We start from the raw sequence: 288358 nt of genomic DNA on the forward strand, positions 1-288358 counted from the left end.
CCTCTAGTTGATCAATATGTCATGGCTTTATCTTGATCTTTCTTTCCCTTTAGAACTCTTTTTTCCTCAACTGGCAATTTCAAGAACATGCCATGAGCTGAAGAATTCATTATCAGTCTTCAAAACAATTTAGCATGAAGTTTAAAGTAGCAAATTAGTACTTAAGGAATTAACTTTGAGAATGTCAAATATAAAACTTAATTCAGTGAAATACAGAGTAGACAATACTATGCTTTGCAGGTATATTCAAAGCAGATGTGCATATCACAATGACTAGTTGTATGATTAAGTCTTCTACTGATCACCACAGTAATCTGCCTCACAATCAAGAAAGTAACACACATACCCCAGCTGCAGTCAAAAAGAAAGAAATCCTGTATGTGAAGGTTTCCAATGTATTTTTTAAGAAGTCTTCCCTTGAAGACCCTTGCAGAATACACTACATCAATGCAAAAAATCTGCCCATAAAATTATGGTTTAATCCACTCGGCAAGGGTCAAGTGGCATGAAAAAAAATCAAGCCAGCAAATTACTTATTGACACTAATAGGTTACTCGGATAATTTTCACCACAGATTTGTCTGTAGGCTGCAAGTGTTTTTCTAATGCAAATGTAATTTATGTAAAAGAAAAAAAAGGTAGGCCACCAACTGAAAGAAAACATTTATTGAACCAAAGTCAATACTCTCCTTTAATATCTACAAGCCAACACTGAACTGACTTTGAGAATGAACACAATGTACAAAAGAATTATGTCTGTTATAAAAATATGTCAATTCTTTATTTCCTGGATATTGAGCTGAAAACATTTTGACAAGTGCAAGATAGGTTTGGCAAGTAAATTTAGGCTGCTATTACCAATGACAAAGTTCAAATAATTTTGTAATCATAGTATACCTAAGACTCATTGATAAAGTGGTATTGGAAATGCTGACCTCTAAAAAGAAAAGTATCACTGCACTGCCATGTGTTTATGCACCCAGACAATTGAACATCTTGATCTTCTGTTGTCATGAATGAATACTTTCATCAGTGAAGGCTTTCCAACCTAATCTGAGCTATTCAACCAGATAACTGACACCTACACCACTGGAATACAATTTAGGGAAGGCAAACTACCTCCATGGCCCTGCATTTTGTGTGGTGTTTGCAAACTGAGAGCACAGGTAGGTTCATACATGTTTAAATCAACCTGACAGCTGTTGCAATTTGAAATCAGGGAAAGGATGGAAAAATAATAAAGAATCATTTGACAGCAATCTATATTTATGAACACATGTGTATAAAAATGGATCCGACTAGGCTCAGTTATGCCTTATTTATTTGGGTGGGGTTTTTTTCCACGTAAAAATTTAACTCAACCAGGACTCAAATCATTGACTTCTCTCAAACCACTAACAAGAAGGAAAAAAGGGACCATTTACAGAGATAATCTGAAAACAGCAATATTAAAATACAATTTCACAATGTGTGAAAGAAACATGCTTTGGAACCTGAGCAAAAGGCATTTTACTGACTTAGTAAAAAGTCACCCTGTATGTTGTTTTCATTGGCATCTGTTCTGCCAGATTAGTATGTTGCTCTTAGCAACTTCCATGGCCCCTAAATATTTAGTACACAGAAACTGCAAACTACTTGGAGAGGTCTACTAAACTTTTCAGCTAATATTGCAGGCAGTCTGACATGCTGCTACTGGAAATGACCATACAGCCTAAAATTAAGAAAAACTGTAGAAAGAAAAAGAAGCAGCGAAACATGATATTTTCTTTTTTAAATAGACTAAAGCGCTTCCACAACACTTAGATACGGTCTACATTGGTTTACAGTCTCAAGATCAGCTCTTCCAAAATAAATATACTGAACATTTACAACAAATGCCTCATGAATGCAAGCTTTCTCTTTATTATTTCAAGACCAGTTGGATAAAAACTAAAATAAAGACATAACTCTGAAGCAGCTAAGTTACAAGTCCTTCAGAAACAGGCATGACTTGGTGCTACAGCAAAATATTTCAGCAGTCTTGCAGTAAGCTATTTTTTATTTTTTTTCTAGCACCAAGTGGGCCACCATACAAAGCAACCTCACAAAGCATGCGGTCATCTACTCTGCTGATTTTGTATGAAATAATCATTTGTGCTTGCAGGTCCCAGACCTTTCAAAAACGCATATAAACAAAAGACGATTGAAAACACTAATGGAATGGAAACTCACTCATTTCTAAATCAACTTGAGTGGAGAAAAGATTTAAAGACTAAGAAGCAACAGAATGCTGTGCATTAGTATTTGTGAGGGATGAGGGATGCTAAGGTTGGTGCTTTAATTTGCGTTAAAACAAAAAAAAAAGCTAAACCCAATCCTAAACAGCTCTATGTCCATGATACTGATAGAGGCCAATGTGTGCATGCCACTGAAAGGCACGGTTGGACCAATCTGATAAATGGCATCATCAGAGCAGAACAGCAACTTTGCACTGGAGTAATCACAAAGGGTGAACAATAAGCCATCACTTCTCTTGTCATGAGCACAGAAAGCAGTCACCAAGGCAAAAGAGGGGACACAGGAAAGAAGACAAAGGAACTCACATAAACCTGGAAGACAGAAAACACACATTAAACTGAGTTTTGAACATTTTGAGTGATCATTTTCCTACTGTAACATTGCTAGTCATTGTTTTAACACCATATATATTATGCCTAAATGGACAGAACTGTTGAAAAAATGGTACCCTAACCATATCATAAAATTCTTCTGAAGTTTGTTATACAACTGATTTTACTTGCAAACATTTATATTTAAGATGATATTGTCGGCAAAACAGGCTTATGGACAGACTGATGCAGTCAGGACAATCTCTTGTTTGTTGTGTAAAAAACACCAATATGCTTAGACGATACTGAATTTTTTACTCAGAAATACCTTTTAAAATTTGGCATCATAAAGATATGGCTATTTATAGGGAGCTAATCATGAAGTAGTATGACTGTTCTTCCTCCTACTCTCACAGCGCGTAAAAAGCAGAGCACAATACTTACGGGAAAGTTTTCCCCAAGGTTATCCCGCCTTTGTATCTACAAGCTGCATCTGAACATTTGCAGACATGCCACCTCCATAGCCTCCCTTGGACTGCATTTGGTTCTGAATTGAGCTGACCTGGAGACAGAAGGGAAAGAGGAGCAGAGTAAACAAGAAAGGCAGTTAGTGAGCTATGGTGTCTTCTTGCTTCCAGTTTTATTTCTTGTTTAGGTTTGGTTTGTAAGTGCTCCTTTACCACTCCTTTACTTTTGCATGAGGATGTGTAGTGCAGGCTGGCTGCAATTTTCACTCCTCCAGGCAGCTTAGCAGGAGAGCTGGAAGAACTGGTGTTGAGGCAGAAGTTTTTCCCCTCTCGCAAAGAAAACTGGCTGATTCAGGCTTTCACTGACCTGTCTGATTACTCAAAAAATTAATTTTCATCGAACCTCTTACTGGTATCCAACTCCACTGCATCTGGCAGGCCACAGTTTATCCTGTTATATGGAAAATATTTTTTGCCAACTACGATAAGGGAGAGAAGTTGACACTATTATGTTAAAATATAATCGATAACTTAAAAAATATCTGCATAGTATCTGCACTGTACGGCCAGCTTCAGATAACTAAAAAAGGGCTTTTACAACCAACAAGGAGGTTTTGGTTTGTGGAAGGTTTCTGTTTATCTATTCACTTAACAGCATATGCTGCTTTCCTTAATTGCTACTATTCCTTTAAACACCGGGCACTTATTGTTTAAATCATACTCAATCTATCAACTTCCCTGGAAATGGCTTATTTGAAGGTATTTTTAGCCTGATGCAAACAAATACATAAACCACCACCCCGCAAGACATATGCATTCCTCTATGCATTTCACTGCCTTTATGAACAAAAAGGAAGGGAATCCACAGTCAGTTCTTTCTTGCTTGTGTTGCCCAAGTGAAAATAATCATCTCCATGGGCCTGTGGGAAGAAAGCTCCAACTTTAAAGGTATATAGTGACCACAATAGAACGTATTCAAGGCTGCAGCTTCTGAAATTGAACTTGCAGCAAAGCTTATGCCTGCAGGGCACCACTTGCAATTATTAAATGTATGCTCCTTCAGAGAGACCTCAAAACATCACTAGAAAGCTGTATTAAAACAGCACTGAAGAAATATTTCCAAGGAGCTTGCATGATTATTTCCCTGTCTACAAAGACAAAAGAAGTATATTCTTCTCCACAGCAAAGCAAAACACATGCACACACATAAAATGAATGAGCACAAGTAATTCTTACACAGTTTCTCAAACCAATGTGAAAAAAGAAAGCCTGTTTTAGGATTTTTGCCTTCAACAGTATGGCATATTGCAGCACTGTGCAAAAGATCTGATTTTTATGTATTTAAGCATTTTCTGTCTTGGTGTTTTGCTCAAATAAGTCATACAGTTGCAGCAAAACAACGTTATATGCACATTTTTCTTCAGGAAAAAGTGTTCAGAGCCCACACTCTAGTGGGTCTGACATCAGAAACTACAAACTCTGTAAGAAAGTGTGGATAAGTGCAACCACATTCACAGGGTGGTGTTTAAGATTCTTTACATGTCACCAATCTGGTTGTCACCTTCACCAAGCATCCTCTGTTGCTCATTTGAACAAAAGGAGTTTGAACTTAATCTTTTTTTTTTCCCTCAGAAAATAATTAATCTACATGTAAATGTATTCACAAGAACTACTTGAGGATAGTATTAATTCCAGCTGAATGAACCCTACCTTTAGCAAAAAAGAGCTAGAAAAAGATCTCCAGGCCATGTCATTTTCAGCCTGGCAACTTGCCTACATGACTTCAGAATTTTGGAGAACAGCAAATCAATGCAAACTGCAAAGCTAAAGTGTAAATGTTTTATGTGTACTTCCTCTAAAGGTTAGAACAATTTCTCTGGTACTTGAGTCACATGCGATGTTTGTGTTAGTTGGTAAGGAACTATCAGCCTAAAATGCAGAGGCTGTTAAACCTAAAGCAAAGAGAATGCAGCAAATTAAACTTGACTGCATTAACAGTTCAGTGGCTGTTTTGTATACGAAAACATATAGGAAACATATAAAGTTAAAAACACAGCAAAAAGGAGGTCTAAGAATTGTATGCTTATCAGGTGGTATTCTTTCTGAAGCATCCTCCTTTTGAGGCAGTCTGAGCTACAAGAACAAGCACCATGAAATGCAATTATTTTTTTTTTCTTTCCCCAAAGATGCCATTACCTTCCTTTGATAATACATAACAGTAAGGTTCTCTCATGTCTAATTTAGATAGGATAAGGATGTAAAGACTTTGGAAGGGGAAGAGGATTACACCAATTAAAGATCATACAATCTGCTGTGCTGTTTATCTTTCTCATTAATTTCCTTCCTCCCTTTTCTTTCCCTCCCTTTTAGAATTAGGAAATAGCACCAATGGTCCTTGAGAAAGAAAACAAGGGAAAACTAAAAAAAGGACAGAATACATGAAATCAAAGACTGAACTGAGTAATATGAAGCAGCAGAAGAAAGTGAGAGATTTCACCATAGAATCTCAATGTAAAATAAGAAAGTGACAGGAATGAGAAAGAAGCAGTGCATAGAGGGCTCCTATTGTTTAAATGTACCTGTAACAAAGAAGCAAGGTGCTCTACAGAGAAGGCAACCAAAAAAGCAAAATATTTCAGTAGTCGGAAAACTACTGTACTTGGAATCATAATGAAGAACAATGCTAATGAAAAAAGCACAGGGCAGATAGTGGACAAAGAACCAAATTTATATGGGAAAAGATAATGAAATTGTAGGAAGCCCTCCTAAGGTATTTAGAAGAGAGATGGCACAAGGAGGTTCACGAAGGAGTGTAATGCCCATACTGTAAAGGAAACTAAGCAGCAGAAAAACATGCGGAGGTTAACAACATAATCTTGAAATTTACACCGAGAAGAATGAACAAGGAGACTGGACGTAATATTACCACAGTAAAACCACAGAAGAAGCAGGAAACTAAGCAGTGTGAAAATGTAGAGATTTGTGCTTCTGAAGAGAGAGCGGGGAAAAAAGCATTATTTTTTGCATACAGATCTTTTCTATCTGGGGTCAGAAAAATCACTGACCACTGACAGAGCACACGATCCAAATGAAAACATGTGTGTGTAAGACAGAGAGAGCACCAGTTATGAGCATTCAAAATGAAAAAGTCTATGTACAAAGACAATAATAATTACCTACTATCTGAAGATGAACAGGATATTATGCAAGGGAAAGATGAGGGCAAGCAGGGGGAAGGTTTCAGGTTAAAGAACAAAGCTTCAGGCAATCACCACAAACCTCATATGAGGCAGCTCAGCTGTGAGAATGAGAAAGATTCTCACAGGAGGGACAACAAATATTTAATTTAAAGCAAAAAGTCATTTATTATTTCAATATATAATGGCTTTAAATTTTAATGAATATATTGCATTAAATAAGTAATTAGCTTTAACTGCATTTTGTGAAGCTGAAGCTGTGTTTGTCAATTTAACTTGCTTACAGATGTTTTAGTACAAATCACTTCCAATCCATTGCACTGTTTCTGGGAAAATGTAGTAGATTGTCATGTCATTTTTCTAGCTTTGCCCTTCCCCAATATGTACTGAATTACAAAAGTTTTTGTACGATCTCAATAAACTATAAAGTAGTTGAAACTACAAATGACCTCATTAAAACTGTCTCTTTCCTTTACAGCTCTGCTCTCTATTCTGATACCTCTGACAGAAACAGTTCTTCTCCTGTGTCAAGAATTATTTTTCATCGTTTTAATCTCAAAACATTTTTTTCCTCTTAAAAGGCTTATTAAAGGTCAAGAAGTATTTTTCATCATTATCTACATACAACCCTTTTCTAGATTGCATATTACTGACCTTAAACACAGACTGACATTTCACATAAATATGAAGCTGTACAAAAGAAATCTATTCTCATAAGCTGATTTTCAGTATCCATCTTAGCCTGTTTTTCACTTTGAGAGAGACAAAAATATTTATTGCTCCTATCAGCTACAGGAAGCCACAAAACCTTGCCTCACTGTTGCTTGCTGTAGAAATAATTCATACTGCAAATAGGACTACACTGTGTAGAAAGGCCTCAATAAGAATACCCAAGAATATTTGTGTGCACATAAAAACAAAGTAAATTAAAGTTTTACATGAACTATACCTAAAATAGTTTAAAGCATTTAAGGTTAGAAATCTAGTCAGTTACAAGACACTTTTAAAAGTTTTCTCTAAAATACTCCAGTATATTTTCAAATACACCTCTGCTTTTGTTCATACGTGCCATTAGAATGATTTTTTTTGAAAAGTATTCTACACGTAGCCTGTACAATTTATACAGAATCTACTATGTATTGTCAATAAATATAGGAATTTAAAAAATTATATTCCATAATTTGCATGTAAGTGTTTAGGATTTAGAATTAAGACGCTAACAGGTTGTTCTTCAGTTTTAAGGAGATTCATTCTTCCAGTTGAAAGACTCATTGCTTCAGCCCCAATATATATGTACAGTGTTCCTGTAGTCTTTCTAAGACAAAATATTCTTCATCCACTCATGCTTACCGAATTCATTCCACTGAATAGGTCTCCTGATCCTACATGAGCTGTGTGAACAAAGTTTGTTGGCTCCCCAATCATGCTTCGGTCAATTCGCCGTCGTCTTTTCTGAAAGGAAGGTAAAGAAATCATCTAACAGAGTTATTGAAAAGATAAAAACTTATGTGTCATAAATGTAAAAGTTAACTGTCCATAGAATATTTCATACACTGTAAGATATTTTTATAGAGTCAAAAAGCAGAGTCCAAATTCCCAGGTTAACTAAGATATTGGTAATACTGTCCTTTGGTTTTACTTGCAGGATCTATAGCAGATCGCTAGACCAGCACTGACACTAATCCTAACATTTAGGCCAACAAAACATTTCTAAATAACCTTACTACATTCTAAATAACCTTACTACAGTCCATGGTTTATTAAGCAGTATTTGCAATGTTTCATACAGTAGCTTCTGCCTATATTTGTATCTAAATCATGAGTGACAGATCACGTTTGCGGTTTAGTCCTTCAAGAACTAAGGATTGAAGAGCTTTAGTATAGTCTATGAAACCACTAACTTACAGAATTTCTGATTTGCATGCATGGGAACTTATGTCATGGCAATACACTTCACGGTGATGTTCAGAACAGTGCCTTGAGTTTTGATTGGGGTTAGTCACAGACATATCTTTACTGAACCCCGTATACTCAGATAAATTCCAGCCTGCATAGCTGCAGAGTGTGAGCTGAAGGGGTGCAGTGTGATAGTAAGGCAGGATGCCAGATTAGGGACTCTTGGTTCCTGTGCCATGAGACAGAAGGGAAGAATTCCTTAACCTCTGCCTCCCTTTCTTCACTCACAGCTTCATTTTTTATTAATGTAAGAACATGCAAACGAAAAATTGGAGGCAGCAAGGACTTCTTCTAATTGAAGCTGCTTTGACTGCCTGCCTCCAGCTAAGCATTGCATCTAAAGGAATAAAACAAGAAAACCCATCGTCATTTCTTAGGCCAGAACCTGGGAGCTTACACAGAGCAAACAATGCAGTGTTCAGTCACTGTATGCCTGTATCCTGTATTACACCAACCCCCCCAAAACCCCCCAACAAACCCAGAAATAGCCATTAAGCACAGTGTGAATATCTCAATCTAAGTTTCATCGTACAAAATACAGTGTAGTACCTAAGAAACTACTTGAGCTCAATTAAAACCTTCCCATCATCTTAAAGTCCACTCGGTCTCATTTTTAAAGGGACCTCCATTCCTAATCTGTAATGAGATCGTAAAACCACCCAGACTCAAGACATGAAGGTACGTGCCTCACAAGTGGGCTAGCTGCTACTGAAACACAGCTACAGATTAAATCTTTTATGAATCAGAGCACACGACTGTAAGAATACAACATGGGGTTTAGCCAGCAAGTACAAAATACATGTAATCCTTTCCTGTACCTTTTCCCTATTACTAAAACCAGATTTTAGTAGATTTCAGTACCTTACTGCACATAAGTAGCTGGGGTGAGAGGAAATACATAAAACACTCCCAGAGAAACAGCAAAACAAAATGACCCAATTTATGCCAAAACTATTAGTGAATTCTCTACTCCCAACAAATTTGACAAGATCAACCACATAAAATCATCATAGCTACAAACACATCTTAATGTAGTTTGAGAGCTTTCAGATAAAATATTTATGGAAATTAACAGAGATGTCTCAATTACAGAAAACATTACTAGAGTTCACAGAGCCATAAAGAGCCACAACAGAATCTATTACCATGTCCCACCAATGCATTAATATTTCGATATGGAAGTCAAGCTTATACATACAGCTTACGATTTCTTAAGACTTGCATTAAATCAGCTAGTAAAGCATATGTGACTAACTTCTGGGGAGAGACCCCAGACCAGGTTTATGTTTCCATTGTAATAACTACTCATCTGACATATTCAGGACAAGGAGTATCCCCACTAGCTGTGAAGAGTATTTTACATGCATGTTGTTGTGTTTATGCTATATAGCATTGTGATATGCTGTGACTGACACAGAAAGAAGCAGTGGAGAGCTGTATGAAACACACTGCTCCAATTAGAACATTTTAAATTGTTCCAGGTCTGGAGAGTGGAAACTGCCACTCTCCCCCATTTAAAAAAATAAAAACCAGAGTCAGATTAATTTGTATGTCTAAACAAGACATCTGTGATTTCTTGGGTTTAGTAGAGTTTGGAAATGCAGGGTTTTGATGCAGAGAAAATGGAGACAATTTCAAAGCTTTTGAAATTTTTTGTTTATTTGTTTTGCAAACAACCAAACTCTTTCTTTGGCCAACTCAACTTACTTTCCTCCTTTACTTGTTGCTAAGATCGCTGGCATGCCAGTAACAGAATTACCATGCTGGCTCTTGTGAACAACTGAAAATGGTTTTCTGCTAATTACTAGTCACTCAGTAACCACTAGTTGAAGTGAAACACCATCAAACCCTGTTTCTTATCTTAAGCAAGTTTCTAATCAGAAGCCCTGGCATGAGCCCACTAATGTGATCTCCCTGAAGCAATGGAACAGCATTTAAATGCTCTCCTGTATTAAGACCACAAAGCAGTTCACTCTAAAAGCACATAAAACATATTTTGCTGCAAAAGCACTCAGCTTGCATCGTGAGTATGCTTTTGAAGCAACTTTGCCAGTCCTCCTTTACCATGCTTCAATTTTAATTTCAGGGTAATCTTGGAGTGTACAAATTAGACTTCTTTTGGATGAATTGGGTAGACTAGCTGGTGCACTCCCACTGCTAATGGACATGGAGGCCAACAGACCAGGTAAGCCAGTCTAAAGCAGACCATGAAAGACATCTAATGCACATTATGCTTCCCCAATATCAACTGTTTTGCTTTACTACACAGCTGCTCTTACTAGGATGTGCCATTTCCATAGACGTAGCCTCAGCCAGAACAAAAATTACTAGTCAATTTGGGTGAAGGGAGCACTGTAGAAAGTGACCTCTTTTCAGGGAATGTAATACAAGAGACAGGAGTAGGGGAGCATGCCTGGAAAGGTTACAAAGCTTTTACAGATGACGCCATAAACATTAGCTTTGCCAGGAATTTATTGTGAGGTTGTATTTTCTGAGGTCTGGTACCTGTAGCAAGACATACAATACCATTGTTCTGTAAACAATAAGAATTAACACAGATCGATTCTTCAGTAAATTTAGTATATTTGATTTGAAAGAAGCTGAGAAGCAGCAAATTCATCTCTTCCATAGGAAGAAATGAATTGTACAATTATGCCCATTTCCCTCTGGGCATCACGTGTACCTTTCCATGCCCGTTTGTAGTGCAAGTCATGTGCCTGACCCGACAGTGCCCATTGAAAATGAATTCCCGCTAGTTTTCACCCATGCCCCAAACTCCACTTGATAACATACCTTAAAGAATTAGCCTTAGAACATATATACAGCACTAACCATTGTAGTAATGAGATCTGACTATAAAGGTGGTCATCTATGAAACAACTGCATGTCTATGATGCTAGTGCAAAGGACTTCAACGTACACACACCTGAATATTTATACCATCTAAAAGTTTGTTTTAAAGATGTTTCTGATGGACACGTACATGTCCCAACTCTGGCAGCCTAACTGCAATGAGACCCTATGTCCTGTATCTGTGTTTCTTGTGGGTGTTTTCTTAGCAGAGGGGAAGCAGAAGAAAGCTCATGTTATAATTAAGCTAACTTGTCTGCTATCTTTCCTGTTAGTTTGGGTCAAGTAACTGAAACATTTGATATCAATGGGCAAAAAAAGTTTTAAATCTGAATTGTAGTATTCAACTTTTGCCACCCCAACCCCCTTCCTTGTACCGTGCCACTTCCCCCTTTACTCAGGGAGCAAGAGGTGGCACAAAGTACAACAAAGGTGAGATGAGAAGAAAAGACCTGTAAAGGGATCCTGGAAGTAGAACATGAAATGTCATCATTTAATAGCTTTACTCAGTTTGTCCCCTTGACAAAAATCTGCAGAATTTGGACTGCAATGTACATACCAGGTAATCTTTATGCCACAAAAAGAATAAATAATTTTTAAATGGAAGTTGAAAAGATACAGCTTGGTGTGTTAAATGTTTGACAGGAATGGAAGCAGCCTGAGGACCCATCTCAGCAGCTTTGCTTTGAACATACACAATGAAACTGGATCACATTTCAGTTACCATAGTAATGAATTAAAGATCTGATGTCTCTTTTATTCTTAATCTGCAAGTGATGCTTTGCACCCACACAGAGTAGCATCTCTTTTGAAGTACAAGATCAGAATTCAGAACGCCACCAAGAGCTGCATCACACAGAAATTATTTTAAACCTTCAAGTTTCTTGAATCTTTTGATAAACATTCTAAAACTTGTTTAAAACTATTAAACTAATTATACCATGTATTCAACCTGCCCTTCAGCAAAGCCACAAGCATTTTACTGAAACACTGTTTTCACAGTTCAAACTACTACTTACTGCAAGAAATTCAAAACTGTAACTTGTTTCTTTAAACAAACAATTACTTAAGATGGGTCCAGAGGCACGTAGAATTTCCTCTTTATTCTCCTCTATTTTTGGCTTGCAGGGAAGAAGTGATCTTCTTTGACTCTCCAAATTTTGTGCAGAGGCTGGGCTGCGCTTCTCTAGCTCAAGCCACTTCAGAGTGATGGCAACAGTTCTGAATTAGACAATTTCTCTGCCTACATATCTGTCCACATATATAAAAAAAATAAAAGTTGTGGAAATTTTTCTCCTTTGCACAGTTATGCATCCCTCTCTGTCCTTTGTGACAGGCCCTTTCAAAAAAAAAAACCAAAACCAAAACAACAAAAAACCACACAAACAAAAACCAAAAAAAACCCTACCAAAAACAAAAAGGCAGAGTAACATCAAGGTCTCAAATATATTTGGGTGATGTTACTTAGATCCTAGCAAGCTGGTAATTGCTTTTCTGGAAGCTGCTAAAAGCAGAAGTCACAAGTGAAGCCAGAGAACCATACAAAGGTATCCCAAAGTCAAGTACCAACCTACGTATGCTGTAGATCAAAAGCAAAGAAAACTGCTGTTTACCCAGCAGAAAACCACATTCTGCTAAATCTAAACCATATTTTTTTCAGATATTTGCTGAACACATTATCCTAAAACCAAGCCTGAGTGAAATATAAGTGACACACAGCAATTCAAAGGGCCCTACAACACAAAAGCCTGCATGGATTTAACCTGCAGAAGGCTCCACCTCAGCCCTGGTCAGCCCTCAAATGGAAGTAGCACTGTGGGTGCAGATGAGGAACGTGCTTTCAAAGCATAAAGCAATACATGGTGGAAACTGAAGAAATTCAGAGGGCACAGTAAGTTACTGCCATATTGTGAACATGTAGATTTTCTGAAAACAATGCTTCTTTATTAAAATTCCCACATATGGCACTTTTCTCCTACCACCTACCATTTAATTTATCTCCACTCTACACACAAAAAAACCTGCCAACTCTTTTCCCCACACGACAATGCTCTTTACTCAGCTATACGTGTCCTGTTGTCCTGGCTTTTTATATCTTAGGATCTCAGTCACGTGAACTGTAAGAAACCAGGCAACAGAACACCTGCAGCCCTCAGTGTGAGCCTCCTACAGGGAACAGAGCTCATCTACACTGGAAACAAACTGGTGGCACGGGCAGACTGGAACTTCGCACCTCACGTTGAGAATAACATTCTGGTATTCAAGTCAACAGGTGGCTAATCTCTGTTTTGATCATTGTTCTCTAAATCTAACACAGATACAGTTCCTTTTCTATTGAGAAGAACATGTGATTATTATTTATTAATATTACCACAAGGCAAGGATAACACTTTCCTACTGCTGACTTTGTAACATTTACCAAGTTACAAGTGGCACTTTTCATGACCGTGTTCCATATACATTTTGTCTTATTTTATATGCAGTAATAATAATTTGTGTGTTACATAACAATATATATGAATCTATTGTATATTGCATTTCAAGGCATTTTCCCATCACTTCATATTTATCTGTGTTCAAAAAAAATGTAGGGCACAGCAAACTAAATTAGAAAGGAAATAGCATGCTGGTCTGATCTATTTAGCCTAATCTTGTGCAACATATTTCCAACCAGATACAAATCAATATTAAGTGATCCATATATAAAATGGCATGTGATACACCTTCCTTTTTTTGACACGATTCTTTTTGTCTTTCATTTTAACTGTCTGTATAAGAGGAACTTTGATTCAAATTTTTCCTTATTCCCCAAGACACTCTCTGGTTTTTTTTGTGACATATTATTTTGGCTTCTCCGTTGTTTCAATACAAAATTTATAAGCTTGACACAAAGACTCAAATGCAGAAAATCTAGGAAGTGACATTTATTGAGACATAATCTCCACGCTTTATAGTTTCCCTTCCTGAATAAAATGATGAGAAACATCTTTTGCATTTTAACTTCAAAACTGCCTTGATATATAATCAGGGAAAACTAAAACACCATGCTTTGGCACCTCATCTGATGCAGAGTGAATGCATCAACTTCCTAGGGTTCATTTTCCAGTCTTGTATCAGTCTCTTCTCTAATTTTTCCTCTTTTTTTTTTTTTTTTTTTTTTTTAAAAAAAGGATTCTTTAAAAGGATTACAGATTGTGGAAATCAAGGTATTAATAATATTCCACATTTAAGTGGGTTATTGCACCAGCATTTCAGGCTCCAGTGGGCCCCATTCACCTGCCAGCCTTGCCTTCATCAAGTCCACAACACTTACTGCTGGCTTGCGGGCTCAGTAATCTAGCTAATCTTAAATGATTACTGTCATAAAACAGGCTTATCTCTCTTGGCAAGAAGATAACTAAAGAACATTTAATTCTCCTCTGAAGCCCAGTTCAAGACTTAACAAATCTGCTAACCCTACTGGGAAGCTCTCCCTGTTGAACAGAAAAGTGAATTATCCATCTGGATGCTATAGAATTGCTTTGCAGAATGAGTTCTTGTAGTCAGAGAATGACCACTTACATTTATTACCTCCAAAAATTTTGCTCTTTTCAAAGCAGAAAGATGACAGTGTTCATAAAGATTAGAAAGTTACACAGCTTTTAAACCTGTCTCTACAACATGAGGGTCAGTTTTTCAGACTGCACAGTCACTGCTATGTCAGTCATTAAAATGCCATCAATAAGTAAGAAGCACTTCACTCTCTTTTGCAAGCTTAACTTTTAAATAACAGGAAGAAAACCTGAACATAATGAAGTATATAACTTTTAGCCACATCATCTACTCCTTGCCACACTAAAAAATGCAGAGTTAACACCTCTTTCCATACTAAAACAACAAATCCCAAACTCTCCCTAGTGGAGCCACTGAGACTGCTCTTATGATAAGGGAATATGGTCTTGGTTCTCTCCTGGACCTGCCTGGCGCATGTATTTTTTATGATTAGGAGCTAGTCTGCTCATACATCCTGTATGTATGCACTGTCATACACGCTGTATGCATGCACTACCAAGACAGTGATAGGTATGTGATTTGCTAACTTTTTTTTTGTAATAGGAACTATCATATCTATATGGAGGCTCACAGCTATTTTATCTGATCTTATTTCACAAATAACCCTCAAACAGCAACCCTTTTTTGGAGAACTTCTGTTACCATTCATTCTAGCATCAATTTCAAGCTAACCCAATGCAAAAAGCAAGCTCTTTTAATCTGCTAATTTTTCTCTCCAGGATCTTCGCCACCAATCAAGACAGAGGTTTCATAAATTTTCCCTGAGGACACAGTGACCTATTAAACTTCTCAGTGATAGAAGTCTCTGTTGAAATCAAGCTGTTTGCTAGCTTTGTATTCAAGAAGTCAGCTGAAACTTCAAAAGCAGTGCCAGCGAAAAATTAAACCAAGATAGAAATCTACAGAAAGGATTTAATCAAAGACGAGATAGCCACCACAAGACTGGGGATTTTGATGGTTACAGGAGAAAATGGAAGAGGGAAAACACCCTTCATTTTATTTTCCCTCTTCATTCCTTCCTACTTTTTATATCTGCTCTGAAAAGAGCACCAGCAGCAAATGAGTCCCTGTGCAGTGCTGCACACAGCTGATCCTGCACACAACACACAGGAAGAATGTGTTCCTCAGAACTGGAAGTATCAGATCACCCTGTAGAGGTGGCTCTCTGCCCTCCCACGTACATGCTGTTCCGCTCCCAAAATAGTCTGATGTGCACAGAATGGCCGTCTGTCTCTCAAGACAAGTCGTGGTCTGAGTGACGTGTCTTGGTTACCAGCATTGGCCCATCAAAATTACCAAAAAAGGTCTTAAAGAGCATCTTTCAGCAAACCCTACATAAAGGGGCTGCAGGGGCAAGGGTGCCCCTGGCATTTGGTTTTGTGCATTTTGTGCTTGTGATGCATTTCTCCATGCTTTCCTCCCTAATTAGGAACCTAGGGATTCATGTAAAAAACAACAAGAAGCATGTACATGTATAAAGCTGAAATGCTAATTCACTCCCATCTCTAGCAACTGGATCGTTATGTAGCAACTTAGTACTGTGAAACCAATGGCTGGATGTGTAGGATCATCCTATAGCCAATGCGATATTTTTCAAGAAGAAAAGACTGCACTCTTCCTAAACGTGTCCTTGAATATTGCAGTACTCCCAAGTTTTTTTTCAGCTTTAAAGCTATAAACTTACACACTGCCAGTTTGAACATTTATACAATCTGCAAGTACTATACAAGAGTTTATGAAATTAAACAGACATCATTCACAGTAATGTTAAAATTCCAATCAGGCAGGTGCACATGTTTAAAGTTTTAACACTTAATTTAATTTCTGAACCATAAAGTGACACTGACTATGGTGAAGTGCAGGAGACCACATACTCTCTGAAGAAGCAAGGATGAAGAACTAGACCAGGGGTCCTCAAACTTTTTAACCAGGGGGCCGGCGCGGATGCAGTGGCAGGCAGCCATCTGTGGCTGCTTGGTTTCCCCCCCCAACCCCCAGCTGGGGGGTCTGTAAATACCGGGGGCCGGACTGAGGACCGTGGGGGGCCGTATGTGGCCTGCCAGCCGTAGTTTGAGGACCCCTGAACTACACCTTCACATTTCAAATGCCTGATGTCAAAAGGTCTGCCATACAGAAGAAATGCACAGAAGCACAACTACGACAATATGCAAGATGAATTAAAACGCTACCCAACCCCTCCAAACCACCACATTTCAGTGACAGGTTTATTTTAAACCAGCAACACGTGGTATCTAAGCCCACATGATGTTCTGACCAGCACTATGACCTTCATCTACTGCGAACCACCAAAGCTGCTACCATTACCAACACATATTTCTCAGTCCCTCCTTTACATGGGCAGTTTCTAGCAGATTGGTTGAAGAGTCTTGATTAGGGATCTTACAAACTATCACTTCATCAGAACAGAAGCAGGAGTTTCACACCAGCTCTTCAACAACAGAAGTAGCACACTTCAGCACACTCAGCTTTCATCAAGTTTTTAAAAAATCCAGAATGCTACCTGAATTCTCTAGCGAAAGGAGAGTTAGGAAATTAAGGCAAAGAATTGAAAAGAGGTAAGTTTTAAAATTACATAAGCTGCTGTAATTAGCATCTAATAAGTTGATTAGCAAGTGTACACTGATTGAGCCCTTGGGCAAAAAATCACATGGTGCTTGCTGACTGACTCAAGTGGCAAAAAAAGAATGAGAAAATCTAATTGCTTTCTGGACTCCTGAGCAAAGGAACTAGCAGTTCCATTTATATTTAGAAAGAGACAAAAGTAAAGTGAAAATAAAAGAATCTGAAATGGCAGAAAAACTGACCTCTTCAAATCTTACAGCCTGATCTTAAGTTCAAATTCACCTATTTTGTAAATGAATACCTCAAACTGCATTGCATACTGTTATTTCAAACAGTTCCTTTGGTTTTAGCAAATTCAGCACCTTCTTGAATTTTTTGAAGTGTATGCTTTTTGATGTGTTTTACACAATATTCCATTATATTATGATGATAACAGTCATCACATGACAAAACCTTGGCCTATGTTTTCTAAATAAACAGGAAAATTTGCCAGATGAGGTCAAAGGATTCTGAAAGACAATAGGTCTTTCAAGAAATGGGTTTAGCTCAGACATTAAAGGGATTTCTTTTTTTTTCATTCCAGATGCTTAAATCAACTTTAAGTCACACAGTAAATCAGAATCCATTCCTTGGTATAGCTAGTAAGTACTGTCCTTTTCAAAATGCACATTAGCACAATTTTAAGACTTTTACAACTTGTAACTTGGCTGTCACATTATACTGTGACCTAACTTCTCTTTCTTGTAAGTTTATTTTCATTACTTTTGGTGTGTAATGCCTCATTAACATAACTTAAAAAACAAAACAGTCACCTAAGATTGCAACACTGGTTTATCTACTATAGTAACCATACTTCTTTAATGTCTAGAGAGATCATGCAGTCTGATTGTAGAGTAGGCAATTCATCAATGATAAGGACAGCACAGCTGATGAACAAGTCTGTGATACTTGTTTATGGTATCGCAGCAAACATCAGAACTTAGCACTTACCATACACTCTTTTTCTTATAGTTGCCAAGCTAGGTAACTTCCAAGATGTTAGCTGTTGCTTGGATCAAGTGCTTATTGCCAGCCCACACAGCTGGAAACACAGTTTATCGCTGCACCTTTTAGAGTGAATCCAGAGCTGTGACACAGGTAAGGGACAAAAACTCTGCCACACATGTTATAGAAGAAAAGACTGAAAGACTCTGTTCACCCTTATGAAGGGTCATCTGCCTCTGATCTTAACTGTCTTCTACTGCCTAACAGAAGGGTATAGAAGACAGACAGACTTGGAGGTGCACAGTGATAGTATGAGAAGCTACAACCTGAAGGGGCAACATAGAAAATCCTCATTAAATTAAAAAAAAAAAATGTTACGTAGAGGTGGACAAACATAAGGCTAAGAACCCAATGAACCTGAATGTCCATCCCGGGATATCCCCAGAACACAACTGACATGGCCCTGCAAAACCCAGTCTAGTTGGTTGTGTTTTGAGTTGGTATGTGGCTCTAGATGGCATCCAGAGGTCTCGTCACCTAGATTATGTTCCAAGTCTCTAACTTCAGCTGGTGGTGATAAGGAATTGGCTGGATGTTTGCACTCAAAGAGTTGTGCTCAATGGCTCAATGTCCAAGTGAAGACTGGCCATGAGTGGTGTTCCTCAGGGGTCTGTACTGAGTCCGATGCTGTTCAACATATTTGTCAATGACATGGACAGTGGGATCAAGTGCACCCTCAGCAGGTTTGCTGACAATACCAAGCTGTGTGGTGCGGTCAGCATGCTGGAGGGAAGGGATGCCATCCAGAGGCACCTTGACAGGCTTGAGAGGCGGGCCCAAGTGAACCTCATGAAGTTCAATGATGCCAAGTGTAAGGTTCTGCACCTGGGTCAGGGCAACCACCAGTATCAATACAAGCTGGCCAGAGAATGGCTTGTGAGCAGCCCTGAGGAGAAGGACTTGGCGGTGCTGGTGGATGAAAAGCCCAACATGACCTGGCAATGTGTGCTTGCAGTCCAGAAAGCCAACCAAATCCCAGGCTGCACCAAAAGCAATGTGACCAGGAGGTCAGGGGAGGTGATTCTCCCCCTCTGTTCTGCTCTCATGAGGTCCCAACTGGAGTACTGTGTTCAGGTCTGGAGCCCCCAGCATAAAAAGGACATGGACTTGTTGGAGCGAGGCCAGAGCAGGGCCACAGAGACAATCAGAGGGATGAAGCACCCCTCCTATGAGGACAGGCTGAGGGAGTTGGGGTTGTTTGGCCTGGAGAAGAGAAAGCTCTGGGGAGACCTTCTAGCAGCCTCCCAGTACCTAAAGAGGGCCTACAAGAAAGCTGGAGAGGTACTTTTACAAGGGCCTGTAACGATAGGACAAGGGGTAATGGTTTTAAATTGAAAGAGGGTAGATTTAGATTATATATTAGGAAGAAGTTCTTTACTGTGAGGGTGGTGAGACACTGGAACAGGTTGCCCAGAGAAGCTGTGGATGCCCCACCCCTGGAAGTGTTCAAGGGCAGGCTGGATGGGGCTTTGAGCAACCTGGTCCAGTGGAAGGTGTCCCTGCCCATGGCAGCCGGGGTGGATCTAGATGATCTTTAAGGTCCCTTCCAACCCGAACTATTCTAGGATTCTCTGATGAAGAACACCACAGAGCAGGCTGGAATTGACTTTGCTGTAACACAGATGCGGTATACTCTCCCCAGTGATCAAATGTATAATTTTAGAAGATACAGATTAAAAAAATGATATACAGATACCTCACAATACAAACTTTCTGGAAATTTCTAGTAACTTCTTAAAAACCAGCAAATCCCAAAGTCCTGATAAAAGCTCAACATGATGTAGTTTGCAGTGTGTTGTTGTTCCTTTTGCTTACTGACCTTTTCCAACAAGAACACAGGAAATACTTGAAAGGTCATCTGGCATGATGAGACCTGTATTACTCTAGAGGACGTGTGTCAGGATTACAACATGTAGCCCCTCCTGCTCAGCCAAATGAATGTGACACCACCACCCCCCCTCCCAGCTACAACACAAACAAAAGCTTTGGACGTTCTTAAATACACTGTGTATTGAAATTCTTTTGCTAAGAAATTATAATTTCATGCTCACAAATCTTGTAGTAAGACTTCCTAGAGCTAGCTGGCTAACAGCTGGTTTTTTGTGTCCTTCATATGAAGGTGTCTGCTCACATTTGCCTTTCTATGGAAGCATAAATGTTGTGTAAGATATGTTACATACAAGCTTTCTGTACTCCTATGTACACTCTATAATCTTCTAAATGAGAATGATATGCACATACCAAATTCCATGACAGAAAATTAGAAGAAAAAAACCCAAACTCAAATATTACCTCTGAACAGGTAACAGCCACTGTCAAATACAGGATCCTCACTCAAGACTCACCATACAAAGCCAATCACTGAATAAGTCTAACATTTTCTCCGGCCCAGCTAGTTAAAACATCTACTACTCTGAAGGTAATAGCTCTAAACACATTGCCATGTGTGCTTGCAAACAGCAATTTGGTACTGCACATTGCAATTCACCTTCAACTATGACAAATCAGGGCATGTGGTATTTTCAGAAAAACCTCTGCACACAACTCTCAGTAATTTCCTTACTGGAAGAAGACGGATATTCAGGACTTACAGCACTGACATTTTTATCAGCAGGATTAATGGGTGGAACCTCTAGTACTTGTGCCACAGACAAAACCTAGTATCCTCAAGAGTTAAAAAACACAAGACAATGAATTCATCAGCTTTTAATTAACTCTGTAGATGTCATCTTAGAAGCAACAGCTTATGTACATATGCAATGAAATACCTAAATATTCAGCTGGTTTTCTAGTGGTGTACTGTACTACTTTTTTATCAAAAGTTTTATCAAAATGAGCTTGCTCTGAATGAAGATCCTTTTTTTTTTTTTGGTACAAAACTTTTTTTAAGGGAAGTAAACCCATTACAGTTTTGTGTGTGTCAGGTCCATGAGACTCAGTCTTGACTGCTGACCTTTCTGGCAATCTTCCCATTGGCATTTCCTTGCGAAGTTATTTGTTACCTGTGTGAACTCATCATAATCTCTGTGATCTCCTTGATACTCCAAAGGCATCCTGACCTCATCAACATGTAAGCGCTGTCACACAGCCTCAGGTACCCTGCTCTCCAGTGGGGAAAAGTATTCATAAACATAGAATCACGGATCTCCTTCAGTGTTCATCCCACTTCTTGCTCCTGTGCGGACTTCTGCAAAGCTCCCAGATTTGACTTTCAGTGTTGGAAATCTGTTCATCCAGTTCATTTTAGGTAAATCACTGTAACAAGTGCATCCCAAAATACATGATGTAGCCTGTCTTTACTTGCTCTTAAAGCAAAAAGGTATTACAACCTAACATAAAGAAAGTAGGAACAGCCTCGCATATTCTTCCTGTACTATGAAAAACAGTCATGCATTTGAAAGGTGATCCCACTAGCGGATGAGGAAACGGTAGCATTATACACAAGATTAAAAAAAAAAACAAAACAATACAACAAGTATCCAAGACAATTTAGCAACGGATGGCCCAACAGATATTTTAGGGATGCTTAGATATTGAGCCCACACATAGCATGGCTAGAAGCATTTCTGGAAGAGTACTCTACCAGCAACACTTAAGAAATGTTCAAAAAAATAGCTGTGCTTAGATTTACCAGTTCCAAGCATGCACAGGCACTTTTGCACAGTCTAGCTGAGGCATGCCACAATGCCACGGGTCTTGAGTGTAAACCATCATTAACTATTTAAATTTAATCAAGTCAGAAAGTGCACCACATTCCTAATTTATTTGTCAAATTTTACTGTTCTAAATACAGCCTCATTGAAAAGAAGATTCAGGAGCAGTAGCAATAGCTCCTTACTCTTCTACTAGCTGCACTAAGACACACAAATTTTGCTGAGGACAAAGTCTCAGGTACATTCATTATTCAGAATATACTGCCAGACTCACAAGCAGGATTAACAACACACCAGAATAATTTTTAGAGGCAGTGTGGCTGCTCATAATGTTTGGAAAGATCCTTCTATTACTAAACCATTTCTGTGGGAAGCCTGTCCCTCCTTGTCTTGCAGATCTTCCACAGTATGTTATCGATGATAAATTTATTACTGCGAGAGCAGAATTTCTATCATTGTATTATTGTGTGTCCTACTTGCATACTTTTTGACACCATTCTTTCAGCCTAGTACTGGCTGAAATCCAGGAAATATAGTGGCTTTCTTACTGTGTCAGATCAACTGGTATTGCCAGTATTTAAGAGCTTCTTAAGACAGGGAAAATAGGAAAGCATGGCTCTAACAGTCAGCAAAACGGGAAGCTTTGGCATTACAACACTGAGCACCATGGAGATCTCTCAGACTCCTCCAGGTTCTTGCATTATTGGCAACTTTAGGGCAACTGCTTCCCAGCTCCATGAGTGTAGTCAGCTTCTATCGAAGACAAGATACAGCCAACAGCAGCTGTTGGCTACAGATTTCCAGTCACTGGCGGTTAAAAAAAAAAACAGTCAGAATAAAGAGGAGAAAAAGCAATAAACATACAGAACAAAACCAGGTTTTCTAAAGGGCTACAGGCTGGGAATTTTTAAACTTGGTGCATAACAGTAAGTGAAGACTCTTTATAGCAAATACTTTTCCTTTTACTCTTCAGTAAATGGAACCATATGATACCTAAAAAGACAGGTGCACAACTCCATCTTCCCAACAAATACAGCTATGAAAACATAATTGAATAGTAATTGTCGGTAGGAAAAAATGTTCCTAAATTAAAGGAAAAAAACAGCTAAGCTAAACCACTACCATCACTACCACCAACTCTGTTTCATAGCTTGAGTGTCAGGTAGCCTTTAGCGAAGACACAGGTCTCCAGTGGACTCTGGAAGCTATGCAAAAACCCCAAGGTTTCTGAACAGCTGGCTCACCAGCGTGACAACTGCCAAATATCAATTGTACCAAATTATTTTAAGTACTCCCTATGCCACAGTATCATCAAGCTATACCACCCAGAAACATGCTTCTATGATCAAGGCACAGAATTTGCAAGGATTCCATTTTCTTCCCAGATTTCCTGCGTGGTTTCTATGCCTCAACCTTGCTTTGTCATTTCACCAACTGTCCTTGAAGTTCTGTAAGATCCATGGACACAGGCATTAAAGTAGCCACCCTCAGACTGCTGTCCTGAACAGAGACATTGCCACTTATGTGCTTTCTCAAGAGCTTCAAACTTTTACACTAAGAAGGTATACATACCACATCAAAATAATTTAGGACAAGAAGAGATCCACCAGCATGAAAGCCCTCATTTTTAATAGACAGAATCCAATTTGTCTACCATTGGCAGAATTGGTAAAACACCAGTTGCCACTTTACAGTTACCCTATAGAGAGCCCCTTTAACCTTTCACTTCAGATGCCTGGAAATAACGCATTAAGAATACTTTGGAAAAATCAGAAAGCTGCCACTCTGGTGTTTGCTCCACATCCCTTTCTTCATTGCCTGCTGGAATGAACACATGCACCGGCAAGGACACCCAGAGAAATTTCATCCTCTGAGGTGACGGGCACTTGCAGCCTGCTGCATCCTCGCTTCTCAAGAGCCCTCCATGCCTCTGTTCCTTGCTTTTCTCTGTTACAGTAACCTTCACCTCTGTCCTGTTCCCCTAAAACTGTCAGTCAGCTTTGTCATTTGACAGTCATCCAGGCAGAAATTTTATCCAAACGCTGCTGTTTTTTCATAGTGGAAAGAACAACTGATTTACCAGTTACCTTCATAAAGGACCCCAAAAACTGTAGAGAGAGAAGACAATGGAACAGTATCAAGAAATCCTGCTGCTTTAAGCTTCTAGCTATTTCTTTGTCCTAAATCATCTGTAGCATCTATGTTAAAATCCCTCCTGAAAAAAGGGCACTGCTAAAGCTCTTCAGAAGCTTAAAAGCTTGTCTCCATAAAAAAATGTATACCTGAGTTATACTCCAGCTGCTTTTATGCAAAGCCAAACATTACAGCTTCAGAAGTGACACTAGTTCTAGACAATGTTACACAATTTTTTAAGCTTTAGTGTCAATTTTAACATATTATACTGAAAATGCAAATACATTTTAAGTACATTTAATGAATCTAATACACTTTAAAACTCAAGAGCAAACAAATTTCTCCACTAACACCACCACAAAAGGGGTTCGTTTTCCAGCTGCAAAGCCCAAAAAGTCATAAAGCAGAAAGATCTATGCATTATCAAGACACTCAATGTTCCCTCTTTGGGATCACCAAGGAAAAAATTGAGAAATCCAAGCCTGTCTGCCCTTCCCAGTTGTTTCCCTGCTGGCTTCATTTTCAGACCACCCTTCTGTGTTCTGAGAATTGTATAGTTACAGTTAATTTTAGTTTAAGAAACTAAAACAAGTAAACTTGCACAAAACACAATCTAAACTTCCCTGTGACTCTTTATCTGGGGAAGTATCCGCATGAATCATACCACAGTGCATCCTGCAGCATTTCTGGTCTTGTGCATTGCAAACATAAGTGTCTACTATGTTTGGTCATAAAAAATAGTGATACTCACCCCTGCAATGCCTGCAGAGCCAACACTACTAAGAGCCCAAGCTGAATTCTAATCCTTCTTGGGCATGACCAAATTATTTACTAAATTCCAGCGAGCTGAAGCAAAGGGATTACTTGCAGAAAACTTACTGTACCAGTGTGGGAAAAAGATTCAGCTTGACTGTCTGAACCCAGAGTGAGTTTGTAGACCTTGCAACTGGACGTTTTACTGGTTTTCAAAAGTGGTTTCTTGAAAAAGTCAATCACTTGGTGTATATTTTCTTGACCAAAAAACAACTGTATGGTAGAACAGGTTTTCAAGTTGAATTTTGGAGCATGCTTCAAAGGGAAAGTTTTGTCTGTCTTTTTAAACAAAAAAATACAAGACCATCAAAACCAAATAAAATCCTTTTACTGACTTTTATCACTTTTATTTCCTTTTCACTGGGTAATAACGTTAGCTAATACTGGAACTCTAAATTACATGAGTTATGTAATATAAGGTAGAGTACCTGATCACTTTTCCTATTATGTACAGACAGATCAGTGATGTAAGCTCCTCTGTTCACTCTGACTAAACAGAAATTAGTATTTACAGTAGTGTCAAGTTCAGAAAGAGTAAACAAGAGACAAAGATACTGCAGAATGTCATTTTGGTGACATGAAGCATGCTACCAGCAGCATACAAGGAGACTAATTTTACCACCTTCAAAGGATGATGAAGATGGCTTCACATTTGTAAAATGCTATGGCAGATGTTACAAAGCATTTACTTCACATGAGTATTGTGCACTTCAGAAAATTCTCTTGCATTATAGTCTCTAGATATGGAAAAGCTGTTTACAATGAACATCAAATAGTTAAATTTTTAAAAGGAATATATAAGTATATTATATATAATTAGCTATAATTAACATAGTTGGTTTTAAAATCTAGATAAAGTGTTGCCTTAACATTTAAGCTGTGTTGCCTTCAAAAAAGATCATGTTTATACACATGCCCGACAAAAACCTACTAAACACCCAAGAGTTTTGTATTTTTCATTATTTGGTAGTGCCTCTCCTCAAAGGATCTCAGCACAGTTAGCAGTGTCCCAGGCAAGCACTGAGAAAAATACTCTGGCAGTTGTTTTGTTTGCTGTAATTCAACAGACTACTCCCTATACACACAGGGAAAAAAAACCCTGAAAATCAAACCACCAAAATCCAGCCCACCATTCAAAACATACATCACCAATCACAGAAACTAGTTTGCATGCCTCTGCTATGCAGAAAAACACTGAGATGCAGCCTGCAGAAAACCCCATAACCTTTAGTTCTTTAACAACTAAATCAACTAATACACATCTGTCTTCACACATCAGTCAATTTCTTGCCAGATTTTTAATCTAGGTGCATATGTGTTCAAATGTGTAGACTTCCTTTTGATTATATTCTCTGTGTAGGAACGTTACTCTCCTTTTATAATGGAAATGTTGGTGTTTTATTGCTGAATTAAGGAGAGCAGCTGAATCTCACTGACATGAGCCATGTATGTACGTTTTATTTCTTTAGGGGCTGGGCCATACAAAGAGTCCTTGATTACATCCTGTCTAGCCTTCCAGCAGCCAGTTTAATCCACACTGCTTTCACCATGGCCACTTTAATCACATCTTCTCCACATACTCACTGCTGGCAGCAGCCTATCATAGTGGTTTATACATTTGCACTGTCTTCGTCGTTAGCTTACAGAAAAGATAATAACCATAAAGCATAATGGGATTATAAATCTTTGACAGATTTTATAATATTTTTAAACGCAATAATTAAGTAGCCCCAGTTCTTTTATCTCACATATAAGTCCTGTTTCTTTATTCTCTGAAGTACATACATTGCAGTTATTTTCCTTCCTCCTCCAAATCTTCCTTTCTTTGAATTACAAATTGAAGAGGCGTTTCATTTTCAAAGCTTAATTCTGATGTTAAAAGAAGGAAATATGTATTTGATATTTTTCCATGGAGAATAAAAGGCCCTGTAGGTGCTTTTGCCTGCTATTTTGTAGATCTGCATGCCTATTCTTGTATTGGCATTTCTTCTTCCCTTTAGAAGTGCAGCAATGCCAAGCTGCAATGGCAAACACAAGCAATACAGTACGTAATACACATGCACACACACATATACGTGTGTGCACGCTTGCATATCTAGCAGATTTTTTTGGAATACGTGCCTAGCAGGATGTATTGTCCCACTTCAACAATAATCTGCTATTTAACCATCATCCAAGAGCCTAGGAATTATTTTTTTTTTTTTAAGTAAATGGAGTACGGCAAGCTTATTAAAAGCAATATTTGTTCCAAACAGAGTTAAATAACATGTTGTCCTATATTAATTTTACTCAAGTCTTTCAAGAAATCTACTTGAAGTGGATTTGGCCTGGAAACCCCCTACGTTTAGAGGAACTTTATGAGTTGTAACAGTAATCTCCTGTTATAAATAAGATAATCCCTTAACTCACAATTTTAGTTCCCTGTTGAACATAGCCAAGTGTCCTTTCTTTGGATGATTTAATTCCCGATAGCATCAGTTTTTCACTTCATGAAACTGATAAGCACCCCAAAAGGCAAATTTTATGCAAATATGCATAATGAGGTAGAGATTATTAACTACAATTTATGTCTTTTTGAAAACCATGATGTGCCATCACCTCTAAAATTCCATCATTCTGGCGTAATCCCCAATTAACATCTATTAATCAACCCTGTTGAAGTCTTTTCCTCCATTTTACTCGAATCCGATTCATTTTTCTCTACCTACCACATCATCCTACCTGCCCCAAACAATGCTTCTGTTCTTTCCACATTTAAGGTCAGAGGCTCTGAAGCCACTGATGGACACCATACAGCTCGCAAAGTAACCTACCTGACATCTTCCAGCTGTAAAACAACAAGTACAGCAATGCTGACTTCTCAGATGAGTCAGGCCTGAGCTGCTGAACTCAAAATCAGTGGCATAACTTGCCGTTTCAGAGGAGGCAAGACTTTAACCTGTACTTAAAGCAGTCTGAGGCCAGAGTAAAAGACTGCCATAAATTTCCAGAGTGTTCTCTGTGGTGACTCAGCTGTCACCACAGTCACTGCCCATCAAAAATGTATTTGGTTTTTAAGTACAAGAACTTCTTTTTACAAAGTGCAACTAAACAGTTATGTGCTGCACCACATTCCCCCAGAGAGATGGACATAAAACAGAGGGAAAGGAAGCCTCCAATGGCCAACAGTGTTTCCCGCTGTGCACCGTGCTGAGATCAGCTCTGCACCTTTGCTCCAGACCTGGAGAGCTCCAGCTAGCCAACACCACCATGTTAGAGCAGCAGAGCATGAAGCACTATGCTACGCCAACAAAGAAGTGTTGGTCTGGGCAAACTTGGAAAACAAATCACAATTTGGTCCCAATTTATCTCTTAATCTCCAAAGATAAGGCACTCACATAGCAATTTGAAACCATCATGTGTAGGTTAGAAACACCTACACCATAACCCAGGCCTGCCAAAAATAAGGGGAAATTAAAATATTCTGGTTTGAGAACATCCCAGTACCAAAACATGTAAACTATGAACTAGGTAGTCCTTTATGATAGACCATCAAGCAGAACATAAAGGGTAGTTACAGTCACATTGAAAAAGTCATACCACAAGCAAGAGAAACAAATAATTATGAAGACTCTGTGTCTGCTACAGACAGCATATTATAAACCCACACTATTTTCTGACACTGAATGAGCTAAATTTACAATTGCAAGAAGAGAGACAGGTAGCTTAAAATTATTTTAAAGAAATCCACGCAAGCCTCTCCCTTTTGATGTCAGGTCACTCTCAGAGCCCAACATGTCAACAAATCACTGTGTCACACATTTATTTGAGGGAGAAAACACAAAGAGATAGTATCTTTCCTCAGCTACAGTAAACTACAGCTCTCTTGAGGGTACACCCACGTACCTAAAAACCCCTCTAAAATTATTTGAAAAACAAAAATAAAACTGTTGGGTTCTAAGAGGCATTGCTTCCCCCGAATCTGCATCAGAATGTGGTTCACAGCCTCGATTTTTCTGCCCAACCTCCACTCCTCTATTCTCCTCATTCCGTGGCAGCATACTAACCCAGAACTACAAAGCACTTCAGAGCCATCAGCTAAGCCACTCGGAAGATGAAAGTGAGAAAATCATTGCAAGTGATTAAATATTAAAGTCGATGGCTTAATGGATACCTTAAAATTTCAGAATATCTGTAAACACATGAAAAACATTTATAATGTAATTCAACAGGAACTTTGATATCATGCATGTCTCACCCATACATAAGAGTCATAAGAAGTGCAGAACCCAAAGGTTTGAGGAACAGTCTGAAAAAGGAAAACTTTCATCATCGTGAAATGTTAATGTTGGGAAGTAAAAACGTAAGTGCAGGCAGAGACCTTTAAAACAGCCATTTAAAATGCTTATTTTGTGAGTTGCACATTGGTCTTACGAATTATCTCCAGCAGAATATCACAGATCCATTACAGAAAAGTTACAATAAAAATACAGTAAGATAGTGGCAGAGGAAGCTTCTACTCTCAATACTGTCTTTCATATCAAAGGCAGTTAAAGGTAAAAGGATGAACGCTTAGCTTCAGGGCAATGACTGACTTTATTCATTAACACAAAACATACTTCCATATGGAGTCAGTGCAAGTGCACCTCAGACTATGTCCAAGTTACCTCTGCCTCTGCCTGCTGACAAGCAGAAATGCCCCTAAACCAACATGCTTCCCCATCTCCCCTGCTCTGACACAAAAAGCATATCAGGCGAAAAAACAGCTAAACTGTCAAACATTAAAATTAAGACAAACCAAAACCATTAAACTATTACGGCTTTGCAGCTTCAACTTGCATTTAGAAAAAAATAAATTATAAAAATTGCATTGGATTTGTTAATTTCAGAAATGCTTTACCACAGTCTCTAAGAGCGGCTGCAAAACTATCAACTTTTGCTAGGTAGCATAAATTATTTCTTGTAGTAGCTCCTTTTGTCAGTGAATCGTATTGAGTTTTGGTCTTGAAAATGTACTCCCACTGAAAAATCTGGAGATTTAAAAGAAACAAGCAATTCAAGGGCCCCAACACTAATGTCCAGACAATCTACTTCCCACAATTAAGCAGAAAGCCTGAGCTCTGTAGAACCTGTAGATATTAAAAGAATATTACATCCTTCTTCAAATATATTCATAATGGCAAGACAGATTCTCATCAACAGAAAAGTGGCATAATCGTTTCCACCCCCTCAGAGAGCTATATTCCATCCTATCAACTAGTATTATATTAAATAAATGGTGTCAATGCAGCTAAAAGCTCCTAAAAATTTCACAGCCATAATAAATACAAAATATTCAGTTAATTTTCATTCAGATATTTGTACATAAACCCAAAATAGTGCCTTTTTTATTTTCTTTGTAAACTTTTTGATACTCGAACACTACAACAGATATTTTAAGACTTATGGGAGCTAATTTAAAGGTAAAAGAAAAATCTAAAGCAGCTCTGATCAGACCGAAAGCAACAAAACCAGATCAGGTTTGATAAATAAAAGCCAAGCATTTTGCTGCTTATTTAACTCTACCCCCTTTGATAAGGTGTTCCCTCAGGCTACCTTCTGCAACAGCACTGAACAGGAAAAAAAAGGAATTTGAAACATCTGAACTGGCAGCTCAACATGTAAATCATTATGACAACTCTGAAATCTGAGGGCTGTCTAGAGTTGTCACCTTTTACATTTGAGTCTTTCATATGCTTACTGAATGTGGTAGGCTCATTAAAATTAATGATTAAGAGAGCCTGAGTTTTAGTTATTTCAAGCCAGAAGCTGTGTTGGCACAGCACTGCCATACTGAAGGGGCAGCCTGGCCCAGTACTTCAGCAGCAAACACCTGATTTACTGTTACCGAGCGTGATTCATGCTGCATTGCCTATGCATACTGAATGCTTCATTATCTTCATTGTGTTCATGTTTCTAAGACTTGCACTGGTAGATGTACCCTTAGCTCTATCTACGAATCCTTCTCTAGAAAAAAAGCTAGAGTTGACAATATCCATGAGTGGTTAATTTCCTTAAGTAACCCAACACGATCACTTACGTCTTCTGTGGCATTCAGCATTCAGTTCAGTTGATGAATACAGCAGTACATGCAAGGTTCTTTCTGCCTGTATTTTAAGATGGGCCTCCCCACTCTAAATACAGATCTGTCAATCCTCTTTCATACATCAAAAAAGACATGAAGGAAACTTCACTTGCTAAACCACTTTAAACCTTTATAGAACAGCATGCAGCAAAACTGTAATAGCCCTTTGACAAAATACAAAAGGGAGGTCATCTAAACAAGAGACAAGCAACAAAATAGAAACTAATTAACTAGAGAAGGAAGCTTGGAGCAGGAATGAGAGGACAAGTTTATTCTTTTATAGCAGAGCAGTAATTTTACTGCAAAGACATGGGAAACTGAGGAGCTCAGCTGCACTGGGCAGAGGTACAAACCAGGTGGGAGTGCACCAGGCTATGACCAAAGGCTTCTCAGCCTTCTCCCAAAAATTAACTCTGCAAGTTATAAATGGACAGAACATGAAGAAAAAAACCAAACAAAAACCCCCAAACAAACCAGAAAAAAAAGTGGAGGAAAATAACAAATTCCTGGTGTAGGCGACAAGCTCAGCCTAAGAAAGAAACCACAGACATGTCCTCTGAAAATCTGCAAGATTAAAGGCTCTCTCAGCTTCTGTTACCAAGCAATGCATCTGGTAGTATGGATTTGGCAGAGTTTCCTGAAATGTAGCAGTGGGCAGGATGATAGCACATAGGAAGCACTGGAACAAAGACTCATCTTGTCACTGGGAAGTGCAAGATGAGCTTAGAGAATGTATAAAGGGTATCAGTGGGAGGTGTAAGAAACCTGGTGCAATCGCAGAAAGTGCTACTCTTCGCAACATAAAAAAAAAAAGGTTTGGGTAAGATCATAAAAAGGATTGAATTCAGGCTACTTACACCACCAAAAAAACCCTGAGCATAATTGAGAGATTAATACCACCTTCTTGGTATCATGAAAACAGTTATGAAAGCAACTAGTTGTTTGAAGTTGTCTTTAACACTTTACTATGGTAAAATACATTATCAATCTAAATCTGACATTAGAAAACTAGAAGCTAATGAAAACACCTTCCCCTTGATTTTTGTTTGCATTCTACTGTGGTAAAGACCTCAGGCTATTAAGAAGCAAGACCTAAGTCACCATCAGGAGCACGCTTCCTTCAACTGTATCACTATTTAATATTGTTCCTTTGCATACTCTATTTCATTTATCACCCTATTTCAGAGAAGCACAGAGACCCATATTCAAACATGCCTCTTCCATAATCTTGTTACAAGTACTGCAGTCTTGGAAACACCAAGTGAAATATTTAGCAACCAAAGTACTATAAGGAAACAGTAGAACACTACTTTCCAAGATGCCTGCGTTGTATTTCACAGCAACATGGTGCATCCATTTGGCACTGACAAAAGACAAAAAGCTGCGCCATGATAAATTTCAATAAAAGATGACGGTAATCCTTGAATAGTGGCTTTTAATTGAGGAACCTCTTTAAGCGTACTAATATATAACTGCAACTTTGTTACTGCTCTGCTCCGCTCCAGGGTATGCTGTTAGGGATGTGTTCTTATTGCCATAAAGGATGCAAATCTTATCTTAAAAGACCTGTTTCAAAACCATGAAAATGCATTGGAAAGCATTTTGCACTGGAAAGTGTATGCAAGTCTCAAAGGCATACACAGTATTGGCAATAACCTAGAAAATGCTTTTGTGTATGATCTAAATAATAGTCTTCTATAAACTTGACTGAAAGGACTCAGTGCATATACACATTTCTTATTTTAAATGCATTACAGCTGCAAAGAATAGAGGTGCTGTACTGAAGATTCTAATATAATATGCTAGAATTTTGCCACAAGAAAGCAGACATTCCTGCATCCTGGATTTCAAGAGAGGAGGAAAACTCCTTAGCACAATGGAAGCTATAAATATCACAGAAACATGCAACTACTAAAAGTTCCAGGGGGGTTTTCCTCCAGTGAAGAGGCTTAAAATTTATGTCACTATCCACGACATTAAAGGTGTCCCAGACATCAGCACTGGATAAAGAAAATGAGAAAAAAAAAAATCATGTTTCAGAGAATGTAGGTTTAAAAACAAAAAGAACATTGTAAGCATTGATTAGACAAGTAGCAAACTAGGTAACTTCCAGCTTTCAAGGTCTATTCTGAGAGGCTGTTAGTGTTGCTACAAGACCACATTAGTCCTTTCACAGAAGGACCATGCTGCACACGTAATGGCCAAACATAAAAGTGAGGGCTGGGGTGCTATTAGTCAGACCATGAAGAAGGTGAGATGCAGGAGGTAAAACGAAAGAAGGCACATGAAAGAGATGAAACCAGGCAGATGAGGCACGTCTCCTGAGAAACTGGACTAAACTGACAGATTGAATGCACAGCAGGGGTCAGACAAGTAGCTTTTACACAAGTTTGCATGTTTGACCTATCTTTTGATACAATAGGGCAATAAGTACCAGTATTTTGTGGCTAAACACTACCACATTTTTCAGAACGTATGTCTCCCAAACACAACACCTGCAGAGACAGGGAAAAACTGCTTCCTTATCACTTGTCTGATTTATCAGTTTGCTCGCACCAACAGTACATGCTTTGCTACAGGTCAGAGAAAAAAAAAACATTCCTGTACTTATTCAGATATATATGTATCTGATTAAATACTCCGCTTACTGCAACAGCGCTTGACAGAGCAACGGCTGAACACAACACAGCAAAATGAGCTGAGCAACTGCAGGGGAAGGCCAGCTAAGCACCTATTGTCAAGTACACCTAGGAGGGCCCACAACTCCTTTTTCTGAGATGCATCCTGAAGAATTTTGGCCCTTCCTAACAAGCAAGGCTCCTACAACATTTGAAAGGCAGATTTCAGGAACTAAGACAATGCTCAGCAATGTGTTATTTGTATCTTAAACACAAGGATGGTTTTAATTTTCTAAGCAAATGCATACTACTAAATCGCAGACCCATACGAAAATTACTTGTTTCCCTTTTCTCCCCTTTTGAAGTATGTTCTCCACCCTTTCTTTCCATGAATTGTGACCCACTGTATTAACATATCATGTATTCCTTAAGCAGTAACTGAAATGTATTACAAAGCTTGATTCAAGACTTCATTGAGCCTCAGGATTCTTGTAAATAAACAGAATAAGCCATTTTCTACCTCAAAAGATTTTTAACACAGTCTTATCTCATTTTTAATTTAAATATATGTTCTGAAATCTAGGCAAGTAACTTTGGCTACTATCTAGCATTTTAAAGGACTACATGGTATTCAAGCAACAGGAGAGGACCACAGCTTCCCATGTTGGTTATCTGAGTTCATCCCCAACAACACGGCTTGACTAAGAGTGAGATAAAGTTGCATTCATTTCTTAGAAATGTTAATGGTCACATTTTAATATTTGCATTGCCACCCAAGGATCAGTCTGGCATTCAGGCTTTGTGCAATGACAATACTTAACATGAAGTTATTTTTTTAGTCCTTTGGCTTCCCTAAAGCCAAATACTATCATCTGAGCATTTCAGTGAGCTTGCTTTACTCACTCTGGGATTCTCTTGGTCACTGTAATTCCAGCATATCCTTTAGTAGTAACTGGGCTCTTCTCCACACATCTGCAAGATGACTGTCCCTTCTATACATTCATTTAGCTTGATCTGGATGCCATACCGTACAATGCTTCTTCTCAGAGTGCTAACCGTATTCCTGTTAACTCCACCTTCACATAGGCAGACTTTCTCCCAGCAGCACTGAACCGAGGAACATACTCTAACGGTGCTTAAGAGTATACGAAACCCAAGAATATTCCTGTATATTTTTTCTTTCTTACGTATGTTTGAAATGGTTCTTTTATCAAACTGCTATATACTTTTTCACACAATAGCCATTCTATTAAAAAAAAAAAAAAAAAAGGATTTACGGTATGAGTACCTCCTTGCCCTTCCCTTCCTTTAACCTCCTCTTTAATTCAAAGAAAGACCCTCTCCAAAGGCTTTGGATAGATTTGATCTTAAGGACAAGAAAATATCTGTGTGACAACACTCTAGAACAGTCATTTTTTGTCCCCACTAAGCCATGATGTTAGTTAATTCCTTAATTCTCACTGAGCTTGGCCAAACAGCACTAATTTAAAAGCCATTAAAAAAACCAGAAAATGTGAACAGTGTAGTTAATTATACAGAAACAAAGCAGTGCCAATATTCATACTTACAGGCTGAGGCTGTTCTGCAATGCAGCAGTTGAAACACAACCAAAACTCACTCATTGTTTACAGTCTGAAGTAGGGACACAGATGAAAAGCAGGACTCTGCCTCTGTAAATCTGTCTCCACGTAGCAAGTTCTTTAAATAGGTTTATTTATAATGGTTCCAATGCAAGTATCTTTTCTGTGTTGAGCTCTTCTCCAAAGACAAGTCAGTCCCTGGACAAACAACTTGAAGGCAAAAAGTTACTTTAGAGTCTTCTTTCAGAAGGTTGGATCCAGCACCACAGAAATGTTATGTATGCGTCTTTGGTCCCTAGCGTTAGGTGAACCTGAAAACAGAAGTACATTACATCAAAAAGAAAGAATATACAGAATCTCATGCTCCCAGACAGCCACCCTCATCAGTGATTTCTTGGTAACATCTTAAACAGACTGAAAAGACACTTGCAAACAAGTCACATGCTTATTCCTTCAGTGACTAGCAAAAATGGCATATACCAGAAACCTATATGAGGCTTATGTTCCAGCTTTGGTTAGATGAAGATGTCAGGAACTGGTGTCTAACTTTCAGCAGTCACCTCTGCTTGATCTAATTGTCAAATGTCATTTTAGAATGTAACAATTGCCCATACACCCCTTTAAACTTCTTAGAGAATTGTGCCTGTAGACAGACACTCTGTATTTCTCTATGGAAAAGTTACCCAGTTTATTCACAGCATAAGGTGTAGATAGCATTTAACCCCAACCCTGTTGCACAGCTGTCAAGTAAAAGTGTGTTTTTCTAAATTTTGAGGCAAAAAATAAATAGATTTCTGTATATGGAAAATTTGCAAAATGGCTGGACTTGGTCAACTCAAAGTTATTTTCCTTCTACGCTCTCTACGCTCCTGCTTCACATACAGTTGGCTTCAAAAGAGGAGATTACTTGTAGAGTACAAAACTGTTTCCTTAAACCTCTAAAATTCCTCATGTGGAACAACTGAGGCTCCAGATTCCAATCATTCGTTTGCTAAAATAATGTTTATTGGTTAATCTCCAACCCAGTTTCTTTCAGTAAAAGTGCAGTAAAAATTCCCGTGAGATTTCACCCTGGTTGTTTATCTTGCCATCGATCATAAACTTCACTAGCAGAGAAAGTGAGATAATGACTATTCAGAAGTTTTCACACGCATACCCCTTAATAATTCTATATATGACTGCATCTTCATTCATAGAAGTGTGTGAATAACGACGCATCATTATTTGTATGCAATTCCTCACAATATGAAGTGGTTGGGAGACTCCATTGGATACAACAACTACACACACACACATATATATATGTGTACATACACACACATTCTGTGGCAGAGCAGTCCTCACATAGCTACTGTCTTCTTCAGTTCTCTACATGCCAAGCACGTAAGCAATGAGGTTCATCATTTACTATATACATGCCAAGTTACTGTACTGTGCAGCCATTACCAGGCAGCTACTTTCCAGGACTGTTGGTTAGAACACCCACGTACAGAAATACAGTTACACGTCTCCCATACTAAATCCAAAGGCTCTGGGAAGCTTTCCCACTTCTTACCTTTTAACAGAGGCTCTTCAAGAAATAAACAGTGCAGTAACACCATCTAAATAGCAATACCCCAGCAAAAGTCTCTCTCAGCTCTGAAAAAGCTACTCGTAGTATTTAAATTACGTTTCTATGCCTGTTTGTGGCATTTCTTGCCTAAAGATGAGACCAGGGCTGGCGGGGGTGTGGGCGGGGGATGGAAAGCTCTGCTAGCTTTTCCTATCACTAACACCATACAGAGCAAAGCATTTTATTAAACAGAACACCTGGGGTAACAAAAAAGCATAAATAAAAAAACTCTTTCACACAAACTTCCTTTTGTCAGACACTTCAAAAAATGGTCTTAGGACAGTGCTAATAAGACATGTTTTCATCCTTAAAAGGTTTTTTTTCTACCTCAAAGATGATGACCCAAATCCCATGTATGTGTCAAGAAGTTGCAATAAAACATGGGAATTATCAACCAATGGTATGAAATCCAAGAATGACAATAACTTTAAAAGTCTAAAGAAGTTCTCACTTCATAATTAGGTAGCTTCACATAATTTTCTCAATTCTTCTGTTACTGAAAGTTTAATAAACTTTAAATAGCAAGAGCTGGTGTAACATAGAAAAGCTTGGTAAGAAAATGCTCTGTTGTTCTCTGCAGTCTCGAAATTTGCATGATACACAATTCTTTTTTAAATTTGATTCAGTATGTAATAAAATCTGAATTGAAACATGGTTAACTCCTGTTAAGCATGTAACAATTGACAATTTCAACCCAAAACCTGCACAGCTTCTGTCTCTAACTTGGCGGCTTTACTTCTGAGAAGATAGACTCCTAGATTTTCTGAAACACAGAAATGCTTCCCCATTAGATTATGCTGCTTAGATTATGACAAATTGATAAAGCAAGTACTCAAAGTCAGCACGTTTTGAAGTCTAAGATACTGTAACCTGCCAAAGCTATACATGAATACATTGCACTGAGCTTCTCTTGCTACACAAGTGACCCAGTATTCTGATTTGCAGCTCCTGAAATTGGAACACTCACATTACTGCTTCCTCATGGAATCTTTTTGACAAAGTCCAGATGTAACATACCAAATTCTTGCTCTCACAGAGAGTTAACTTCCATCCTGCTGTTAACACCGTGTACAGAAGACGTACATGGAAAGGGCAGGGAAATTCCGCTGTCTCCTAGTCTGCTCATTGATAGCTGGCACACTCCTCCAGCTCACCGCAGTGCTGAGCTGAGCCCTGGGAACAAACCTGAAGGGCTTGTGCATGCTCCTGTGAGCCTGGAAGGCTCCTCCTGGTGACAAAATACTCAAGGGTACAGAATACTTTCTCCACCCAGCCACTCTCAGCATGCAGGACTTGTGCCCTCTAGGACAGAGTTCTCTTTCAAACCGATTGCCCCCAATTAAATAAAAAACTGCTGAATGACCAAGCCAAGCTAGAGACTGTGAGTAACAGTCTCTGATAACATATTAATTTTTAAAAATGCATTTTATCTTCTATAGCCTGTATAGTGTCATATTTGCCCTTAATATCATGGTTCTGTAATCAGTACCAAACAGATTTTCAATCTGTTGCCTTTTAATTAAAAAAAAATGGTGGTGGAAGGACATACGTATGTATCTGGAAAAATCTGCAAGTAACTGAACCTCTTAAAATGCAAACAAAAGTTTAGCCATATTTATGTTAGAGCACTGGAAAGTTATACACCCCTACTCAGCTAAACAAATTATTTTTACAGTGGCCAAGCTAATGTAAAAGAATAAGTATAAATCTGCTGCACCAAAATGGAACGAAAAAGCAATTTAACTGAAGACAAAAAGGCATATCAGCACTTCAATGTCAACAGCAACACACTAGGACTTACTACTAGTTGCCTGCTTAAAGAACAAGTTGAAACAGGAAAATTCTGCTGCTCTTTTCCAAATTATTGAAAGAAAGGGAGGGAGAGGGGGATGGGAGGGGATGAGCCGGGGAGGCGGGGGAGAGAGAGAAGCACCACACTGACATACAGCTACCTGTCAAGTATTATGTATTATCAGTCCACTAGCAATATCATGAGAAAATGTTCCTGCAAAGCTTGGCCTGCACCCCAAACCTAGCTGCAATTACCCAAAACACGTGCAATACTTCACAGCTAGTTCTCTGCTCTGTCACAGGATCAAGCTTTTAGCATGGCACTGTTCGCCAGTGCTGCTGCACTTGTTTGTGCAGACTTGCCAAATGAAGAGAACAACAGAGGCTGAAGAGCACAGTTCAAGACAACAGCTCCATCATTCTTTGTTTTCACTCTTTACAGTTTATGATGCTCAGAGGGGCAGAACACCATACAGCTTACGTTGAAAAAACGTGGTGCTGATTCTGCCTGAGCAGGAAGGCTAATCACAGTGATGAATGGTGAAACACCAACTTATTTTTTCTCATTTAAACCTTATGAACTCCGAATGCAACTTATTTTAGAGTGTATGATTTACACTGCAAGAACACACAGGACTATCATGCTGAACAATTTTGTCACATTTTAAGCCTTTTATACCTCGTGTACAACTTCAATTCCATCCCATTTATAGAAATTTTAAGTAGTATGAAGAAATGAAGATATTAAAAGGGACACATTGTTTAAAGTGAAAACCATTAAGGTAATTTTCATTACTCTGAAGTTTATTCCACAGTACCTGATCTAATACAAAGACAAAACTGCCATTTATTGTTCAATACCAGTCATAAAGGCAGCAAATGCAAACACTGCATTAATAGGTAAGTGGGGGTGGAACACGTTCTGTTACAGTATCAACAGTTTTTCTTACTATAGCAGTATTAACTTTTCTGTAAGAAATAAAACAGAGCGGGAAAGGAGGAATGGTAAAAACAAACAAAACAAACAAACAAACAACAACAAAAAAATCAATCTCCCCTCCAAGGTCTTCATGTTTCCTGGCAAAAAACAGGCTAGTGAACATTTACTTTAGCTGATCCAAACAGGGATATACTGCATACTGTGGAGAGTCAGTTAGAAGAAAGCTACTTATTAATTATATAGCTTAAGAACAGTGGGCTTTTCTTAAAAAAACATCTATAAAGCTCCTTTTAAGGGTTAACACACTATATCCTTTGACTGCATACCGTTCAGGATAGCTTCGAACAGGAAGTGTGGTAACAATGCTTTGACAATTACTTGAAGCAAATAAAACCACAGGAAGAGAAAGAAAATGACTGCAGATGTTAAATTTGAATTTAACTAGATTTGCACCAAAACTCAGACTACTATTTAAGGCACGGGGTGCTGGTGGTGGGGTGTGAAGAAAAAAGGAAAAAAAAAAAGTGAAATATGCAAAAAGTCATGACTAAGTACGCATGTCACAATATGATCATGGTATGCAAATGTAAGCAGAGGCACAACTATGATTACTATTAGGTTTTTAGTCTCAAGTACTTTATAAGAAAGAAATACACAATTATTTTTGATATGGGAGTATCATTCCATAAAAGACACCTTTTTTTCTTTGCCTTAAAGGCTCAGAACAGCTATCACTTGTTTCAATCCTGCAAGCTTGTAAGCAGAAATTATCACTTCAGAGGGTATTTTTAAGACTGATTTCATATTTTTCACTTTAAATTTCTACTGTTGCCATACTGTTTCCTCTTGCTGCTTAGCAGATACAGTCAAGTGGCAGCAAGAAATGACGGGGGAGGGATTAAGGTGTGTCCATACCAACAGAGAAGTTGTGCTGGTGCACATTTCCACACACTTAACAGCTGTAGCAACTGAAGGATGCTCTCCAGCTCCCAAAGGAATTGAGAAATGTTTACTCCGAGCTTTGTTTTTTGAAAGAAACTGATCTGTAGAACAAGCAATAGAGGTTTTAAACAAACACAACCTATAGTTGCCTTCATGCATGATTTTTTTATCAGATACTTTATCTCACCAGGGCAGTGCACTTGCAGAAGCTCTCTTCCTCCCTTCCCCCCTAGCAGAGCAGGCACTTCTGGGGACTTTGGCACCGCTTTTAATGCACCAATTACCTTTGGCACTTTCAAGCCCTGAGAAACCTGAGCTGCAAGTAACTCTTGCCAGACAAAGGACAACATCCACCCTCGACATAGGCCGAATAAGGCTGAAATCCCTTTTTCACTTCCTCATAACTTTCCCACACCTATTCTGTGCCACCCCCACCTGCCCCCCACCACCACAAGTGCTTTAGGGTTTAGTTTCAAGACATTGAAGAAGATGCTTCAAAGTTTTGAGCTAGACTTTCCTGTGCATTGTCAAACTGTGAAGGCATAGGTCCTGACTCTGTAAAAAGCTATTTCATTCTTGTATTTCTCAGCATTATGACTAAAGCTATTTATAGGATTTTATTATAGGGTTTTATTTTGGGATTATTGGTCATTTGGAGTCAGTTCCTTTTTTTGCATCTATTTATACTGAAATGGTTTTCATTAGCATATTTCCTTAAGCAACTTAGGAACAGATTGTACTTCAAATGAAGCTCAACATAAATTAATAGGCATGAACGACTACATATTATGAGAATGCTTTGCTTCTGAATTAAAAGTTTCAAAGCATTTGAAAATTGTGGAATAGGATGAAGGTACTCTTATGGCTTACTTGAGGGAAAAAGATGGGTTGTTCTTTTAATTCTTGTTAATAGAATGGAGTCTAGTCTTAAGAAAGATACCATATTTCGATGGAACCAAAACACCTCCAGTTTTAGTTTGTGTTTTCACTTTGTAGGAAGCCACAGCAAGTCTCCCCACAACAAATACAGCCATCAGAAATAATACATGGGAAGGCAGCAGAAGATACAGGAAGGGAGCCACAGCAGCCACAGCCTTACAGCAAGTCTGTAAAGTGAAGTACTAGGCTTTTCTTACCAGATCACCAACAGCACGAGAGGGAGCTGCAAAGCAGATGAAGGCAGGAAAACACGCCCTTCGGTCAAGGACAGAACAGCTCACGCAATGTGACAGTAAACATGATGTTTTCAAGTGCCAGCTGGGAGGTTAAGGCAACGAGCCTTTAAATGTCTTTGAAGCATGTTGATAGTGTGTTTTATCATTGACAAATATCCTGCCCAACACCCCTCCATCCCACCCCCCATTTTTTTGTGTTTGGTTTAGTGTTTGGTTTGGTGGGTTTTTTACACACACCCATCCCTGCAATTGCCTGGATTTTACTCTCTATCCATTTTGTTAAATTTAATTATTTCAGCGAAGTAGGCCACCCCTCAAAAGGTCCTTATTTGTGCACAAAACAAACAAATGAGACAGAAAATATTACACCGGTCCCATTAAAATTCCCAGTTTGAAACATAAAAGCATAGTTTTTTGGGACCAAACCAAGTTTAACAGGCAATACTGTGTCAGTGACTGAGCAGTGCACATAGCCTTTTCCCCAGCACTGACATTTCAAAACTTCTGGTGTCTTCAGTTGATAATTGCTTTCAATACACATGCATTCAATGCAGCTTTCTGAAACAGCTGATAGCTCATACTATTTCCCACACATACATGCAGACAGGAGCTCACTTCTCAGAAAACCACAGCACAGAACAACTAATAGTTCTGCATGTGAACATATAGAGAGGCTAACAGAAAACTAATGGCCCAAATGTATTTATTAATTAACAGGAAGGCAAACTAAAGACAAAATAAATATGTTTTGTCCTACCTAGGACATAGTCTAGGCATAATATATTTTGCTCTACCTACAAAAAGTCAGTTAAGAACAAGTGAGAAGCCTTTGAGAATCCACTCCTATGGTTTAGGGAGTGTGATTTCATTTTGACTGCCCATTCACATAAAAAAAAAAAATAACCTGTTAGCCAAAGTTTTAATTGGTCAATAACGTTATCTTTTCAAGTGGCAAACCCTATTGAAGGTAACACAGAAGAACACTTTTCTCAGCTGACCTCCTTGTTGATTCTAACAGGTAATACCAGTCAGAGAGAAAAAATAAACATGGCAAACTACTGGTCTAAGACAGGCTTTGAATAGGGTACTTTTCCCATAAAGAATGGAAAGAACTAAAACCTCCCTGAAGAGTCCCCTATTATTACTTCTAAAGTAATGATAGGAAATACTCAACATCAGCATCCAGAGAGTCCCTCATTTTAACAACAGCGTAGCATTAAAAGGAATGGAATAGTCCATGGGGGAAAAAAATACCCATGACAAACTACGTGACAGACCATACAAGATATTCAAGGGACTCCACCTGCTTTTTAGTATGACAATAGGTGAAAAGCATTATTCACAGCATTTATAATATTCCTTTTTCCACACAAAACTAATATACTGAAGCAATTTCCAAGGAAGGTTTATGATAGAGGAAAACAGTAAGTGGGAACAAGCAGAGAAAAGGCCATTAAAACCATCAGTTCACACAGGCAAACCCTTACCAGTACAGTAAGTGTTTCACAGCACACTGCTATGGTACATTTTACCTTACTATCGTAAGATAGCCTTGCAAAAGAAGTCTGCCCTTGTATCTAAACATTTTAATGCACTTCAGCAGATGATTGCTGTCACTTCCTCAGCTCATTCAAGTACAAAACAATTATGAGAACAACTACAGCAAGCAAAGCACCATCGTGTTTTGTGGGGCTGGATAAGCTGAAGTTTGCTCAGTCATCCAGTAACACTAGCTAGGATGCACATTGGCCTGTTCAAAAAGCCAGATGAATCACCTCTGTTCAAGCCTCCCTTGGTCTGCAGTGATCAGATATTTCAAACAGGAAGAGTGCATCAGCTCAAGCACTGTGCTTCTGCTTTAGCTTTCAGTTCTGTAGCTTGCAAGCAATGGTTTTCTGTTCAAAGTGCAACAGAACAGCATATTTTTCACCTGCTAGCATTTAAAGCCCTACAATTTCTTTATTACCTAGCCCTTATCATTTCTCTGTTATTAGCTGCTTTAGATGACCTGAACTCTGTGCGCATCTGCACGTATGCACATGGGAGACTTGATAGACACCTAAAAATTAACACATACCACATTTTCAAATTTCAATTCTATCACTCTAGAATAGAAATGGAATTTATGACATTTGGAGTATGTACTTACAGAAGTTACAGGCAGAGACCTATTAGTTCATGCAGCCCATCTCAGGTGTACCAGTTCCCAGGTAGCAGTACAGTCTATTGCACTGTGCAGTCTATCTTACTGTGCAGTCTATCGTACTTCCAGTGCTCCCATTAATTCTCCTGAACGACCACTCTGCAGCTTAACACAGATCACATCTGCCATCTTCAACTCCTGCTGTCTTCAGTGGTTGCTCATTTAAACAGCACTCACACAGCAACCACATGTAAGCAAGTCTAAATTAGGCTATGATTGGTCTGGAGCGGTGTCTTTTTCCTGACTAGACACTTATAGCAGTATATTAAAATATTTGGTTTATTTCATAGGAGGTCCACATTCAGACAGAACATGGTATAGAAATACAAGTGATACCACCCAACTTAGGCAGGAAAGCAGGATGTTACTGGGGTGTGTGGCAGAGCCAGGAAGCACAGAAGTTTTAGAGCCAGTGAGAGGTGGCAAGTGTTAATTGGACCTGTTAGGGTCTCACTCTAAAAATAAGCATGGGGAACTGCAACACTAGGCTGACAAAGCAAGTCTCAAAAAGAATGCTCTAGTCAGAAACATGTATAATGTAAAAATGCTTACCACAACTACATGTGCTTTCGGACCAGAGCAGAGCGAGGGGGCAAGATCTGAAAAATTGCCCAGCTTTTCCTCTTCTCATATCAATAACCAGAGATGTGCTAGCACAGTGCTGTGTAACAGGCAGCAGAAAGTGACACCCGGACAGGAGGGTCAAGTTTCATTATATCTAGCAGTATACAGCAAAAGATGGTTTTCTTCCTCTGCCTCTAGACATTTCTGAAGTCACTTAAGGGGAAGGAAAATTTAAACATAACTGTGGCAATCAAGAATTTGGGTTCACGTACCATAACTTTAATACACCATAATGTAGAAGAGTGTCCTAATTCTATAATCCTTAAACAATTGCACGGAAAAGAATTAATTGAAATACAACTACTAAGTAAGAAATATGCACAGAGAGACTCTAGACTTCCACAACACAGATAACCCCTCTTCTATCCACTTCCACACACAAGAAGCCTACCAAACATCATGGCGGCATGTGCATGTACATGTCCGTATGAAGCCACACACACAACCTATAATCCAGTAACTGCAGCAGTCACAAAGTATTTCATTCCTATGACTAAATCTATCATGCTATATATACAGCAAATATGAAAATTACTTGCTTTTACCTCAACGAACCTCAGACAGCTAGTCTGTATTAAGAACGACCACAAACTGAAAAAAGTTTCTGGGGCCAGCTAGTAAAGAAACATTTCATGTATTAGAGTTGCAGTAACTATGAAATAACAATGTGCAGGTCAACAGCACCTTTTTTTTTTTTTTTTTTCCCTGAAAGGAACAGTCATATTGCAAAACAGAGTGAGATTTAGGGCGCAGAGAAAAATAGAGGAAAAACTCTTCAGGAGATTTTTTTATCTCTACAATTGTTCGCAGTAAGCCACTGCACATGCACACATAAGACACAGCTTATAAGTAGCAACACCACCAGGACCTACACAGGGTTGTTTCATAGAGGAAATCCTATAATTCAGTATAATATTTTGGGACCACTTTCAGACTGCAGGTTGATTCAGATATCGCACACTAATTAAAAGGAATTATTGCTCTTTTCCTTCCCCCAAGTTAAGAGTCACTGCCAATGTTCCTTAATATTCAGTTGAATTTGAGTACTTACCCCTTGGAAGAAATACTTACTACAGACAACTCTCTTATGTCTTTTGCAAAACACTGATATAATGTTTATCTTCACATACAAAGGCAAAAGTATGAAAAGATGTAACTGCAAACAAAATCTTGAACATCCTCACTGATTTTCATTTTGTAAATAGTATCTACTTACTAATTTTTTGGTTGGAAGTGCAGGTCAAGTTTGTTGTTTGGCAAGTCTGTGACAGATGCACCCAGAGCGAACAGTGCTTCGGTTCAGGCATCCCCACAAAGAGGTCTGACTGAAGTCAGCCCAGCTGTGCAACTGCGAGAACTATGCTAGGCTGTGCCTTCACAAGGACTAAGGAATCTAGGCCATGTTTTATCAGAAGCCAACGGTAATAGCCTGAGCTGGGACTACACAAAACTAAAACTGCTACTGCTGCACACCTGCACATACACACCAAAGCAGGGTTTGACTACGAGTCAATCACTTTCAGCTATAAATATGTGTAGCCCCCTAGCCCATTGAACTCTCCTGTATAGCAGCAGGCTGCAAAACAGTGACCTCCCCCTTAACCAGGGACACCTCTCAAGATTACTTCTCAAGGCTGAGAGAACCCTTACCCATCATCTGTTATCTATGAGGTAAAAGATATTTTGCATTAGTCCTAAAATTATCATAGAATCATAGGATATCTTAAATTGGAAGGGATCTGTGAGGATCATAGAGTTCAGCTCCCTGCTCCTTGCAGGACTACCTGAAACTAAACCACAAGACTAAGACCATCATTGAGACACTCCTTGAACCTTGACAGACTTGGTGCCATAACCCTGCTCCAGTGACTGACCACCCTCACAGTGAAGATCCTTTTCCTAAGGTCCAAACTGAACTTCCCCTGATGCAGCTTCATTCCCTTTCCTTGTGTCCTATTGCTGGTCCCAGAGAGAGGAGATCAGCACCTCCCCTTCCGTTGCCCCCCTTGAGGAAGCTGTAAACCACCATGAGGTGACCCCTCAGCCTTCTCTTCTCCAAGCTGAACAAACCAAATGACCTCAGACACTCCTTCTCAGTCTTGCCCTCAAGACGTTTCACCATCTTGGTCACCCCCTTCTGGTCACACTCTAATAGTTCGATGACCTTATATTGAGGCGCCCACCACTGCACACAGTACTTGAGGTGGAAATGCATCACTGCCGTGTAGCCTGGGACAATCACCTCCCTTGACTGACTAGCCATGCAGTGCTTGATGCATGCCAGGACATGGGTTGGCCTCTTTGGCTGCCACAGCATGCTGCTGACTCATATCCAACCCGCCACCAACACAAATGCTTGGATCTCTTTCCATAGGGCTGGCTGCTCTCCTCCAATTTGCATACATTACCAGGATTACCCTGTTCCAGCTGCAGAATCTGGCACTTGCTCATGTTAAATCTTACACAGTTGGTGATTGCCCAGCTCTCTAGTCTATCCAGATCTCTCTGTAAGGCATCTCTACACTCAAGGGGGTCCACAGCTCCTCCTAAGTTAGTATCACTGGCAATATTACTTAAGGTACATTTCACTTCTGCATCCAGATCATTTACAAAAAAAAAAAACCCAAAACACGTGAAGGGCCCTAAAATTGAGCCCTGGGGAACCCCACGGTGACTAATCACCAGCCTCATGCAACCTCACTTACTATAATCCTTTGAACCTGACCCATCAGCCAATTGTTCACCCAACACATTATGAATTTATCTATGCGTGTGCTGGACATTCTATCCAGAAGAATACTGTGAGGCAATATCAAAAGCTTGCTGAAATCCAAAACCCCACACTTGCTGGCTTCCTTTGGTCAACTAGATGGGTGACCTTGTCAAAAGAGAAAATTAAGTTCGTTAATCAGGACTTCCCCTTTGTGAACCTGTGCTGGCTATGACAAATGCCTGCATTGTTGCTCAAGTAGTTTTTGATAACTCCCAGAATAACCATCTCCATAATTTTACCAAGCACTGAAATGAGACTGACAGGATTGTAATTACCAGGGTGTTCCTTCTTACTCTTCTTGAAAATTGGGTTAAATGACTGCTTAAATACCATTAAATTATTCCTTAATTGATCACCATTTCATTTTCATTCGATCATTAATTATCATTTGATCATCATTTAATCATTAGTAAACCCCTTTTAGTTAACCCCATAACAATGGCAAAAGCTGGAGAGGGACTTTTTACAAAAGATTGGAACTAGCTGATCTTTAAGGTCCCTTCCAACCCAAACCATTCTATGATTCTATGACTTCTCTTAAACATTCATCTGCAGCGCATGTCTTTCGATACACTAGACACCATGAACAACTTTAGCAAATTAACTTTAATTATAAGTTAATAAAGTTTAAGAAATCAGGTAGAGAGAGGTGCAATTTTAAACCTAAAAGACACTATGCCATAACATATGCAGAAAAATAGCCAAGCATAACATATATCAGCTTAAAATAAAAATGCATGGTGTACAAGACAAACCTCCAACACTGAAATGTAGTATCAATGGAGATACCATAATTATTGACCTAGTTAAGAAACAATGTGGTGTACAACAAGGAGTTTCAATGTGTTCCAGAAACTTAACAAAGTACATATTCTCAGCAGAACAGTTACTGTTGTTCTGAAATCTGAATGCACAGGAAGCTAAATTGTCCCCTCAGAAATGATCCGCCTATTTTGCCACAAAACACTGAACTATCTTCCCTGTTTACCCACAAAAAAGTCAAGGCCATTACTGCTGAAAATGCCCATTTGGAAAATGCCCTGCAGGTTCTCAGTGGGGGTTAAGCCACCTGGAGTTTTACTGCCAATGTAAAACCACTGTAAATTTCAAATCATTTGGCTCTCCTATGAAAAACCCAGGTATACAGTGGCATAAGGCTTACTTACATTGATAGGTATCCAGCGATCAAAAAAACCTAGGCTGAAGGTGCGTCAAGGCTAAGAGTTATTTTTCCAGTGAGCTTTAAAATAAGTTGTTCATATCTCTAAATGCTAAACAAGTTCATTTCAGCTCCCTGAACTGAAAGCTGCTGACCATAAGCAACTTAAAATGCTTGTCTACTAAATATGAAAGAAACTGTATGCATCTCAGTTCTTAGTCTGTGGCTCACTGTAAGGAAACAAACAGGCCGTGTGAAAAGTGTACTCTGACATCATATAACCACAGGATGACACTATTTGAGCCCTATACAATGAACTTCTAGTTATATTAAATACAGCTATTCAAAATTGTATTCTCATACAACTGACCAAAAATACTCATACAGCAACTCATATAGCATGTAGTTAGAAAATTTAGAAAGTTGTGGATCTGCTCTGTGTTTCTATTCAGGGCAATAAAAATGACTTAAAGAGCACGACATTTTTTGCTCGATTTACCTTCACAGTCACTGGTTTAATTGTTAACCTTCTTGTTGGTAGAAAATGTTTTTAGTACACTAAAACTAAACTTGCAGCAAAGTTACTTGCTTCTCAATTTAACGCAGTTTGAAAAATAGTACTTTCTATCACGCTACCAGGTGTTGAGAAACAGATGTTGCGAACACAAATCACAGTGCTTCTGCTGTCTGAAGTCTTAACTAGGCTCTGATTTCATTAAGCAAAAATTAACAAGCTGTCCAGCTCTCCTTATCAGGCTTGGTTCCCACAACTGACCAGAGTGCTCTATTCTGCATTAGCAAGACTCTACCATAACAGCACAAGACCTTCCCAAAAAATCCTAACACGCCACAAATCCAAACCACTACACCACAATCCTTCCCACCCCGAAGTGAGGGTATTTCATTCTTTAGCTCAAAGCCAGACAGCATTTGCTGCTTACTTCCTATTAGCTTTCAGTTACAGTTATGTTCCTACACTGTGACTTCTGCCTTTGAAAGTCTCCTATCTGTGATTTATATTAAGAACAAACTACCTTATTAACAAGTAAATCAGAAAATCTGTTCTGGAAAGAAAAAAAAAAGCAATGAAGATGCTGGATATGAAACTAGATTAGCCATTTGCCACATGCACTACCTGTCTACGTGCACTACATGTCTACAGAAGAGGTCAGTGCTCAGTTGTCCAAGATATGATCTCATGTGTAATCATCGCACTGCACTTCATCCAGCTGCCATGTGGTGGGCACCCAGGAGGTGCTGAGTGTGGCTGTGTAAGGGAGCTGACTTTCACAAGCAGAGCAGTGGTACCCACACCAGAAAGGATTCTTGAGCAGACTACAGAAAGTAAGTCTGGACTAGCTACCGCAACTTCTGTGTGTAGCCATGACCCAGACTATTAACATAACCTATTATTAATATGGCTGTATCAATATATATTAATCTCTATAATGTTTACATAACATGTATATATTAAAATACTTCAGACAGAGTGAACTAGGAGGATGCTTATAAAGGACTTAGGATTCTGAGCTTTGTGGCCCTAACAAAGACAAGATGCAATTTTGTTGAGGCCTAACCTCAGAGCAAGGCCTCCCCCCCAGCTTCTCACGTGCTCGGTACCTCACCTCCTACATGGGCATCTGTGCGGAAAAGGGGGATTGATCTATGCACAGGTGATAGCTGGGCATCAAGAGCTAGCTCAAATTTTAAGATACTACCTACAGTGCAGTGTATTGTTACCTTGCATGAAGGAATCAAAGCTGTATCATATCAGAACTAAAATAACTTTCCAGATTATTATAACAACAAAAAGTATCTGGACTTAAAAGATCTGTTTTTTCCATCTTCTTTTTCTTGGAACCTTATGCATGAAATGTATTTATGGGTACAGTGCTATTATTAAACATTTACTTACTTGTCAATAACTAGTACATATTACCCCAAGAGAAACTCTGAGCACATGGCCAACTCGGACACTTCTGTGTAACACTTGCTTCAGTTTCACAGGCTCTGTTCCCCTGTGAGGAAAGAGAGGTGCCTTTGCTGAACATAGACACTAATTTCTCATTTAGTTGATGCCAGCTAGAAAGACCCCTGCCTATTAAGTCAATATTTTTAATCACCAAGAGCAATTAAGGCACCAGTGCAGTGTTTTCACCAATGAATGAAAAAATCAAAGTTAAGTTACAAACAATAAACATGAGATCAATTAATCTAGCTTATCAAACACGGCTGGTTTTTATTTGCTTGGTCACACTTTCAGATGATACATGAAAGCATCTTTACAACAACTTTAATTAGAAAAAAAAATTATACCCAAAAGCATAAACTACATCGTTGATTCAACTGGGTAGTTACACTTTCAAAGACAGGTTTGCAAATCAGCAGTTCTGTACTCTGACACCCAGCCTGCAGATCACCTTCCTATTTTAACGCAGATTTAATCAATTTAACCCAAGTTAAATGAGTACATAGCTTAATGTAAAAGTCAGGGAGGGGGAGAGGAAGGCAATTACTAAAAAAAGAGCTAGTGTTTTTTTCTAAATTGTAGAACAGTCTCAGTAGCCAAGTGGTGGCAGTTCCAGCACAAGTCATTCCGTACCAAACTGTACAGAGCATTTGTTAAAAAATATAAAAAGAAAACTCCACACACAAGAAGTCATATCTTGGCAAAGAAATTAACTAATGAATGAGCATATATTTTCCATTCCATTTTTCTTAATGATTCTGTGGGAAAGAAATCAAAAGGCCTTTAATGCATGTAAAAAAACCTGCATTACCAAAAAAAAATAATATTGATTCATTAACCATTTAAAGACCGGGCAAAACCTTTGAGAACTAGTATCAATCAGGTAAAAGAACTGTAACTTTTTTTCCTGAACTTAATATACTGTCAGTATTCTAACACAGGCAATAATTCTTAACCTTGGGCCACAGTGACTTAATTGACATAATTTGTGAGTCAACTTTGTGACAGGATTGTCATAGCAAAAGCTGGTAATATTGCACCATACGGTAATTATACATATGCATCATGCATATACATAAAGATGTTTAAGTATAATCCATTATCATGAATCATATTGCTATTTACCAGGAATTAGTTTTATTTGTTTTTTTTTTTTTTTTTAAAAGACACAATTAGGGAGGCTCATGGCAGGCATAGGCTCTGTCATGAGCACTCTGACTTTGAGGAAGTCTCCTGACCTCTTCCACTTTACGTGTGTGGGAAACTGAGGTATAATGCCAATGCTATTTTATAACTCAAGATAACCAACTTCTTACTCAACCTAGTTCTAAGCACATGCATTTCCACCAATTCATGGATTTCAATATCTGTCTTCTCACAAAGCTAAGACATTGAAACTGCTCTGCAACACTGAAGACAGAAAGCAACACTTAGCCCTGCAAAACTGGCCAACACGTGTTTATTAGGTTTTAGAATTCTGTACGTTCAATCTTTTACTAGGAGCAGGCATTGGAAAGAACAAGATAAAAATATGGCATCCTTTCATATAAAGAAACATACATGCCTCTCACCCAAACTTTTTCTGAACTCTGCTCACAGAACTCTGAAGTCACCATGGTCTGCCTTGAAAAAAACCACTGAATATACACAGCCGACAACATCAATCTCTGACAAATTTTAAAAAACCTTGACACATCCGTCTTGGTATCTGTTTTCACTGCATTCTAGCAATGTAACTATAGTATTCAGACTGTTTCATGATGAAATCACAACATTCTTTTTAAAGGGAATCTTTTCAGTTTTTCAGCTCTGCAGCTCAGAACAAACGTAAGTGGTGTTTTCAGATCTCACAGTAATACAAACAAAATATTGGCTCTCAATTAACCTTATCACTTCAAGAAAAGATTTGTTTTGATCCTTCTTCAAGTGGGAAAGACTGATAGAAAGCTATATTGCAGTGGCTGTATCCACAGGTACTACTGATCTACCAGACATGTGGAATTATGGTATCCATATGGGGAAGAGAATGATACCTATCAGGTTTTATGTACTTTTAGTTGTCTCATTTTCCCTATGTCAACCTTGTCCACTGTATTTATAAAAGCTCTACAGTATACTCAGCAGTATTTTTTTTTATTCCTTTTTTTTGGACAAAACAACACTGTAAAGACTTCTCCAAAATCCTGAATGGGTACAGCAAGTCTGTTCTTTAGGTAAGGTATTAATATATCACATATGAAGTTGTAACACTTACCAGTGATTACTTGCCAGGTACATGCAAAGCACAGATAATCCCAAAAACATGAAAAAAAAAGATTTGCCTTCTTTGCTACAATTAGGCAACAAGACAGGACTCTTAACTGTGCCGAATAGCACCGTGCTTCTTAATGTTTATTAATACATAGGTTTGCATAATTTACTAGAAATTTATATTTTGTTTTGTGATTTTTGTATGACCGAACAGGATTTTAAAATGCCTAATCTTTTTCCAAGATACAGGCTTTATACTTGAGACCACAAATAAAGAGGCAGAAGCCTTGCAGATGAGGCAAGACATACAATAAGCTAAAGAAACTAGAAGCTAAAAAGATAGATTGGAAAGAAAACTGACTTTCTAATGTTGGCCTACAGAAGTTACCTGGAGAAACAATAACATTCTACTTACAGAGGTATTTATTTTCTAGTGCATCACCGTACCAAAAAGCCGCATTTCTCCTCATGATTGTTCTTTGTTTGACTATTCTTTGCCAAGTACTATTAAGTTGGAAGCAGATTCTTATTTTTAATCAGTCAAAACAACAAATATATATAGTTTTGGTTGGTTTGTGGCCATTAATATGCTTCTACAGCTTTGTATTAAGCCCAATTTTCATCATCTTTCGGGGTTTTTTTGTAAACTAAGAGGGAAAAAAACCCTGAAGTTTGAAAATTTGTTGTGTTGACAGCCAAACTGCAGATGGTCTGCTTTAGAACTTCTAGATACCAACAGAAATGATGATAAATGGACTGGTGGTTCTTCCAGTCTGAAGAGGCCTCTACAAAGTTTTTATCTAATATTCTACACAAACAGACATTAAAGTCATAACTGAATGACAACTAAGATCTTTAAACTCTAGTTCTTTTTGTGATCTTTATTTTAAAATAGGCGTTCAAACATCACTTGAAAACAAATTATGGGGAATCCATTAGTACCTTTAGAAAGTTATTCTGCTTACAGCAAGCCAAGTCTTAAAAGTATGCCCCTTCATTTTCATATAATTCAGAGTTATAAAAACACTACCATCCCTCATCCCTCCCCCTTAACTTTTTTCCATCCTTTCTCAAAGAACATTTTCTCCACCTCCTCACTTTTCAAAAGGAAAGGTACAAGTAGCAGTACAAGTAAGCATCTGGATGCTGTGCATGTGGGGGAGATACACATCACTTGCCTTTTACTATTATTTTCATTACATATGATATTCCAAGTAAAGGCATACACTATATTGCTTTCTTTTTCAATATATTAATGAAGCGTTTCTAGAATTTTTCTGTACTTCACAATCTACCTTGACATTTTTGCCATACATATATTCTATTTGGGGTTAGTTGTTTGGTTTTGGTTTGGTTTTTTTTTTTTTTAAATTAAAAAAAAAAATATTCTGTGGTCTTGTCAATATCTAGCTTTTGTAGGATGATCTACCTGGTACAGCTGAAATCTTAAAGGAATACATCTAAGTGACAGAGGAATTGGGAATTTAACAAAAGTGAACCCCAAACCAGTAAACATGTTCCTCCTTAAGCATCCCCTCAAGATACTTGCACTATTATGCTGCTATTAAGGCTGAAACTGATATTAGCTGTAGTTCTGTGCACCTTTCATCTTCCTACCAGTGTTTCAAACAAAGGATGCAATCACCCTCAAGATGCGCCAAGCTGCCAGATACTCAGCCTCTACTGTTTTTGGTATTTGTGCTCCCTCTGTGCTCCCTCCAGTACTGCACTGTGAAGTAAGCATGTTGAATCCTGGGGGCAGTGAGAATAGAAGCCAGAAGTTAGAAAACAAAATAAAGAGAACAAACGAAGTATCCCTTTTGTGCCGAGTCCACCTCTTCCATACAGTGAAGATGAAAAACAGCCCTTCAAAGAGATTTGAACTAGGTGCTTCTTCGTATGGAATCTTTTTACACTTAGGTTCCCAGAAGTTTTGTTGAAAGAGAAGGCCACACTTCATGCTCCTTGTCCTGTATTACCCTCTCCACACTAGCGCAACAAGGTCTTCTGACACTGCCCCTACCTACTTCTTGCCTTCTGCTCCCTCCCTTAAGAAAATCTATACTTCTCTCCTCCATGCACACATACAGCAAGGAAAAAAAAAGATGCACTAAATCTTGCATTTTGTAATGGGCAAAACAGTATCTACTTACAGCAGATGTTAGCAGGGTGAAATAAAATCTTATCACTGCAAGACAGCACAGCTATGAATTTACATTCTTTTTCCCCACAGTGGGCACTTCAGTTCCACTGTCATGTTACCTAACAGCATTTGCTTACCTGCACTGAATGAAAACTTCCAAGTACAAAGACCTAGCTCTAGAAAATGTTTGGGAGGGGTGTAAGGGAAGAAATGAGGTGATTTACAAGAAAACACATTTTAAAACAGTATCAGCAATTGTGGTATGAATCAGAGGCACACCTCCAAGCAATCTCTCTTACATTATTTTAGTTAGTTACCTGCTTGCAAACATGTAAGAAAGGGAAACACAAAACCACACAAAATACTGCCCTCTTTCCAACCTTCTGACCTAAACAAAACCCCTAATGGAAACCTGAAAGATAAACAAGTGTTTTGACCATGGTATTTCTCATGCCAAAAGAATCACTAGACATCTAGTACTTCTGCTGATAAACTTGAAACGTCCTGAATAACAAATATTAAGTACGATACTTGTGCTTTCTCACTATGAAAAGAATGCTGCTGCCACACAGCCTAAGAATCTCTATTAACATAAGCATGAAGACTCAAGTGTTTCTCACATCAATCAAAACAACTTGGCCATTTGAGACAGGGAAATACAGTTCCTTTACTCAAGATCCACCATGGAAGTTTTCCAGACAGCCAACGCAGTCTTTTTGTAACGCACAGGACAAAGCTGTAAGGAAAATGGCAGCAGTAATCATTGTAGGTATTAGTATCCAGGAAGGGCTGCCAGGTTCCTCCAAGACCTCTTTTGTAAACTATGCTGATGAAGACTGCAGAATAAGACACAGACAGTGAAGTGAATTATAAGGCTTAGCTCATGATGGATTTCACATCAGATACTTCCAAGTTTAAGCTTGGGGGGAAAAAAAAAAATACATTTTGCCAGCACCACCTACTCTGTTCTCCACCATCTGTTGTCCTATTCTATTCTCTTGACAGGTAAACTTAGTTAATCAGTTGTTTCTCTTGGCAAATACTTAGTTCCCCAGACCACAAGGTAAAGATATATTCAGAAGGACCATCCTGGTTCCAAGTGTTGTTAGGGAGAAACACAACTAACTGTTAAAATTTCCTAACATACAAATCCACTACCTCTTCTGCTACTGCAATGGTAAGAAAAACCTATGGATACTGGTACATGCTTCCCTTTCAATTAGCCTATGCTCATGTTTTAAACACAGTGGAACTTTGTCCTATGCTGGGATCACAGCAATTTAGACATACAAAGCAGTAAGTAGCACAGCTGCTTCAGTTTCTCTCAAGAACTGCTGTGGCAACTGACCAAGAAACAAATTAAACAGATAAGTTTAGGGAAGACAAAAATAGCCCACATTAGCACAGTGCCTTTTACAAAAGACATAAAATGGCAGAATTCTTCATTTAGAGAGAAGACACGCTTTTTTCTTTGGTCCTATGAAGATTTTTGCCCCTTTTCCCCAGTTACTTTGAACACCTAAGGAGTTTCACAGCCACTGTTGAAAAAGAGACTGCAATAGCTTCTAAGTGTGTATAATTGGTAATATCTTCATGCTGATCTTTACAAACTTTGCGGTGAGCATTCTGTCTGCACACTACGGAACTGCTGGCAAACTCCATTATTGCTGAAAATATAAAGATGTAAAATTCAGTAGAATCCTCTCTGTTCAAGGGGATTAGGGGGAGCGGGGGGAAGGTCTTTTCTGCTTTTCACATTTTGCTTAGTTCTGTTTGGGTTTGATGCCTTTTTTTGGTGGGGTTTTTTTTTTTGGTAAATGATGTAATAACTTTATAGTATTTACTTTGTATAACCCTTTCTAGTGAAAGGGCTGAAGATGAGTCACTACAGTTTTGCTAGAGGGTACAATCAAGTCTGCATGTAGAACTGACTTAAGTAAATCAACTCAAATGAGAAGCAAGCAGCAGCTACTTTGACTACATTGAGAAACATTTGTGACAATTCAGTTTATCACACAAAGCTTCCCTATTTTGAATAAGATCCTATCTTCTCCAATGCCACACAACCATCAGTTTTCTTTTCTGCGAGTGGGGTGGGGGACATTTTCCTTGAATCTGCTGACAAATATATCCTGTATATTTGGAAACAAAAAACCAAAACCACACACCAATTCCTTTGCCTAGGATAACAATTTTTATCTACAAGTTAAGATTAAGGTGTAAGAAGTATGCATTTAGATAAAAGTTACAGTTGCTCTTTAACAAGTTTTTCCATTATGGTTGCTTTTTTGCAAATAAAGGAAAGGCTGTTAAAGGGAATGTCAAGCTTTTTAAACGTGTAACGTTGCTTTCACTAGCAACTTTGGCAAAGAGCACAAGATACAGTTGTTAAATTTAGCATTTAACTACAGCCTCAAATTGTATCCTACCCCAAAACATTTCCCTCATTCTCCCTACCTCTCATAAAAATAGTGTTCTACAAGTGAAGACTCAAGGTGTCTCCAAATATTTAACAGATGCCAGACCTTTCCCTTTGCACTTTAGAGCAAGTCAACAAATACACCTAATGAAGAAACATGTAATTTCTACCTTTCACCTTTATTCCTCTTTTACTGCTCAGGCTTAACACAGAACAAGTGAAGGAAGACACAAAATTAAAAAAAGAAAGCCAAGAAATGAGTGACTCATCCCATCTACAATCAACCTCCAGTAAATCTTGCTTGAACAGTTTAAGTCGATATTGTTCTAGCTTTCCACACAGCTGCTGTACAGGACATTACTGGCTGTATAGCAGTCACAGGAAGGGAATGGGCTCCTGACTTGTGGTTGCCCCAGGTCAGCACATCCTGATCACAGAACATCCAGGAACCATCACATCTGCTTCTCTCTTTGCTCTGGGATCTGACTTACAATCAACTTGTAGCACAGACATTAGAGACTGTGTATAGGAGATATGAAAGTGGAAGAGAAAAACAAAAAAAACCATTTGTACCTGTACTGCAAAAAAAAAAAAAAAGGCTGCTGCATTTGTCAAAATACTGAAAAACAGAACTAAAATAACCAAACTTTCCACATCACCGTTCTTCATGATGGTAACTAGATGATCATGATACAGAACAGCATCTCCACTGGCAAGGTGTACTCGCTTCATAAGTGGATTTGATTTCCCCTTTTCCTCCCCAAAGAGAAGGGGCAATGGCTCTCATGCAACGTTCAGCATAAAGGCTAGATATAGCTGCAATCCTTTCAGTCGCTTCCCCAAAGCCCTCTTTGTCTGCCACTCAGCCACAGATCATTTGGTTTAAGGTATTCATTATTCAGTCTCTTCCTCAAACAAACGCCCCCTCTCTCCCAGACGTGCAGCCAGAACTGTGGCTCATGAATCACCATCCACAGCTAGGTAATTAATGAAGCCTATTGTATTCACATCAGTACCGTTATCCCAATTCATTCACAGGACTTCCCATGCAAATAGACTGGATTGCCTTATCTTACAAATGAAACATTTAACATTAATTTCTCTAGAAAACATGTAGCACAATAAGCACAACTTAGAAGCACCAATGAAAATCTTGCAAACAGTCCTGTGATATATATAAATTTCTTACAATAAATTAATTTCTCAAATCACTGCTTCTTTAAGGATTTTTTGCATCTATACTAAAAAAATCAGCTTGAACTGAATTCCTTCATGCTCTTTATATCAAACAGCACTGTGAATGCTCCAGGAAATACACTATGGAGTTAAGACTCTAAAAATCACATCCACCCAAAAAAAAAAAAAAATCAGATTTTTTTACTACTTGTTATGAGAACAGACTTACAGCGTTATGTTCAACGACACAGGCAGAGTTAAAAGTAACAAAGACACAGGCAAGTCTTAAGTCATTGATTTACCTATGTATTAAAAAACACATAGACAGATCTCAGTCTAAGAGTTAAAATTAAAAAACAGGAAGAAAAAAATCCCTAGCAAGAACAACAGGCACACACAGGTTCTTCTAAATACTGTGCTACTGGTTTCATTTGCTCATCTTCAAAAGTGGCCACCCTCCATTGGGAAGCTGCCCTCATTCTTTTCTCCAGGCCCTTGTTGCTAGGGGTGCAGCTGCACTGCCGGTTCCTCTTGAAGCACATGTCTTTGGATGGGGGCACAAAGGGTTTCATTATCTGCTCCTCTGAGCAGGCGCAGCACCAGCAGAATAGAGCATTCCCCCCTTTTCCCCCACCAGAAAGCAGGCAGGCAACCTGCCCCTGACCCATTGTGACCATTTACACATGAAGAGCTGCAGAAGGCACCGGGTGGCCCTTGCTAAGCTGCAAAGCCACCACCACAGGTTGCTCCCCCCCAGGGAAGGGTCTTTATTTACACCATTTAAAAGATTTAGTCATCTTTACTCACAACTTGATGGGAAGGTCATGCTGCAGTTTGACTTAAGAACTAGTGAGATGAGATTTGTGGGTTGGTTTGTTTTGTTGTTCTTTTTTTAAAACCAGTAAGAACAGTCTCCGAGTATTTCTAATCTTCTAGAAAGAGTTATGTTTTGAAGTCCTGGCCTTCTCCGTAATGGATCCATATCCAGAGGGATATGGGCAGTGTTTCCATTCAGAAAATTTAGCAAAATACATTTTTTAAAAATTCATAATAACTTTTGTTTCTTGAACTGGTTTTGGTACCATCTTGCTTGTAAATGCCACCATATGGGCAGCAATTTCCTATAAAGAAGTAGTTTAGCATTCCTAGTGTCAGAGGAAAGAAAACAGGCAAAACCAATTGGTTTTCACTTTGAACTTTCTTCCTCAGGGCAAAAAAAATCATTGTTGAACAGCAGAAAATGAATAGAGGAAGAAATTAACTTTCCATGAGAACCTTAAGCATCACTGCATAACAACTCCTAAAACATGGGGTTTGAGGCTATGTGCAAATAAGCAGTTTACAACAGAAACTGAGAAAACATATTTCATAGAAAGCAACGTGAAGTGATCATTAGTTTTATACTAGTAAGCATATGCAGAGAGTACATGGGTGCAAAAGCATTCTGACATGGGGAGTCAGACTATTACACAACAAGAGGTGGAGAGGAAATCAGTTTTTCTAGGCCTTAACTAAAGGTCAGACTAGTTTTTCACTTAATGTTACCAGATCAGCAGTCCTATACCTGAAGGTCTGCCTCCTAGCAACAGTGGAAGTGACATGCGGGATTTGTGCCAGCTCTGAGGAACCCAAGCCTCCACAGAAGGTAATAGGAATCGCAGCATTTGCTGTCCGTAAGATTACCAGAGCATAGTGGCAAGGTTATCTAACACTAGACAGAAATATGATATTTTACCCCTGTGTTGATACAGGACACATGCAGATGGTCTAGTCTATTTCATGGTAACCTTTTGAGAAACAGCTTAGGGCCACCAACGATGATGATGACGGGACACAGGACATAGACACTCAGAAGTTTAAACAATGATCCTGAAGAATACAGTTGGTATTATTCAAGGACCATGACTCAAATACTTCTAGTGCAACAGAAAGGTAATTGTTCTTCTAATCCAGATACCTACAGTTGTGGGCTTTCTTCCACATGAATATCTCATAAATGTTTAAAGTAGGAATACAAGAAGTAAATGTGCCATGCTAATTTGTAATTTGTATTTCAATACTTGATTTGACCTGGTCTTTTACCTAGCCTGATCTCATACCTCTCTCCATTTCCTGTTGTATAGCTCTGTAATTGGGATGGTAGAACAACTGGTAGGAAGAACCTCAATTTCTGTGTTAAAGATACACATTCGCTAGAGCCCAAGAAAAAAAAAAAGCAACAAATGAAAACCACAAACCAACACATGTGTTTCACATTAGGGTGCACTCAAGCCAGCAGTACAAGAATAAAGAGGGATAAGAGTCAGAGTGATAGGGTAACACATAGTGGTGCTGAAAAAGCCATAATTCTTGAACATGCAATGTAAAGAATAACAGTGAAACTTGTCAAAAGAGCAACTCTGCTTTTTATGTCACCAGTACATTCATTTTTGAACACTTGAATTTAACTAGTATGTGTGTACATTTTTATATATGCATCTCTCATGCATTCCAATTGCTTTAGTGAGATGTGCACAAAGCTATCACTCTTGAGACTAAGATCTCAAAACACATGCTGATTTAACTTGCTTTGTAACACACTGATACACTACACAGTTGCAAAATTTAGACAGTGCTGGTAACACCAGTAACAATAGTCAGTGCGTACTGGTCATCAGCCTTCACTCATTAATTCCATATTGATACTTTGATGGAGAAAGAGAAAGTGTTTGGGATTTTTGCAGAAGTTCTGAAAACAATAGTCTAAAATACTTTATTCCACTTCTTAATGGATACCGTACTTTACTGCAATATCTCAAAACTGAAGTACTTTCTAAAATGCACAAATACTAATAGCAGAACAACAAAATAGTGAAAAGCCTTTCAGAAGGTCTTCTGAGAAGTTACTGCTCTTAATTAGAGAAGAAATGCATTTCTTCTTTTTGTAACTGATTGCTACTAAAACTTACTTAACATGTCCTCAGAATATAACCAGTTTCTGCAAAACAAGCTGTTATTTCTGGGTGTATGTGAATGTATCTTCCTTCTAGAGGATTCTCAGCTATCTGAAAAAAGGCAGTGAAACAAACAAAAAACCACTTCCACACTCGAGTTCAAGTTGAACGACCAAATTCATAATAGCTGCAGTGCTTCTCTACTGTAGAAGCTTCCGGTAAGTAAATGCTATGTGACTTTCTTAAATCTATATGGAAACGAAAGTACATCAGTCTCTAGAGGCTGGAATGAGCACATGCTTTTTTCACAGTTTGTTTTGGGACATATAACAAAGTCAGAGTTTTCTGCCAAAAAGCTTTACATCTGTGAATTTGATGCCTATTTACAAGGGGTTACTAGCCATAGCAATGCAATACATTAAAGTTAACCAAGAACATCCAAAAACCTCCACTACTACATTAGTAACATACACCAAATGTCCTTAAATGGCACTAGAGTCAGTTTTTGCAGAGCTAGCAACTTTTTCCAAGTGTTTTAAACAGAAGTAGTTACAGTTTTCTCCCGTGACACCCCATGAAGGATTTAATAATGTAACATTATCCAGCAGCCTTCAGATTCTGGGTTCAGCTAACAGTATCACCACAGCAGTTCAGTTATGACCAAGCAGTTACTTTGAGATGCAGGCAGCTGAAAGGAACAGGAAGACACCGAAAGGTAACAGGGAAAGTTAGTGTTATATTGGGGGAAGGAGAAAGACAGAGAGAAAGCAAGGCAGAGCAGAGGAAAAGAAACTATACTCATGAAACAGGCCTGAAGTTTATAAACTATATAAAAAAACTGGGAGGGAGATTTGTTTGTTTTTAACAAACAAAAAGTTGATGGGGGGGTGGGGGGGAAAGGCCAGCAGTAAAAATACTTGCTATTACATCACAACAGATAACCCACTTGCACAAAGAAGCTTTGCTAAAATACACGTAAATACCCAGAGGCAAAGATAGTGCAGAAGATAATGGAAGAGGTAGATGGGAGTAGAAGAAAGAGGGTACAGAAACAAAGGAAACATTGTATTTATGAGACAGCACTTGTTGACAATAATTTTCTAGGCTGTCTTATCTAAGGGTAAATAATGAAATTTTGACACAGTGTATCATGTCTTTCTTCCACAGCAACTCTTGTTAACAATGAGAAGTGTCAGCAATCTTCCACGAGTTTGTTTTTCCTACAATAGACAAATCAAGTAATGATAATATCTGTGTACAAACTAGTCTGGGGATCTGCACTTTAAAGTAAGCTGGGACTACAGAGATACATGTTGCAGTACAGCTTTTCATTTACTTGTTTAAGTCACAGTCCATTGAAAGGCAGAAAACATTTAATACAGCAGCACCCCAGTCTCTTGTGACATCTCAGGTTAGGATCCTTATGTTAAAAGCATCCCAAAACACAGCTGGAAAGTTAGGTAGCTTGATTTTGAGAAATGGCAAGTACCCAACAGTTTCCATTCAAAGTCTGACAGTTTTTTTGAGAAACAGGTGCTACTCAACTACAGATTTGGCTCTCCGTTTTATGAATCGAACAATTCGTCTGGCATCCCAGCCCTCCCTAATTAATTACAATGCTTCTCCATGCCTCCACTCCTTCTTCTGCATAAGGAAATTAACATATTTTCATAGACACATATATCAAATACCTTCTCTTAAAGAAGAATGCATGGGTCATAGTTATTTCACATTTCCACCTCCCCACAACAGCATTTTCCACAACAACACTGGCATTAAATTGAAAAGACTACTCTTAAAAGGGGGGCAAGACTGGCATTACCATCCTCATTTTTAATTCACTCATATTAACTAAAAAGCAAACAAAAACCCCAGTGAAGCCACTGCAACTCCCCCACCGCTACTTTCCTGCCTAAGTCAATTCAAAGGCAGCACTCCTCTTCTGCCAGTCAATGGGATTTAAGGGAGCTTGAGGCCACTCTTCCAGTTCTTCAGAATCCTGCACCAAGGAGTCAACATGCTCACGATGTGCAAATGCCGTTCAGCCTCCAAACACGATTCATACTTAAGGCTGGTTGACCCAACTTGAGTGGCAGAATAACTGCTGAAAAATACTTGAAGTCTAACAAACCAGCCTCAAAAGAACGGTTGGCCAGGCACAGGGCAGCCAGCCAGGAACAGATCTACCATGTAACAGCAATAATGGAAATACTGGTCTGCTTATCCTTCCCCTCAGTCTACTCAGCAACAGGTAACATTCCTGGTAGGAAAAATAACTGGGAATCAATAAAGGCTAGAAGGATTAAAGATTGATATACATTCCAACACAGAGAAAGACTGAAAGACAAGATGTGTTCTGAATTTCCTCATTCAAAAGAGGAAAACTGATTCTTAGAAAAATGCTGCAGTTACTACCTGATGCTTAAGGAGGCTGGAGCAGCAAGAAGTTACTTTGTCCATTATATTTTAAAAAGTAAATGGCATCACAGAATGGCGTCTGCTGAGAAGCCTACTACGATTTGAATGAAGCATACCCAAGGAACTATAACAGTCTCTCTTTGACACAGGGCAGTATCCCTAATGGCTCAACCAAACTGCAGCAATATTGGACACGAGTAAACAAAGCAAACTATGTGTCTGTGAAACTACAGAATGGAGGCAAGGCATCTGTGAAACCTACATGTCCAAACCTGTATTGTTAGTTAGAATGTTAGTAAGATTTTCAGGATAGTACGTTGAAACTATGTGCCAAAGTCCTGAATAAATGCTTACTGGAACACATCCCTCCTTCAAGGGACATATAGCTTGAAGTGCTTTTCCTATTAAGGGAATACCCAGTAAGCTGTATGTAATGTTAAAAAACAAAGTTAGAAAATGATCTATTCTGTGTCCTTCAGCATGTTGTAGCAACCGTTGGTCCAAAAGAAGACACCTGAGTGGAAAAGTATTTTCTGTGGCAAAGACAAATCTGAAAGTTAAACTCGGCCATTAGCAAAAGTCTGTTACTTAGTCTTTCCTTCTCGATACTAGATTATTAATATAGGAGAGGATATTATCCTTTTCCTTCTTTTGAAGAAAATGGGACAGTTGCTGTGGTTAGAAGTTTCACCTGGAATTCAAGAACAAGATGTAGATATGGTAAGGGAAACAGATCTGCTCCACTTGTGTTCACTTTTGCACCCAGCCTGCTGTACAGATCAAATTATTATAGACTTCATATGAGCTCTTCTCTGCCTCTGAGCTACATAACTTACTGGACTTCCAGTACCTGAAGTCACTTTGTGCTGTAGAATAGGGTTCCTTAATTATTTGGTACCTATAGCAACCAAATTTGACTGTGTAACACATGCACATTGGTCTGGTAGCTTTTCTGAATGGATAGGTATTGCACATTGAAGGGTAAATACGAATCTGATGTACAGAAGTCAGACAGTAAGCACTAAATTTGTGACAAGGACTACCAACACTCAGCTGGCGCTCTCCCAGAAAACAGGATCCCAACATTTAAGTAGTCCCTGGTCATTTGTCCTTGGCATCCTCACTGCAAGACAGCACTTAGGACGCAAGTGTTAGGTATAACATGGGGTTTGGGCATTTTCTGGGGAGACATGATTATTCATGTTGGTAGGAGCCAGAATTAGGCTCTTAGGCTTTGTGCCTTAATTACAAAATGGCAGGGGTTTTTTTCCTGCATAAAATCACATACAAAACCAAAAAATATGATTGCAAAATACAGTGCATGTAAGAGGACAGGAAGCATGTACAGGTTTTTCAGGATGCCATATTTCACTGTACATAAGATTAGCCAATTTAAGGAAAAGATTAAAGCATGTAACTACTTCCAGAAAGAAAAAAAAATATCTTACAGAACAGAACTACCCAATCTGTTAGAGATACTTTAAATATCATTATAAAGAACATTCTGTAGCTAGTTAGAAGCCTAAATATAAAACCTTAAAAACTGAAAAATCTCTTAGGGTATATATTGAATATTTCAAACTACAGTAACTGAACATCATGAAGGTGTACCTTCTAGCATCAACTCTTTGCGGGCCTTGTGCCTTCCTTCCCTTCCCCATTACACTGCAGGACAGCTTACTCAAAGGAGGACAAACGAGTTTAAGTGTCTAATTTAGACATCAACCAATATTCCTAACATTCTCTTAGCCCACTTTTTGTTTACTGTTCTCTTCACATAGACAGGTGTAATGAAAGTTAGCTTCCATGACAGCAATTCTCTTATTGACGGTCTTCAATTCCTACCTTCCCTCTGGTTTATAGTTTCCATTGGCACAAAGCTTCAGTGACTTTGTTCCTCATCTTCCACCTTACTGTGAAAAGTGACAGCAAAAGTTGTGCTGTGGACTTCTGCATTAATTGTTCAATTGCAACAGCTGTGTTCTACTTCAAAATGCAAACAAAATGCATCATGGAAAAAAAGCAAAACTGTTTCTGAAGACAGACCTATGTAAGAAGCTGAACCAGTCACACAATCTAGCTGCACACCAGTGATTTGACCCAATTTTAACAATGAAAGAAGTGGAGGACAGTCAGAAACACAGCTGGTGCAAGAGACAACAGTAACGAAGTGTGACTATTTGTACAACTGGCCATCTCAAATGCAGTAACAGAAGAGCACACTTTTGCACCTGTGTTACTTCAGAGTTATTCTACAGGATTAATGCAGTGATCAGAACTCAGGAGCTGCGGGTAGAATTTAAAGCTAAACTGACCAACAAAAGTCCTTCATTAAACAAAATGTTGAAATCCAACATCTTACGTGATTTTTTGTCCTTTGCCCTTGAAATGAACAGCACATCAAATTCCAACTAAATAAGTGAACTAAAACTTCCCTTTTTGCCATTGTTCCAACTTCACAAATCGATTATTAAATTGACACCTATAGTCATACAGATTTGATGAAAGTATGTAGGGAAGTGTTTTGACTTCACCCACCACATAAAACTAAAATCAATTAAAATCTTACTTAGAAAAGATGGTCCATAAACCAAATCTGAAAATCACTTACTACAAAAGCAAGGTAATAGAAAAGACGTATTTCAGATTTTGAAGATAGGCAGGCTTTTCTGTGGTGGTGTCCGAACATGACCACAACACATTCTGCTAACGTTTTAGGCTGGGACTTCTGGCTGTAAGAGTGTAGTACAAAAGTGTTGCAGAAGTTTTTAGTGCTAGACAGGAAAGGAGTAAGAACTTTCTTGACAAACTGAAGTTATTTACTGGTGTAAAAGCATTTATAAAACATTCACTACCATTTTGAAACCACCTCCATAAGGGAGAAAAGGAAATTTTTCCACCTTTCCCCCTGTCCCCAGCCAAGTATTCTAGAACTTTAGTGAATTAAGTGACAAGTAGCAATACTAGAATAGAAGAGTTAAGGAAAACACACTTTTATCTTTTCTTTCAGATTATCCTGGATTTGCATAAGCAGTTGGAAAGTATAAGTATCAGAGTATCACGAGATCAGATGAGGAATATACTATGATGAAGAGCCACAAGCCTTAATGCCTTCTCCTTCACATGACTGAAAGTATATCCATCCACCATGTAGTCAAAGTCATGCAACAAGGAACATGAAGGAAGATGCAAATCCAGCCACACAACTGCAGAGGGAAAAGAGAGGAAAAAGTTGCAGGGTTCTAACTAAAGAGGCAGCAGGGCATGGCCCCGGTGCACTGCCCTGCATCACTGTCTTACAAACTGTCAGTTTGAACCTCAAAACGCTTAAGATAAATGAAGAAAAATATCAGGACATTAAGAAGGGTTGGTTTTGGCTGGAATAGGACATACTGAAAGATGTCATGGAGATTTTACACTCACCAGTTTCATAGCTGCCAGTGAGGCAAGTCAGGAAGGCTGTACTTCCTGACCTGTGACTGAAGCTTCCTGCAGACACTCCTGGAGCAAGAACTGAAAGGGCAGCCAACAGGCTGGGAACACCCATCACACTTCACTTGTTTCTGGCACAAGAATGAAATACACACATTTTTGCACTGTGGAGTTCTCTGTGCTCCCTGCCTCCCCCTGCTCCAGGGGGGATCCCCACTGACTGACATCAGTGCTCCAGGAGAAGTCCTGAACCTCATCCATTCAGTCTTCCTGCATCAGATCTCATCCATGCCCATGCCCTCCTCCTGCTGCTTGCAGTACAGTCCTTATTCTCCACTGGTAGTATATATTCCTCCTCTTTTCCTATCAGTCTTCTTCAGTCATCACCATCTTTGTACTGCCCTTATCACCCCTACATCTGCTACCCAACTGCCTGCCTTCTCTTCACCCCCTCCCATCCACCTCCACATAGTGGGTTTTTTGGTTGTCAGGCTATATGGGGTTGGCAGGTTTTTTTTTTATTATTTTAAAATTACCTGATTGAGTTAGCATTTCCTCGTCTCTCCCTGCTCCTGAGAGTTTGAAGGGCAGAGATTCCCCATCCCCGCCCCTCATTCTCATTCTGCAATGAAATGCTTTTCCACAGGGTGGGTATATGAAAGTCTGGGGATGCTCCTGAGGCATAGCAGCAAGAAGCAGGCCAGAGGGGGAACCGCAGGGCTTGCAGGGGAGGCTGCAGCTCCTGCTCCCACTTTGGGATGCCACTGACTTCCAGTTTCACATGCTAATAACAAAACCATCTCTTTGTCACATACTTCTCCAGGGTAAATTCCTGTGCAAACTCTTCCTTCCCCAGGCTCTCTGGCAGAAAGATTTTACAAGTAATAGTGAAATTAGAGCTGGGAAAAAAAAGCAGGTGCATTCTTAGAAAGGAAGTCCGCAACATGAAAGGTAAGCCCAAACATGTCTGGTATTGTCAGGCAGTCGTATTGAGAACACTTTGGAGTTGTCAAAGGAACATGGGGGAAGGGAGAGAGAAAGGAGGAAACAGAAAACGTAGTTTTAGCTATTTACCAGTATTTAAATGATATTCAGCATACTTTGAGTGTTTTTAGAATAAAGCATCAAGTCTGACTGCTACTTGAATTACATATTTCATGAATGGTGCTCAGAAGGTAAAATAGAAAGATATTTATTAGGTAGTACCCGAGACATTAAACAGTGTTTTGCAGGCTTTGCTCTCAATGCAGAGAATTGCACAATGTGTTCCACAAGCCACACCTCTTTCCGAGGGAGCAGAATGTGTAAGAGACTTTTATGCACATTTCCTAAAGTACTGTTACCTAACAGAATCCTTCTCCACAGTTCATTTGGATTTTTAGACAGTAAAACAGGGAACAGTAAAAGAACACACTGAAGTAGAATTTACAAGCTTCTAAATTTAAAGCTGCTGTACAGAACTGAGCTCATAAGAAACCAGCAATAATTTCAGTGTTTAGTTGTTCCCTCATTACTCATGTAATCCACAGAAATTAAACCTACATAAACGCGCTGCAATCATATTACTTACTGAAGCTGAATAGGAATAAATCTATCCCAGAATTTTGCTGGAGGCAAATTCAGCTGACTAAAGCCACTGGTCATTCATTTACATTATTTAACACCACACCAAAGCACATAAACTTGATGGGACATAGAAAGTAATAAAGACAAGTTGGATAGGTCCTTCAAAACTCAGCAAACCACAATAAACAATAGCATATGATACTAAATTACAATTGTTTATTTGTTAAAGTCATGAAAGGTATCACACAAAGAACACCAAAGGAGTTTTGACATCTTACTGAAGAACTAGGTATTGGAGATCGATTTAGAAGCCTTACTTTGCATAAAGGAATAGGAATGCGAAACTGACAAAGTAATTAGCAAATCTACTGAGAATATACTTTGGTAAGAAAATTAGGGAAGGACCTCTAGATAAAAGTATATGTGACCGAACATACCACAAATACCAGAGTCTGTTGGGGCAACAAGACAATTTAATGGTGTCAAAAATAATTTGTTAAATTAATTGAGGGTCACAAAGTACTTGGACCTCCTGTCAAAGTCAGTCTGAATTAGATATGAATATTAATCAATCTGTTTTTATTAGGAGCACAAAAGACATTTGCATAGCATAGTTCTTCTGGACTTCTCACCAGGGGCTCACTTGAAACGCTTCTTAGAATTCATGAGAAAAGCCATGAAACCAGACCCAATCTACTTAAGGTTAAAATCCCTATTGTGCTTTGACGATTTTGGTACCACAATGAATATCCACAGGTCTGTCACCTATGTTTCCCTCAACATTTAAAGTTAAAAGTAAACTTAGAGTATTGCCTACCTGAATTTCAGAACTTCCGTTACTCTGGTCCTTTCTTTAAGCAGCAAGTTATTCACTGAAGAGATCCCCAATTCTAGAGATCAAAGAAGGAGGGAAAAAATGGTATAAGTAACTATATATTACAGCTCCTAATGCAAATATAACACAGAACAAAGTAACTTCACGTTAGCATGAAGAAAACAGCTACCAACAACAGTCAGGAGTTTCTCCAACTCTTCTGCCTTGCAGAGCACCACATATGTCAGAACGGCTCAGCTGCTGTCATTTGTGAATGAATTCAAGAATTAGAGGCTACCTTGTTCACTGCAGCGTTCGAAGAAAACTTCACTGACTTTTGCACTCTCAGGTACTCTTTATTCTTATCCTAAGGTTTACACACTGTTTAAAAAATATACATATAATTTGTGTATATATATATATGACATAGTTAAAGGAAATAAAAAAGGAGCATGGATTCAAAAGTATAACTACTCAGTTGGCTGCTCCCTTTGCTGGGGTCAAATGTTACTATTAGGAGGGGGTGGTGGAGAGGCCCTAAACCAGATATATATTCCACCATTTTTGTGTGCAAGATTAGTTAGATAATCCTTTCTACTGATCAGTCTTCAGATCACTAGCAATACTAGGTAGTTCAGGAAATAACTAGTTTGTACTAAGTACCCAATAATAATGTGGAACTTGACAGTTAAGTCTCATGACATGTGTGAGGTTTAGCAAACAAGTTTGTTATTGAATTATTGTCCATGACATCTGCTAGCAGGTTCAGCAGTTCTCAGTAAAAGGAAGGGCAGATTACAAGTACTGCAGGCAATAACAGAAAGGAAACACATTCGTAAGAGCTGGCTCTGAGCAAAGAGAAGAATCACTGCTCTAGAATCTGCTGTTGAAGTAACTGCAGATTATTTACTGGTGCTAAACCTGTATTTGAAAAAAAAAAAAAACCAAACAAAAACACACACAAAAACCACCAGAACACCCCTGTATTGAGAGAGCATCCACTGTAACGACAAACTGCCATGACAGAATTCATGTATCAGAAATTGGCTTCAAAACAGATGAAATCAGTAAGGAAAGCTGAAAACTCCAAACAATCCAGTTCACACTCCAAATGTTCATATAAAATAAGGTAAAAGTAGTAGTAAATTAAGTTTGATGCCTTTCCTATGTTAGGAAAATGTTAGGGTAATGTTTTGCAGATTTTATTTAAAACAAAACCAAACAACAAACCACCATCCCCTCTTCTACACTTGAGCTTCCTGGTATTTTGTCTTTCATGCCACATGGCAAGACATTCGCTTGCCAACTTTCACTGGAGGCTTGTTTGTCATACTTTAGCCCTTCCTTGCTCACAAACTAGGGAACTAAGTCTTCTATTCTTTTACTCAGACTGACATAAGCTAGATTTAAAAAGTGTCATTAAGGAATTTTTATCTTTACCCCTGTAGTTTTCAGAAAAAATGTCACAAAATTTATGGACAAAGAACAGAGGTAGATGACAGCAGGTAAAACAGACAACAAATGAAGAAAAATAGTAAATCAAGAGAAGAATGCTGGGGAGGAAAAGAGGGAAGTGGGGGAAACCTGTCTGGGCAGTGTCACAAGTCAAGAGACAGAAAGCTTTGATCACTGTTTTTGTTAGGCTACAAATCTGGGTGGTCAAAAAAGAAACACTTCACAACAGTGGATTACTAAGAGGAACAGTATTAGGAATTGGCTATAACCGCCTTCGTGAAAGTAATGTTTGATGATTGCATAGCCCTGACAGCGACACAAGAAGAGTCTGTGGGAAGACCGAGACCAGTCTCCTCCCTTTGCCTAAGAAGTCAGACAACAGTTTTTTAGTTTGTTTATCTTTACTTACCTCAGAATAATGAAGGGGAGACAAAAATGAACTTGAATTGACAGAAAAATAAGCTTGACATACTATATAAAAGGTGTAGAGTTACTGGATGAAGGGCTAGCAAGCTACAGCTCCCAAAGATGGGACACCTAGTCAGGGCAAAGCAGGAGGCTATCAACATAGTGGCAGGGGCACACAGGGAAAACACTTCAATATAATGCTTGGGCTCCACATAAACTATATTCAGAATAATATGTAATATTATTATCACAGAATGAGCAGAGTTCTGGTTATCTTTCTTTCACCTGGTGAAATAATCGTAACACAATAAACTGGTCCTCAGGCAAAACAGCTGAGCAAACAGCTGGTAACACACGACACTGCATTAGCTGCCTAAAGTTCAACCAGAAAGCAAGCAAAATCCTTAAAGCCAGCAAGTCGAGCATGCACTTTTAGAGTAGATGTCAACCTTGTAACTGAATTGTCACTGCAACTTGGCTGCCTTCTAGTTAAAGACTCTGTGGACAATATCTGACATATAGATAAGAGAACCAACTAATTTAACTGTAGTTAAACATGGACCTAATCACTTGAATGCAATGCAACTAAAATCAAAGTGGAGAAAGATTCATATTACTAAATTCTACTGAGAGAAAACTGAGACAATTCTACACTATAAGATGTTAGCATAGAGTACACATTAATAGCACACATAACACCCTAGCAGTATGTAGAGACCAATTCTGTATAAGCCATTTCAGTATGTAACAATATTTATACAAATGAGGTAAATATAAGACTATCTATACTTAAAACTTCCAAGCCAAGAGTCTTCTTCCACTACTCTCCTTAAAAAAAAAAAAAAAAGACTAAGAAAAAAAATATTTCTACTTTCTTAAATTGTAGTATTAAAAATCTAGGGCCATACTGTAAGAGAAGCAAGACAGCACAATGAAATCCATCCTTATAAAATAACATTTTTAGAAGTCAGTCACAAATGAGATCTGGAACAGTAGTTTTAAAGTCAGCGTGTCACAGCTAGAGTTCCAGATGAATGAAGCCTATAGACTAAACCCACATCCTAATGGACAATGTAGTTCACAAAACCACTTCTATAAATGGTAGCCTTCTGGCTTGAAAGGCTATTAAATGAACTAGTATAGAGTAAGAGCCAGCAGAGTGGAAAGCACAGTTGTTTGCAGGTACTGCCAAGGCACATTACTAATCAAGCTGTAAACACTTTCTATGAAGTCTGGGCAGCTTATTGCAGACTTGCACTACATCCCTCATTCATTCAGAATGTCAGTTATAAATAGCAAGTGTTAGCATTTGCATGAGAATCTGAAGCTTTATGATTGTCTGAAGCCTTGTTTTCAGAGTGAATAATTCAGTATACCTCCTGTATTTCTACATAATAATCAAATTACTGATTTAACCAGTTACAAGAAATCGCTAATGTTGCAACATTAGTAGGGAATTTCATCATTATCTTGGCATTATCTGCTCAAATTATTTCTTATTTTACTTAGTCCATCACAGCTTAAAAGTCATATTTGCCTTTTTGAGAAGATCAGTATAAAACCTGTGAATGAAAATAAAGATGTCAAAGCATAAATCAATATGGTAAGTGACATACAGATCACCTTAGAAGGCTGAAACATATCTGTTAGTACAATGCTTCCACTGAAGAGCTACACATTCTTTCAAAGAACATAAACGCCAATGAAGTCTATTCTGATAAGGCAGCTACAGAAGTGTCATAAGCATTAACAGATTTAAGAAAATTAATGCTGTTACTAAGTGTATCAAATTCAGAGAAAAAAATCATTAGTGCAGCCTCATAACATTTTCTAAATTTTCTAATTACACGAACAGGTTGAAATTTGATAAAAAACTTTAAAGACACTACGTAAGTGTAAGATTTAAGAATGCATTTGTCTCTTAAGAATAAAGTGTTTTCTAAGATAAAGAGGCCATGAGTTTGCAATAGATGAAGAGTTAAATAGCCTACAAACATTCAGTCCTTTCCATTGAAAACAAAACCACAGACACTGAACTTCAGCAGTTTCACCAGTTTATCCATAAGAAAATGATAATCTAAACTTTATATTGGGTTTCATTATCTTGAACACCCGACTTCTTTATCCTTTTTCAAATTATTAAAAACAGAAATGTAAAACATACCAAGGATACTTTGCCCCTGCTAAACAATTTTCTTATCTGTATAGGCATATATAGTATATACACACAGATTTACCACCATTGTTCCATTCCTGTCAATGGCAAAGTCATATAAATACAGAAAACTAGCCAGCAGAGAATATTTTATAATTTCATTATGAAGCTTATAACTGGTACACTAATTATTTTAATAGAGCCATAATAAATGTAAATAGTTAATAGCTGTCAATGAGTTCAGAGCTGTGCATATCTGGAAACAAAAGAGCTGGAAGGTATATAACATGAAATGTAAATTGAGGCACAAAGAATCATGAAAGCTCATTTTAGTTTCTACCATTCCTATCAGAGGAACGTAAGTCTCAAAATTAGAGTCCTTTAGATGACAACGTGGAGATGGGGTTTACACTTACATCCATCTGAAGCAGGAAGATACCTCAATTAACCAGCTTTGCCTAGAAGAGAACTTGATACAATAGCCTATGTGAATGTCTCCCTGAATACCTTTTCCCCACCTCAAACACCATTTTTGAGAGATACTTAGAAGATAGCAACATTAAGAAATTTAGATATTTTTGAAATGTATAAATGTATAAAATGTTTACATTTTATGTTTACATTTATCTCCAGTGGCCTCCAGAAATCTCTGCATGAAAAAAAGGCAAATAATCCTCTTGGAAGCTACTGAGTCAGACACATAGAAGGCTGACCTCCAGGTCATGTTTATCTGTGCTAGCATCAAGCTTTCTTATTCTTCTCTGTTCTAATGAGATTCTTTGGCTCGTCAGTGACACAGGTGTGTCTATTTGGATGATGGATGGACTACGCTGTATGAACACACTAAGGAGAAGACCGAAAGATACCTGGGTCAGAAGCTGGGAGCACAAAAATTCAGCTATGTAAGATGTGAAATCTTGTATTTCAGCCCAATTAGACACGCTGGATTCGTAGCATGGAGACACTCAATATGTATTACAATGTTTGAGAGGCTAAGCCTTTCATAAAGGGAAAGAAAAAGTATCTGCATTAATACCTCTTTTTCAGATTATTTTACTGCCATATAACCTAAATCTAACAGTGATAACTCTTTCACTGCATGCAAAGGCTTACCTTTTTTCATAAGGACATAGCTGAAAGAGGGCATTGCCATCAGGGGGTTTAGTGGGAGGAAGGTGCAATTAATAGTACATTCTTCAGAAGCAGGTACTGTGTTTTCATACTTGCCAACACAGACTTTGAGAACCTGACATGAATAGCTTACCTGTTTTATCAGCTAAAGGATGTAATTTACTTAAATTTTTGCTTCATGAATAATACTATGAATAATCCCTTGCCTGTCTGCTTTAAATCACACAGGTGACAATCAACCTGTGTGCTACTGCAAATCCTACACCTAACAGGAGTAGACAGATCAAGGTTATCAACAGAACAAAAAAACATTGTTTGAAGTCCTACTGACCCTGAAGTTTTGTCTTTTAAAGAACTAGAAAGAGAGATATCTTGTCAGCAGACACTAAACATCATCAACAAGCAAAGAAAGGACCCAGGAAGTCTCTAGCTATACAAACAGCTCCACAGTCTACACAGCGGAGTTCAGCTTTCACAAAATCAGCCTTGAAATACTGCAACTTGTTTTCCCAAGGCAAAGACTTTCAAAGTCATCACTTCCCACACTCACTCTCTTGAAAGGAGGCCTGGCATTCTGAAGAAAAATACCATAGTAATAAGCATTATTACTATGACAGACTGCACATAACAAGTGAATAGCACTGTAAAAATCAAAACACACTCAGTGATGTAAATGCACACACAGGTAACTCAAACCAACAGCTAAGTTCAGGACAGTCTGACTGAGTATTCATGTCATGCCAGGCTAATTACTCCACTCTGCTGGTGGCACACTCAGCTCTCATGACCCTCCCCTCATGCATTTGACATCTGACACAGAGAGAGCATTTCAGCTCCACATTCCTCTTGGCAGCTTTGCTATAGGATTCACCTATGCAATGAAAGAATGAAGAAACCCATTCTGTCAGGCCATCTAACACTGCAGTCATTATAACCTGGCATTTTGAACCAGTATCAGTTCCTCTGTAATTCTCAGTAGCAGTGGGACAGTATTTCTAAACCAGTAAGTAACTGCAACTCATTAAAATTTGAGACAATCAATACAGTAACAGAGAAAATAAATAATCCTTCATCCAAGTCTCCCATTTTTTTCAGTTTATTTAGACTACAGGAGTAAAGACCCAAGAAATGCCAGATGTAATTCCTCCTGTCCCCCACACAAAGCAATTCATAGGAACTTTAAGGTCTGATGTCAGCACTGACCAAACAAGGGTAAATTACTAAGAAACAGTTTCAGCACCTTAGAAAAGAACACAGCTCCTTTGTTTGTTTGTTTTTTTGTATTATTACTATTTAAACTATCATTGACTACACTTCAGAACTAATTCTGTGTCCAAGGTAACAACTGCATGTGCAAAAGCATCCAGACAGGCTTACTCAAAATCAAGATCCTTAAACATTTACAGTAACTCGGCAGAAATCACCAGGACCTGAGCTACCAGTAGTAAGTGTCCTTGGTATGTTGCTCTAGTTCTAAAACACTGACTTTTAAGCCTATCCATAAGTTGTTAAAGAGGCAACAAAGAAATTTTGAAGTTTTTTTGCTAGATTACAAGATTCTTATATGCCATTTCCTGAACAGAAAGAAGACTCTGTGATTACCCGTGTATCTCATTATTTTAGTGGATTTGTTTCAGAATCACAAAAAAAAAAATCAGACATCAGACTACAAGCAGTATTAGCTGCATTGTATTACTTTGGTTTTAATTAAGTGAAGAAAATATCTACATCAGAGACCAAGCAGTGCTAGTGGCACTCAGCATATGCATTAACAGATTCTGTTAATGCAGATTCTGACTTTAACCTTCTTCCCACACATACACATTACCATGGTGATTTGCAAGATTTGCTGCCTGGGATTTTGGAACAGTACAGTATTTGAAATGCTCTCAGCATCTTTGAATAAACGCTAACACAAATAAAGTTACAGAGACAATAAGCCACAGATAGTCTGGTCAGACTGCCTTTACAGAAGAACACTGACAAAAACATCTTAACATGACCTCAATCAGTACAAACAACGCAACAAAGCTTTCACATTATGCTTTCTGTCCCTGGAAGGAAGGGAGCCGAGTTTAAAGATTCTAGAAAAGAAACAGCATATATTCAGTATAAAAAGCATAACCTAGAATTGCCCATTATCTCTGTCAACATTTGACTAGCTATCTATGGAAGTGTCACTTTCAGACTAACGTGTTTCTTTTAAAGGAATTTTTAATTTATATACTATCTCACTGAAATGCACACTTGTTTGGACTACAACAGGTTCATGCCTGTTGTGAGTTTCCCACAAGTGGAATCACTCTTGATGCATTTTCCTTTTATTTATTATAATTTCCAACAGAAATATAAATAAGAAATATTATTTATTTCTTATTTATATTTCTGTTGAAATGAGGAACTTAATTATATGTCTGAAGAAATGAGGATCATGTTACTGGGAACACGTACATACCCTGACATCATAGGGGGCATAGGACTGGGAGCAAAGGCAACAATTCTTGGTTGTTTGTGCCCCAACCAAACAACAGATTAAACAATTCCACCACAACCTCTGGTATCTGTGTTTTCTTGTATATACAGCAATAATGTTTCATACTTTAGTTTGTAAGCACCTTGGGATACAACTATATTGCAATTCTAATGAAGAAACAGCAGGGACAAGACAAGACCATAACTGCTACCTGCAGGTAATGACTATACCCTTGCAAATGCATTCTTGCAGAGATGCAGTTGACTTTCTTCACCAACACAACTGTAACATATTTAGGATCTCAATGAAAGGTTCACTTAAATTCATCGTAGTCAGGGTTCAACTTGAAACACAACTGAAAGGCATGCCTCACCACTCCCACCGAGTTCCCCACTCCTACTGACTTTGCAGGAAAGGCCGGTGCTAAGTGGAAGCACCACTTGGTGAAGAAGAGATGCTGATGGAAGGATTTACAGACTACTCTTTAGAGCCCTCACAGGAAGCTTGGCAATGGTGGACCCTGGGGGACAGTCCATGGAGGAAAAAGAATGAGTTATAATCAATCACTTTTCATGACAGAGTAGCTGTACTGACACAGTGCCCCTTCAAACTCACCTCAACACAGTCTTAAGTCCAATTAACACTTTTCAAGAGCATCATGACAGCTCAGCAGAAACCAAGTTAAAATTGCATCAAGTAACAGAGCTGGACATACCTAGATTTACCTTTCAGAATAAGTCACTATTTCAACACTGAAATAAAACGGACTTGAAATGCAACAAGCCCTGGCTGTAACAATGATGTGATCAGTGGCAGGCTCCCCGTGTGAGATCTCAGGTAAGATGAATTTTTGATTGGACAACAACAAAAAAAGAAAACAAAGGAATGCCACAGAGCTACTGCCTTAGTCTTCCATTAGCTCCACAAATTATTCCCCCTATATGCTTGAGGACAATAAAAATTCCAAACAAATACACAAAAAAACCCCACTGATGAGCAAGGAGTGCATGAAATACTGAAACTAAAGCAGTTATTTGAAGATCATTCCTGGCTCCCCCCTCCCTCCCCTTAAAAATTAAAGGTTACTTAAAACTGGTATTTCTAAACCTTTACTTCAGTCTACTGTAGATTGACTTCTTGGATATGTCACCACTAAATAAAACAGGTAAACTGTTTCTGAAATACACATACTTTTGGCTACAAAAACACTTCCTATCATATCTCACAATTTCTTTATACAGTTCAGGTGAACAGGACTACTGCTAACTTCAAACTGCTTTCTTACATCAGTTTTAGTTTATTTTTATTATCTTAACGCAGAAAAAACCTTATAAAATTCAGCTTATTAGAAAAGAACTTCAGTATGGAAAATCAAGGCAAAATACCATTCACTTGAAGGGCTAAGAAGAAATAGGTAGCTGAGTTCAGATGAAAAATTGTTCTCAGGAAGCTTTAAAGGAGCAGGTGGAATTCCTTTAGCAAATGGTGTTTGATGACAATAGCTGCATCTTATGGGGCCGACTAAAAGATGTTATCAATCAGCACAAGAGTTATTGAACATGACCCATAAGATAAAAGCAACCAATAGGTGTAACAGTTTTCTCCATGTGATATTTCAGCACTTATTAGTATGACTGTTCTGACAAAGCAGCCAACTGCAATTTATGAAAGTCCTATTTCTGCCCAAGTCTCCACATTCCATGGGTGAGTACAAGATCCTCCTTCCAATACAAAAGATCCTCTTCCAAAAAGGAAGTGAAGGAAAAGTATATGAAGCTCATACAAAGATAAGACTTTACTTTATGACAGAAAAGGCACTAAGTTTAACACAGAAATCACCAACTTCATTCAGAAACCAGACACGCTTATTTTTTCTATGAGAACAATTGGGATTTTGACTGGGAAGGCTTTGGTGACAACACACTTTCTATTCTATGGAAAGAAAGTTTTCCTAAGAATACATTTCTAGACTTTGTGTAATAAGTGATAAAGTTCAAGCCGTGTATAGTTAGAAAAAAAGCATGTTGAGTTATACAGTAAGTTGTAAAGAAGCAAAAGACACCAAAATACCCAGCAAACAATGATGCAGTCTCTAATCAGCTACTTGATTCATGCATCATTTTGCCCTTGTACTGTGTTTTATATACTGATAAAACAAACAGCTATCTGTTTTAGCCTCAACGGTTAAGGATACTTACAACATTTTATCTCTACTTGCCTAAAGTGCAACTGTAAGTACTGTAAGTGTTTTGCTGTGAAAAATTATTGGATCAGAGTGGTCATCACCATGTGTAATCTTCTCACAGCATCAGAGGCCCCTTATTGTTTAGATGGAGGTTTCTCTTTTACTATAAAGATGAACTGCAATTTCTCCTCCAGCACCTCTCCTCCAACATACAGGCGATGGTTTATACAGTGCAAACAAACCTTGTGATGGGTCATGACACTTCTGCTACAATTTACATATTGTGGGGAGAGAATACAAATTCTGTGCAGTGAAGGACTAAGCTGACATTTTTCCAATAACCACAGGATCAGATCAAGTGCCCAGGTAACTGCAACCCAATAGACCTTTGACATTACTAGATATTGGCCTATATCACGATCCATACTTTGTATAACAAGTTATCCTTTGAACACAACCCACAGAGATCATTTCACTTGTATGTTGAATATACTGTAACTTTGAAGCAAGTTGAAAAAAGTTCCTAGCTCTTGAGGCAGTGCAACTGTCCGCAGCTTGCTTTCTCCCCTGGACCACTCTGAAGCACTACTGCACATGCAAAGAGAAGGTACCAGTTCTCCCTGACACCTTACGACAAATATCACCAATCTGATTGGACAGAAACCTAACTAAACTAGAGAAGGAAGTTAATACAGACAGTTATGTTTCTAGGAGGAAGCCTGCAAAACCTGCTGAAGATCGCATTGATACTTTAAATCTTCCTCCCCACACCTCCCTTCTAAACCCTTCTGTTAATGTGAGACTGACAAAGACGGAAGAGCACGCTGAAGTAGTGCACTCCCTTAACTGTGCCTTCATTACAGGCAAAAGAGTTCCTCTTCCTCTTGGAGCTGACGAGAAGCGATCAAGAGAAACCTTGGTTCCCCTTGGGGCAATAATTACCCTTGGACTAGTAATTTCATCTCACATTCACCTCTAACCACACACAAAACACTGAACTGAAGAGACCAAAGCACTTTTCAGGCAGAGTTACCCAGCTATGTAACAGGTACTGGAGAACAGACCCTCTTGGAAGACACTCACCAGCCTAAACTTCCTACATTCTGTTTGTTAATAAAGGCCAGCTTTCTCACTACTAAACTTCCTCTTCAGTCTGCTCTTTATATGAAGCCCCTGCTTCAACATGCTCTCTTACCCACTTTCATTTGTTCAAGGTTGCTTGTTCCTTGGATTTGTCATTATTTCTTGCCATCATCATTAGTCATGCAACAAAACAGGAGACACTAATCATGCAAGACAGACTTGCTTCATCAAAATATCTTGAAACCTTTAAGTGATTGTGAATGCTCAAAAGCCTCTCTTCAGATTTACTGTTTTTTTTTTTTTTTAAAAAAGGAATCTAATCTATCCATCTCAGGGCTAACACCCTTCAGAGATACATTCCTCCTCCCCCTCCCTCCTTCATTTCCCTCCCAGGATCGACTATAGGAAAGAATGCCAGGTCTCTGCATTTCTAATGCATCTCCAACTCTATCTAGTCTACTCAAATGTATTCTTGGGGGGGGGGGGGGGGGTGGGTGGAAAAAAACATTTAGTTTTGCAGTCATCATCATGTAACTAACGCAACAGTAATAAAGTGAGACAGCTATAATATTAACCTCCTTCACATTAACCCTGCTAAGTATACTTTACTGAGAAAATTGCGTTAGAGTACAGGCATACATGTACCAGCTACATTTGTGGAGTAAACAGCAGCCAATTCCCTACAGTCCTTCAGCATATATAAGGAAGCATTTATCTGACAAAAAATATTGTATCAAAATAGCGACTAACACTTTCACAACACCCTCAGTTCTTTTAAAACTCAGTTATTTTGCTTTACAGGCCAATATTACGATTAGGAGATACAAGAAGACTAATATTAAACACATGGTAGTTACTAGCAAACACATTTTAATGAATACAACACAGCAAGGTACAAACCTCTACAAAGGGCCACACTAGTCTTCACCCTTGCTTTCTATCTGAGCACACACAGAGGTGTACAGTGAGACAGACACCCAGAGAAAAGGTGGTAAACAAAGATAACAGGGTCTTTCAGAAGTATGTTTATGTGAAGCAACAGTCTTTAACACTAGCTAGAACCATATCTAGTAAAAACATGTGTTGAGCAATGAATATCATGGGAAATTGCTGCTCAGGTCCTGGAGTCAGGTTGTCAAGTATAATCAAGAGCTGCAACTAAGTTACTGAAAGCTAATTTGAATAGTCAAAGTATCATCAAAAGTGCGTGCAAAGTCAGTGGTATTTTAATTCTACACAAATACTCAGTTAACGCTGACCAGAACACAGTGGGTTTCTGAACATAATGCTAACACACAGCATGAGAGTGTTTGCAAAACAGACTGGCAAGAAATTCACTTTAGCAATACAGCATGCTAAGCTTACATATAATTTGCTACTCCACAATGAGCCAAGTCTACCAAAAAAGAAATAAATAATAAGAAAAACCCAAACCCCAAACTACCTGCAAAAGAAGTATTTTACTGGGATTTTTTTGTTGTTTTTTTTTAAACACTGAGTAATTTAATTCCACATTACGCTTCATGCCTAAAGGTTGGTCTAAAATCACGTTAAGTAAAGCAAATGTCTCAACACTTCAATACTACTCTTAACAGTTTAAAAAAAATTCTTGAACTCCAAGAAACTGTCACCTCAGTCACATACTACAGAACGAAATATGTTTTCCTTGTAATTATGCATCAATAGTGTAAAGAAAATGTATTTTTCTAATTGTGTATTGTAATTCTAGCAATAAATCTTAACTGAAAAGACAAAAAAATAAACCCCTTCGCATCCCACCTATAAGGGTTAAAACGTCTCACAAATATCTAAAGGATTTGTGCAAGTTTGCTCTAAAAAGCTTGCTCAAATTACCTGGGTGTTAAATGAACTCCTCCCAAGTGGACAATAAGTTATAGCAGTATATGCTGATTAACACTATTCTACCACCGCAAACCATTAATCTTAGCAATGTAAAAGGTTGTGATTATGCTTCTTGTTGGGGAAAAAATATGAAATGAGACATTTAACACTCCTTGTTTACTGTAATGCCTCTATAGGATGTGATCTGATTTCTCAACACTACTCCAGGGTTAATGTTTTATCACTGCAATGAAAGCTCTGATATCTAGGTAAAAGTCATCACATACTTCAAAAGCCATTTGGAACACACCCCCCATTTCTCTTCTCCCCTTCCCGTTTCTAAATCAACTCAACTCATTTTTTGGACAACAGAAACTATGATGGGATGTTCAAAACATTTCTGTCTTTTCCCTATCACAACAAGTCACCACGTCCACAAGGCTTCCCACGGACCACCACACTGCAAGCCACCACAGAACTTCTGACATGCTCATAAGGTCAGAACTACTAGCAAGCTTCAAAACGATTTCTTTTTTATGGCACCGTAAGTAAACTGTCAATTTTTGGACAACCTATACCTAACAAATATAGTTCCAGAGTTCATCACTCCGCTGGTGTACAAACGTAATATAATGTCTTATAGACTGTATGTACACTGACATTTCTGATCTACGCAACTTTGGTCTAGATATACAGAAACTTCACCAGGAAGTTTCTTAAACATAGAATAACTGATCTTCTGCTGTGGAAATGATAACAGCCTTTCCTCAAAGCAGAAAGAGCATATAAAGTATTACCCATTAGAAAAACTACTTCAGATTCCAGCTTCTCACCCAAGCTAATGGGAGACATTAAATTTAAAAGACGAGTGATGCAACTATTGACACACAATTAAGTTTAGGTACATAATAAAATTTATACAGTGAATTACCTCATTAGCTTATTTGAGCTGCTACTTAGTTCATTAGTAGGTATAATCATTTGCTTTATCACTTTCTACAATTTAATCTACAACAGTCCCTTTCGCCCTTCAACAAAAGTTACAGTAGAAATCTAGTATTTTATTACATCTTTCAAAACTGCATCTCTATTTCAACAAGGTATAAAAGAACTTTCAGAGGTGCATCTGTACCTTCACTGAGCTATTACTATCAGATTACCTAAGCAAATTAATTGACTAAACATTCCTCATGAGTGAGGAAAAGAGCACCATCTAATCTCAATTACTTCAGTTAAATATAAAGAAACATACTAATATTATACTTACAGGTGTTTCTTATACATTGATTTAAGCTTAAAAAGGTGACTCTCTGCCCTTGAGGATTAAGGCTGATCACCAGAAAAAAATACCTTAAAAAAGAGCTTAAGGCAACCCCTCCCCTCAGGCTCTATGGATTTTCTTTACTTTTCTATTTTTTAACCAGTTATCACAGTCCAGGAGGGCCATATTTGCAATGGGCGAGGGAGAAGTTTGCTTAGTGTTTCATTCAAATTATTCCTGAAGTTTCTGCCTCACAAACATGAATTACTCCATTCATCCATCCAAGATCAAAACCAAAACCACAAGACTTACAGTTTAATGCACATCCAACTTCACAGTTAAAAGTCGCCGGCCTTGATGTTCTCTTGGCCTGTGAAAGCAAGATTTAAGGTTTCGGTAAGCGCACAAGGTTACACACACACTTGAGTAACTGCCTGAAAACCCAACGCTTAACCCACAAGACAAGCGCCATATTCCAAAAAAACGCGTTAAACCCCACACCGCTCTGGCTGCGCCACGAAGCCCGGGCGGCGATGCCCGGCGCCCCCTTCCCCAGCGGGCCGGGGGGCCGCCCTCCCGCCGCTGCAGGGACGCGGGGTGGCGGCGGACGGCGGACGGGGAGGCGCCGCGGCATCCCCGGCACGGGCGGGCCCGGCCCCGCTGCTCCCGCCGCCCGCCCACCTGCTCACGGCAGCACCTGCCCCGCCGCCGCAGGCTTCGCCCGCCAGGGGAAAAAAGCGAGACCCCACCGCCCTCAAACCTGCCCGTCCCACACCCACACCCCCCATCTATTTTTTGCCGCCCACCAGGAAAATGTGTCGCTCGCCCCGTTTTGCCCAGCCCCAGGCGGGATTGCCGCTCAGCATCGCTCGCCGCGCCCGCGGCTGGCCAGCCCCGCTGCCCGCTCCCGCGGCGGCGGCTCCGCGGCCGGAGGCTCCCCCGCCACACCGCCCCGCGGCCCGGCCCGCACCGCCCCCGGGCACCTCGCTCGGGCCTCGCTCGCCGCTGCCCGGCCGCAGGGAGGGCGGTGCGGGGGACACCGGCGCTCTCGGGCGGCGGCGGAGGGGCAGCACCCCCGCCTCCGCCGGGGCAGCCCGAGCGCCGGCGCCCCCCCCGGGGAAGGGAGTGGCCGCGGCGAAGCCCGGCCCGCCGGCAGGTACCTGCTCCGCGGGCGCGCCGGGGGAGAGGGGCGGTGGGAGCCAGGGCCCCCGCGCCCCTGCCCCCGCCACTCACCGCTGCCCACGGCGGCGCCCGCTCCTTTGTCTGCCCGCCGCGCCGCGGCACCTCCGTCCCCCGCCACCGGGCGCCCCGCGCCCCCTCCCCGCCGCGCCGGGGGCGGAGAAGGCAGGCGAGATCCGCGGAGGAGGCCGCTACCGCCCGGCGGTCACATGCGGCGGGCGCGGCGCGGCGCAGGCCCCCTCCCGCGGTCCCGGCCGGCTGGCGGCAGCCCGGCCGGCGGGGTCCGAGGCGAGGTCGGGGGTGAAGATGGCGACCTCGGCGGCGCGGGCTGGGAATCCCCGGGCCGGCCCGCTCGGCTCCGCGCTGCCGGCTGGGCTGGGCGCGCCGGGGAGGGGAGGGGATAAAGGAGGCCGGGCGGTGGCGGGGACGGCTGCCGCTGCCCGTCAGCCCTATCGATGTGCCGCCCGCTCCTCCTCCGCCGCCGCGCTTTGAACCGCCGTCAGGGGCCGGCCCCGCAGCGCCCCCTGCCCGCCGCGCCCCGACCCCCCGGCCCGCACCGCGCCGCGCCCCCCGCGGGGACCGGGCCCCGGGCTGGCAGCGCCCCACGGCGCCGGCGGCGCCTCGCCCCTCCGATGGCTTTGCTGCGGCCGCCGGTGAGGAGCGGGCGCGCTCGGCGGCAGGCAGCACCCGCAGCTCACCGGCTGTCAGCCCGCTGGCCACGGCGTCGCGCCGGCGTTGCAGAGGCCCCGAAGCGGTGCGGAGCGCAGGTCAGGAAAGCCAGGCCTCCAGGAGAAGAGGAGGGGCTCTGGCTCCTGACCCCCATCTGCTGAGAGCAGCAAGCCTCATCCGCGCGTTGGTAACCTTCCCCATCCTACGTCCCCCCCGGCAGTCGCTTCAGTCCGTGACAGCGACGTGAACCTGACCTTGGCGGAGGGGTGATGGCTAATCATGGGCGCCCCACGCCCATAACCCCTTCACTGATTCAGAACAGGCATGGCATCACTGAAGGGAACTCGCCCCACTCTGTTCCACTGGACCATATACTGTCTTTTAAGAAGGAAAAAAAGGGGCGGGGGCGAAGCTAAAGGTGGCAAACAACCCAGATTTCTTATGCGATGAACGCACAAGATCAGGCGTTCCTTGCTGGCAGGGTACGGCTGGCAGCTTTACCCAGGGATGCCTTGGTGCTGTGAGCTGCTGCTCTCCGCATAGAGACAGGCTGCCACCCTCCTCCACCTCGTCCATGCGCTGCTTGCCCTGGTCTTGCGTGTCATCTGTGGGTTCACCAGCACAGGACAGGACGGAAAATGCAGCAGTGCTAACAAGTGGCCAGTAAGCTGTTACTGGACAGTATCACAGGGAAAGATACTGGAAAGACCAGCTGTAGAATGGAACATTACCTGGTCTATACCTGCAAACTGTTATAAAACAGTCTGAAAAGGGTATCAAGCATATAAAAAAATCATCCAAAACCTCTTCATCTCTGTTTTTAGTCTGTATGAATCCCTGACATTTACACTTGCTAACAGCACAGATTTACTGTCATTAATAAGGCCTGCAACAACTGACGGCATGGTTGCTTTTTGTTATTTTTCCTGACTCTCTTTTTTTTTTTTTTTTGTAATGATTTTGAACATTTTTCTAAGAGGTCTTTATCTGTGCCCACTGAGGTACCAGGTGTGGTTACATCTAATTTGCCTTCAGAAGGACACAGTGTGAGCGATGTCTGCATCAGGCTTGCACAGACAGGGGCAGTGAAAACCAGTCCCAGTGCCCCAGCGGTGGTGTTTCAGCTGCAGGTTGTTTAGATGATCAACACCCTTATCTGATGCCTGCAGAAAACAGGTGTGATGGTTGCTTCCATTCTAACTAAGGTTCTCATTACTGTTAATGGACTTTACTTCTCAAGAATCCCATGATGTAGAAAAAGTATTATTATCCCCACTTTCAAGATCACAAATTCCAGCATAAAGAGGCAGTATAGCTTGCCTCAGGTCATATATACTGTATTTGGTAAAACCAGAAACTTGTTCTAGAGTTTTGGTGCAGATCCAGTCAGTCTAACCACAAGTTCGTTTTCTTTCTCAAGCTCTACTTCTCAGGAATTCAATCCTGAAAAATTCTAGGGAGAAGGAGCAAAGCAATATCGAAGAAGACATGTTAACAGAAATTCTGTTGAGCTCGTGCAAAAAAACATGTAGTTCAGTGGAAATGTTGCAAGTAGGCATATTGACACAGACAACTTCTGCAGTATTATTATCCTGGTTTGGTAAGGGTACAAACCAAGGGGAACACCATGTAACATGTTGCTTCAATATTGTGCATTTAGGACATGATATAAGTAAGAACTTTGGGATTTTATTGGCCAAATTTAATGCCAGACCAGGTGAATCACAGGAACATCACAAGAATCTTCAGCCAAAGCTGCAAATACATTAACAACTTCAATGAAGGACTGTCTACATTAGGAGTACCAATGTATTCTAAAGACTTGTGTCATTTTCATCAGACCCTGTGGTTTGAACTGTTCCCTGCAGCAGTTCCTCTCAAAGAAGGGAGAGGTGTCAAGTGTGTGCTTCCACAGTCATCTGTGTTAGATGGTTCTGAATGGTGGTTAGAAACCTTCAGTTTCAGGCATCTCCCCTGACACATGTCTCAACAGACACTAGAGTGCCCAAAGACACACTGTGTAGCCCAGTGGCATAAACCTGTAAGAAGCCAACCTCTCCAGACCAGGTCCAGCAGCAGAGTCAGGAGATCCATCTACATTGTGAAAGCATCTGCCAAATACTTGTCAGAAGACAGTCATGTGCTGGACTGCTTCTGGCAGCAATGGTACCTATTCAGCTTCCATAGTTACTAACAAAGTACTGATCATGTTGTGTGTGAGAAAAAACTGTGTATAGTGCTAGCCATCCTTGTAAACGGACTCAATTATGCCTTCCATACATTGAACTCAGTTGGACAAATGTGCTCTGACCAACAGTACTCTGCTTCATTACAGTTAGTTCCTCAAAAGCGCAATCATGCTGTCTTTACCAGTTTCCAAGTATCTCTCTTGTGTTCTTCTGACTAAATACTGACCATTCTCCTGATTTCTTTCCCCAGTGATGACAGTCTTGCCCATATCACTGACTACTTTTGCTGATTACCTCTTCAATATCCAAAGTTAGGCAGGAACTTTATCTTTCGAAAACTTTTTTCCTCTCCTGCTGTCTCAAGGCCTCATGCCAGAGCATGAAAAAATGGTCAGGCAGAAATAACTCAATATTTATATAAACCTTTGCTGACATTCTTTCCACCCTGTGGGCCTGAGTGCTTGCTACTTGGCATACCAGGCACAACAAATAGAAATCCATCATTGCTGGCTTTGATGGTGCCTGTGAAAAAAAAGATTGCATTTTAAAAGGGAAAATTACTTTATAAATCCAAATTTGACAATGCGTTGTTCCCTTTTTTTAAATGAACAATAAAAAGAACATGTTAGCTGTGACTAAATAGCAGTGTGTGGTTACAACACTCATAAACACCACAGGATTCCTCTGTTTCTTGTGTAGCCATATACAAGTCAGTGAAGGTGTGGACCAGCAATTACAAATGGTTTATCATAGCTATTCACTGAGCTGTGTTAGCTGCAATACCTGTACTCCTTAGCTGTGACATCTTGTCTGTTCCTCACAGCAGCCTAGGCAAGTGTATTTTGTTTTGCAGTTGCCCCAGGCAAAGAACCAGGAGCATGGTCTGTTAATGTGTTTCAGCTAACAAGAGGCAACTTGTTATGGTCTGCTTGTTCAGTTGGTTGCAAGGGTCCGTTCATGACGCGTGCTGAAGGTGAGTCCAGTCATAACCACCAGCTTTAAGAGGAGCTCAGCTCGATTTGTGGGGGTGGTGGGGCTGGAGAAGAAAGGCTACCTTCTTACCTCTCTCCTGCTAAAAGAGAGAGCTACTTCCAGGAGAGAGAAAACTTCCAATGTTTTCTCTAAAGGGTTCTTCCCTGTGAACAAGTGCAGGTAAGGGGAAAAAATGCTTTTTCCAGAAGAGGCAGAAGTTTCACCCGGAAGTCCCAGCAAACTCTCTGAATCTGCATGCATTTTTTATGCAAGCCCCTCTACCTGGCCTGATGGCTGTCCGTGTGGAAGCTGATGCACCACGCCTGCTCTTTTATGGCTTTATAGGTTGCATATGTCCTTTTCCTGAATGAGATCCAGAGACTTGAAGTAGAAGCTGAAGTGCTCTTTCACCAAGAAGCGTGAGGCAGAGTTACCACTCATCATGAAAGTGTCGGGAGAATGTAAAAGAATGTGCGTCCTCCTGACTTAGTCACTTCTCACTCAACATGTAAAGACCTGAACTTGGCAAAGCAGCTCAGAGCTTTTCTGCATAATAAGAAGATCTAAGTGAAATTCCAAAGAAATTGCCTTAGATAACTACTGTTCCTCTAAGAAAGGAACTTTGCTAAATAGCTGCAGTGATGCAGTTGCTTCATCATGAGCCTGCAATGAAATCTCTGGATGATACCTTCATTCATCGTCCTCTTTTCTGACAAAAATGCAACCCCACAAACAACAGCGGTTTTTGCACTTGCAGGGACCAGGCCTGGTGATTAGGTTTCTAATATATTTCCTGTAATTTCCCTTAGTTTTCATTCTATGCAGGTACATGGCTTTGGAAAGTTGTGATTATTTAACATGCATCTCTGTTCTCTCTCTTACCCTCTGGCCATGTAGTCTGTATAGGTTGCATGTTTCTGTTATGTTTATGCTGTTTGCACATTGCCCGGTATTAAGCAGCTCCCAATTTGTTTGGCATCTCTACTAGCTGTTGTGATACAAATAATAAATAATTCTACACTTTTAAAATTCATTATTATTTCAGAAACTCTACGGATTAACTTTGTTTTCCTCTTTATGAAAATACAGTTTTATTGGTTTAACCAGTGATCAGGGGCATTCCATTAGCCACTGTAAAAAGGCAGGCTTTGTGTTTTACAAGCTTTGCAGCATGCTACTATGAAACTGTGTAGAATGGTCTGGGAATGGGACGAAACCCCTTGGAATTCTCTGTGATGTCTAATTTTTCTCACCTTTGCTGTTAGTATTCCTAGGTGCCTTGCTAATGGCATGGAGAGTTTTACAGACTTATCTCATGAGTACTGCTGGCTAGGTTCAAGTATTTTCCAAGGAAGCTTTTATCCATCTGGGAAAAAATCCTCTGAAGTCAACAGGAGTTGTGGGTAAGTGACTTACTAGGTCCCTGAACCATTTGCAATTATCCTTCATAGCACCCAGCCAGCACTCTGAAAGCTGGCATTGCTCCCTTGTTTTTGTTCTTCAAGTCTTTTTTCTTTCTGAATTTCTAATTGCCACTTCTATAAAGTTTTATACTCACCGTTTTTTGAATGTGACTGTACCAGCCCTATGCTGAACTGCAAATCAGGTGGACTTACATTCTCACTGCTATTAACCTGCCTGTTCCTGCAGCAGAACCAGCTCAGTGTAACTGAAAAATGGTGACAGGATGGCAACTCTTCATCTCGTAACAGTATAAATCCTCATTGCTTTTTCCTACTTCAAGCTTTTCCTTACTTCAAGCCATTTTGCCCTGCCCCCGTTCCCCCTCCCTGCCAGAAAAAAAAAAAAAAAAAGAAAAAAAAAGGAATACGAAAAGGAAGCCAGCATTCCTAATACTTTCTGAGTAATTCTCTGTCTGACTTCAGAAAAATACAATAGGATGCTGTATCTTGTATTGGGGGTATTTTGTGCTTCTAAGGTGAATTCTGTCCTCTCCATGAAATATTCTCTGCTTCCTAAATACAGGGAAGTATGCCGATCTGATGCTGGCCTTAGAACTTGAATCACTTAGTGGAAGACATGCTGCTGTCTTCAGTGAGACCAGTTTTTTACATTGTATGCTCAGCTTCCTAATGCAGTGCCTTGTGTGTCTTTTTAATTTGTACCAGTAGCTTTCAAATTAAGTTCCACCTTATAAATTTCAGTGTATCTTTTCCATTGTTTTTATTTTGGGTTTGTTGAGTTTCTTTACCCTACACTGTACAGTCTTTATTGTGGATAGTCTAATTTAGCTCTTTAATTATAAGCAAGTGAACAGAATCTTACCCAGCTGATGGACAGGTAGTACTAAAAGCCTGCTTGCAGCAGTATTTGACTGTGCCATCAGCCACTCCATTACGATGCCTCCCTTGCTTATGTAACTGGCAGTAAGCTGCATCAACTCATATATTGTTGGTATTTTTGATCTCTTGCCAACCTGCTAAATTGATTTGGAATTGTCTTCCTAGGCCACTGAAGACTGATGGCATTTGTTTTGAACAGAACATTCATATTCATGAGAAAAACAACCGCCCTCAGCCTCTCAGCAGTGACTGTATGGCCTGAAGCTTATGTGTGGATAACTGGCTAGCTGAAAAGGGTCACATAGACATAGTCCAGCTGGCTGGACAAAAATGCACATCACTCTCAGCTTATGTGAAGTAAAGCAAAAATACACTGTCCTTGGCTGTCCTTGTTACACAATAACAGGAAGATCGCGGTGGGAAAAGAATGTTACAGGTGGGAACAGACAACTACAGAAGAGAAACAAAGGGCGGGCTTGATATTTAGGCAACTAACCAATAATGAGCTTAACTTTTGTAATATGTATGAGCTAATTATAACAAGGCATAAAAGGTGACTGTAAGAGACAATAAATGAAGTCTGCTGATCACTCATATTGAGTGACTGTGTCTTCCCTCCGTCGTGACACTTATGCTCTTTGAGCTTGCAACTGGGATTTCAGACAGCATTATCATTAAGTACGAGTGTTTGTTTCATGTCCATAGTACTGGTCAAAAGAGGTGGGGCTCACAAAAGAACTAGCTGGTGTGCTAGAAAAAATGTGCCGAGCTTTTCCTAGAACAGGAATCCCACTAACTGCTAGCTGTGTTGGGAGAATTTCAGAAAACTCTCAGGTCAAGCCAGAGGCAGGATATATATGAAGTTGCCTCAAAAATTAAACTCAAATGCTATCCGCGCCACAGAAAACCCATATATGAGTTTACACAGTTGTTTTTTTTATCACCATGCCATCAGCCTCACTGATTCATTCTTGCAGAAGGTGCAGTTTTGCACGTCCAGCTGCACTGCCAGGTAGACTTTGCCACAACAGGGTATGGGTGCCTGCACAGGGCTGGGCACAAACACCTGCCTTCTTTAGTCCTGAATTGAACAAACCCACTGAAGTAGCAAATAGCATTCACAATGCGGTACAAGTCACGTGGATGTTGCCCATAGTATTTGGTAGGAGAATGTTTTTCTGAAGTGTAAATGGATGATAACACCCGTTCTGAATGCTAGTCTCAAATTTGCAAAGGGAAGTGAAACTCTCTGCACCAAAAGTACAAAAGAAAAGAACAGAATTATGCATATAGGTTCAAATACAACTAAGATGCACTAACAATAAGAGAACAGTATGACATTCCATGAGTGCTGGAACCCATAAATTCCAGTTCCTTAGGGTTTCTATCCTATGATTGATTCCCCGGTGTCTTGCAAAAAGTCTAATGACTGAAGCTTTTCTTGCAGTGGAGACATTCACAAAGTTGCTACCATGTGATTTCTCCACAGTCTAATAAGTAACATTCTTAGTTTTCCATCTCCTGGGCAGGGTTTCTCTTATCTCTTGGGCTAACTCTTTTAATGAAACTTGTAGGGACTTACAAAGCTGGGACTTCACCTTTTTCTGACAAACACACAGACATATACAGCATTCTCTTACCTAGCTAAGGTAAGAGAAACCTTACACAGACACAGAAAAAGCCTAGCACAAAACTGAAAAAGAGAGCAAATAGAGTAACAGAAAAATAGCTTTAGAGAAATCTCAGATTTGCACATTTATGTAGAGAATTGGCCTTGAAAATGGGACTATCCAATTACTCAATTGACATGATTAAAATCATAGCTGCCACAAGCAGCCAGGAAATATTTTTTCCAGATTTATGCCTTTAACAATATATGGTGGCAATAAGTTCTGCCAGCTAATCGCACTGTAAATCCAAATATTCTCTGAAACTCTATTTCCTGTCTGTCTTGGGTGACTGCCTTTTCTCCCCTATGGCATGAGATTGAGAAAGCAGCATTTGATCAACCATTTTCTTTCCCTTTTCTGGTCTATATTTAATCTTAATTTATTTTCTTTCCTCATGAAACCGTTTGAAACGTGGGAAACTTCCCTCAGATGTAACTGGCGAACTCTCCCTAGCAACATTGCTGTCTAACATGTCAGAGCATCAGGATATCTAAGCTGAATTAAATACAATTCTGCTATGTCCAAAGACAAAAGTAAATATACATATATCTCTACTGATGCCACTGTATAGATGCCACTGCATATACATTTATGTCAAAGTATTTTGTTAAGGGAAAGCAAAGGGACAAGACCTGAATTACCAAACTCTGATTTGGTATTTAGCTATACGTTAAAGAAATCTGTGCACAAAGTTTAGGCCAAGCAGACTCTAAAGTTGCCAGAAGTGACAAATGGACTTCTAATCAAGGCAGTCAGTCTTGGGAAGGACAGGAAACAAAGAATGATGAAACAAAGATGGTGAAAAGAACACTGTTATCTTAAGTTATGCAGAAAGAAGCTTCCAAGTGAGGAAGTTCTGTCCGCAAGAGGAGACAAGTTGATGAAGTGTTGCAATCCCCAGAAAGTTGGTTGAGAATAGACAAAGGTAATTGTGGCAGTGGGAAATCATGGTCTTTGACTCAAATAGCCCCCCTGAAAGAGGGCAAACCTTCTCTTGGGGAGCATGAGTAGTTAGTAAAAAGCTTCAGCAGTGCTGTTGGAGGATGCATACTAGCCTGCGTTAGAAGCAAGAAACTTGTAACCAGTCCTATACACGAATGAAAATGAATATGTAATACACTATGAATGTACAAGTACTCTGCTGTATATAATGTGTATCCTTGAGTAACTTGGTGAGCACACTTGGAGGAAACATTTCCCCACGCTCTCAGCACTGTAATAACAAATGCCTGCCTTCTCAAACTTCAAAACTAGTCTTGAGAGTCTTCCTCCATGAACGAATTTTACGGCATCACTAAAATAATGCCTTGGAAATCATGCTGGGGTGGTGGGTGTGTGGGTGTGTGTTTGAGTTCGCCTGTATAAATTAATTGGTAAATTGCATTCTAAAAGATTATCAAGTATGACTTTCTGAGAAGTGTCAGAAGAAGTGGTTTTAGAGGTATGAGCCCTCAGTGGAAGTAGCTTGCTGCCACACCTTCAGGGTTTTACCTGGCAGCCAGCATCAGGAGCAGTGTAGTAGGTTGGTACTAGTGTAATGAGGGTGAGATGGACAAAGCTTCGTTTCCACCACAGTAGCATTTGTATCAGGCCTCTATGATAAACAACACTTTGAGTGGCACCGAAAGAATATTTAACTAAGGTTTATCGCTCTGTGTTGTACTTCACATATTCCTAGGACCTCCATTTTTGTGGGACAGCCACAGTAGCACAGCAGGAGGCGACTGCAGTGCAGAGAATCATCTAAACATCTTCCTTTGCAATCATTCAGAGAAATCTTGGGCCATTCAGAATTCACCACTTGTACTCAAGTCTTGCCTCCATCATGTTAGGGAACTGTTTAAGGGAAATATTTGAGGTAAAAGTAATTAAACAACCACACTAGTTCATACAAGTAAGTTCCATGAAAAATTGCAGGAGTATACACCTGATTTTCCTCTGTAAATAGAAGCATACACCGCTGCTAAATGGCATACCCATGTCCTGCAATTTTAGTACAGTTTGATGGATTCTGAGTAAAGGCAAAGGAAAAGCTGGCACTGCATGACAAAACCAAGTGGACAAACTTAAAAACAATCCAGGCTTTAAATGGATACTAAATATAATTCAGGTTCCAGATTAGGAGCCAGGTCTTGGAGGTGCTCCTGATACTGAACTCCCATTGAAATTTACAGCAACTTCAGCAATATCTCCTATTAAAATGCCATAGGACTTTCATTGTACCTGAGTAGATTTCAGCTATTCATTCCAGAACAGTTTATTCTGTAAATACTCTAGTGTAGGTAGTATTAATAAGCAAAGCAAGCATGTTACCAGACCAGGTTCAGGAGTTTGACAGGATAGCCCTTGCTAAATAATATAACTCTTACTTTTCTAACATCCCAAAAGTAGTCCAAGCAAAATGTCAATGAATTGTTTTCCACTTTGAAAATGCCTGACAAAGAGCCTGATTACAGCATGCATAAATTTTTTTTTTAAATAAAATATATAGTGAAAACGTGGAGGATGGCAGCAGGGAACAACTAGATAAAATGTTCTGCCCATTTATACATTTAGGAAAACATTCTAAGGATTTGTATGCTGAATACCTCACTGAAACTCTAAAGGGTCTTTTCCTGAAACAACCCACAGCTGAGCAGTACCTGGCAATGGTATGCCACGTCCTAAATAGGACTGTGCCCTGGAGGGTAAAAGGATGTATAATTTTGAAAAGTCAGTAGGTACTTCAGTGCTTTGTGTCCACCACATGACTGCTTCCCTTTCGGTTTCTCTATTTTTAGCCCTGCTGGTCCAAATACACATTTGGAAGCAGGTCAATCACCACTAGTTTCACTGGGACCATGTGCAGCCTACCTGCGTGACAAAACCAGAACCAGCTGAGACGTCCTGGTTGTCAAAACACTGCATTGCCCTAATCAGGGAGTGAGGAATTCAAAACAGGGAGTAACGTTAAGTGTATCACACAGGCCATTGTTCATTTAATTTCAGTAGCTTTATTGGGTAGAGGAGGGTCTGCAGGACAGCAAAAGCAAGTGACTTGCTTTGGCATGCAGAGGATTGGGAACAACATTCTGCTTCATGATTGCCCCAAATGTTTACAGTTTTGTCATCATCTGGATGTATACAGTAGTTCTATGTTGACACCCTGTCCCTAAGGCACTTCCAGTGCTGATAGCCAGATCTGGGCTTAAACCAAAATCTTGCTGGAAAACAGCTAGCAGAACTTACTCACGCAATGTGGGATCGTGTTTAAAAACATTCAAATCCACACAAGCACTAAGCTTTTGTTTAAAGGTATTTTTTAACCTACACATTTGCCAGTGCTAGGACAACTTCAGTGATGTTAATAACAGAGGGAACAACAGCAAAGACACGCTGCTGGCAACCAATGCTGCTCAAACCTGTTCCACATAGCTGTCAGAGTTTTCCCTGTAATGCTTCACCAGTAGATTCCCAACACTCAGGAACAGTTGGAAATTTTTGACAAAAAACTTTTGGTAGCCTCTAGCAAAAGTTTACAGATTGGTATCATAAGATACTTAATCTACAAGGTATTTGTAATGGCAAACTGGTTTTAATATGTAGGCATATGTCAACAGGGATTTAAATAAAAAAATTTACTAAGTCATTTGGGTCATAGGACAGATCTGGAGTGGTCATCCATGTTCTTTCCCCAATCTATTCTAGATCTGGGAAAAAAAGAGATTTTCTGGGCAGTGAAACTCTATCTATATCCAATGCCACTCCCTTACGCATGCAGAGGTACTTAAGATGACATAATCTGACCAAACACACACACAGAGCCCAACCAACTAAATAATAATGCAAGGATGTATCCTACAGGCCTATTCATGTTTGCAGTGAAATTCATTTAAAAATTCCAACTGACTTGAATGGAAGCTGGATTAAGCTTAGTTAGTTTTAAAGGAACTTTAGTAGGAGAATAGATGCCTGCCTTGGGCAAAAAGAGAATGAGGGACTTTCAAAGTATCAAATTAGAGACATGAGACTCATGTTCCATTTATTATGTCCAGACAATATGGTGTGGGAACAGAACAACTAAATATGCTCTGGTCTTCCTTTACAGATTTCCTACTACTACTTCTCTCAAATGAGACTCGAAAACTACACACACAGACAAAACCCAAACCCTCCTCTTGAAGCTATAAAATTCATCCCTCCCCCCCAAAACTCCCTCTGTATCAAACAGTTCTTCCAAGCATGCAAATTTATAACTCAGGAACAGGCCACATTCTGTCTCAGAACTCAGCTTTGCTGAAAACATCATCTTTACCTGGTACCATCAAATCACATGCATTTCACTATATATTATTAATCGAATCGTGACTGTCTTTACAGCGTCTCAATCTAGGAGTGCACACTTATGCCAGGATAGAGTTGGGATACAGACAGGGATATGGGAACACACCATACTTGCCCCTTGCTCGTGGCTTGCTTGTTACACAGAGCTAACCAGGATTAGCATTCTACTGGGCATTTGCAATGCGCCCCAGCAGGTCCTATGTTCAGTGTGTTGGTGGACCACAACATGGGATGTGCCACAAAGCACACACCCCACAGTAAAGACACAGCCTATTTGTCCCGTACTAATGTTAGAAAATCTCACAACTGTCAAATTTCAGTTCAAAATTTTTAACTACTGATATCAATGTGCCTGAATAAGATACTAGCTTCTCTAGCTTTTCTGTCCATTTGGAGCTCACCCATGTATGACTGCTACAATGTTTACAAGCACAGCAAACCAAATCTACAGAAGCAGGAAACAGGTATGTATTCATGCATTTCCCAAGGTGGACAACTGCTTTGAAAACAGGGAGCAGGAGCAGGCTGAAAATGTAACAGAAGCTCAGGATATTAAATGAGATTACTGTTAGTTTTGGTTTTGTTTACTGTTTGCCTTGGGCCAGCATCCAAAAGCCCCCCTATGTCCTATTTAAAATGAAGACAAGAAAGTTCTCACCTATGTGGAAATAGATTTTACCTTGAGGAGCTCACAGGCAAGATGAAAATCAAGAAAGAACAAATAAGAAACAATCATGAAGGAGAAGATGAGGATGGTTAAATGACCAGTTGGGTGGCTATGGTACCACTCTGACAGTTCCAGGCTATCCACTAAAAGACAAATCTTTCCCCCCGTGTTTTTATCAGAATGGTCTGTTTCAATGCAATTTGACACCGAAATAAAAATGCCTCTGCTGGTGCTCAGTTCATGCAGAACTATAATCCAAAGGAAAAAAAAAAAAATTGGCCACAGGTATATTTTCCAGAAGTTTCTTTTTTCCAACTGTCTCTTTCGTTTATAATTATTTTTCTTTTAAAATACTGAGGATTCAGGAATTTAAAATTACTTCACACCTGTATTTGTCTTCCAAAGCCTCAAAAATGTGTGCAGTGTAGACACTGGGTCCTGTGCACCGAGTGCTTTGGTCTACTGCACCGCTGCTGCTGCACTGTGCTACTTGCTCACACTGAAACTGCCTTTCTGAACTGTTTCAGATTTAGAGTAAGCACATCACGCAGCAGACTGTTGCAACCCATGGACAAAACTTGGCTGGAGCGTGTTAGGCTTTCTGTCTCTTTTAAGCAATGCGGACATAGTGTGTATGCTGTTATAATGCCTCAGTATGGATTTACAGATGTAACTTTGTCATCAGAATTTGAAAGTGACTTCTAATCTGGCTCAAAACTCAGGACCTTTGGCTTCCCAGCCTATACTCAGCACATCTTATGATCCCACCCTGCACGTAGGATATTTATTTATTTTCTATTTTACTCATTTCAGAAAGATAACTGCTGGATCCTCAGTTGGAAATACAGAAAAGAAAACTGCATTTGTATGTACTTGTTTAAGTTTCAGGTAAATCTATAGTGACAGAGACATCAAAATGTAGAAATGCCTTAAAAATAAACTTAGGCCATCTGAATTCGCTGATGTACAACAAAAGATGTAAACTGAACAGCTGGGCATAGAATGTTTCACTCCCATATTGTTCAAAAATTAGACTGTTGGACCCTGGCCACTCAAGGACAGTTTGATTGTTGTGCTTGTATTCTCTACAGGGAATTAATTAATATTTACATAAAATGCACGTGCATGCATGGTTGACAGAGAGAGACAACCAGTTCCATGAGGCTCCAACAACTGTAAACTCCTGTGGGGCTGGAATAAATTGAGAAGTGCCTTACAAACTGAGTCACTGGTGTGTACTAGCAAGGGCAGATTTGCAAATAACAGTGTATAAATATAAACTAATCATAAAAATAACTTTTGAAAACTGCCTATAACAGGGCAAGTGGTTCATTAAAAACATCACCATCATTTTTCCTTATTCCCTTTTGTATCGGTGGTTCTGCTGTAATTTGTTTTGTATTCTTGAGTCATTGCCAATGGTGCTATCTGTCCAGAAACAACTGAAGCAGCTTTAGAGACTGCTGTCTTTATATGGCCACAAGACGCTAATACTGCAAGGCTGCTAATTCTGCAAGCTGAGTGTCTTTTATTTCATGCTTCTGTTATCCCAGATAAATAACTATTGCAGAAAATGTTGTGCATAGGTCTATAATTTCTCCTCAGGCCGCAGAAAACTGTATTCTTAGCTGCTTGCTACTCCTACACAACTTTCTCAGTTGTCTCTTCGCTCCGCTGCCAATGGTGAAGTGGGTTTGCAATCATGAACAGTTACAGACCTCCTGCAGGCATGCAGAACTGAAAGGAAAAGAGCTACTGACAAGGATGAGTGAACGTACCCATAGAAGAAGGGGACCCTTCTTCGGTGTCCTCTTCCAGCAAGGAAGTAATCTCCTTGGCTTGTGCTTTTGGCTGGGCTAGACTGAATGAATACCTGTTCTTTGACAACAGAAAGGGTCCCTGTTAGTCACAAAAAGGGAATAAAGACACATTCCCTAACTCATTTGAAACACACATGGTGGTGGACAAACAAAACGCCCACCAAGCACTCTCCTGTGATTCAGGTCTGCAAGTAACCTCAAGAAGATGGCATAGCACATTGCTTATGTTTGGATCTCAGGAGACTTCCGTGGGATTTAGCTTTCTTTTTAATTTTCCCCTGAAGATACCACTGCAATAACTCTAATACATTATTAAGGCCTTAGCCCTCCACACACCCATGTCAAACTTCACACGGACAAGTTGTGTTATTCCTTTAGCATGTTTGAAACTGCAAAGCTACTGGTATCTGACACTGCCTGTCACAGTGCTCTGCCTTGTGCTGCTTGCTCTGCTGGGTGCCTGTTCTGCCGGGAGTGCAGGTACCCAGCAGTTAAACCCTGTCTACATGACTGGGCAGTCAGCCTCCAGAGATACAATTTCACCAAATATATGACCTGTGGATATCTCCAGAATGGCAATCTGCCACACCAGTAAAAAAGACAGATTCTTCTTCTTTATCCCCTTGTATTGCAACAATCCGATTGCCTTCAGTGAGACTATTCACAAAGTTGCATGTAGACTGAGGTCCTGCTGTGCATGGGGGAGAAAATGTGACATGCTGATACCGCTCTAAGTTGTTTCACTTCCCTGTCTGATAGAAGAATTCAGATGTATGGTTTAGGTTTCTGTTGTTAAAAGCTTCAGTGCAAGAAGAAAGTGTGGAAAGATGGAGCATTCATTCCATTCAGAGTTAAACTAGTGGACAAGACAGGAGGCTCAGGACATTGCATATGTTTTAAGTCTTAAAATGTCTTATTTCTAGCCAGAAACTTTCATTAAGCAAAGAAATACCTTTCCTGCCTCATGTAATCTGATATAGTTTATTGACAGTCTAAGTTTAACAAAGCTATTTTTATTTTCAGGAAGTCATAGTTTATACGGTTTAAAACATGAATGCATGGAAGACAGCCCTGGGGAAGCTACGCCCATATCTGGAAATGCAGCAGAGGATCCCTTGTGCTAATTGCCAATTTAACAATGTCTGTTTGCAAAACTCAGAACTAATAGTATTCATGCTCCCAACTTACTCAACATCATACTCCTCTGGGCAGTAAACATCCTCCTCTTTTATTAGTGATTTTAGCCTTATACTCACAATTGACCATTTCTTTATAGTTCTCCTTTCCTGTAATAGGGATTAAGTATCTCTATTATATAAAAAAAGCAGATGTGAGTAATAGGATGCCTTCCAAAGAAAGTGTCACTCAGGTCAAGGTCATGAGACTTAGTCTTCTTGAACTACACTCTCAGCTCTGCCACCTACTTCCTCTAAGATCTTTGATAAAACGCTTCACCTCTCTGCATCCATTTCTCCACCTCTAAAATGAAAATGGCAGTACTTTCCAAGCTCACTAACATTTTACAAGTACCTTCACAACTTGTGAGGACAGGATATCTTGCAAGAACCTGGTGTTACTCCTCAGGCTGCGACAACCTCGGCACGGTAGAAGGGACGGACACAGCCCTGGGCTGACCTGGGTGATTACATAGCTGGCTGGCCATGACTGCTTTGCGTGTTGGTAATAGTAGAGGCCTATCATCACTTTATTGTAGAGCTTGCTTTGTAGGTTTGTAGACCTGGAGGTTATTTAAAACGTAATTTTGTTAGCAGATGTCATATACTAACCTGGCAGAGAACAGTTCAAAACCCCAAAGTCAAAATATAAGCAATGTCCAACCCCCCACCCCCCACCCCTAGGATTTAATCTGTGAAAATTGTCTTAAACTCATTTTTTGGTGCATCTTGATAATGAACATCATTTTTAGGACATATGCAATTTGACTATCAATTTGAAGATTTTCTGGATTTGAGAAACATATAGAGATTTTGGGGAAAGTTTAGGATTAAAAGTGGATACTGATGCTGAGAAGAAGTACTTGTCACTCTGCCAATCTCCCCTGTCCCCCTGGCTTCCTTGGCTTACTCTTGTCTTTCCTTTCCCTTTCCCTCCCCAACCTCTTTCCCAAGAGCCATCCAATTGATGTCTCTGTTCCCATGCTTCTGCTAAAGCACTGCCAGCCTTCTGGCACTAGCAGAGAATGGGTTTCAGTTGTTCATGTGCTGTATTATACCACTCTGTTGTAACGCTAGGGGTTAAACAGCTCGTTGGACAAAGGATAGTCTTAAATTTCACCAATATTTTAAAACAAAAAACCAATGTTGGTCTATATCAGGGCTGTTTTATTGAAAGGGGTCAGGAAAGGCAGAACTCTCTGGAGTTCTTAGAGATCCAGTGAAAGACAGAAACCCATCTACCTGAGAGAACAGATTAACCTTGGTACTTTTCCCTGCTTCTCACTTATGTAGTCCCGTACTGAGAACTTTCTAATGATGGCCTTTATAAGACCCATTCCTTAGCACACAGCTCATCTCAAGCACTGAAGAAAAAGCCGAGGGTACAAACTCTGTTACACTACTAAATTAGGTATCAGAAATATAGGGGATACAACATTCAGCAGTGTAATGACTTTCTCCTTCTGTGGAGATGCCTTCTAGTCTTTTCTCAAGTGACAACAGCTGGAACATTTCCATCACACAACTTAGGTCTTCTTTAGGTACCTCACGGTAAGGAAGGGAGGCAAGTTAGGAAAAGAAAGAGAATCAGGTATCAGTCACTAGAATAATAGCTTTCATTTTTATAATCTATTTATTTTATTGATATTTATTACCACCAACTTCTATATCTGGAGGCTGCCTCTAGTTCCTTTAATGGGCTTATTTCACTCCTCTGCCCACATACTTCCTTCTCATCAATCAAGTCCTGGCAGTATTGATTATGAATCAGTTTACTTCTGACAACTATTCTGAGTGCAGCTTTTAGAAGGCCATGAAATCCCTTCTTTCCCAAGGTGTTTCAGGCATAAAGAAAAGCTAATAATACAAAACTTAATGTTTTCTACAAGCTCAGCTATAGCGAACAAAGTGAAACTGCTTCATACTGTAGCCAAGGCAGAGTTATTTTTGTCTGATGGCGTTCACTTCACCACAGGATAACTAAAGAAATCTATACATGATAGATGTCCATAATAACTCACTGGGACCAGGGAGGCACAAGTCACAGAGCAAGACACCAGCTTCACAAAAATAGGTGCTAAGACAACTTTAAATGGAGGTGTAGGCTGTGAGGGCTGCTAGGAGGGTTAGATCTAATGTTCATTTGTTTTCCCTTATTCATTTTCCCTCAATAATGAGGATTTAACTCTGTCTGTGGTGGTACCAGTTTAGCCAAATTTTCCATAAAGACTACTAGCACCTTCAGAGGACTTGAAGCCAGCTGGCAAATGTCCTTAGCTGTAGCTGAAAGAAAAATAAGTGAGATTCAATCAAGAAGAGTCACATCCAATTCACTTAGGAAACGCAGAGGCATATTGTTTTACCTGTGGCTTCTTAAGACTTTTGCATCCTAAAAGACAGGTGCCTCCTGAGACAGGTCAGGAGCTGGTTTTGCCAGGAGCTCTGTTATCACCCCAAGAGAGAGCAGCAGCACTGAGCTGAAGCAGGGGGAGATGTATGATGTATGAGGGTATGGTTTCACTGTCACCCTGAGCCAGTGTTAGCCCATGTTGCTGTTAAAGGAGCAGTCCTGCTCCTTCCATGACATCCAGTTGCTCAAGCTTGCTATGTGTTTGCACCAGTTGTAGCGATCCCTCAGCCATGAGATATGTCAGCTCTCTGATCTCATTGAAGGCCAATATTTCTTTCTTGAAGGCACAGTTTTCAACCAGATCAACAAACTGATCTGACTTGCCAAACAATTCCTAGCTTCAGTAGGAAAAATGTAGCAAGAACATGTATCTGGGAGCCAGGTGTAATTACCCTTTACAGTAGCAACTCCATCTCAGACCAGCTTAACCCAACAATTATATTATGCTGAAAAAAAGTCTTGAACACATGCTTTGCTCCACCAGAGCCACCTGGGTTTATGCCTTCAGTGTTCCCTTGTTTAACTTCCATTAGCATTACATTTGTTGAAATACATTTTTTGTCAAACACAGCTTGATAGCATCAGTATGTGGTTAAGCCAGCTTCAAACACCATTACACTGACATGAGAAACTTGCATGTAGCAGCAGGAAGCCTTTGGGTCTGTCCTTATGCCCCAGCAAAAGCACCAGTTAGTTCTACACAGCTGAGGTAGGGGCTAGCTTGTGCTATGGAGAAAGAAGCCCATGGAGACAGAGTTCAGATCCTGACCCGAGATCCACGCTGACAAGTGCAGCTACACAGTGCCAAAGCATCATAAGCTGTTATTTTGTGATCAGCTCCTCTAAGTCTCACCTGATGGCTCAAGTCATTCAAGAATTACCCCTATATGAATACGCAAGCACACACAGAGCATGTACCATAACCTAGGCATTTTATTAACAACAGAACCATAACTTTCAGGGCTGCTTCTTGGAAAAGCCAACAACGAACATGCTGTGTTTCTTCTTTATGTCTATGTTGTAGAAGACGACATTTTCTTCAGACAGTACATGCAAAAGAATCAAACAGCACACCCCAAACCTATTAAAGTAATTTACAAACTTCCAGCATGAAGTTTTTCATATAGTCATTGCTATCCTGTTGTGGGCACCAGCAAATTGTCCCCAGCTTTATTCTGGATAGTGCATGTCTGCCAAATGGTTATTGCTCAGAAAGTAATTTCCATGTGAAATATTTATTTTGTAGCATGGTAAAGATGTGTGTAATTCACCAGAGAATTGTGGTACTGCACCATATCTCACTGAATCAAATTTAACAAGTGATTGCTAACAAAAATTCCTGCTGTGAAAAGCAGAAAAATTAGAACTGTTGGGTCCCTGCAGATGTATTCTTCAGCTCCCAGATTTGCTATTCCAGATACAAAGCCCTAAAAATACTACTGCTTCACTGCTAAAAACCCCTTGAAAATAACCTTGTCAAGCCTAATATATGACAAGATGACAATACTGCTAATATCAAGACTTTTTACGCATATGTTTGTGAGTACATACACACACATGCAAATCACATACATGGTTATCAGACTCCTCACATGAGGAGGGTACTAAAACTGGGGATTACAAGACAAGGTACAGGTTTTGTACAAAACTGGACAAAACCAACAGGGACATGACCTCAAGCACTGAAACCTAATGAGAAGTACGAGTAGGACATTTCTCTCCCAACAATATTGTTACATCCTTCTCATATACACACTGTGAAAAAGGACTTGACCTCTATCCCATTGTCCCGAGTCCCAGACCTGTGCCTTTCCTGCAAGACCTTTCATCCAGGTCTTAGATCTGCTGACATATCAGAGGAATACCAGGTAAAGAGACAAAGGCAGGCATTTTCTTCTCACTGAACCAGTGGGAAAACCCCACATTTCATGCAGCTTTCTCTTTGTGGGCAAAATAATTTAAAGATGAGAAATGAGAACTGCCTCTGTCCCCATCAGCTGTGAGGAGCAGGCCATCCAGATGCATGAGCAACTCCTACAGTGCCTACTGAAAACCAGGGGTTTTAAACAGGTAGCCTTAACCCACTCCACCTGAGGGCCGAGCTCTTGATTACTTTAATGAGGAAGAGATACTCCCTCCTAAGGAAAGTCTGTAATGCCACCATAATCGTTTTCTTTCTCCTGGTCCACTGTCACAGGTCTGCTTGTGGCCAGCTGTGAGCAGGTGCTATCCTGCTTCTTTGGCTACCCATGCTGCATATTCTGTTCCAGTTTAAGTGTCCTCTTGTGTGTTGTGGTTATGTGCACAGCTGCTGATCACTCATATTCACTTCTTCCATGGACCTATTCCCACCTCACCCCTTTGCCCTGACATTGTGCAGGGTACTCTGGCAAATAACAGAGCAATCTCCTCTTACTCTGTGCAGTCACTGTACTAAGTGCACACTCATCATCCTGCTCATGTGCTGTGGATGCAAATGCACTCCCGTCACCGCCAAGTTTTATAGTGGTCCCATTCCTGCAGCTAAACGCAGAAGACAGAAGAGAGAGGTAGTCACTCTAAAATGTATGCAGCTGTGGTATCACCCTGCCAGCACAACCTGACTGCGGTTCTCTGGCTACCAACCCGGCTTCCTCTGCCTTTGGGAACTATAATGTGCCCTAGTCCTTTCTGCTGATAGCATCAATTTTTTACCCTCAGCTGTCATTAATGCATGGGTCATTAACGGGCTGTGGATACATAGCCAACATTCATCCCATCTGGTAGCTCAGCGGCATCTGACCTCTCCTTCGTTCTGGACCAGGCAGCGTGGGCAGAGTTCATTACACTCCCCACACTGCCACACAGATGGACCCTCCAGATCCTGACGTGGATACCTCACTCCCCTCTTGGCTCCAGACATTTTCTTCAGACAGTACATGCAACAGAATCAACAGCTAATTTCAAGAAGGGAGGGAGGGGAGTTACTGCTATGAAAACAGTTTTGTGCTTGCAGGGAAAATACTTTGAATATAAGAACTTCAAAGTAGGATAAGGGTGGTAAGAAAGAGATGTCAATCAAAGATTAATTTCCTGTTTTCTATTCAAAATAGTCCAATGCCACAACCAGTGCAGTATTTCCACCCTAGCATGGCCAGAGAGATTTTGTCCTAAACACTTACCCATTGCTATAAGCAGAATAGGAAGAAATAACAATATACAAAGTATTTTTTCTGTAAAATATTCGACGACCTGCTCTCTTTCTGTTGTTCTGGTATCCAAACTGTAAGTATAAATTCCCACAACCTACTACCATGATTGCTGAAACTTCTTTCCCTTTGGTTTCCCACTGCCATTTAATCTATAATGCAGATCTTAAAACTGTTCTCCTTGGCTATAATCTTGACCTTGTCAACCCTCTTCATTACCTTTAGCTCAAGGCTGGTGTTCTGACCTTCCAGACAAGTGCAAGCCAGCTCCACTCCAGCAATTCAGCCTCTGCTGCATCTCACCCTCCACGACGCTGGGCTGCTGCCCTCATGTCGCAGTTTTCTCTTCCTGCAGCTGCCCTCAGCTGACCTCTTTCTGACTGTCTCTGGGCTTTTACTCCATGAAAATCTCTCCTTAGTTCCTGTTTCTGTCAAACCTCAACCTCAGTTTATGTGTCTCTGTTAACAAAATATACATACATGTCCTGAAATAAAATTTTCTGGTGATAGGCTGAGCAGCTAGGTCAAGTTTTTGTTGTACCCAGCTCGATTTCTCCCTTTGTTGCATCACGTTTTAAAGTAATTTATAATCTCTTATTTGCATTTTAAGGCCTCCTCCCCCTGGCATTTGTTTTTACTACTGTTAAAAATAATAAATAATTGTAATTTTTATTAATTTATATTGCAACTTTTGACTTTGCCAAGTTTGGTCTAAACCGCTAAATTAATCTTTTTGGAGTTTGTGAAGAAGCAGTCAAATCTCACTGAGAAATTAATTTCAGCAGACTACCATTTTGGAGATATTACACAGTTTCTTGTTACTTAATTTGTCCATTTCATAACCATAGCTCTACCCTCAACACCTGGCCTACCAAACTGAGACTAGGATAAAAATCCTTCTTTGAAGTACCCAGTTTAATTAGTTTTGCAACTGTGACATGCATAAGGACTAACAGACCCACACTTGCTTTTCCTTCACTTATTGGTGTTTACATTCAAAGTACAATACAGAGAACTCCTTCAGGAGTTTGCCTCCAGCAAAAAAAAAAATCCTGAAAATGAACCCCCCCCCCACACACACACACCCCAAACCCAAACGCAAACCCAAACCCATGTCCCCTTCCCTAAAATAATTTCTAGCCTGGAGTACTGCTTCTATCAGGAAGGAATAATAAAGAAATCTTCAGGGAAATCTGTACCTCATCCTCAGCCTGTAAACTGGCTTCGAAATGCAAAGATAAATCTGGGCTTCCTGAATTGCATGTGGCTTGCAAACAGTCCAGCTCTGGGCAGTACCTGCTGCTAATAGATAGTGCAATGAGATGGGGCTGCACGGGCCCAGAGGCTGTTGGATCACACCGAGTTCCTTGGCTAAAGGAGAAAAGAAACAAGGAAGAGTTTCTGTGGTCAGTATCATCATGTAATACTCTTTTCCTAACTGATCCTCAGGTTGCTGAACTCACTTGGCTTAACGGACAAAGAAAATCCAAGCAGGAAGCTCTTGCGTGACTGAAGGTAACTACAAATCCACTGTGCATTGTGTATGGAGGGAGCTGTTGAGAAGAATTCTGATCTTTTCAGAAACCCTCTGCAATTTCACCTTACCCAACTCTTCATCTTGGGGTGACGTCTGTCTCCCACAACCCCCCTGTCATCTCCCATGCCTTCCCCAGTACCTCTCTGCCTCTGCTTGTGCTCAGACACTGAGAACAGCCACATCCAGGGCTAGTCATTGCTAACTACCCCTGTTTAACTGGGCTAGGGGCCAGCCTGCAGCCCCCTTACCCCTACAGTGCTCTGATGTCCAAGATGAGGCTGGGAGTCTCCTGTCCCGCCTGTTAGATTATGTGACAGGCTATCGAGGCAGCTGCAATATTCGGGATATTGAACTGTGACTAGTGTGGGGGCTGAGGATGGCTGTGCAAGGAGGTTGGACACTGTGAAAAGCACAGCACTGCCAGTTCCAGCACAGCACACTCCGAAATGCCAGTAATAGCAGCTGTGGGCTGAGCACGGGTACAACTAGCATTCCCCACTCCCATGCCATGTACTCCTCCCAGCAGTGTTCCAGGGACTGTCCCACTTGCAGGACCTATCCTCACCCAGTTTCATCCACCGGACAGGAGACTGGGCTGGAAATTAGCCAGAATACTGTCTGTCATTTGGAGCTCTGAAAAAGCAATTCTAAAATATCAGATCAGGTTTTTAATTAGAATGCCAAGAATCTATTCTCCATTTGCATCTCTAGTTTTCCAGTCTTTCCTGCAAGGACACACTACTACACACAATAAACGAGCCAGAGCACATAGGAAAGTCATAGAACACCTGCATGTTGGTGTTTGTGTTCACCTAAGGTTATCTGAAGATGTTCAGTTACACAGATGGACAGAAAACTAGAATACTTTATTATGTCAAACGTACTGTTCAAAAAATTAAACACATTGTTCAAATTATTCCCTAAGTCAGGCAGTATCTGTTAAAGCATCAATGTACCATAGGTAAAGGCATAGAGATGAGCATTATAAACCAAGCAAACTAAAATGCTAGATGCAGCATGTAACTTGACTTTTTGAAGTAGCATGTTCACAGCTGCCCAGCTGTGCAGGCATCCAGTAGTGTGAAGCTTTGTTTTCTTTGGCAATTTTGTTGCTCCATACCAAAATGCCATGTGAAAGTGCAGGTTACAAGGCCTGAAGAAGGCTTTGCTGGAGCTCTCTGCAGCTGATTCTTTGACTGTATCTTTTTTGACTATTACCCTCCTATAAATATATATGTATGAAATTAACTGTACTAGATATGCTTCTGAGATAACAGCCACATTGTCAGTGGAGATAGAACATGCAAGGTATGAGCCACAAAGCTACTTTCTTTGAAAAGAAATCCACCACCACGGTGAAGATCTATGCAGATATTCTCCAGAGTTAAAATTTAAAATGGCTCCAGAAATTAAATGAGTGGTTAAACAGTCTTTCTATTGATTTCTGTGTTGCGTTTAGGCTAATACTTACTGAAAGGCACCCAGTGCAAACAAAAGCTTGGCACACTTTGAAGATTATGCCACATCCTGCTTGCTTTACACGTCGAGGTGAATTCAATGAGATTGTTTCTGTGCACAAGGCAGGAAAGATTTACTCCCAAGTTCCTTATTACCTTGGCAAACTGTGGTTATAAAACACGCTGCCAGTTCTGCAAGCATTTAAACACTGCATTTAATTGGGCTGTTTATATAAGCAGGGGCATGTATTTACTCAAACACTGACCAGATCAAATTCTATGCCATAGCTGGAATTTTTATATAAAGTCATGCTTTAAGGAGGTAAGGCACTCCTTATAGAAAGTGCCTTCCCATTGCTGCAGCAGTAATGGTGTGGGTGAGAGCTACACACCCAGGGGCTTTAAACATGTATTTCCATACAGCGCCTTGTTGTGAGACTGATGGTTAAAGATAAGGCAACAAGAAGCGCTGGCCTTTCTGGTTTTAAGGGACTCGGGATATCTACAGTGATTTACATGTTGCATATACAGATATCTGGCACATAACAGGCTGCTGCTGTCAACTCTTCTTGCAGTTCAGCAGGAGCAGAAAAAACCATGAACCTCTCAAAAAGAATCATCTGAGATACCTGGCCTATGGTTGGCATCAGTCCCTGTATATGGGCAAAAAAGGAACATTTTGTTTCTCAGCCAGCAAGATAATGACAAAAGTCTTGAGGGAAGACAATCAAGACAGAGATGGCCAACAGAAAGAAAAGACTGAGAAAAAGACGTTTTCTGCACCTTGGCTGAGACTGCTCTGATTATTGTAGCCAAGTCAGAGTTTGCTTGAGCCAACACTGTGCAGGTAAACAGAACCAGAACTTCACACTTACTAGACACTGCCCACAATCCTGGAATAGCTGTTAAAAGAACCCAAAACATGCGGAGCATTTCCACTGACTCAAGTGGGATTGAGTTTCTGCACATTTAACTTGGTGGAAATGTCAGCAGAGTCCCTTCAAATGATTTATAGATGATTCTTTTCAGGAGTAGAATATTCAGAATCCATCTGCTGGGTAAGCATTAAATAATACCCGTGCTAATACAGTGTTAACAGTTAGTACTTGACAACATCTGTCAAATTGGCTCTGCAGAGACTTCCTGAAGGGCACATCGTATTTGGTTCGTGTGGCACAGTTTTAATAGCAAGGGGCTACAGGGGTGGCTTCTGTGAGGAGATGCCAGAAGCTTCCCCCATGTCTGACAGAGCCAGTGCCAGCTGGCTCCAAGATGGACCCACCGCTGGCCAAGGCCGAGCCCATCAGCGATGGTGGTAGCGCCTCTGGGACAACGTATTGAAGAAGGAGGAAAAACTGCTGCTGCACAACTGCAGCTGGAGGAGAGGAATCAGAATGTGTGAGTAAACTACTCCACACATCCAGGTCAGTGCAGAAGGAGGGGAAGGAGGTGCTCCATGTGCTGGAGCAGAGATTCCCCTGCAGCCTGTGACAAAGACCATGGTGAGGCAGGCTGTCCCCCTGCAGCCCATGGAGGTTAATGGTGGAACAGATACCCCCTGCAGCCCATGCAGGATCCCTGGATGGAGCAGGAATGGAGCAGGTGGATGTGCCTGAAGGAAGCTGTGACCTGGTGGAGATCCCACGCTGGAGCAGGCTCCTGTCAGGACCTGTGGATCCATGGAGAGGGGAGCCCAGGCAGGTGCAGGTTTGCTGGCAGGACGTGTGACCCTGTTGAGAACCCACACTGGAGCACTCTGTTCCTGAAGGGCTGCACCTCGTGGGAGGGACCCATGTGGGAGCAGGGGATGAGTGTGAGGAACCCAGCCTCTGAGGAGAAAGAAGCAGCAGAGACAGTGTGTGATGAACTGACCACAGCCCCCATTCCCTGTTGCTGCTGGAGGGGAGGAGGTAGAGAAATGGGGAGTGAAGTTGAGCCCAGGAAGAGAGAGACAGGGGGAAAGTGTTTTGAGGTTTGGGTTTATTTCTCATTATCTCACTCTGATTTGACCAGTAAAAACACTAATTTCCCCAGGTTGAGTCTGTTTTGCCCATGATGGTAACTGGTGAGTGATCTCCCTGTCCTTATCTTAATCCATAAGCCTTCTGTTATATTTTCTCTTCCCTGTCCAGCTGAAGAGGAGAGACAGAGCAGCTCTTGTGGGCACCCAGCTGTGGCCAGAGTCAATGTACCACACACAGGCAGGAGAAGTCAAATGCACAATGTTCATACATAAACTATTAAGACAAAAAAACCCCAACTAGCTGCTCACACAATTTTCATCTTAAGTCATCTAGCAGGAAGACTTTCTGCTGTACAGACCACCGAACCAAGCACAACACATCTTTTTTTGTACTCTCACCTTGTCTCCTAATTTTCTGTTAAGTGTAAGAATCTCGTTCCCTTTCAGCTTCCGCTGCCTTCGGTGTGGTTGAGCACATTTTTTCTAAATTGCTTTAACATACATATAATACAGCTGGTACAACTCATTGTTTTCCCAGCACCCAGCTGAGTCCTCATTCCTACTCATTCTCATGTGTCTACTGCACATGCTTTAGTATTGTCAGAGGTGAGACTTCAAACATCTAATAAAAAGGGTGTCCTTTTCTGGAGGCAATACTTTGCTAAGAGAGGATACTGAGCAGGCACTAAATGACATCAGTGGAAGTGGCACTTCATGCTCTTCTTGATACTCAGCCTGTATTTTCTCCACTTCCTCTTAGCCCGTTACAGGCTGTCAAACCATCCCAGCCTTACCTTAACTCCTGGGGGCATACATTTGAAAGATAGCCATATTGTTAAAGTACACTATTTTACACCAGCCAGAACTACAGCTCATTCCTCTTAATTTCCTTATGTATATAGGTACTTCCTTGGAGATTACCATTTAGCTAATCTTAGTTTCTCCTAACTTCACACTGGAATGAATACAAAACATTCTTTCTTTATCTGTTTCAATGGATATTACTCTAACTTTTTCCACCTCTTTTTAGTAATGCCTAGTGATTTCCAGATATGAAACTGTCCTCTAAATAATCGATAAAAGAACAGAATTCGTAACACTTCTTTTCCTATTGCTAAAATGTACTGTCTCGTTACTTCCACAGAGTTTGCTCTTCTAGGATTCAACAGGATTTCAGTTTCAAAGCTGTGCCAGATGTTGCAGGCAGTTTAGTTCAGACGCTTTTGTGCTTTTTTTTTTTTTTTACTATTTCAGTTTTCCGTATTTATTTTCTTTCTTTGACATGGAGCAGAGGGAATAGCACTTAGGAGAAGTCCCTGAGAGATCATCTGACAGCTTCTGTGGTTTGAATTACTGTCTATTTGAATACATTATTCTAGGTAACTACCTAATCTGTTAGAAAATTATGTTTTAAATAAATGGAACTGTATAAAAGCAAGGTGATGAAATATGTAGCAAGATTTACTGGATGTCTTGGTCACAGAAATAATGTTGCGTACTTCATTCCCTGATTTGGGGTTGGGGTTTTTTTGCACTCCTTTTCCCTTGCATATTTGGGGTCGTCTGCCCTGAAATGATGACAGAATGTGTGTGCCAGCATTTGCATGGTTTTCCTCCATTTTAAGTGTTTCTAGTTTCAAACATTCATTGATATGTGGTTAAAGGACAGTGAAAAAAATCCCAGCTTGCATCTTAAAGCAGAAATTCAAACTACAAATCTGTTGTAAAGGAAAGTACAGTAAACAGCATGCTGTGAAGTGGGATTCACCATTGGATGTAACTGGTGCCTTGCAACATGTTTCCCATCTGACAAAGGCAGGTAATGCACCCTTTCCAACTCTGTCCCAGGTATTTTGTTTGTGGGAGTCATAAATTCCCAAAATTTTGTCTTTCACATAGTAGCTAAAGCAAATCAGTGCTGAGGAATGTACTTGCCACAGTTCCACCTGCCTGAGGCCTTCCTCCATGGTTTCTTCTCTAAACACACACCAGAGGCATTGCAAAATGAACCTCACTATTTCTAGAGACCTTTTTTCTGTTCTTTTAAAAAGGTATTTGTATTGTTACCTTGAATCGCTATGTTTCATTTTCTCGTACCTAACATGCTTATAATCTGTTTAATTCCGTATTTTGATTAAATTGTGACAAACTGTGAGCTTAACACCTCACGTGGGCATATCTACAACATTATCAGAAAGTAGTATGGGTATATTTGAAGTTCTTATATAATCCTCACTATAACATTTCATAGTTTTACAGTTTCCTTATAGGGGCAATTATCTTCCTTCATTCTCTGTAAGGGATAAAAATACAGACAGAAATCTCTGCAAGTCATTGCAGCTGAGTACTTATTTAAGTCCCACTGAATACACTGAAATAAAGCAAAAACTTAGGCAGAATTATACAGAAAAATGGCTGCAAATCAGATAACTGATAAATCTTCCTGTTCAAAGAAGTTATTTTTGCACATGCTGCAGTCCTAATTATAACTACAATGAAGCATAATCAACTGCAAATTAAAAAAAAATATTTGCCTTTATTATATCTGTATTCAATTTTCTGTTCCTCTTCAGTCCACATATCATCAGTCTTCCTTTCGCCTTCAGTCTGCACTGCAGACTATAAATAATGAAAATCTGACATTTATTTATACTGGGAAAATGTTTCAATAACCATTAAGTACATTGACATTTTTGTTCCACTAGTGCAGAAGTTGTCCTTTATTCGATTCACTCTTCCTTCTATGAATTTAAATGCTTTCCTCCTCATTCATATGCTCATTCATTTAATTTCATTTATCAGTTTGACAGGAGCCAGCCTCACCTCAGCTACTACTGGACAACACTGCAGGGTCCAGTGAGACCACTTGTCTGCTTTTATTTCCACAAAGCATGTTCAGAGGAAATTTATTGAGAAAACCACAGGCACAATTAAATACTAGTGACCAAAAAAATCTGCCATGTTCTTAAAATTAAAGGGAAATTCCTTCAGGGACTATTTCCAGCTAGGTAACGACTCCTTTGCCCTTTCGCAGTGCTATGGTGTTATATAGGAGATTCTTCCCTGATGATCCAGTATAACATGTTGGCCAAACTGCTACGGAAATTTTACTATGTATGTAGCCTTTGAAATCATATCCGAAGGGATCACAGTCTGAAAGCCATATTCTTTGTGTTGTGACATAGCTAGACACAGCTAACTGTGAAAAGTGCAGTTTTGCTCCTTCTCAGTAAAAGCACTTGTGGCTTTTAAAAACATGGGCCAAGTTTGTGCTGAGTGTCCAAAAATCCTCCAAGAAAACTGACTTCAGGCTGTACCTCTGCAAATGTCAGGAGGAAATCTGAAGCAGAGGACAGCAGCCCTTCCAAACAGAAAGTGTGTGAATGGACTGATAAAGATCTACACAGAAACATCAGTGCTGGCTCATCTGCAGGTGGACAGCAATGGACCAAAGATCTTAAATACACACTTGGAAAGGGAAGGAAGCTTTGCAATGACCTTTTAATTTTTTCCTTTACAAACTGACTGGGAAAAGTGCAGAACTGCACTTATGGGTCCCTGCCTGTTTCCACTACTATAGCTGTACCGCACAGAGAACACAGTAACAAAATTCCCATGCTCAGCTACGGAGATGTCTTTCAGCTGTAAAGGGCAGTTCAGGAGTAACTAGATCAACATTTGCACATAGCTTCTGACCTCGGAGAGCAGGGCTGCTGCTACTACAGCAGCAGGTGAAACAGTAGAACAGTAGAACTGTTCCAGATTTTACGGCATGATGCAGAGAATGCCATCCTCCCTCCCAGTTCTACAGACCATTTATTTAATCCTGACTAATTTTGACGTCAAGCCATAGCCTTCTGGGTAGATGAGAAGGAAAGCTGAAGCACATACTGCAAGAAAAAGGAAAACATAATTTGAAAAGTAGATGCTTTTACTTCTGTGTTTGATGGAAACCGGATTAGTGAAGTGATAACTAAATGGAAATACTTACTTATAAAAAAAGGAAATTATTTAAACTTACTGCTATTTATCAAAGTATAAAGATGCATCCTTCCTCTCTTTTCCTCCCCTCTGGTTTATTCCTGCTAGCAGAAATAAAAAGTCACAGGAAAGCTAAATTTTTAAAAAACTGAATAAAGCTATCAGAAAAGCTTCAATAGTGAAGTCTTTCAACAGAATTAGAGAGATCTGTATGTCTACACCACAGATTGACCCCGTACAAACAACATACACTGTACCTGCAAAGATTAACTGGACTTCTAGTAGAGTTCCTTTGTAGCTGTAAAATACCAGCCTTAATACTGAAATCATGTTGCAATTTGTGCTTTGTGTTCAATAATTAATTTCCCATAAAGCTAAAGATCAAAGAATTGACAGCCCACCAAACTCCAGAGTTTAGGATTAAATTGTTGCAAGTTGTTTGGAAAGAGTTATCTAAGGTAAGGAAGTACTAGGATTCAGCTCTTCCTGTAAGCTGGTCAGCCTTTATTTTTAGTTTTCAATTGTCAATATTTTTTTTCCCCTTTTGTAAAGGAAGTGTAAAGAACTGCCAGTACTGGAAGCTCAATTACTTTATGTACAGATCCAGTATCATACAAACAGGCCTGCTGATGCTACGCAGCATTCAGACTAGTTCAGCTCCTTCAGCTGGCATGACCTCTAAGAGAAAGAATAAATGCTAATACTACATTTAGTCACTGAAGTTGCCACAGGTTTGTTGATCTCGTATTACCATAAAACCTGCCCGAGAACTCGGCACCTTGGGGAAGGTACCAACCACTTTTCCAAATTAAACTTTTAATGCCACTTCCAGACCAACTCTTGTGGAGTCACTTTGTGGTGTACAACAGCACTTCCTATAAATATAGCAACTAAATGCTTCCTTTAACAAAGTGCACAGGAACAGCAAAGAGGATTAATTTGGCCCTGCTAAATTAGAAAAGCCACTTTGTTTCACCTGAAGACCAAAGATTTCAACACAAATCCTACCCACGCAAAGAAAATCAACTAATAGATGAAATCTATCACTTCTGGTTTATGTATGCCTATTGCAAAGGTACCATGCTTCAATCTTCTCCTCACCTATTATTTACATAAAAAACCTGAAGAAACCTTGTATTTGAAACCATTAAATCAGGAAGAGGGAAAGGTGTTTAGAACAACCCCCAAACTTAGTATTTAAACAGGAAATATTCCTTGGCTGTATTTAATGCTTTCATTAAAGCCACAGTGTACACAAAGTTAACACTTCATCCCCGGCAGACGCTGTCAAAAGCTGAAGTGTTTAGAGTTTTCTTATGTGTAATCACAGACTTAACATCTGTTCTACCAAGTTCTGTGTAAGCATATAACTACCTCAAGTAGACCTGGAACTTGTCTTTTAAATACCAAACTACTAGCTGTTTCTGTATCTGTACAGATCAAGAAGACACCTCCAGAGAGCAACACTCAGTGGTTACAGCATACTGATCTCAGCTATAGCAGCTGAATTGTAGTACATCTAAGCAATCAGTGAGCCCTTTTCAACAGAATTTCCTGCCTGCCCACAGAAGATTTCAACAGATTTTTTTGATGGAAGACATAGTCAAACTACAGTTCAGAGAACTATTACCTTTAAGGTTTATCTTTTGAGACTGATGATGTGTACTCTGGAAGAAAGGCATACTTGTCTGCTCTAAAATTCTGCAGTTTCAGTAAACCTGAAAAGTTTAAGGTGATTGAATCATGTTACTGTAAGCCTATTAAATTACCCTTTCTGTAATCAACATTTTCACCTCCCAAATAATTTTGTGAAAGCTCCTGTAATGTTTCCAACAGTTTCAGCTAACACTTCAAACTTTGCAGAAGGAATGCAACAACAGTTCCTGTCATTTTAACACTATTTATTATTAATTAATTAAAGATATATATATATAAGCACAAAGCCATCAGTATCCAGAACAGATTCATACTCAGAGTAAAATGGAAATGGAAGCTGAGGAGATGAGTCGGTACTGGAACACAAACCAACAGGTATACATGGAATAGGGGGAAGAAGAACAGCCACTACCATCAACTAGCACAGCGTTCTGAGAAATCTTTAATTACCAGCTGCTCACTAAGCAGTTTTATGAGAGTCTTTCAAGGCTGGCAAATTAAATTTACAGAAAGCAAACACCTGCTGGGCCCAGACAGTACCAACTCTGAGATACTTTTAGGCTCAATTCCCTATTTGGATTCCTGTTTATCCTGGATACCCTCCTGGATTTCTACTGAAGAACACATTGAAACAAGAGCAATGAACATGCCTGTCAGTCTCCTACATTAGTAGTCTTTTGCCTATCAACTTCATTTTCCTCATCTCAGCCCTGCAAAATTCAGTTTGTCTTTGCTGCCCTGGAATGCACACAGCTGGGACATAGAATGTTAGTGCACAGACCACAAACATACTGCACAGGAGTGTAACAGGAATTGTTTGGAAGGCTGTTAAATTCTACCAACATATTTTTATCAGGTCCTTTATTTTCAGCAGTTGTGTATGCTATTCAGGTGACTCATTCTATATTATCTGATTATTCTAAGTTATAGGTAAGATGAAGCTCACAAAATGCCTGACAAATCCCAAGCCTAATCCTGTAAATTGACATTTCCACACTATCTGTCTATTAACATGTTAATCCTTGTTAAAAATAAAAACCTAAAACACATGACAGCAGGATACCAAAGCAATAGTCACATGAAAATATTCCTCCACTTGTGGTTTCCTCAAACATCACACAAAAGACCGCCACCTACTGTTGACATTACTGTACCTTTCAGTATGTATTTTGCACAGTAACAGGCAATACTATTTTACATCACTACCAACAGTGAAGACCCACTCGGCCTCAGTTCTACAAAAAACATCTGAAGGATAACATCACTAATACCCTAATCCCACTGCCTAAGGCAATGGGTCTACGGAGATGCATTGCCCCCAGTTCCAGCGTGCCATGGGAATACCTTAATAGCCGTACAATTTGTCATTGCCAGACCTCTGTTTAAAGCAAAAATAATGAATCATTTTGCTTGAGGTAATGTTTTCTCTTTACAGCTGCAACTACATTCTACTTTCTCGCCCTTGCACACCCCTGTCTTATGCTCCTTATGGGAAAGAAGTCAATGTAGGCAGACTGCAGAGGGATGGGAAACCAGGCACAGAATATGCCTTGTCCTTGGGAAGTAACCAACACAAAAGGCCTAGAACAGCCCAACCCCTACACGTTTGCTCTGTAGTGGAGCTACTAAGAGCGCAACAAATAGCAAGAGCAGTACTTATTTCATTCCGTTTCTCACCACCGGCTGGCTGCCTTCTAGCTACAACACAGAGAATGACTGCGATTGAAAGAGGCTTACCGACCATGGACTTGCTGCTGGCTGCCCTGCCCATGGCGGCCAGGAGCAACAGTTTTAAAGCAGTACTGGCTGCACTGACTTGTTGTGTGAGGAAAACTGGACGCAGGCGCTAGTTTTCCATTTTAATCAGTGACGCCATGTCAAAACCTACACAGATATGCAATATTGGTATCTCGGAGGCTTGTTAAACAGGATCACTGGGACCTCGAGTAGAGCTGAAAGGTACGACTGGGCTACCTCACTCCTGTGTGAGCTATTTAGATCCTTGTATGGTGCCTGTAACTGATCTCACTGAGAAGATTCTATGTTATCACTGTCACTGTATCTGGTTCCCATTAAAATGGAAGTGAACAGATCATTGTGATGAATTCCTCAAGAGACAAGTAAGTGTCCTTTAAAACAACGCAAGTGATAAGGGCTTAGTAACTAAACTTACCACAAATTTACCCCAGGCAAGTCAGATCACTTGTAACTAAGCAACATGCCTCTTTTCTTTGGAGAATGCCTCAGTAAGTCACTCGTATAATCACAAGATAAAACTAAAACCTTAAATTCATAAACCATACGATCTAAACCAGTGTCTTTAGGTTAGGTTATGGCTGGGTTGTCTTATTCTGCTGTCATCTAAGAACTCAAACCCTGCCACTCCTGTTTGTTCAAAGGTGTGGAGAAGAAAAACACTACACTCACTCTACCATCATTAAAACCTGAATAATTTATTCATATAAACCTTAAGAACTCTCTCAATCACAGTATATTAATGTACAATTATGAAAACTTCAGAAATCATGCTTTTGATGCAAAGCTTAAATTTAATGGTAGGTGCCACAAGATGTTTTTTAATTACTTCAAAGCAGCATATGATTGACAACACAAAAAATTATAAATAAATATTAACAGGATTAAGAACTGCATTTTAATTTGCATAGTTCTGAAAAACTCCAGACTGCTAGGTGTCACCGTTTAACCCCAGCTGACGAATAAGCACCACACAGCCGCTCTCTCACTGCCCCCACAGTGGGGTGGAAGAGAGGATCAGAAGAGTAAAAGGAAGAAAATCCTTGGGTTGAGGTAAAGACAGTTTAATAGGTAAAGCAAAAGCCACGCACACAAGCAAAGCAAAACAAGGAATCCATTCACTTCTTTCTATTGGCAGGCAGGTGTTCAGCCATCTCCAGGAAAGCCGGGCTCCATCACATTTAACAGTTATTTGGGAAGACAAACGGCATCACTCTGAACATCCCCCCGTTCCTTCTTTTTCCTCCAGTTTATACACTCAGCATGACATCATATGGTATGGAATATTCCTTTGGCTACTTCAGGTCAGCTGTCCTGGCTGTGTCCCCTCCATATGTCCTGTGCCGCTCCAGCCCTCTGGCTGGCAGGGCCTGAGAAACTGAAAAGTCCTTGACTTGGTATAAACATCACCCAGCAACAACCAAAACTATCCCTGTGCCATCAACATTGTTCTCACATCAGATCCAAAACACCAAACTGCACCAGCTACTAAGAAAATTAACTCTATCCAGGACACTAGGAAACAAGCTCTATCTGATGTCTGCCAAAATTAAAAACATTTCTGGCTGAAGTAACACAATTCAGCAGTGTATTTTTAAAAGAACTTATTTTTAAGACTGTGTGTCTTGAGTTTCCATGGAAGTGTTAGTTTCTTTGACAGAAGTGCACGATGGTATCACAGCATACAGTAAAATAGGTGACTTGGTTTCAGTCTCCGTTTTTCTGGTAACAATATTAAACTGTTCTTAAATTTAGCTTTAAAACAGGTATTCACTATTGGTTTTCAGAGATCTCATTACAGGATATTAACCTTCTGGGGAGAATGGCATATTTTCCTCAGGATTCATGCTTTTTTGTTGGTTTATCAAAATAAGGAGTGTTGTCTTGTAGCAGGTCTTTCCTGGGTACAAGCACTGTAAAAGAAAAAAAAACCTGAAGGAATATAATGTTATGGAAAACAGTATTTAAAATTCTAAAGTTGTTCTTACATCTACAAACAAAAAAGTCAGGTTACTAAAATGAGAATCTGAATTTCTGGTAAGCATACAAGCAGCAGTATGATACCTACCCAAGACAACATTATCTTAAGATTTTAACTTTCTGTTTGTCAGAATATTGCCTTCTACTTTTTCCTTTTAAGAGCACTGAAAATACTTTAATAGCATTAAGAATCCATTAAAAATAGTAAAGTGTTGCAGTAACTTCTAGCAAGGGAGAGAATGCCAATTTTATCATGCCCGAGTCAGATTACGTTTACTTCAACTTACAACAATAAATATTAAATGTGACTTAGTCCTCGCCCCCAGCATCCTGGAATATGATCTGTTAGATTCATCTTGTCAATTCTATTTTAAAGGCCAGCAGGAAAAGAAACTATCGAATGAAATTGGTAGCTGCTATTATCATACAGAAGTGCAATGTGTTGGGGTTTGTCTAATTATACACCATTTTAACCTATTCTTAACTCTTAAGTTCTTGCCATCTAGCTCTTCAGAAATCAGCTTGTCTTTTCTTCATGAAAGGAAGAAGCTGCAATGTGGTGGATTTGCTCCAGCTGCAAAAACTAAAGCACAACACCTGAAATCATAATGCTGCACTCTGACTAGGTCAGATAGCTGCAAAAGTTGAGGTAAACCTGTAAAACTGTGTGTTTGTGTGCATATGTGTGCAATGAGTAACATTCTGTCCAAAGTGCACTGATACCCCATATCTTATAATAAAGAAAATGCATTTCTTTCTAGGTGTGTTCCTTCTGCATCTGGGTACTGATACTGATGAATTTAGTAAATTTCTAAGGGCTTTAAGTGAAATTTCAATTGCATTTCTCTTAGATAAAATACTTGGGAGTAAATTTATGGCAGAACATGTTAATCTACACACCTGTAATAGGTACACGAAATAGAAATACCAAAGAAAAACAAAACTGGATATAAACTATTAAAAATCAGAAGTCCAAACAAAGAAAGATTGAAAGAATTTTTAACCTTCCTTTTCAAAGCTAAGTTTTTAACATACACTGCCAACACACCAAATCAAAATAATCAGAACATAACTGCATGTGTGGTTTATTACTGAAATGTAGGCTCTACTTCTACCAGCTTAATCTGAAATTAAAGTGAAAAGAACCAAGATATTTGTATACTACTGAGTAACGTACCTCAGACTGAAATATTTATGGAAATAAAAAAAATCAGAAAGACTGTCTAATGTGACTAACAAGCTCCTAATTGAAATCTTCTTCTCTTTAGTAAGAAACCCTCTGCCTAATTTCTTTTTTTAAATATTTACCAGTGAATCCCAACATGACTATACACCACTGAATCTCAAATTCCTTTTAGAGAATAACATTGCCCTGTGCAGTGTTTCTATAACAGCACAGAATAATTTCATTTGATTAGGGAAAATGTCCCCCTCACCAATATCTGTTCTCACTAAGACAAGTCTTTGGCTTTTTCTTTTCAGTTACTAAATAGTTATTTTAGAGATTCAGGATTGAGAAAAAAGAAAAACACACCAGGTGTAGCTACATTGTATGGTCAGCTATAATACAAAAACTTAAGAGTCAAAAGATTCTGATACTAACTCACTTAGGAAACTAGCTGCAGCAATATGTTTCTGAAACATTTCACATAGTTTCTCCTCACCCCACCCTTGCTCTTCTTTCATACAACCAAGCAACTCATCACATCAAAATTTTTTTTTTTTTTTTGGGGGGGGGGAAGGGAGGGGCAGAGGAGTGGGGCAATGGCTTGGAATGAAAATTTAAATACAGGCCAATGTAAGTATTTTACAACTGTTTTCAAAATAGGTCAATATACCTTCTATGAAAGCAAAGAAAACCTTTACCTAACAAAGTTTCCAAAACAAACACATAGCACCTAAGATGAAGCACTATGGAAAGTAAACTCTTCAACTTGAGGTGCTTATTTTTTATTTGCCAACAAACAGCAACTCAAGCAGCCACCTTAGGGCTGCACTTCCACTGCCACTTTTTTTTTTTTTTTTAAATAGATCTGTCCTAAGCCTCTCATTTAATGTAAGATGATACCATAAAAGTAACAAGGGAGCTAATGGTAATTCTATTAGCACTGTAAATTACCACAGAGCATAAAAATTAAGGATCAAAAAGGTTGATTTGTTCTGCTAAACTTCCTTAATCAAAGCTGTACTGGAATTGAATACCCATTCAATGTGCTACCTAAGCAGATCATATACCTATACAGGTATTTCCTGCAACACGCTTCCCACCAGAAACTGGCTGCTAGGTGCTAATCATATACATGCACAAGACGTTTGGAGGGGACACAGATGGGACAGCTGACCCCAACTGACCAAAAGGATATTCCATACCATTTGACATGGTGCTCAGCAATAAAAGCTAGGAGAAAGAAGGGGGGACATTTGCAGGGGTGGTATTTATCTTCCCAAGTAACTGTTAGGTGTGATGGAGCCCTGCTTTCCTGAGGATGGCTCTAACACCTGCCTGCCAACAGGGAGTAATGAATGAATTCCTTACTTTGCTTTGCCTGCACACACAGCTTTTGCTTTATTGTTAAACTGGTTTTATCTCAACCCATGAGTTTTCTCTCTTTTACCCTTCCCACTTCCTCCATCTCACTGTGGTGGGAGTGAGCAAGTGGGCTGTGTGAGGCTGTCGCCAGCTAGGGCTAAATCACAACACCACCTAGCCATAGATTCATTCAACTCAAGTTGAAGTCCCACTTCCAACATTTTTCCCCTTTCCAATCTCAGACAACTTTTCTGTACAACAAGGTAAGATGGAAACAGTAGGGCAAGACTCAACAAAATGGAGCAGCAGTGGAAACCACACCCATATATAGGTACAATTTCACACGGTGCACTGACCATGCTATTCAGCACAAGCTACTATCAAAACACGGTGACAATTATTTCAATTCCCTAAAAACTTTATTTCTGGTTTCAGGAATTTTTGAATGGCATACCCTGTGCTACCAGTGACAATAATACAGTAAGAGCTATATCAGATTTGCCTATTCAGAGTGCCATCTGACTAAACAAAGCTGGATTCTCAGGAAGACACACACACTAGAAGCCTGCTCAAACAATAGCACTTAGGAATAATGTTCTGTTACTAATCAATTTACCATGGTATAAAGGTCTGTATATTCCTTCTGTACGGAGATTTGCTTTTACTCTTTCAGGCTAAGCATTAAGTTTGTTCTGCTTTTTTGTATTTTGAGTAAGACCATGCTCCCAGCCACAAAGATTATTCATTGCCATGACCTTTAAGGATTACTTATTGTGTAAAATAAAAGTGCATTTTTTTGGTGCTAGCTTTGAGTAAAAATTCCAACTTCACTAAATGTTCCTTATATTTTCATTATATCAGGACAAGTAAGAATATCTATCCATTCTATATGTTTTTTATACTGCTCTTTCTTATTCTGTGAACTTCTATCATGATGCTCTGGTTTTCTTTTCTAATAATTCCTTATCTTTTAACTGGTGATTCCCTACATTATCAAAACTAAGTGTTTCTCACTTCAATATATATTCCAAATACATACACAAAACAGACAGCTCTTAACTGTCATGGCTGTTTCAAGATTATTGTGTTATTCTTACTGCAGTAAAATCAGAGTGAGAAGCAAGGCTTAGACCTATCCACAACAGATGCAGAAAAAAAAAAGAAAAACAAAGAATGGGCAAAAGACTGTGTAATGACATCCTTTGCATTCAAAAGCATTCAAACGCGCCCTGAATACACTCCAGATTTTTGCTGCAGGACAAAAGTTTTCCTGGCCAATACTAGACTCTAGATACACATACCTCACAGACACCACTTCTCTTAGAAGTCTGTAAAATTAGGTGAGGGCAATTCTATCACTTTTTGTTTATGGATATTTTAAAGCGCTAAAGCTCTGCTACAGTCAAAACAATCACTACTACTCTCCCCTTGTTCGCTGAGTCAAGTCACTTCACTAAGAGTAGCAGATTGGTCAGAGAAGATCTCCCCTTCGCAAATCCTTGCTGACTGTTCTCAGTCCCCATTCTGTTCTTACAACATTTGGAAACAGCTTCCAGCATTGGGTCACCCATCTTCCCATGGATCACAGTGAGGCTCTCTTGCCCTTCTTGAAAAGAGGAGTGACATTTGCTTTCTTCCAGTCCTCACACAACTCCCCTAATCAACATGACATTTCAAAGATAATTGAGAGTGGCCTTGCAATGACATCAGCCAGCTTCCTCACCACCCACAAGTGCATCACATCAGGTCCCAATGATTTGTGTATTCCCCATCATCAAACCCCCATTTGAACATCTGTTCAAATGTTCCCTAGCCTTTTTTTCTCCTCTACCAAGTCTGTCATCCTCGCTCCAGACATTCCCAATGGTGTGAGACCCAGAACTCCTGAAGGCAAACCTTAGCAGTGAAGACTGAGGTACCAAGAAGAAAGTACCAAGTGCCTCAGACTCTTCAGAGTCCTTTGTTACCAGGTCCACTGCCCTACTCAGCTGTGGGCCCACATTTTCCCTCCTCTTCCTTCAGCTGCTGATATGCCTATAGAAATAGTTCTTGCTGTCCTTCACATTCCTTGCCAAGATCAACTCCAGGTGGGCTTTGGCTGTCCTAAACCCATCCCTACACACCCACAGAATAATAGAATACAAATTAGTATTTGAACATGAATTCACATGGCCTTTGCAAGGGACGTTCTGACTCACAGTCCCTGCTGGAGCTCTCTGAATAGCTCCTGGGGGGGCTGCCACAACATGCTTACATTCCCAAAAGCCCCTCAGCAAAAGCTTTTAAGAAAATAACAACCTTATTATGACAGAAGTTCTTGCGTGGGTAAGTCACTGGTTAAAATGAAGGAAGTGAAAAATGAATGAACAGGTCTCCCAACGGAGGGATGTCAAAAGTAGAGCTCTACAGGTATTTTTGTTGGCATCTGTGTTGTTCAACATACTTATAAGTAACCCAGAAAAGAACATTTTTTTAATGATACCATCCTGAACAGGTTCTTTAAGAAAACAGCTTACTATCAAAATTGTAGGACAAGCTTAAGATTTGACTAAGTAACCAGTAAAATTACATGTAGAGATGTGCAATACACATAAGTTAAAAAAAATACTTCACAAGCTTCACAAAGAATGTGACAGGTTCTAAACTGACTAGGACCATTCAGATGAGTTTAATGAATGCAACACAATTTTGTAAAAATAAATGTATGTACACACAGCAGTCAAAAATGAAATTTAGAATGAGGAATGACAAGGAAATCAATGGAGAATGAAAAAGAAAACTGTGGATAACTGGCTAGCTGAAAAGGGTCACATAGACATAGTCCAGCTGGCTGGACAAAAATGCACATCACTCTCAGCTTATATGAAGTAAAGCAAAAATACACTGTCCTTGGCTGTTCTTGTCACACAATAACAGGAAGATCGCGGTGGGAAAAGAATGTTGCAGGTGGGAACAGGTAACTACAGAAGAGAAACTAGGGGCGGGCTTGGTATTTAGGCAACTAACCAATAATGAGCTTAACTTTTGTAATATGTATGAGCTAATTATAACAAGGCATAAAAGGTGACTGTAAGAGACAATAAATGAAGTGTGCTGATCACTCATATTGAGTGACTGTGTCTTCCCTCCGTCGCGACAGAAAACATCGCTGTGCCATTATTTTGCGTATAAATGCCTGGCTGCCCATAGGTTGGTGACTTCTATCAGCTCTGATTGAGCAAGTTCTTAATCATCTTAAAAGAGATAATAGTAGAATTGAAAAAGATGTAAAGAATAGCAACAGAATGATCACAGGCACTCACATGTTGTTTCACAGAAAAGCTGTTCCATAAGTGGGGGGGGGGGGGGGGAAGGGGGGGGATGGTGCAAATAAGGGACTTAAAAGCTCATCAAGAGCTTGGTGAAAATGGATAGTAATTGAAGAGTAGAACTAGATTCAAAACTACGGTATGCGATTCTTCATAAAAAACAGAATAAATTATTTGTCAAAGGTTTTTAGATGCAAGGCATTTGCACTGCTTGACAGAACAATTTCATGAAAGAGAAACACACTGAGGACAACAAAACCAGAAACTTTTCCTAGCACAGGAAGCAGGTGTGAACAGCTGGAAGGTGTGAAAGTTCACTTGTTCTATTCCTACCCTTCTGCTGTCATCTGCCTAGGATCACTGTGGAAGACTTGACACTAGTCTAGACCTATCTTTGGCCTTGATTATAACAGCTGTTCTAAAGTTAAGTGCTTTACCTAATCTAAAACTGAAAACAGCTACAAAACTTTACAGACACCAATAAACAGAAGTGAAAGGAAATAATATACATTGCTGAAGATTTCTCCTATCCTCTACCACACAGTTGTATGCTGAACTTACTATAGCTCTTGTGTTAGACTGTAAGACAAAAACACTTCTAAATCGAGAACCAAAATTCCAGAATTTGATAGGCTTTGCATCAAGGTCGTCATTGTGTCACAAATCTTCCAAGGCATAATCTGAAACTTAAAATTGTCAGAACAAGGTTTTGGAAAAGAACATTCAATTCGCAAAGAAAAAGCTATTCTACGGACAGCACACATACTGCATTTGCTGGTTCTCCTCTACCTATTTGGTAGAGCAAGCATGTACAGATACTGTTGGCTATTACATTTAGACATACACTGACTGACTAGCCAGTAGTGCACGCTGATTTGCTACCAAATTGCTGTTAGTTCTAATAGTTACGGTATCAAATTGTAACTTCTTTCTCTCAACGAGGGCACTAAATGCAGGTGCTGCCTCTTTCCTACCAGCCTCCATATTTCAAAATATTTACACAGAAACTTTGTACCTTTGAAACCTCCACCTCTCCTAGGCAGTGACATTAGTCAACAGGTTTAAATTAAGTGTCTGGGCAGAGAAATGACACATAGACTTTTGGCCTCTCTACTCCTTTACGTAGTTTCAAGTCCTACATTTATTTACTGAACTACAACATTTTTAAACCTCTTTTAGCATGCAGCTTTACTCACCTATTCTGTCAGAATCCGTGTGAACTGCCTGAATAACAGAAGTTCTGAGAATCACTTCAACATCTGAAGCTATTTTCAGAAGCTAGTAAAAGGGGTAAAAAAAAACACCAACAACACAGAGTAATTCAAATTATATGTAATTATTCCTGAAAGTATTCTCCATACTAGACAGGCATTCAAATAACAAGGTCATTCAGTTCTATTATTCAGTTAGTAACGCGCTATCTATACATACCTTTTCTTTGGGGGATCCTGGCGTAAGTTACAGGTTGATATATAAGCTACCTTGACATACAGCATGAGGAAGGAAACTTCTGCTCATAACACACAGCAATGTGAAGTCTATAAACCCAATTATAAACCCAATTAAAACTGTAAACAAATGAGGTAAAATGCAACTAGCAAAACAAGTAACTAGTTCCCAATGATCAGACACTGGTGAATGCATCCGTAACATCTGACAACCCTTAGGAAAAGGGCAATCTGGTTGTTTTCACATTCCTGCTCTTGAAATAAGAAGATAAAAATGAAGGCAAAACATGACAAGAATATAGAATACTGAGGTATTACAGAAAAGCAGTACAGGAAGAAGGCACTACCTGAAGATTAGCAGAGGTATTAATATTTGGAAAAGGCCTAGAATTCCTTCCCTCATTAAGAGGATAAGCAGAAGCACCCATTGCTAGTTTTGCTGAGCAGTTAAGAGAAGCCTAATACTTCTTTGCGTGATACTGATCTAAGAATTAATTACTTTAAAGAAAGAAAAAAATTATGTAAATATCTATAATGAAAAACAAGAAAGAATTTGATAAACAGAGGATGTTAGTTAATCCTTGCAAACAGTTAACAAGACATGGCCTTGGGAAAAATAATCTATGTCAAACTAAGAATTAACAAAGTAAGCTCAAGAAGAACCAAATGGTTAATGAGACCAAACAGAAAATCACAAGAGCTATGTGTGAACTATCCTAATTAGCATACTAAAAGATCCATCCCAGAGCAAAGAAAGCCCCCTACTAACAAAGCCCCCTCCTCACAGCAAATGCCAGTAAAAAAAAAATAAAAATGCTGTACCTTTAAATGGAGAGGAGGCTCATAAGAACCAAAGAATATGAATTTGTGAATAAACCTAATTGTAAAAAATTGTTCAAAGCATATAAAATGTTCAACTATATATAAAGAGGTGTGGTAGCTCTGTGGATTTCCCACCAAGCACCTATTCCGCACAGACATGCCATAAACAAGTATCTCGAGTCTGTGCATCGATTGTCTCTCACATACTGGTGAAGAACCTAGATTAGGGATAACAATACCTGTGTCAGAAATAAATTAAATTGCACAAGTGAGACACTTCAGGAGACAGGCTTACACTAGGAAATAGTGTGTACAAGCAGAAGTGGATCTTTGCAAGAGTTAAAGCTCAAGACTTGACATCTACACTGGATTTCTCCTCCCTTTCCCTTTTAAGAATCTGGACTAGGTATTCTCCAGTTTCCCCTACTGAATTCCCACTAGCATCTAGGCTGCACGCTCCTGAAGCACACGTTCCACTTCATATTCATCTTATAGGAATCCTGCTGTTTGCTCTGAGGTTGCTTCACAAAACAAGCCAGACTACAGAAGTGAAGATAACCAAGGTAACTTCACAAGCGCACTCCTGATCTGAACCAAAATGCCACAGTAGATTTACGTGCCACATCGTGTATTATAATACTGCAGATAGTCACTCCTACCTCCTTAGGTTACTACGTAACTAAGTTACTTGATGTCATATTAGAAGACACTGCAGCTTTCTATTCTGACAAAGTAATGCACATTTGGTTGGTGAATATCCATCTTTTAGCTGCTGTCCAAAGCAGAACACTAACATCCCCACGTTTATGCAAGCAAGTACCTGAATTCTCACAGGTCCTGCATATCACATGATTCAGTTCCCCTGCATACAAGACTTTTCAGTATATGTATATGTGTAATATAATAAATATGACAGCTTCTATGGTGTTCTAGGATTCTGTAGTTGTGATGGAAGTCTAGAATTTCTTCCACTGACACATTTCATCAAGATATCAACTAACCAGGATTAAAAAGCTGTATGTGTATTTTGTAGGTTGCCATTTCCAAACAAGTGTAGATTTAAAAATATATGACAAGTATTCTTCCTGTACATCTCTATAACAAAAAGAACATACAATTTAACAGATCAGACACTGGAAACACAAACACAGAAATATTACTATAGGGGCCTGATAACAAGCAGAAATGCTAGAAAGTCCTAACTAAAGGCTCAGAACTATTTATTTCACTGTCCAGTGAAAGGTATGATGCAAAGGTTTAGATGTATTTCTATAAAGGACAGATGGAGGCACTTTCTTCCAACTAGTGCCCAATGACAACATAAAGACAGTCTGTTAAAAGGCTGAATGACAAGGACTGAATTATTAACTCTGTATGGATGTTAAGAACTAAAACCACCAAAAATACAGAAGTTTCACTTCAGGCCTCAGTAAGTTTTAGAAAAATGTCTCAGTAAAAAGTCTTAAAATGACAACTGAGCAAAGGTAACTTACACAGTGAGTTAACAGAGTGTTTCTACTCCTTTTAATGCAGCACGAGGGAAGAAGCAGCAAAAAAACCCAGTAGTACAATTCATATCTCTATATTCCAATAGTCATGATCATTTGACTGTTTTTTGCCTCCCGCAAAAGATGCTGCTTCATTTGCCATCAGGAATCAAAATAACTTCTCAAGTCTGCGAGTTACTGAGCAGATTGTTTAATTTCTCTGTATCTTTCTGTGCTCGTCTATACAACAAAGACCAGGTAAACTTAACCACAGCTAAGACAGGCATTATGGGCAAAGTACACAAAATATTTACATAAGAATAGCAACATAAAACTTATTTTCCCGTAATTTTGTTATGTTTCAACATAAGCACACTGAACTAACAGAAGACACTCCCTCCCTGTGTATTTTTGTACATGCAAAATTCTATAGCATACTATTAATACCAATGAAAGTATCAATATATTTATAAAGAAAGATCCATTTAAAAGCCTTTTCAAACTCACCTGGCCCTCACAATGTCTCAATAAGTACTTACATTGGTTTACGAATCCTTTAAGTAAAAAAGCTCCTATACAAGTTTTCTTATGCAAAGTGGGAAAAAAACAATGAAAACAAGAAGTACCTCTTTTATCTTCTCTTCAGACGTCTCATCTTGGTTATTTTTGAATTCTTCGTTTATCTTTTGCCTTGCAGCTAAATAAAAAAAAAAAGTGTGGACAAAAAACCTGCATGTCTTTGTCACTGCCTTAAAGCTCAGAATTCTAAGTCCTTTATAGCACCCTCCTAGTTCACGCTGTCTGAAGTATTTTAATATAAGATTTCTATGGAATTCAGGTGATGTCATATTTTAAGTTGACTGATACAGGAATAAAATGTAATTACCTACCTAGCAGTCTGAGCTTTAAAAATAACATACAGAGGCCACTATTAAAAGTTTGTTTACTAAAAAAGCAGTATTTACTCCCTGAGGAGCAGCTGTACATGAAGAGAATCAACTCACGTGCTCAGTACAGTTAAACATGCTTTGGCTGGACTGAAGTTAAAAAAAAAGCAGGAGGCGGGACAAAAAAATTCCCAGAAGAGATGTTTTCTTATGAAATATGTCTTGAATCTCCTTGAGTCCAACAACCATTTTTTTCTTTCAAATTAAAGGATGTCTGTTTATGGACACACAAGTCTTCCCCAATGACTATTTTTAAAATGTGGAAAAGAATAATTTAAAGGAAGATTATGTTAAGAATTCTCCTTCTGTGTATTCAGAGAAGAAAGTCCCACAGAAAGATAGGTAAGCATGCATTACACAGAAAAGTATCTCACCTTCAAGAGCTCTGGTATCATGTTTAAAAACTTCTTGCCGGGTCCTGTGTAGTAATTTAAAAAGCTTCAAAACCTGTCAATACAACATCAATAGAATTACCTTGTTTGCTACCAGGATTCTTAGTTAAAATGAACGTGTTACAATTAAAAATGTTCTGGTTGATCTTTCATGTTCTTTCCATTCAGTACAGAACTTGGTACAGAATCAGTATCTAAGCTACGCTACCTCAATTCCCAGTCAAGTAACATGCAACCAAATCAGGTGTAAGGAAATCAAAATCCTAGACAGTTCTAGATGTTTAAAATTAATCTAAGATGCTAGAAAGTACTAGCACTACACTCCTAAATCATCATTTGGCATGACAGGAATATAATCCTGAAAAACATATTGATGCAAACATACTTATTGTGCCAATACCAAATAAACCCAATAGAACAGGAATCACTCTAAAAGTCAAGCCAACTGAAGGGACTATTCAAGGGTAGATCACTGGATGTTCTCCAATTATGAAAAAAACATGGAAATATAAATGGCTAAAATATTCTTATACTTGTGTAAGAATGTGTGTAAACCAGTGTGAGAAAAGTTAATTTCAGAAGGATCTCAGACTGTGTATTAGCTAATTCAACAATTATTTTTCATGTCTCTGTATAATACCTGGGCATAACCTTCCACAGGCAATGTGGCAAAACCAACACAAAGCAAAGTCCTTCCCTAAATATAACTGCCAGATCAGCAAATAAAAACTTCAGTAAAGCCCAACATTCAAAAAATTAAGATTTACAGTGTAGCGATGACACACCCAAGGATGTACGTGAAGCAAAACTCCTAAGAATCACAACTCACAGTCATATGGTTTTGGCTGTTTATTCATACAGACTATAATGAATTACAAAAATCCTCAAGTCCTTATCACACTTCTTTGGTGTTTGTCAGAAAGCGACAACAATATCTGAGAAGCACCAAAAAAAAATAATCTTGGAAACAAGAGACCTTTTCAAGTTATTTCTAGTACTTTCTAGTTTGTTTTGGCATCTCTGGAAGGCAGAAGTCCAGGTACTCCATGATAACTGTAAATTGTTTTCTCATAGTTAATAATAAAATTCTTGGACACAGAGGAAACAGAAGGCTATACCTGAGGGATAACCACCTTCTTTATCAGCATGCTCTGCATCTGTGAGCTAGAGATATAAACAAGGCTGTCCCCTAGAAGCAAAAGACCATTAAAAATGTCCTGGCAGGGCCCTGAAAAAAATGTTGCCTTTGCTTTAAATCTGACGGTGGTAGAGAGAGACAAACAGCAAGCTTCTCTGAAAGGTATTACTTCCAACAGTTGTCAACACAATTTTAGATTTTCAAGCTGAACTCTCAACCTCCATTCAGCTGGTCATCTGGCCACACCTTGAGATAATTCATCTAGAAGTGCACACACACAAAAAGACAGTTTTTAGGATGAGGAATAAGACATAGAACAGTAGGAACAGGCAACTTTCCAGTTCAGTACTGCTTCTTTAAAGGACAACTTACAAACATAAAAAAATTGAAATCTCACTTCATCACATGGATTAGACCACATCATAATTTCTAATGTAATCTATAATCCAGCATCCTGTTGAGTATATGTTACTGCATTACAGATCTTTCTCAACAGAGGACAAACTAATGCATTCCTGACTGTGTAAGAGGCTCATATTGTTCAACTAAAAAACTTCTGTCACTTTTACAAGAATTCGTATGCAACTTGACAGTTAAATCAATCTAAGCAGAGACATATAAAAGAGAACATGGACTACGGTAACTCCTTTGGAGTGTCTGTGTCCTTAATAATTAGCAACTGAACAGAACCCTGTTGCCTTCAACTGCTGTATTCTCCAGATGGCTGAATCTGTGGGAAGTTAACAGACAGAACTGAAGACTAGCAAAAAAAATGTTTTCTGCAGATGTATTTTAAAGGATTTGACTAAATTATTTGGATGGGGCATCCTGAAATATGTCTATCCTGTAATATTTTTTGCCATCTTGGCAAATAGTAAAGTTAATATTATAAATGGTTTTGAATCAGACATGTATCGTGAAACTTGAAGAAGTGTTTTACAGTTCTTCTGAACTCTTTGATCAACAATTTTCAGGCATCTTCCCCTGCTATTTGCCTACTTCTAAAAGCCCTCCTGGAAAGTGCTTCACTACACTAACCACTGAGTAGCTGTATTAGATGACTTTGAAGCAAGATACATTAATGCACAGATTTCTTTGAGCTCTACAGTCACCTAATAAAACACAGAACTCCCTTAATACCTCAGAGTACTAGTACCCCCAACACCAGGCTTCAGAACACTTCTGAAACAGGGCTGTAATGATGAAAGGTTTAAATAATTCTTTTGTCTTTGCTTGTCTTCATCTTTCCATCACAATTCACCGTCTTGATTTAATCTCTGACTGTCAACTCTCAGTTTCTTTCCTTTTTCCACAACGGCCTTTGCATGCAAACCCCCACTTTCTGTTAGCTAGTTTTGTGTCCTTCCTGCCCTGAAAGCCTCTGCCTGCTGATGCTATACAGGCTACCTAGGAAAAAAGCTCCTACCCTCCAGCGACATATACGGGAAAACTCACTTTTAAGTCTGTAATTTGTGTCTGCCTGCTATTTACAGCCGAAGGCCGCAAACCGATGGGGGCACACGGCACGCTCCCTTGGTGCCACCGATGCTAGCGCGCCGGGCACCGAGCGGCACGAGGGACCGCGAACCCCGCGGCGGCGGGCACGGCGGTAACGGCCCAGAGCCGGCGGCCTTTCCCTCGCCGCCTGCGGGGCTCCAGCAGCGCACCAGCGACTCCCGGCCTTAAGCGGGGCGCAGGCCAACCGGGGGAAGGACAGGGAGGCCTCTCCCTCCGCCGCCGCCGCCTCACACCGGCCCGACCCCACGGGCCCTCCCCGACCCTTCCCACCAGCCCCGGCTCCAGTTCACTCGAGGCTACCCCCGGGTACGGGGGAGACTCCCACCCCGCCGCGCCAGCCTCAGGCCAGGATGGGGCCGCAGCAGCCAAGCGCCCCCTCGGAGGCAGCGGCGGCCGCTGGCGCCCTCTCCCTACCGGCGCTCACCCGCGCGCGGCTCGCCATGGCGACCGCCGTCCTTTTCCGGTCCGGCGGAGGGGGGTAGTGGGGAGGCGGAAGTGACGACGGGAAGCGGTCCGCGCCCTCGCCGCCTGCACGGTGCTGCCGGGTGCGCTCGGCAATGTTGCCCCGCCGAGCGGGACTCGCCGTGGCCGGTTGTTCCGGGCAGCCTTTGCTCCCCCTCCGCCCCTGCCGGCCCGTGAGCGGCGTGCGGCCTCCCGCGGGGTGCCCCCCGGGGCCGCTCCGGGTCGGCCAGCCGAACCGCTGCTGCCTTCACTGGCGTGGCCGAGGCCAGCCGTCCGGACAGCGCCGCCCCTCAGGATGCCGAGACCGAACCGACTCCTGTTAACCTCCGGCGGAGCGGCAGGGGTCCGCAAACAGCGGGGCGGGCGGCCCTGCCGTGCCCTCCGGCGCCGGCCTGGGCTTGCCGAGGGGAGCCGTGATGTGGTGAGGGGCAGCTTCACCCCCAGCACCCTGCCAGGCGGGATCGCCGCGGCGCAGCGCTGCTGGCGAGCTGTGCCGGCGTTTTGCTGACGGACTGGATACCAAGCAAAAATGAATTCCAAATCAAATATAAGAATAAGTGCAGTTTATTATATTACACTATAATAAATGGAAATAGCATGCAATATGATAAAAGGAAACAGTACCAGTTACACACAATAGGGTAAGAGAGCAATAGGAGTGAAGCATCAAATCGTAACGGTAAAGCGTTACAGAGACTAAGAAACATCACCAATTACCACCTTAACATCACCCAGGCCCACACTTTGGCTAGGAACCCCTACTGCAGCCAGTGCCAGGAGTCTCTCAGTAACTGGGAAAATTCCTACATGGTGCATCCACCTAGGTGAGCTGGCCCAGTCCCTGAGTTTGCCTGCCTTTATACTCCATGAAAAACAAAAGTAATCTACATACGTTGGGTATGTAAGTTCACATACATCAGGGACATTGGCCGGACACCCAAGTGTGGTAGTTACTGTCACCACACAGCTGCACGCAGTATTATAGTCTGGAGGTTCCCACTCGTATCTTGCTTGTTCAGGGAGCTCAGGACAAACACTACCTGCTCATTAAAGTTGTCCTCGAGCTCCCTGAGCTCCCTGTCCCAAGTTAAACAATTCCTAATTAAAGACAAAGACTTTTCCATAAGCAGTAATCAATTTAATAAATTGTCACCACAGCATGGCGTAAAAACTAATGCATCTTGCCCATTTTCTTCTGAAGGAAAATCTCACTGTTTCAAACAAGTAATGGGAAAGCCATCCATTTGTGCCCAATGCATTATTTTACACTGCTGCTGGCTGCTTTCCAGGAGTGCTTTATCGCATTTAAGCTCTTAATTCCATATTTTTTTCAAGTGCTGATACTGAGATAATCAAGGATTACTTATCAGAACTGATCTTTCATATTTTGTTTGAACATCTTTTCTGTTACAGAGAATATTTTGATTAGAGCTGAAAAACAACTACAAAATTGAGACAGTCACTCTATTTTTACCCCTACTAAGGCTGGTAGACATGAATCCAGCCTAACTTTGGGAAAAAAAACCAGACATGGTCCTTTAGGTGACCTAGGGAGAAATTACAGGTTTTGACACCAGAATCGCCTTTGATGGCAGATGCCAGGGACCTAAGTGCACTAACATGCCTTAATGGCCTGACCAGCCCGTGGCCCAGGACCCCATGTCAACCCCCCCAACCTGCAATGCTGCACCAGGGCCAGTCTCCAGCCCTGCCATGGCCTGAAGGGAGACCTGGCCTGCAGGTGACGGAGATTGCAACCAAAGGTTCACAGGATTCTGCAATACATAAGGACATGGGAGGCTTCATCCTCTAAATTTCTCTACTCTGTTATGGATTACCACAAAATAATCACCACTAGCAAGTGTACCTATGGTTAATAAAGCAAATATGTATCTATCTCAAGCTATTGCAAATTACTATCAGTGATCAATAATAGCAGCAAACAATTGTACAGCAACAATCAACATTACAGTATCAACCAGTAACAGCAACAATACTATTGCAGGTTACTACAAACTTACCATTAGTGAAGCAACTTATTAACAATACAAGAACAGATAAATTATGATGAACTACTTGTTTGGATATATAATATCAGCATCAAGTGAATCAGATTTCAGAAGGGGCCAAACCATCCCAGAGCAGAGGACACACCAATCCCAGAGGACCATCCAGAGACAGGAGGACAGATTGAGCCAAACCCCACAGTGGTCTCAGCAGGAGAACATGAAATAACAGTCTCACTTCAAAGATGATCCATGGCACGGCATCTGGAGTCAGCCAGACATCCCTTGTGGGAGTCCAAGATCTCACAGAAACTCTGTGCAGGGAATTCAGCCTGTTTAGGAAAGGAGATGGGATGTTGTCAGAGAGACAGGCTCAATTCTGGAAAAAAATTAAGTCACTGAGGCATAAAAGGGCATAGGACACCACCACTGTGAGCAGCCAATGGGTGCTGCTAATTTCTGTTTTCTGCCTAGAACAGCCAAGAAATAACAATGTCTGCTGTTCTTTCAGACCAATTTTTATTTTGCCAGACTGTTTTCCTGCTCTTGCAGTTAGAACAGCCAATGGCAGTCAGGAATTCTTACTTTCTCAGGGTATTTTCCTCTTTTCACCTTTTCAGATGAAAAGTTCTGTTGCAGTTCCTTGTTCCTGCACTTACTGATGGTATCTCAGGTTATCTCCAGTTTGTAGGTACCCAGCTGTACTTAAAAAAGGCCAGCTATACTTTTTCTCAAGGATGCTTCTGGTTCCCAGGCTGGCAGGTATTTTCTCTGCTGGTGTTTTTCAACCGGTATTTTCTTCTATTCAGTCATTTTCCCTTTCTAATCAAGTCACCTTTTTGGCTGCTCTCATCAAGCTCCCCACAGCCCTGCCTTGCCTTGCCCACAGCCTGACTCACCAGCCCAGACTCAGCGTGGCCATCCCACAGCTGTATCTGGTACTTTAAAACTCAATTGCCATTTTCTAGAAAAACCAAACAAACAAGCTTATACTTCAGTAACACACCATCCAGCACTAGCTAAAGGCAGCATAAGGATTTTAAATGTAATCATTTACTGCTTCTGCCTCTAGCTTCAATATATAGCCTATGTCATTGTTTCATTGCAATTACGTGCAAAGCTAACTGAAGTCTGGGAACACTAAACTATTATTAAATATTTTTAATATTTCATGTTTCCTTAATGCACTTATTTTAGGCTATGTACCTCATAAAGAAACTTGATCCTTTGGCAGAGGAAATGATCCTTATTCATAGATCTATTTTATTGTAGCTGTGAATGAATGAATTAAATCGGTTGAAAAGGCCTTGTTATATTCAAAATAATATAATACTTGCCATTTACATGGTGTGACAAAAATACATATTGAAGTCAAATATATGAAAAAAAAAATGCTTTTACCTTTTCAGAGAAACTTCTTAAATTGTCTCTTTATGTTTTCTCTTAACATAGAGATATGTTATCTAGACTGACTCCACAGCAACCCATGGAACAACTTGAAGTACACAAACATGTACGAATGGATCCTGAATATGTACTTTTATGTTAAATTGTTTCTGAGTCTGTCTAGCTAGTAGTATCAACTCTTCAACTCTTTCACAAAATATGTTTAATTCCTGAGAAAACAGGAGAATAAAGTAATCCGTATCTTTGCTTAATAATCACAGTTAGACATAAATTCTTTGCTATATGTTATATATATATATATATACATTATTATTTGAAGCACCGATTCCATCCTTGCTTCAGCCAGATGTAGACATGTAGATGTCAAATACTTGCATACACTCCATCAAGTAAGGAACATGCTTCATCAGAGCTTTGTTTAGGGTCTCTCAAGATACATAATTTCAGAGTTATTACCAGATGTGTACGACAAATTCTGCTCTTCTGTAACAAGTTCAGGTAACCAAATATGGAACCATTTTGGGTTTAAACCACTTAGCAGTATTCCCTGCCTCCCTCCAGAATTATCTTTCCCATGAGGTTTTTGTCATAAGCCAAATATATATAAATGTCTACATTAAAATGTTCCTAGACAAAGCTTGAGGGAAATTGGGGTCAATGTATTTTAACTGTGACATTTAGAAAATGAAGCCTCATTGTTACTTCTTTGGGTTTTGTTTTTGTTTTCTGCTTTTTCATTTATCTTGAATAGTGAATGCTGTACCACTTATCTAAAGGACGACACACCTATGTTTAGTTAAAAGTCAGGAAATGTCCAAGGACCCTTATTGCCACATGACGGATGTACAGGTTGCTAAGTCCTTGGGTTGATAATCTTTAGAAGGGACATTTTGTCTTAGATTCCTGTTGTACATGCAACATGGTGAAGATGGAGGCTTTAAACATGGCCACTAAGGAATAGAGTCTGCGTAGAGACAACTCCTCAAGGACATTGCGCAGGCTCAAGGTATGTAAATGAATTCTCAGAATTGTAATGAATATGTAAACAATTTCTTGGAAAACTAATGAATAGGTATGAGTAGCTTGTATAAAGGGGGGACTGAAAAGTCCCCTTGGTGTGCATGACTTTGGTGGAGCGATCCCCCATGCACCCAGTGCTGCCGAATAAAGATAACCTCTGCTCGCTTGCATATTGCTGACTGATTCTTCAAATCACTCTCATTTCATGACTGGTGTCACACACAGAAAAAACCCCAACACATTTATGACTAGATATGTATATTTGTAATACAGTGTTGCCCTCAGTGAATTATTTCCTGGTCACATTGATTGATCCATTTTATAGTTAGGAAATTATTTATGTGTAGAAGGGCTGATACATTAAACAGCTCATAATTTCCCTCTCTGGAAGAGCCTAACCTTGATCAAGGGGTTGTGTATTTGTGTATTTTATGACTTTACTCCCCCAGGTTTGGGGGCAGTGCTGATGTTTATAAAGACCCCTGCCTGGCGACAGCCCAAGCCCTATCTTGATGGGCCCCTGCGGTTCCAAAAGGCCTTGACACTGGTGCAGTCTGTCCGTCATGTGCTCTGTGCCAGAGGCCAAGTAGCTGCCAACTTGCAGCCCCCAGCCAAGGCAGTAGGGCCGCCAGGGCAGTATTCACAGCAGCTTGTGTTACACGGAACAGCTAAGGCAACCCTGCCAGAAGCAGTCATTTGGCTACCAAGAAGTCACGCTGATATTTGCGTTGGATTTGATGCGGCAATATATAGCATTTCTGGCTGCAACAGTCCCTCCTGAGAACCCGCCATTAGTTACATCAGCACAGCATACCGCAGCGCCCCACCAGCACTGTTAATCCCTGCGGGGATCACGGCACCGCACCGCCCATCGCGGCCCTCCGCGCCGGCCTGAACCACAGCACACCGGGTCAGCGAGGTCGCGACAGCTGAGTGGGCGGGGACAAACGAAAAAGACAGGGAAAAAATACCAATCGCGAGGTGGGCACTGCCGGGCGTGTCCTGTGGACCCAATGAGCGCCGGGGGGGCGTGGCCGCGGGAGGGAGCGCGGGGGGTGACGGGAGGCGAGCGGCGCGCGCGGACGGCCGCCATGGCTGATGAGATCAGCAAGGCGCAGGCTGCCCGCCCCGGAGGCGACACCATCTTCGGGAAGATCATCCGCAAGGAGATCCCCGCCAACATCATCTATGAGGACGAGCAGGTGCGGGCGGCGTGCGGCCGCCCCCTGCCCGCAGCTGTCTCCAGCCCGCAGCTGCCCGGGGCGAGGGTGGTCGGGAGTGGGGCTGGCGGAACGGACGGGGCCTCCCCGCTACCGGCTGCGGCCTCCCTGGCGTCCGTCTCCTCCGGTGCGCGGCGCGGCGGGCGCCGGGGCGGGTACAGGGCGGCGGGTGCTGCCCGGCCGGCCTCGGCCTCAGCGTCGTTGTGTCACCGGCTAGCGGGTGGAGGAGGGCCTCTGGCGTTCGGCGTGTCGCAGTGGTGCGGCATGGTCGCCCGTCCAGACTTCATTGCCGAGGGATGGGGGCTCTCGCGTCTGGTGTGGGAGGGCAGTCGTGAAACATTAGATTAGCCACCCGCAGGGAAGTCTCCGTGTGGATTCCGGGCATGTATGGCTAAACAGTGCACCATAATTATGTGCTTTTGCACGTCAGAAATGCAGGTCTTAAATGTTCCTCTCGAACATTATGGAGGTGATACAGCTGTGCCTGCTAGGCTTTGGTTATGAACCTCTGAGGGGATTTTTAAAGCAAAAAATTAGAGTTCCAGCTTTTTCTGCTCTTCACAAAAGTAATCTTGCAGGCTGCCAAAACTGGTTTCTGTGGTGAGGTGAGACTGGTAGCGTTCAGTGATGTTGGTGCACCACAGCATGCTAGGAGCTAAGTGAAATGGTTTTGCTTATGAAAAAATGCAGCTCCTGTTTCCAAGATGTAAGCTAAAGTAGTATTCAGTATAAGCCGCTTTTTTGGTGTAATTGAAATACTGAACATTAACAGGGGCTTTTGCTTTTGAAATAGGATTATCTGCAGTGTACAATACAGACTAAAGATGGTGTTTGTCTGATTTGTCCGCTTAAAAATTAGGCATAGCTTGGAGCAGTGTTTTTTTAATCAATATAGAAATGTTGCAGCTGCCGTCTGCTTTCAAGAATCTTAGGAATTTTCACCGCTTTCCAAATAATCATACTTACGTTACTGCTCTGTATTTATGTGAGCGTGTGCATCCTTTCTTTACTAGGGTCAAGGCTACAAGAGCTTTTTCCTCAGCTCTAAGGGCTACAGCAATGTAACCGGAGCACTGCACTTGGTTGAGAATCAGACCATTGACTTTGAGTGACTTAAGAACATGCAACCTACTCTGACTGCGTTAGTTCACAGTATTTTCTAGGAGACTAGTTAACTGCAGTATCTCAGTTGATTTTTACCGTAAACTTTGAAGAAATGTAGAACTGCTTTTAGAGTTTAGTTGACTACAGTGGATGATCGTTTAATTAATTTTGTTGACTCTATGAAGGTCTTCTTTGAGGTGACTGGAAATGTTACAAGGAGAAATGTGAGGAGGGCTTTTAATCATTAATGGACTTGCAGAGAAAAGGAGATACTGAAAAGTACAAGGTCTTTGGAATTCAGTCTTATCGACCTTGTTCTAGTTGAATCTAAACTTCCTGAAATGAAGATTGTTTTACTATATAGTCATGGGCTTTCTGTGGCTGTGCTTTTGTTCAATACTACTTCTCCTCTCTGTCCCATAGAAAAATGTTTGCTACCAGTTTCTGCTCCCGTTTGCATTCTGCATTTATTTGGACCACATAGAATAGAGAAACTGTTTACAAAATGATCAACTGAAAGCAAGACTTACTTGACTGCAAATTAGTTTTTATTCATCCATTCTTTGCTTACCGCCCTTATCTGGGAGAAACAAGCAGTTCATCAGAGATTGCAAACTGGACGTTACCTTCTTTGAAATAGGACAGATTGGAGGAGTACAAGATAAGACATTGCTAGTGTGTGTAAAGTTCGGGCTTTTCACTACCTTTACTTTTGACAAAGGCCTCGGTTGTTCTTAGTAGAATTAAAAAGCAGTATATTCGCATAGAAAAATGACTTTATTGACCCACAAGTTACTGAAAGCGTCTAGGAAATACATTCTTCAAAATATGTAAGGTATATGTTTATAAGTACATACTCTTTGTGACATAACTCAGCCAGTAACTACCAGACGTTTTGTTGTTAAATGTGATGGGTAAGTCAGAGATGCCCTTCGGTTAGCAATGGCAGAGTGCATGCTCAGCATGGGCATCTGCAGATTGTGGTGGTTGCAGTAGCAAGTCCTGGTTTGTCGTTGGCCATTTGCAGGAAGAGGCATAGCTTCCTTTTCTCTTCCTTTGCATTGTCATCTATTTCCCTCATTTATTCAAAGTGCCTGATTTGAGATTTATTTAGTGTAGTTAGGTGCTGCATACAGTTTCTCATTGATAATAATTTTGGTACTTGCATAAAATTAGTTGGGAGTCAACTACTTAGTGCAGGTAGGTGTTCATATTTCAGAAGTGATGCTTGTTTGAGAATGTCTGAAGTAGAGCCAGCCGTAATACATTATTTTGAAATAATCTTGTTCTGAAATACTTGGTGCTAATGAGAATGGAAATGTAATTCGGCCTCAATTGCGTAACTTCATGTTCTTTGAAGTTGCCTTGTTATCTTTGACCAAAGCAACTCCCAGACGTAACTGGAAGATGATTAGCAACTGTTTGCTATTTGATTTGTTAAGAAAGTGTTAAGAAAAAAGTGAAATAAGCATAAATGTACATTTTATAGACACGTGTTGCATCAGCTCTCTTAGTTGTTATGCATATGTGGAAAAAGTAATTGTGAACCAAATTGCATATTAACTTGCTGAGAAGGCTGTAGCTTTTAAATAATATGTAACACAGAATATTTTTTTTTTATACCAGCAGGTCTTGGTAAGTAGGTGTTTTCTGTTTAGAAATTAAAGAAATTGGAAAAATATGTCACTCAAGAAAAATAAGCATCTCGGTTTATGTTTGGGGTATCTAATAATCTGCTTAAGTATGTGTTGAGGGGCATATTGATTTGCTTAAACTCTTGCCTTTCTCTGAAGTAAATTATGTTTTAATTGTTTGCTCTTCCTCCAGTGCCTTGCGTTCCATGATATTTCACCCCAAGCTCCAACACATTTCCTAGTGATTCCTAAGAAGCCAATTGTGAGGTTATCTGAAGCAGAAGATTCTGATGAATCTGTAAGTACTCTAAAAGCTTTCTGTACACCAAACTGTACCTCTAATCATAATTTACTAGATTCTCCCCCTCTTCCTCTTGACATTTCAAAGTGGCAAAGTAGTTTTCCGATACTATAATCCTTTTCCTGTAGCTCAGAATGGGAGTGGAGTTAAGGTTTTCCAGCAAAGGTAGTGATATAAAGCAAAATGTAACTGCAGTGCAGAATGCACTGTTACTTTGCAATACAGTCTTCATGCTTGTTTTCATGGTTTACAGCAGTAATACTTATTCTGATCCGGGCTTGGGGGTTTTTGGCGGGTCAGAGATGAAGAAAGTGAAGGTTAGCTGAGAGGTACTAGGTTATTTCATTTGTAACTTTAAGCATCAGGTTCAAAGATACTTTTTCTTAAACCTTTACATGATAAAATAAAGTTTCTTTCCTACCAGAATGATGTCTGAAGAAGTAACAGGGCATTAACAAAGAGAAATTTAGCTTCTCTGACACTTTTGTAGTTTCTTACTGTCTAGCTTGAAAAAAATCTATAGCTTCCCCTCCCGCCCCTCCCCCCCCCCCCCCCCCCAATATTATGTATAGTCAATATAATTTTCTTGGAAAGTGTCAGTTGCAGGCAGACAAAAATTTGAAAGAGCAGTGACTGAATTTCTAAGAATTAGCTTACTGCTGGCTTATCTGAATGGTTTTCTGCTCTCATTCCTTCCCTTCCTGCCCTTTCCCCTTTTTTGTGTTTTCTGTTTTGTTTTTTGTTTTTTTCTTTTCACCTCCAGCTTCTTGGGCATTTAATGATTGTTGGCAAGAAGTGTGCTGCTAACCTGGGCCTGACCAATGGATTCCGGATGGTTGTGAATGAAGGGCCTGAGGGTGGGCAGTCTGTCTATCACGTACATCTCCATGTTCTGGGTGGTCGTCAGTTGGGCTGGCCTCCTGGCTAAGATTTTTACACCACAGGAGTTAACTGCATGCATTCAAATTACCACCAAATAGATGTAAGATGTTGTCCATCAATCTAGCCACTGTTAATGTTGGGTTTTTTTGAATGTGTGTCTATGAAGGGTAATAAACACTCTGAACAACATTTCGCACAATAAAGATTTAGCATGCAGGAATTGTCTCTGTCTGGTGTGCTTTACTAATGAAAACAATTCTGCACATTAAAATGGTGTTCTCCAGAGTTTAAGTATGTAGTGTGTTTCAGTCTGCTGTTAATTATCTTCTGTAGATAGTGATTTGCTGAGGCATTTTAAACCTGAAGAGGCAGCTGCTTAGCAGTCTTTCATGTCTTTTGGGAAGAAAACTTACAAGCTTTTTGAATGTGATATGTAAATATTCATAAAGCCGGTAGGCTGCTGCTAAAACTTTTTCCAGAAGTGTTGTAAGTGAAGTTCTGAATGTGTTATGCAAACGTTGTGTCAATATAGTGTGGTGTGTTGGAAGCATACAGCTCCTGATGGAGTCCTCTGTCAGTGGCTGCATTACAAGGCCCCATCTTTCTGAGAGAAGAGATAGAACAATAGGCTTAATGGCATCTGTGGTAGTTTCATAGAACACTGGTCTATTTACTTCTACATTGCCATTTTGATGGAATTGAAGACTTGAAATTACTGAACTGTGGCTGTAGGGCCTTGTAAGGTGCTCAAGGCATTTCATCTTGGCCTATAAGCAGCATGATGTAATACGTATACATTTTAGATTCCAGATTTTATTGGGCAGACTTCGTCCTTCAGTGACTAGTAGTTTCTTTACGTTGCTGTATACAGTTGTTTATGCAACACTTGTCATCAAATCTCCAAGACAATGAATTTTCCTCAAGTTAGGGTTACAGATGTGTCTGCCAGTGTAAATGTAAAGCAACTGTTTTTTCTCTTAAAATTGAGAAGTCTCAGCTAATCAGTTTTTATGATGGAAGATACTTGGAAGTCTTTAGGCCAATGCCTGAAGAAAAACAGGTTATTTGTGTGCACCAGAGGAGCTTAGAGAAGAAATGTGGGGGTTGCAATTTCTATTCAGATAAAAACTTGGGCATTTGGTGAAGACACTTGAATTCATTTAACTTGAAAGTATTTTATAAGTCTGTCAGAAGGTTCTGAACCTTTTACCCTAAGACATGACTTCAACTGGAAAAGCTAGTGCTTCTGAAGGCGGCTGGTCACTGAGTTTAGAATAAAAAGGTGGCCTTGTAGTGATAACATGACAGCTGTCCCGGGTGGCCTGCACAGAATTGAAGAAGAAAACCACCCAAGCCTCAGAGGTACAGCATCCCTGAGTAGACAGCTGAACGTGTATCACAAGAATGAGGTAGCACTAGCAGGTACAGCGGGGCTACAATAAAGGTTTATGGCTGGGAAATGTGCTATTAGAACAAGTTCATGAAAGGCACTTCAGGATATTGAGATTACCCATTGGCACCCAATGTGGCAGAGGGCATGTGATGTGTGTACTACCACTCTTCTGATTTCTTTTCTCCCTGTGTGTATGTTTTATACCAACACTGCCATTTGTGAATTAAAGCTTGACTGGTGAAGTTAATTGCATCACTGCTGAACCCTGTATGAAAGTAATGTGGTAAAGCTTTTGTTGTTTTACTTGGAATCTGACTTGCAGATGTACATGTTCCAGGAAGGTAAGAAGACTTCCCAGTGAGGGGGGAACTATGGAATTTTTGTAAGGGTATCCACGAGGTGAGCTTGCTAACCAGTTAATTGTGGTTCAGTTTCAGATGACTTCTGCAGTACCTTGAAAACCATGAGAGGAGAAGTAGTACTGAGCTTAAGACACCTGTCAGACAATGGTGAACCCAATGTGGGGAAAAATATAATTGAAGGAAAACTTTTCCCAAATTTGTGGCTCTTGGGAGATCACTGAACCTTCAGGAAATGGGAGAACTGGATATTAGTTGCCCTCTTCTACTCTTCTAGCTCTTAAGAAGAGCACTGTCAGTTGCTAAAAGGTGGACTTCAGGTTCCCTGCCATCAATTTCCTTCTGCTTGAGTTACAGTCCGTTACTGTACAGCTGCTCTGTCCTATAATTTCTAAGACCAGTTACAAAGTGAGGTATGTTAGCTGCATCACGGGGAGATGGCAAACTTCATCTTAGATATAAAAAAACCTCAGGGAGATGGATATGGGAAAGTAGGGCTATCCTATGTAGCCCTTCAACTCTACGTTACTGATAGATCTGAGACACCAACGGGAAGATGTCTTAGTCAATTCTATTTGACCAAGTAATCAAAGGTAGGTAGATGACAAAAGCCTGTAAGCAACCCAAAGACTTCACCTTTATTTAATCTTCATGGGCAGAAGGTGGAAATGATTTGCCTGAAGTAGATACAAACTGGAATGCTCTAGTGTTTGTGTCTGCCTAACTGAATGATTGAGCTAGACAACATCTGTTGTGTCTCTAAACTCCCTGATGTATCTGGAAGATGTTTCTGCTTTGCAGAGGTAGGGATGGTGTGGGAAGTATGTTGGGAAGCAATAAGGGGAATTTTGAAGAAACTAGATAAGGCTTATAAATTCAGGAAGACTGGATTGTTACTCTTAAGTTTTAGTGGCCTCGGGATTATGTCTTGCGAATAATACCACTGATATTCAACTTGGACAACAAATGGGTATTAAACAATAATCCACTGAGAAAGCATGGAAAATTACTGCTAGAGAAATGTTATGGATCCTGTATTTATTTATTTAATTTTTAAGGATTTAAAAAGCAGTAATGAAGAGGTATGTACAATTCAGTATTTTAATTTGGATCAGAACTGTTCTTTCAAAGTGAATTTGGCTGTGTTTTTGATGTTGTCTTGGGCTGTGTGGATTGGATTCTTCTTGAATGAGCTGGAAGATGCATGCCAGGACAGACCAAATTACTCCAGCCACAAATAGGCATTTGGTCTGTGTGTCCAAAGTAGAGCTTGACCAAAATGCTGAAACGTGTGTAGTATGGCTGCATTAGGATTCTCACATTAACTTTACAGATGGACTCCTACTGATCTGTACTGCTTACTAATGTTTTTCTAGTAAAGGTACATCCACAGTGATGGCAATTGAGGGTATGAAAAAAAGGCGAAGCTTACACAGAAGGTACGGTATGAAACTGGGAAGACACTGGACTCAGGTTTTATGAGGGAATTGCACATAGAGGATGAGCTTGGTCTAAGAATACTTCACTGTCCTCAGCACAGTTGAAAAATGCAAAGAGTAAACTGACTACTTAAAAGGATGTCTCCAGCAACATGGAATACTTGAGCATTCAAGACAGTGAAATGTTATGCAATGTTTGTTTTTGTTTGGCTTGAAGTAATGGTTACTCGAACAAGAGCATGGCTGTGTTCAAACCCTCTGTGTATTTAGGTTCTGTTTGTATCTGCTGCATGTTCCTTAAGAATTAAACGAGGTAAAAAGCTTGATATCTTCAGGAATGATTAACAAGGATGTGTTTGAAAGAGACATGGAAGACTTTGAAGGGTCCACTTTTTAAAAAAGTGTATGTGAAATTCTGACCATCCTGTGCAAGGGCTGTGTCAATACAGTGCAAGGTCAAGTGCCAATTAGTCTTCTATAACTGAGATTTCAGTAACAGAGGAGACTCACAGCTGGAGCTGTACTCCAGAACAGTTAGGTATTTTTATTTTGTTGTAATGGTAGTTGTGTGTTGTCATTTAACACCAACAACGAAGTATGATGCGGCTCCTTGTGTGTGTACACACAGATACCACCCACCCTCACCCTCTTGTGGGATGGGGGAGGAGAATCATAAAAAGGTAAAACCCACAGTTTGAGTTAAGAACAGTTTAATAAAGTAAATAATAATAATGATAACAGTAATAATAATTGTAATGAAGAGGGAAGGGAGAGAAATGGATAAAATCCAAGGAGGGCAAAAAAATGTGAAAGACCCAAGTGATACACAATACAATTGCTTGCCAACTGCTGACTGATGCCCAGCCAGTTCCTGAGCAGCACTTGGCAGCTTCTGGCCACCTCCCCCCAGTTTATACACTGAGCATGACATTCTGTGGCATGGAATATCTGCTTGGCTAGTTCAGGTTAGCTGTCCTGGCTGTGCTCCCTCGTGGCTTCTTTGCACCTCCTCAGTGGTAGAGCATGGGAGACTTGAAAAGTCTTTGAGTTTTCAAGTGCTAGGTGCCTATCTCTGTGAAATATCCCAGTGCAAGCCAAGGGAGGCTTAGTGCCTTGATTTGCATCAGAGCTCATCCACCTCTCTGTAGCGTTTCCATAACGCAGGGGTGTGTGTGTGTGTATGTCTGTCCAATAAGCTGTGGTGACAAATAGCATCACAGCACTTGTGTAGGTCTTCCTTTCTGTAGTCTGTTGATTAGAATGCATTCAATGATTAGGTTGAAAATTACACTGCTTTTTATTGATAGTGTGCCTCCTTTTTTCTTTACAATAATTTCTGCAAAAGGATTTAACTTGATTTAATTTTTAGTCCAAAGCCTTTACCCCATAAATTACATATCCCATAAATTGGATCTTAGCTTAGTGAGGACACTTGGTTTTATGCTGGATACAATAAATTGGCTCATTGCTGCCTTTTTTGTAGTTACAAACCCCTCATTTGATTCTTACTGTTGTGGGTTTTTTACTGTTTAACAGCTCAGCAGTATCCACAAAATAGCTTCTGATTTTATTCACAGTAGAGCAGACAACATGCATTTGCTTTTCCAGCTGTCACATAGTTTTGGATCAAAAGATGCGTATTAAGTGGGAGGCATGGTACAATTCTTCACCCTGAGGCACCTCTGTGGATTACATCTCTGCCTCCGTGGAGACTCTGGTTATCATTAAGTCATAGGCTAGCCTAGGGCCTTCCTCTGTTATTTCTGTGCAAACAGAACAATTTCAGCTTTGTGGCCAGACAAGATGTGTCATGACTATAGTCCAGTGATGAGGACACCTGTTTATATCCAGTGAAACTTATCATGGAGAATTGTGGAAAACACTGTCATCCTGGTCCCGGAAGAGATGCTGCACACCAGTGTGAGGGTCAGGCTGATGTGGTGATTTTGCAGAGGAACCTGGGAACAACAAAAGCGTAGAATTATATTTGTGTACACACTTAGCCTCTTTCAAAAATTGTGGATAAAAGCAGAGCTTTCTGGAGATAACCTGGTAAAACAAATGGGTTCCTTGCACGTTTAAGCACTTTCAGTGTAAGGATGGTTTATTTTGGACATTGGTAAGCTATGTATCTGTATCATCTTTAGTGTCGTTATCTTCAGAGTTGAATGAAAGGCCATGTGTGTTACAGAAACCATCTGCAGAATTTGAAGAATGTCATATCTGTTGCAGGGACATTATGTTTATGAAACTAAGACCTTCACATGGGTATGTTTACCTTTGTAAGAGGTTTTGGTTTGGGCTGTATTGATGACTAGTAGTAGCACTTCATCAGTATATTAGGAAAGTGATTTCCTGAGTTCATCCCATGTATTACTGCGGGGAAGGAGAAAGTGTGTAGCAGAGCAATAACCCTCATCTTCGGAAGAATGGACTTCAGCTTCTTGGGTGAGCTTTCAGGTGAGAACCCATGGGAGGCAGCTGTGGGGAGTAAGGAGGCCCTAGACAGCTTTTTGATTGTCAAGAGCAGCCTCCTTTAGGCATAGGGGCTGCACATCCTGAAGTTCACGGAATGTGGGTTGTGGCTGGAAATCCATGTGGCTGGACAGGGAGCTCTGGCTGGACTGAAGTGCAGAAAGCACTTGTGCATAGGTGGAAGTGGGGATGGTTTCATGGAAGAAATAAATGTTGCTCAGGTGGAGTAGAAGAGCCAAGCTTAGCTGGAACAGAAATTTGTGGTGGGTGAGGAGGGAAAAAAGAAGGGCTGTTATAGCTGCCTGAGCAACAAGAGTGGACTAAAATGTGTAGACTTGCTGAAGAACAGGGTGGTAGGCCTAATGACAAAGGAAGTAGAAGAGGCTGAGTTACTCAGCTTTTTTTGCTCTTTACTGGCAAGGTCTGCTGTCAGGTTTAGTTCTGTGTGCCTGGAGGCCAGGGTAAGGGAAGATTGAGTTAGGGACTTCTGAAGCAATCTAGACATACACAGATGTTGATGGGCCTGAGTGGGATGTGCGGCTGAGGGAACTAGTCAGTGTCATTGGGAAGCCTTTCTGTGCTATTTGAAAGGGCATGAGGACTGGGTGATCACAGCTATCCTGAAGGAAGATATGGTGGATTTGAGGAACTTCAAGCCAGGCAGCCTAATCAATGTCTCTGGGAAGATCATGGAGCCAGTTTTCCTGGAAGCCATTCCCAGGTGCCCATCAGGATAAGGTGATGGGTAACAGCAAGCACAGAATTACCTAGGCAAGTCGTGCCTGACCAATCTGATTGCCCTGTATAATGGTGTGATTACAGTGAGGGTGTGGGGCCAGCAAAACTTTTGACATAGCCTCTTTTTATCTGAAATGGAGAAACATGCACGGGATTGGCAGACTACCAGGTAAGTGGAAAACTGGCTGGACTGGTGGGCTCAAAATGTAGGGGTTTAAATAGTGGCATGGCATTCCTCAGGGGTTCATGTTAAGGGTGCTAAACATTTAATGTCTTTATCAGTCACGTAGAAAATGGGATGGAGTATACCCTTGGGAAGTGCACAGGTGACACCATATTGGGGAGGGGAATGACTGATAAACTGGAGGTCGGGGCTGGTATTCAGAGGCACATCAACAGGTTGGAGAAGTGGACTGATGGGGACCTTTTGAAGCTCAGCGGAGTCGGGTGCAGAGTCCTGTGCTTGGAAGAGACCAGCCTCAGGCAACAGGTACACTGGGGACTGACTGGCTAGAAAGCTGCCTTGCGAAGCAGGGTCTGGGAATTTTGGTGGACAAGTTGAACAAAAATCAATGGCATGCCTTTGCAGCAATGAAGGCCAAGCCCACCCTGGGTAGCATTGGCAGCAGCTTAATTGAGGGAATTTATTAATATCATCAATTCAACATCTGTGAGATGGTGTCCAGAGTGTTGTGTGCAGTTTTGGGATCACCAGTACAAGGAAGATGCAGACATGCTACTAGTAGTAGGCCACTGAGAAGGGCTGGAGCCCACAATATACAAAAAGAATCTGAGAACTGGGTTCTGTTTTGAAGAAGGAGTGGCTTGGAGGGGGCTTTCTGTTTTCAGCTATCTAATGGGTGATTGTAGAGAAGACAGACCTCTGGAGGTACAGAAGGAAAAGGTGAGAAGCAATGGGCTGATGTTGCAGCAAGAGAAATTCTGAACAGATATTAGTGAAAAAAATGTCACAGTGAGGAAAAGCAAATGCTGGAGCAGGTTGTTGAGAGGCTGTGGCATCTTCATCCTTGGAGATGCTCAAAGCTTGACTAATCAAGGTCCTGAGCAATGTGGATTTGACTTCAAAGTTGGCTGTCATCTGAGCTGGAAAGTGGACTAGACAGTCTCCAAAGGTCCCTTCCAACATTGCTCTGTGGTTCCATTAACAGCAGCATAAACAACTTCAAAGAAAATGCAAAATGAAGTGATGGAAACAACAAGAAAGTCACAAGGCAAAAAAGCAAAAAGCCCAAATTGCTGAACTCAAAAAACATGTGAGAGAAGAGTTGGGTGCATTTGAAATCCTGTAATACTGAAAGTATGAATTTGCATTTATAAGACTTTGTATATTTGTGTAGAAATTATGACATATCTTACTCTTTGTTTTGAGAGTGGCAGAAAAGCCATATTAAGCTGCTCATTGTTAACCACCATTAATTAGAAATCAGTGGCTGGAAACTGTTAATCAGAATGTGGAACACATTTTCTTTCAAACACCAAAGTAAAAGAAATGGAACAAAAGAGAATCAGAGCTGTTATGAACAGACTGAATTTTCAGCCCTGAAAAATGCATGATTGGTTCTTGCTTTACAGAATATAAATGGTAAGAGAAGTGTGGATGATGTCCTCTGCCCCCTTTTTATCCCCTGATGGACTACAACTGTCTTAGGGTGTTGGTCAGCCACTTTTAATCCTTGCGTAAACTCAAGACAGTTGCACAATTTTCAACCTTGTTACATGGAAGTGAGCTTGCTTCCATTTTCTCAGCTGATAGACCTTGATATGTGAAAATTTTGACACTAATAATGTTCATGGGCTCAGATAAATTAGTGATGGTGACTGAAAAAACAAAACCCAAACCTAAAATGGTGCAACATGTAGTATACCTAATGAAAAAACAAAACCCAAACCTAAAATGGTGCAACATGTAGTATACCTAAAGTTTTAATTTTATAGGAGAGTGTTTATAGAGGAAGTTTAATTCTGAGACTTGTGTGAGCTGGTGCCTGTCTCAGATGGTTGCCTGGTTTAAAATTATGTGTAAAATGTACATGTGTTACTTGACTTAAGAAGTAAAGCAGAATGTAATGTATATGAGTTCTTGTTTGCCTTTATACAGTAGTGTCTGGACTTTCAACTGCTGCACAGCAGTCCCACCTGTTTAGATAGCAAGAGGCCAGTACTGTGCTGCTGCCAGATTGCCTGCATTGAAGAGAACCTAAACGTTCCTGCTGCCAAGTCAGGTCAAATTTTCTGGCTGACATGAGAAGCAGATCTTGAAGGAAAAGCTTTTAGTCAGATTTATGTGTTTGATTTTTGAGATGTTCTACGTGGTGTTCTCATTTGTTGTGTTTTTTTCAGCCTCTCATTTTATATAGCTGCACATATTTCAACATTATGACTTATCAAAATGGTATTTTTTTTTAATTGGAAAAAATGAGCGAATGGTTACATGGAGTTAAGAGGGTAGAGTCTTACATAGTTTTGTTTCTTCTATAATAAACTTCCACAAAATATGCATGATGAGATGTCAGTATGTATACTTAATTTGACTGTTAAAAGATACAAAGCAGATTAATTTGATGTTGTATTAATGATAAGCTGTCTGGGATTGGTTACAGCTGATCAAAAAGCTGTTCTATTGGTATTGGAGTCTGAAACTCCAACCCCCAAACTTCAGGTTGAACCTTAGTCCTCTTGTGTTGTCTTAAATCTAGATTATTTAGAAAAGCTAGCTCCTATTTTACTTATATTTAGGAAAAAGTGGAAACAAAGGTGTACATGTGATGTAAATATACTTGCCAATATTGTAAATCATGCTACAAAGATATACAAAGTTGATTTGATTAGTTGGTATTGTGATGCAATCAAACATTAAAAAGTACTATTTCCTCTGTCACCTGTATTTTTCTGTCTTTTGAAGTTCTGATTCAGGAGACCACATAGTTTACCTGCATTAAGGAGTTAAAAACTGATAATATTTCGTGGGTGCAGGTGTTTAAAACTTTTTTCGCTGCCCTGAAGGAACTGACCTGTGGCAGTTCCTTGGCTACTCCAGACACTTGTGGCCAGCTGTTAAAATTCATCCTCTTTTGTTCCCCCCAAAAAATAAGTTATTGTTGGCTACCACTACATTTTTCTAACTCATTGTGATCAATCTGAACTTTCTTGCAGTTCCCATTTTGAAAAAAAAATTGGGATAGATTAAAAGTAATTTTAAATCAACCTTTCCTGAGGGAATACTTTATTAGTTCATAGAATCACAGAATCATTTAAGTTGGAAAAGACCTTTGAGATCAAGACCAACTGTTAACCCAGGACTGCCAAATCCATCACTAAACCCTGTCCCTTAGCACCGCACCTATGAGCTTGTTAAACACCTCCAGGGATGGTGATTCCTCCGACCTCCCTGGGCAACCTGTTCCAATGCTTGATAACCTTTCAGTGAAGAAATTTTTCCTAATACCTAATCTAAACTTCTGGCATTAATTTGAGGTAATTTTCTTTTGTCCTGTTGCCTGTTATCTGGGAGAAGAGACCGACCCCCACCTGCCCACAGCCTCCTGTCAGGCAGCTGCAGAGAGCAGTAAGGTCCCCCCTGAGCCTCCTCCTCTCCAGACTGAACAACCCCAGCTCCCGCAGTCACTTCTCAGAAGACTTGTTCTCTAGACCCTTCACCAGCTTCTTTGCCCTTGCCTGGACATGCTCCAGCACCTCAGTGTCTTTCTTGCAGTGAGGGGCCCAAACTGAACCCAGGATTTGAGGTGCGGCCTCACCAGTGCCAAGCACAGGGGGACCATCCCTTCATTAATCCTGCTGGCCACACTGTTTTGGATACAAGCCAGGATGCTGTTGGGCTTCTTGGCCACCTGGGCACACTGCTGGCTCATGTTCAGCTGGGTGTTGACCAGCACCCCCAGGTCCTTTTTCCACCAGGCACTTTCCAGCCACTCTCCCCCAAGCCTGTAGCTCTGTGTGGGGTTGCTGTGGCCCAAGGGCAGGACCCAGCACTGACACTGCTCCTCGTTGAACCTCATACTGTTGGCCTTGGCCCACCGGTCCACCCTGTCCAGACCCTTCTGCAGAGCCTTCCTGCTCTCAGGCAGATCAACACTCCCACCCAGCTTGGTGTCATCTGCAAACTTACTGAGGGCACACTCGATCTTCCTGTCCAGATCGTTGATAAAGATATTAAACAGTACAGGCCCTGATACTGAGCCCAGGGAACACCACTTGTAAATGGCTGCCAACTATATGTGACTCCATTCACCACAACTCTTTAGGCCTGGCTGTCCAGCCAGCTTATAACTCCATGAAGAGTACACCTGTCCAAGCCATGGGCAGCCAGTTTCTCCAGGAGGATGCTGTGGGAGATGGTGTCAAAGGCTTTACTAAAGTCTAGATAGACAGAATCCATGGCCTTTCCCTCATCCGCTAGGTGGGTCACCTTGTCACAGAAGGAGATCAGGTTAGTGAAGCAGGACCTGTCTTTTGTGAAACCATGCTGGCTGGGCCTGAGCACATGCTTGTCCTGTATGTGCTGTGTGATGATGTTCAGGATGATCTGCTCCATGACCTTCCCCAGTACCAAGGTCAGGGTGACATGTCTGTAGGTTCCCGGATCCTCCTTGCTGCCCTTCTTGTAGATGGGAGTCACACTGGCTATCTCCAGTCTTCTGGGACCTTCCCAGTTAGCCAGGATTGTTGATAAATGATGGAGAGCAGCTTGTTTATCTTGAGCTGCTAGCACTTCTGACATGAACTGCATCAGATTTTTTCAAAAGTAATGTTATGATAAAATAAGGTAAAAAAAATAAATTAGAAAAAAATAATTCATTGTAAATGGAACAAAGTATAACTGAACAAAACAGAAAAAGACAGACTAGGATAATCACAAGTTAATAATCATGTATGTAACAAAAAGGAAGAAGGTGAATTTCAAGACAGATAATGGGATGGTGGTAATTTGAGACCGAGAGATAGGAGATTAAACAAATATGGCTTACTAAACTTCACTTCCAGTCCAGATGTTAAAGTATTGCATTAAGTACAATTTTTACATATATCTTACCATATATTTTTCAAATGTTTTTCAAATTTTTGCCTTTGAACCTCACACTGGTTTCAGCGGGAACCCCATTCAGCCCTCCCTGAGCACTTCTGGCAATTGCTTATGTCCTGTCTGGCCACACTAGGGCATATTAAAATACAAAATTCTTGTGGCAGTGAAAAACATACTGGTACCCCATGAAGGACATCCCGATTCTAGCATGTGTGCTCTAATTGAAATCACATGTACTTTATAAGTGGGTAAAGTGAAAAATGCCACACCCAGGTATCCACGGTGAGATGTTCTGGTCTCCTTGTTACAAATCAGCATTCTGTCTTTTCAGCTAAAGAATCATTCCTTAGAACGGCAGATAAAATTTCTGAACGAATTTTCCTAAATGTACTTCTGAGGCGCGGCCACGAGAGGGCAGCTGAAGACTGTTGTTAAATCAGCCTCTGGGTTTCAGCCGGAGTGTCTTGGCTTTGCACTTCGTTGTAACAAAATGTGAATGCTAATACCAATAGTTGTAAAGGTAAGTGGTTCAACTTTCAAAATGGCTGCTTCACTGATGCACAGCATTTCATTTTTTTTTCAGGATGGTTAATATGGGTAGATAGGCTTTTTCAGAGTTTCAGCTTTTAATGATATAATCTTAAGAGCTGTTGTATGATTGTTCAGAAGAAAATCTTGCTCGTGTGGTTGTGCATCATGCATTGGTTGTCCTTGAGAACTTATTACATACACTTATGTTTTTATGAACTTGGTCTTCTGGAGGTTGTTTCCAAGAATTATCAGTGCAAGTGGTACCAACATTATATACTTAGGTTCATGTTTTGGAGGTGGAATGTGTAGAACCTTATCTTCACATCTAATAAATTGCCACTGCGGACACATGAAACATAGGTGATTACGTAGCACTTTCCCATAGAAACCCTGCCATTGCTGCCTTACTGTTCAGAGAAGTACTGGATTATTGCAGTCTATCATTATATTCCTAAAACAGTATTCAGAACATTCAGAAGGAAAGGGTCATAAAAAATCTTTGAGTAATAAATAGAAGTAGACTAACAACCACTTAACTGTAGTTTTCTTCTTAACTGTAATGGTGTATCAATGTAATCTTTCTTTCAGAAATGCTTTGGAATTATGCATAATATTGTAAAATGTCCTACTGAATAATGCTGTCGGTTGCTTAACATTGATCAAGTTTATTCAAAGTGCTTTTTAGGTGGAGGGTTGCATTTCAATTAGGAGCAGCATTAAAATATAAGATGAGGGACTGAACGCCACATAATGCCAAGGGAATTCTGAATTTCACTGGCTCTTTTAATTTCCTGCCCCCCCCCCCCCCCCCCCCCCCCGGTAAGTGGGCTTCTTGTATCTGATTCACTAGCTGCTTCCATACGTTTTGATTTAAACTGCTTGTGGTTCCATGCATGCCTCAGTACCTTACTGAAGCAGGAACCAACCCTGTGTATTTCATGGGCAAACCCTGCAATTAACTCAGGAAAGAAATAATTTAATTTACAGTATCTGCTAAGCAGTGATGACTGTATGGAAAGGCCTTGGATTACAAGGTTTGAACATGAAAAAACTTTAGAAAGCTGCTGCTTGAAAGTAGTTTTGATTTTGAGAGAGAATGAGAAAGTGAAAACAAATAAATCTTGTAGTCTAAAGCAGGATTAGGAATATGACTCTAGAACAAGATGAGGGTTGGGTTTGACTGAAATTCCTGTTATTTTGCCATGTTACTAGGGTTTAGTGACTTTCAAATAAGCAGCGACTATTTTATCTCTTAAGAAGTTTGATTGTCTTGGGGTACTATGGCTTAGAGTAAAACAGACCATATTCTGGCTCCTCGCTTCTAAAATTACACTAGAACTAACTAACTTTCTAAGATATAAATGTTAAATAAAATTGTTCCCTGAACTCTGTGGTGCATGGGCTGGGCCTTAACTTCGGTGAATGGGATAAACGTCTGCCTGAATACTGTCAGATCCTATCTGACCCAGCTGGGTAGGAGCTTTATTGTGACTATTGGTGATGATCATTTGCTACCTACCTACCTACCCACCTCTTGCTGGCCAGTGAAGTTTTGGAGCTAACAGTCTGCTCTTCTCAGTAAGTTTCATGTTTGTGTTGAGATCTGCAAGTATGGGGCAGCTCGCAAGATGAGGTCCTCGAGTTGTATATTCTTCTAAGCAGAGAAACCTGCTTGTTTGCCAAAGCATCATGAGTATATGTGGTGCTAAATTATTCCCGATTAAGGGAAAGAAAATAATGCAGGAGTGCTATCTTTAGGTTAGCTGCAGACCTGTGTTCGAGTAGAAAGCATGGTAAATGTGTAATTCTAAAGTTGAAAGCTATAAAAATAAGTAATGGAAACTAGTGAAAGATTGGTATTTCGGCCTACACTGCTTCATCACCTGTAAATGTCCTTCTCAGTCTATAAGAAAAATATATTCTGTTTTCTTTGTGCTTTTTCCTAGTTGCCACATACGTGTGCATGTCTGTACATTGCTGCTGTTAAAACAGCAAAACCAACAACAAAATACTTATTAATGGAATCATAAACTGGATGAGACTTTTAACACAACACGTATCTCACTTCTGGCTTTAGGATGCCAATGATTTGAAAAGGTAAGAATGAAGCAGAGAAGGATATATTTTCTGAATCTTAATATTCAATTCAAAATACCTTAGGAATTCTCCTTTCAACATGTAAATTGGTTTAAGGGTTTTGTTATTAAAAAAAAAAAAAGAAAAAAATGTAGTGAAGCCTGATAGGTACAGTTTGGCTCTATAAAATCAGGACTGACTTCTCCTGTGGCCTCCCCTCCCTCACTGTGGGAATCTGTTGACTCCTTGAGACTCTTTCAGAAACTGAATTGCAGAGGTCTTCAGGGATTTCTGTTTGCTTTATGTATGTGTCCTGCACTTGACAAAACTCCTAACAGTTTGAAAGAAAATATATTGCTTTAAATACCCTAATTCACTCCATTCTCTGTAGTCCAGGTGCTTTCAGAATGTCAGAAAGTGGTAGGTGACAAGCAAGGAAGACTTGGGAAACAGGTGAATTGGAAGACGTTTAATTTTTAGGTGTAACAGCAGCTGAGGAAAAATATTTCCAGTTAGGTTTTATAATTCTTGTAAACCATTACAAGCTGTTGGTGATGAAGCTCACATCTGATTGCAGTTGCATTTCCTACTTGTGCATGACTGGTGCAGTAGGAACTAAAGGTGAAATCTTAATTGTATTTGGGCCTCAAAGATCTTACAATATTAATTTTACCAACTTATTAAAAAATAGCCTGTGCCTCTTTACAAAGTAGTGTAGTTAATAGAATACGAAGAGTTGTATGGAAATTTTAGTATTTATTTAAAGCAGCTGATATGGGGAAGACACAGACCAGCTTTTGTTCCCAGAAGGTCTCTTCATGTTTGGTGTAAAAGCTGTAGAAACGTGCATGTTCTGCTATGTAATTACTTGCATTAATAACCTAATCCAGATGATAGAAAACCCAACCAGAGGAGATGCATTATTGGACCTGTTGCTCACCAATGCAGAGGAACTTGTTGGAGGGGTCTAGACTGGTGGTAGCCTGAGCTGCAGTGATTGTGCCTTGGTGGAATTCATGATCTCAAGGTATATGGGCCAGGTGAAAAGTATAGTCAAGACCCTACACCTTAGGAAAGTGGATTTTAAGTTGTTTAAGGAACTAGTGTCTGGGGGGCCTAAGAAACTGCATATCCTCAGGAATAAAGGAACAGAAGATTGCTGTCACCTATTTAAAGACTTTTGTTCTTAGAGCACAAGAAGTGTCAATTCCTATGTGCAACAAATCAGGCAAGGAAGGCAGGAGACCGTCATGGCTGAACAAGGACCTCCTGGTCAAACTGAAACACAAGAGAAATACATAGGCAGTGGAAGCAGGGATGTACATCCTAGGAAGAATTACAGGGATACTGCTGGGAGTGTAGGGATGGGATCAGGAAACCAAAGGCACAGCTGAAACTAAGTTTGGCAAGGGATGTGAAGAATAATAAGGGCTTATGCAGGTATGTTAGCCAGAAAAAGAAGACAAAGAAATTGTAAACTCCCCCCCCACTTTCCTGCCCTCCCCCTGATAAATGAGACGAGATCTCATGACAACTGACATGTAGAAGGCTGAGGTATTCAGCAACTTCTTTGCCTGAGTTTTTACTGTCAGTTGCTCTTCCTACAGCTCTTGCATCCCTGCATGTCAAGGCATGGAACAGGGGAATGAAGTCCCACCTACTGCGGGAGAAGATCAGCGTCAAGACTGTCTGAGGAAACTGAATGTATACACATGCCCATAGAACCCAGTGAGATGCATCCCAGGGTCCTGAGGGAATTGGCAGATGATGGTAGTTGCTAGTTCGATGGCTCAATGTCCAAATGGAAATGAGTAATGAGTGGTGTTCTTCAGGGGTCCATACTGGGACCAGTACTGTTCATTATCTTTGTTAATAACACAGTAGGAGGGAGCGCAGCCTCAGCAGGTTTGCAGATGACACCAAGCTAAGTGGTGCAGATTATATGCTAGACAGAAGAGATGCCATCCAGAAGGACCTTGACAGGCTGGAGAAGTGGGCCAATGTGAACACTGTGAAGTTCAACAAGGCTAGGTGCAAGGTCCTGCACCTGGGTTGGCACAGTCACCAGTATCAGTACAGGTTAAGTGGTGAATGGATTGAGAGCAGCCCTGTAGAGAGACACTTGGCGATATTAGTTCATTAAAAATTAGATATGAGCTAGCAATTTGTGCTTGCAACCCAGAAAGTTAATCATATCCAGGGCTACCTTAAAAGAAGCATGGCCAGCAGGTCAAGGGAGGTGACTTACCGTCCTCTACTCTGCTCTTGTGTGACCCTACCTGCAGTACTGCATCCAGATCTGGGGTTCCCAGTGCAAGAGAGACATGGACCTGTTGGATTGTGTCCAGAGGAGGGCCAGGACAATGATCAGAGGGATGGAACACCTCTCCTATGGGGAAAAGCTGAGGGTTGGAGCTGATCAGCCTGGAGAAGAGAAGGCTCCAAGGAGACCTTTTTACAGCCTTTTAGTATACAAGGGGAGCAATTTACCAGCAAGATGGAAGGAGACTTTCTGAAACTGAAAGAGGTTAGGTTTAGATTGGCTATAAGGAAGACATTTTTTTATGATGAGGGTAGTGAGACACAGGAACAGGTTGCCCAGAGAAGCTGTGGATGCCCCATCCCTGGAAGTGTTCAAGGGCAGGTTGGATGAGGCTTTGAGCAACCTGGTCTAGTGGAAGGTGTCCCTGCCCATGGCAGGGAGGCTGGACTAGATGATCTTTTCAGATCCCTTCTAATGCAACCCGTTCTATGATTCTGTGTTATTTTCTGGGAGCAACTCCGGTTTCCTACTTGTACTTCGTGACTAGCCAGCTGAAAATGTACAGTATTGTGCTTGCTTTTTCTGGTTGGAATAAGCAAGCTGGTGACTGGGCTTCAGCAGATAAGTGCAGTTTTTTCATGGGTTGCTTGCTAGCATGATTTTATCTCACCCATACACCAAGGATCTGCATTCTATGTACATTTATGGGAGCAGAGTTTAATCCCTGAATTAATATATGTGAAAAGTAAACATGACAGAATAGAACATGAGTCAGAATTAGCAAAAATGTTAACTGAGTCATATTCCCACCATTTTGCTCAGTACATCTGGGCTGTGATTGCCTTAGCTGGAAGAGTGTAGACTCTGAGGTTTTCTCAGCTTTGTAATAGCACTAGCAGGAAGTGAATGTATTTTAAGTACTCTCTGTGGCTGTGACTAAAGAACATATTTTGAAATAAGCTGTTTAATGAACTGCAAATACAAAATGGTTGTATTTTCTTCTCTAGCTTGACTAAATGCAAGCTGCAGAACAAAAAAACTCCCCACTGGTTTAGCTTTGACACTTTTGACCACTACAATAGGGAAAATTAGTGTTCAGCTGCAGCTAAGTTTATTTTTATGTTTTCACAGAGAATAGATATGGATGAGGGATGGAAAGTGGAAAATTAATTTTGGAACAGTCACTTTTCATTTGCCTAGAACTCTAAATGCATTATGAAGGCACTGGACCCCTAGGGTGAATACATCGCAGCCTTGAAATGCCTGGCAATCCAGGAAGGAGGATAGCTGTGAGAAGCTGTGCCTCTGTATGCTGACCTGAAGAAGGATTGCTCAAACTTCTGGCTTCTCTCCCATGAAAAATTTAGTCAGAAAGCCACAGCTCTATTTCACATCTTTCTGGAAGGTGTGAGTTTCCACATTGTTGCTCCTTTCTGCCTCATTTTTGAAAAGCACTGACTTTGTGCTACAGTGGTTCTAAGTGCTCATATCTAAATACTTAAAGATAATGCACTCCCTTTTCTTCCCCCAGTGATGTGGGTCTGAGCCAGACTGCTACCACCACTTGCCGTTCTTTTAGGTATGCTCTGAATCAAACAGGAGCTTGGACTGTACCAAGCATTACTCTCTTATAGGAAATGGGTTTTGGAGTAGCCCAGCTGGCTAAAACTATTTTATAGTGGAGGTACTTTTGGTGGGCTCTTACCACTGACTGAGAAGTTCAGGAATCAATTGTCCACTAGGCAGTCTTTGTATAGTCTTTGCATTCAGTTTATCTTGTGAAATACAAAATACTTTTTCTTATCCTCACTTGAGGTTATTTTGATACTAAGCTATTAGCTGTCTCCTAAGTTTTGTATTTGGATACAGCAGATTGCCTGTGTGGGAAAACAGGATTTATTCTTCTTTGTATCCTGTTGCCAGCTTTCATGGGGCTACATTTTTAGGAGTGTAAAAAAAAATATGCACTTATAGGTAAGAAGCGAGTTGAGCTTACAAGAATTCTTTTTAAGATATTCAGGATGCAGCTCTGCTAATAAATGAAAATAACCAGCATGCTATTAATACCAGATCCTGGCAGGGAAATGAGCAGAGCACTACTTGAGATCAGAAAGGAGACAATTACCTTAATAAGAACTTTGTCTTGCTTCTAAGTGGAAGCTAGAGCACTTGCAATAAAGAGGCTGTAAGCAGGGTTAACAGCATTTCACATCTTACAGCTATTGCTGCTTTTTCCAGAAAACAGCAGGTAGCTATTGTAAACAGGACTTCTACACACACATGAAAGCTACAGGTTATTTTCTGTTTATTTTATGCCACTTTTAATGTGGGCATTGATATATCTGTATCCATGAAAGTATCAGGTGTTACTACGAAAGTGAGGTTACTATGAAAGTGTGTGATTTAGTAGTAGGTGTTTCTCTGCTAATTTCTTTTTATGTAATTGGAATTAGTTTGGAGTATTTCAAAGACGCTGGCCAGAATGCTGAGCCTACTGAAAGATTTTGGTTAGCTATATGTAAAGAAGTATGTTAGTGTAGGCTTCCCTACCCTGCTTCCCAATATACCTGATCATTAAGAGTGAATCGTTAATGAATGCTTCAGTTATTGACCTGTCTGCCACCACTGGCAATGTAGTGTCAATGATAAAGTTTACCAGTCTGTTTGATATAGGTGAATTATTTTTGGCTATCTGTTCAGGGATATGGTCACTAAAAAAGTATGGAAAGAAAGATTCTTCTGGGCTTGAATGTGCTTATCAGAAGGCTCAGGGCAGCATGGAGGAGCCTGTGTCAGACTGTCAGATGTCCTTGAAAGGCAGTTTATGGGGGGACCCCATCCAGCAGTATTTGGGGTGAGCCAGAGGTGGTGTTGGAAGCTGGGAAGGTATGTCAAAAGCAGGCTGTGCTCTGATCTGACAGCCTTCAGTTAGAGCAGCTTGGGGGTGTTGCTGTGATTAGATAAGCAGGACTGCCTAATGTACAACAAGTCATTGTTAGTCCCTGGAGAACAGCAGAGAATCAGAAGGTTGCAAAATTCTCTCAAGTCATTTTAACATCTTTTCCCAGGGTATTTGTTGCTTTTGGGCAGCTCATTCTGCATCATGCCTGATAAAGGAGCTGCGCTGCATCTTTCTCAGTTTCTAAGGCCTGTATCTCTATATCTGCCTGTGTTATCACCACTTGTTTTGACAGTAACTTTCTGACAGCAAGTTTCTGTAAATGAAGACCAGTGGTAGTGAGGAAAGAAACTGTGGCTGAGATTCTCCCAGTAAGACTAATGGGAACTACATTTTCTAATCTGGGGAAGAACTTACCCCCTTGTTATGCTAGCAGAAATGAAGGAATTTCATAATGTAAGGAAATATTCTTTTTTACAGTCTGTATGATAGACTGTGGCCGGTGCTTTTCTACAGACACATTGAAAGCTCTAAGTGAGGATGATAAATAAAACACTAAAGCTAAGATTTATTGTATGGTTGTGATATGAAAATTTGTTCATAGTATTTCCTGAAAATTAATTAACGCACAGGAAGCACAGCTGATTCCTGATCACTCATACATAGTGCAATCGTCAAGGTGGAAATAAACAAAATAATTAAACAAGCTTCAGTGTTACAGGAATGGGACTAACATTTGTTTACTGTATTTCAGCTATACTACTGTGCTGCGACTGAAATCCACTGTTCAACAAGAGCTGATCTCATCCCTCTAACATGGTATTTGACTGGGGTGTGCTGTAAGCCTTGAATAGTTCCTAGCATAAGAGCTGCTTGGACCACAGTGTTTGTTTGTTTGTATTGAACCCACTGTAATGAACTGCCTTGTTTTTGTGATCCAGTGCTGCAAACAATATATATTGGACTTCGCCAAACATTTTTTTGGTATTGTTTCCTTCTGTTGGTTAAGCCACTGAAGCTATCCATCTGGCTTGTGATGTAAGAAAGAATTGTGTTTATTGTGCAAAATATATTTGATGCTCTGACCGTTGTTTTGTTAGCTGGGATCTACTGTTTCTTTGTAAGGCTGAGTATCATTATCTCAGCACCAGAAACAGAGACAGCCTCCACTGACAGAAGGTAATTTCAGCTCCCATCCTAGGTTTCTTCTAAGGAAAATTTTGCATCCTTTCCAGACAAGTGATAACCTTAAGCTGAGTTCTATAGTTTGCATCTTTAAAGTACTTTTAAAATGAAAACAAGTGATTAGGATAGGTAGAATTTAATTGGGTTATGTAAGCATCTTGCCAAGGGGCTAAATGTTACCATAACTCACCTATCCAAACTGTCAGATCTTCCTTTCAGTGGATTATTCTTTTTATAAACACAAGAGTTTAAATTAATTCCATTTTTGGTATCTCTATTTTACTTCTGTGGAGACAGTCTTTCTGCTTTCCATTAGGAGACCAAATCCAAAAGTAATTTTTTTTTTCGGTTACTGTTGGTTTTTTTTGACATCGTCAACAGTGGTCCAACACACAGTGACACATTTTATATTGTTTTAAATCCTCTTAACATGGAACACCCTAAAATGGGCATAAATAATAGAATATCTTACTAAGATTTGAATGTGTCTCCTGTACCTATGTATAAACTGAGTTCTAAATGTGTGTTTAGATTTTTTTTAAAAATTATATTCTTTTTGTTAACTGTTGCACTTTTTTTCCAATTTAGGAAAATTTGGTGTGTCATGAAAAGTTGTATGATTATCCGGTCAACACAAAATGTAAATGAGAGTCTTTTAGGCAATAGAATTATGCAGAAGAAAGCAAGGGGTGCTGGAGAATTGTGTTGAGGAGTGACTCTTTTTACAATTAGTCTGGTTCTACTCAAATTAATGAGATTTTGAGGTGCATCTTTAATATCCAGCAGCTTTTTCACACAAGCAGAAATGAATTCTCACTCAGAACACCATCACTTTAGGAATAAGCTTTTGTGTTACTCTTCCATATCTGTTCAATGAGCATACTTCTGCTCTGTGATCCTCCAGTCAAATGTAGGGGTGTGGCTTATTTTTGAAAAATATCAGTCAGAAATGTGAGGAGTTTGGGCAAGGTAATGTTCATGCTTACTCCAACATAGTGTTGCAACACAGGAAACAACATGGTAAGGCTGGCTTTCTGCAGAAGGAGTGGTAGAATATTAGGACTTTGTTTTTACTACTGGAGGCCAAAAAAGCTTTCAGTCTAGCCTTTTTCAAGATAATATTCATCCCATCAAAGTCAATGAAACTGCAGCTTGTGTTTTAAATGTTCCTGTAGACAAATACGATTTAACAGGGAGCTAAAACTCTGTCCAGTCAAATCTTCTAAGAAAGTTCAAGAAAGGCATCATCTTCATGTGATGAGATTTGGGGAACTCAATGAGACACACTTCAGAATTCAATTTGTAATGTTGCAATTGTTGGAAGCATTCTATTTGTTCCTGATATTCAGTCCTACAGTCATATATGTTTCTTCCAGGTATTTTCCAAGACAGCAGTGTTTGCATTCCATTAACACCCATTTCTTCGTGGGTTTGCCATATCCATAGTCCACTGATCTTTTCAGCGTATAACTTAGTGTCTGGAGTAGCATTGCTGTATTAATCTTTTAAACAAGAGAATCATGCAGAAGAAAGCAAGGGATGTTTGGGTTTGGGACTTTTGTTTGTTGGGTTTTTTTGTTTGTGGTTTGGTTTTTTTTTTTTTGTTTTGTTTTGTTTGCTTGTTTTGTAAAAAAAGGTGTAATGAGCTAGTGTCTATGCACTGTGATGTCCATTCTGACTTTGACTCAGATTTCATGTTACTTTGGAAAAATCACAGGACTTCTAGAGGTGAAGCTATGGGATTTTTTGGCCAAAATCAACAATTCATGTGTCCCATGCCAGTCACCTTCTCAGTTGTGCTGATAAAGCTGAGTACAAGTCCAGAGCAGTTTCAGTCTGTCCACATGTGGGCTGTGACATTTCTCACCGGCTCCTCTTTGTGCTTTCTGGTCCCTCTTCTTTTGTCAGTGCCCACACTGGTGCCATTGCATGATGAACTGGGAGGTGAGTAGGCTAAAAAGTGGTACTACTGTCACCACTAAAATATATATGTTTTTCCCAAGTTTGCTTCCTGCAGTGGCTTACCACACAGAGCCAGTGCAGAAGAGGAGGTCATAAGACAGTCCAGGAGAGGAGTGCAGGACCATCACTTGCAGGATTTAAAATGCCTGAGGCTGCTAAGACACCATACTGCCACCTTTGCCTGAGGCGTAGACTATAAATGACATGTCATGTAAGCCTGTCTAATTTCCTATTTCTGTAAAAACTGGAAATACTGGAGTATGATATGGGCATTAAGACCCACTACAAACCATGTTACTGGTAAAGTGCAGATGACAAATTGTAGCTTCTCATTTTTCTTCTGTTCTCTAGTTGTTCATGAACAGATTTTACGGTTTTGAATCTATTGTGTTTTCACAATGCCAGGTGCACTGTGGATAGCTGGGCTATTCATAAACTGCAGATTCCTCACAGGGTCTTTTTTTCAATTTGTATGCTCATTGTCCCATTGTCATTGAATGAGTTATCTTTTGGGTGATGGCAGAGGGGGAGGGGGAAAAATGACATCAAGTTCCTGCTTCCTTGTTTTTACTCTAATGAAAGTGACAACTTTGATCTGAAAAGAGTCAGAACAGAAGCGCTGCTGTCTGATGGGACAGGGCACGTGGTCTGGTAAACCAGAAATAACCTAATAGTCTCCTTTTGTTTTCAATGTGATTTTGAGTGATTTGCACCATCCTTTATGTAGACCATACTGAGGTTCTTTGCTCTGTGTTAGCCAGGCTGCCTCTCTTCATACATTTGTACAGTGTGAAGCGCAAGAGGGTGATGGTATTTATCTGTGTCTACATGTTGCCATAATTAATACCTGATTGTTTCCTGGAAACTCAGACACTACCTGACTAGATGCTACTGGTAAAGTAGTGCTAGTGTTCAGGTTAGAATGAACCTTTAATCCCTTGCAAACTATTTTGATGCAAGAACAGTCATAGGGAGTACATTTGGGTAGTTCTCTAACATACCTAATTGATTTTTTCAGTTAAATACCTTTGGTTGTCAAACTTCGATATTTTTCTCAAGCTCCATCTGCTCTTACTTCCCTTATTTAAGATGTAAGTTCTTTAATTGATCTTGTCCTTTCTGAGATCTGGAAAAACTGGTCAACTCTGCTTTCTGTTGAGAACAACTGCAGTGAGGTTTCAGCTGGCTGTGCCTTGTGAAATCGGTGTGCTAGTTCTGATCCAATTAAATGTGTTCTTCCTAAATTGAGGGTAACCTTTAGGTGAAATGCACCTAAAGTGATCACATGCCTTACTGTACTGAAGTTTTAAATGTCAGAGTGATTTTACCTCAGAGACCCTTATGCTTCATGTCATGGTTTAACCTGGCCAGCAACCAAGCCCCACACAGCCGCTTGCTCACTCCCTCTCACCCAGAGGGATGGGGAGGAGAATCAAAAAGGAATGTAAAACTTGAGGGTTCAGATAAAAACAATTTAATAGGTAAAGCTAAAGCTGCCCATGGAAGCAAAGCAACACAAGGAATTCATTCACTCTTTCCCATCGGCAGGCAGGTGCTCAGCCATCCCCAGGAAAGCCGGGCTCCATCACACGTAGCGGTTACTCAGGAAGACAAATGCCGTAATGCCAGATGTCCCCACCTTCCTTCTTTTTACCCCAGTTTATACACTTGTGGAATACCCCTTTGGCTAGTTCAGGCCAGCTGTCCTGGCTGTGTCCCCTCCCAATGTCCTGTGCCCCCCCAGCCCTCTCGCTGGCACGGCCTGAGAAACTGAAGAGTCCTTGATTTAGTGTAAACATCACCCAGCAACAACCAAAACCATCAGAATCCTATCAACATTGTTCTCACACCAAACCCAAAACACAGCACAGCACCAGCTACTAAGAAGAAAATGAACTCTGTCCCAGCTGAAACTGGGACAGCTTAAAAAAGAAAAAGGTAATTTTATTTTCCAAGGAAGATCTCTAGGAACTTCTCAGTAGATCTATAGTGCTTAGACTATGCAGATTTCTTTGGTTAACTCAGTCCTTGTGAACATTTTGTGCTAGCATTTTGTCAGTAGGTAAGAACATGTCATTTATCCTTTTTTCCTTCTTTGCCTTGGGGAGCAATAATGTAATATACTGTACATCTTGAGGTTATGTCTTTCCTGTCAGAATTCGTTCTAGATCACTAGTCTGCCTGATTTTGATGGGGTCAAACCACAAATAAGTGAAAAGTGTCTCAGCTGCCAGGTGCAGTAATAAAGTTAAAGTTCAATAGGAAAGAAAGGTGTTAAATCAAGGTTGATTCTTAATATTTTTATAGCTCATCATACATAATCTCTGAATGAAGACAAACCTTTTTTAAAGTACATTACATAAAAGAATAATTCTAGTTTTCATTTGACACATGGAGCAACTTTAGAATTAGCTCTTGTGCCCTCAGCTGTTTGAAATGATCTGGCTGTCTTTCATAGTTGTCCCTATTGGTCAACTACAGAGGGAAACACAGAAACTAAAGTTTTTAGGTGCTGGGAAGGAAGGAAACGAAATTAAAATATTTGTTAAAGAACATAATACTGGAGACATGCTTGCTGTAGTACCTCACTGAAGGTGAGAGCTGCTGGATATGTGTAAGGAAGCCCTAATTCTTCTTTCTGGCTTCTGGGCATCCTTATTTCATGGGACAGAGCACAGAGGTAATCTGACGTGCACTGATGTCTCTACACCTGCAGAAAAATTTGACTTTCAGAGAAGTGTTTTTGCATGGACAAGTTTAACAAAGCAAATACTGAAGGGATTGATTGATTCTCTGATTTCTGTTTGAGAACTAATGTCTGGCCCCTTGAAGTGACATCCACATGTTGTCTTTCAAATATGTTAATAAAGGCACAAAGAGAAAGGTGGGTTTTAGGGTTTTGTTTTCAGGTCTGATAATGGACACATTTTACATGTATTTGTACAGTAAAGGAAATACCATATTTGTGTTACATGTAGGTAGAGCAATACATCTTGCGATGAAGCTAATAGTGTTTCCATGTGCACCATAGCTATATTTATGGACAAATGGTCACCCACAAATTTTAATTATAATTTTTCTATTTCTAGTGATATACTATATTGTTACTATTCCTGACATCAAACTGTAAAAAATAAGGCTGTAAAAGTCACAGTAATTTGGCACAGCTGTGCAAGTTGTTCCTAGTACTGTATAATATCCATTGTAACTTACCTAGGAAGCTATAAATTCAGACTGGTGCTCTGCAGCTTCTTTTGGGACCAGATCAAGAGGAGAAAGGGAATATATTAGAGGTTTGCCTCTCCCACAGAGAGAATTGGGCAGGGACAGAACCGCGGTGGATTTGCCTGCTTACTGTTGAGACAATTCTGTCTCACTAATGAATCATGCAATTACTGAGTCCTGTGTATTGACAGAAATGCAAAATGAGGGAGAATAAGATGCCTGTTAACTCTCCTCTCTGCCCTCATGGAATAGGCAAGACTTTCTGTGGACAGAGACAAAGGGTGTTGATTTTACAGCAGGTAGAAGATCTGGGCTTTGTCTCTCTGAACATGTCTGTATGATGATGCTGGCTTGCAGCTCAGGTCAGTATGCCCTTCCCATCTACGCTGCTGATGTGCTGGCTTACACACTAACTGCTTTGCAGCCAGCAAGTCACATCAGAGTGCACTTCAAGTAAGAAATGAAGTTTCAGTCTTTTGCCCTGGTCTTAGGCTCATTTTCCAGAAATTTTGGGTATTAAAAAAAGAACATGGGATTATTACACCCCTGTCATTACCAGGTTCTGATGTTAATTGGCATGATGGCATTTACAAACCCATTTAAGCTGATGCTTAGTGCTATGACCCTCAATAGTTCAATATTCTTTGCTAGTTTTAATAAGACTTCTGCAGTTGTTGCAGCAAATAAGCGTGAATTCCAAGTGTTCAGAAAAAAAATATTTAATACAGTCTTGCAGAGGACTCAGTCTAGTCCTTTAGGGAGTATAGCAGGCATCAAACAGGAAAGAGAAGTGACATAAAAAACCCTAACTGTTCTATCTCTGTGGTTTTGTGGGTTTTCTGGTCTCTGTGCCTGTTTTTCTGAAAGGATGCTTCACAAGTGCAGATTTGTATAGTTACACAACTTGTTATTATGCAAAGATGTGAATAAAACCAACTTGACCTCAGTGCTCTGAAGCCTCTGACTTAAATGTGAGCCAGGCTGTGTGTGTCTTGCTTTATATCAAATAGATAATTTATGATCTCATTGACAGTTTTCTGCTGCTCACTCCTATAAATATTTTCTTTGAATATTTCAGCAGCTTTTCAGAATATCCTCTCCAATAGTCTTGCCCAACTTTTTTGGAAACTGCATTAACCTTTCCTAAACAATCTGTCTAGGTATCCTGAATGAATCTAAGAACCAAGTGTGTAAGGTCATCTTTCTTCCATGCTCCTTGAGATTTTTCTTTTGTAGTGCCATTTCTTCAGACAGGATGACTTTAAAACTTTTCAATTTATAGTTTCAGGTATTGGAATAGGCTGTTACTCAGCTGCCTGTGTACTCTGTTCCTGAAAGTGGCCAATGCTTATGAAAAAGTTAAGAAAGGCAGGGAGGAGTGTATGATACTTCCTCAATATGCTTTTCCAGCAGTCTGATTGATGCTGAAAGACTTTCTGGCCTAGAAGTATATGGCTTGGGGTTTTATGAGTCTATTTAAACGTTTATTATTTTACCAATGGATTTGTCTCATTTATTTTTGAATTTTAGTATGTCTTTGTTATCCACAGCATTTTGCAGCAGTAAATTCCTCAGAGATTAAAGAGACCATCCAACTTGTCACAGACACGTGGATTTGCAGCCATGAATACCAAACAGAAGACACTACCTCTCTCTAGTCTATGGTTGACCTTTAACATTTCTTTCTGAATGGGATTAGTGTCTCATTCCTTTCCTGACACTTTCTTCCAACAGATTTAAGCAGCAGATTGAATCAATATATTGATTTCCATAAAGCTCATTTTTTAGGCTATGAATTCTCCCTATATATGACATGAAAGGAACGTAAAAGAGACTGGGCAGCAGCCATCTGTGAGCTGGATATTTCAGTGCCTAAATTCCACTTGCATATCTAGGCTATAAATTTGAATTAAGGCGTTTTGTTTAACAGAATTTAATGTCTCTTCAGAGTTATTGTAAATCTTCATAATTACACTTAAATTAACCATGACATTTGTCTTCCCACCCTCTCCTTTCCCCCTATTTTCTGCAATGATTTTTTTTCCTGAACTTATATTTTCTCTCTGTATAGGAGTTGTTAGTTTATTGTTTAGTAGTTTTTAAACAGAAATAATTGTTTCTCTAATTTCTAGTTAAGGACACCACAAAACCCACTATGTCCATGTATACTGTTATCATGATTCCATATCATGAGTACTGTGTTAAGTTCAGACAAAAGGGAACATTTGGACAACAGCTTAAAAAAGTCAATGTTGAACAAAGGCAAGGAGTTGCTTCTGTACAAGAAGAAAGTGAAAAGCTGGTGGGGATAAGAGAGAGGCCAGTAAAATCATGAGTTACCATAGAAAAGGTGAATATTCCCTATTCTGCATAATACAGAACCCTATGGGCATCAAATCAAACAACAATGTCAAGTTTAAAAAGTTTTTTTGAATTGTTTATTAGAGGTATTTTACTACTTACCTAACAGACTTGTATCTTTGTATCTTAACTTTAGGAAAGGTTATATATATATAAAAGGCTATAAATAAGGTGTCACCACTTCTGATCACACAGACTTTTGCATTCAAGATTCGCAAAAGAATGAAGCAATGACTGAGTAAGGCTTTGCAAGCATTCAAGTGCAGTAGTCAAACTATTGAGGCAGCTTTAGGAATGGTCCTGAAGCCTGTTGCATTTGTTTGAGATTAGCTTTTCCTCCCCTAAATGAAAGAGGTTAAATATTCAACTGAATGATTTTGTAAAATTCCCAATCTTCTTGTCCCTGGGGATGCTACCACTAGTATCTAAACTATATCCCAAAGTTCTTTTGAGTTTGGCCTGTATATGCCTTGTCTATTCATTTCACTGCTTGTGATGAGTCACAGTTTTTCTATTGACTCATTTGCTTTTAGACCTTCCAACTGTGAATTTTTAAAGTTGCAACCTGCAGCTGAAAGATAACCATAACCGGTTAGAAAATATAAAACATGCCTTAGAGGCACAAGATCCTGGGGTCACTGCAAAGTATCATCTTTAGGCAGAATCTAGATCACTTTGCATGCATTTACATGAAGCCACTGCAGGTTTTAACATGTTCCAGTGCTGCAAACCACTGCTGCAGAAGCCAAAAATTGCCAGTGGACTAGGACCTTCTTGCTGCAAATCCTTAGTCCTAGAAACTTTTATCTCAGCAAGAAAGGATAGTGTGCATTCAAGCTGCTAAATTGTGCTTCCCTCCTGCAAGCATGATGGTCCAGTTCTGTGTTTGCTACTGAGATTGGCTTTAGGTCAACTCTGTGTGTTGGAGATTTTTTCTATTGTTGTGTGGGTAGTGTGAAAACAGAAGAAGCAGTAGGATATGCTGCTGCTTTTTCTAGTTTTGTTTTTTTTTTAGCGTGTGTGAATGCATGTATTTAGTAGGATCCAACACCTGCAATACAGAAAGTAGATGTTATAATCCTGTGTTCAATTTTGTTTTGCTAAATGTTAGATCTTTGGAGTGAAGCCTGTGTTATCCTACATTTTATAAATCCTCATGTATATTCACACTGATGCAGGAATTCCTATTCTCAATGAAAAAGGAAACTGTAAAAAAGGGCCATGAGAAGTACTGTGCACCTGGAAGCACTAAATCTATGCAGATTCCTGAAATTTCTCAAGTGCATTAACATTTCTAATGTCTAGAGTTAATGTTCTTACCAATATGCAATTCAACTAATATTTTCCAGTGTTCACATTCCAAAAAATTTTTGGATAATATATCCAAATAATCTTTGGGGATTGAAAGACTTTTTTTGTTTGTTTTTTGTTTCAAGCAAGGTTTTAAATATCTCAAAAACAATTTTACAGATATAAATAGATCTATTTATAGGTGTCTATGGATCAGTTTCATTCTCTCTGTTTAACATGTTTCTTTTTACAACTGCAAAGATGACATTGGCCTGCTACGAAGGGACTGGCTTTTTAATGACCTTACAGTATATTCTAATCGTAAACAAGCAGCTGTATACTTTGAAACTCTATAATTAGCTAAAGCTTTACTGTGCTTAACAGGTGCATGCTTCTCCAGTCCAAGGCAGGCTGCTCTTCCCCTCTCTTTGTCTTCCAAGGAAAGGTGCTTCTACTGGAGAAAATACAACATGCTGGAGCTAGATATAAATTATGAGAGGCTCATGAAATGCACAATCTGCTTTACTGTTGGGTTGATTACACCTTCCTGTAGAAGTCCTTTAGAAAGGGCTTTAGGAAATGCTGTGAAATCTGGTCTTCCAAAAATGGGTTTCTCTCTACCAGAAAAATAATTTCTTTTTGTTTGGGCATGTGGAAGAAGTAAGTTGCCAGCATGCTTGTGCCCTAGACATATGTGGTTGTCTTTGGGATTGACTGTAAACATCTGGGGACTAGAGCCATTGCAAAATAGTAAAGAACAATACTCTTTCAAGTATACTGAGAGATCTCTTTATAAAACAGACCAGTTGTCTTTTCCGAGGTATGTAGGTGTGCCACAGAAGTATGTATAGTAGGTTAAAAAATACTCTGTTGGAAGACTCTGCGTTTCAACACAACTCTGTAGACATAATGTCATATGGGGGAAGACATTTATTTAGGCTGTCTTTGACCTCAGTGGTGCTGTTTTTTTGGTAGCCAAAACTGAAATACCTTCTAATATATTTTCCACTTGCATTTAGTCTGTAAACACTGTCTCTCCTCTGTTCCATGTATACTAAATTTTCAGGCTTACAATTTGCAAAGCAGAAAATTCTCCCTACTAAAAGAATCCCTTATGTAACAGTGAACACAGTATTACTAGCATGTAATTATATATGCATCTAGTGGCTTTGGTGGCAAAACTTTCATTGACCTTGATGTTGGTAAGTTAAGTCCCTTTGTGATAACCTCAATAGTGCAGTGTTTTGGGAGAGCCTGGATTTTAGTTATTCAGAAGTGATGGATTATATCAAAACCTAGTTGTTGATGGTGAATACCAACTGACATAATAAAACAAAGTATCTTTAGAAATAACACAAAACAAAACATGAACTTGTTTAGAACTTTTGTATTTGCTTTTCTTGCTTTCAAGTGGCAGTGAGTTAACTACTACTGTCTATGAAGCCCAGGATGAGGCTGCAAGTTGAAAGGTCCCTGTGGATCAGTACGTGAATCTCAGCCATTAAAGTGTAAATTAAGAACTGTTGGTAGTTCTTTTTTTTAGTAACAGACAAAAGTTTGTACGCATCCTGTATTACAGCACCAACTTTCCTACTGATTTCACTTATACTTACAATTCCTCCTGCTTCTGTGGAGCTCAGCAATGTGTTTGATCTGCATCAGAACTTCTGCAGATCCTGTGGGGTGTTCTTACATGGGGTTTTGGTCAAAACCCACCTGTCTTCTCTGGTTATTAATACATTATATAGCTTCTTGGATTCTTGTTTGTTAAGGGATTGCTTTGTTTCCTAGGGATCATCAGATATATGAGACTTGGAAATGGTAAGATGTTGCAGCAGGAAGAGCTCCAAACCAAAAGTGACTTCCTGTGTGGGGATCACAGGCAGCACTTCCCTATGTCAGAAAGAGCACAGCATGTTCTCTGCCTCCTGTTAGTGTGAAAAAAGGATTGTGTCTCTTCTGCTTGTGCATTGTCAGCCTTTTTAGGCATCTCTAGATAGACCCTCTGCAGATTCTGCCTGCCATCAAATAGATCAACACTCTCACCCAACCTGGTGTTGTCTGCCGAAGATATTAAGCACATCATTGGTCCACACTTGGTTCTCAGGTTTACAAGAGACAAATGCTTGTGTCCCCCAGACTCTGCTCTGAGTCCGAGACACTGTTAATAAGCTTTTGAACTGCTGCAGTGTATACAGCATGATGTTTGTTTCAGCATAAACTTCACAGATTTTTGGTTGCCTTTGAACAGTTGGCTACAAACTGTGTTGTTTTAGGGGTTGATTGGTGAACAGTGTGATTGCAACAGAAAGGAAAAGATCCTGATCAACTTTCACAGGCTTAAGCCATCTCTTCTCTTAGTCAGAAATGTTAGCCTATAAATATCAACTGAAATTGCATTTATTGCCTTTGTATGTAATAGTATTCCCATTCCTTCTACTGGATAAGACTATGTGTAGACTCGCAAACCTGTGCTCTCCTGTGGCTTAGGTTTCTTGATGTTTGAATTTACAGAGACTGGTGGTGTGGTTAGGAGAGCCCAGAAAGAAATCATGGGCTGGGTATTGGAAGCAAGGAGTGTGAGGCATGGACATGTTTTTGTGGGGCAAAATGCTGCCCAGAGGAGGCTTTCACCTCCTATCCCCAGGCTCTCTGTCACCACCTCTCATGGGTTGGTAATCTGCACTATGTTTTCACAAGAGCTTTCTGACTGTGGTATTCAGTATTCAGGCTTTAGGAACTGGAAAGACCCCTGACACTGCAGGGGGAGTGAGAGATGAGGGTCTGAGAGAGAGTAAGTGGTAAATCTGTCTTTGTGTAAATAAGCGAAAGATACCATTCCCAGAGCTGGAGGAACACATGAGTGGAAGTGAGTGTACCAGGGAAAAGATGATGACTGGCTTCTTCAGGAAGATGATAAACTATACCAGCATGAGTAGAAAAATCATCCAGGAAAAAAAGATCCTGTCTCAGATGCCTTCTAATTTGGGGTGTCTATTATCACTATGATTACGACATGAAAATTTTTTCCATGCGAATACATGCGTGAAAACTTTTTGTCTCAAATGCATAAAGAACTGCAGCATGCATGTATTGAGACAAAGACAAACAATAAAGAGATGGGGCAACCACCCCAAAACTGAGAAGGAGAAAAAAGGAATTTCCTAGCAGGTTTCTTTAGCTCACTATGTCAGACCAGTTATAGAGAGATTTCTGGCTTGTCCTTAAAAGACTGTAACTCAATGCAGTCTTGAACAGACAAGTCTATGGACTTGGCCTGCTCTATTAGCCTTTAGTATTTAGTATCTCATGTCATAAAAACAGGAGCTGTGAATGAGCTGAACAACAGAGAAAACCTGTGTGAATGGAAGATTACCCACACTCTTAGAATTTTTACCCATGCTTGTGCTTGCAAACATTTTTCAGCTAATTTTGTATTGAAGAGAATAATTGTAATGTTGACTGTAAACTAAGATTTGTCTGCTAACTAGTGGCATACTTTTGCCTTAATGTTAGGGTTTTTTTTTTTTTACTGTTGTGTTATCTTGGCAGATAGGAAACAAATCTTGCTGAAGTTTATTGGAGTTATCTACAGATGTCTGGCAAACTTTGGCTGTCCTTAGGCTAACATTTTAATTCTACCTTCATGCTGAGATCACTGGATCAATGCATGTTGGGCAGTGAAACTACAGACAATACAGATACTTCAAGAGGTATTTGATCTTTGTATATATATAAGTATTAATTTTAGTAATTTCATTAAGGTCTGTCACAAGAGACATGGAGCTGGGGTTTGTCTCTAGGTGCTTGGTTCTAGAAGATTAAAGGTCAGATGAAAGCATGCCAAGAGATACAAAGGGTAATGATGAGTTAAGGCATTTAAAATATATTGTAGAATGAGTACCACATTGTTACTTTGTTATTTGAAACAGCCTAAATTTTCCTTCGCACCAAACAAGTAATATTTCATACATGTAAACTAAATCCATGAAATACAGGTTTCTAACATCATCTTCATTATGAAATATGACTTTTCTCTTGTTACTGATCATGACAGCTTTTCTGTATATGTTTCAAAACCAAGTGCATGCTGGTTTTATTAAGATACCATTTTCTAGAACAAGATTTAGTAGGATAATTGGGTGGACAGTATTGCTTGATCATACTGGAAAATATCAAACCACAGCTATTTTTGATACAGATATGTCATTTTAGGCAAGGTGTCTGTAGGGTGAAATGGCAAGCATTAAACAAATTTGTGAAATTCCCAATATCTTTAAAAGCATATGGGAATGAGGAAGAATACATTTTCTCAATGTTTTATGTCACAGTCTGAGCAGGTATCAAGCCCAAAGTGATATTTCACCTGGAGACAGTTAAATATAATTTATTGTATTTTTCACAAAGTATATAAGACAGAAGAATTCACAGAGTTTTGAGTTAATTTACTATCTAACCTCTTGGTTCATTGGCCTATAATTAAAATTGGACTAACTCCTTTGTAAATTGAGCCTCTTTCCACATTATACTGGAATGTGCTTAAGACAAGGATCACATTCATGTAGTAATTATGAAAAATCCTGGGAAGAAAGAAATGTGGCATTTAGGCTTGGATTTATCCTGTCTAATTTTAATTATCTCTTCATATGAACTGCAAGGTACTTCTAAGCAAATTTTGATAACTCTGTGGATCATATTACTTCATTCATCATCATTTTTTTTGCAAGACAGCCTTGTGCAACTATTCAGTGTGTAACAATTATTCAGAGAGAATGATGTTAGACTACTACTTAATATATTCTTGGCATGCTTAAGTCGTCTATTACTTCAGTCTTTTCTGAAAATTATACATCTTATTGTCTACTTCTTTTCTGTCAAGTGCCTCCACCCATTTGTTTTGGCTTTTACAACTATTGACAGGGAAAAGAGTTAGAACCATGTGATCAGCCAAGTCTTTATAGATTAGTAATAAACATTTGGCCAACACTTAGTGGTCTACAGAGGAGGACTGACTTGCCTCAAAACATTTTTTTTTAAAACAAAACCTCCCTGAATATCCCTGAATTAAAATGTCTCTGATACAGAGAAGAGATTGGAGTTTATGGCAATTACACTTGCTTCTTTTTCTCTAGCCTTGATAATAAAGCCCATTAAAAATGGGCCATTGGCCTTTACTGCTTGTTTAAAAAACCCTTCATTCAGAATCAAAGTTAGAGTTGTATTTGGTGAGGTGTAAGAAGCTTCACAGCTTCTCTTGGCAGAAGACCTATAATATATGAAAACTAAATTATCTAGTGTTTTGTTCATAGGAAAATAGAGGTACAGGTATTTTATTTCTGAACAGAGCTGATTAAACATTTGTTTACAGGAGATTAGTTTTAAAGCCTATTTTAAAATAGATTTTACACTAATGCATGTAAGGATAAATGCATTAAGAAAAGCAAGAGCAGAAGTGTGTGAATGGCTGAAGTTCAAGAATGTGAAAGATGATTTCTGGAAAAAGTATGCAATCCTCAGAGTCTTGGTGTCATTGAGCCTACTTCCCAGGGAATAAAAAACAGAGTAATTGCTGTACTCTGAAAGTCCAAACTCCATTTGATCTTTATTGTGCCCTATAGGAATCAAATTGGAATTTGTTTTTTTCAAATAACAAGACATGCCACATTACATGCTATCAGAACATAGCATGAACAACCGATAGGAGGAGTCTACTCTCTGTGAGGCAGACATCATTCATTGGTAAATTATTATTTGAACTGATTTGGCCATGGAGTTATGAAAAAGCTAATGGTTTTGACATTGAAATTTGTTTCTGTTTTTGTTTTCTTTTAAGGAAAGGCATGGTCCACTGAGGTGAACATGCTGTAAAGGCTGACATTCTTCTCTGTGTATTACCAGTGTTAGGTCAGTAAAATGGCATTTTTTTCTGGTCCATAATGGGGTGTCTAGGGAAAGGTAGTGCAAAATAGAGAGAACTGTGACCTCTACCATGCTGTAGAAGTGCTCATTGCTGCCAAAAGACATGCATTTTAGAAGAAGAATACAAACTAAGAATAATGGAAATTAAATTGCAATGTAAACATTTTGAAAAATGGTGGGAAAGCTCTTATTGAAAAAAAATATAAACAAAAGATAGTAATAGAAAGCAGATAAATGTGGTATCTGTTGTTTTGGTCAATTTTGAGGCTTTTGTTCTGCTGTGGGTCTAATAAGAAACAACCTTGCACAGAGATTTTGTGCTAGATGGAATAAAAACATCAGGTTCAATCCAAAATTAGTGTATATTCAGCTCTCCAGCACAGCCAAAAATTGCTTAGTTGACCTGCCTTTGAATTGAAGTCGAAAAGCTCCATTGCATCATTGACAGTATTGACAAGTCATCTCCCATGCCTGATAGGTTATCTCATTTAGCACTTTATTCCAATGAAACTGTACATGTAATCCCGTCTTTGAACAGCACTAAATATTTTCTTTTTCTAAACCTTTAGCTAGGAACTAAAACTTTTTTTTTTTTTTTAATATGCCTTAGCTTTACTAGAAACATGAAAAAAGCATGGTTCTTTAACACTGTAAAATAATTCAGCACTTTAAGCTGTATGAAAGTATCAGCTGTAAAGCATGATTTTGGCAAGCACAACTGTTCCACAAATCAATAATAAAATTAAAAATTAAAATTAAAATTGTTCAGAAGAATACTCATCTCTGAATAGAATACAAGGAGACAAAGCTCTTCTTTTCCCTCAGAAAGCCTCATATTTATTTGTAGAATATATTTTTATGATTACTCCTTATTTTTAATACAAAGAATTATGAATCACAGTGGTTTCTTTGTCATGCTGTAACAATAGACACAGTATATGGTATGTCTCACTTTCACAGTCGTGTTTGGAATATAGTACTTACTGATGATGACTCAGAAAATATAAGAGCTAAATTTTACCCATCAGATTTTCCACTGCAAACACAAAGATCCATCTATAAATGCAGGAGTAAGCTTTTGCCATTTTACCTTCTTAGAAGGTTAAGTTCATCCTGTTTCTTGATGACCATATTTTGTACATTATGACAAAATTTTGCAAAATAAGATGCCATCTTATTCAGCTCATGCATTCTCAAGGAGAAGAATGTTTTTATTTGTGGCAGTAGTTTCACCTATTGGGTAGAAAAACGGAACTTGTCTTTGTCCTCTTATAAATTTTTTTCCTTTATTTTTGGACAATGTTTTCAAGTGTTTTGACACTTAATTATCAAATAAAGAAGCCCTGTCAACCCATCCTTCAGCTGTATGCCCAAGAATAGACTTGCAGTGAAAGATATTGTGAGAGTCCCCATTTGTATGGAATTCCTGGTCAGAACAATCACATCCCATTTGCAAGTTACTATCGCTCTGATAGTGCCATTTGAAAACCCCACAGGAATACTGTTGTCTCTTCTGTTTTTTCACTTTGCATAGTTTCTTCTTAAAAAAGCTGACTAAAACAACTGGAGAGACTTATTTTTTAAATAACAGTATTTTCAGCAGGGTATGATGAAACAGGAAAGCTTATGTGCCTTATGTATTTATACAGCAATGATGTACCAAACTACTATATTGGGTTTGTTTATCTTTTCACAACAAACTGTAAAAACTGAATGAAATGGCAAATAGAATCATACTTTCATGTAATCTTGAAATTAACAAAATGAGGAAAAAAGTTTACAGCAGTCTGAAATCTCACATTTTCTGTAACTTGACTCTTCAGGCACTCTGTTGACCGGCTCACCAAAGAGATTTTCTTCCATCTATATGTTTCATTTGTAACTACTCATTCACCATAGAATTTTAATGCAATATGCAGCTGAAATTCCATATGTAATCACAGGGAAAACCAAGGCTACATTGATTTTGTATATTACAAAAGCTGAGAGTCTGTGACTTCAAAACATACAACATATTCGTCAGTTGGGCAACAAACTTTACTGTAGCAGTTTTCTTATATCAAAGTCACAACCAATATTTCCAACAGCCTCCCCACCCTCTTATGACACACATTATCTTACCAAACTAAGATAGGATCTATGTTTCCTTCCTCCACTTTTACACCTTATCCTTCATTCCCATGCAAATCTTCCCTGTGCTTACTGACCACATCTGTCCCGGAGCTGGGAAGCAAGTCTGGTATCCATTCCTGTAAGTGTGGCCACATCAGGGAAAGGCTGAATCAGCCTCTGTACTGAACAGGACAAAAGCCCACTCCCAATACCTGCAAGCATGCACTTAACAGGAGCTGGAAGGCATTATGAACATCCCTCCCCCTATCCTTCAGGTGAGTTGTATGGCTTTGACGTGAGGAAGCCTCCAGACCTGGAGACAAACATACTGCATAAGAGCTTCCTCACTGACTCACAACTGGACTACCTACCTCTTCCTTTAAATTTTCTATTAAGAGTGCTTTAATATGTGTTATCTTCACACACTATCAAAGCAAATTTTAAAAGAGCATTAGCAGCATGACCTAGGGAAATGCACAAACATAGGGGTTTGAGCGTCTGAAATAGCATTGGCTGAAGAAAGAGAGGAATTTCTGACTGCAGTTGGTAAGGGTGCATTTTTCAAGGTAGTCATTTTTCCTCTGTGACTGCAAATTCAGTGAACTGGAAATACTGCTCTAGACTTACTTCAAAATTACTGTAAAATGCTGACTTTTTGCAAGATTTATCATGAGAAACATCTCTGAGACTTTCTTGGCCACTTCCACTTGACAGGTGATAGAGCTGCTGCCAGCACTTTTGAACTGATACTTCTTGAACTTAGACTGGTAATGATACAGCAGTGAGATGTGATCATGATGATACGTAAGTGAGAATAAATTGCCTTTATGGTTTTGCAGTGAAGTAGCTAATCAGGCCAGCGTGTGTTGGTCTTGACTGACTTGGAAAACAGACATGTCTCAGAGATTTCTCTTCAATGAAAGGCCCTGAAAGAATAAAAGGAAATATATTTTACTGCTGAAAATAGCTGCAAGTCAGCATCTGCTTCCTGTAAACTCAGCATAACTGTGGGTTTTTTTGTTGTTTTGGGGTTTTTTTGGTGGTTTTTCTTTGGCTAAAAGGGACTTTAGGAAGTCCAGAAAATGTCAGATTTTCAAGTATAAAAAAAGTTTCAGGTGACTAAGGAAGGAAAGGCTGCAAAGGATAGAGGAAGAACCTTGCTTTATGAAAGAGGACTAAGAAAGTCAGAAGCTGATGTATCAGAGGTCCCAAATGGCAGAGGAAGGGTGGATGTGCTCCTTTACTTGGCAGTTGTGAGAGGACTCTTGCAAAAGGGATGCTGGCTTTTTTGGGTGGTGGATCAAGCAACATCAGCCTTCATGAAGATCCTGCAGAGAACGGAACTAAACTTTCAGAAAGATAGCTCTGCCTTTTGAATTGCTACAAAACTGAAATGGGATCATTTATGAAACTAAATTTTCTTCTTCCTACTGCTGTCACTGGAATAAAACTTGAGTGCTGCCCAGAGTTTCCCGTTTTTGATGAATGGGACTCCACTGTTAGCACACCATTAACCAGAAGGGGGATATCAGAATTGCTGAAAAGTGATGTTTTCTGGTGGTCTGTGGAGGACTGATTTGATCACTGCCTTTTTTACTTTCTGGCTGCCAAATGCCTACAGAAGGAGCTAATGGCATTAAATACTTTCCCTAACACCACTTTCTAACATACAAATCCTGCAATTGGTTGGATGGCATTTGTGTGCAGGGGTTCTCCAGCTCTGAAAAGGAAGGGAAGCAGTCACCAGGGAATCTTTCCATTAAGAACTCCTTCTCTTCAATAATGCAAAGAAGCTTAAACAAGTGAACGGATTTCTTTCCCTGATAAGCTGTGAATTGAATTACTTTAGACAAATTTGGCTAGGAAAATAGTTACAGAGAGATTGTGTCTTATTTATTTTTTATTGTCTTTAAAGCATAGCTTTGCTGTTCTTACATAGAGAAAACCAGAATGAAGAATGCTTTCCGGGTGCTATGGTAGATCTTAATTCAGTCCAATACCTGGTGTCAGGGAGGTTTTAAAATCACAGTTACACTTTTTTTCTCTTCCTAGATCTCTAATACTGGAGCTACACAGAGCATCCTGATTTCAGTCCTTCCCTTTCCATGCAACAATCAATATTAGTAAACTGCAGCTGTAATCTGTATGGTCTCTGATGAGAGCTGTAACAAGGTTACAATTACAAAATGGAATTTTACAGAACATCTAAATAAATAATGACTTAAAAACTCAGATACGTAATGGAAAGTGTGCGTGCCTTCCCAGAAAAGCAGAATCTCTGATGCACCTACAAAAAGTTTCATTAATACAGTTAGAAAGACTAATTTCTTAAAATATTCACAGACTATTGTTAGGTAGTTAGACTGCTCTGGTGATATGTATCACAAGACAAATAATATCACAAGTGTTATTTAAACATTTAAGGGACATGCAGCAAAGAGTGAACCTTTGTTCATTCCATGATGCGCTGCCACATGAAAAGGCATGCAGTTTACAAATAACCCTCCAGATGGCTCTTGGACCAGGCTGGAGCAATTTGCCATGGAAAAAACTGTAAAGTACTGCCTGATGATGATGACATCTACTCAAATCGACTAAGTGGTGCTGAGGCATTGAAAAAGTTGCATGGCAGAGCTTGCAAACTTGCATGGCTTAGTGCTGCAAAAGGAGATGAAGACAATGAGTTTGGATCAGTACTTAAGCAGTGCTGTAGGCAGGGTGATGCCATTGGATTCAATGAAGAAAACAGCCAGTTTACCACTGCTAGATAAATTCTTCATCCCAGTGGAGTTCACAGGCTTTTGTGTGGCCAGAACGTCCCCTTATTTTTTGCAAAATGTGTACTATTCTCCATGTAGCTGTAAAAGAGCAAGTCATTTTTTCTTACTTGTTTGGAGAATTTTACTCTTCCTTCTTTATTTTTGCCAGCTTTTGGTGGTATTCATTTCTAGGTTTGTCCCAAAATATTTTGGGCATACATGATTTTTCATTGGGCAGAGTGTGTATTAACATTTTGAAGGGTTTTGGAATTTAAAAACATTACAGGAGCATAAAAGAATAGTGTAATGGTAATAGCAGGTTGGAGAAGAATTTACTAGGATAAGAGCTAGCAGATTTTCCTTTGTTATGCCAGGAGTGTTGCAGTAAGAACTTACTCTGTAGAAAAAATACTCAAGTAGTGAAAGCCCTAACAGAAATGTCTGCCCATGTGCATTCCTGCTGGTGTAATTCCTCTGACAGCTACCTTGTGCAATTTTTGCACAGCCTGTAATTAATTATCTGTACAGCTGGCAGCCTTGTGCTGGTCTGAATCTTGATTTTAGGCAGAATATTCCTTTCAGATTCATGAATAAGGTGATCATGAGTGTATTAGCCTTGACAAGGTATTCTTTCTGTTGTGGGATTACATTACACCAAGAAAACAAACTGCTGTGTTTTGTTTGGTAAAGAGATGTCCTGGTTTCAGCTGGGACAGAGTTAATTTTGTTCTTGGCTGGTGCAGTGCTGTGTTTTGGATTTGGTGGGAGAACAATGTTAATAGCACATGAATGGTTCTGGTTGTAGCTGAGTAGTGTTTATACTGAGACAAGGACTCTTCAGTTTCTCAGGCCGTGCCAGCGAGAGGGCTGGAGGGGCACAGGACATTGGGAGGGGACACAGCCAGGACAGCTGGCCTGAACTAGCCAAAGGGATATTCCATAACATGTGAGATCATGTTGAGTATGTAAACTGGGGTAAAAAGAAGGAAGGTGGGGACATCTGGCATTATGGCATTTGTCTTCCTGAGTAACCGCTACGTGTGATGGAGCCCGGCTTTCCTGGGGATGGCTGAGCACCTGCCTGCCGATGGGAAAGAGTGAATTAATTCCTTGTGTTGCTTTGCTTCCATGGGCAGCTTTAGCTTTACCTATTAAATTGTTTTTATCTGAACCCTCAAGTTTTACATTCTTTTTTGATTCTCCTCCCCATCCCTCCGGGTGAGAGGGAGTGAGTGAGGGGCTGCGTGGGGCTTGGTTGCTGGACAGGGTTAAAGCACAACAAAAGAAAATATTTTTTTAAAGGCTATACAAAGATACTGTAAATCTATATACATTTTAAGCATATGTTTTGTGAGCAAAGAGCTGTTTAAAAGGTATTTATTTGGGAACGTGAAGGTGTTGGCACTTCTTAACTGACTCTTGCTGTTTTTTTCTCTAAATTTTTCTCTAAATGCTGAGGCACTGCTGCATCAAATTTCAAACCAATTTCCATTTAATTTTCATTTGACAAATAGTCACATTAATATCTTAAATGCCTGAATACCTTCATTGAATCTGCTGGGGGTGTAGACATTGCTCATATGAGTAACTTTATACTTACTCAGTTTTCTGTGCTGGATGCTTACTTGCTAAATGCGGATAGTACTAATACCTGCACCAAAGGGCAACTGCTTGGGAAAAATACAAAGGCATTGAATGACAGAGGAAAGATGGAAAGGTCATGGCTGCCTTTTGCCCTTCTGTCCTCTGCAAGCAGCGCTCAGGGCACTCAGTGTGCCCTTGCTCACTTGACGGGCTGCAGCTGTGTGGTTATTCTGTTCTCTGTTCCATCCTGCTTTGACCTTGCTGGTCTGATTACAGGCTTCTCAGCAATATGAAAGTGAACCTGGACAAACCAAGAATGAAGGCCAAACAAACCCCAAAATTATCTCAAAACAAGTATCTGGACAAATGTTCAGCTGAGAACTCAACTGGGCTTCCTGCTTCTGATGCCACTGAAGAGGTTGTGAAAGCCAGCTCCTGGATCTGACAGAGACTGATCTCATCCAGCTTGATCCTCCTCATGAATGTAGAGGTTGAAGCAGCAGCTATAACCAAGCCCTCTGTATTTAGCTGTGCATGTAGGAAGCAGATAATGAGGCTAAGCGCAGCATATGTTGGCTAGTTGTGCTACGTAAGACAAAAATCTAGTTGGCTGAGGTAGGCAAAGGGGTAGTTAGATCTTAAAGAAATGCATTGAAGCAGTCTGTAATAGTTTTATTTGCCGGTGCCTAAGGGTATTTTGCAGCTCTGCTGCAGCTTAGCAAATACAGGAACCAGCTCTTTTAAATTGTTGGCATCCTCTTTCAAAAATTCCTGAAGCGTGTCTGCACTTAGTAATGGCTCAGATGAAAATTGTTTTGTGACACTAGTGTTAAGGAGCCCATTTAGGACATTTGAAAGTTAATAGAGCATTGATGATGTTATGCATAATAAAATAATGGTGCAGCTATGTTAGCTCTATGGTATGTTATGCCAGAAGCTCTAAATACTACAGCTGTGCAGTTGCAGCAGCAGCCTGTATGTAGGCAGAGTTGGCAGAGAACTGCATCAAAGCAGATTTTGGTGTGGGCATGTAAATTCCTTTTTCTGAGCATACATTGAAATACCGTAAATGTTATGTTCATGAAAGACAGTGTTCAGTAATCTAGCTTACAGAAGGTGGATTCAGTTGGTGGATAATGAGCAAGGACTGAGCCTCAAAAACATCCTTCCCTCCAGCCAAAAGTCACAGTCTATGATGTTCTTTGTCATTCACAGACTGGACGTATTAGGGGTTAGGAAAAGATACAATTTCTGTGTTCATATGAGGATGTGAGTATTTCCTCATATCTCTCTGAATCACTTTGAAGAATGAAAGAAACAGTAGCAAACATTGCCAGGGCCATTATTGCAATGAAAAACTGTCAAGGATTTCTAACTCAGACCATTGCCTGCTTCATGTGTGTAGTCAGACTAGAAAATTCAAGCTACCTCAAAAATCACTTTCCTGAGTGGGAAAACTAGTATTCAGCTCTCGAGGGATTAAACAGGATGATGTGTAAGGTTTGAGAATCACCATTGCATTAGGCCACATTATATTACTTCAACCCCAAAGTGAGCATGACTGTAATTGATTTGTTATATTTAAGTGCATAAAGGAGAACAAAAAGCCCATGTCTGCCACTTTAGGTTTAGTCTTTTTTCTGTTTTAGCCTTCTGTATGTATTTCATCCCATCTCAAGTACTACTAATTTTCAGCCTTTTTAGATATAAGCATTTCTATTCTAACTGGAGGGTTTTCTGATCTAACTATCAGTCAGCTGGCTGGCATCTCAGACATTTCCTTAATAATATGCTTGAAATAGCTTTGTGCACATGGAGGGGTTGTTTTTCAGAACTCTTTTAGGATGTTGGTTTGTACATGCTGATGATGCCTTAATGCCTCTATATGTATTTGTGTGTGGCCCTTGACACTATCTGGAATCACAGCAATTTGAACCATTGTTGGAGTTTCAGATAAATTCCATCTCCCTGCTCTCCTCTGACCACCTCCAGAAAAGAGATGGATGAATGACACAAGTAAGCTTTGGAAGTGCTGCACTTATAACACAGCATGTTACAGGATGCTGGCTTTGATCTCAGTTGCTATGAACCCACTGAGCACCGGGCTGCATAGCTCAGAGGCTGAGGTGTGAACTGTTCTGCCACTGCTGCAGTGTGGCAGCAGCCTCAGGAGTGGGGCAATGCTTGCACGTAGGGATGCCAACTGCAGCCACTGACCTGGCTCATCCCCCACACATGCATCCAGCATTCTTTCATCGTGTCCTTCATGTTCAGGTTGTTCACATGAACCTCCATCCTGCACAAATTTCCCAGTTGGATATCCAAAATGGATAAAGAACTCTGCTATCTTGTTTTCCCTTTTTGCTCTTAATAGCATGTACTACCAGCACCCTTGGAAATACAGGGTACAGAAATCAACAATTTCTAGGTGCCTTTGTCATACCATGGCCTTGGCTTCTTCCAGTGGTTCTTACCTACTTTAAGATGCTGAGGCACTGATTGTGCCACAGTTGTAGTGTGATTGCTTTAGGTCCTAATAATCTTTTGAAGTGATTTGAAAGAAATTAGGAGTACCTCACCTGATTACTGAATAGATATTTTACTATAAAAGATGAAACAAAGACTTTCTATCTCAAATTCTGCTGCCCAGTGAAAAGATCAATTCACAGTATTAGCAGCAACATTTTCCAGCTGAGATCTCCCCATGTTGTTACAGGAAGCAGACTAAGCAAATTATGCTGGGTCCAGGACAAGTATTAAGAATACCATTTGGACAGATCACAGAAACTTTAACCAGGATGCTCCAATACTTAATGCTTACTCTTTGTGAAATGTGCGTCATTCAGTGAACAGAATATTATCCCTGTACAAGTACTGAAACAGCAAAATGCATGGACCTGAGTCTCTAATACTTTCAGTCATTATGATTTAAGGGGTTGTGTAGACCCTTGAGACCTCTCAGGCCAGAGGCAATCTCTGTTCCAATTTATATTTCCTTGCATTTGATGGTGATATTGTCTATACTACAGGAAATAGCAACAACGTAATTTGGTGTATAGCATACCCAGTTTGCTTTTACATTTTCTTGCCTCTTAGGGAGGACGTGTCATACCTTAAATGCTTTAATTTTTAGTTAACATATCTTGCAAAGTTACAGTGTTCCTTCCAGATTACAGCTTAGGTAAATGATAGATATGAATGTAAGTGCAACTTACTTTAGAAAAAGAAAAATAATGTTACGATTTAAAAATACAACTATTTTTAATCTGAGTTTTTACGTGACAGAAGATGAAAAAATATTAATGGGAATGTTTTCAGAATTCATAAACAGGGCTAATCTGCCTATATATCCTGGATAACTTTCCAACTTTGGGACCTGTATGGAAATTTCTGTCATGCAAGTCAATTAGCAGCAGCCTCCGAAGGGATAAAAGAGAGCAGAAAAACAACTAATCATACCGTCCTCCAACATTGCTATAGACAGGAGTCATGTGTATGTGTCCATATGATCTGCAAAGTGAATAGCTAAGGTAACAGAGCCCTTCAGGACCACAGATAAAAACTATGATAGCACTTCGTGATCTGCAGTTGTTATCTCTAATCTAGGCAAGCTCCTAGGCACTCATGAAGGGCTAGGTAGGTGTAAGTCTCTGGTATGACTCGGCTATTGCATGAACAGACGTTCTGAATTCTGTTTGTTTGTGTATTATAGATATGGTATAAGAACATTTTGTGTGTGATGTAATAGTGTGAGATAGAAAAGCAATGAATGTGAGAGAAGGTTAAATCATTCCTTGCTTATGTAAAGGCAAGGGAAGTGGGAAGAGGTTTGAGTTTGAACTGTAGCCCCAATGTCAGGTGTGGGAAGTAAGATTTGCAGAACGTTCTCCTGGTGTATTAAATAGAGACTTGCAGTTCATTCCAAAAAGGAATTATGATTTCATGATGGGATACAGAAATATGTTGGAGGTACTGTAGAGGTGGATATTGCTTTTAGTACTTGAGCTGAGTTTGTGTAAAGATCTCTTTTATTGTGAATAGCTGTGCTGTACTGGGATGCTGGTTGTATCTCGAATACCATGTTTTTTCCAGAATATGTTTCTTGTTCTGTCTCAATAAGCTTTCTCTGGTAAATAATTGTGTGTATGTATGTGTTATCAAGTTCATCTTAACAACAGAAAAGTTTCATCCTTCATCCAGCTGATATTTCAGATAATGAGAATGAACTACCAAACCATGCTTCATTTTTGTTGTATAAAATGTAGATTGTTACACAGAAATACTTTATGATTTCTAAATGTAATAGTTTGTTCTGTAACAGAACACATTAGAACTGAAGAGAGATATCAAAGTAATTTTGTTATAAGAAGCCTTCTACCAACTTAGGCACTATCCTGTGAATGTTCACATATTGAGTAATTTTATGCACATGTAAAATGGGTTTGTTTCTGTGTGTGAAGTTAAGCCAGTGAAGAATCCCTTAAACTATGATGACACTTGAGCAAACTGTACCTACAGCATAACTTGAAATGAGTATCACTTAAAATTTATGAAAGGTCACTCAAAAATATGCACTCATTCAGAAACAGAAAAATAGAGTAAAAATGAAGTAGGGTCTGGCTGTTGCCTGATCAAAAAATCTCTTCCTTTGAGGTTTTTTTCGCTTGTCTCATATCTGCGTGAACTGCCTTTTATTTCTGAAGTCTGCATGACATTAGAGACACCTCTGCAACTTATGTAGCATTGACAAGAAATGGTTTTCTGAGCTTTTTAGTATTTTATCTCAGTTAGAAGACCCTGAGCTCTCCTTTCATGCTCAGAACAATTCAGAGATACAGAACTGTATCCCTGCTCTGCTCTGCTGTGCACCAATCCTTACCAAATACTCCTTTCAAAGTAATCCTTCCATATTTTTTAGCCCTGTACAGAATTATGCATAAAACCAATGGGAAAGTCTCAAGTAGTATCATATTATTAATAAGTAAAATCTGACCATAATGTTGGATTTGCAGAAATTCTCAAAAACAATACACCTCAATTCATGTAATTCTTGGGACTAATTTTCATCTTCTGTATCCTTGCATAATTCCTGTAAGGGGCTCTTGCTTTTAAAAGGGAAAGGGCTTAGCTTTTAGAGAAAAGTATGTATAAAATGTACTGCTTAGATCAGGCAGCTTTTTTGATCCACTTTCGTAAGTTTTGTGAATGGTAAAAGTGACTTTGTAATGGTCAAGAAAGCAGAAAATTGTAATGGTCAAGAAAGCAAGAAAAGCAGAAAATTACGCAGTTTAAAAGAACATATTTATTCACATGTGAAAATAACTTTGAACTGTTCAACCGGATAAAAATACTGTATATTTTCATCTTTGTTTACCATGACACTTTAAAGCTGGGCTTAGAGAAAGGTAAAGAAGTTCTGGTCTAGCAGAACCTTTGCTACTCCTGGGCCTCCAGCCTGACACATTTTTTTTTTCATGAGGGATTATCAGACTGGAAATGCAGTGTCTATCCTACCACTTTCTTTCTCCTCAGCTCCAACCCCTTTTCCTGTCACCTGCTTGTGTATTCCTGTGAGTCCCCCCCTGAACAGGTGTAAGAAGCACAGAATAGAAATGCAGAGTCACTGAGATTGAAAGGCACCTCTGAAGATTGTCTGCTACAACCCTCCAGCACAAGGAAAGGGTCAACTGAGGCAGGTTGCTCAGGCCATGTCCAGTTGAGTTTTGAATACCTTCAAGACTTGTGGACACACCCTCTCTGGGCAGCCTATGCCAGTGTTTGACCACCCTTACGATACAAGTTTTTTTCTTACATTTATGTGTAATTTCCTGTATTTCAGGTTGTTCTCATTGCTTCTTTTCCTGTCACTGGGCACTGATAGGAAGAGTTTGGCTTTATCATCGTCACACCCTCCTGTCAAGTATTTTTACAAATTTACAAGATCCTCCTGAGCTTTCTCTTCTCCATGCTAAAAAAGACCCAGATCTCTCAGCCTCACTTTCTACAAAAAATATTCTAGTACCCTCAACACTTTTGTGGCCCTGCACTGGACTTATTCCAGTATTTCTATGTCTCTCTTGTACTGGGGTGCCCAGAACTGGACCCAGCACTACAGATCTCACCAGTTCGGAGAAGAGAGGAGGGATCTCTTGCTTGACCTGGTAGCAAAGCTTCTCTTAGTGCAGCTCAGGAAGCTGCTGCCCTTTGCTATAAGGGTGCCTTGCTGACTTGTGTTCAGCTTGTTCACTAGGACCCCAAGATCCTTCTCTGCAGAGGTGCTTTCCAGCTGGCCAGCCTCCAACCTGTACTGGTTCCTGCAGGTACTCCTGCTGAGGGGCAGGACTTTTGAATTTCCCATTGTTGAACTTCATGAAGTTTCAGTTTGCCCATTCCTCCAGCTTGTGAAGTCCTCTGAATGGTAGCACACATCTAGTATACCAACTATTCCTCCCAGTTTTGTATGACCTGCAAATTTGCTGAGAGTGCACATTCCCATCATTAATGGTAAGTTTAAACAATTTGGCCCCAGTAGCAACACTTGGTGTAGAGTACTGACAGCCCTTGAGCCTGGCAGTTCTGCCAGTTTTCAATCCACCTCACTGTCCACTTGCTTAGGCTGTATTTCTCAGTTTGTCTAGGAGGCTGTGGTGGGAATCAGTTTGGAAAGCCCTGCTGAAGTTAAGATAAAACAACATCTGCTCTCCTGTCATGCACCAGGCCACTGACCTCATCACAGAAGTGTATCAGTTGTTCAGGAATGATTTCCCCTTCATAAATCCATGCTGACTACTCCAGATATGCTTCTTGTCCTTTATATGTCTGGATTGTTTTGTCCATCACCTTCCCAGGAGTAAAGGTGAGGCTGACCAGCATGTAGTTCCCCGGATCCTCTTTCTTCCTCTTCTTGTAGATAGGAACAACATCAGCTTTCTTTCAGTCCTTAAGAATGACCTTTGCCCCCCTAACTGCCATGATCTTTCAAAGATGATTGAGGGAGTCTCACAGTGGTGTTGGCCAGTTCCCTCAGCACCCACTGGTGTATCCTATCAGGTCCCATGGGCTTGTGTATGTCCAGATGGTTGGAATGTTTCCTAGCCTGATCCTCTCTACAAGGGGCAGTTTTTCTTGCTTTGCATTTTCCCACCCACATCTTCACAACCTGCAGCCTGCCAAGTAGCCACGAGGAGGTGCAGGGTATTTGGCTGGCTGTGGGGTGAGGGCTATGTGAGCATCCCACCATGAAACAGGGACACGTGTGTTGCTTCTCCACAGCTAGTGAGAACGTGATTGGCATGGTGGTGTGTGGGTGTGCACCCAGCACATAATCAGGAATGCTAGTATTTTGGTTGGGTCATTGCTTATGCAATTTGGTGGAGAAGTTAGGGAATGTGACTATCCTTCCTGCCATCGTAAAGGGTAATGTCTGCACTGGGAAAAAGGAATCTTCCTCTTGATCGGGCCAATAAGTGAGTCTGGTCAGTACATTGTTTCCAGTGCTAGAGTTTAGTTTGTTTGTTTAGGTTGTTGTTTTTTTTTTTTTTTTTTTTTTTTTTTTTAAGTCCTCCACTATGAGTGAAATGCAACAGTACTGGGTTTGTCTCTGCTGTGGGAAATTTAATTTTTGTGTTGCTGTTGTTTGTAAATGGACAAAACGTACTTAGAAAAACAGCGGGGGAAAATCTTGATGTATGCTTAGGAGATTTATGTATTAGGAAAAAGCATTTTATAGGACCTCAACTTTGAGCAAAATTGTTCCCAGCAGCTTCCTTTCATATGAGTTCTGAGTTATGCATTTCACTGGAGAAAATCAGCATTTTGATCATAGGTGAGAAATCTGGCTCAGAGTTGACCACCCAGGGTTTACAAGGACTCTGTGTTGGCAAAGGGACCGCCCAAATACTGACATTCCACTGTGCTCAAATCAGCAGTGAGAAACTTCAGTGACATGTACTCAGAAATACATGCTAAGGATGTGAATCCTTCAGGAGAAGGGGCAGGGCTCACAGTTGATAGAAGTCTGGTAAAAATACTTGTCCATGGACTAACATATGAACCACAATGCACTTTAATACTGTATGCATGTGAATGAATGAATGAAGTGGAAGCTGAGACATCCACTGATGTTGTACGCCAGAGAGCTGTTGGCTGATGAGCTGCTAAAGGCGCTGTGAGAAGCTGACAAAATAAGTGAGTTCCTTGCAGAATAGTCATGTACTGCAAAGCAGAGTCTGCTGCTATGGTAGCACAGGCACACACCGAGAGGGGCTGCTTCCTGTCTGAAGCGCAGTTTGTTGGTTTAGAGCTCAGTACACTTGATTCATTCAAGAATTCACTGTGTTTTTCTGTTCAGCCCCTGTGCCTCTGTGTTTCAGACATTTCCACCTCTAGTTAGTCTGATGTGGGTTCTCATCCCACAGAGGTTAATGGGGTTGCCTGTGTGTACAGTGGAAGGCTGAGACTTTGAAATAATGAAGCCAGGCACTGTGGATGGATGAGCACAATGAAAGTTTGTCAAAAAAATTTTATCATAGCTGCTAAGGAATAGTAAATGCTATGTCTCTCAAGCTTCTGCAGTAAATTTAGCCATTTAATGTACTCGTAGAAACATGGGGCCACTTAGCAGAGTTCTCCTTCGCTTCCTCTCTGTGAATGCCTCTTTATATTACGTATACAACTTTAAAAGAAGTTTTACTGTATCCCTGCTGCTAAAGATTGTGAAATGCTCAGGTCTGAAGTCTTTTAACTGAAACATGACCTAGCCATTAAAATCTTTGCTGAAAACAAGTGCTACCTGACACTTACTAGGATCAGATATTCTGCAGGATAGGGACAATTATTTCCTGTATCATCATCCTGCTAATTGCAGGCTGTTGGGGTGTAAGTGTTTTTGAAGATTTGGGCTTTAAATATTTCCCAGCTGAAATCCTTTTGGTGTTAAAAGCCTTGTGTCCAAGTGGTACTGAGTTCCTGCAGGGTGTTCATGTGAAAATTGTGTGGCATTTTCTCAGTTTTGGTCATGACTGGTCCATACCTCATGTGCTAAGACAGACAATACAAAGATAAAAAAGTAAATTAATTTTTCGCAGATTTATGAAGTTCACTTTTTTCTTCCCTGCATTAGCGACTTGTCTGCATTAAGAATATTCCTAAGATAGTATTTTTCTATGAAATTTCCTTAATTGTCCTGTCTTGGGGCATCATGGCTACCTTTAGGACTCCTTTTTCCTCTAGGATGTACGCTGATAGCAGTCAACACAGAACATGGAACAGACCTAGACCTGTCTTCACAGTGTAAAACTACTTTAAAAATAGTCCAGTAATACAGTATTGTTTTTGAAATATATGTCACAGAGCCAGTCCTTTTCAGCCCTTAGCAGATACCAGACAGCCTGTAGCACTTGCAGTAGCTGCAGACTGTCTGGACTATGTGGTAATGCACTCCCAGAGCTCTCAGCCTCTGGATTTTACTCTCGTTTACTACCAAATATGGTTACATTTGTTTGTGCCATGTTGGACTTACAGGCATGCACACAAATGCTTGTGGTTTCAATGGGTTTCCTCTTTACTGTAAATCAAGATGAGGACTTCAGTGCCTCTGAAAACAAGCAACACAAGTAGATGTCCTGGTTTTGCTGGGATACACTTAATTTTCCTCTTAGTAGCTTGTACAGTGCTGTGTTTTGGATTTAGTATGAGAATAAAGTTGATAACACACTGATGTTTTAGATGTTGCTAAATCATGCTTACTCTAAATCAGGGGTCCTCAAACTTTTTAACCAGGGAGCCGGCGTGGATGCAGTGGCAGGCAGCCATCTGTGGCTGCTTGGTTTCCCCCCCCAACCCCTGGCCGTGTGTGTGTGTGTGTGTGTCTGTAAATACCGGGGGCCAGATTGAGGACCCTGGAGGGCCGTATCCAGCCTGCGGGCCATAGTTTGAGGACCCCTGCTCTAAATCAAGGGCTGTATTGTTTCCTGTGCTTTGCCAGTGAGCAGGTGCACCAGCAGCCGGGAGGGAGCAGAGCCAGGACAGCTGACCTGAACTAGCCAGAGGGATGTTCCATACCATAGAATGTCATGCTCAGTATATAAACCGGGGGCAGCTGGCTGGGAGGGGCTGATTGCTGCTCAGGAACTGGCTGGGCATCAGTCAGTGGGTGGTGAGCAAATGTATTGGGCATCACTTGGTGTTTTGGGCATTCTTGGGTTTCATTCTTTTTCTTTCTCCCCCCTTTTCATTAGAATTGTTGTTGTTGTTATTATTTTTTACTTTATTTCAATTATTAAATTTTTCTTATCTCACCCATTACTTTTACCGTTTTCTAATTCTCCTCCCCATCACACTGCAGGGGGCAGAGGCGGGTACTGAGTGAGCAGCTGTGTGGTACTTAGCTGGTGGCTGGGGTTAAACCATGACTGTAAAAAGTAGGCATAGCTTTATATTTGACTGCTTTATGCCAGGATCTATCCTTAGTTGTCACGGTGTCAGCCAGTGAACTGATCTGGCTCCAGCACTGACCTGAACAGAAGAACCAGACCCTTTGTTTACATTGGTGGGAGGCACTTCATTGCTTTGTTTGTTAATACTGAACAGATGCCGTGCACTGTGTGAGAGCAACTTTGAAAGTCAGGTAGAATACCTTTTGGTATTTGATGCGAATTAAGATTATGGGCTGCTGTCCTGCATCTACTCTATCAAGAGTGAGTACAGAATGCAGGAGAACTAGTTGAAGTGTTTGGTTTGCAGAGCCTGTTTTTCTTTCCAGTATCAGCCCTCCTTTCAGGAATAAAAATAGGCATTAGATAATGCACAGTGAGAGTGTCCTAATTTTGTGTTTCCTTAGCAATGGGAGGCCATTACTTTATAAATAACTTTTCTTTTTTTTCAATTTACTTGAGTTTTATTTCCACATTTTCTTTTTCCCCTTTTCATACATAATCTTTACAGCTTCCTGATTTTCTTTCACAGATTCTTACTGGTGGTGCTATAATCTAGGCATCTTGTAGTATTCCAGCAGATGCTATTTTGGAGATATCCAGACTTATCTAGCCAGAGCTGGAATTCAGCCTCTTGCGATCAGAATTTTACTTGTATTTTTATTACAGAAAATGTTTGAAGACTCCAATTGAATTATGACCCTATTGTCCAAAGCAGCCTGTGTTCTTATCCTAAGGGACAGATTAAAAAGGCAGAGGTTGATTTTGTTAATTTATAATTTTATTTTTATAAGGTAGTATGGTACATACAGGCAGGAAAGATATCTGAGAATACTGAATTATTAGAAAGGAAATAACAAATTCCAGTTTCCTTCATATCTCTTACATTTTGGCTAAGTTTCTGCCTCTTGTAGGTTGGTAGATAATTACATTGTCTTGAGATTTTTGACACAGACCATTTGTATATGTATTGCAATAAACAAGTAGAGATTCATGGATATTCTGGCTCCTGTGTGTGCTGAGACTCTTATTAATTCCATTACATGAAATAATTTGTCCTGAAGGTGTTTCCTTAACCACTAAAAACTGTATCAACACAGTCATCCTGTTAAGGGAACTAGTGTTCAGTAGCATACAACTATGCAAGTGAAGAAATACAGATCCTTTCTTATGCAGTATCTTTCTTACCAGATATCTTTATGTGTTTTGGGTTCTAAGTGTTTTGGTAGGTCATTAGACAATGCATGAACTTATCTATCCGAGATCTGTGAAAACAGCCCAGAAAGATGATACAGAACATATAGCATGATAGTGCAGAGAGAGCAGTCTTTCCTGCTCAGCTTCATGCCACATATTAGTTTTATTTTTTTCTCTTAACTAGTATGAGAAATAGAACCTGAAAGTCACTATATGGTCTTCTTACCAATTCGTATCTAATTTCTGGTAAAATTTTATAGCCATTGTACACTTCTTCTGGTCAATGTACTGGATAACACTCATAACTCTGTTGATATTTTTAATAATCCTAAAATTTACCTCTGAATTTTCTTCTCAATTGAAATTTTTCATAGGGTTAATTACTTTTGCTATTTTGCCAGAACAAAATACAGAATCACAGAATCACAGTGTCATTGATGTTGGAAGGGACCTCTGCAGGTCATCTGGTTCACCTGCCCTGCTCCAGCAGGGAGACTTAAAACATGCTGCTGAAGACCATGTCCAAATGGCTTTTGAAGATCTCCAAGGATGGGGACTCTATCACCACTCCGGGCAGCCTGTTCCCATGCTGAGTCACCCTCACAGTGTTTCCTGATATTCAGGAGGAACCTCCCACGTTTCAGTTTGCACCCACTACCTCTGGTCCTGCTGCTGAGAACTGCTGGAAGGAGCGTGGCTCCATCTTCTTAACACCCTCCCTTCAAGTGTGTGTATGGTATGATGAGATTCCCTGCAAGCTTTCTCTTCTCCAGTCTGAACTGTCCCAGCTCTCTCAGCCTTTCCTCATTGGAGAGATGCTCCAGTCCCCTCACCACCTTAGTGAGTGTTCGCTAGGTTCTTTCCAGTAGCTCCCCCTCTCTTGTACTGAGGAGCCCAGAACTGGGCACAGTGCTCCAAATGTGGCCTCACCAGTGCTGAACCACCTCCCTTGATCTGCTGGCCACGCTCCTCCTGGTGCAGCAAAGGATACCGTTAGCCACCTTTGCCACAAGGGCACACTGCTGGCCTATTTTCAAGTCTCATCCACCAGGACACCCAATAATGATACAAATATAGTGTTGTTTCATTTAAGCTCCTGTCAGATATACAGGTACATGGAATTGAAATAATACACATATAAATTTCCTGTGGTGTCTTAGTCCATGTTGTTTGTAAGCACACATAGCAGCCACGCTGAGGAGCTGAGGCACTGAGTGGTTGACATTCCTTGTGCTCAAAATCACTCAGTGCTCCACTGGAGGCTACTGGCCTCTCGGCAGCGAGCTGTCCATTTACCACTGCAGCAATGAGAGCGGCTATGGAGATACTGAGGGCACCCACGCTCTGCTCTGACCAGAGATGAGCCTCAGCTCTGTGACAGGTTAGATTCAAACCCAGATCTGGTTCAAATTCCTGTCTTTCAGCTCTAAGGTGTGCCATATGAATGAATACTGAAACAAACTGTATCATGTCTTTCTGGTCAACCGCAGAAATCTACAGACTACCTGGTGCTTTTCTATATGCATTGCACATCCTATAGCAGAAGTAGAGGTTTCCTTATGGCAGTTCTACACTAACGTGAAGTAATAATGGGAGTATTTTCCATTTCTGTGACTTTAAAACCAGATGCTTTGGGTCCTACATAGGTACTTTGAAGAAGAGAGCTCAGAATGTCCTCTAAAAAGCCTGCAGGTTGTTCCATAATGTATTTCTGATTTCTGGCAAAACAGATTTGTCTTTTCAAAATTTGTCATTCTAGCTCTGCAAGGCAATGTCATAACAGAAACCAACATTTTTGCATATTGAAAGTCCATTGCTTCTTCAGGGCTGTATCATGTATCTTCTTGGCACCCATAAGTGATAGGGGTTTTTTGAAAATTTATCCTGTTATCCAAGAAATGGGAACTGTTTCTTTCACATTTGAATAATAATAATAAAAAAATTACAACTCTGTGAAGTTTCTTAGAGCTCTGAAAAGCTGAATCTAGAATATGAGCAGAGTCACACGTGTATGATAATCTATTTCTGTTGTCTATGCAAACATTTTACATCCAAAACACATTTATAACAAAAAAAATGAGAGAGGACACTGAGGTATTTTTTAAACTTGCATATATTTTTATATACAGATCCACAGACTTGAAATTCTAACATTCTACCAGCTGAATAACACTATGTTCCTATGAAGACTTACAACCCACATGCATGCCTACAGGACATCTGGAGTTTTCTATGTCCAGAATTGCATTCATATATGAAATCTTTAAAAATACACATGTACATAACATATACATATATATACATGAGTCTATAAATATGTATGTACATATATATGCACATACATATATACATACATACACATATATGCTACATTGTAATTTATTTTTCTTGGGTTAAATTGCACCTAAGACGTTAAGGACAGGAAGCTATAGTGCTGCAGAGAGCACGTTATGCCTACATCGATGTCCTGTTTACCACAGATGCACTACAGCAGGCACAAGGGAATGTTCCTTCCTACACTTCCTAAGAAAGCATCCATTTGCTAAACCATCTCTGAACAAAGCCCCCCATTTCGTGGACGCTGTTAGAACCTCCTCTGCTTGATACCACTTACATTTCTATCTGGGAGCTGGGCTTCTTGTTGCTGTTAGGATTTTTTTTACAATAAGTATGCTGAGTGGATCACAGTGCTGTTTGTAAAAGAAGCCTGGCTGAATACTGATTTTTCTTTTTGATCCCAGATGAAAACTTTCCAAGTGTGGCTCAGCAGGTAGCTGACTGCCCCTACAGCTCACTTTAAATTTTTAACTTATTTCCCACAATGATTTCTTTGTCTTTCCTTTTCAACAGGGTCTTTTTACTGAATCCACAAGAGAAGAAAACTTGGATGGAGCTAGAAAATTAGGCCATTTTTTTTCCCCAGGGGTAATGTACATCTTCACCTTTGTGAGATGCTGCTACATCCATTCCATCACAACATTTAATAATAAAAACATCTGATGCACTATGTGAAGCCTGCTTTTTTCTGCAGCAGCAAACTCCTATGTTGGGCATGAAGGCATAAATATCTCAAGTGCACATAAAGATCACGAAGTGCAGCACAACACTGTTTGGATGCAGTGCCTTGTTCCTAAAAGCGTATATGTCTTGGGTGTAAAACCTTGTTCTTATTCATCTGTGTTAGCATGATATTGTGGCCAAGCTAATGGGTCTTGCAGCTTAAGGAAAAAATTATGCTACAGCCACTAACCTGCACTGGCTTCTGAAGCCTGTGTGGTTTTCATTCACTCTGTCATCTATGCTTCACTCCACAGTGTGATGCTGACATGGCTTGCATGATTGTCCTGGTTTTGAAGGCTGTTTTTCTACTTACTGAGGAGAAATCAGTAATTTGGCATCATATAAGTGCAGAAACCCTGTTTTTTTCTTATTTCTGTCTGTCTCTTGTGCTATTGCAGTAAGATCATAATATGTTGTAGTCCTTTTTTGCTCTGCCTTAGTGGTGCCTTAAACACTGAAGTGCTCCAGAGCACATCAGATTCACACTGGATTTTCCAGCTGAGGCCTTAGATTCAAATGAGGAAAAATTGTATGTATTTTCAAGAGTATGAGAATCCCACATCCAAATGATAGTTTTAAAGGATGAAACCTCATGAACTAGTCCCAAAAAACAGAGAACCTCTCTGAGTTCATTATAGAACAGTTTTAAATGGACTGCTAGAATAATACAATGTGTAGCATCAATATTTTCTGATATGCAATGAGTAAACATTTCTAATATTTTTGTTCTAGCATCTTGCCTCCTTTCAGGAGATTTAGTGGTGTATGTCAAATGCTAAGAAGACTACAGCAATTCTTTAAGACATACATAAGTATCAGTATTCCTTCAAGAAGAATGGAAAAGTTCAGGGCAAAGGAGCTCAGTGTTGTCCTCGGGATTGTATTTTACACTTGTGAAGCCAAGGACTAGAACAACTCCTGCACCTGACAGAAAGTCCTCCCATGTTTCTGCCTGCTTCAAGGGGATTATGTTACTTCCTCTTTGGGAAAATTATTGGTAGGAAATGCATTACTGCATATACATTGCCATGGTCTTATTAAAGCAAATGATATTGGGAGATTTGTAACTAAATGAATGTTTGTTGTTTTATTGTCTTTTAAGAACTCTGTCTATCCTGCTACAATCCTGTGGATTGCAAGTGTCTCCAAATTGCAAATGATTGTGTGTGCCTTTCACTCTGTAATACTACTATCTGTCCATTCCCCTGCATATGGAAGCTGAAACTTGAAATCAGATCCAAGTTGTTATTTGGGCAAGATTTCCTTAATGTGCACTTCCCTTGCTTTGCAAGCTTGCTTCTGATAAGCAAGCAGATGTACTGCAGACAGCATTGTAGGACGAGAGTGAGAGTGCTTGTTTTCTTTCTCCTCATTTTACTTTTTCTTCTCTCCTCCTCCAGTAAGTGTGCTTCCAGGCACTCTTGGAAAGCTGCCAATCCATAAATGCAAACACTTCCAAAATTCTTCCCAGCCTTAGATTTCTGATATATTTTTCATGAAGTAGTCAAATTAAAATGGAATATTGAAGTATCGGTGGAGGATGTTGCTGGAGAAGGGAGGGCAGGGTCAGGCAGAAGATCTCCAGAGGCATGCATGTCCCAGTATAAAAAAGCTAAAGCTATTCATATTTTATGTGACTACTCTTGGTAATATAAACTGCACAGGAGACAGAAAACAATGGTAATCATTCTTCTACTACATGTTTACTCCCTCTTTACTATCCCCCTTCCAGGCTTTGATGGGCTTTTACATAATGCTTCTCATCTGTTCAATGTCACTGGCTATGTAATAACCATCTACTTAAACACACGTAATTTAAATTACTTAAAAATAAAGGAACTGTGAGGTCTGTTGGGTGTTGAGGTTGCTAATGGGCTGCAGTGCTTAAGGGATGCTGAAAATTTTGCATTTTGCAGCATTAACATCTATATTCATGCTGGTTTGTTAAGTCGCTCCCAAAGGACCAGCTCAGCAGAAAATCACCTTGTTTATATCCATACCCTGAAGATGACTCCAGACGCACCCTATGATAAGCTGCACAGTAATAGATAAATAGATAATGCCTGTCCCCTGGGGCCTTGGCAAAATGCATCTCATACTTGTGCTGCTCCAAATTGTCTGCTTTTGGCCAATCTGTGTGGGGCAGACTGACTTATGCCACAAATCTAGCAGCACCTTGTAGCAAAAGAGTGTGGAGATCTGGGGTCCTACCCTGCCTGTTTCATGGAAGAAGTGCTTGTCTGAGGGTCAGCTGAACTCAGAAGCCCCTGGGAAGATGGCCTGGCTCACTGCACTGGAAGTGTAAGGATAAAGCCCTTTAGGGATCAATGGTGTAGCAATTCAGATTGCTCCCCAGAGCATCTCATTAAGAAGCAAAACATGTGTAAGATGTAATATGAGCAAAACCCCACATCTACTGTTAGTCTGCAGAGGCTGTGAGCAAAGAAGAGGACACCTTAGAGTCCTGCTATTATGTGTAAGTCACAATGGACAGAAAAGACTGTCTCTTGTCAGTGATGTCAGTAATGTTTGTAATCCATAATTTGATTTCTAAAGCAATAGTCTGACAGCCATCTGTCCAGGCAGCTGATTTCCTGGGTGACACATAGCAACCCCAATGGGCACAGCGGTGCTTTTAACATCACAAGTCTGACCTCAGCTTTTACTGGCACAGAGCTGAAGTCAGGTGGGATCTGGCATGTTCCCATATAGGTCTGAAGCAGTTACTCCTCAAGGTTGAGAGATTCCTTGGCGCAACAGATTCTTGGTGACTAATAGCAAACTTTGAAATATTAACAAAGCAATACAAAGGATTGATTGTGTATTTATAATCCTTTAGACATAAACTGTTGACAAAGTCTGGGACTAGGAGACAGAACAGCTAGATTCCTCTCTGAGAAGAAGTTTAGGAATCAAGGAGGTCCTTTCTGAAACTCATGACTCTATAGAAAGGTCTCCGTGACAGTTTTGTCTGACCCTGTCCTGTCTGCAGTAAATAATCAAGTATACCTTGCCACTGAATCTTGTTAAACACTGTCACATTTATGTCATGTTGAACTTTGGTAACTCATTTTTTTATATTGATAAAGTATATTGTGGTTTCTCTCTTACAAGTGAAGTGCATGACTTCATCCGTGACAAGGCCTGAGCTGAATACAAGGAGCTATCACCGCATGCCCTCAGCACATCTTGATCCAGGAAAGAACACTATCCAAATTATTTTCAGGATAAAGGGAACTTGTGGCTTCTTCCTACAGACATATTAGTTGTTGCAATCTCTCTTGACTGCTATGTGAGCACTTTGGAGATGTCCCTGGACAAGGATGGGTGACTCTTGCTTCAGCAGCAAATTGCATTAGGCAAGGATTCAGCTGGCTCTGGTCCTGGCATACAGTGGTGATTCTGAAATGGATAGAGAGAGGTTCTCCATGCGAGAGCAGTGCCAAGACCGCACCTCCTTTCTTTCCTCTCTGCCTGCTTTCATCCAGAAGGCACCGTGCAAGCCAGCCCCTGGCTGCCCAGTCAGTACAGGATAGTGGACTTTGTGTGATGGAGATGGGCAGACACAGGTGAGACTGAGAGAAGAGTGTGTCATAGGTACATGCATTTGCCCATCAAGTGGATTGGGTAGTCTGTGGTGAGACCATGAAGGTAAGACCTTGACATGGCATGGACCTATTATCCTTAATTTTGAATACCAAAAAGAAAGATTTTGTGACACTGCGACAACAGGCATTGCTCTGAAATGTGTTCCTTTGTGCTTACAGATGCATTGCCTGCTCCAGCCGTGAAACAGCCCTGCATGGGATCTGTGCGGCAATGTGCTGTCTGGTGCCTCCAATGCTTTCCATCAAAGGATGCAGCTTGGTGAAGCTGGATTGCATCTGCCAAGGATTTTCCAGGTTGTTTATTTGTCCACAGTGCCAGAGGACATGACCTGAAGTGTTGATATATTCTGTATGGGCCTTGATAATGTTCATGGTGGCCTGGTTGGAGCAGTGTTGCCCTGGCATGCCTAGTAAGCTCCAGTGCAATGACAATGTGGATGAGGATTTGGCCTTGAGAGGACCAAATGACTGCTGAGAGTACAGTGCCCGCACAGCGTAGACACAGCCATACAGATCACAGTGCTAGATGAGGATCATCTGAGCTCTGTCAGCTCCATCTAGCCTTTGGAAAACTATCCTGAGCTGACTGTGTGGTGTGGAAGAAGGAGCAGGTGAGTTCAGGTTCATCTTGGTAGTTCCTGCAGTGAGGTTTTCTTGGAAGTGTTTATCCATCTGGTAAAAATGTACCACAACTGGAAATGGGTCAGTATTCTGGCTCAAAATGCAGAAGTGTGTATTAAAAATGTATTTTGGTGGCAGACTGTCTCTATAGCCTAAAGTACTACTATTCACTGGGAAACATCTCACCTGCCACTGACTGTGAAGGCCCTGTTTCTTTCAGAAGCATGGTTGCCTGGTGTGCCTCTGCCGCCTCACCAGATGAACCGGTGACACTGTCACCTTGTCTCGTGTCACAGTCTCACAGATGAACAGCGGTAGCACAGGCACTCAGCTCTCCACAGGGCAGCTGCAGGCAGAAAGAGGGTAAGGCAACACGCCTGCAGTCTTTTAGTTTTTTCCACCAGACCTGCAGCTAGTTTGGGGTACCTTGCTAGGTGGGAAATCTAGTTAGATAGTTAGGTATCCTGGAGCCCTGATTAAGTAGCTTTTACGTCTGTAAAAGATTTTGAGAATAATCATCTGTGAAGACTTGGGACCCAAGTTCCGTTTGCATGTGCAATTTCTATGGCTGTATGAGTAAGTGCTGTAATTGGTAGGAATTTATAGTGTTTGCCCAAATAGAACAAATTACAAATACTTCCTAGCATTCAGTTTTTAGGTCTGTGATTTTAGAATTAGGGAGACAGCTGACATAAAATACTATACCTGAATAGAATTGCAGGAACAGAAATCACGTTCTGTTCACGTAAACTGGTGGGGGGTTTTGGCAACCTGTGTATCAAAATGAGGGAAAGTTAAAATTTTGCAGCTATTTTAACACCTGCTTAACCACCACATAAAGCCTTGGTAATGACTGAGTATATATCATGGCGTGGAATATAAGTTAATAGTGTTCCGATTAAGCAGCATTCACTGCAATTGCATCTCATTAGGTAAATAATTTCTGAGGGAGACATACTAATTAAGTGTTTTTCCCCATGTATTGCATGATTAAGAGGAGGTTACTGCATTTACAGCAGTGCAACTAAAACTATTCAGAACTAACCACTAAATCAATATTTACAGAACAGAGAGAAAATGCTTCTGCTTCTGCCTTCCTCATTGCTAATTGTGAAAGGTACATTTTGTTTCCTTAGAAGTGCTGTCATTCCTGTAATGAATAAAAAGATCTCTAAGTTAGTAACGTGTTTTGAGATCTTCTAGGATGTAAATGATTTTATAACTTCAAAATTCCATTGTTATTGAGCTATCGGAACTATCCGCTGCTGTCTAACATCTAACTTGATTATTTATAGTAATAATAAGTTGTCTGGTTTAGCATTGTGTTGCCACGTGTGGTGGGCTGACCCTAACTGGATGCCAGTTGCCCACCAAAGCCGCTCTATCACTCCCCTCCTCAACTGCACAGGGGAGAGAAAATTAAATGAAAGTCCTGTGGGTCAAGATAAGGACAGGGAGATCACTCAGCAATTACTGTTACGGGCAAAACAGGTTTGGCTCGGGGAAATTAATTTAATTTATTACCAATCAAATCAGACTAGTATAATAAGAAATAAAACTATTGCTGATGGGCTCGGCCTCGGCCAGCGGTGAGTCTGTCTTGGAGCCGGCTGGCACTGGCTCTGTCAGACATGGGGGAAGCTTCTAGCAGCTTCTCACAAAAGCCACTCCTGTAGCCCCCCTGTTATCAAAACCTGGCCACAAAAACCCAATACACCATGTGAAACTCTTTAATGCAAGACTATTGCAATCAGCTGGAACACTTTGGCTTAGAAAAGATATTTCTTGTATCTTACGGCAGCTTATTCCCGGCCAGCATTATGAGCTTCTTATACCTTCTTGAACAAGGAACATTTTTTAAATTTATTGTTTGCATTTTTTAGGGGAACATAAAGGATTAATAGTCTATATGTAGTTCAGAAAACTTTATTAAATGTTAGCTTTCATACACAGCTTTACTTCCAGTGCATCAGGTTTCCATAACACATGGATGAGCCTATCTAGATGCAAATCTTTCTGTGGTTGTTGTTTGTGCCTGGGTAAATACCATACTGATTTAAATAACTCCTTTTAGAAGCCAAGAGAGGTAGAAATGGTAGAAAAGTAACAACTGAAGACAGATACTCTCGACCTTGCCAGATGACAGGCAGGATTGTGGTAGCTCATGTATTTAGGATCAGGAGACAAAGTCCAGTTCTTTTTCATCGCAGCAGTCTGTCAGACTCTTGCTGCAGCATTTTTGCACCCATGCCATTTTTTTATGGTTATTCTGTTTTCACAGCTTAATTCAATTTAAATACCTTCTTGTTCCTGATTTCTGCTTTTACATTTCAAAAGGATTTGATTTAAAATGAAATAGTTTTGCAGAATTGTGAACAGATTTGATGCCTCTTTTCTACTTGTTCTCTGTGGGCTTTTAATTTTGCTTGTGCTCCTTTCCTTGAAGTCCTTGTACTCTGGGAGTCAAGCAGAAGCTCAGAGGCCAGAAGGCTTGTTCTGCTTTTGTTCCTCTCTTGAAAATATAAAGCCATGACTATCCAGCCTGCAATTCTCCTTGTAGCCGTTCCTTTCCTCTTAACAGACAAGCAAATCAATTATTCTCTTTTTCTCCTTCACTCCAGTTCCAATTCAACACTTTTATAACTAACATTTCTGTGTGCTCTTGAGGGATATCTGAACAGTTTCTTAAGCCAGTGGAGCTGAGACTATGTAAGGTTTCTGAGAAGGCACATGCCATTTGGCAAGGATTGTCCTTTTAGAGGTTTTCCTCTGTGACTGCCAAACTCTTCAGGGATGCTTCTGGCTCTGATCTCAGGGATGAAACCAGGAGGTCTGAGCAGACACTTGAGTCCTGGCCTCCTTCTTGAAGGTGCCTCTGAAAGCTTCTTTGTCCATGTACAAACAGTACACAGTTTAGTACAGATAAAGGAAATGAAACACAATCATCCTACAGTTTGGTGTTTCTCAGTCTAACAGTTTTGACTTTCTGGGGGAGGCTCTAAAACACTGAAAACATTCCCAGTCTAAAGTAATGTAATTTCCCTCATCCCCACCCCATATGCAGCTCCATTCCCTTCAAGTCCAGAATTCTTAATCACACTTTTATAACATGTATGCAGGATGTGACATGGGCTTTATCATGTGCAGGTTGTTTGGAGAGATGGAGGGATGGTGGTTCCCACTGTCCAGAGCAGAGGGCACAGTCAGGGTCAAGCACCTCCTGAATGCCAGTGCCCCCAGATCTGGCATACCTTCACTGTTACAACTAATCTCCACCTCGCCTCCACCCCTTTTATGATAAGCAAATGGTGAAAATGTTTTATTTCAACTACAGGTTTGTCTTATCTGAGCAGAAGAATATTACCTTAAGGTCAGATATGCCTATAGGCGTATAGTAAGTGTTAAATTCTATGACTAAGTGACATAAAGAGAACCAAGAATTAGTTATATCAGAGATCAGCAAACTGACCTGGAGATAGCATTGCAATTTTTTTTTCTATTTTCTTACCATTCTCAATAAGGGGGGGGGGGGGGGGGGAGATGGGGAGGCAAGGAGGGATTTTGATCTTAATGTAATCTCAACAAGTATCAGGTTTGTTGTTTTTGGTGAGGTTTGTTTGTTTGTTTTTCTTTTGCCTCTCTAAATTTTGCCTTTCTAAAAGCTTTGGAATGGGAAAGGCTGGATTGTAACTTAGTATGGTCTCTGGGCAGATAAGAGAAAAAAGAAACATCAAAACCAATTAAAATCAATTGGTGTGTAGGACAGGTAAAGAAGACATTATGTGAACTTTTTGGTAAGTCCTTGACTTTCTAATGCATCTTGATATTTTCCTGTTAAAAATCCTATTCCAACTTTGTGTGGCTATGGGAAATGGCATTCTTAACACTTTCAGATATACTGATAAATCAGTTTGTAAAAGTAAGTATTGCTTAAACGTAAACTAACTAATTACATATTAGGGGCACTCAAACTGTGGAAAGCACTGTAAGGTAATTTCCTTCCTTGTTTTTGTTTGGATGGAAGCTGTTTAATATGCATCCATAAGTTTTTATTTCTCCTCATTTTTCTTGTATTGCCTTTTAAATCTTTTTGCCTACATAAGAAAATTAGTGTTTAGGTGTTCATTAGTTATACAGGTCAATTAACGGATTCATTTATTTGAGTTCAAAAATTAGATTTGCAAATATTCTCCACTCTCTTCAGTTCTTTACTATTTGGAATTAGGTTTACAGTTGTGCATAAGTGAATGAAGTATAAACACAGCACATATGTGTTTTGTTGTGTCAGGAGAGTGGTCTTATAAAAACATGCTAAAAATATATGTGAAAAAGGCCAGAGCATGTCACTTTAGCTGTCAGAGATATACAGATATATCCATAAATTTCTATTTTCAGACTGACAACGTGGCATTATTAAGCCCAAAGTAAAATATTTAATTCTTTAACTTTTGTCAGCTAAAGGACTTTAATGTATTTTGCCTTTATGTGGCGACTGCAAACTACCCATGAATGTAACTCTTACGTTGAGATTTGGAATGTGGCTGCAAATTAAGTACTAAGTTGACTAGTGACTACACTGATGCAGTGATGTATTGTCACCACATAACTGCATGATAGCCATTATGGTTACAGCCCACAGAGGCTGTTTTGGCTATTTCATCGCTTGGGTGGCTTTTCCTATATTCATCAGGAACCTCAGCCCACATTTCTGGATGACAACTCTCAAGAAAGTCTGGTTTTGGGATTTTTCTAGCACTTGGGATTTTTCTGATGTTTACAGTCAAACTACTATTTTCATTTTGTTCAGTCATCAACATACGAGTCCTTGATATCAGGAATCCTTACTGTTGATCCCCTGTCACCCTAAACGAACAGTATGCTACAGATTTCACCTAATTCCAGCTCTTGTTAAGGTTTTCATATGACCCATCTTTTTACAATGCTTCCTATAGGTAGTCCATATCCCCTCACTGTGGCATGTACCCCTTTTCACTTATGGTCTGGTATGGTCCAGAGGTTTTAGTCAGGCTTGAGGACACTGGTAAAAGATGCTCAATGGTGTGAGAGCTTCTGTTGAGCTGCTATTGAGGGTGCCAGATCTTCTGTGTTTGATGTCTTGGAATTGACTTACACAGCGCTGTGTGCTTTTGCAGTGTTGAAAACTAAGGTTATTTTTTTCCTTTGTGGTACTTTGTTTAGCTTTTTAACAGGGATACCCCAGTTACATCCCCAAAAATGCACCACAGAGGTGGTCATTATTTTGGGAACTGGGCTCTGTGCTTCTCCAGGCTAGCTGGTGGGGAAAGGTTAAAGAATGAACTGCCCTGAGAGTAAAGCTGGGCAAAACAAATAATGTAGTACAACTATAGTATATTTGAGATATCTTTTCAGCTAAGCTGCATATTGAACATCTACATTTTTGTCATTATTATCACAAGTCTAACAACGTCTTGACACCAAATTTTAGTGTTTAATGTTCTTGTCATGGTGTTCTGAAGCTAAGTAAGAGCAGAGTGAAGCCTGTTTCAAAATGTTCGTCAAGAACTTCAGAGTGTTCTTGAGGTCAGTGGTCTCAGGAAATTTTACAGCTAGTCATATAGGATCAAATGTACAGGTGAACTGATACAGAATCAGATGCCATAAGGTCTATTTCCGCACCTTGTCACTCATGGGTGAGTTGATTAACCTTTCTGGACTGTTCCTCCAGTGGTATAGTGGAGAGAGAAGTATGCTGCCTTATGAAAAAGAGATTCACAGATGACTAATATTTTGAAAATGCTCTTCTGGCCACAAAAATTGAGGAATAATTTCCTGCTGTGTTGTAATTATTTCTCCCTTTATCCCTTTTCCAACTTTCAGAGGGTATTTTTTTCTTTTAGGTGTGTCAGAAAGTTTTTATTGATCTACTTAGTGAAGTGACAAAGTCTAAGTCTGAGCTAGACAAAGTCTAGCTGCAAGATGTTGCTTTTATTGCCAGCTTCCTCCCCTTACCTTAAAATTTTGGGTAGTTCCAATCTGAAAAGCTCAGAAATACTACCTCCTTGAATTAATATTTTCATTCTTCATAGCCAGCTAATATGGCTTGATCAGCTGTAGAGGAAATAGTTGCTGTTCTACATCTACATACCAGCAGATAAGGATTTGTTAATCAGGGTATGTTCTGATGTATTGCTATAATTACTTACATATGATCACTTTTTAAAAACATAAGCAGGTAAGATACAGCCTTTCCTCTTCCCAGGCCTACACTTAATACTACAAATTGATAACTTTTGGGTTTTTGGGATTTGATTTTTAATTTTTTCTTTTTCTTTGCACATTAATAACACACAGTTCATGTGATATATGTAAGACAGAGATGATGTTCCTTGTCTTATCTAACAATAGTGCTGAAAGATTTCATTTGAAAATAGAAATATTCTAAACTGAGAACTTTACAGTTAAGCCAAAATCATAATTTTAATTGATTAAAAAGAGTCAAAGCTCTGGTCATGTAGTCACTTGTACACTTCATTTCTACTTCTGCCTAATCCTGCAGAGCCCTCTTTTTCCAATTACAACACTAAGCTAAAGCCTTAGGACAGGTTGTCTGTAAGGTTTCACTATTCAGGACAGTGTGCATTTTTTTTTTAGATTTATGATGCTCCAGCCAGCGTCAGGGTCCACTTGTGATAGAAAACACATAGTGGGAATCCTGGGCTTGAGAAATTTGGATGGAACAAACAAGAGGGGCTATGGCTCAGACTGGGCAGCGTAGCAAGGCAGGGGGCAGCTCAGGGGCTCGCTGGAGCTCGCACAGGAATTAAGCTAAACTGGGCAAAACACAGCTGAGCAGTGTTCTTATCAGTGCTAAACCAGTAAGTTTAACTGCAAAACTTCTACCATGGTAAAAAAATGATTTTGCTGAAGCCAAACCCAAATCCTGATGTTGATTAGGACTTAAACCTAGGTCTGAATACCAGCCAAGATATAATCCAGTGGTACATCTGAGGTCCACTTCCCCTTTTTAGATCCCCTAGAATATCTCTGTGGTGGCTCAGACTGTCTACTGAGGCTAACAAAACCACAATGTTGCAGATCCTTGAGACTTTCCGTATGTCTTCTCATCTGGTCTTTAGTTCCCTGTGCTTTCTGCTGGTTGTAATGCAGAAGTATGGAGGCTTCCAAGAGAAGTATTAAATTTCCTGCAATTAGAAGAGAAAATTTAGTTTTCATTTTGTTGTAAAGTGAGGCTGAAGACAGAAATGCAGACAGAGCTCCATGAGCAATTTAAAAGTGAGCTGAGGACATCTAGGTTGTTAGATGGAATGGTCCAAAGGAGTGTGCAGCCAGGTACCTCTGTGATGTGGATGTAGCTGCTAAGAAAAGCTACAACTGAAGCATGATTCATTAGTGAATTTTAACACCAGGGTTGTCTTCTAGTTCAAAGAGCAAAACGCATTCTAAAAGGAGAATTTATTGACGTAGAGAAAGGTGCTACTTAATATTCAGTCATTGGCTCACAGTTTAAATTAAAAAATCTCATCATGTTATGTTCACTTCTGCCAAGTACCTTTTGATGTTCATTTTTAAGGTGGAGTAAGTGCATCTTTGATGAAAGCAGTATAGAGCAACAGCATGTTTTCTTAAAATTTATAAATATTTTAAGTTTATCTTACCTTCTCCATATCCCATACATTTATACAGCATACTTTTTCAGAGCAAAACAGAATTTTTGAAAAATAACAAAAAAAGAAGATTCATACCATCTTACAGGGGACTTGAACCATTTGTTGTTATATAGAACTTCAGCATACACAGAGGTAATGAAAATGGCCCACGAAATGTAAAACCATTGGTGTCCTGGCTTAAACCCCCCTATTCACAAGTGTGCTGTCCTCCTTTAGGCCGACTGGCAGTTACTCAGCAGGGCTGAGATGAAATCTGAAGAGGTGTTCTCTGTGCAACACGTGAAGTTTCTCCATGCTGGTCTCCTGTGCAGTCTTCAGCTGTTGAAGGTGGAATATCCCAGAACTTGGATGTCTGTTGCTTCCCTTTCTTCAATTAGTTGCCTCCCTTTCTTCAGTTAGTTTCATCACAGCCATTCTTGCTGTTTTCAGAATTGTAGGTACCCAGCACAAAAGCAAAATTTCAAGCAGAAAGGTCACTTAGTTGTCTTTTCAGGGAGCTGTGTACCTTTCCTCAACTGTTTAGATGAGTGAGAAAACCTCTTTTCATCTTCCATACTGCCAGAGTGGCACCCAATGGGGAGCATGGTTCATGAAAACTCAAGGTGAGTGTTTTGCAGACAAGTGCTGTGAAGAGATTCTGTTGTGTCAATGTTAAACCCAAAGTTTTTTCCAAGGTCTGACTCTGAATTCTGTGCAGTCCAGAGCAAAATTCTGTTCCTTGTTTTCCTCTCTTCACATGCACTTTTTGCACTACTTATCTGACAATTACAGCCAAATAACAGTACTATTAGAAGCAATGCTAATAGCAATAAATAGAATAAGAATCATATTAGCTATAATAAATGCAACAATGCTGTTATCCAGACAGAAAATATTAATCATTTTTCCATGCCGTGAGGGTACAACAAAATCCATGTAACTTCTAGATGGTCAAAAAACCTACTGTATCATCAAAACACATAATAAGAATGGAGAGGGACTGATGTCTTCAGGATCTAATACCTATAAGGAGTATTTATTCAGCTGTAAATCTTCTGACCAGGTGATATACATGTTTGTATTAGGTGTTTTAATAATAAACTCTGGAAAATTGCACCTGTCTAGAGCAGGTGAGTCTAGCCCCTGTCCTTACTAATATGTATTCATAGAAGCTGTAATTTAGCCGTAGAAATAGGAAAAGAAAATGGTACATGAAGGAATTAAAGAAATACGGTACAAGGATCTATTCAAAAAGCACCTATGATTTGTTTGTTTTCACACCATTTACAATGAAAAAATGTGCTGTGAATTGAATGAGGTAGTACTTAGAAGTAAACCCTTACTTCCTCCAGCCTTGCAGATCCACAAAAGTGCTTACAAATTTTTCAGTCTCATTGACCCACCTCCAGGGATCTGTATGCAATTTCTTCTTCAGCCTGAGTGTAAAGATAGAAAAGTGAGCACTGAAAATAAATAACTTTGAAAAAAGACATGAAAATATTTTGTACCAGTACAGACTGTATATCATTGTATATCATTGTGAAGTCCTTTCTCCAGTCTAAATTTATTTCTCCATATTAACCTCTAAACAGAATTTTTTTTCATGGCATCTTGCAGATCCTTTGGGTTGATACAGTCTTCCCAAGTCAGTGGCTGTAGCAGGAAGCTATCTAGTGCTTCTTTTTTTATCAGTTCTGACCTTATTTGGCTGCTTAGGGATGGCCAAAATACAGTATCTGCCCTAAGACTGCAGCTGGAGAATGATGATCTAATTTCTAATGACTCTACTTATGACAGTCAAAGTCATTATTCAAAGAACAGCAAACATGGTTCTTTATGCCTTGAAGTCAACAGGCCAGATTAAAGTGGGAATCCCCAAAGGGAAGTTATGCAATAAGTACTCTGTTTAGCTGCTTAGCCACAGAAACTACAGAATGACTGGATTGTGATCCACTTTGGAATTAAGAAAACAAAATGTACAAACAAAAATGAGGCTATCAACAATTGCATGTTGTTTTGTGTTACAGGCTATGCTTTGTTCAGACAATTCCATGTGATTGCTAGTGTCACCAGGGTTAAAGCTTTAACAGGATATTCCTTATAGGATTTTATGCAAGCTCCCAGTTTCAGTGGGAGGCTTACACAGAGTCTATCAGACCCATAAGCAGCTGTTCTGTCTGTCCCAATGACTACTTACCTTGTTCCTCCCTCCCTAACCAGGGGTGAATCACAAAAAAGTTAGAATCATAGAATCACAAAATGGTTTGGGTTGGAAGTGACCTTAAAGATCATCTAGTTCCAACCCTCCTGCCATGGGCAGGGTAGTTGCTGCTAATTAGGCTCTTTTATTAATCTTTTTGTCCTTTTTTTCTTTTTTTTTTTAATTTTTCCAAAAGTAGCAAGCTATAAATAAAATGCATTAATTATCAGATATACTGACTGTCATTAGAAAGTGCATTCAGTTATGGCTGATATAGACCTCGATGGCTATGACAGTAAACATAGATTATCATAACAAATATCTGCAAAGTAAGTATTGATCCAAGACCATTTTCTGAAAAACAGCAATAACTGTGTTTGCCTTTATAGAGAATTATCAATATTTAACCCAGAAGATACAGCCTTTTAGGCTTTTGCTATCAGTAATCAATCACTTTTTGTTTCTGCATGTCATGCAGATTAGCACTGTTGACATTTTCCTGTTGTTTTTGATTTAAGGGATAGTCAGAGCTGTTCGTGTTTGGAATCCACTGGAGTCATTGCCTATATAGTTTCACATGAACCTCTGTATACCTTATTAATTATTTATTAGCATTACATGAGTGCTTATACATACATGTAGAAGAAGTATACCAAAGGAATTCTATAATCTGCAAAGATGAGATAAAAAGAGAAACAGTGTTGTAAAATGCATTGACTAGGATGGTTTGGGCTGTTGGCAGAATCAGGGATAGAGCTCTGATCTCCTCAGTTCTTGTCAACATGACTTAGTTGATATACTTATTGGATGACTGCGATTTCATTATTTTCCACACAGCATAGCCCTGTTAAAGAGCAAATAGAAGATTTGTCTTTGGTGGCTCATTGTCATGAACATTTTGCAAGTCAGTAATGGATTCTCTATTCCCTGAACTTTGTCATGACATGACAGTGGGTGTGAAGGACACTGCTGCAAATTTTCATGATACAGGAGTAAATAATAATCTGCCTCAGGAAGAAGTTATGCATTAAAACCATCAAAATTTGTTTTTTCCATACAAAAGTGGTTTTTAGGGGGAGAGGCAAGTGGATTGGGAGTTAAATTGTGTTGAAAGACTTACTGAGGCATGAACTTTTCAGGAGGCTGGTATCTCAAAGTAAGAAGATGTGCTTTATATGTTCACCTATCAAACAACCTGGAGAAATGTAAATGATTATAAATCTCATTATAGACTGATAACATAGCATGCAATCTTTAATAACTATATGGGCAAAAGGAATAAATGTAGATCCCTTAAACATTTACTTAATTAGCTCATATTCCTGTTTTCTTCCAAAATACGTATTACATTTCTTTTATTACATTTTTGTATTGAATTTCTTAATGTAATTGACCTAAGGGCTTAATAAGTAACTAAATACTTGCAAATAAATGAAATAAAATACAAGCACAGAACTACAGTCAAGGCAATTTGTGGGGCCACAAGAGATTAGCTGTGTAGCACAGATCATAGTGACAGAAAAGAAGGCTGTAAAGGACTGGAAACTTTCATCTACTCCAGGAAGGCATTTGCCTGATTTGTTCTTAAAAAGCTTTAGTTTTTTAGTTAGAAACCATATGTCTTTTTGATATCTATTACAGTACTTCCCTACCTTTAGCACCAGAAAGTTTTTTCATCAAGTCTTAAGTTCAGCCACTCTTATTTCACCACAAGCCTGCCTTTCGGTTGTAGCCACCATAGACAAGAGTGTATATTATTTCTTTCTTTTCCATTTGAAGCAGCCTCTTACATATTTAAAGACTATCATCATTTTCCCTCAACCCTTTTCCCTCTCCACCCCTCTGCACCTCTGGCTCATGCAGTCTTTTCATCCTTAGAGTAAATAAACCCAATTATTTCAGTCTTGCTTCATAGCTCGTGTTTTGCAGATGCCTCATCATTGCTGTTTCTCTACTCTGGACTGTCTCCAACTTAGTACACGTGATTTTTTGAAGCGTGGTGCCAAAACCTAGGCAATATACTTCAACTGCTTCAACTCCAGCCTTATTAGTGCTGAGTAGAATGGAAAAATTCTTGTGTCTGATAATGTTTTTGCCATTTATATGTTTGTCTAACATTTGACTTTTTTTCTAATAGCATGCCGCTGCTCATTCATCTGCAATATATAGTCTGGTCTAGTTCCTGGCATCTATTCTGAAGAACTATTACCTTGTCAGGCCTTTGCCATTTGGTATTTCCTCGTTGTGAAACTTGTTATTTCCCCACAAAGCACAGAGCTGCAAACCCGTCTAACTGAATTGCACCTTTTTTTTTTTTTTGCTTCTAGACCATGTCTTTGATTTTGTCCTCCATCAGACTTGAAGAGATTCAATCTTAGCATCATCTTAGAAAGCAGCATGCTTTCAAAGACTCATCGGGCAGCTAATGCTGGCGGAGTGGTGTCTGCTTGGTCTGGAGTTAGGACTGTGGCATCTGGACTTCGATGATCCACTAATACCCGAGAGAATAGTTTTCTAATGCTTTGCTGAATGAATCTGTTTGTTAGTTACTGAGGGTATTTTTTTCCTAAACATAATGCCTGGAATCTATGTAGGTTTTGCTTTTGGTTATTTTGTTTCAAGATCAAGTGTCATGGATTTATAAACTCCAACTAGAAATTTCACAAAAAAAGCTTACACCTTGGGATAGAGTAGAAGCTGCCTGGTGTCTTGGCAGAGCCGGGCCAAATCTGCAGCGAATTGTAATAATATACTAACTGCTTAGTACTGCCACTAAAAATTCAGCATTCTGATCTTGCTCTCCACTGACAAATTCTATAAATCTTGCGCTATTTTTGGTTTTTTTCTAATTGATTAATTTATGGAGTTAACCAACCTGGAAAAGGTTTCAGATGGCATATTTGATTTTAATATTATTATTTCAGTATTTTAGATTTATCAGTTGGTTAACGATTAATGACAAAAGAAATTTGCTATCGTTCTGAATAAAGAATAAATTTATACTCTGATTGCAAACAATTTGTGAAAAGGAACAAAGGGAAGAATTAATCTAAAAAATGTTAATTCACTCAATTCCAATAGGACTTTTAGCTATCTTTTAAACCTTTATAGACCAGGCAACAGAAACAAATGTGAGAGCTTAATGCAGAGTCCAAAGAAAGTCAAAGGTAGAATCAGGGTTAGAATTTTTAGTTTTTATCTTTGGTTTAATGATGGCTCTGTTGTTTTTTTTTTCACATTAGTTCATGTCTTTAGAGCCCTGGAGGATAAGGGTATGGATGGAGGGCCTTGGAAAGCCATGTAAATCTCAAACTGCAGTATCAACAGGTTCACCAATGAAGGGGAAAAGCGATGGGGACTGCAGCAATGACAGGCTGAGGCTTAGGGAGTGCAGTATTTTGCAATTGCTTTGTAATTTTGCCTTCGTGGTGTGATTACACACGATTATAATCCTGTTGCCCTGACTGTTAATTCCAGAGCGTTGTGTGCACACAGTGCAGCATAGATTGGGCATCACAAAGTGAATAGTAAATGCAGAACATAAAAGACTAAGCATCTTGCAAGCAAATCTGTACACCAGGCTGATAACATTATGAGACAGGGTTTTTATTTTGGACCACTGTCTTAAATGATGATTCTTTATGTAGATTTAGCAGCAGGAAATGCCAAAAACATGTAAGAGAAAAGATTATCTACAATCCAAATATTGGGTGCAAACAGAGAAAATCAAATAAAAAGAGTAAGCTTTAGTAGTATGAAAGACAAATTTGGAAGAAAAATATTGGGAAAGCTTAACACTATTGTTCCGTTTGTTCAGCTGTAGGTCTGATTTCATCAGTTCTCTCAAAAGCACAAATCAGCAATAAGCAAATCTGCAGTACAAGGGACTCAAAAAGGTCCACAGTAAAGTTTGCAAATTAAAATAAAAATCAAAGATGTAGTGTTATGAACAGTAGTAGAAGATGAATCCCAAAACACAGTCTGCCAAACCATGAAGTTTTTCACATAAGAGGACCAGAATAATAAACGGTAATTACACGTTACTGGGAGGTAACACTGCTGAGTTTCTAATACTCTAGCACAGGATGTTCGTGGCAGCAATTTTTTGATTCACCATATTTTAGAACAGCAGTATTAGGAAATCCTATAAATTATGGTTTACTAGTGTATGCTCACTCCTTTCTTTTGTCTTCTTCTCATTGGTTCTGTTGGACATTGGTATTTGGAGGAAAGATACTCCAGCTCTGAAAGAGAGGATGTTGCTGATTTTGTGGCAGTGGTTCTGTGTTGCTAGTGAACTGATCAGAGCTCTCTATATTATCTGTGTGCTTATTGTTGCACTTCTGTGCTTGCTTGTGACTCAGTGGTTGACTGCAATGTGAAAGCAAATTTTGTTGTTTTATTTCAACTTAAAATATCATGGGAATTGTCAAAGTGCTGTGTCTAGGCTAGTCACCATAGAAAACATCATTTGATAGCATTTGCTTTTCATCATCAGTTATGCTGTCTTTCAGATCACATTTTTGGTTTCCGCTTTCATCAACTATGACTCACTAAAAATCCTGCTTTGCCAGACTGGAGTGCTAGGCAGTTTGAGCAAAGACATTCCCAGCTCCTTCCTGGAGGCTGAACCTGTGGTTTTGCATTTCTTTTGTCTAAATATGGAAAGACTTAAGGCCATAGACCAAAGTCTTGGAGAGATGTACTGCTGTATGAATGTGAACTACACAGCATGTACTTGGGCAGTGTGACACCTCCCACAAATGCTGACTCTATGAGCAGGCTTTACAGGGTTGAGCCACACACGGACTACAGAGACATTTGTGATTCTGGTTACAATGCACAAAATCCTGGCAGCCAGGTGAATTCAGAGGGATTTGGTCCACAGAGCCTTCTATGTTCTGCTTTTTCTTGCCCCCAGGCAACTCTGCTTCTGCCTTCACCATGCTGCATTGGCTGTGGTCATCAAGGACTGACAGGTCTGTTCATGGAGTAAGTGTGGGCTTTTCTGGTTTAAGCAGTGGTCTCTCTTACTTTGTACTCTTGTACATCAGCAGAAATTCACAAGCTGCTGTTGTCCTAATCAGTGAGATACCAATTTCAGGTTCAAATCTTCAACCCCAAACTATTTATGCCTCTTTATTCTTAAAGCTGGTTTTCTGTGACAGGGGAGGACTGAAAACTAACTGGTTCTAGGTGGAGTCACTCACACCTGAAGTTTGGTTCTGCCATCATTAGTCCCAGCAGCAACCTGTCCTGGACAGCTGAGTTTGTGAGGCACAAAGAAACCCATGCACCTACCCTGCCTTACTTGTTTAGTTTCTCAGTAACTCCACCTTTCTCTGCAGTTTCCGGCCAGATTTCCTATGCAAGGATGTGTTTCCAAGGCATTCACATGAAAACCAGTGGCTTTCTGAACCTTTCTGAACCTTTTCCAACACAGAGCTTCCCATATTCCTGAAGCAGCAGTTGCTACCTATGGTGCAGTACCACCTTCTCCTCTTCCTACACCTGTCAAAAGCATCTTTTCAGTACTGTTTCATTTGTTTGAGTTATTTTTCTGGTTATGAATTCTTTGCTTGCTTGAATTGCTTTCATTCCATTTCAGTGAAAAACGGCATATTCTTTGGTAGCTTATCAGGCAATTCAGAAAGTTGAACCTCTACCTCCCAGAGTCCCATCTGACATACCATGCAGTAGAGACTCCCACAGCAATAAAAGGCTCTGAGCATCCCTTGCAGTGATCTTGAGCTATTTTTCATGCATCTGAAAATGACTAGAAAATATTTTAGGATTTTTTTGGTCAAAATTGTCATACCTTCCCCTTAGTCTGGATTTTTGCTGTCACAAGGCTAAAAAATAAATTAGTGGCATAGCTTGGGTGGGTTTGAGCAATGGCAGGGAAATAATCAGAGCACTTCACTGCAACACCGAGCAAGGTCGGTGTAACTATTTTCAGAATCCTATATGAAAATATCAGTATAAGTCTTGTACTTGTGCTCTCCATTCTGTACCTTAAAGTGTCTTGATCAAATTGCTGCCTGTGATTAGATTTGGTATCTGGGTTTATTTGTATTTTCATATGATGAAATGCGAAGCAAGAGCTTTGTTGTCAGTAGCTGTTAGTTATCTGTTCTGAGCCAACAGGAGCTTCTGGAGCTTTTGCTAAGCTTGTTACTGCTGCAACTTACTTTTCAGACATCTGTGTCTGGCAGGGTGCCTGCATCTCCTTAACGATCTGAAAAAAAGGCATTGTGAGTAAGAAAGGTGAAGCTGGGTGGTTGAGGGTTATGAAGATTTTACTGCATCTGCATCTGCAGCTTGGAGATTGATAGATCTGAGGATTTATTTTCTATTTTAAAAATAGTAAGTCAGAAGCGTATACCAATGCTTTCCTATCACTGACTTAATCGTGATTATTTCATCTTGAACTCATTTCAATGGCTTTTAGAAGACTAACACAATATATTGTGACAAAAAGGAATGAGTTCAACAAACATAATCAATTAAAATCAAATGGAAGAGGAAATCTAATAGATGCTGCTTTCAGCCTGCCTGTGAAGAAAAGGCTGCTCCCTTGACTCCTCTGATCCAAAGTTTCAAGCCCAGAGGCTATGTCTGCCCTCTGTAGTGATGCTCAGCTGCTGCACTGGGCTATTGTTCTTAACTGTTACTGTTTGGATATATTCTTTATTCTCACCAAGTCTTCACATTGTATTGGCCACATTTATATATTCATTGGAAATAGCACAACTATGGAAGGGTTGACCAAAGAGATTTACAAGGTTGTGTTTAGTTCTTAAGAGATATTTTTGAGACTTTCTCTGAAATCACTGATCCCAAAATCACCTCAACATACATTTCATACTCTTTCTATCATACAGTCCACACTCATGTACAATTTTATCTGTATATGCTCTATTACAGGGAGTTGAGAAGGTGTAATTCTGGGTCTTGTCTTTCCTCTCTGAATTACTGCTTTTCTTTATTTTTTATACATAAGTTTGCACTATTTTTCTTCCCCATGCTTTTTCTAAGCATTCTTATTTTATGCAAAAACATCTTATAAAATGCAACTGTACATGAGTACCACTTTGACATTAGACTATTTCTCTTTTTTGTGTCTTGTTATTACCTACTTCCTACTGTTTCATTTCCTAACAGCCGCCTCATGAAATAACAATATCCTTTATTCAGCTGTTTGTGCATGGTCTTTATGTTAGCTGGGTTTCAATTTCTGTAATTATAGCATGCCTGACTGGTGCCTTCCTTATCTTCTCAGCATTAATTTTCAAGAAAATATTTTTCTATTATGTGTAAAATGCTTGAAGATTTCCTTCTGAGAATATTTCATTTGTAACTGCATTTTCTGATTAGTTTATTATATCCAGGAGCTGTGTCTCTGTTCCCTTTTCTACCATCCACAACATAGATTGAAGACATACTTCTTTGTGTCTTACATTATCCCTGAAAACTTAGCTATTGAACAAGTGGTGGTGTTTTTTGGGGTTTTGTTGTTGTTGTAGCATTTTAAGATATCTAGAGCATCATAGATGGCAGAGAAGGAAAAAATTGTGTAGTCAATCTCATTCCCTTCTTGGTAATTCGGTTTTCATCTCCAATGACTTTTAATCTATTTATCTGCAAAGGATGATGCCAGCAACATACTTGAGAAAGAATGGCTTACACCTGGTTATACAGAAGTGTTAAATGTGTTTTTTGATACAGAAAGGTAATTTATTTCTCAAAGTGAAATAAATATAGATTTGCCATAATTTTGTTTTCAGCTAAGAACTGACCTTTAATTTTGATTATGTCAGTAAAACCTGAAAGATGGATATAGGTACCTAAAAGCAGTATTTAGGATCTGGACTTCTTGATTTCTTCACATATACCCTTGCTTTTTCTTGGATCAGCTTCAACTTTTGCTTCTGATAATACCCATTCTCCGTAAGTCACTTAATGCTTCCTTCTGTGTAGCCAGAAAGCATCCCAAAGACCTATCATACACTTTTCCTTGAGATATTTCTTGTGATTGATTGGCAATGGCTTTTAAAATTGACTGACAGCCACGCTGGAAGCTCACTGGCCTGTGTTAAATCACTCCATGTTTAACACTGAAGGAGAGGTGTGCCATGCCTGCTGGGAGAATATGGAGCTAGTATGATGATGACCTAAGGCAGACTAGAGCATTCACACCGAATTTTGTGTTGTTTTAGAGATGCAGTATGGAGCAGAGAACCTGAGTGGTCACTTCTCTTTCCTCCTCTTTGTTACATGAGGCTTATGTATTTCCTACCCTAAATGATGCCTTAGCCATGGCTTTTCGTTTTGACTTCATAGGTCTCTGGTGCGTGCACCCAAGTTCCAAGACTGCTGTTGGGTTATTTTCCCATAAATTTAATCTAAACAGAATTAATTTTCTTACTTTCCAGTCATACCATTCACCTCTGTCTGTTTAGTTGCATTAATATTTTACCTATCCTGATTTTCACAAAATTTCCGATCTGTATAATTAGTTCACTTAACTGCAGTATCTGTTATTTCATCACCTCAATTAGCACTATATGCTGTAATCTAAAACCTTGGAATTTATCCCAAGTACTATGTTGCTTTCCCAGGCTCATTCACAAAAATGAGTTGAAATATAATTTAGTTATGATCCTGATTCCTTTCATTGAATCATAGAATAGGCCATATTGGTATGGACCTCAAAAGATCATCTGTTCCAACCTTTTGTGGGGAAGGGAGTTCAGGTGAGATTACACAGCAACCTGTCCAACTGCATCTTGCAAACCTCTGGTGGTGGGGACTCTACCATGTCCCTGGGGAGGTTGTTCACTGGAGTGAATGAGTGCATTGCAAAAATATTCTTTCTTATGTTGAGATGAAATCTCTCCTGGTACAACTTGCACCCATTGCCCCTTGTCTTCCATGTGGCTCCTTGTGAAGAGAAAGCCTATGTGTTCTTTGTAGATGACCTTTAAGTACTGGAAAACTGTGATGAAGTGACTCCTGAGTCTCCTCCAAGGAGAAGAGACCTGTTTTATTTCCTCATAAAGTAGGTTCTCCAGCCCTTTTGTCATCTTCATGGCCCTCCTTTGGACCTTCTCCAGTCTGTCCACATCTTTCTTGAACTGTGGGGGACCAGAACTGAATACAACACTCCAGGTGCAGCCTGACAAGTGCTGAGCAAATTGGGATGATCCCATCTCTATCTCTGCTAGTAATGCCCCTGTGGACGCAGCCCAGGATCTGATTTGCCCTTGAAGCTGCAGCAGAACTCTGCTGACTCATGTTCAGCTTCTTGTTCAACAGAACAGTGCCAGGGCCCTGGTGGGTGGCTGCTGTGGCTCCCCAGCTGCCTAGCTTGTGCTGGACAATTTGGTTATCCTGACCAGATGCGGGCCTTTACATGTGTCTTTGTTAAACTTCATACTGTTCTTGCTAACCCACTCTTCCAACCTGTCCAGGTGTCTCTGTAAGGTGGGTCTCCCTTCTGTTGTGTCCACCTCACTACCCAGTTTGGTGCCATCAGCATACTCGCTGAGGGGGCTTTCAATCCCATCATCCAAGTCATTCATAAAGACAGTATCAACCCCACTTGTGACAGACTGGCAGCCTGAGGAAAAAATCTGTAGTATTTCTCAACCTGTACTTCTGAAAAGTCTATACCTATCAGGCTTCCTTTTTCCACCACCATATTTAAAATATAGTCAGTTAAGTAAAATACACTGCAGTTTATGCTAGGTGAGTTTGGCTGGTGAAAGGCAAGGGAGGGAAGGATAGATCTGTTCCTAAGATCTCTCAGCAAGACAAAGGTAGGAATAGCTAGGAGGACTAAAAAAATGCTATTTTCTCTCAGTTATTGGTTCAAGAGAAGGCTTGCTATTAGGCAATCCCTTAGAAGGCTTGGAGCTGGGAAATTGTTCAATCGCCTAGGTCATTTTGTTGATTATGTTGAGACGTGGGTGATTTAAGACATCCTTAATTTCATTTTCTGGGAAAAGAAGGAAGTTGATTTATATTTCTGTTCTGGATTAAGTCATTTATGTTTACTATAGTGTCAGAAGTTCTCAGCTGAGATCACATCCTGTCTGCAGGACAAAATAAAAATACATTGCCTTAACTTCAGTGCCAATGGTGTTACAGACTGAATAGCATGCTCATGTCAAACAGCTTGCCTAAGGACAGAGGACAGGTCAATGGCAGAGGTGTGCACAGAGCTCTAGTCTCTGTCTTCAGCTGCTGCCCCACACTGTCTGATGAAAGCTGATGGTACTAGAATAGGGCAGTTGCTGTCCCCAGCCTTAAATGCAGTTTCACTGCAGATAATTGTGGGACCTCCCCTGGTTTGTGTCCTTCCTTGGAAAATAACAAGGTTTTGTAATCCCCAGCTGCACCTGTTTCCCACAGGCAGCTTTACTTACATGTGGCAGCATATCCATAAATTCTGCAGTTACGTTCAGTAAGTTAAACTTCCTCCTTCCAGAGCTCGTTCCTACAGCTCTGCTCTTACCCAGATTTTGGAGAACATTTCCCTGTGCTGGGAGCTGTGGTTTTCTGAATACATGACTTCAAACCGCAGTGTATATGGGCGGCACCTTTTTCTTCTAAAAGTCACTGCTGTTTGTCTAATAAGTTTTTTTCCTGTGGGAGAAATAGAAATGCCATGCTTCCTAGTGGAGTGGTTTGTTTTTTTTTTTTGTTAATTTTATTTTATTTTTTTGTGGTTTTGACAAGTAAACAATGCAAAATAAAACTGAGTAGAGCAAAGCACAATTCCTGTGCCAGGCATTTTTCTGTACAGGTTGATGAAGTACTTTTCAGGGTCATAATCTTCAGTTACCTGGTACACCAATTCCCCATTCCATTTAAAAATCCTGGCATTACTGTAATGAATGAAGAAGCACTTATTTCAGGGATCAGTGCCGAGGTCTTAGCTTCCTTACTGTGTTTAATTAAGAAGATTACTTAACATTTGTCTACCTAAAAGAATAAGAAGGATCTCATGTGCTCTGTTTCAGTTGTCTTGGAGGCTGTTGGCCAAAGGCCAGTGACCTTTCAGTAGTGATGGCCTCCAGTGCTCTTAGGAGCCCTCCCCTTAGAGCACTGAGCAGATGATGATAAACTTCCTCTCCTCTCAGAGCAGTGATAAAGCAGTTAGGTGCCACATTCTGACACTGCTATGACTCATGTCACCTCTGGGCTGACAGAGGTATACAGATCACTAAGCATTCCCTTTGTAGGTCTCTCATAGTAATCAGTCTATTTTTAGTCATTTTTTTTTTCTTTCCTAAAAAATAAAAAAATAAGATCAGGGAAATTTAATATATTTTTACAGTAAGTCTCTGTGAAGAGACTGGGAATTTTGTTTGGCTGCTGGGTTATCTTTATTTTTCAGAGCAGCCTGAGGACACAGACTCAAGTACTGCAAATTCCTGGGACAAATTGTGCAGTTGAAAGAGGAATGGGGAGTCCCTCTGCACACCTTCCCCACCCACAAATCCTCTGTGCCCAGGGGGGGCTAGGGGAGGGAGTGGCAGGGGATGCAAGGCTTTTGAACTGTCAGACAGGTGGCATCCTCAGAAGTAGCCTGTCACCATGACAGTCTGCATGGGAGAGATGGCATGAGCAGGAGAGCGCTCCAAAGGACCTGCCGCCCTTGTGGAGAGCCCTGGGTAACTCACACACAGAACATTGTGCGTGTGGTTGTGAGCTGGAAGGCAACGTTGCCAGTGTGGCAGTGCAGCATGACTGTACTGCCAAATGAGGGGAATAATAAACCAGCCTGGAGAGAGTCATGGTGTGCAGACCACGTTACATTACCACTCTTAGAGCTCAGGTGTCCTTCTGCACCCTGGTGTCTTGTACATGTGAGTCACAATGGTAACCTGGCTGCTTTGCTTACACAAGGTCCTCAGAGCCTGTGTGGGATGGCAGACCTAGGGTAAAGCCTCTCTGTTCTTCTTGAAGGGGTCGTGAGTTTCTGCAGGACAAATGGCAGAATCTAGACTAGCATTGCTTTTCACAGAAACATTGCACTTATTGTTCTGGCTTTACAACATGGAGAAACAAAAAGAAGTACAGTATGATGAATACAGTGGAAGAGCTGATGTTCTTCAGGGAGCAAAATACATGGGAGACACCTTGCTGTTTCTACCAAGGCAGTTTGTCAGGTTTTAATTTTTACATCTCTTTCTTGGTAGAATTGCTTGCTGGGCTGATAAAAAAATATCTGATACACATCCCCATACATTCCCCCTCTGCAAGGTACCTCAAGAAAAGAAAATGCACACTTTTTTAGGCAATTGTCCCATAAGTGGCTTCATTACCTAGTGTGCAGTGCTAACTCACACACCAAGTCGAGGTATTCCTTATTCCTTTATTCTAGTTTGTGCAAAGTAGGCAGCTAGGTGGTAACCCACAAACGCCTGCCTCCCCAACTGTCAAAGCTGCACGCTCTTTACACAGTTTTGCATGCAAAGACATCAGCCTTCACTGGCTACAGGTTATCCAGCTTCCTCATCACTTTGTACTGCGTTTCCCATTTGTCAAATAATTCTCTCGCTTCTCATATTAATTTGTTCACATGCTCAGTCTGAACAACTCTTGGGTCTGGGGGGTTTCTTGAGCCAGCGATCTATGAGTCAGTGGTCACCATCTCCCCCTGCCAGAATTACCTTTCCCCTAGTTTTGCTGAGATCATTGCCTGTGGTGAGCTTCCTACCAGCTCATCTATCTTGTGGAGATGCTTCCTTTGTGAAGTTCCTTGTCTGAACAAAAGAGTGTGCCCTTAGCAGAACACACCAAGTGCTTGTAACCTGCGTTATCCCTGCACAACTCATTCGCTCCAACTGCCTCACAGTCAAACCTCCGATAATACTTCAATTCCATCAACCTCCCCACATCACAGTGATCCTCATTCTGGCCGCCTAGACCTGAACTGAGTTCTGGGTGAATTGTTTAATGGACAAAACATATATCACTTTAATAACTGAGTAACCCATCATCAACACAAAGGGTGCCTTAGCTCCTGCACTTGGATACAGTGAAGTTGTAGAAAGCCCTGAAGAAAGCTGGTGGGGCCATGGGGAGGGGAGGAAGTAAGCTTGGAAGTTGTGATGAGATACTTATCCAGATTTCCATTCTGAGGTGTGAGTAAGAGTCCTCAGTAACTATTTTAGGGATGAGTTCCTGGAATACCTGATGGTCCTGTGCTGGAATTTGGTGTTTTGATGACAATGCTGACTTGAAGAAGTCCACACTTCTGAAACTACAGGATTCAGTTTTCTGAGTCATCTCCTACAATATTGCAAAGAAAAGTGGACAAAATTATGTCTGCTTAGTGGCACAGATATCAATAGGGTTGCAGGATTTGCTAGTTTATGAGTTTAAAGCTGGCTTTGATGTCTCAAATTCTACTTGATCAAAGTTATGTGTTGCAGTCCTCTGCTGACCCTTTCTTCAAAATTTACTGCTGAAAAACAGTTAAGTAACAGGAATGTTCTCACTTATTACTTACTTGGTTATAGTACGCTCATCTTTTATATGAATTAAGATGTTTTAAAAACATGTTGCATACTAGATTACTTTTTTTTTTTTTAATAGCACTTCCTGCATATATTGGTTTCTAGATCAAAAAAAAAAAAAAAAAAAGAAAAACCTTGGAAAGTGTGGACCTCTTTTGTTGTATTTGAATAAAGATTTTTGCTTCGGGACATCTCAGGTAAGCACCAGTACTATAAATGCTCAGAGTCATATATTTCTCTGTTAACTACCTATCTAAAAAAGCTCAGGATTAATTCCATTATAAAAAAAGCTGAAATAGGGGATACTTAAAAATTTGCTTCCTGCAGTGAATATTCGATCTGCTAAAGTGTGAAAGACTGTATGTTATGAGAAAAAGCATTTACTTTTGAACAGTTTTTAGGCACTTCTAGTATTATTTATGTTGTAATGCAAAGGGGTTTTTTTAGCATACCATGATCCTGAATGTTGAAGGTACAAGTAACACTTTGGAACTAGATTCCAGCTTTTAAGTAAAACACCTGATTTTATTTGGTATTCCTTTTGGATTGACCTAGGAAAATGCTGCCCCTCTTTCAGCAGCCCTCCTATCGATGTCACTTGTGCTGGTGGCAAAGGGTCTTAGAGGCCTGTTCATCCTACTGCTGATTACCAGCAGTAAGTGAACCCCAGCTGGATTAGCAGCCCTTTCCATGGTGCAGAGGGAGGGGAGGATCTTGCACTGTTCCTGCTTATTTCTTCTTCATTAGGGGTCTGGAACTGTTCTAGAAACCTTCAGCCCTTTCAGCCCTGTAAATGGGAGCACTGCATCAGGCAACTCCTTATTGTACAGACATGATGCAGAAGCAAGGCCTTGGGTGCCTAGTTGAGGATTTCACAGAATCACTGAGGTTGGAAGGGACCTCTTGAGATTCTGTAGTCCCATCTTGCTCAGTGCAGGGTCAACTACAGCAGGTTGACCAGGACTGTGTCCAGTCGGCTTTTGAATCTCTCCAAGGATGGAGACTCACAATCTCTCTGGGCAACCTGTGCCGCTGCTCAGTCTCCCTTGAAGTAAAAAAGTGTTTTCTTGTGTTTATATTAGTGTGTTTTGGTTTGGTTTTTTTTTTTCCAATTTGTGCTCATTGCCTCTGGTTTTCTCAGTGGGCACCAGTGGTAAGAGTCTGTCTCCCTCATCTTCAAGCATAAGATCCCCTGGAGCTTTCTCTTCTGCAGGCTGAACAGCCCCAGCTCTCTCAGCCTTTCCTCATATTGTTACCAAAAATCATAACCGGGAAAGCTCTCTGTGCCCAGTGACAGTTTAGAAAAAGGACATTGGTTTATTGCAGCGCTGGGTGCACGGGGGATCTTTCCTCCTAACACGCACACCAAGTTACTCCAGGGTACACATCACATACAGCAGAGAACTTGCACATTCACAGTACGTCACACATTCGTTTTCATTCACGCACAGGACTGGTTACAAGTTCCTCACTTCTGACGCAAATCAGTGGCAGCCTCAGGTAGCGCTGCTGAAGGGTTTTGCCAACTAGCCGTGCTCCCCGAGCGGGCTCTGCCCTCTCTCAGCGGGGCTATTTGAGTTGGAGGTTAACATCTCCCATGACCACAATTACCTTTATTCTACTTTCAACTAATTTTCTGTGGGTTGCAACACCTTATCAGTGTGTCTTCTCTTGTGGCCAGAACTTTCTCACTTGGAGGCTTCTTTCTGCATAATTTAGAAAACGGTGTTCTTTTCCCATCTGTTCTTTGTTCCCCAAGGCTGAGTCCCTTGATTAGAAGTCCTTTCATTCAACAATTTTTATGACTTTAGAGGGTGAATCAGCTTGAACTGAGCTTTGTGCACATATTTGTTCAACATAAAGTTAAATACTAAATCAGAGTTTGTTAATTTGGGAGTTTAAGCAACAACTTGAGAGATGCTCCTATCCTGTAACTGTGTGAGTGGCCTTGCACTGGACTTGCTTCCATATGTCCATCTCTCTTTTTTACTGGGAACACCAGAACTGGACACAGGACTCCAGATGTGACCTTACCAGTACTGAGTAGAGGGGAAGGGTCACTCCCTTGACCTGCTGACAATGCTTTTCCTAATGAAACCTAGAAAGCTGTTGGCGTCCTTTGTCCTGAGGCATTAGATTTGCACCTGAGGCTGCATTAGATTTGCTGTTTTATACTTGAAAAGCAGCACCAGCCTGGGCACAGGGAGACCTGCCCAGTAGTCAGTGCTGTGACCAGCTGTTGAGAAAGCTGTGCCATGGAGTTGAAAGCTTATCTGTGACATGAGCTGATTTCCAAACGCAGAAGGGCTTACACTCCTTCACATTGCTGTTAGGACACTCCAGACACCACAGAAAGCAGCTCAGCTAGCAGAATATAAGCCCTAGGAGGCAAAGCCTGAGAAATTAGTTATATTTAACTCTGTGAAATAGCTCTAATGGCCACGGCAGATAGGACTGTTATGTTAGCCTGAGACATTATTATGTTTGTGTTTTTTTCTCTTTTTTAAGTGGCTGCCAATGTGAGAAAATATGTATTCCTCAATTTAAAATGTAAAGAAAGAGAACCATACACGTGGAAGGAGTGTTGGTTTTCCTGGCAACCAATAAACTTAGAATTCTCTGCTGCAAATCAGCCATGCACACACAGATGTATTGTCATTACTTACCTGAACATCTTTCCTTCACCTACAGTAAATATAAAAGTGTTGTACGAATGCATCTTCACACACTTCCCTGCTCCATGGGATCAGAAGTGTAAGTCTTTTAACATTATTATTTATTTTGGGAAAGAAGGAAATAGCAGAGTAAAACATACTAATCTTTTCTGATCTTAAAAATTCTGGCACCCTTTTAAGAGGCAACAGATCTTTAAATCCTGACGATGACTATTTGGGACCTTTTGCAACAGAATTAATGGACTGTGGGCATTCTGCCATTCCAGGGCATCACTGCCAAGTTCAGCTTTAAAAAAAAAAAACTTCACTTACCTGTGTAATACTTTTGCTTTTGCTCATTTTTCTCAAGTGAATATAATATATATGGTGTTTCCTCACTGCCATGAAAAGAACCCAGCAAGACTTTTGGAGGCTTTTGGAGTGAAAGCTGACCTGACGGTTTTATGAAATGAACAAACATTTCATTGTTTTTTAGATAACCTGGAGCTGCAGCCACTATAACTCAAGATATAACTAATCTCTTCTCTGTTTCTAGCAGTGTTCTCCACCAGTAATTATGATACATACAGGAATTAAAAAAATTATCAGATCTTAAGTTAGATTATTGAGTAGCAGGAAGGCTATAGTAGAATTTTTAACTTGCACTTTAACAAAAATAATATTTTAAAGAAAAAAGAATAGAAAAAATGAGAAAAAACATTTAAGGAAAAAAATAACATGTAGGAAAAAAGTTTAATGATTATCATAACAGAGGACCTAATGAACAAATTATAAATACTTTTTGTGGTGAGATTATGGTTGTTTAAGAACTTGATTTACCCTAATGTGGTCCAGACTTCCCTGAGCAACTAGAAGCATAATGCAGTCATACAGAAATGTGACTAAATAGTCTTTTTTAAAGGCTTAGTTTGAATTAAAACATAAAAACAACTGAGGTTTTCCATGTGAACTGACTGAGTAGTCTTAAAATGTCATCCTTTAACTCAGTTCTTAGCCCAGAGGGACTGATTTGTGATGAGAGACAGGTCTGTGCTTGGGAGATATGAAGACACAACCATGGGAAAAGCCTTACAGAACACCACGCAGGGAAAAGGTAAACCAGACAACACCAGGATTTCAAGTCAGAAGTCAGCTTACTGATGAGAGGAGCCTTCAGCATAAGGGAAATGGCTTGATATTAATAATACATAGCTGAAATACAACCTTCAGCAAAGTCTGGTCTGTTACCACAGAGACTCCATGCTGTAGCTGTTCTTCCTTGTCTGTGAGCTATATAAACAAGTGCCACTTTGGTTTTCTAAACATCAAGGAATAATGAACTGGTATAAGTGGGAAAAGAGAACTGGTTACAGATCATTCTGAATGGACTGATTTGGGGACCACAGCCTGGATGTAAAAGCATTGAAGGCTAAATCGTGCCCCTGATGCTAAGAACCATGTTTGTGGAAGAACCATATCACTGAGTATTACCAATTTTGCCTAGATTGTGAGTGTCATGTATATAAATATTAGTTAGATTAGCCAGAGGACACAATAAGAATTTATGTTTCCTTTATGCCAGTTTTGTGCTGTCTTTAAGAAAACACACGATGCTTATTGGCATAGAGCACATTGGTTCAAAATACCTTGAATAAATACAAAATAGCAGAATGAATTACAAGGGTGCAGTATTTTTAGTTCTGTATCAACAGCCTGAAGGTTGGATTTACAGTGCTGTAAAGCTCTGGTCTGAGAGCAGAGGCAGATTGGCACGTGAAGCTGAGGGACAGGGGATGCAAGCTGGGATATTTGGCAGCTTAAGCCCAGTGATAGCTAGTTGAACAGAAGGAAATTATAAATATGTAATATGAAAGTTGGAAAGATAGCCATAAAGAGAGGCATATTGATAGTGCTACCTCCCAAAGTTAAATAATGGGGAAATAGCAATATCAATGGAGGTAGCCTTTGCACATTTGGCTCTAGGTGTCAGAACAGTCTGAAAACCCATGTGTGGTGAGTTGATCCTGGCTGGCAGCTGAGCCCTTGCCCAGTTGCTTGCTCACTCCCCTGCAGTGAGACAGGGATAGAATCAGAAAAGCAAAAGGGAGAAAACTTGTGGGTCAAGTTTAGTAAGTGAAGGGGAGAAAGGAGAAAAACCCAACGTGATGCAAAGATAGTCACTACAGGTTGTTGCCCAACTAGTCTCTGAGCAACAGCTGCCTGGGAAAAACTGCACCCAGCTTTACGTCTGAGCATGATGTTATATGGTGTGGAATGTCTCTTCAGTCAGCCTGGACCAGCTGTCCTGGCTGTGTTTCCTTTTGGGCTCTTTTCCACCCCTGACCTACTCACAGTGGGAGCAGAGTGAGACAGAGAAGGCCCTGATGCTGTGCAAGCACTGTCCAGCAATTGCCAAAATATTATTGTGTTAGCAACACTGCTTTTGTTAAAAATCTAAAGCACAACACCACACAGACTGCTGGGAAGAAAATTAACTCCAACCCAAGCAGACCCAGTACACTCTCTTAAACAGACTATTAATGAAACCAGTACACAGGACGGAGGAAAGGGCTGGTCATGCTGAAACAGCATGGCTGGAAGAGAATTCTGGATCAAAACCTTTGGACATGCCAAAATACTTAAGTTCACTTGTAAATTAACTTATAAGAGCATTTTCTACACTGCTTCACTAAAGGTGGGTTTCAGGCTTGTGTAACAGCTTGTGGGACACAGTCTTTAGACTTTCTCTGCATTTTTCACAAACGCTTGAGTCCACAAAAGGTGTATTTTTGAAAAATCTTTACTGGTGGAAAAGTTGCTCCATTGGTAAATGCAAAAGTACTGCTCTTCATCATGTTGAATGTAGGTTTAAGTACAGTGAAGGGTCCACTGCAGCCAGATCAGGTTTTGGTTGTCTTGTAGGTCTAATGAGAAGTTCAGTTAATTGTCCGTTCCACATTCACAGGGTGTAAGTTTGCTTTTGTGCAGGGCCAATACTTGGTCAATGATTTGAACTGGTTTTGATTGATGCTCAAATATCTGCTTGGTGGTAAAGGGTTTATATTGTTGTAACATGGTGGAGCAGAAGACCAAAGAGTATTTTTAGGAACTGAAAGGTGAGTTGGACAGGTGGGTGGACATGTATATATCATTTGACTTCAGGTGTCAAGTCCTTCCTTTTCATCCTACTCTGCCAGCTTTTCCTTGGCTCTAACAGAAGATTTATTTTGCTTTGTTTTGCTATTTGTTTGCCTGCCAATGTGTACTGTAATAAATGAAGTATTCCCCTCTTTCATGCTTCTAAAACACATTATTTCAGTAGCATTGTTATCAATGCTTTAGTGATCTATGATTAACTCTCGTAAGCTACTTTTTTCTTTAAGTGAGTTTTTGTTTGCTTGTATAACAAGGTGCTTTTAAATGCAAATAGGAATAAATAAAGCAAATATTCTGACATTGGCCTGATAGTATAAACACTCATGCACTTTCTGAGAGATGTTAAGGGAAGCTCCCTCCCTGAACAGCTAGATCTTCTGGTTAGTTGCTGAAATCCCTAATGGAAATGCAGAAAGAATTGTTCTGTTTCACAGGACTCCCCTGTTTCCACTGAGCCATTATTAATTTTGTATTATCTATTAATATAAAGTGATTTAAAACAATCTTCTGAAACCTTGTTGTACACATAACAATGAAAAATAGGTTAACAGTACAATGCACCACACTTTGAAATGTTTATTTTAATGTAAACTTTTTCCTTCTCTAAAAGCATACTTATCCTCAATATATAAGCAAGACAGAAAACCCCAAATAAAATTATGTATTAAAAAGAAAATAAGTTGAATTATTCCAGAGTGCAGGTCTTGATACTATCTTTCTCTCTTATCTTTCAAATTCTCCATGGCTTAACCTCATTTCTCAACTTCTGATTTGTATGTTTCTTGCCTGTCATGACAGTGGAGTGGACAGAATACATCAAATACCAAAGTTATCTTCAGCTGTACTCTATGCAAGAAAGGATCTTCTTGTAAGAGCTCTACAGAAGCTTGGCAGAAGCTCAGACACCATATCCACAGCTTCAAAGAAAGGCTCAGGCCTTGTATTACCAATGCCTTGAGGGAGAAGCACCATCCCAATTTGTTCCCACCCAAGAGTGGCAGAGGCTGCTTCTGTACTGGAAAGAATTTGAAATTGCCTGTAGGAATATTAGCCTTTGTCAAAGACCTTGTAACAAGCTGGCCTTTCTGGACATATAACAATCTTTTCTTTTTCTCATCTGTACTATATTTCCATTCTATGTTTGATGCTGTGTACCTGCCCATACGTGGGCACAGAACTGAGGGGACTGTATTTTAACTATAGCGTTCTGCAATGATTTCAGCTTATGCACTTATATCTTCAACCTTTTTCTGCCTTGTCCCTGTGCCCTTATAACAACAAAACCCCTCCATATTTTACAGAAAAAGAAAAACCTAAAATCCTTTAATTTTTAGAGAATGCCTCCTTAGTTTCTTACTGAATACCAAAATGAAGGATAATCCAAATTTAGATTAATTGAATTACTGAAAAATCTGAATTATTTTTGATTGCATTGTTTTCATTAACGTTTTCCTCAAGCCATGAATCATTGCGCGATTCAGAGAACTCTGGTCAGTGCCGAGTGTGCTCCCTTTCTGTTCTTTCTAGCAGGTAGCCAAGTAGTTTGGTCAAGGATGACACTGCCAGAGAAAAGCTACAAGCCTCACAACTGTGTGAAAAGGACAAGGTGCTGGTGACATTGTATTATGGGACAGAGGACAGTAGCTGTGGACAACAGGCAATGATCAACATGGGGTGAAGTTTGAAAGGATCCATCAGTGGGTAGCAGTCTCAGAAGGTTTCAGAATCTTTCAGCAGATCCTGTGAAGACAGCATTAAATGAATGAATGCTTAATGTCCTGTATAATTTAACTATTATGGCTTCCTTTATAGCTTAGGAGCTATAAAACATTTAATCAGTTGTTTGTTACACCATTAGACCTCACCTTATGTCACTAAGTACATAAATAAAGCATTCTGTTAGTGTCATTTTAGTGGTGTCACTCTACAAAGCATATGACCCCTTTGCAATAATCACATGTCCTTCAAAAAGTGTTTGAAGTCTCAAAACCTTTGGCAAAACTCTTGAGGAGAGTAAAGAGAACTTTTAAAAATAGGTCAAAACTAATGAAGAGTTTGCAAATTCAGTGGGAGTAAAAGCTCAGTTTTGTCTTTGTGAAAGGTTAGTAGCTGAACACCATGTGGCTGTGTACTAGGACTGTTATTTATTATGTCTATGGATCATATTAGTAACCTCTATCAGTCTGAAGATTGTAGCATTGGGGCTAGGGTGGCCAAGTTCCAAGTTCTGAGGAACCACCTCCCTCTCTGTGAGCAAGCCAGCATCCCATATGAGTGAAGCAATGAAGAGAAGCATCCCTCAGGTCTGGGAGAATGCCTTAGCACCAGAAGGTGAAAGCTGCTACTTAGGAAGCTTTGCAGTGTCTGGGGCAGAAAAAGAGAAAGCTAAACCAGGGTCACTGGTGTGAACCAGTCATGTTTTTGGAAACCAGTAATAAAATAAATGGAAGTATTCACTGCTGGCATAGAATAAGTAGTGGTACAAAGATAAAATGTGTAGAAGACGCAAAACAAGATACATGGTTATTAAGCCTTGGTACTTTTCAAGGTGACCGTGAATTTAGTTTTGAAGGCAAGGCAGACTTTTGCAGCTCTGTTTTCCACATGGCTTTTCCATAAGCAATGTCTAAGCTTTGTGTTAGTCATATTTAGCAAAGAAAATCTTCAATGCTTACCCGTCTTTTTTTCATGAGCAAATTATGCTTACATTTTCATAAAGCCATCTTTTATAAAAGATTGTGTATTACCAGTCAGTAGATTAATATTACTACATTTTAAGAGAATTTTTTTTTAAGTCCTCTGTCAAATTTTTATTTACTTCTTGCTTAGGTACTCTTCCTGACTAACAGAATTATTGAAAATAAAAGGTACCAGGAAAGTAGCTCTCTCCAAAGCTTTATTTCTGTTTTTGCAAAGATATTGAATGGATTCTGCAAAAGCCGTGTCAGGTTTCCAGTATATTGTGTATTAGTTAAGCTATAATTCTTCCTGCCCATGTTATGCCATGTTATTTCTTGATGAACTCTTTGGTGCTACCCAGGCAAAGAGAAGGGTGCCAGTAGGTTCAGTTCAGTAAGCTACAGCACTTCTGCTTGCATCACACTAAGGAAAATGAAAAAAATGTCTTTTCTTTGCAAAGAAAAACATTATTTTAAAAGATATTTAGGCAGTATTTAAAAATTCCAAGCAAAGTCCTATTCATTAGAAAGTCTATGAAATAATTACTATATAGGGTTAACAACACAGCAGTGAGATATGAAGGCTGACGGTTAAACTGAGCCTTGTTAGCCTTGATTTGGGTTCCCTTGTCAAATTCTCAGTGATTAACTTAATCTCACATTTGCATAAAATCAGTAGAAGATCCAGCACAGTTTCTACCTTTTATTTGCTTGCACTTTTTCAAAATACAAAATATTTTTAATCTTGATTATTCTGAAATGATTGACAACTATCAAGTTGGCTGTGAAAAGTGTGCAAGAAGGTAACAAATGAAAGAGGAACTAGTCAAGCTGCAATGAACTTTTCAAATGTCTGCTTCCATTCATCAAGGGAGGAAAAAAACCTCTGAGATTTCCACTGTGAAAATATCTGGGTTTTTCTTGAAATGTCACTGAAAAATAATGTTCCTATGTGTACCATATATACTGGTGCATTTCTTCTCTTGCTCTTGCATGTGTGAATGCCTCAGTTATCCCCATGAAATCCATTCACTGTGATAACTGCCTTTGGCATCACTAATGACATCAGCAGTACTGTCACCGAAATCGGGAATAAGAAAACCCCTTAACACTAATCTAGCATTAAGAAGCAGGCATCCCTTTATTGCACAGCTGGATGCATGGGGGATCGTTCCACCCGTGATGATAAAATCATTTCATGAAAGGAAATAGTAAAAAATGGCTAGAACTGACCTTCAACTTTTGGTCCAAACCTAAAGTATTAGTCTCAAAATTTCAGCACAAGGAAATGTAATTATAAAGAGCATCAGCAGATGCTACAGAGCCATTTTCAGAGTTCTGCACACTCCCCAGGCAGGAAAAAAACTCACATCAGAAGAAAATGAGATGAGAGATGGAAAGAAAGTAAGCATGTGCCTCAAAAAATGGGTCCCTATAGGCTGCTGTGCATATATAAGGCAGTAGATAAAACCATGGTAATTTTGATCTCTCTTCTTCCTTGGAATAATTTCTTTGTTTACTGAATTTAATTTTTGGCTCCTAATTCATGTGAAATTTCAGTAGCAGAACTGGTTTTAAGTTCTTTTTAGAAGAAACCTTGAAATGCTTTCATATAGAACTTCTTGCCTCAAAGCAATGTACAGAAGTCCTCAAATGAGGCGTGTTGCCTGCAGAGCCGTTGTCATATAGCAGAGAAGTAACATAATAAATATTCTTTGGTAGACTGTTACAGATCTAAGAATAAAATGAAAATAAATTTTATTCATGTTTAAAATGCCAAATTCTTTGCATTAATGAAAGACTTAGTTTCTCTTAGATGTGTTTTTTTTCACACCTTTGGTTCTTAGGACAATGATGTCAAAGGAGAATGGGCCTGACCTAGGGGTTAAGGGACCTGCAGTGACTCTGTGTTACTTTACTGTATGTGCCTGAGCAAGTCACCCAGGACTGAACTCAAAGAAATACTTGCCAAAAGTTTGGGACAGAGTTCCCATTTTGGAAAAGCAGTAATGCAGAAACAGGAAATTTGCTCTTATGCAGGCAAGTCACAGAATGGTATCCTCAAATGCCACCACTGTGGGCAGCCATTTAAAAATGAAAAAAACACCCTTGGTCCTAATCCTGTTGAGGGCAAGCTGTGCTTACTTGCGTTTCTGCCAAGTGCTTTGCTGTCAAGAGATGTAGGGAGTGTTCTGTGACACCATGCTGTTAAGCCAGGAAGATTTCCTCCCATTTAATTGTAGTAGTTTTACATGCCCGTTTCTTGGCTGCAGCAGGACGGTGGTGTGACTTGGCAGCAGCACGTGCTGCAGGAAGCAGCTGAGAGATGGCAGGAGGCACTCCTCTGGGCAATTCTGAGCTCAGGAAATTCATGAAGGTGTTTTCCTGAGCAGTTTTAAATGATAGGCACAGTAAGCTGTAGAACTGAAATGTTAACTCCAGCAGGATTAAAATAAAGTGAACTGAGAAGGTGGGTGTCCTTAACATCCTCAGTATTGTTTCAAGAGCTTTATAGGATCTGTATGATATGAATTACACAGATAATTCCTTCTCCTTAGTGTTGCTGCATGTCCATCCATGCGGTTCCTGGTTTTGTCATTCAGCATCTTGCTCTGCAGCAGTAGGAGTGCAGGACATGATGCAGAGTCCACTGGAATTTATTCCAGGTACCAGTCAGGGATCTCGCAAATCAGTCTCGGTTCATTGCTTCCTAAGGCAGATGTAGTGCAGTGCTTCCAACCAGGGAACATAACTGTAGAAATACAGCCTTTCTATAAGCTACCTTCAAACTGAAATGAAAGTCTTTCAGATGTGATGGGGCCTGCTTTAAAAGCTGGACCCACGTGCCAGTCAGATACAAAGGAAGCAGAGGAGGACCGTGATGTGTGGCATCACAATGTATCTGCATATCCTGCAGGATCTCCTGTTTTCTCTGTAGCATATAACTGTGGTACAGATTCTCACTGTCCACCATTAACATCTCAGGGTGGAAAGGGGAAAACACAGAAAACTTGATTTTTGCATTTCCTTGCTTTGCCCCTGTTCCCATGCCAGAGATCACACCTTAGTGGGCAATGAAGAAATGTACAGAGTCCTGGGGTTGTCTCTGTTCTTTAGTCACTCAGGTTTGTTAAAACAGCAGCTGGTCTATTTTTGCCTTCCTAGCATAAGGAAGGCCTAGAAATAAAAGTCTTTTTTATCCTTTGCCTCCTTCAACAGCTCTGCTTCAGAGTCTTTTAGGCTTTCTTCATCATCCGTAACCTCAATACTTAAGGAAAATAAGTGATGCCCCCAGTCAGAGATGTAAAGTTCCTCTTCTCACTCTTTTCTGACTTCGTGTTTTCTCTATTTCTCATATATTGTTCGAAGGGCAGGGGAAGAAACAGATTCAGGGTTGATTCTGCTGTTTCCTAGCCACCACAATAAAGTTTGGTCCTTTGAGGTCTTCAGCAACACCAGTATTTAGATATGTATATAGGAAACCTGGATAAGAAGGGCTTCCATATGAGTAAATGCTGTTATAAATAAATGTGTAGCAAATCCTCATCCTTCAAGAAAGACCTCTGCCACCAAGCACCTCCTTAATTTTCAAAAGGAAAATACAGAGTGAAGACCCCATTGTAAGCTGGGCATTTCCCTTCCTTTTGGGAAAAGTCAGCTGTTTAATCATATGAAACTCATCTGGATTGCTTCACATCTCATTGTGAGACAGTGCCTCAGCCTTCTTTCCATTTCTTTTATGCCCTTCTGAAACATTAGAAAACAAGATTTTAAAAAAGCAAATTGATTTTACTGGTTTTTAAAGTGTTCTTGCAAGTAAACAAAATAATAAACTGTAGCAAGTGGGAAAGCAAACAGTAAAAGAAATATAAAGCAGAATATAACATACTGTAAGTAATGGAATAGCAAACATAACCCTGAACAGTCAGTAAATAACAAAATAAAATATGAAGGGATTTGTAGTCCAGTGGATTTTGTGGTCCTGTGGTATTGTTCAGCATTTAAGCCAGAAGAGAATTTGACTGATGAAATGCAACATAAACATTAAACATGGAATTTTACAAAACCAAGTAAAGCAGAGTCTGCATTTTAAGATTACAGTATAGAACTAGAAATATTTAAGTATGGGTGCAGAGAAAAAAATACCACTTCAGCTATATTTACTTACAATCATGTTGCTTTCTCAGAATTGTTATTTAAGCACTGCTTTAAGATCTGCAATGCTGAGCTAAAAGCCAAAGTGTTTAACTAGTCATTCCATAATGAGTTTTCACTGAAAAGATAAGGATATCAGTAGGTTTTCAAACTGTTGTGTAAATATACTAGTCAGATCTTTTTAAAGAAAAAGCCATATCATCCTTTCTTTTCTTTACATAAAATAACATACCTGTACTTGGTATAGAAAACATTGCCACTGTGTCACAGTTTAACCTCAGCTGGCAACTAAGCACCACACAGCCACTTGCTCACTCCCTCCTGGGTGGGACAGGGAAGAGAATTGGAAGAGTAAAAGTGAGATAACTCATGGGCTGAGATAAAGACAGTTGAATAGGTAAAGCAAAAGCCACATGCACAAGCAAAGCAAAACAAGGAATTCATTCACCACTTCCCATCAGCAGGCAGGGGTTCAGCCATCGCCAGGAAAACAGGGTTCCATCATGTGTAACGGTTACTCGGGGAGACAAATGCCATAACTCAGAACATCCCCTCCTTCTTTCTTCATCTGTCTTCGTTCTTCATCCTTCTGAAGGATGTTCCTTCAGAACATCCTCTTCTTCCTACCCCCAACTCTGTGTACTGAGCATGGCATTCTTTGGTATGGAACATCCCTCTGGCTAGTTCAGGTCAGCTGTCCTGGCTCTGCTCCCTCCCGGCTGCTGGTGCACCTGCTCACTGGCAGAGCATGGGAAACAAAAAAGCCCTTGATTTAGAGTAAGCATGACTTAGCAACATCTAAAACATCAGTGTGTTATCTACTTTATTATCATACTAAATGCAAAACTTGGCATTGTAACAGCTACTGAGAAGAAAATGAACTCTATCCCAGCTGAAAACAGGACACACTGCATTGAGATAAGGTATAAAAAAAAATGTTGCAGTGAGAATACACAGGAAAAAGATGTGGTAATAATGGTGGAATTACCACTTGTTGCCTACCATCTTTCTCAGATAATCTTAACTTCATTGTTTACAGTGCTAGTAGTTATAATATTTGTGCTGTGTCACAGCCTCTGCAGATTTATAGCCCCCCCCCCCCCAATGTTTTTGCTTAGCTAGGGGACTGAGGCTGCATGGGAGGTGTTTTCATATTGCTTGAAGATGTGCAGCCATTATTGTAAGCTTCCCTGGTGTGATAGGGCTGCTGTTCAGAAACTTTGAATTATCTGCTTAAAGAAACCGTAGCAATAATGAGCACAGGGAAATCTCAGGCTGAGATGTTAGTTGCTATAATTAGTTGCTATTGAGGGACTCACAGTGCACTAGCAAGCACTTAGGAGTAAAGTGTGCCCAAGGCCTGCTAACCTACAAGCTTAAGGATGTGTTTAGGGACTACTGCTTACATTAATAACAGCAGACGACAGTTTTAAACAATATCCAGAATGTGTCAGTAAGGCATGATTGTTCTAGGGTCCTCTTTATCCTAGATGAAAATGATTCTCCTGAGTGCCTTCCCATTTTATCAGGGCAGATTTAGTCCCTATCAGAAGGCACCCTGAACCTTTGGGATTGGCAATAGGCAAAACCTGGCTGAAGTGTTTCCTTTGATCCTATGGGAAACATGACGGCTGACAGCATGCCGTGCCATCACAGGGAGAAAATATGAAGTATTAATCCTCTGATGTGGTGAACATCTTCAGGCACTGGAAGTCAGAGGTCCTAGCCACAGCTGAGAACAGGTTTGGATGATCAAGTGGGTGCCATCTACTGTGAAAACATCTGAAATAGGAAGGTGCTTTTATATCCAGTCAGTCCCTGGGCTTGATTCAAATTTAGAGAGACAAGGAGAAGCTTTTCAGTGGCTGCACTGCAAGCAAGATCAGTCCTCTCACATTTCCAGACCATTCAATTTTTGCTCTTGCCTTCCAGCACCTCTTTCCACTTTTGCTTTATTCTAAGCTGTGCATAAAAGCAAAGTCTGGGATACTTCAGTGAAGAACTCTTACAGCCAGACAAAGCAAAGGTGACTCTAAAGTTCATTTATACCTATACACAAAATGTTCCAATTGCAATCAGCAGGCAATCTCCATCATGAGGAATTTCAGGAGCAGAGGATTACACTGATAGAGGGGACACTTTTCCTTTCAGGTCTGCTGCACTGTTTTTCTAATCATTTAGCCTTAAATCAATTGGCTTTTGAAATAATTGACATTGACCACAATCCTTTTCTTCTTTGCTCTGTTGCAGCTGTAGCTGGCACACATCTGATACTACTTAATGTAAGCCCAATCATTTGCTTCCCAGGGAAGCAAAGTCTTATCCAAAGCCTTTAAGTTTTCTTTGTCTTTTCTTATTGAGTGTTTTGCTACAGCTGGGAACACAGGATCATTAGTTTCATGGCCAGCATATAATTTTTTTCATTTAAAAAATAGTAAATGTTTATCATTACTGCTGCTGCAACTGCTAGCTATGGATATAAGAATATTTCGTATTTAAATCAGTTATGAAAATGAGACTTGTTAGGTTTAAGTATTAATCTGTGATTAATATCTCAAAAGTCTCGATGAAGAGAAAATGCACTACTCTGCTGTTATGTAACTTAAAAGAGTAAGGTAAAGCTCTGCAGGACAAGGCCTCAAGGACAAGAGTCCAAGTACTGTTAGCCTGATGAATAGAGACATGTTAGAGCTTGTAGGGCACAAGCCCTGGGAGCAAAGGAGCAAGCTAACTGCAGACTCTTGAGCCGTTGCAGTTGAGATGGCAACCGGATGGACACAGAGGAACAAATAGCCAGATAAGGGAACGGATAGTGCCGATAAGGAACTTTATTAATTAAGAAAGCCACGTAGGAAGAAACCCCCTAATCTTAGAATAGAAATTGTTGCTATGACAAGGTAAACTAATCAGTTCCTATTGTTTTAACGGTGTGCCTTAAATGCCAACCAATCAGTGTTTTTTATGTTTAAGATTTAACCAATCAGTGTGTAATATGTAGAAGATAGAAACGTATATAATTGTAAGAAAATCACTAATAAAGGGACAACTTGCTTGCATCAAGCTGCGTCCTGTCTCTTCATTCGCTGCAAATTGGTGACCCCAACGTGATCCGGTGAAGGATCTGATGTGGAGGGGATCTCGAATCACCTATCTGAGCGACTTGCAGCGAATCCCACAGAACTTTGAATGATCTGCTGAAAGGAAGCAGGAGCCGGCAGAAATCCCTCCGGAGTTGAGAGGTGAGCTGTGGGAAATCCGTAATGGGGAATCAGGCTTCCTCCCCAGAAAGAGACGTATATGAGCTTATGAAAGGTCTCCTTAACAAACATAAGAAAAATATTTCTGGGCAAGACCTTAAAGCAATGCTCAAATGGGTGCAAGTAAATATGCCCGCAGTGACTGAATCTACAGTTTTCACGCGGGAACTTTGGGACGACACAGGGGTGAAATTGTGGGATTCTGCAACAAAAGACAGTATTGAGTCCCACCGTCTGCTCTCTTCATGGAGAGTTATTTTTGAGACTATAAAAGCACAGGAAGAAAAGCCAGAGGAAGGAGAGGAGGAGGAATCGCAAGCTCCTTTAGCTCCCTCCTTATCAGCCTCTAAGTCACAGTGCTCTAAACCCCTGGGTGTCAATGCAGTGGAGTATCTGCCAGAAGAAGATCCCTTTGACCCGGGACTGGTAGACCCTAAACAAGAACCTGATCTATACCCTCCTGATCTACGTGATGTGTGGACAAAAATAAAGAAACAAGCCTTAAAGGAGGGGGATCTAGAAATGGCTAAAACTATAGTTGCTCCGGTCTTGTATACTCAGGGTCGGGCAGGGGGAGCACCATGGGAGGCTCTTTCTTTTTCGGTTGTTAAAGAACTGCGCCGCACAGTTACTGAACATGGTATTTCTTCTCCCTATTTTATAAGCCTGTTATCTTCTGTGTTTGATACTTATATCATGACTCCTCATGATTTGAAATCTTTAGCACGATTGCTACTAACCCCGACTCAATACGCGTTGTGGGAGTCACATTGGAGAGGAGGACTGCAAGCACTCTTGCTCACGTATGTTAATCATAATGATGCTGCATTAGCTGCACTAACAACAGAACATCTTACAGGCACCGGTGCACATGCTGATCCTGTAGCACAGGTTCAAAACTGCCCCCGTGCGGCTCTCGAGGCAATTAGGGAAGAAGTGAAAAAGGCTTTTTTCCAGGTTCCTGATGTACAACAGCCACAAAAAGCTTTTACTAACATCACCCAGGAGTCTTGAGAACCTTATATGCAGTTTATTGATAGACTAAAACAGGCTTTGGAATGACAAGTAGATAATGCGGCAGCTCGGGATATATTGTTAACAAAACTAGCTGTTGAAAATGCTAATGTTGATTGTAAAAGGCTATTGAAATCTCTTCCCAACCCGAACCCCACTCTGGTGGAAATGGTGGAAGCATGTAACTGAATCGGCACGGTTGACCACAAGTTTGAAGCTATGGCTGCTGCTTTTGCAACGATGCGTGGTGTGGGGAATTGCTATGGTTGTGGTCGGGCTGCGGGGAATAAACAACAACCTCCTGGTCCTGGAGTTTGTCCGAAATGTCAGAAAGGGCGTCATTATGCTAATCAATGTCGATCTAAGTATGACTTCCAGGGACAACCGATACAGGGAAACCGATCACGGAGCACGGGGCAGCGATGCGCGCAGACACAAATGCCACAGCTGACATTTCAACAAGCTCGGAGAGAAGCACCGACACCTCAAGTCTCTGTCCAGCAACCTCAGGCAGTGCCGGATTGGACCTGGCAACCTCACACACAGTAATGTTGCTCGATTCCTCGGTTCATTTATTATCAACAAATGTCAAAGGACCATTACCCCCTGATACACAAGCTCTATTAATTGGTAGATCTTCCACAACGTTGTCTGGTCTATTTGTTTTACCAGGTGTTATTGACTCTGACAGTGTGGACGAAATCAAAATTATGGCATGGACTCCATTTCCACCTTGTACGATACCTCAAGGTAGTCGAATAGTGCAATTGATTCTGATTCCAGCAAGGGTAAGCTCTCTTACCACTGATCACCCTCCGCAGAGGAGAGGAGGTTTTGGGTCCACAGGGTTACCTCACATTTTGTGGGCACAATCCATTTCTCCACAGCGACCTATGTATCAGTGTACCCTTATTTACAATGGCCAACAAACAGCACTAAATGGAATCATTGACACTGGAGCTGATGTCACAGTAATTTCTCAAGCCAAATGGCCTCCGCAATGGCCACTGACTAATGTCTCTCAGGCCCTGGCTGGGATAGGGGGGACCGGTAACAGTCGTCAGAGTTTGGAACTAATTCGAATTCAAGGACCAGAGGGACATGTGGCTTCTGTTAAACCTTTTGTACTACCTGTCCCTATGGTTTTGTGGGGACGTGATGTGTTGTCACAATGGGGAATGTCTATCCGTACACATTTTTAGATGGGGCCATTGAGGTGCGCGACACCCTAAAAATAACCTGGAAAACTGATGATCCTATTTGGGTGAATCAATGGCCCCTTCCTTTGGAAAAACTTCGCGCACTTCAAGACTTAGTCTCAGAGCAACTGTCCAAAGGACACATTGTACCTTCTACTAGCCCATGGAACTCACCAGTTTTTGTCATTAAAAAACAAACTGGCAAGTGGCGCTTGCTCCATGATCTTAGAAGAATTAATGATGCTGTGGAAGATATGGGAGCTCTCCAACCCGGGCTCCCGTCTCCAAGTATGATCCCTCGACATCGGCATCTAACTGTCATAGATCTTAAAGATTGTTTTTTCAGTATCCCGTTACATCCAGATGATGCCCCAAAATTTGCTTTTTCAATTCCAAGCATCAACATGCAAGCTCCGTTGCAGTGATATCAGTGGGTTGTACTGCCACAAGGTATGAAAAACAGTCCTACAATGTGTCAATGGTATGTTGCGAAAATACTCAGTCCTGTCCGAAATGCTATGCCTACCTTTTAGTGGCAGCACAACATCACGAAGTCATGGAGAAAGCTGTAGCCCTTGTCACAGCTGCCGTGAATTCGGCAGGTCTCTGTATAGCACCAGAAAAGGTCCAAAAGTTTCCCCCTTGGAAATATCTGGGCTGGCGAATAAGAGCACAAACTATTGTTCCTCAACCATTGCAGATCAATACCAATGTAAGAAACCTGCATGATGCACAAAAATTACTGGGAACAATAAATTGGGTTCAACCACTATTGGGAATTTCTAATACAGACTTGGGTCCTCTGTTTGAACTATTAAAAGGGGACACTAATCTTTGTTCTCCACGTAACCTTAACTCTGAAGCCGATGCATCTTTACAAAAGGTTGCCTCAGCTATTGCTTCTCGACAGGCCCACCGGTGGGCCCCTGAACTACCTTTTTACTTGATTATATTAAATCCTGCACGACAGCCTCATGCCCTGATATTTCAATGGGACCTTCAGAACTCAGACCCCTTGTTAATTATTGAATGGATCTTTTTACCTAGCCAGTCTACAAAAACTATTTTGACACAACATGAAATGTTTGCCTCTCTGGTTGTTAAAGCTAGATCACGCCTGTTAACCTTATCAGGGAAGGATTTTGTCTGTATTTGTCTACCAATAACAACGGTATACTTACAATGGCTTTATCAGCAGACACCTTTGTTATGGCACTTGCTGACTATACAGGTCAAATAACTTCTCATCCACCTTCACACAAACTGTTTAACATTGACTTTCACCTGATGTTAAAACCAAAAAGAAGTGAACAACCTTTACAGGCACTTACTGTGTTTACAGATGGATCAGGCAAATCACATAAATCTGTTCTTCTATGGTGGGATGATCAACGGAGACGATGGGACTCGGACATAGAGACCTCGGTTCACCTCAAATAGCAGAACTGAATGCAGTTGTTCGTGTTTTCCGAAAATGGAATGTACCACTCAACCTTGTTACTGATTCTGCTTATGTTGCAGGCATTGTCACACGAGCTGAAGCTTCTGTGCTGCGGAATGTTTCACATTCACAACTTTTTACCCTATTACAGGAACTTATTTTCCTTTTGGACTCTCAATCTGCGCCTTATTTTGTTATGCATATTAGGTCTCACACCTCACTACCTGGTTTTCTTGCAGAAGGCAATCGACAGGCTGATCTACTGACGTTACCAGTTCAAGTATTGCCAGACCGTATTGCACAAGCTAAACTGAGTCACTCTTTTTTCCATCAAAATGCTGGAGCTCTTAAACGACAGTTTGACCTTACTTCTCAACAAGCGTCAAATATTATTGCTGTCTGTCCTGATTGTCAAAAACATTCTTTCCCATCAATTGCTGCAGGAGTTAACCCTAGAGGATTACAAAGCCTACAATTATGGCAAACAGATGTCACACATTATTCTGAATTTGGTAACCTTAAATATATCCACTCTTCTTTTGATACATTTTCAGGTGCCTTGTTTGCCTCTTGTCACACAGGAGAAAAGGCACGAGATGCTCGTAGACATTTAATGCGTGCTTTTGCTACTTCGGGTATTCCCTCAAAGATAAAGACAGATAATGGTCCAGCTTATGTTTCAACAACTATAAAAACCTTTTTTGCCCTATGGGGTATAACTCATATTACTGGCATTCCTCATTCCCCCACCAGTCAATCTCTCATTGAACGGTCTCATCAGTCTCTAAAACATCTATTACAACAACAAAAAGGGGGAATAGGAATGGCTATTCCAGAGGAATGGTTACAGAAAGCATTGTATGTTTTTAATTTTTTAAATTGTTCTTTAATAGATAACAACCCACCGATAGTTCGACATTTTACTGCAAATACCTCCTTCGAGGCACGGGTTAAAGCCCCAGTATTGGTCCGAGATCCAGAAACAGGTAAAATTATGGGACCATATCCTCTTGTTACATGGGGAAAAGGTTATGCTTGTGTCTCCACAGAAAAAGGTCGGAGATGGATCCCAGCGAAGAATGTAAGACTTTTCCGTGAATCTTTACCGCAGACAACTGATACCGACACCGACCCTACAGAATGAAATAAAAACTGTGTGAGGATCTCTGTTTTGCATTAATGTCAAATACCCAAAATCAGGACATAGAATATAGATTTCGCTTTTTACAGCGCCTAAAACGAACACTATCACCCTGGATCAAACCACTTAACAAACGTAAAGAGTTTGGACTAGACCGGATCCCCAACGCATTGACAGCACCAATAGCAGATATTATCTTACCTTATATCAACTTTCAACGACACTGTCACGAACCAGATTGGACAGTGTCCCGATTTCTACAGTTATGTTGTTATGAACATGGACCATTTTGTCGACCGTGGATCAAGATTCATTGTAAACTCTGTGATCAGGATCGCTGGCGAGTTGTAAGACTAAGGGACAGATGGGGTCATTGGATGTGTTTTGGGTGTTACAATCAGCTATTAAGGTTTAATCAGATACAGTGGGCTGAGCGTTTTATGGGAAAACCTCTTGTGGAGATAGAGGGAGTTATAGGAGTAGGTTCTGAGATTTTGCCACACTTTGTTTTTATAAACTTTTTATCATTGATTGAAAGCCTAGAAGTACGGGCTATTGCATGGGTGTTGTTTCAATATATTATATTAGTAGGCAGAATTCATATCATTAATGAGAACATTATTGTAGGATTAGAGTGTGGACAATCAATTGCAGTGCCTCGGTCGTGGACAGTACGACCAGAAGAATGGCTGGTTGTAAAAAGACGATGGCAAAAGAAAAGGAGAAACAAGCGTTATCATTGATACGGATAATGATGTTCACATCTGGACCTTGGCCTATTGAAGGTAGCTCTTATCCCCCTTTTTTACCAAAGGTAAATGTTTGAGGTACGCTGGCGAACTTGACTGGACAGGATACTCTGTGTCTTGCTATGGCCACTCCAGATCAGCCTTTTTCCACGTCTTGTGGGCTTACCATTAGATGAATGGCCTATACCTAAAAACCTTCCAAATCTTTTTCCACCCAAAAACGTATCAAAAAATGTGACAGATAATTGGGATGTATGGACACCCCATCTCCCACTGGCCACTTTGGAACCACAGGAAATTGAACTTCTTGGTTCTGTAAAAATGGATTTTTGCATAAAATTTAACTACACGGGAAAGAATCAATCCAGGGCATGGGACGTTTCCCCTATTCATCCTGTTTTTAGAAATGCAAGTATCTGGTGTAATTATACTGCTAACAACCTGTCTAAATCTAGCAATGCTCCGCTCTCACTACCTGCTGGAGTATTTTTTATTTGTGGGGATTGAGCATGGCCCGTCATTCCTTCTCATATAAAAGGAGGTCCGTGTAGTTTGGGGCGACTTTCTGTCCTGACTCCTAACACATCTATGATTTTACATCGCTACTCTTGAAGGACAAAGCGTAGCACTCATGCATTTGCCCCTGATTGTGATGATAACATTCAATTTTGGTCCTTTGGCCAATGCTTTACTGCATCTCTTTTGTTGCCTGGAGCTGCTGCAGGAAATGCTCTGGCAACATTAAATAAGCTTGGCTGTTCGCTTGCCAAACAAACTAATGCCACAAGCAGTGCCCTGTCTGGTCTTTTATTAGATGTTGATAGTGTTCACCACACAACATTACAAAATAGAGCTGCAATAGATTTTTTGCTTCTGGCACAAGGTCATGGTTGTGAAGAGTTTGAAGGGATGTGTTGCATGAACCTTTCAGATCATTCGGAATCAATTCGTGCTAGCATCCAAAGATTGAAGAATGGAGTTTCTCATCTTCAACAAAGTGATACTTGGGATTGGTTAGATAAACTGTTTAGTGGTTGGGGTATTTCAGGATGGTTAAGAAGTTTAGTGAAGATGATTATATATGCTTTAGTTGCTTTTTTGTTTGTTTTATTACTTATACCTAGTCTTTTACAATGCTTACGAAAATTAACAACTCATTCGATTTCAAGGGTTCTTTTTGTACAACAGGAAAGGGGAGATGCAAGACAAGGCCTCAAGGACAAGAGTCCAAGTACTGTTAGCCTGATGAATAGAGACATGTTAGAGCTTGTAGGGCACAAGCCCTGGGAACAAAGGAGCAAGCTAACTGCAGACTCTTGAGCCGTTGCAGTTGAGATGGCAACCAGATGGACACAGAGGAACAAATAGCCAGATAAGGGAACGGATAGTGCCGATAAGGAACTTTATTAATTAAGAAAGCCACGTAGGAAGAAACCCCCTAATCTTAGAACAGAAATTGTTGCTATGACAAGGTAAACTAATCAGTTCCTATTGTTTTAATGGTGTGCCTTAAATGTCAACCGATCAGTGTTTTTTTATGTTTAAGATGTAACCAATCAGTGTGTAATATGTAGAAGATAGAAACGTATATAATTGTAAGAAAATCACTAATAAAGGGACAACTTGCTTGCATCAAGCTGCGTCCTGTCTCTTCATTCGCCGCAAAGCTCAGCTTTGTATATTGTTTTAATTTAAAAATATTGTAATTAATTTTATCCTGACTTGGAAAATGCTTGAAGCAGCATTTTCCTGTACCCAGGGAGTGTGCTGTGCATCTCTATTGGTGTCTTAGCATTAAAGCCCTTCTGACAAATCTCTAAGCCTCTTGCACAGCATATTGAGGTTCTGCTGTTTGAATCATACTTTAAGCTTATTGTCCAGCATCCTTGGCTTTCAAAGCTACTGAAGCTGAAAGTTGATAATAGCAAAACTGAGCTCGTACTTTTCATCAAAAACATCTCTTCAGTTCATTGATAAATAACGTGAATTACTGAGAGGCTTAAATGACTCATCAACCCAGTATCACGTGAGAAGTCACAAGCAGAGCCAAAGAGAAAAGAGGCTCAAGAGACCTCTCTAACCACAAGACTGCACTTACTCCTTGCCTTTATAGTGATCCATCACTGTGTACAATTTGTATTAGTATGGTAATGAATCTTTGAAAACAAAAATAAGTGTTCAAAAACAGTGCTGGGAATTAATTCTCTGGCTTCACCAGAAATTTTTTCCTACACATTTCATTTTTGTTAGTGAGGTCAAAGAATATTTGCATGAAGCAAATAGTGTTCCTTTTGATCCTTTTTTCCCAACTGTTTCTTCCCTCCTGTGCAAGAGACCTTTTCTGCTTTTTGACTTCAAAATTTCCATGGGAGCCAATTAAGGAGTTTTCACCTTCCTTGCCTGACAGGATAAAATAGCAACTGATGTGCCCCAGTATGGTACCCTATCCAAAATTATATCCTGGGGATATTTCCTTTCTATCAAGTTTAAATGAGAATAAAATTAATCTTGATTTCAAGTTTTACAACAGAAAGCATTTGGAGATTATGGTTAACCTTCTTTCCAGCTTCTTTTCTTTCCCCTTACTTTCCTTTCATGTCCTAACTTGACATTCTTCCCTCTGAGAGCCTTGATCTCAGTATTTATCTCTGTGTGAGGAGGCTTTCTATAACAACATTTTAGTACAGCTCTTTTATTTAACCAGCTGGTGTTACTGCTTCCAGTGATTCTGAGCAATAAATACAACAGTAACACGTAGGGGCATTTGCTATTAGTCCTGCTACCTCTATAGTAGAGTCTTCAAGGAAGCCAGCAGCTGTGCATTTTCTCTTGAGAGGGCAATAGCGACTACGTTTAAAAACAGACAGGCTTTTTGTGGGACTGTATGAGTTAAAAAGCACTCCACTGATTCTGAGGCTTCCATAAAACCCACTGCCAGCTTTTTGTATTAGATCTTTCTTAATACATGGAAGAGTTACATATGGACTTACATGAACATGATGGGTATACCCAGGCACTTCATTGATATGTATGTGCTGTATTTTGAGTCACGCAAGAAGGAATGCCATGGTGCTGCCCTGGTGCCAGGCAGACCACGTCAACTAACAGAGCATCCTGCAAGGTAGCACATCTCCTTGATCTTGCCAGAATCTGTGTGCTCCCTGCTGAAATGGATGTCAGACAGGGCTATGACAGCAATATATATCTGGTGGGGATTCAGGTTCCACATAGGAACACTGGAAAAAGGAAAATCTTTTAGGTATGCTGAAACTGAATTTATTAAAAAACCACAAAAATTTAAGCAGATTCATTTATAGATCTTGCAATGTATCAATCAACTGCACTTAAGCAAAGGGTTCATTTTCTTGTAGTCTGTAAGAATAACAAAATGTAGTTTAATTTCTAAATGACATATTGTTTTGAAGATTGAAATATTTTTTTTATCTGATCAAATACTGAAAGGGTTCCAGATCCTTCTTCTTTCCTTAATGAAAAATTTTGCTGAGTTTGACCCCAAATCACAAGGTACTCCCGCTGTTCTAAACTTCTACTTTTTATTTATTTGTTTTTATATATTGATATATTTATTGTTCACTGTACTTCTAAAGTGGAGAATGTTCAATGTTTGACAGAAGGAAACCAGGCCGTGAGAGGAATCAAAGTTCTTAGTGTTCCTGGTTTTCTTTTTAAAGAATTCTCTCCCAAAATACACTGCTTCTTGTTTAGCAGAAGTTTCATTGAGTTTTTGCAAAATCTCACTTTTCCAATTATACTGCTGACAAAACCTGATTTTTAAAACATTTCCATGTGTCTGTAAATTGCACAAAAAAGGTAGTTAATAATGACTTATTTGTACCTCCTTATCCCTTCATCCTTGAGCAGAGTCTGCAATTTTGAAGTTTTTACCATGGAAACTATGTAAGTAAGGTACAGTCAGCAAAGCTACCTTCAATTTTCTGAGAAGTTTATTTAGCTGGATGTAAGTGTGTGTTTCTCTTTCTCTTTCACATCCTAGTTTTCTTTGTTTCAGTGAAGGAAGAAATACAGAGACTTGAGATTACAAATACAAAAAAAAAAAAAGTGCATGTGATTTATTAGGTAGAAAGTAATTTCATCATGTGCATAAGAGTCACTGTTGAGCAAAGCATAGGTAAGTGGAGCTGGGGAAGAAGCAGAGCTGGGATGGTACAATAGATTTGACTGAAGAAACAGAACTAATGATTTGTAAGCATTTTCTTCTCATGACTTTTATGCCTCTTCTTGTCATTCTTCTCCCCCACAGGTTGTTGACATAGTCCTGAGGAGCTGATGATCTGTTAATAGTGCTTGCTTTCTTCTCATGAAAATGTATCTCAGTAAAGATGGAGAGAGCAGTGATAGTAGAAATATGATGGGTGAACAGAATTCTGAACAGAATGAACTTTAAAAGCTTTCTCCAAAACGCTGATAAATGAGTTCCTTAAAATGTTGTATAGTGAGAGATAGGGTGGTATATTCTTCATTTAACTGCACATCTAGCATGAAGTGAGGTGTGCTTCGTTTGCTATTTTGCCCAAAGAGTCACTGATAAATTTAATATACAGTCTTTCATTGTAAAATATTCAATTTTTCCTGCCAGCAGTCACAGAAACATCTGAACGGAGTGTCTCCTTCCACTGCCCTTTGTTTATTCCTGACTTAAGAGGTCTACTGATATGGAAATTGCACTTAATTTTCTTTTTTTTTTTTTTTGGAAGGAATATTGGTTTTTAAGTGGTTCTTGGAGTTTGTTTTGGACAAGCTCTCCTAGTCTGTATTTAGGTCATATCCCCCCCAAAGTATGCCAGTATGCCAAACAGAGATAGTCAGATGGGTGAAGCTGGGCATAAGGTTCAGTATTTCATTGAGTGGGAGACATGACATCAGTGAAGGCAAAGGCGACTGTAGGGAAGATCAGGTTTTTACTGGCAGTAAGTTTGTGCCGATTGTATTTCCTGTGACGACCAAGCTAAGTTCCACAAAGGTGAAGAGACTGACTAAAAAAGGGAAGACAAATCCCAATAACAGATTGAAAAGTAGGTTTTTCTTTTCCTTTTTATATTTTCCCCAGAGCTTTATTCTCTTATTGTAGAGGATCAAGAAGAAAGGAACTTTCAAATGTTTAAAACCTCTCTAGTAATAACAATGTTAAACATCACAAGAACATTTTATGGTCTACCCACTCAAGAGGGAAGGTAAATATGTTTTGGAGTTTCGTACCCTACTTTGCTGCTCCAGTTATTTTATGTTCTGATCCCTCTGCTACCCAAAAGTCTATTATAATTTGTTTTATTATTTGGTGGCTTTTGTTGTGTAGCTTGAAATGATATATAGTACTGAAAAAAAAGAAATGCATCGAATGTGCAGTGGTGTTAGCACATCCTCGTTTCTTTTACTTCTTTGTTGCAATATATGCCAGACTTATTCCTCTACTATTCAGAATCTTACAAACATGAAATACTGATGGAAAGGAGCTATCAAGTGCCAGCAGTAGTTAGTGAGGGTTTAAATTCTTAGGTCCAATCCAAATCCTAATGTAACATTTACATTCCAGAATAAAAATGTTGAAGTCTGCAGGAGCTACTGCGCTCAGAGCTTCCCTGGGTTTGACCCTCTGGCAAGCACCACTGAATTTCTAGAGATTCCTCTTTCTCTGATCGGATTTTCCCAGTTTCCCACCCTTCTATGCTTATCTCCCAAAGCTTATCCTTTAAATGATATGAGTGTTTCACAAGAAAATAGTTACTGAAGATTTTATTTAAAAAGTTTTTTTTTTAAAGGCTTGTTCCTGCGAGCTGGGTCTGCCACCATGTTCTGCCAGCCAACCCACCTGCTGCCCTGCTGAGTACTTCTCAGGGGTCCTGGGGCAGGCTGGTGCCATGCACAAGACCCAGGGATCCTTGCCCCAAGGCAGGCACTTGGATGAAGTGTTTTCTCAATTTGCCAGACACAGCCCAAAGGAGTGTATTGGGATGACCTCACCCTAGCCTCATGAGGTGGTCTCCTACAGTTTTTCTGAATTAGACCTCAGCTCTGGACAGCATCAGTCAGCTCCCCATTGCTTCCCAAAGTGCTTATGGGGTATCTTTTCTGCCTGGAGTTACTGCAATGAAGGAAAGAGAAGCAGTGGGTCAGGCTCCTGCACATTTCCATCTTTACCATTAAATACCATAACTGAATCTCTCTGTACTTATGGTTTCAACCCAGTAGACTTCAACACATGATGGACAACAGCTTCTTTGTCAAGTTACAAGTCCAGCAGCTGGAAAGGCTCATTTGAAGGTGCTGCTCCTGCTCCTGGGGTCTGTGTGATCTATCTGCCACCATCAAGAATGTGAGCAAAGCCAGATTTTTCTTCCTGAATTTAATTCTTGAAAAAATCTACCCTATCTTCAAGCCAACAGAATTACAGAAATAACACTGTAAATATACTTCTTTTTTCCCCAAGGAAATCAGTTTTCATAGTTTTAGACAAATATCCGAATCAAGCAGGAGATGATGCACTCCATCACTAAAAACAAAGCAAAAAGAGCAAGGAAGAAGTCAGTGTAGGATGCACACACTTAATCTGATTTCATTAGATGGATGATCTTTAACTAAAGTGGAAAAAACAGCAAGTCTGTGTAGAGATCGTCTCATTTGATTTTAAGAGCTGCCAGCTGGTTTCATTTTAGTTTAATTGACTGCCTGAAGCTAAAGATGGTCTGAGCACCAAAGACAGGCTGCAATGAGAAAAACTGGGAGTTATGGCAAATACACACTACAGCTACTTTGGTGTAAATCTGTGTGTGAACCCATTTGCTTCCCAGTCAAAGTATATAAAATCAATTTACTGAAAGTCAATAGCAAACTGCCAGGATTAATATCTTTTGTTCTTACCTTATGTCTTGAAGGCTTATGCAACCTATTACTCTGTTCCTTCTGATATTCCACCTGGAATTAGTCTTCTATATTTAGCACCTTAAAAAGCATTATTTTTTCTCAAAATAAATTGCATAAGCAGGAATTTCAGACAGAGTGCTAAAAGTCATTTTAGTTCTTCACTGGTTCAGCAGTCTTCAAAAAACATGCTTGGCTTTGTCTGGAGGACCATACAATTTGATGTTGCTGTTGAACCTCTGCATTTCCAAACTGATTTTTTTTTATTATTTTTCTTTGATATAAAGCAGTGATCTACAGACCTTAACTGTGTAGTTAAGTGCTGCTTCATTGTGCTTATATCTTTCTACATAAATAAGGCTGTTTGACTGCAGACTTCAAAACCATTACTGCTCTATTTTTATATACAATCTACAGATTATACTGTGGGCTATTATTTTGTATTTGAGGTTAAACTTTGGATTTATGTATTCTAATTGTTAATTCCTGTTCTTGAATTCAATAAAAAAAATGTATGTGCATTCAAATGTAATTATAATTTAATTTTCTCCACAGCTTTCATGTTCTCAAAGAGAACAATTTGCCAATTTCATACATTTATTTCTTGAACTCAGTTTATGTTGCCAGATGCTCTGCCATGCCCCTTTAAGTTTGGATGCAAAGTAAATAAAATAACAAATTCCTGAAAAAACACACCCTAGTTCTGTTTCCCAAAGAGATGGAAATGCTTCTTCCTGTGAACCATATCTTATACATATTTTGAGACCATTGCTGCTGGGAAAAATGGAGTATATTGAAATTTGGATTTTGAAATGGAGATTACACACATGATGAAGAAAAGGTTCAGATAACAAAGAATCCTGAGTTTATGCACAAGTCTATGTATTATTTCTAGAGAGCTTTACCATGTATAGCTATCAGATATAACTAAAAAAATGTTAAATAAATGAAGAGGAGATTTTTTTTTTAAATTCAGGTACATCTCCTTCACCTGATCTGCTCAAAAATAAAAGACGTATGTATTTCTGCCCATTACTTAACCCTGTCAGTTTGTCTAGTCTGTTTTGGTGGGTTTTTTTCTCTTGACCAGGTGGGGATACTGTTATGGCTGCACTGATGTTTCTTGTGTGACAGCTAACTTTCGCTGACAGAGCATATGCTGCAGCAAACCAATTCCTTCTCTCTCTTCTAACTGAACAGTTATACTTAAACTATTCTCCTGGTTGAATTGCATTGCCATGGCAGTGTACTTATGCACTTCTCAAAATTACAGTCTTACCTCCAAATTTGGGGGAGGAGTGGTGGTAGTAATAATGTAGTGTAATTTTTCTTTAAAAGCCTTATCTGTCAAGAAAGGGTTTTTTTGCCATGCATTTACAGGTGGGGAACTCCAGGAGCTGTGCAGGTAGGTGTGTGGGTGAAAGCAAGAAGGTGAATGTATGCATTGTGGTATTGTATATATAACTGAAGCAAGTGTCTCAGCTGCAGCTACACTGACAAGAGATGGATGTGACAATACCTAAAGATTCCAAGAGCTCATCTGGTTTAACTGAATTGTTGCCAAATTTTTAAGTAAAAGATGAAGTCTTTAAAACAAAACAATGGATTTTTTCTAAAAACATTGCTTGACTGCGTTAAAAAAAATTATATATTCCAGAGAAAATATGAAACAAATCTGAATTTTTACATTTATAAAGTGCTTTATTTTACTTGCTATATTTTCCTCAATTTTTAAAATTGACATAAAACGGAAAAAGATCAGTTTTTCACATGTTTTTATGTTAAGGCTGCAAAGATATTTTGTTTCTGTCTGTCCATACTGTAATGGAAAGACGCTTCAACTGAGATGATCCTGCACGTTATGTGTTAAGGACTCTAAGTGCATTACCAGTCAGTGCTTCTAAACCTAGTTATCTCCAGGTTTCTTGGAGGTGGGAAGAGGTAATAGGAATTAGAAACAGGACATTAACACATTTTGAGTCCACTGTGAGACCTGTGGTTTCTGCTATCACCAAAACCTTGCAAGATTAAATTTCCTTGTCATTCCCTATAGTTTTATCCATAATTCATATGCATTGGTCTGACCTTGCTTAATCTAATTTATCCTTTCTTGTGTCCTTTTAAGAGTTAAACACTACTTTCTGCTCATGGGCATTTGGTCATGGTGTATCTTTAACTTAATGGGTACATATGCAAAAGCTCTGGAGGAACAAAGGAGAAAAAGAGGACTGGGGTTAGGGGTTATATTTCCCGGTTGTTTCAATACAAAGCTGTAGGCTGATCTCACTAGCTGCTTTATGCAAGTTCATCAAGACTGAACATCATGAACAACACAGTGACTGCGCTACAGCAGTGAGCCTGGAGCTAAGTGGGACTGACATATTCCAAAAACCTGAGTACAGTGGCAATTGGTTCTGGTCCCAAAACTGCCTTCAGTCCTCTGGACTTAAGATGAAGTGGATCTAAAGATCCACTTAGATAAAATGTGTTCTTTCCTTAGTAATCCTTACCGCCTCCTTTCAGGTAAGGTTTGCAAGAAAAGCAAGGAGATGCGACATGGTAAAGAGCTGGGTGCATGCTCCCACCTGTGGCTGGGTGCTGTGGGAGGCTGGTGACAGGCTGCCATCCCTGTGCCTGGTCCTGAGGGACGGGCTGGGCTTTAAGGTCCTTCAGACTGTGTTTCCTTTGGCTTTGGGTGACAGGCTGCCATCCCTGTGCCTGGTCCTGGGGGACGGGCTGGGCTTTAAGGTCCTTCAGACCATGTTTCCTTTGACTTTGGCCCTGCAAAACATGTGCCTGGATGTTACAGACCAAACACAAAGCAATAAAGTAAAGTAGTGATGCAAACCTGATTTGAATTCACTCAGAATTTTCTCAGTATCTCTCTTTTATTTTTCCTTATTGATTTGAATGAGTTTTTAGTTAAGGCCATAAGGCCTTTGTTTCATGGATGACAGACGTATGATACAACATTATGCATCAACTACCGCTCAATCCTGCCAGACGTTGCAAACCATCTAAACTTAGAGCTCAAAATCAGCCCTCCAGTAACAGCAGTAACACTCTTTGGGGTCGGTGTGCTGTTCAGAACTGTTTATGGCATTTCCATGACCATAATATATCATGTCAAATATATAGCTGAACTGATGCTGAGTCTTGCCAGGCATGGGAAAAGTAACCTGATCGATATATAGCCATGGCTGATTTGGGCTGCTCAGAGGGGCTTTCCTTGGCCTGTGATCAGATTGTCACAGTGAACTTCAAGCACGTTATTGCTGTTGCCTAAGCCCATTTCTTTCCTTGTTCCATTTTGTTCCATTTTTCCAGGATCCATCCCCCTGCCTTGTTTTTTTGTATGTCTTGCTGTCACTTGGCCTGCTTTGTTTTTTGTCTTGGTACAAATCAAAATGATTCTGCTGTTGTCTCCCAGCTGACCTATATGATTGCTTGTTCCAGATCTCAGAAAATATTGCTCTATCTAAATAACCTTCTGAAGAGTCCTTCTGTGATTTGATATCTAGGTGAAAAGATAAGAAGTAGTATTAAGTTTGTACTGCCCATTGCCCTACATTGATTATATCCAAAAGCTTGTTTTACGTGCTAGATTTTATAGGCAAGCTCAGACAACAATGTCAGCAATGTTCCAGCATGGGTTACTGTTAGAGGTTCTTTAGCACTAGATTGAGTTTTTTTTGTGTTGATATGAACGGGCTTGCTCTGAAGTAATTCTGGGCAATGCATTCACTTTCTGTAACCTGCAGAGGTGTGTGAGGAGGTGAAGCGTTCTCCAAAGTGACACCCACACAGTCCCATTACTTTCAATACGTCTGTGACCAGGGCTTCTGCAGTAAACTATTGTGACTTGAATTTGTATCCCTGATGTTATGAGAGTTCAATATTTTATTTTGTTTTGCTACAGCTAAGTAATCAAACTGCAGGTGAGGAGTGGTAATGACCTGATACAAACGCACTTTGGCATCCAAGAGATCCAAGATGGAGCAAAGAATGCTGCAAATTAATCTGCACTTCTGAAAGGCAGATTCATTCCCAGAGCTAATGTTAGCAGCAATAAAATATTTTTAAAGGGCCTGTGGACATTTAAGATATTTTCTTAGTATGCAAAATGCTAACAATGGATTATGACGAATAGTTATTTTGTCAAGAGAGGTCTTCATAGATATGGAGCTTTTTATTTGATTTTGAGTATATTACTTCAAATCACACTGAACACAAACTTTAGATTTCTACTTCAGAATAATCAGAAAAGGGATTTTTTTTGACATTTCAGTTTTCATGTAATAACTACTCCACTGACTTTAGCAAAGTCAAAGCATTGATCTTAGATGTAGGATTATTCAGATAGTCAAATTTTCCAAATTAGAAGAGGTTAAAAAAACTGGCCCTCCACTAAATAGCAGGGGTCATCTGTTCCTGAAGAATGCTTTGGACTCTTTCCCTTGTTCGGTCGATGATCAGATTTTGGCTTGGCTAATCCTTTCCTTGATAAATTTCTCCCAGTTATATTGCAAAAAAGTCAGTGGTCTAATTTGATTGGTACTTTTCCGGTAGAGGTGACACAGTTTTCATGAATTGCTTCAGAGGCTTTCTTTCAAAACATGTTTACCTTTTTTGTGCCAACCGTCTAATGCTGTGTCCTTTCACATTAATAACAATGCCCATTTTAATTTCAGTAGGGCAGAAACATGCACAACCTTTAACACAACAAACCCTCGCTGACTGTACACAGGGTGTACTTCTGTCTGACCCGATGTAGATTACAGAGAGATGAAATTATTTGTAACTTTCATGGATATAGCAGTCGATTGCTAGTAAACTCCTTTGCTGTACATTAACCCTCATTGCCCATATGCCATCTACAATCCAAGTAAATAATTTGTCCTAAGTGAAATCTTCCACTTCCAGAACTGTGTCTGATGGGAATGAGTGTAGCAATGGGGCCACACCAATTTATAGCCATAAGCTGTTTTTTGAATAAAGTAGGCTTTAAAAGAGGAGAAACAAGAAAACCTGGGAAAAGAATGTACATTTTCTTTTGGAAAAATACCCCAGCAAGCCCTCCTAGTGCAAAAGGCCTTTTGTTTTAGCTGTCTTGTCCAAAAAGCAGCCCTCAGCCTTATGCCAAGGGCTATGTCTAGCCTTTGAAGAATTCAAATTTGGCAGGATAGATATGAGACAGAGATCTGAGTGTCATGGACATGAGTGACATTTGGGGTAAAAGCAAGCTTGCCTGTCTCATGTCCGGAGCAGGTCTCTGTGCTGGCGCTTTCCCATCCCTTTGTCAAAGCTTCCCCTGGAAACACATGGCTTGCTCCCTCTGCTGTGCCCTCGTGCTCCCTATCGATCCAGGGCCCTCTTTTCTCCTCTTTGGTATGTGTCTTTTATCAGTGCCAGCAATTTTGTTGTATTTTTATTTCCAGCTTTGCAGTTGATAAAGGAGAACTGCAAAGGGGCAGGAAGGTGTCTGTGGATACAGGAGGCAGAAGTGTAAAAGTATGATAAAAAATAAGTAACATCGCAACATTTTCTTTTCTGAACTGGAAAGTCAGAAGGTCCCAGACCTCTTAGGGCTAGATTACTCTGTGCATTAAAATACAGATATGTGGGTTATTATCTGTAATATTATGTACTTCCTTGCTTTATTATATAATCCTTGAAGTATTTTTTTTAAGGTCAGAAATAAAGGTTTAATGTACTCCAGGGATTAGTGTTTCACATCTCTGCCTGCAGGCAAGCAAAAGCCAAATTATTATTTTTAATGAAATAACTGAAGCTGTTGTATTTGGCTTCCATGGTTCATTAACACGAACTTGTTTGCTCTCAGTAATTTTCTCTTGACACAGTGCAGCAAAATACACACAGCTTCACTATGGATGAAAGGATTCTCCAGAACAGTAACAGGAAGCTCAATTTGACATTTTAAAAGCAGGTGTGTGTCTGCTTCATCCACTTCACATTGAATGTACCATCCAGTTTTTATATGCTTTATAAAATACAGCAATACATCTTTCAGCTTTATTCCATGCATCTGGTACTTGATGTGCAATCCAATTGCTATCATATACTAAAGGACACTAAGCTTTTCTGTGCTTTTATTTACCTGAAAATACTAGAAGTAAAGGAAAGGCTACTGCATTTTTACACTGTTTTACTTGTTATGGGTAGGTTTCTGTTGACATCTTTGCAGAGGAAGTGTTCTTGGCCTAGATTCTGGTAGGCTTCATAATAATATGTGCTACTGAGACAAGTTTTCTGATGCTCTGTGAACTATTTTTTATATGCTTCAATGCATTTTTGTATGTGTGTTAATACCACTTGTTCACATTTAGTTTATTCGCAATACCTGCATTAATTTATATCCGTACCTTCTGCAAAGTATTAAATGAAACTGAACCAGTGAAGATCTGGATGAGAATTGGTTTTAAGATGCTTAGGTTAGAAAAATTTGTTGGGTGCCAGCTAAGTACTTGTTTGGGGACTGGATGATAACAGGAATCTGTAATAACATAGTTACCTGTTTTAATTCTTTTCAACTCGTCAGTGACCACTGTTTCTGATCCATGTGGTCTCTTGACAGTCTCAGTAAATTCACTGGCACGCAGCAATTCACATTACCAAAACAAAGACAAAATTGTCGGACGTGAATGGATCTCATTCCTGTCAGACTTTGCAGAAGAATCTGTATTACAGTATCTGATTCTTCTAGGTCCCGAGGGGGCCTGGCAGCCAATGGGTGAAGCATACTGGTCAAATAAGGAGCAGAAACAGCTGTTTCACAAACTTTCTGCTGTGTGGAAATGTGGAAAATCCTTTCTGCAGGACAGGTAGTCTTTCTCAGGAATTAAAAATATTATTAAATTAAGGGAAAAGAAACATATTGCTAGGCAACAGTGCTTTACACGGCTCATCTGTGCTCTGTGTTGGAATGTCCTCATTATCAAAAAGAACGCTAATCCTCTATCATTTATAGGTTTAAAAAAAGGTTCATTTTAATTTAGATTGTTGACCATGCAAACTTCATTTATGTATAAGAGAGGTAATTTAGTAGCATAATGAAAGTTATTAAACATGCTAACGAGTCCCCAAGCTTTATTTACCATTAAATAGTTTAATGTACATAATTTAAATAAAAATATCTAACATATTTATATTTAATTTTGGGGGTTTTTGTAACCAGGTTTTATATCTGCTAGGTAATGATCAAACAAATCCTTACATATTTAAGTATATTTTCCAACTGTTCCACCTGTTTGGTATTCACAGAGTGACAAAACATTAGGAGAAGTAGTGCAAACAAATTAAGTTGAAATTGCTAGATGAAAATTGAAGCTTGCTGGGTGTTTACCTGGAAAGGAAAGTGTGACGTGAAGTAGTGACTGCAATAGTACTGAGGGATGCTGGTCTTGTTGCAGATAATAGCAACTTTTTTAGAGAATTTATGTCACATTAAGAAGGGGGGTTTCCTCAAACCCTTTATATTTGATCAGCCTTTCAGTTTCCCAAGAAAGATAAAACCTTTGTATCTGACCAGTCTGCTACCTGCATTTTGACAGCTCACTGAATCGGAGGGTGATTTGACTAAGGGACCTCTGCTGACAGCATCACTGAGCCAAATCCCTTACAACTACTCAAATCTCTGGAGACTTGTACAAAATGAACTTCAGCTGAAGATTCTTATTATACAAAATACAAGTTTGTGACAGAATAAGGTTGGAGGATTGCTGGTGGTAATACACTGACTGCAAAACAAGCTTAAAACAACACACTTAGTAACAGCTGGCATGAGTTAGTCATAAAACACAGTTCTTACCCAATAGGTGTCCCTATGGGGCAGAAGACACGTTCCGCCCATCAACTGATCCCAGAAGTTATGATGGAGTCTTCCTGAATTTATCCCCTCCTTTGCTCACTTTTTATACTTCATACTATGTTGCATATTCATTTGTCATACACAGGATTGGTTACAAGTTTCTTGCTTCAAATGCAAACTAATATGCAGCCTCAGGTAGCACTGCTGAAGGTTTTTACCAACTAGACATGCTCCTAAAGTGAGGTGTTGCCCTCTTTCAGGGGGGCTATTGTGCCAGAGGTCACGATCTTCCACTACCACAATTACCTTTGCCCTACTTGACTAATTTTCTGTTGATGTTCTGTTCTTTTGTAACACCTCATCAGCCTGTCCTCTCCTGCAGCCAGAACTTCCTCACTTGAATGCTCCGTTCTTAGATACCAGTTCTCTTTTCACTATCTGTTCTTTGTCACTCATCCTTCCCAAGGCTGAGTCCCTTGATCAGAAGTCCCTTCATCCATAACAGCTTTAGAGAGTGGGCCAGCTTGACCTAGCTTCATGCGCAGATGTGTTTAACATACAGTTAAACACTAAATCAGAGTGTAGTAATGTGGGAGTTTAGACAACAATTCCGCCCTTTTGGGTTTATTTCACTCCAGGACCAGTCCATTTTCTTCATGTTTAGGTGGAGCTTCAGTGGCTATAGTCATACATAGTGTTGTTACTGACTGATATCACGTGCCCAGCGAGATGTAGTAGTACCTTTGAGGCCGGTAACTTTGGGATGGAGGTGTGCGTCAGTATTACAGTGGAATTATTTCATCCAAGGAAAGTAATTTCACCACAATGGTTGGCTCAGCAGTGGACATCTTCTCATAGATTCTTCATGTGACAACTGCTGTGCAGTTTATCAGCTGTGTGGTACCATCAAGTTTCTGTTCCTGCAGGGAGCACAGCAGAGCCCGGCCACGGGGTCTCCACTCCGTTCCACCTTCTGTCACTCCTACCAGCTGGTGCTGAACTGGCAGGGTGTGTAAAATAGATTCTGTGCATGCCAACCATCCTGAAACAGCTGTATTTTACCCTAACAAGCTCTCTGTAGTACTGCACTTCTGTTAGGTTACAGTTTTCTCTAATTCCCCCCCTCAAAGTAAGTTTCCCACAGTTTAGTAGGAGGGACAAGAACCAGAAGTTGCTTGCTTCTGAATTGAGCTTACTCAGTTGCCAAAAGGCAGTTGCTCTTTCCTTCAAAATGCAGAAGACTAAGGTCAATGTTCAGAAATCACTGCGGTGTATTATTGACGGTGATGGCCAGGGCAGTTTACAGGACTACAGGTTTTTGGAGATACCAATGCAACAGCCAAGAGAACTAGAAGTACGGGGGGAAAGACAAATTACTTACCAGAGGTATTTGTAGAGAGAGAAAGGAAATATTAGGAGGCAGTAGGAATACCCTGGGACAGTCAGTACCTTTTTGCTTTATGCCGTGTGGTGCGTAGCACATGGTTTAGCACTTCTGAGCACCACTGCAACGTGTGATTTCTTTTGCTAAGACATACAGATATCATCATAGTTACCCGATAGCAAGATAATGTAATATCTTTCTAAAAGAGGCCATCCACTAACTAAAACTTGGAAAATTTTTCTTGCTTTAAGAAGTCTTATCCAGATTTCCATTAATCTAAGAGCACAAATATAAGCTCGCTCTCTCATCTCAATTTGTTTGCATACTGTTATTTATTTAGAAATACCCTACTGAAATAAGACTTCTAATTTAGAGCTGGTAGTTTTGGGGACTGCAGGAGACTTAGAGAGGTAATAATAATAAAATACAATAAAATAATCAGTTTTAAAAGGGGAAAAATATAGAAACAAGGGAAGAAAAAGAGACAATCCGCAGACAGAGAGGCTCTAACTGGACTTCCTACCATCTTGTGAAAACCAGATTGTGTTCTTTTTAAAAGAGTACCTTTCATTGGAAGTTGTCAGCGACATGGCATAGGAGACACCTGTGACTGTGACATGCCTCAAGTCTCTGTGTATAGGTCTGGAAGTAAAGACAGGGGTAGATGGACAAACCCCCAAACTGTGCAATGAAATTGGACTGGCCTGATTGCATGAACATTTTGTGCAGTTTAGTTTCTCAAGGATCCAGAAGAAATGTATAGGCTTGGAAATGTCAGGAACCTCTCTTCCTTGCCTGTGACATGTACAATCATATTTAATGGAGGAAAGCTGTGGCTGTGAAACCAGATAAATGACTTTACAGTTTGAATGTATTAATTTTAACTTGTCAAATAACATCCCTGTCCCATCCTACTCAGGTGCCCAGGCATGTTGGTGTAAGGGAGCTAAGCATTTCATTCTCACAACTTTCAGCAGAAGCAATTGAATTAAAAAGGTTGATTTGATCGAATTCTTGAGTGTGATTGATTACCAAGTGTGACAAGGCAAGAAGGTTACAATGTGGCCAGTATAACTGTGGGTCAATAAATCAAATTTATGGATCCCAATGTCACCAAACTCAGCTGTGTTTTGAAGTGGATCCAGTTATTTGGATCTTCCCTAACAGTGTTTCTCTTGTCACTTTTGCATCTATAGCCAGCGTACAAGTAAGGAGTGTTCTCCACAGAGAAAGAAACTTAGGCAGATGTTAACAGCTTTTATTCAATACAGTGCTGTTTTTTTTAATCCCATAAAGCATTAGATGGAAGCCAATCTAAATAACTAGTCAGCAACTGTACTGACTAGGACTTTGTAGCTGTGCTTGTCGAGCTTCTGGAAATTGGATCTGGGCTTTGATAGGGACAGATGAACTGTTGCTGTGTAAACTTCCTCTGACCACTACTAGTTACAGGGTTTAGATGTCCACTGTGATACATCTATGGCACCTAAGGTGAAGGCATAAGTATTCTCAGTGTGGTTTGTAAGAAAGTGAAAAGGATGAAAAATCCCAATATGTTTCTGAAACCTTTCTGACAGCTTCTTGAGCAATCCTCCCAAAACCCTATGGGTTCATCCCATCCACCAAATACATTTACCAAGACATCACTGACTGCGGATGTCCAGAGTCAGTTCAAGGCTCACCAGTAGACCAGGCAAAATGTATTTTGCTGTTTCTTATGCAACGAGTTAGTTTTTGCAGCTGTAGAATGCCCTTTCCAGGTCTCCTTTTACTACACATAAAGTGGTGATGCAAGCAGATGGAGGTGCATGCACTGAACCTCTCTCATTATATCCTTGCATGTCTGCTGCTGAAAAGACTTGCTAAGAGAGTAGCACTGAAGTCTTCACAGCGAGAGAAATTTGTACCTATCTTTGCCTGCCTTGTTTTGCACCCATGAGGACATCTTCATGGGACATCTATATGATCCCCTTTGGCAAGGGGCTAGCCTGAGAGCAGAGGGACAGGGCAGTGTGCTTCTGGGGCAGAAGCAGAGTGTACATCTCTGGCGTATAGTAATTGCCCCCCCTCTGAAGGTGGCACCACTGCCACCATCACAGGCGCTGTCATTTGCACCTTTCACTGTGTTACCCTACAGGGAGGCACTGAGGGATTAACTGAGGCTGAGACAGGTCACTGTCTGTGGCTCCTTAAAATGTGGGAGCCTCACCTCTTTCCATGCTTCATTCCCTTTGTATTCCCCTGACATCACTGTTGTTGAATTAGTGATGTCAAAAGGCTACATCCCCGTCTGTTTCCTGTAACACCTCCTTATGGACCTCTTGCTCAGGGCCGTGCCCAATCCATTTGTGAACCTGCTGATACTGTCTGTCTGCACCAGCTATGCCAGCTGCAAGTTTCAGAAGATGTCAAAACCCCCCAAATCTCCTTGAAGCCCTGGCTGCCAGGTTGGGGAGTCCAGCTCCTCTCTCCCATGCTTTTTCGATCTTTGGGATAGAGAGGCCACACAGGTAGTAACTTTCCCCAGCCTTTCCAAAGGAGAGGAAAGGAAAATGCTACACTGAGCAAAAGAGGAGGAGATCTGGGATGTCTTTCCCTTGGAGGCTGTTCATGTCAGCTTTGATTGCGCTTAAAGCTGACATTACAAGCTTTTATTATTTGGGGTAGTTAATATTTACAATCACTTCTTGGAAGAATCTGTTTTTAAGACAAGATTCATTTAAAACAAGATCCATTTAGCAGGTGTTGGTATGCAAAAATAATTGCACTTGTACATAAGCCACATTACCTTACCTGAGTAGGTAAGTCAGCCTCTTTGTGTAGTGCATTACTTACTCTTTGCTGCATGCAAGGGATGCCTTCTTTACTGCTGTTGTTGGAAAAGTCCTTTGCAAGGTCAAAGGCAAAAGTATATCTAGAACAGGCATGGCTAGTCATTTGTCATTTCCTACTTGAGTAATCATGAATGTCCTGTTAGAAATCTGCAGAACTATTGGTTCTGGAATGATTTTTTTTTTTCAGAGTCTCTCATTTAATGTTGAAATTTACTCCCCATGCCCACCCCCACCCCCAGTAAAATTCTCTGCGATAAAAGAAGTGCATCTTAAATTAAGTACATGCCTGTGCAGAAATCCAAACAACAGCCAAACACACTCAAAGGAAACAGTAACTCCTTCATGCTGCAGGAGTTATTTACTACCTTTGGCAAACCAGCACTGCATATCTCAAGCAGTTTCCTTTTCAGTGACCCCCCTCTTGCGCCTGTTAAATTTAACGGAAAAATACCCACTGAAATCAATGAGAATAGGATCACACACACAGTGTGCAAATAACTCTGTAAAGCAGGGGTCCTAAAACTACGGCCCATGGGCTGGATACAGCCTCCCAGGGTCCTCAATCCGGCCCCTGGTATTTACAGACCCCCCCCGCCCCCCCACCCCCCCCCCCCACCACTGGGGGCTGGGGGGGAAACCAAGCAGCCGCAGATGGCTGCCTGCCACTGCATCCGCGCTGGCCCCCTGGTTAAAAAGTTTGAGGACCCCTGATGTCAAGAAACCACACACACACACACGCATGCGCGTGCACACACACACGCGCACACACACACATACTACATATGTTCTAGTAGAAGTGTGTATGTCCCAGACAGCGCAGATGGACAGCATGTCCTATTCTGAGCCAGCTCAAGGTGTCCCTGGGGTGCGGAGGGAGCTGGGAAGCCACTGGGGGCTGGACTACACTTCTGCAGCCATTCCTGCAGGCATACTGGGATGGACAAGCAGAGGAATAGCTCTGCAAAACGAGTCTTCTGTTCTCCTCATCCCAGGGCTAACCACTACCCCCCACCCCTTGGCAGCAAAGCAGATGGTGGGTCCATTAGGTGCCCCTCAGTTATTTGCTCCTCTGAGGTAAACTGTTCACCTTGCTGGGGCCTAGATTGGCCCTAGTCATCTCAGGTGGCTGGATTTGTGCCAAAGTAATACAACTTATATTTAATTTGATTTCTTTTGCCAAAATATCTCTTCCTGGGGCTGCAGCAAAAGAAGTTTTCACCATAAGGTTCCTAAAAGGGAAGAGTTGGATCTTACATGTACCACTAAAGGAAAAGAGTTGTGCTGGTTTTGGCTGGGATAGAGTTACTTTTCTTCATAGTAGCTAGTGTGGGCTATATTTGGGATTTGTGCTGAAACGAGTGCTGATAATTCAGGGGTGGTTTTTTTTTAATCACTGAGCAGTGCACAGAGTCAGGGGCTTTTCTCCTTCTCATACCAACCCACTGTTGAGCAGGATGGGAGTGGGGGCAAGGAACTGGGAGGGAACACAGGTGGGACAGCCGACCCCAACTGACCAAAGGGATATTCCATGCCATATGACATCATAGCCAACATATAAAGTTGGAGGAGGAAGGGAGGGACATTCAAGGATGGTGGTGTTTTTCTTCCCGTTACGTGTGATGGTGCCCTGTTTTCCTGAAGATGGCTGAGCCCCTGCCTGCCAATGGGAAGTGTTGAATGAATTCCTTGTTTTGTTTTGCTTGCGTGCATGGCTTTTGTTTTACCTATCAAACTGTCTTTATCTCAGCCCATGAGTTTTCTCACTTCTACTCTTCTGATTGTCTTCCCTGCCCTGCTGTGGGAGGAGTGGGCAAACAGCTGTGTGGTGCTTAGTTGCCAGCTGAGGTTAAACCATGACAACACAGTAGCACCAATATTGACATTATAAGAATAAGAACATTATGTCAAGCTTCTACATCATTCAAAGTTCAGCATATGCAAAATTAGTAACAAATTCTTATCTAATGTACTTGCTGATGTCTGAGGCTTTATGCAAGTTCAGATATAACAGGTGATCAGAGGTATGTGCATTAGAGAACGTCAGCATCCCAGAGCACTGAGTAGGTATTCTGTACAAAATACTAAGGTTTGTTTGGAAATCTGAATCTTCAAATTGTTTTTTGTTAAATAAACTGTAATAAACTGTAAGGAAACAATAAAATAGGGTCCACCCTGTATAGCTGAAAGTCTGAGAAATTTTGGACTTGGGCCTCGATCCTTCAGAAAGCTCTGTGTGGATACATCTCACAATGTCCTATCAGTCATGCCATATGCAAAGTGTGATGAACTTCCCAAGCACAAACTGTGCTGTAAGTCTCTTCTTCTCATGAAGAAGGTTTCCGTTACTTCTTCACAAGCACTGTACAGCACTGGTGCCTTCTGCAGTACTGTATGTACTCTGGACACAATCTCTTAAAATATTTGCCTTGAGGTCATTTTTCTAAGCTGCTGGGCACTGGGTGGTATGTGTGGTAGTGGTGTTTTCACACTAGCTAGACTTTTTGCTAGAGCAGGCCAAAAAGAGAGGCATGTCTGTAATTTTATGTTAACTAATAACAGATCTTAAAACCACATCTATTCATTGAGGATATGTCTTTAAGATCCGGTTAACTACTCAAGGCAGACTCTAAGATCTCCCAGGGGCATAAGCCTGTTACATGAGCAAAACCTCACTGGTTTCGAGGTATTTTGTGTCAGTAATACCTTGTGTCTTTTGCTGTAATTGGTAGAGCAGGTTGACAGAGGTTCTGGGAACTGAAGATGATGTCCCCTTTGCCTGTGCAGTTCACCCATCAGGCATGTTGCTGTTGCAAGGAAAAACACTTGAGCTTATAACTCTGCAAGAGATGTTTACCCAGCCATTGTCTTACAAGGCCTTAATGAATTTCTACATGTTTTCTCAGCAGCTTGTGGTTGTGAAGGCACAGTCATTTAGTGCATTTAGTGGTGCCTGATCCCATGGTAACCTTGGGAAGATACGGAGCTTCATGCACTACTATTTCCCTGAGACGATTCAGGTGGGAATCTCTCTTCTCTTTACTTTTTTTGGTAGTCCTCAGCCCACTCTGACTTGTGGCTGTGCCATCTGCCCTGAGTCAGGGGCATTGGCACAGGGAGGAAAGTGCTTTGCATTGTAGGACTATTTGTCAGCTTTCTACTCTCTGCCAAGACTGAAAGGTATTTCAGGCTTGATGCTAAAAGTAAGAAGGCATTTTGGACCAAATTCTTACTTTTTGTGAAGTGTAGCCTTTGGCCCTATTCATGCAGCCTGCTGTTTGGTTTGCCTGTCAGGACTCATTCACCACCCTGTGTCTTCAAGGGGATGCATGGGCTGACAAACAGCAGTAAAACCCAACTTCCAAGTACAGCAGCTTTGCAGGAATGGTGTATCATAGCAAAAATAAATGATTTGGATAGGCACATATGGATTGATAACGTGGTGGTTTGATACATACTATGTTAAATTACAATTCTGCTAGTCACTATGAAGTAATAAAAAATGTTGAATTCAGAATTTTTTTGTTGTTTCAAAAGGCCTCCCAAACCTCAGTTTCATTGGAAAATTATTGACTAGTTGTATCAGAGAGCAAGCCTGGCTCTTCTCAGCCTCAGTGCTCCTTAAAGCAAGTAACAGATGGTCATCAAAGGGTTCTGTGTTAGTGGAGAATCATGAGTGCCTCTTCCTTGTTTCTTGAGCTCTCTGATGTCCCTTGTAACAGGGAGGGAAGCAGACAGCAGTGGTGTTCATATATTTGCCTCTGACAGGGAAATGCTCTGTTGGGAATCTTTGAATGTAAGTGGATTGTAAACTATTTGCATTATTGCACAGGCCACAGATTTTAACCCATAATCTTGGTCATAACAACTCTGTTATATGCAGAAAGAAAAATCAGCCTTCGGACCAAAGAAAAGACGCTTACAAAACTCACAAAGCCCTGAATAATCCAGATGTACACAAATGTGCACACTAAATGAATATTGGTAGAGCAGGAGACAGGCCCTGCATTTCTTCACTCATCAAACTGCCTGACCAAATTAAAGAGCAAGCCCTGCTTACCTGCTCTGGTTTCTGAAAATTTCTTTTAGCATTACCATAACTTTTAGTTAGTGGTAACTCTACCTGAGCAATTCATTCCTTCTCTGGAAAAATCCTGGTGTTGCAGTGGCTTTTTTTTATTTATTTATTTTTTAGATAGATACAATAAAAAATTAAAAATCTCCTGAGGGCTGCTTCAGTTAGCTATATACAGGAATCTTAAATATATAGCAACTAAGGAATAAACTTCTCTTTGCCCTTAGCAAGTAAGAGGGACCCTGGAAGGGAGAGAGCATGTGACAGTGTCATTCTGTGCTCTTGCTTGACTTAACAGGACTGCCACGTAGTATTTTATTTTGGTGTAGGGTAGGTATAGGGTACTACCTGAACTGTGGTGGTTTTCACCCACTTCGCACTGTTGCAGGCCTGCAAGAAATGCAGGCAAAAATGGAGAATGAAAACACGTCCTAGTGCAAGAGCTCAATGCACCTGTGTGTGCAGCCTTGTGCCTGTGCAAATGATCACCATGAGAACTGGAGGGACAGGAAGCAAGGAGACTTCTGTCTCACCAGCACAGAAAAATGGCCTGCACTGAGAGCAAGAGTGTGGGGCATCTGAGTGGCATGGCTTGTATGAGCAACCCTCTGCTTTCCATAGTCAAGCACCTCCCAGAGTGCTCTCTGTATGAGCAGAAGGGGTAAACATTGTGTGTGTGTCTGTGAGTATGTGTGTATACATATCTGAGGACATAAAGAGGCATTAGCTCCTCAGGTATAAAATTGTTCTTCCTTGCATAAATTATTTTTGAGTAAATAATTCATTTTTAGGCTTGTCCCAGACAGCTTTAATGGTCAGCTATGACTATCACTGCTTTAAGCATAAGGTGTAGTTCTCCCATTTAAAGACACCTATTGATAAAATTTTGCAGAGGGAGGGTTACTCTATACCGCAAAAAGTAAAACAGTTCACATTGTGTCATTGTCTACCTTCTCATTACAAAATCCAGCACACTGCAGCCAAGTGTCCCTGTGAGTCACTGTCCGGTAATTAATCTCTGCTATGCCAAAGGCATTCAAAGCAACAGAAGGGAAGCACCCAAGGGAATACTGTATTAGCTGGAAATTAAAGTTTAAAAGGCTCTAGCTCTTGTTTCTCTTGCGGCTGCTACTTCAAAAAAAATTTCTAAGTGGAAAACGGGAACTTACTATGATAAGGAGGAGGGGAAAAGAGGGATTGACTATTCCTCTGTGACTTAAAATGGTTGTTTGACAACAACAAAGCCAGGGACATCACGAAATGCTAATGCATAAAGTGTCTCTAGAAAATAATTGGCTCATTAAGAAAAGAAAAAATGAGGTTATTAGAAGTAACCTCTGCTCTTTGTGTGGATGACCCCAGCTGCAACAAAAATGCTTTTGTGAGAACTGGAGGGATCTTCAGAGATGATCCAAATCTCCTGGAAAATCTAGGTCCATCCCTATGAATATGTCCTGTGTCTCCTTCCTTACCTAGGAAAACCCCCCATCGTTTTCTAGAGAGAAGAGTCTTTGGGTCTTTCTTTGCTCTAAGACTCAGCCAGCCTGTAGATGCCATTGCTGAGGTGAGCTGTACGTAGTTCAGCAATCACCTAGAACCAGACAGGTTTTCGTTCAGCACGGCAGTTTCAGCTGGATGGCTTTGTGTAACAGTCCCTGCTCCAGCTCAACACCAAGCTGGTGCCACCTGGTTTATGTGGCGCCTTCTGAAAGGGGCAGCTCCCTGCTTACTCCTTTTCCAGCAAATAGTAACAGTAATGAACAATAATATTATGCACAGTTTGAAAGGCATATGAACAACTTACTAACTACCAGTGGGGTTCCAGAGAGTACTAGAGCAGATTGCATTGTACTTGATTACTTTTTTTTTTCTTTTTTTTTTTTTTTTTTTTAATGCATGTACTTAACTCCACTATGGTTGGCTCTGGCTTTCACTGAATCTAACTGCTATTCCTGTAGTTCCCCTTTAATACTAATACCAGTATTTCTGTCACCACATCTGTGCATTTTCTTGCTGTCAGGTGGAAATGCATGAATCTTTATTTGCTCGCAGGCTGCTAGAAAAGTTCCTCTGACCTCACGGTAAGTGCTGCTGCCATCATCTTTGTCCACGTGGTGGTGTTGCATACTTTCACAAAGTGCTGTAATTCATTTCAGTTGTATTGCTTTCCAAATGCTGGGCACTGCCTTGCTGTTTGCCAGAGTATTGTAGCCCCATGTGACATGTTCACGTTCTTTGTGAGCTCTTACACCGAGCTCCACATTCTCTTCTACCTGAAGGGTTTGTTTTGTTTGTTTCAATGGACATTATTAAAAAAGAACTCTGAATTACCTCCCACTGTACATCCTGGGACACAGTTTGTGAGATGCTAGCTTCAGTAGCGAAATCAGTTTAGAGTTTTGTGATTGAAATCTTTGGATGTTTCAAGAAAAGGGTTATTCCTTACATGAATTATTTCAATGGTATAGTCCTAGTGCATACTTTTTCTCCACTCAGAAAGCTTTTAATATGTTTTGCCTAAAACCATGTCCTGATCAGAAACAGCTCATAGCCTAGGACTTTGGCATCAGTTTGTTTCATCCTTTGAACTCAGGCTTCTGAGCACTGTTCTTCAGCTTCGCATAGCCACTTCCAACTGGCTTCTGTGAGAAACACGTCAAGGCATAGTTCAGTGAAGTTGTGGCCAAGCCTCCAGAGAAAAAGAGTGGAAACTTCTTGTGCTGGCTTTATTCTTTAAGCCAGCAATTCAGGAAATGGTGTCTTCTGTCTGGACTAGGCAATTTCTGTCATTTAGCAAATCTCTTTACTTTGTCGAAGACTAGCTCCTGTTCAGGAGGCTGTGTCATCTTCAGTGTTCTTCACAGTCCTTTCTCCTCCAAGTCCAAACTGGGTACACAAGGGACCTAGCTAGAACTTGCAACTCTAGCCTACATCTTCGACCCTGGATCATTCAGCACAGGCTCTTCTGAGCTTTTACCTTCCTTCTGCCCTCCCCATCTGAAGAAAGTGTTACAATTTTTTAAATTTCTTTTCCCCCCCTTCTCATTATATTGACAGTTGACCCTCCTCTGGGGCTGCCTGTTATTTCACAATCAATTTATTTCAAACCCTTGGTTTCCAGCTGCTGTTGTTGTACATATCACTTGGACTTGCATGAAATGCTGGTGTCTTCTCAGAGTGTGCTTTCAGTGATGCTATTCTTCCATTCAGTAGGTTGTTAATTAGTTTTGCCTCACACCACTTCCTGCTCAGAGACACTTACTTGGAGGCAGAGTCTGACATTTTCTTCTTTTTCTTTGATTTCCCCCCCACTCTTCAATTGCTAAATCAGCACAGCAACTAGTTCTACCTAGGTGCTCCAAGAACGTCAAGGTAAGTTACCTGCAGACAGCATGAAGTAATTTCTTGGAGGCTGGTGAGACCTTCTTAAGAAATTCCCATCATTATTACTCTTACTTCCTGATGTGAAATCGGCAAAATACTTCCTCCCCAACTCTCATTCCCATCCAAAGATATAAGTGTACAAAATTATGGCTGTGGATGCTCATAACCCTATGGGAATATGGAGTGTGGGTGCTTTCTCCCTGTGCTGTAAAAATGGCCCCTGGCTCTACCTGTGATGATGATAGCTGGCCCAGGTGCTCTGCAAAGAAACAGAAATATTGTCTAATGCAGAAGGGTGGCTGCTCTAAGCTATTGGCATAGCTCAATACCTTAATGTAAATCTGAGACGTGGTATGATCCTGAGTTAAAACTTCAGGATTTGGCTCCCTTCTAATAGTTGAACACAATAAAAATATTGTCTTGGGGGTGGTCTGTGCTGTTCAGAACCAATGAAAAGCAGAATCTGGGCTTTGTTACAAATACAATGTGAATCCTCCTGTAACAAACTTTCTTTGATAATAGAGATGAATATGCTAAACCTTTTATAGAGACATCTATTAACCTATAAAAGCTTAAGCTGTCAGGTCTGGTTCAGACCTTTCCTTGGGTTTCTGTTTCTCTGCTTAGTAATTGCCTTCCAAAGCACGCATGAGTAGGAGCACATGAAAATACTAGCTGTGTGGCAAATCAAGGAAAAGACTTGCTCTTGTTTCCTGTGCTTTGTTTGTTGTTTTTGTTTGCCTTTCATTTCCCTGGGCACATGGGTCCCTATATTTAGAAAGGAGTAAGAATAAGTGGTTGAGAAAGCTCTTCTACCTCCCCCTGTACCTTCCCACTGGGAGCGGGCAGGAATCTGTGTGTGGCCTCGACAGCCTTGGGTGGCAAGCTAAAGGAGCCTGCGAGAGGAGCAACATGGTGGGGTGAAAAAATATGCCCTTTCACAGGTGTCTTTGCATCCATTTTTGATGCACAGTCGTGACACCCTGGTGTGAACACCTCTGAGCACTGTTATGGTCCCTCTGTTTATGAGAAGGACCCCGACAGAAGGTGGGGTGTAGGTTGGCTCCCAGGGTATACTTGCTTCACTGAGTGGGGGGAACTGGTGGTAGAGGCAACAGCTCAAACCCTGCAGTTCCAGGGCTGCATGCTCCCACACTCAGCACTGACAAGCTGCATGAACTACATGCCACGACTGACATGGATGCCTGGTTGTAGTTTCTCTGGCACTCACCACTTCATCTCCTCTCCCTTGCCAGCACCTGGGAAGGGAGTAGTACTCACCTGTGGATGGACTCACCCCGACTCTCAGCTGGGTGCAAGGCTCCTGTGGGAGCCCAGCTGGAGGAAATGCAGACATTGCACTTCTGCTTGCAATTTCATGGAAATAGAAAGCTGCTGTAAGCTGGCTGAGGCTTCAAGTCAGGCTGTGAAAGCACAGGTGGCTTTAGGATTGTTAAAGGATTCTCAATGTCTTAAATATACAACACTTTATTACTGATTGGGTTTTTGCCTTTTTTTTGTTTTTGTTTGTTTGTTTGTTTGTTTTAGGGTTTTTTCTGTGGATTGTTTTCTTCTTTTTTTCTTTGCTGAAATTAAGCCACAAGAGAAAGCCAGCTCTTACGCATGAAATTTCATTAGTGCTGCATTCTCTCAGTTAGCTTATACCCCATTCATCTTTCCTACCCTTCTCTAAGTCATTTGTATGGCTGTCACAGTTCTGTAGCTCTTTTCTCTTGGATTTTGTCTTCATTCTGGCTAACGGCTTCTGCTATTGTCTTCCTTGAGTGTGTCCAGAAAAGTTGGAACTGAAGTAAGTATTTTTGAGCTCTCTCTCTGGAACATCACCAAATACCTGGGCTTTTATTAAAGAGCTTCTTCTTCTGGGTTACAGGACCATGGGACCTTCCCCATGGGAGTGCAGTAATTGAATTCCTTAGGCCTATCCTGGATGTCTTGTCAATTTCTTCTATAACATGAGAGATGCATTTTGCTTGCAGTGAGGAGCAGTTATGGACTGATCAACCTTCTCCCTCCTGTGTAACACATTTTCTGTCCCTAGAGGCAGGTGTCCTTATACAATTCAGTTGTACAACAGCTAAGGAACAGATTACTCACCTAGTCCCCTCTCAAACAGGACTTTAGTGATTCAGGTATTAGCAGGATCCTCATGACAAGGTGACTGGGCAGAGTGGGAATCTTACACCTGATTTAGTGAGGTGAGTTTGTGAAGTCTGTTATTCCTATACCCTTAAGTAGTAACATAGGCATTTCCTACTGCAGCACCCAGCACAGAAATTTGTCAGCTAATTCTTCTCTTTCAGAGTTGCAGGAAGGGGAAGTTGCCCCTTGTTTGTTGCATAGCAGAACTACCTTGTTACTTTGGATTACATTAATGAACTTTAGTTCTGGTTCTGTCAGTGTTTTATTCACAATACTTCTCTTTTAACACTATGTATTATATTTCTTCAGTCATCCCAATCTAATGATAAGCACTGAGACAGAGGGCTTCCACTGAGCTGAGTTTTCTATCAAAAACTGAAATGTCAATGACACCAATATAGGAGGATAATTGAATGCAGAAACAGTGTACAGCCTGTGTGTGGGCTACCTGCTATGCAGTTATCTGGGCACAAGAAAGAGGGTTGGAAGTGTTTTCTCTGGCTCTGTACAGCTGACTGGTAAAAAAGAATGAGAAAATCTAAACTTTTCTCATGGCCTCCTTAACAGGACTCAAAACCAGAGTCCTGTAAGGCACTCAGGTTAAATGTAACACCACCATTCTACTGTGGTGCTACAGCATCTCTTGTTTTTTTCAGGATCACAGAGAGGAATGGGTGAGCCAAAAGACCTTTATATTGGTGCTGAGAATTGCTGTGCCAGGTTTTCCTCTTTTCCATTTTTTCCCAAGAGCTGTTTTATTTTAGTGTTGCACCTCAAGTGTAGTGGGCAAACAAGCCCAGACTTGCTGTAGTTTATGATTAGTTGGCAGCTGCTATCAAGTCATCCTTGGTGAATTAAGGATCTAAACCAAGACATAAACCAGAACAAAATGGTGCTTGACTTTTTTGTGATGTAGTCATTAATGTTATGTGAGACCATGAACAACTATGCAAAAATGACGATGCTTTTGGGAAGACTCAAGATTTGTATCACTGCTTTCAGAGAATAGTGTCCTTCTGAGAGGTCAGGACTAGGAGGCTGTGGTCAGTACAGGTGACTATCAGCTTTCACTGAAATTGATGAGTTTGATTTTGTTTCTCTCCCGCAAGCCGCACCACACCACCCTTCTGTGCCCCCACATACTGCTATGGAAATGAGCTTGAAAAGGACCATAAGACATTTAGAAAGTGGATATGCCAAAGGTGCATTTTCAATGCAGTGGGAGCTTAGACTCGAGCTTGAATGTCTAGGCTTGGTAGTATTAAATACAGAGCACAACTAAACTTCTAGTAAAGGTGAATTTCTGGGGAAGACGGGGTACGTGAAGCTGTTTTCCCCCCTAATTTCTGTAAGGATCTAGAAGGTTTTTTACATAAGTTCTAATTCCTATGGTATTTTCGTCCTCCCTTCCTGTTTCCTTCATTATGGAGATACTGATTTAGAGCTGGGTACAAGAAGACTTTTAGCTGCAGACAAGTAAAGCAAACCAAGGTTTTTCTATAAAAACAGAATTGGTGAAAACAAAATTGAGATTCCTACCGCTCCATGGAAGTGGCTGGAATGAGGGACCCCATTAAAGGCCCCTCACCTGCAAGTTTCCCACAACAAACGACACAGTGCCGTCCTCTGAGCTCTCCTGTTTCTCCACAGGTCCCCCTTCAAAGTTGGAAAGCAACACCTCCGTTTGCGTGGTCGTCTCTCCAACACAGTCCCCCTATCCCCACAACAGCTGCAGCTTGGGAGCCAGGTGTCACTGCAGCCACAGATGGGCCTGGGATAACCCTGAGTCCCACTGCGCTTTGGAGGGGCCCCCTGCCCCGTAAAGAGCATGCCCCGCGCTGGGCCAGGCACGTCTGGGTTGCAGGGACTTCGCGGCTCTGCGCCCTTCCGGGCAGAGAAGAGAGGAACCAGGGAGGAACGTATTTTCCCCGACCTCCTCTCTTCACAGCTACACTCTTGGCCTCTCTGTGTTTCCAATTCAAAACCAAATCTCCAGGAAGCAACTGGCAAGACCCTCCTTTCCTGCCTGACTGCCACCGATCGGTACGGGGCTGTTTGAAGGCGCAGGACACCTAAGTGGACAGCTGGCTGGGGAGGAAGCATCTTTCAGTTCCTTCTTTTGGGGTGACTAACAATCTGATAGGAAGCTTGGAAAATAGCATTCTTGTGACGCTGTGTTTTGAAAATCAGAAGAAGTAATGTGGTAATGCAGGGAATTCTATCAGGGGGAGGTTTTAATCAAAGCTTCCAGAAAAGTGATGGACATTTTACTTTTCTTTTCTTTTCTCTCAGGAATGAGCACACCAAGGATGAGCTGTGTAGGTTTTCCTGGGTTGGGAACAATCCAAGGAGACGGCATTCAAGCTTTCCAAAGTCAAGGACAGAAACCACGGGGAGAGATTCACTCCTGTGTGCCCTCAGGAAGTGCCTCTCCCCAGCTCCCCAGGCTCGCACAGGAGAAACCGTGGACGTAGCACGTTGCCACATTGTCACTTGCCAGTCCCTGCTGCCTCCCCCATAGATACTCAACTTTCCATAAAGGTTTACACTTTTTGTCGCAGGCCGGTATGCCTTCATAGCTGTCAGATTCACAGTCCCTCTGAAAAGCGCCCTTCCAAAGGCGCACCCGTGCGCTCCGCTACGAGCTCATCCGCACAGAGGAGAGGGGCGTGTTGGCTTTCCTGTGCAGACATTCTGGCGTTGGTCTAATGGAGATGTGGCTCGCTCTCTCTGTCACCAGACTAGTGCCACGAAGGCAGCCGCTAAACCATAAGCAAGACCTTACTTGTATGTTGTTAGTACTAGCTGTGCGATAATTCAAGTTCTCGCGGGAAAAACAGCACTTTCAAAGCACTCTGCTGAATCCAAGCCGTTTGCTTGTTTCTCTGCTAAAGCTTGTTGTACTAAAATAATGATGCTACAACGAGAAGCATAATTCTAAAACTAAGCTGCACTTTGTAGGAAAAAATAACAATTTACAGGATCGATGCAGGGAACAATTCCACGGACGTGAGGCAGCCATGCTCAAGCTTTCTTGGTCCAGCCAGCCCAGCTGTCTTGTGAAATTCCACAGAAGCTGTGGCATCACTTGAAACAGGACTGTGTCAAAGCATGTGAAGAAGAGCTCATAAATGTGAAGCCGGAAAAGAGGGAGAACACAGGCAAAGGCCTTTCCACCTGTGAGGAAACACGTAATGCCACGGTGTCCACTGGTGGAATCTGCCTCCAGAGTGTCTGGGAGATGGCTGTGCTGTGAGCTTGTATGGGGAAAGCTGTCCTGCCGGATCAGACCCACGAGAGGCCTTTTCCAGAAACCTGTTTCTGACAGAGGCCAACAGAGCTCTGCCTCAGCAGAGGGCTGAGCTCCCTCTCTCCTTCCTCCCACCCCCAAAATCTTCAACCGTGACAGAAAAGGGCTTTCCTTACCCCTGGTGGAAGGTGGCATAGACTTTACAGCGTGAGCACCTACTAGCCGACTGAAAGGCACTTGGGAGGAGGGTGCTGAAGGGTTTTTTCCCAACCTGTGGCCTGCGTGGCGTCAGATCCAATGCCAGGAGACCAGGTATTGGTTTTTAATGCTGTTCCTGTCTGGTTTCAGGGGAGCTGCCACGAGGCATGCCCAAGCAGCCATGATTTAAGGTGGAAGCCCACACCTTGCAGGGAAACATGTGCCTCTAAGCAACTGAAGGGTTCAGAAGGAATGGGAAAGGAGTTCCCAACTCCTCTAGAAACAAACTGTAAGCCCATTGCCCCACTACTTCAGGGGAGTTTAGGGGAATGAAGGAGAAAAAAGGAAAGGAGGCTCGAGTACCTCTTCCTCTCAGCTCACTGGGCCACCAAAGCCACCGTGACCTCACATCTTCCCTTCTGTGTATCACCTTTCCTGAGCTGCTCTTACTCTTTCATGCAGTCTAAGGCATTCCTTTGGTTTTGGCAAGAACGCATTAAATCTTGGGCATTTTCTCCTTAGACTACTGGGTACAGGGGGGTGAAGTAAGAGCGGTCACTGAAATTATGTGGTACTTCTTTGCCCTCTCCTTTGCTTGCTTGCTCGGTCACTTGTCAACTTGGTTGGTTGCTCTGTGGCCGTGTTGCCCTACAAGTTGCAAATGGACAATGAAATCAGAGGACGGCTTGGGATAATGCAATGCATTCAAGAGTCTTCCTTCTGTATGCCTATAGATGGCACGAGGCAAGTTACCTTGAAATGTCTGGTGAAAACAAACAACTGGGGGACACACAAACAATGAGGGCTCATGCTCGTCTTTCAGACTCCCTCCCGCACACTGTCCCCTTTATAAACAGAATGACTTCAATCCCTGGCTAGCACTCTGTGTAACAACCTGCCCCCCCCCCCCCCGCCCCCCCAGATCCTATGTGGACAGGGAGAAGGGCCGTGCAATATGATAAGTAATCTTAACCCTTTAGTTCTTTAGACCGTGTTGCACCACTGGTCTCTAGGCCGAGTTTTTGAGGGTCCCCTGGGGAATTCTGGGCATTCCAGCCAGCAACGTCACTTGCAGACTGTATCCACAAAACTCAATGACATTGCAAAATTCAAAGCAAGGAGGGGAGGGAGATTTTAATTTTAAAAGAAGATTTATTTCACTCGTGAAATTGCATGCTGTCATGAGAAAGGCAGGGACGGACCTTTCAGTATGGCTTGTAGCAATAAGATGAGGCGTAATGGTTTTCACCTAAAAAAGGGTCGATTTAGGTAAGATGGGAAGAAGTTCTTTACCGTGAGAGTAGTGAGACACCGGAACAGGTGGCCCAGAGCAGCTGTGGCTTCCCCCTCCCTAGAAGTGTTCAAGGGCAGGTTGGATGGGGCTTTGAGCAGCCCGGTCTAGTGGAAGGCGTCCCTACCCATGGCAGGGGCCCGGGGCAGACACGTCTGGGGACTCGGTGACTGGTGTGAAACACCGATGCTGAGCACAAGAGCAGCGATGGGTCACAGGGTGGCTCCTAGCGCTGTGGTAACCCCCGAGCGTGTGCTGGGACTGCAGTGCTGATGGGGTGAGCGCTGCAGGTGAGGATGGGCCATTGTGACATCCTCAAGCAATGGAGGTGACACCCCGGAGACATGGGTTCCATCATCACCAGGGACGGGCTGCAATGTCACCTAGCGATGCATTGTGACCACGCGTCCCTGGCAGCCTATAAGAAGGTGCTGAGCCTCACCCAGCCAGTGCGTGCTCAGACTCCAGCTGAGCGAGTTGGCGAGGTGTGGAGTGCTGAGCGAGGCCTTGGTGCTGGTGTCGTGCTCAGGGAGCTGTTCCGTGCAGCTCTCGGTGCCCGACCCAGAGCCATCGGAGGGTTTCCCCCGGCCCTGCCAGCTTCAGGCAGCCGGGGCACCCAGGAGGGGCGCTCGCAGCAGCAGAGGTGAGCTGGCAGGGGACACCTCGCCCTGGGGAGCGGGGAGGCTTTCCTTCTGGGGGGGCCTGGGCATGTCTTCCACCCCTCCCCGGGCCAGCCAGTGACCGTGGCCTCTCTTCCCTTTCTAGCGTGACACCCGCTGCTGCAGCGCCAGTGAGAGGGAGCTGCTCACCATCCCCGGCTCCCCCCAGCCCACCGCAGCACGTGGAGAGCATGGCCGCGGAGCTGGAGGAGCGCTGTCCCATCTGCCTGGACAGCTGCAAGGAACCCAGCTTCGTGATGACATGCCTCCACCGCTTCTGCTACCCGTGCATCCTGCGGTGGGCTCAGAGCAAGCCCGAGTGCCCCCTCTGCAAGAGGAGGGTCCTCTCCATCGTGCACTCGGTGCGGGCAGACGATGACTTTGAGGAGTTTGCCATCACACCATCTGGGTTCGCATTGGCCTCGGCTGGCACCCACCAGGCAGGAGGAGCTCCCAGCCCTCCTCTCCCAGGAACACCAGAGTGGCAGGCTGGGGAGTCGGTGCCCAGGGCTCCGGTGGGTGGCCTCCAGCCCAGCACCTGGGCCGACCTTTTTGATGACCACCCAGACCTCCTCCATCGCTTTCTGCCCTGGCTCCAACGGCAGCTGCGGGTCATCTTTGCCGAGGAGCCTTCAACAGCAGCTCTGATGGAGAACCTCATCCTGGCCGTCCTGGGCCTCTTTGGGCCGGACGAAGAGGTCCTGGTCCGGCTGCTGCAAGTTAGCCTGCAGCACCATGCAGCGACGTTTGTGCAGCAGCTTCTCAACGTCATTGTGCGGCGCTGCAGCAGGGAGGCCCACCGGCTGCTGGGTCTCGAAGGCAGCCCCGTGGCTGCCCCCCAGCCTGCTGCCTCCCGAGGGGGGTCTCCTGCCCCTGGCCAGGCTCCTGCGGGTTCTGACCAAGAGGAGCTCCCCAGCACCTCAGGTGTGGCTCTTCGTGGGGGTCCCGGCAGCCCCCGCAATGCCCCCGTTACCACCCATGGGGAGCTGGAAGAGCCGCACGAGGAGCCGGGGCAGGCTGTGGCAGGACCCTCTGCTCCCAGCCGGGACAGAGTCCGCTCCTCTGGGGGGCCACGGCGAGCCCCAAAGAGGAGGGCCGGCAGCTGCCAGGACTCTTCCCAGCCCCGCAAGAGGCGACACCGGCGGCAGCACTAGAGCCCGGTCCCAGGAGCTGCCAAAAGCCGGGCCGGGCCAGCAGCTGGGGCACGTGCTGGCCCACAAGTCAACCGAGAGGCATCTCTGCAGCTGGTGCCGGGGCAGATGTTTCCAGCCGGGGGCTCTCCAGGGCCACCCTGTGCCCCATCATCGCTCACCACCCCGGGCCCGTCGTCCTCCTCACCGCAGACGCTGCCCCCACGTCCCGCAGCTCTGCTCCCCTACCAGCCTGCACTGCTGGCTGCAGCCTGGCCACGGCGGTGCCCAGATCCCTCCTCCTGCACGGAGTCTCCACTTGGTGCTGCCTTCTGCGTCAGCCCGGGCTCCCAAGAACTTCAGCAAGGGGAAGCGCCAAGTCCTGCACCTGGGGAGGGACAACGCCAGGCACCGGCACATGTGGCGAGCTGCCCCTCATAATGGGCTGCAGGTTTTGGTCAGGCCTGGAGCGATCAGGCAGTTGGACTAGAAGGATGGTTGCAAGTGCGTGCCAAGGGGAACCGTTCTCTCCTATCTCTACTATTGTAGAGAGCAAGAAGTATAATCACACTTTTTGGCTGTTCGCAGAGGGAAAAATTTGCCCGTGAATGCTAGCCAAAAGGTGAAGGGCAAGCAGCGTGCTCTGCGTGGTGCCTATGTGTGACGGACAGATGAGTGGACGTTTCCCTTAAACATTTCTTGGTGCATGAGACGCCAGCTTTGCTGACTCGGGCACGTAGCAGGTGTTCCAAGCACAAGAAAGAACAAGACACCCGTTCCTGGCCCTGCAGAGGAAGGACTGAGACGGTGTTTTTCCAGCGGCAATACCCGCTGTGGTTTCGGTGCCTGTCAACAGCTAGCTGTGCATGTGCAGGGTACTAGGTCGTGGACCTTGCGGAGGGTCTCGTCTGACGTGACCCCCGCAACAGTCGCCCTGTGACCACCCGGGCTCCAGGGAGCCTGCGCAGCAGCACACCACACCTAGCCTGGCATAGCATCCCGACCTCCGGGCATCCGCGTGAAGTTTCTGGGAAACGGGCGGAAGCACATGCCTTGTATTTTGTATTAATAAATCACCACCCTGGTTGGCTGGCGTCATTTCGCCTTGATGGAGGCCAAGGGAATAGTAACTAATAACTTGGTTGTTAGTTCCAAGGGGAGGGAGGTGGTCCAAAACGGCTCCTTTCAGGTTGCGACACTAGGCACCTACTCCGCTCAATGTCCTCAGACCGTTCCAGAAAAGTCAGTGGTGGAGATGGGGCTGCTTTCTGTTCCTCTCTCTTCCCACCACCAGAGCCCTGCCCCTTTCCCTCCCTTTCTCCTTTTACAAAGACGTTGCTGCTCTTTGCAATCAGCACAGGTGTTGATGCTTTCCCCCCTTTCTCATGACAGCACAATGACGAGACGACTCGCGCACAAAGCAGGAGCTTTACGCCCGACTCGGGCTGCAGGCTCAGCTTTGCCCTGCGAGCGGAGGGGAAACTGGGAGGAGGTGACCGCAACCGTGCGCGCGGTCAGAGCCCTTCTCTCTCTGGCGGCGCCTGCCCGAGCCCCGGCTCCCGGCCTCAGGGCTGCCGCTGTGGGATTTCGCTGCCTTTGCCTACACGGGTTTCTCGCTGGCAACCGTGCTTACACCCTGTGGTGCGGCAACGGGTGCCTCGCCGCTTCCCTTCGAGGAAATAACCGTAGGCCCCGGTTCCTGGGCAGCCCGTTTCTGCTGTCCCCTCCGGCCAGGCAGCTGGTGCCATTGAAGGGCAACAGCTCACAGGGGACACGCTGTGGCACTGGGTGAGGGCCCAAGGGTGCTCCGCAGGGCTCTGCCACGCCTCCTGGGGCGCCGGGCCCAAGCCCTTCTGTTCCGGTGAGGCACAAGGCCGCAGCCGGCCTCTCCGCGAACGCGCCCCGGCCGCTAACGGCCCGGCCCGCCAGGCCGGCACCTGCGCGAGGGCCAGGGCGAGTCCGCCCGTGCCGGGCACGGCTGCCGCAGCGCGGGGCAGCGCCCTGCGCGCAGCAGGGCCGCGTCGGCTCGGCAGCCGGGTGCCGGCACGACGCGGCAGGGGCTGCCCGGTGCCCGCGGCCGCCTCAGGCTCAGCGCGGCCGCCCGCGGCCTCCCAGCGGCCACGCGCAGCGCGGGCCGGACGCCGGGGCAGGGGCGCGCCAGGCCCGCCCCGCGCCACGGAGCCGCAGCCCGCGCAGGGGGCGGGCCCGAGCCGCGCGGCGCGCCCCGCCGATTGGCCGAGCCAGCGGCGGGCGGAGCCTGCGCCCGGCCGCGCGGCAGCTTGAAGCGGGCCCCAGCGCGCTGTCGGCCCTGGGCGCGCGGCCGGGCCCCCGCTCGCCCCCTGCTGCCGCCGCGCCCGGGCCCGGCTCCGTCCGCGGGCCCGGCTCCGTCCGCGGGCCCGGCTCCGTCCGCGGGCCCGGCTCCGTCCGCGGGCTCGGCCGCAGCCCCGCGGCCGGGCCGTGGGCTGTGCGCGGGGCTGCTCCCGGCGGCGGCGGGCGGCGGCGAGGGGGCCGACAGGGGTGCGGCCGGGCGCGCCGAGGGCTCCGCTCCCGGCGGCGGCGGGCGGCGGCGAGGGGGCCGACAGGGGTGCGGCCGGGCGCGCCGAGGGCTCCGCCCGTGGCCCAGCGGCAGGAGGGGGCGGGCGGGCCGAGCAGCGTCCGGCGGGGCGACGGGGCGACGGAGCCGCGCTCTGCTGTCGCCGGTCCCCACGCGCCAGCGTCCCGTGGCCTCCGCCTGCGGTTGTAGCGCGGGCGCCTGCTGTGCCGCTCGCGTCGCGCGGCACGGGGCTTGTGGCGCGGGGGCCCTGTCCCCCGTATGGCACGGTCTGTCTGCCCGGGGCGTGCGGTGTGTCACGGCCTCAACACTGCTCGTGGTGCTCTGTTCTCCCGTGTTGCGCTGGCGGTGCTGGCCGCTGTGATGTATGGAATGCACGCTGGGCCACGCTGTGTTTTCTTGCCGTGTGGCCTCTTCTATTCTGCGCACCGTGTGCGCGCTTTGGCCCGCGTTGTACTGTATGTATCGTGTCTGTTGTAGGTGTGGTCTGTTATGCATTGTAGTGGCCTGTGTGGTAGGTATGGTATGGAATGTCTTTTATGGTGTGCATTGCATGAGCATGGTGCTTGTATGTTATCTTGTGTGTTAACTCAAAGTGTTGTGTGTACATAACTTGTGAGGTGTAGGGTACGGCATTTATTTTAGGGTCAGTCTGGTGTGTGTATTATCTGTTGCCTGTATTATCCTGTGTTGCTGGCATTTTGGTTGTATGTATGGTATGGTTTTGCAGGTATGGTACTGTACTGTATGTATTGTATGGTGTGGAGTGCATGGTATGTATTGTATGTATTGCATTGCAGGTACCTTATTGTGCAGTGCATGTTGTACGGGTGTTTGTTTTACTGTTGGAATGTCATTCTTAATGCATTGAATTGTGTTGTTTTATTTTTTTAAGTTTGTGACTTTGTAACGTGTGCGTTCTACAGTTTGTGTTGTCCTTTAGGTTGCACTGCAGCCTCATGCGGTCCTTTGTACAGGAGTTTACACAGTAGGAATTTTATTCTGTTCTGTCTTCATTGCCGTTTGTGAGACTTGATGGAATGAGTCCCACGGCTGGAGGTGGGGTGGAGGGTATTGGCTGTACTGTATATATGTATTGCATTTTGTGTTGCATTGTAGTGCTTGTGCTGTGTGGTACCTATTGTGTTTTGAATGGCATCTCTTCTAGGGTCTGTATTGTGATACATTGTGACGTTGTTTTGCCAGTTGACGGGGTCAATAGATAGCATGGAGACACTGATCTGGTGGAGGAACCTTGATTTACTGTTCGTGCCAAGTTAATAGAGAGAATAAGGCAACATACGCATCCAAAAGGATTAGCTTATGATGATTCGAGCAGCAAAATAGATAAGCAAG

General features: G+C 40.7%; 3 protein-coding genes and 2 long non-coding RNA genes across 13 annotated transcripts; 2 read left to right on the forward strand and 3 right to left on the reverse strand.

The window, feature by feature from the left end:
- Positions 1-650: 650 nt before the first annotated feature.
- Positions 651-85067, reverse strand: CDC42SE2 (CDC42 small effector 2). Its single transcript, XM_055698758.1, has 7 exons — positions 84702-85067; positions 83781-83838; positions 69479-69551; positions 35125-35447; positions 7602-7703; positions 3032-3149; positions 651-2587 (listed from the first exon to the last, which is right to left on the reverse strand). Exons 4-6 carry the CDS (start codon positions 35176-35178, stop codon positions 3051-3053), a joined length of 255 nt encoding a protein of 84 aa, XP_055554733.1. The 5' UTR covers positions 35179-35447; positions 69479-69551; positions 83781-83838; positions 84702-85067; the 3' UTR covers positions 651-2587; positions 3032-3050.
- Positions 85068-103760: 18693 nt separating this feature from the next.
- Positions 103761-134445, reverse strand: LYRM7 (LYR motif containing 7). Of its 9 annotated transcripts, none has more exons than XR_008730211.1 (8): positions 134377-134430; positions 132415-132695; positions 131279-131351; positions 130584-130654; positions 127397-127478; positions 120193-120295; positions 116602-116689; positions 103761-115072 (listed from the first exon to the last, which is right to left on the reverse strand). XR_008730211.1 is itself a non-coding variant. In XM_055698882.1 (7 exons), exons 3-7 carry the CDS (start codon positions 132451-132453, stop codon positions 115014-115016), a joined length of 345 nt encoding a protein of 114 aa, XP_055554857.1. In that variant the 5' UTR covers positions 132454-132524; positions 132604-132695; positions 134377-134445; the 3' UTR covers positions 103761-115013. The 9 variants fall into 9 exon arrangements, 7 of the variants coding, with proteins under 7 accessions (XP_055554857.1, XP_055554856.1, XP_055554860.1 ...); XR_008730212.1 differs by having other exon boundaries at positions 103761-115075; XM_055698882.1 differs by lacking the exons at positions 116602-116689; positions 127397-127478 and having other exon boundaries at positions 132415-132524; positions 132604-132695; positions 134377-134445.
- Positions 134446-139877: 5432 nt separating this feature from the next.
- Positions 139878-144208, forward strand: HINT1 (histidine triad nucleotide binding protein 1). The gene is made up of 3 exons (XM_055699527.1): positions 139878-140049; positions 142999-143103; positions 143870-144208. Exons 1-3 carry the CDS (start codon positions 139939-139941, stop codon positions 144032-144034), a joined length of 381 nt encoding a protein of 126 aa, XP_055555502.1. The 5' UTR covers positions 139878-139938; the 3' UTR covers positions 144035-144208.
- On the reverse strand, positions 144101-153249 carry LOC129734751 (uncharacterized). The gene is made up of 2 exons (XR_008730328.1): positions 152303-153249; positions 144101-152252 (listed from the first exon to the last, which is right to left on the reverse strand). It is a non-coding gene; the product is annotated as an uncharacterized LOC129734751 (long non-coding RNA).
- Positions 153250-219202: 65953 nt separating this feature from the next.
- Positions 219203-235795, forward strand: LOC129734768 (uncharacterized). Its single transcript, XR_008730374.1, has 4 exons — positions 219203-219367; positions 228000-228117; positions 230429-230674; positions 235258-235795. It is a non-coding gene; the product is annotated as an uncharacterized LOC129734768 (long non-coding RNA).
- The last annotated feature ends 52563 nt before the right edge of the window (positions 235796-288358 follow it).

Source organism: Falco cherrug, chromosome Z, assembly GCF_023634085.1.
Source record: "Falco cherrug isolate bFalChe1 chromosome Z, bFalChe1.pri, whole genome shotgun sequence".
In the NCBI taxonomy this organism is placed as follows: Eukaryota; Metazoa; Chordata; class Aves; order Falconiformes; family Falconidae; genus Falco; species Falco cherrug.

Excerpts from the sequence above, each read along its gene's own strand:
- CDC42SE2 (XM_055698758.1), bottom strand. The coding sequence starts at position 35,178 with ATGAGTGAGTTTTGGTTGTGTTTCAACTGCTGCATTGCAGAACAGCCT. Across the intron at positions 7,704-35,124 it reads TTGCAGAACAGCCTCAGCCT|AAAAGACGACGGCGAATTGA; the intron begins GTAAGTATGAAT and ends CCTTCCTTTCAG. Across the intron at positions 3,150-7,601 it reads TATTCAGTGGAATGAATTCG|GTCAGCTCAATTCAGAACCA; the intron begins GTAAGCATGAGT and ends TTCTGTCTCCAG.
- LYRM7 (XM_055698882.1), bottom strand. The coding sequence starts at position 132,453 with ATGCAGAGCATGCTGATAAAGAAGGTGGTTATCCCTCAG. Across the intron at positions 131,352-132,414 it reads AGAAGGTGGTTATCCCTCAG|GTTTTGAAGCTTTTTAAATT; the intron begins GTATAGCCTTCT and ends TTGTATTGACAG. Across the intron at positions 120,296-130,583 it reads CTGAAGAGAAGATAAAAGAG|TGCTTGTACCCAGGAAAGAC; the intron begins GTACTTCTTGTT and ends TTTCTTTTACAG.
- HINT1 (XM_055699527.1), top strand. The coding sequence starts at position 139,939 with ATGGCTGATGAGATCAGCAAGGCGCAGGCTGCCCGCCCCGGAGGCGAC. Across the intron at positions 140,050-142,998 it reads TCATCTATGAGGACGAGCAG|TGCCTTGCGTTCCATGATAT; the intron begins GTGCGGGCGGCG and ends CTCTTCCTCCAG. Across the intron at positions 143,104-143,869 it reads CAGAAGATTCTGATGAATCT|CTTCTTGGGCATTTAATGAT; the intron begins GTAAGTACTCTA and ends TTTCACCTCCAG.